The 285,995-nt window shown below is 45.3% G+C and overlaps 7 protein-coding genes, 1 long non-coding RNA gene and 1 pseudogene across 16 annotated transcripts; 5 read left to right on the top strand and 4 right to left on the bottom strand.

Moving 5' to 3' along the window:
* Nucleotides 1-9,702: 9,702 nt before the first annotated feature.
* RDH12 (retinol dehydrogenase 12) lies at nt 9,703-23,317 on the bottom strand. Its single transcript, XM_019009397.3, has 8 exons — nt 23,229-23,317; nt 21,434-21,720; nt 19,548-19,666; nt 18,890-19,045; nt 17,989-18,093; nt 16,953-17,162; nt 14,776-14,965; nt 9,703-10,406 (listed from the first exon to the last, which is right to left on the bottom strand). The coding sequence occupies exons 2-8, from the start codon at nt 21,502-21,504 to the stop codon at nt 10,304-10,306; spliced, it is 954 nt and encodes a 317-aa protein (XP_018864942.3). The 5' UTR covers nt 21,505-21,720; nt 23,229-23,317; the 3' UTR covers nt 9,703-10,303.
* Nucleotides 23,318-48,356: 25,039 nt separating this feature from the next.
* RDH11 (retinol dehydrogenase 11) lies at nt 48,357-65,910 on the top strand. 3 transcript variants are annotated; one of them, XM_055362166.2, is made up of 8 exons: nt 48,371-48,514; nt 50,266-50,332; nt 51,291-51,409; nt 51,750-51,905; nt 53,099-53,203; nt 53,922-54,131; nt 57,480-57,669; nt 64,287-65,910. In XM_055362166.2, exons 3-8 carry the CDS (start codon nt 51,295-51,297, stop codon nt 64,387-64,389), a joined length of 879 nt encoding a protein of 292 aa, XP_055218141.2. In that variant the 5' UTR covers nt 48,371-48,514; nt 50,266-50,332; nt 51,291-51,294; the 3' UTR covers nt 64,390-65,910. The 3 variants fall into 3 exon arrangements, with proteins under 3 accessions (XP_004055382.3, XP_055218141.2, XP_018864941.3); XM_004055334.5 differs by lacking the exon at nt 50,266-50,332 and having other exon boundaries at nt 48,357-48,514; XM_019009396.4 differs by lacking the exon at nt 48,371-48,514 and having other exon boundaries at nt 50,318-50,405.
* Nucleotides 65,911-66,578: 668 nt separating this feature from the next.
* Nucleotides 66,579-95,962, top strand: VTI1B (vesicle transport through interaction with t-SNAREs 1B). 2 transcript variants are annotated; one of them, XM_019009394.4, is made up of 6 exons: nt 66,579-68,326; nt 80,350-80,408; nt 82,967-83,158; nt 86,299-86,472; nt 89,345-89,406; nt 91,365-95,962. In XM_019009394.4, the coding sequence occupies exons 1-6, from the start codon at nt 68,212-68,214 to the stop codon at nt 91,459-91,461; spliced, it is 699 nt and encodes a 232-aa protein (XP_018864939.1). In that variant the 5' UTR covers nt 66,579-68,211; the 3' UTR covers nt 91,462-95,962. The 2 variants fall into 2 exon arrangements, with proteins under 2 accessions (XP_018864939.1, XP_055218146.1); XM_055362171.2 differs by lacking the exon at nt 80,350-80,408 and having other exon boundaries at nt 67,824-68,326.
* Nucleotides 91,653-125,636, bottom strand: ARG2 (arginase 2). Its single transcript, XM_004055332.5, has 8 exons — nt 125,315-125,636; nt 124,435-124,507; nt 100,519-100,696; nt 97,065-97,224; nt 96,128-96,222; nt 95,841-95,945; nt 94,699-94,835; nt 91,653-92,128 (listed from the first exon to the last, which is right to left on the bottom strand). Exons 1-8 carry the CDS (start codon nt 125,423-125,425, stop codon nt 91,923-91,925), a joined length of 1,065 nt encoding a protein of 354 aa, XP_004055380.2. The 5' UTR covers nt 125,426-125,636; the 3' UTR covers nt 91,653-91,922.
* Nucleotides 100,635-107,575, top strand: LOC129526790 (uncharacterized). Its single transcript, XR_008671536.2, has 2 exons — nt 100,635-104,280; nt 107,033-107,575. It is a non-coding gene; the product is annotated as an uncharacterized lncRNA (long non-coding RNA).
* Nucleotides 125,637-129,298: 3,662 nt separating the features above from the next.
* On the bottom strand, nt 129,299-134,421 carry LOC109023143 (putative high mobility group protein B1-like 1; annotated as a pseudogene).
* A 10,554-nt stretch (nt 134,422-144,975) lies between these two features.
* Nucleotides 144,976-156,690, top strand: PIGH (phosphatidylinositol glycan anchor biosynthesis class H). Of its 2 annotated transcripts, none has more exons than XM_004055325.5 (4): nt 144,976-145,358; nt 151,739-151,948; nt 152,977-153,060; nt 155,823-156,690. In XM_004055325.5, the coding sequence occupies exons 1-4, from the start codon at nt 145,179-145,181 to the stop codon at nt 155,913-155,915; spliced, it is 567 nt and encodes a 188-aa protein (XP_004055373.2). In that variant the 5' UTR covers nt 144,976-145,178; the 3' UTR covers nt 155,916-156,690. The 2 variants fall into 2 exon arrangements, with proteins under 2 accessions (XP_004055373.2, XP_018864937.2); XM_019009392.4 differs by having other exon boundaries at nt 145,075-145,358; nt 152,980-153,060.
* PLEKHH1 (pleckstrin homology, MyTH4 and FERM domain containing H1) lies at nt 156,520-212,896 on the bottom strand. Of its 4 annotated transcripts, none has more exons than XM_055362163.2 (29): nt 212,589-212,893; nt 204,000-204,159; nt 190,095-190,160; nt 188,569-188,718; nt 186,296-186,379; nt 183,974-184,055; nt 183,115-183,872; nt 176,811-176,889; nt 176,014-176,105; nt 174,124-174,274; nt 173,749-173,891; nt 172,637-172,747; nt 172,136-172,222; nt 171,620-171,781; nt 170,555-170,635; nt 170,022-170,204; nt 169,524-169,632; nt 168,617-168,729; nt 167,830-168,006; nt 167,398-167,495; nt 166,714-166,891; nt 166,131-166,286; nt 164,973-165,073; nt 163,799-163,940; nt 162,124-162,266; nt 161,883-162,012; nt 160,353-160,439; nt 159,910-160,056; nt 156,520-158,933 (listed from the first exon to the last, which is right to left on the bottom strand). In XM_055362163.2, the coding sequence occupies exons 2-29, from the start codon at nt 204,123-204,125 to the stop codon at nt 158,772-158,774; spliced, it is 4,098 nt and encodes a 1,365-aa protein (XP_055218138.2). In that variant the 5' UTR covers nt 204,126-204,159; nt 212,589-212,893; the 3' UTR covers nt 156,520-158,771. The 4 variants fall into 4 exon arrangements, with proteins under 4 accessions (XP_055218138.2, XP_004055372.5, XP_055218139.2 ...); XM_004055324.5 differs by having other exon boundaries at nt 190,095-190,157; XM_055362164.2 differs by lacking the exons at nt 161,883-162,012; nt 162,124-162,266 and having other exon boundaries at nt 212,589-212,894.
* A 17,609-nt stretch (nt 212,897-230,505) lies between these two features.
* On the top strand, nt 230,506-275,671 carry TMEM229B (transmembrane protein 229B). Of its 2 annotated transcripts, XM_063697919.1 has the most exons (3): nt 230,506-230,874; nt 258,737-258,909; nt 271,999-275,671. In XM_063697919.1, the coding sequence occupies exon 3, from the start codon at nt 272,017-272,019 to the stop codon at nt 272,518-272,520; it is 504 nt and encodes a 167-aa protein (XP_063553989.1). In that variant the 5' UTR covers nt 230,506-230,874; nt 258,737-258,909; nt 271,999-272,016; the 3' UTR covers nt 272,521-275,671. The 2 variants fall into 2 exon arrangements, with proteins under 2 accessions (XP_063553989.1, XP_055218135.1); XM_055362160.2 differs by lacking the exons at nt 230,506-230,874; nt 258,737-258,909 and adding an exon at nt 266,755-267,458.
* Nucleotides 275,672-285,995: the final 10,324 nt, after the last annotated feature.

Raw genomic sequence — 285,995 nt, 5'->3', positions numbered from 1 at the left:
CATCTCAAACATTCATCCTAGAGTTGCACCTTCTACCAACTCCATATGAACAAATAATAATTCTAGAAGAATCAGAGGACTTCTCTATAATATTGAGGTATGGAGAATCTAAGCAGATACAGAGCCTAGGATCCTTGAAAGACTTGAAAGATTTTTTATTGTGCTAAAATATACATGACATAAAATTTACCATTTTAACCACTTTTAAGTGTACACTTCAGTGGCATTAAGTACATTTGCATTGTTGTGCAACCATCACCAACATCCATCTCCAGAACTTTTTCATCCTCCAACTGAAACTCTGCACCCATTGAACACTAATTCTCCATTTACCCCTCCTCACAGCCCCTGGTAACCTCTACTATACTTTTTGTCTGTGAATTTGACTACTCTAGGTTCCTCAGGCAAGTGGAATCATACAGTATTTGTCCTTTTGTGTCTGGTTTATTTCACTTAGCATAATGGAAACCCCAGTTGATGTTGGTGACCAGTGATTCATGGAAGCTCCAATCTGTGAGACTGAGTGATTTTCTCCAGCCATACTCTTGGTATATAGAAATCAGAGAGATGGACCGCTCCGTGGGTGCTTGTTCTTCACTAGACAGGGATGATAATGGGGCAAGTGGATCAGCAAGGAAGAAAGTTGGAGGAGTAGGAGGTTGTGGCTAGAGTGGGATGTTAAAAGTTATCTGGAGAGCAGAAAGTTCATGTGATGGAGGTGTAGTCTTTGTCATGGGAATTGAGGACTGAAGAAGAGTGGAAGGCAGTGATTAGGAGTCAGTGATTAGGAGAAGGTCAGGGAACTGAGTCTGAGTGAATATGTGTCACGTTTTCAAATAGTAGTGCTTTGGGCAACCCATGTGTATCACAGTTATCACACCATTCACTTGGTCTTCCTTCAGTACCATGTTGTTATTTGAGGTGAGTTATTTACTGTTTAATCACACTTTCTCAGATAATTTATAAGGCAAAATTCTCATATGTTCAATAAACACTTGATCTTTTATGCCAGATTGACATTAAACGTCTATGGTAGATGCTAGTTAGGGTCTGGCATCTACCATATTTCTATCTGGCACGTCAAAGGTCCCTCTTCTCTGAGAATTCCTAGGGTTAGGCCCCCAGTGGACATGTGAGGACTGCATGAATATGAACTACATGAATAGTATTGCCCTTAGACCCAGGTAAGAAGGGCTCCTTCCCTTGGCCAGCCACTTTAAAAGCCTTATGTTTCACCAGAATGCACAAGAAAATAATAAGTGTATTTACAAATACATGAGGCTCTGGAACTCAGTGCTGACATAACACAATCTGATACCCTAAACATTTACTCTCATGATTAACACTGTTTAGGTGCCAGGAAAACTCTACTTAACTGCATCCAAAGGCTTTGAAGGTGTGCAGATTATGCTTCTGCTTCTGAGCATAGGGAGGATTGGAATAAAAGAAGCAGTTGGGGAAGAGAAAAGACAAATTCATTAACTTGTCAAATTCTTCCCCATCATGAGTATAATAAATACTTGCATTAAAACAGGTATCATTTTCAGTAGCCGAAGGGTCTATATTCTTGTCCTTCTTCATATTCCAATGTGTGTTTGCAACATTTTTCTATGGAGTCTTTAAAAATTTGCAATATTAAACAATTCATATTACTTTTTTTTTTTTTGAGACAGAGTCTTACTCTGTCACCCAAGCTGGAGTGCAGTGGTGTGATCTCGGCTCACTGCAACTTCTGCCCCGCTAGGTTCAAATGATTCTCCTGCCTCAGTCTCCTGAGTAGCTGGGATTACAGGCACCTGCCACTGCGCCTGGCTAATTTTTTTATTTTTAGTAGAGATAGGGGTTTCACCATCTTGGCCAGGCTGGTCTCGAACTCCTGATCTCGTGATCCACCTGCCTTGGCCTCCCAAAGTGCTGGGATTACAGGCATGAGCCACAGCGCCTGGCACTTTTAAATTGGTAGGTGTATAGGTGTAAAGGAAACATGCATGAAGTATGATATCCATTGTTTATATTAGCAACTAAATGGACAATGAACTTCAGAATTGTGAATTGTTTTATTTTACAAAAATCATAGAATTAACTAAATTTTCAAAAAATAAAAATATTCCACATTATTTAAATAATTTGGATTTAAAATGTTGATACTCAAAATTATAATTTGTCTTTTAATTATAATAGATAATTTAAATATTTTAAAAGAAAAATAATCTAAAACATTTTTAAAATAATTTTTATTTTTGCATTTCTTTGATTTCCATTTTTATGAGAATATATTAAATTGTGTATACTTTCCATACAATTATATTGGTTTAATCCTTTAAGTAACTGCTGTCATTGGAACATAAATTATTAGATGACTATAACAACATAGTGATTTTATTAAGATGAAAACAGGAAAAACAAATTTTGTGGGCTTTTATTACTGCACATTCCTGGCCCAGAAATGGAATAGCTGGATATAGTTGGATGCACTCTTTTGCATCATCTGGCAGCTGGATACAGGGGATCCAATAGAGAACACTGAGGTCCTGGGAAATAATGGAACCATTGATTTTTTTCTTGGCCATGGGGAGCAGAACCACCCTCCCACCCCCATTCCTGCAGTGGAATGTGACATGAGCGAGAAATAAACTTTTATTATATTGTACCACTAAAGTTAACATTGTTTGTTACAATAATTAATCTCCTCCTATCAGAGCAAGTTGTACCTCATCTCTTGAGATTTTCTTAGCTGATCATTTTGGCTAATATAGATTATACATCCATATGTAGAAAAAATAGATTGTACATATAGATTAAAACTTGGGTGAACACCTGTAAGGGTGTGCCAGGACTATTAGGATTCTCTGTGCTAGGATATTAGGTCAGTTTTCTCCATGGATATCTGTCATATTCAGAAATCAATGGAAGATGACAGAACTTGGGGGTGGAGAAAAATGTAATGAAAAAGTTGTTGCCCTCCCTCTCCCTCCCCTCCCCCTCCCCCTCCCTCTCCCTCTCTTTCCACCGTCTCCCTCTGATGCCCACCCGAAGCTGGACTGTACTGCTGCCATCTCGGCTCACTGCAACCTCCCTGCCTGATTCTTCTGCCTCAGCCTGCCGAGTGCCTGCGATTGCAGGCGCGCGCCACCACACCTGACTGGTTTTCGTATTTTTTTGGTGGAGATGGGGTTTCGATGTGTTGGCCGGGCTGGTCTCCAGCTCCTAACCGCGAGTGATCCGCCAGCCTCGGCCTCCCAAGGTGCCGGGATTGCAGACGGAGTCTCGTTCACTCAGTGCTCAATGGTGCCCAGGCTGGAGTGCAGTGGCATGATCTCCGCTCGCTACAACCTCCACCTCCCAGCCGCCTGCCTTGGCCTCCCAAAGTGCCGAGATTGCAGCCTCTGCCCGGCCGCCACCCCGTCTGGGAAGTGAGGAGCGTCTCTGCCTGGCCACCCATCGTCTGGGATGTGAGGAGCCCCTCTGCCTGGCTGCCCAGTCTGGAAAGTGAGGAGCGTCTCTGCCCGGCCGCCATCCCATCTAGGAAGTGAGGAGCGCCTCTTCCGGGCCGCCATCCCATCTAGGAAGTGAGGAGCGTCTCTGCCCGGCCGCCCATCGTCTGAGATGTGGGGAGCGCCTCTGCCCCGCCGCCCCGCCTGGGATGTGAGGGGCGCCTCTGCCCGGCCGCGACCCCGTCTGGGAGGTGAGGAGCGTCTCTGCCCAGCCGCCCCGTCTGAGAAGTGAGGAGACCCTCTGCCTGGCAGCCGCCCCGTCTGATAAGTGAGGAGCCCCTCCGCCCGGCAGCCACCCCGTCTGGGAAGTGAGGAGCGTCTCCGCCCGGCAGCCACCCCGTCCGGGAGGGAGGTGGGGGTCAGCCCCTGCCAGGCCAGCCGCCCCGTCCGGGAGGGAGGTGGGGGGGTCAGCCCCCCGCCCGGCCAGCCGCCCCGTCCGGGAGGTGAGGGGCGCCTCTGCCCGGCCGCCCCTGCTGGGAAGTGAGGAGCCCCTCTGCCCGGCCACCACCCCGTCTGGGAGGTGTGCCCAGCGGCTCATTGAGAACGGGCCATGATGACAGTGGCGGTTTTGTGGAATAGAAAGGGGGGAAAGGTGGGGAAAAGATTGAGAAATCGGATGGTTGCCGTGTCTGTGTAGAAAGAAGTAGACATGGGAGACTTCATTTTGTTCTGTACTAAGAAAAATTCTTCTGCCTTGGGATCCTGTTGATCTGTGACCTTACCCCCAACCCTGTGCTCTCTGAAACATGTGCTGCGTCCACTCAGGGTTAAATGGATTAAGGGCGGTGCAAGATGTGCTTTGTTAAACAGATGCTTGAAGGCAGCATGCTCGTTAAGAGTCATCACCACTCCCTAATCTCAAGTACCCAGGGACACAAAAACTGCGGAAGGCCGCAGGGTCCTCTGCCTAGGAAAACCAGAGAACTTTGTTCACTTGTTTATCTGCTGACCTTCCCTCCACTATTGTCCTATGACCCTGCCAAATCCCCCTCTGCGAGAAACACCCAAGAATGATCAATTAAAAAAAAAAAAAAAGTTGTCAAATATTCACTTGGCAGATGAGGAAATTGAGTGTGATAAAAGTAGGTCAGGAAGATATCTGCCTTGGACTAACAGTAATGGTAAGAAAAAAAGTAAAAAAAAAAAATTAAAAAGTAGGTTAAAAATGGTAGAGTGTCAGCAACTTTATAGGGTTCAACATAATACGATAGCATCAGTAGGACACAGACTTAATAAGGTCAATTTATTATGTTGTGTAACAAGAAGTCCCAAGGGAGCACAGCTCCAGTCTTGGTTAATTCAGTGACTCACCATCACGTCATCAGCAACCCAGATTCTCTCTATCTTTCCTTTCACCACCCTCGGCATGTGCGCTAGTTTTTGGGCCAGCCAGCTTCACTCATGGTCTCAAGATGATTGTGGCAGATTCAGGTGTCATGTTTAGCCATGACAGCATCCAACACAAGAAAGAAAATTTCTTCCTGTGCCTCATGTTTTAACCAATGAGGAGGCCTTTCCTAGAAGCTACCAAAGAGGCTCCTTCCACATCCCACCGGCCATGATTGAGCCACATGACTTTTCCATCACCGTCACTTGCAAAAAAATGTGATCCACACGGTTGCCTTGGGCCAGTGGTTCACAGCCCTGGCAGCCCATCAGAATCACCTGGGTTGCTTTCAAAAACATTTTCCCAAGGCGAGAACAATTGAATATGGATCTCTGTGGGGAGGCCTGGGCTTTGGCATCTTAAATATTTAAAAATACACAGCCAGAGTTGAGAACAACTGCGATCAGTTAATCATTCACAGAAAGCAGAGGTAGACACTGGAACAAAGTCAGAGTAGGGAATGACTACTGGGTGACAGCTAACAGTGTCTGCTGAAGTTATTAATGTTTAATTTTCAAGTAAGATATAAGAATATTCTGCTTTTAAAAAATTGAAAAATCATTTCCCATTAATCCTTCCCCAGGGTAACCTCTCTTACACATTCATTATATTGTTTTATATCTTTTTCTGTGCTTTTACATACCTATATATGTACTCATAGAAAATATATATTACATGTGTGTAATTTCAAAATATAAGTCTTACTACACAGAACACATCATTCTGAAATTCAGTGTGATTTATCCAAGTATATACATGTACAATTATTTTTTAAATATAATGATTTTTGGAATAACTACTCCAAAATAATTATTTCTTCATATAATCATACAGAGATTAGTATATAATTATTTATAAGTATATAAGTATATTTCTATAAGTATATATTTTATAAGTATATATTTATAAGTATATTAGTATATATAAGTATATTAGTATATAATTATTATATAATCTTGTCAGATTGTATAATCATACCAGAGATTAGTTTTTCGCCAGCTGATGGACTTTTAGGCTATTTCCATTTTTTTGCTAATATGAACAATGCCTCCTCTTTACATACATAGGCTAATGTTACTGCAGATATTAAGAAGCTGAATTGCTGGTAGAAATGGCTTCGCCGTTTCTTCCACTCATAGCAGCAGTGTATAAAAATATCTATTTTTCTATATTTTTGCCAATATTTGCTAAGCTTTCAAATTTTTGACAATGTGATGGTTTAAAATGGTATAATGGCATCTTGTTTTAATTTGCAGTTCTCTGATCACTGGTCAGATTAAATATCTTGACTTAGGTACATTGGCCATTTGCGTTTCTTCTGAAAACTTCCTATTTATAACTTTTGCAAAGTTCTCTGTTGGGTTCTGTGTCTTGTTCTTATTGAGAAGTAGAAGTTCTTTATATGATAATAAGTTGAGAGTGGTGACTCACACCTGTAAGCCCAGCACTTCGGGAGGCCAAGGTGGGAGGATCACTTGAGTCCAGGAGTTTGAGATCAGCCTGGGCAATAAAGCGAGACCCCAAGTCCAAAGAAAAATGAATAAAAATATGGGTACTACTCTTTTGTGTGATACATATTATCTATATAAATATAAGATAGGTCATATATACATATACATCTGCAGCAGATGCTGTGTTGCACCACCCAGATTCCCTCCTATGGTTTGGTTCTGTGTCCCCACCCAAATCTCATCTCAAATTGTAATCCCCATGTGTTGAGGGAGGGACCTGGTGGGAGTTGACTGAATCATGAGGGTGGTTTCCCCCATTGTCTTCTCGTGATAGTGAGAGAGTTCTCATGAGACCCGATGGTTTCAAAAGTGGCAGTTTCCCCTGCACTCTCTCTCTCTCCTGCCACCTTATGAAGATGTGCCTTGCTTCCCTTTCACCTTCCACCATGATTGTAAGTTTCCTGAGGCCTCCCCGGCCATGTGGAAGTATGAGTCAATTAAACCTCTTTTCTTTATAAATTACCCGGTCTTGGGTAGGATCTTTATAGCAGTGTGAGAATGGACTAATATACTCCCTTTAGAAATGAAGCATACAGCTAGGCATAGTGGCTCATGCTTGTAATCCCAGCACTTTGATAGGCCAAGACAGGAAGATTGCTTGAGCCCAGGAATTCAAGGCCAGCATGGGCAACAGAGAGAGACCCTGTCTCTACTGAAAAAAAAAAAAAAAGAAAAGAAAAAGAAATGAAGCACTTATTCTCCCAGATGCTGGAAATGTACACAGCTGCCAACTCTCAGCTGAGTTTTTATCTAGAACTTGCCCTCACCCAGGTCATGCCCCCTCCCTGGAAGCTGCCCACACCCAATTACTGGTCACTGCGGGTGTTTAAAGACCAACCTCCTTTCCTCAATTCAAGACAGCTCAGCTCCAGAGCTCTCTGTGGAACAGGATCACCTAATCCTTTAGTGTGACTGCATCACAGATCAACTTCACCCTCTGCCCTGTCCCGCTTCTCTCACTCCCCTATAGATACCAATCCTAACAGTCCTCCTGATAAATTTGCTGTGTGCAAATGTCTGTATCTCGAAGTCCGTTTTCTAGAATACATAACCTAAAACAATTTCAAATATGTTCACCATTATCACTTGACTTTGAACTTTATTTGAGGTATGCTTTTTGGATGTATTCCTCTTTTCCCATATGCTTTTTGCTTTTCATGTCTTAAGAATGCTATCCCTCTTCCAAGGGCATAAAGACATTCTTCTATATTTTTTTCTAATATTTTCACAACTTTTTTTGCCTTTTAATCCACATAGTACTCATTTGTATGCATGGTGTGAGGCAAAGAATCTAACTTTATGTTTCATTTGGATAGTTATTTGTCCAGCACCACTTATGACATTGTCTATGTTTTTCTGACTGATTTGAAATGCCTCTTCTACAATATGAAAATATGATAGCGATATCAAAATAGCATATATGAGAATATAATAGCCGTAGAAGAGACGTTTCAATACCCAATACCCAACTACAGTTGAATGCTTCACAGTGAGCATTTGACCCAAGCCAAACCTGGAATTTTTTAAATTCTAAAAATAGGAAATGGCTGCAGGAACTCTTCAATGGTAGAGGGAGAGGAGTCTGGTGTTGCTTGGCGCTTGAGTTCTAGTTATTTCTAAGATACATCTCTGCCCACTCCCACTTTCCAGTTTCAACCCTTCCTTGAGTTTATGAGCAAAATATTGCATGGTTTGGGACTTAAGCTTGCTCAAACTGAGTGTCCATCTTATAACTAAAAGAGACCAAATACACAAGGTATATCCTCCTGAGCTTGGGACGCATGGCAACATTGTATACGAAGTTGAGTTGGACAAGGGCCAAGTGCCAACCAAGGTAATCTGTGGCAGCTAGTCACCACCTAGGAAATTGGTGCTCTGAAACTGTTTGTTTCTTGAGTTTCATATGTCTCTTTGATTTCCTTTTCCTTTAGTTTCCCATTGAAGTGTTATTTTTAGGAAATTAGGACAGTCTCAGCTGAGCCAAAAGAAAAAGATTTTCCACCCCAGGCTAGATTAGCTAAGGGTGTCAGAGGCTAAGAGAAGTCAGGAATAGTGAAGGCAGTGGAACTGGGGCAGTTAGAGAAGCACCTAGGAGGGAAGTCTGGAACAACTGAAATCCCTGAGCCCTTCTCATCCAGGATCTTGTTTCCTGTATGTTAAGGGGCACTCTGCCAAGGCAGGAAGCCATATCCATATCCAAGCACAAGTCAATAGCGGAAAAACAGCCCCGAAGGTTGCAGGGGAATTCAGGGAGCCAAGATGGGAAGGTCGAACGGTGTCTCAGCCACCAATCCCCCAGCATTGTTTGTGCAGAGTCAAGGCCTTTCACTTGCTCAGATGTTAACTTGGGGCAAGTCTTTTCTGGAAACATGACAAGAGGCCAAGACTGGCACATGTTCCTTGCCCAGGCTGAGCAGACTAGATGGTCCTTTTGGTGTCAGGCGAGACACTACAGAGAGGTGAGATGTAGCCTGAGCACGAGGCGATTCTGAAGGAGTAGTGCTGAGGGAGGCTGTGTCTCATGGGAGCACCTGAACACCACGAGAAATGATGGAGTCTGGAATCTGAACAAGGGGAACAACTGTGGCTTAATATTCTGAAAATGCCAACAACATGTCGAATCAATACCCATGCCTATCATTGTTTTCTTTTGCATTCTTTGCTGCTCAGCTTCCCGATATTTGGTGTCATTTGCTGTTGGTTGTAAGTGCATCTAATAATTTGGGATATGATGGAAACTTTCAGATTTAAAATATTTTCTCTAGCCAGATATTTAACAAAATGTCTTTAAATGAGAGGCAGTACAGCATTGCGGTTAGGAGTATCCACTCCCAGCCCTGTACCACTGTGAGCTGGCCAAGCTGTGATCCTTGCTGAGGGCGGCAGGAAATGACGCATTCTGCAAGTGGAGCCTCCTTCAGGAAGGAAGGAGATGGGGATAACGCAGAGAATAGCACCCCTTTCCTAAAACTCAAGGGGAAGAGTGTCTCCGTCAGCACTCAAGTTTCCTAAGGCAGTTAGGCCATGGGGGAGTAAAATCCTTTCCTTTTGGGTGCCAGATTCTCACTGAAACTGCTTTTTCTCTGTCTGCCTAACTCAGATGGATTCCTCCCAGCAGCTGCACACTCTGAGGATCTTACATTCCAGCTGCTGTCTTTGCCCTGAGTTCTAGGCCTAGGCCTGCTCCCTTGCTATTCCCCAGTTCCCGTGGCTGGGTAGGGTGAAATGCTACTCACTAAACTAGCAGGCTGGTTTCCTGATTTGTTCCATTTCTCTCCCTTGCTGCCCTGAGAAAATAAATAAGACAATGAGATGAATGCAGTCTTTATTTTCTCTAAAAATTGAAAGGCAAATGGAACTCTTTACAAAAAGAAACCATCTGCATGATTGAAATGGGAAGGTCCAGGTGAGAGGAAGGAATCTAAATAGGCCAGGGTTAGCCAGGATCTTTGTGTGTTGGTCTAGACTCCAGGGTGGTGGCAAATATTTTTAAAAAGAAAGAGATCAACCAAGAGTTGGAGTGTATAGCCCCTAGAAATAGGCAGTGATGGTGCTCTTCTTGCCTCAGCTGAGCCTCTGGTGCTGATGAGGGAACTGACCCAATTTCTTGGGCTCTTCTGCCACCCCCATGCCCAGCCTGGGATCTGCCCAGTCCTGCTGCCCCCAGAGGGTTGCTGACTTTCCAGGTCTTAGAGAAGAACACTCTGTACGTGTCCACAACTCATGCCATAAGCCAGTCTCACAAGAGTGTGAGGTGTGCAAACATTCCCAGAAGGGTCAAGAGGATCAGAGCAGGCAGGATTCGCAGCACCAGCTGGCCAAGAGGACAATCCTTTAGGGTTGGCCTTCTCCTTGGTGCCTGTGTATTATGGCATGGATTGGGCCTGATAAAGCTGCAGCTCTTCCACCAGCTACTCCCACCGGATTCCTAGAAGCTCACAGCTGACATTCCATAGGCGCTCAGCTGTTTTGTTATTTCGGGCCCTTGGAGACACCCAGGTCCTCTTGCAGTCACTGGAGGGCAGAGAAAGACAGTAAATTCCAGGAATGAGAATTAGCAGTCTGGAAATCTTTATGGTCCCTTTCTCAGAATGTTTCTAAATGAATGAAATACAATATATGCCAGACTCAAAGAAACTAATTATACAAAATGCACTCCAAAAATATTTTAAAAACAAATTTGTGATATAGTAATACACAGGCTTATTTATTAATATATTCTATAACAAGATCTAGTACCAGGTCTAATAATCAAAGGATTTCAAAGTAGTGGCGAGCAGAAGTGACATTCTAGGATATCTGCAACAACTGCAATGTGATATAAAAATATTTATAATTCTATTGGTGACAAAGTCACAGGTATCACTACTACTACTACAGTTCAGTGCCTACATTTGTAGTTGAAGAAAATGCCAAATCTCAGTTGGAGGTTAAATTAAAGATGAAGTTATTTTCCCATCCAAGTTCACAGGCCTCTTGAATTCTGTGGACAGACGCACTTGCATACCATGAACCCCAGACCAAGCCCTCCAGATTTGCTTTGGAATGAGCAGGGGCCCTGAGGACTAGAGGGATAGGGGGTGGGAGCAGAACGCAGTTCTCATCATGTTTTTGTTTTTTTTTTAATTTTATTATTATTATACTTTAAGTTTTAGGGTACATGTGCACAACGTGCAGGTTTGTTACATATGTATACATGTGCCATGTTGGTGTGCTGCACCCATGAACTCGTCATTTAGCATTAGGTATATCTCCTAATGCTATCCCTCCCCCCTCCCCCCATGTTTTTTGTTTTTAATATTCCTTTTTTCTAATTATAAAAGTCCTGTGAAACATTCGGAACATGGAGTGCTGATAAAAGAAGAAAAGACTATCATGGCTGGGCACAGTGGCTCACACCTATAATCCCAGCACTTTGGGAGGCTGAGGTGGGTGGATCATCTGAGGTCAGGAGTTCAAGAGCAGCCTGGCCAACAAGGCGAAACCCTGCCTCTACTAAAAATACAAAAAACAATTAGCCAGGTGTGGTGGTGGGCACCCGTAATCCCAGCTACTTGGGAGGCTGACACAGGAGAATGGCTTGAACCCAGGAGGCAGAGGTTGCAGTGAGTGGAGATCACGCCACTGCACTCCAGCCTGGGCGACAAGACCGAAACTCCGTCTCAAAAAAAAGCAAAGTCTATCATTTAGTTGCTTTCTGTATAGTCTTTTTTTTTTTTTTGCTTTGTTTGGATATAAATAGAGATATAGTCTCTCTCTCTCTTTCTCTCTTACATAAAACCGGGATCATACTGTATCTAGTTTGAGGAGGATTTTTTTTTTTTTGAGATAGGGTCTCACTTCATCACCCAGGCTGGAGTGCAGTGGCACTATCATGCAGCCTTGACCTCCCAGGCTGAAGCCATCCTCCCACCTTAGCCTCCCGAGTAGCTGGGACTACAGGCATGCACCACAATGCTGGGCTAATTTTTTGATTTTCAGTAGAGATGGGGGTCTCACTTTGTTGCCCAGGCTGGTATGGAATTCCCGAACTCAAGCAATCCTCCTGCCTTGGCCTCCCAAAGTACTGGGACTACAGGCATGAGCCGCCACACCCAGCCTTAATTTTTTTTTTTTTTTTTTTTTTTTGAGACAGAGTCTCATTCTGTCGCCCAGGCTGGAGTGCAGTGGAGTGATCTCGGCTTACTGCAGCCTCCGCCTCCCAGGTTCAAGTGATTCTCCTGCCTCAGCCTCCTGAGTGGCTGGGATTACAGGCACCCACCAACATGATCAGCTAATTTTTTGTATTTTTAGTAGAGATGGGGTTTCACCACGTTGGCCAGGCTGGTCTCAACTCCTGACCTCAAGTGATCCACCCACCTCAGCCTCCCAAAGTGCTGGGATTACATGCATGAGCCACTGCACCTGGCAAAATTTTTAAATAATAAAAAAACACCTAGAATAAAAAGATAAAAATCATCCTTCACACTCTGCTTGGCTCTCCCTAAAACTCCCTGGAAGTAACCACTACTGCCCAGTGGCTGGGTATCCCTCCAGACTGTTCTGTATGTATAAAAAATCATATAGTTTTGTATTCCAGTTTTTTCCTTACAACATTATATCACTAACATTTTTCTATTAATTACATATTATATTAAAATGATATTTAATGACTGTATATTTTATTACATATTTAAGGCAGCAATGTTAAACACTCAGACTCTAGAGTAGCAACTGTCCAATAGAAATATGATGGGAAGACCAGGCGCAGTGGCTCACGCCTGCAATCCCAGCACTTTGGGAGGCTGAGGTGGGCGGATCACTTGAGGTCAGGAGTTCAAGACCAGCCTGGTCAACATGGCAAAACTCCGTCTCTACTAGAAATACAAAAACTAGCTGGGCATGGTGGCATGCACCTGTAATCCCAGTTACTTGGGAGGCTGAGGCAGGAGGATCCCTTGAACCCAGGAGGTGGAGGTTGCAGTGAGCCAAGATCATGCCATTGCACTCCAGCCTGGGCAACAGAGTGAGACTATGTCTCCAGAAAAAAAGAAAGAAAGAAAGAAAGAAAGAAATATGATGAGAAACACAATTGTGAGCCACATATGTCATTTTGAATTTTCTAGCAGCTACATGTAAAATGTAAAAAGAAATTGGTGAAATTTATTTAGTAACATTTAATTACACATTCATTTATTGAGTTAATAAATATGTATTTTATTTAACCCACAAATAGCAAAATCATTTTAGCATGCAATCAATATAAAAAATGAGATATCTTTTATCTCATTTAAAAATATAAAATGAGATAACTTACACTTCTTTTTTTATACTATAGGTTGAGCATCCCTTATCAGAAATGCTTGGGGCTGGGCGCGGTGGCTCACACCTGTAATCCCAGCACTTTAGGAGGCCAAGGCAGGTGGATCATCTGACGTCAGGAGTTCAAGACCAGCCTGGCCAACATGGTGAAAGCCCATCTCAACTAAAAATACAAAAATTAGTCAGGTATGGTGGCGGGCACCTGTAATCCCAACTACTCAGGAGGCTGAGCCAGGAGAATCGCTTGAACCCAGGAGGCTGAAGTTGCAGTGAGCCAAGATCATGCCATTGCCCTCCAGCCTGAGTGACAAGAGTGAAAATCCATCTTTAAAAAAATGCTTGGGATCAGAAGTATTTAGGATTTTACATTTATTTGAATTATGAAATATTTGCATTGTACTTACCAGCTGAGCATCTCAAACCCCAAAAAATCTAAAACCCAAAATACTCTGAAATCCAAAACATTTTTAGCAGCAACATGCAACTCAAAGGAAATGCTTACTGAAATATTCCGGACTCCGAATTTTCAGATTTGTGATGCTCAACCTGTATGTCTTCAAAAATCTGGTATGCACTGTACACTTACAGTGCATCTCAATCTGGACTAGCCATATTTCAAGTGCTCAATAGCAACATGTGGCTAGTGGCTACCATACTGAATGGCACAGCTCTAGAGCCAGATTGCCAGGGCGTAAATCCCAGATCTACCACTTATAAGCTATATGACTTTGAGCAAGTTTCTTAATTATCTTGCGCCTCAGTTTCATGTGAAAACTTGGGGTAATATTACCTGCCTCGCAGGGTTGTGATGATTATATGAATTAATACACATTACACACTCAGAACTGAGTACCAAACACATTATAAAAACTCAAGCAACATTAGCTATTATCACTTATCCATTCCCCTCTCATCAGACACTAAGACTATTTCCAGTGCTTCACAGAATAAATACTGCACTGATGAAAAGCCTTGAACAAAGCGGGACGACAGCAGACAGGGCTGGATTCTGTCATGGAATGGGAAAGAGATTTCACCCTGGGCTTCCCTTTACTCCCAGACTCTAGTTGCTCATTGAGTTCATGATAAGATTCAGCACTAAAATTTCTACTTCTGTATTTCAACAGATAGTGCCAATCTTGGCAGCATTGAGGGACAGAGTTCACACCGAAGAGAGAGGACGTTCCCCTAGCACTTTGTGCTAATTGGTATTAAAAAATTCATGAATCAAGTGAGCCAAAAGCTTAAAGAAGGAGAAAAAGGATCCAGAGGGCCTGCTAACATTTTCTCCATGGCATAACCAACAGCAACAGTCTTCTTTAAAAGCTTTCAGAAAGCTGCAAAGTTTACATGGAAAAGCGGCACACGAGTATAAAATAAAGCCAGAACAGCAACTCTTCCCAACACATAAGTTTGTACTGTAAGTTTCCTTAACAAAGCAACGGCATTCTGTTTGCAGGCCCAACCCAAACCTGGATTGCATCATCAGGCACAAACTCAGCTTCTCAGGATGCACAGCCCAGCGAGTCCGGCACCTCCCATGCACACAGGTGGTGGAGAGAACCGCACTGCCTTCACACACCTGAAGTACTTGCCACTCAGGGGCTCCAGGCCCTCAGCCAGGGCGCAGTGCAGGCTGGTCTGCGCCCCCTCCCGTGCCGTCTTGACAAAGGGGGAGAAGAGCCGCCAGAGCAGGCAGAGCAGGGAGGAGTGCCGGACCAGCTCAGAGCGGACGACGCCTGGGTGCACTGCGTAGGTGGTGACCCCGGTGCCTGGGACAAAGAGGGCACAGTTAGATCAGGGACACACTGAGCCCAGGAAAACAGCTTATCTCCTGCAGCAAAATACACAAGTGAGAAAGAGGGACTCAGGAAACATAACCCCAGGATTCAGCAGGTACCACTCCTGGCCAGGCGGAATTTGAGCAGGAATGAATTGATCTTTCAGAAAGATCTATAGCCTTCTCAGCCTTCTGTGTTCCAAAAGGAGTGCCTGGTTCAAGGTCCTTCTATTTCAATGTCGTTTTTATACTGTGGCTTTAGTACTACTAATAAACATGACAACATGTAGTGAGTAGTATCAATTATTGACAGTGGCATCTTTATCATTTCTACAGGAGGAGTTTAGGGGTAGCGATCTGATTGGAAGGTGGTGGGTAGGACTTTATTTTGAGCTGCATTTGCCTGGCAAGCACATTTTATGAGGTATAGATTGAGGGATGGTGATGCAGATTGTGGGGGATTAACACCCCCCCCCAAGATATCCCTGGTGCTGTCACTATTTTTCAGTACCAATTATGTGCCAGGGCTATACAACATGCTTTAAATGTGTTATTTCATTTAATTCTTAAAGAGGCTTGTGAAATAGAATATTATGATACCCATTTACAACAAAGAAAACTAAGTCACAGAAAGTTTAAGTAAATTGCCTAAGGTTATACCTGGCAGGGTGTAGGACCAAGGTCTGAACTCTGATGTAAGGTTAAAAACATGGAATGGACTGTCTGCATTTGAATCCTGGCTCAGCTAGGAACCTTCCTTGGGCAAATTTCTTAATGTGTCAGTGCCTGTCTTTTCATATTTAGAGTGGGGGAAAATAATAGCACCCACCTCACAGGAATGTTGCAAGTATTAAATGAGTTAAGATGTGTAGTACATGGCACACATAAACCTCTCAATTATTACTGTAATTGTTATTGTTTATTTTTATGATTACCGTCTTCTTCTACTGTAGGCATTCTGGAAGTGAAGATCATTGTTCCCAAACTCTGGCTTATTCACTGTAACAAATGGACCCCTAGATCCGCAGATGTCAGAACCAGCAGCTCATCCAATGCTCCAGGAGAGCACAGAATCATTAAGGAATAAGAACCAGCCTGACCTGATTTTACAGCTGAGAAGATGAAGTCAGGGGAGGTTAAAGGGGCACATCCACGTCCACATCCACATGGGGCTAGCATGTGGTAGAGCAAGAACTTGGACTCAGGGGTCTGAAATCCAGCCCTAACTCCCTGAGTCCAGGCAGTGGCAGCTCTGTAGCTCAGATCACCATGTGGACCTCAGCAAATGGCACCCAGAAGGAAGCACCCCAGGTTTAAAGCTGAGCACCCACATTCCGGTTCTGATGCCCTCACCTGCCATATACTCTTTAGCTGGCCATTTCCTTGGACCTCAGCTCTGCTCTATAAACTAGGAGTAATAATACCTGTTACCAAAGGCCTCTTCTGCCAGATCACCTGAGGTCAGGAGTTTGAGACTAACCTGGACAACATGGTGAAAGCTCGTCTCTTCTAAAAATACAAAATTAGCCAGGCGTGATATTGCGTGCTTGTAATTCCAACTACTCAAGAGGCTGATGCAGGAGAATCACTTGAACCCAGGAGGCAGAGGTCGCAGTGAGCCAAGATCACACTACTGCACTCCAGCCTGGGCGACGAGTGAAACTCAAGTCTCAAAAAAAAAAAACAAAAAAAACAAAAAGCCTCTGCCTGTTGCAAAAAGCTGCTGTGAAAATCAAATGAGATAAGAGATAAGATGTGACATAAATACAAGGTAACTTTTTGAGGTTCTTAACCCCTATTTGATTTTAAGCTCCCTGGGGGCAAGCACTCTGTTTTTATTCCATTCATAACTTCATTCTCCTTAGTCCACAGAGATATTACTGACACGTGCATGTTTGACAGCCTGACTTCCCAAGTTGCTGTGGACCTCTAATCTGGTCTGAGGACCATTTTTGCTATTCCTCTTTCTCCAGACTTACCTTGGAGCCTCTTGGCCAGCTCACGAGTAAAAAGCACATTGGCCAGCTTGCTGTGGCAATAGGCAAAACCCCTGCTGTAGCGCTTCTCGCTCTGGAGGTCGTGGAAGGGAATCTTGCCAATGTGGTGAGCCACCGAGGACACATTAACCACCCGTGCAGGGGCAGACACCTTTAGCCGCTCCAGGAGCAGGTAGGTGAGGAGGAAGTGGCCTGTGAGGAGAGCCAGCAGGGAAGATCGAAAGTGGAATGGCAGCCCAGGCTCAGCATGTGGGAGCCAAGAGGACTTCAGTGTTAGCTCACTATCTTCTGGGTGTGAACCAATTTTGATGCCATGAGTAACTCTAATGGTCAGTTTGGTCTGTGTTTGTGGATTCCTCAAAGCAAGAGCCAGAGCTAGACTACAAGTAAGGCGATCATACTTAATTATATTACTTTGTACCTCTGCCCTTGACCCACCTGCTGGCTTCCAACTCCCACTCTGGCCATGATCACATAACTAGGGACCCAGGTACACTTGTGTATAGACAGAAGGATAGAACAGTCAGGGAAGATAACATTTGCTTAGGATCAGAAAACATGTTCCATGCTCTCCTCCCTAAAGTCTTCACCTTGAACGCTGAACCCCACCCTGCCTCATACCTCAAGTTCTCAAGGATTGCCTACCTCCATGGACCAACCCATGGCTTGGTTGGCCATCATGTAGATGTGACCCCTCCAGCCAAGCCCAGATGCCTGCATACCCCCAGGCCTGGCCCTGCCTGGCAAGCCTTGTACTGCCACTGCCCCATCCAAGAATGACATTCTTCTCCCTGGTATTTCCTGAAATTTGGGGCTTCTTAATGGTATGGGTAGGAAGATCTCACTTTTTTAGACTGATCAGGAGAGGTACAGTGAACAACAAGCCAATGGGTCCAGTCTGTTGGAATTCCTAGGCTCTATGAAGGCCCCTGGACATTCTCCACATTTACACAGTGTCATCTTCCTAAAGAAAAGATAGTGGGTGTACCTCATTTTTTAGTCACCCAAAGATACTTACCCAGGTGGTTGACTCCCAGGTGGGTTTCAAAGCCATCAGCTGTCTTGGAATATGGACACATCATTACTCCCGCATTGTTGATCAGAATATGGAGCTGCTTTTCCTCTATAGGGCACAACCAAAGAGATCCTATGGTTAGCAAGGAGTCCCCTAGCTGCCTGTAACAGACCTGCATAATTGCCCTTTCCCTTTGTTCATTAGTTGTCTTTGTTGGGGTAAGATTTTGATAGGAGTCACTTGCTCTGCCCCTTCCTTTTAAAACAAGGTATTGCCTCAGCACTCAATAACTATCCTTCATTTGGACCTATCTCAGTGACATCCAATAAGCATTGTCACTGGGTTTCTAATGAGTAATTTTAGTTACTCATATCTTCCTGGACATTGTTCATTCATTTATTCAGCAAATGTGTACTAACTACCGACTCTGGGCCAGGTGCACTCTGCTGGGCACTAGGAATCCAGTGGTAACACAAGCCAGACATGGTCCCAGGATGTCCCTCATGGATTTCATAGTCCGTGGTAGAAGCTGGTCATTTTCCAAGATCCAGAAGAACTTGCCAGCAGCACAACTTCATCTCATGCCTATGGCCACACAAGGTTGATTCTCAGGATGAAAGAAGAGAGTGGCATTGTGGCCACACCTTGATGCCAAGATGCAAGCCCAGACAGGGAGCTGACACCTCCGACATTCCCATTGCTGAGGTGAAAAGATGATAAGGATCCTGCCCAGTCTATATACCCACCATCCTCTTGCCAATTCCCTGTCCTGCTGGTTCATGTGGCAGAACCTGTCTAGCGGGGTGGATGATGGTTCTGATGTAAGGGCCATAGACGGTCCAGGGTGGAGCAGCCACTCCCACACCCAATTTCCTGCTTTTCTACCTACCCATCAGGACCTCACCTGCCAGAAAGCCCTCAGCAAAGGCTCGGATAGATTTGGTGTCGGATAGGTCCAATTTCCGCACCAGCACCTGGGAGTTCTTTGTATCCACTCGGATTTCACTGGCAGCAGACTCCCCCTTCAGTATATCTCTGCAGGCAATATAGACTCGGGCTCCTGGGTCCAAGACAAAAAAAGAGCAGTATGTTCATATCCTAGGCTATAAAGGAGGTATAGTAAGTGAGCTTGGGACTGGTGGACAGAGCATTCATTCTCCCAGCCATCCCTCAACGGTAGAGTGAACATATTGCCACTTCGGGCTTTTCACAGTAGTACTGTTCAGTCTTCTTGCTGTCAGTTTAATCCCAGGCTGGGAACCTGGTTCCCAGGTTTTACATTCTGATATTTAATGTCACTTAGTATCTCCTTTTAGAATAACTGACTTGGCTATACACAGACATTGTTTTCCTTATTTAATAGAGAGGGAATAGGAAAGAAGCAGTTTATTGAAGGCCACAGTGTAAGTTGGTGTCACAGTTGGACTTGAATCCCAGGTTCCTTGAATTTCTAGTCAGAGCCCCCAAGCCTAGGAGGAAACACAAAGCAATATGGACAGAGGCCCCAGTGGGAAGAAGGGTGGGAGGTATGGCCCTTTGGAGACTAAAGGGGAAACACTTACCTCGGCTAGCGAGCTCTCTGGCCGTCTCCTTGCCAATGCCCGTGTTGGCGCCAGTGATCACCACTACCTTCCCAGGAAGCTGCACATTTGTTCTACACACTCCACCAGCAAAGAACTTCCTATCGGCAAGGGAAACAAGAGCATCACGTACCATCCTTCACGAGCTCACACTAAGATACGTTAAAAAAAAAAAAAAAAAAAAACTCTATCCAGCCTCAATGAAGGGTATCTTTAAGTTGCAGTCAGGAGACTCATAAAAGCTAACCTTCATAGGACAACATTTTTCCATGGGGCAAGGTAGTCGCCTGTTTATCGGTGCAGGTGGGAAGATCACTTGCCCAGAAGCCACAAATAATCATATTAGCAAACAGAGTAAATGCTGGAGTCAGGGCCAATGGAGACTTTCCTTGTTAGATAATAAATACATCTAGCTCTTATCTCTAGAGGTTCCAGAGGAAAGCTTTCCCCTCTAACCTACATTCAAAACATATGCATGATAAACATTAACGGAGTCAATATTCAGTAACCATCATCATGAGTAACTGATGAACAGCACTCTGTGGGGGATGGCACACACAGGTACTGCTCTTAGCACTCTGGGGGACGGCATACACAGGTACTGATCTTAGGCTGCCTCTCCAGTTTTAGGGAGTGGGTCATTTCCGAGGCTTTCAGCCATTGTGTTAGAGATTTCATTCTGGCCAATGGCAAACAGAGAGAAAACCTCCTTTGTTCAGACCTCTGTGCAGAGAGCACTCTTTTACATGAAGTTGACTTCACAGGTCCTAAAACAGAATACGGAGGGGCAGAACTAACATTTCCTGCACATCATCTGACTGCCAATTACTAGTCTAGGCACTTTCCATATGTAATTTATTTTAATCCTCTCAACTTCTCCAGTATTATTTCCACATTACAGTAGAGAAAACTGAGGCTCAGGGAGGTTCATGTCACATAGTGGTGGCAGAAGTGGGACTTGAACCCAGATCTCTATGGAGAACCTAGAATAACACTGTCCTTGGTAGGTCCATTTAACCTCCTTTATCATAAGAAATTTTTTAGGCTGAGCCCGGTGGCTCATGCCTGTAATCCCAACATCTTGGGAGGCCAACGTGGGATGGTCGCTTAAGCCCAGGAGTTTGAGACCAGCCTGGGCAACATAGTGAGACCCCCATCTCCACAAAAAATTTAAAAAGTAGCTGGGTGTAGTGGCACCTGCCTATATTCCCAGCTACTTGGGAGGCTGAGGCAGGAGAGTTGCTTGAGCCCAAGAGTTCAAGGCTGCAGTGACCAATGACTACACCAATGCACTCCACCCTGGGGTGACAGAGCAAAAATTAAAAAAGAGAAATTTAAAAATTCTCCACTCAGAACACACATTTATTTGACACCTCTAGAAATCCCACAGCAAAAAAGCCATCCCAAAACATTAATTGAGGGTAGTCTCAAAGGCAGAAGAGTTTGTTTCTTTCCCAAACTACCTGGTACTTAACAGCATGACAAGCCAGCAGGGCCACCTTGAATAGGGACAGAGTCTCCGAGTTCTTCAGAGACACCCAAAGGAATAAAATGAAAAAGCAAGGACTCCCACCTAAGGTGTTTGTTGAGCTACTTGACAGAGTCATCCATGCAGCCTTCCGCTAGCAGTAGAACTCTCCCCAAGAGCTCAGGTGGGGCCAGAACTCAGCCCCACCTCTGCCCGGCTGCAGATGCTTCCTTCTGGTTTTCCACCATGGTATCCACAACACCCCCTTCCTTCCTGCTTTTCCTGCCCTGACTTTCTCCTCCGTCAGCCTCCTTCCCTTTCTCTTCTTTCAGCAGCTGAGAACCGGCTTCCAGTGCAGGTCTTTGTAAACGATTGTTTGAGTTGCTGAATTAAGACAAACCTGATGGATGGAGCTACCACATACAGGAACGAGAAGAAGGAGGTGAGCAGTCCCAAGGTGACCAGCATCATTCCAACTTCTGTAGCTGCTGTTGCTTTTGCTGCTGCTCCAGCTTCAACCCCAGCTCTGGCTCAGGTTCCTGGTCTGGCTCCAGCTCTTGGCTGCTTCTGCTGCTTCTCTGCTCCTCTCCGTCCTGGGTGCCGAGCAGCAGCTTGACTCCGAGCAGAGCCCAGAATCCTATTTAAATCCGAGAGCTGTCAGAGCACAGCCTGCTGGGAGATGTAGTCCTGGTGGGGAGGGGATGGAGTCAAGGTTTGAAGCTTACTTAGGTTTACTGGCAAAGAGAATGTGGGGAAACTAAAGCAAGTACCCCCTAAACCCCCCATCCTCTATTGTTTCTCTTCTCTAGGAAATGTGTTCTCCCAACCACTGCCACCTCTACTGCAAGATGGAATATATAGAGTATTTCTAACTTTAGCCACAAACCCCATGATGCTTAAAATATGAGTGGATTAAAATAGGATGGGAAGGAAACTCCCAGAAGAATGGAGAGAGACGTCAGAAGAGCAGTTAACCTTAGGGAGGAGGGGGCAGTGACTGGGAGGGAGATGACTGGAACTCCTGGAGGGCTGAGAGTGCTCTGCTCTTTCATCTGGGTGCTAGTACACGGGTGTGCTCACTTTATGAAAATCTGCTGAGTCATATGCTTTCGACTTGTGCACTTTTCTGCATTTTATATTTTACTTCAATGAAGTTAACACACGCACATGCATATTACAAGGAAAGGTATGGTGTTTAAGTGCATGGACTCTAGCGCTGAATCTATTTAAAAGCTCCACGACCCTGGACAAGTTACTAAACCTCTCTGTTAACTCAGTTTTCTCACTTGTACAATGGGCATGATTATATATATAATATATGGTTTTATATATATGTGTTATACATATATATATATATATCCCCACTTGTTCTAAGTGTTCAATTATTACATTGGTGGAAAACGAAACTGGCATATGCTAAACAGTATATAAGAGTCAGCTGTTATGGTTAGCTGTTCTGATTCCTATCTCCCTTGCTATCTCACTTGCTTTACTCAAGGCCATGGTGTAGAAAAGGGAGAGATGATGAACGTGGGTGATGTTTCAGTTGAATGCTATTGAAGATGAGGAGAAATACAAGAAAATGCTGGTAAAGAGCCCAAGGTAGGGGGATCGCTTGAGGCCAGAAGTTCAAGACTCAGCTTAGGCAACTTAGTGAGACCCTGTCTCTACAAAATTTTATCTGGGCGTGGTGGTACGTGCCTGTAATCCTAGCTACTCGGGATGCTGAGTAGGGAGGATCACTTGAGCTCAGAGGTCAAGGTTGAAGTGAGCTAGGATCGTGCCTCTGGATGTGTGTGAGATGGGAGAAGGGTAAGTGGGATTCATTGCCCTTCCTCGCTCTGTGTTCCTCTCTTGGACAGAAGAATAGACAAGGAGCTGGGACAGGACCCCAGGAATAATTTCCCAGTTCTGTCCCTTCCTGTGAAGCCAGAGGAGCCTCCAGGAACACCCATGCATGAAAGACTTCTGTGGCAGGCAGGTGTTCATGTCCTCATTCGTCAATTCATCCTCAACACACACTTACTGAGTGTTTCTCTGCACCAGGAATTGTGCAAAATACTAGGAAGACACAGTTTCTGCCCCTGGGGAAACCCATGGACCTGACCAACAGAACAAGGAGTGATCAGATCATTCCCAGCAGACACTTCTTGACTCAAATCTAAGATCCTTGCATTTATGAAGATGGTACTCACCTTATCTTGAGCTTGTCCAGGAAGCAGAGAGTCCTTAAGAACAGCATACAGTCCTCTGGAGAGAAGATATTAGAAGGACCATAAGGCATCTAGAATTATGAAAATACACAAACACTTTGCTAAAATAAAATGTTAAATATTATAATCCAAAGACCACCATCATATCATTGATAAGTTGTACCAAAATGCTAAACCATACTACTAAGTACAGGTAGGTGAATAGGCAGACAAATCAATAGAACAGAATGGAAAGGCAAGAAATAGACCCAAATACACATGGGGATTTAGATATGATGAAAATGCCATTTCAAATCAGTGGAAGGGACAGATGAATTAATTAACAAAGTATTGTGGCACCTAGGTATCCAGCTGGGAAAAAGCAAACTTGATCCTTCCAAAATTCGAATAGCTCAAAGACGTAAGTATGAGAAATGAAACCACTGAAGTATTAAGAAGAACCACTGGACACATTTTTAGAGTGGTAAGACCTTTCTAGTAAGACAGGAAACTGAAAACTAAAACTTAAAAAATGAGCATGACAAAAACCATCATACACAAGGCAAGATAAATGAGAAACTGGGGGGAAATATTCATAACAGGCTTTGAAGACAAGAGACTAATTGATTTAGTAGATAAAGAACTCTTACAAATCAGTAAGAAAAGGAATAACAACCCAATTGAAATAGCAGTTTACAAAAAAGGAAATACAAGTGGCTCTTCACTCTCACTCATATGAGAGATGCAAATTAAAATTATACTGGGAGCCACTTTTCACTTATCAGATTGCCAAAGGTCAAAAAGATTGTAGTATGATCCACTGGCAAGCATGTGAAGAAATAATGTTGATGCATTGCTCGTCGGAGAGTCCATTGTTAAAGCCTCCATAGAGAGAAGCGTTGTAATGTCTAGTAAAGCTGTGCATGCACTCATTCATCTAAACATTTGACTTCCATGTATTTATAAGGTTACCATTATAGCATTGTATATTATAGCAGAAGTTTGGAAACCTCCTAAATGTCCATCAATAATAAAGCCACATAATAGATAGTATACAGCTGTAAAAAAAGAATAAATAATTAAGAAACAGAATAAATAAATAGCTTAAGTAAATAAACATTAGATTTTGGCTGGGCACTGTGGCTTACATCTGTAATTCCTGCACTTTGGGAAACCGAGGCAGGAGGATCACGTGAGACCAGAAGTTCAAGACCAACCTGGGCAACATAGTGAGACCCCATCTCTACAAAAAGGAAAACTAAAAATTAGCTGGCCTGGTGGCACACACCTGTGGTCCCAGCTACTTGGGAGGCTGAGGCAGGAGGATCACTTGAGCCCAGGAGGTTGAGGCTGCATTGAGCCATGATCATGCCACTACACTCCAGCCTGGCAACAGAGCAAGACCCTGTCTCTAAAAAAAAGAAAAGAAAAAATAAATAAACTTTTCAGCAAAAAGACCCTGATAACCTACAGGACATATTTCACAGGCTTCCAAATGAACTGCTTGGAAAAGGTCTTAAGACTGATGGCTTACATCCTGTCTCTGAGTAAAGAATCTTATCGTGAGGCACTCAAATTCTATTGCGAGTTCCTCAAACTATGTATTTATTAATTGTCAGGTTACTGATTAATACTGACATTGAAAGGGACATTGTTTTCTTTCTAAATCATAAAGCTCTGCTGATTTGTTTTTACTGATTGTCTTGTGCATAAAACATTTTAGCCTGTACGCTGTCATCCATAGGCAATGATTGTAACCTCTGTATTGTACCCTCCAATGGAAAAGGATAACTCCGATATGAGGAGTCCCCCTTCCTTCTCCTAAACAGTCTTATAAAAGCATTCCAACTTGTAACAGATGTTGGAACATGCCCAACTTTGTTGGTGTATCTTACTGGATAAATTCTCACATTTGGCTTCCAATAAACTTTTATCAATTTATCTCTGCCCCAATGGCCTTAATTTCTGTTGAAAACCGTATCATTTTGCAACAACTTACATGTTTATCTTTGTTAAATTAATCATTGCAGTATCACAAATAAAGCTATTTCTCAAACTGGTATTGAGACATTCTTAAACATGCTTTGGCACATAAGCAAAGCCATAATCATCACCCACTTCATCATTGTAATCAACATCAAAAAAGCCAGGGACCAACAGGATACCTGCTCTTTAGGGATTTTCAATCTGGGACAGATATAGGCATAAGTCACAGAGAGAAAGAGATGAAAACACCAGAGGAAACAGTGTAGGAATAGGCCTGAAGTTCAGTGATGACAGAGCACTCATCACTTGCAACACCTTTGAGAAGGATCCTCTTCTAGCCTCACCGTGAGTGAATCAATCACAGGTCAGGTTCCCGGATCAGCCATCCTCCCAGGGCTAACACTGAGGCAGGGATGTGTGGAGATGACATGCTATGAAGCAGAGCTGGGAAGCTGCTTGCTGATTTGACCTTTGGTCATAAATCATCTAGCAGCTCATACTGTACTGGTCTCCTGGTTATCCCTGTCCTGGATACCCTACTAAGAATGGAGCCTCTTACAAAATAGAGTGAGAGGGCAAACTGTAAACCTCTCTTTCTCTTCCTCCCTTCCTCCTTCTCCTCTTCCCTATTCTTCAAATCACATATTTTGGAAGCCAGATGAGACAGGTGGAAGATGACAGATTCCATCTTTCTACTGCAAGCCCTGCCCAACTTCCCTAAGGAGCCTGTACAGCACCACAGTTATTTCCGTTTCCAGCCATGAGGAACTTGCTGCCTCTTCCCATGCCCCGACCCCAAACAGCAAACCAAAATGGAAGCACATTTTTTTGTATTTGTTTTAACCAATAATAATGACTTGTTGCTCCTTTTTCTTGATTTTAAAAGCTAAAATAAACACACTGTCTTTCTCAAAGAAAAAGAATTTTTGCTGCTAGTATGTAACTTCCGTTGATTTTTCAAGGGATCAGCAACCCTTACTCTTAACTCACAGCAGGCACTATTGACATTAAAAAAAATAGAGACAGGGTCTCACTGTGTTGCCCATGCTGGTCATGAATTCCTAGGCTCATGTGATCCTTCCACCTTGGTCTCTCAAAGTGCTGGGATTATAGGCGTGAGCCACCACGCCCAGCCTATTGACATTTTGAGCCTTATAATTCTTTCCTGTGAGTGGCTGTTCCGAGTAAAGGAGGATGTTTAGCAGCATCCCTGGCCTCTACCCACTAAGATGCCTGGAGCACTACTATCCCCTTGTGATAGTAGTCTCCAGGCATTGCCAACTGTTCACTATGGGGCAAAATCACCCCCGTTTGGGAACCACTGCCCTCCAGAATGTAGGCCTAAAGGATAACCCTGGTGTATGTAGTATTGAAAAGGATTAGAGGACAGTAATGTTTTACTTAGTATCCCATGCCTTTCACTCAGCTGTAGCCAAGCTAACCTGCTTACTGTCCACAGCAAGTTATTAATATCCTCTCAGGGCCTAGGATGCTGGCCATCTACTAATCCTTTTGTCCTTAGAAACTTTACCTTCTCCCAGCTTAATTCTGTTTACCTCTAATCACTCCATTAGTCTACAATGGCTGGGATCTGTGTACACACATACTTCAAAAACACACCTCCACTGAGTGGCTTTCTGAGGTGATGGAAATGTTCTATCTCTCAACAGGACTTTGGGTTACATGAGTCTATGCCTTTGTCAAAACAGCAAATATATACTTAAGACTTGTGCCTTTCACTGTATATAAATTTTATATCCAAAGGAAAAAAAACTAAATAAATATTGAACTCTAGTTAATGAATGATATATATACATGCTGAAGTTTTTAAAGGGGAAGGGTACCGACGTCTGTAATTTATTTTGAAGTACGTTAATAAAATAAAATAGATTGATAGAAGGAAGTAAAACAGGCATTTCACTATATTTGTTTTATATATGTGATAAAACTGGTATAGTAAAATGTTAATGTAGAATCTAGGTTATGGATATATGGATGTTTATTTTTAAATTCTTTTTTTTTTTTTTTTTTGACAGAGACTCACTCTGTCACTCAGGCTGGAGTGCAGTGGCGTGATATCGGCCCACTGCAAACTCCACCTCCCGGGCCCAAGCAATTCTCCTGCCTCAGGCTCCTGAATAGCTGGACCCACAGGTGCCTGCCACCACATCTGGCTAATTTTTGTATTTTCAGTAGAGATGGGGTTTCACCATGTTAACCAGGCTGGTCTCAAATTCCTGGCCTCAAGTCGTATGCTGGCCTTGGCTTCCCAAAGTGCTGAGATTACAAGTGTGAGCCACCACACTCAGCCTGTAAAATTCTTTTTTTTTTTTTTTTTTTTTTTTGAGACGGAGTCTCGCTCTGTCGCCCAGGCTGGAGTGCAGTGGCGCGATCTCGGCTCACTGCAAGCTCCGCCTCCCGGGTTCACGCCATTCTCCTGCCTCAGCCTCCCGCGTAGCTGGGACTACAGGCGCCCACCACCACGCCCGGCTAATTTTTTGTATTTTTTTAGTAGAGACGGGGTTTCACTGTGTTAGCCAGGATGGTCTCGATCTCCTGACCTCGTGATCCGCCCGCCTCGGCCTCCCAAAGTGCTGGGATTACAGGCGTGAGCCACCGCGCCCGGCCAAAATTCTTTAAACTATTATAAATGTTTGAAAATGTTCAGATTAAAATGCAATGGAAGTACACATGCAGACATACACAAAAACACATGTGTGTACACACACTTTCTGTCATGGAAAATCAAGAAGCATAACATTTCAAAATGAAAATTTTTTATAAATTGCCATATTCACTTTTTAAAAAACTTTCTAACATAAATGGAATTTTTTTTCAGCTGAAGAAATCTTTTATTGTGTTTAAGGTCCAACTTAAATATATCTCCTCTCTGCAGCTTTCACCTATCCTAATCAATCATTCACTTCTCTTGCTCCCATACACTATATTTGCCTTTTCTGTACAGCAGTCACAGCGGTTTAACTTATAACTTAGTTAGGCAATTTCTTTTTTCTTTTCTTTTTTTTTTTTTTTGAGACGGAGTCTCACTCTGTCGCCCAGGCTGGAGTGCAGTGGCGTGATCTCGGCCCACTGCAAGCTCCGCCTCCCAGGTTCACGCCATTCTCCTGCCTCAGTCTCCAGAGTAGCTGGGACTACAGGCACCGGCTACCACCCCCGGCTAATTTTTTTTGTATTTTTAGTAGAGACGAGGTTTCACCATGTTAGCCAGGATGGTCTCTATCTCTTGACCTTGTGATCCGCCCGCCTCGGCCTCCCAAAGTGCTGGGATTACAGGCGTAAGCCACTGCCCCCGGCCTCTAGGCAACTTCTTATCTCACCAGCTCAGGGACAGAAATAAGCTCTACATTTGTGTTCCCCCAGCACATGGAACCAAGGTTTGCATGAAGCAGACATGCAATAAATAGTGGTGAATATGGTTGAGTTTACAGTAATCTCTCCCTGGTTATGAGATTCTAAGATATCCTAATTTAATTATTTGCAACTTCGTGAGTATTGCAAAATTTGGATTCCAATAGAAGTAAATGGTGAGTCACTCCTTCAGAAGATATTTACAAAAAGAACGAACTTGGCATTGGGGACTGAAATAGAGTAAAGTAGAAATGAAGCTAAGGGATTTTTGCAATTAAATGTTGGGAAATTTTTTTAAATAAAAGAGGGCCAATAAGCCCAGGCCTTACGCCTGCACTGTGGTGAGGTGCTCAGGATGGCAGGGGGCAAAGCTGTGCAAAGCTTCTGCCAACTCAAGGGCTTACAGTAATCGGTGAAGTCATAGGCATCCAACATCAGGACAAGGACAGATAAAGAAATGCCTCTTAGACAAAATGTTTTGCTATTTTCTGTTTGGAGTAAACCAAATAATATAGAGAATCATTTAAAGAATACTCAGCATGACTTACTGCCCAGCTTATGAAATAAAACATCATCAGAAGTAGATCTGGATATTGTAGGGCCTGAAGTCTATTCAATTTAGGGGGCTCCCCCCCCCTTTTTTTTTTTACGGCTATTAAGCTATGAATTCGTAGGGAATAGGTTCCAAGCAACTTAGGCTTCTTTCCATTGGTTCTCACAAAGTGAGCTTCACCAAGTGGAGAAGGCTGGCACTTCAGGTACTTTTCTCTTTTGCTTCCTTCTTTTTCTGATCCTTTTCCTTTACATGCTTCAGGAAGTTATCTTGGCCCTTAGACTGCTTAATATGCTCAATAAACACATTAATTCTCTCAGCAAGAATCTTGCCTTTAACTTGTTTGTGTCCAAGAACACTGTTGATAGGCTCTTCCAGTTTTGCCGTGGTAACATGTGTGGGGCATTCAGTGAATGCCTTGAGTTGGCAGAAGCTTTGCACAGGTTTGCCTCTGCAATCTTGAGCACCTCACCACAGTGCAGGTGTAAGGCCTGGGCTTATTGGCCCTTTTTTATTTTTAAAAATTGCCTAACATTTAATTTAAAAAATCCCTTAGTTTCTTTTCAACTTATATCCCATTTCAGTCCCCAATGCCATGGTAACATGTGTGGGGCATTTTTGAACAGTTCCCATTCCCTTGATGTCTGCAACATAACCTTTCTTGTAGATTTGCATGGTTGTGGCCAAAGGAACAACTCCATGTTTTCTAAAAGGCCTAGAGAACATATATTGGTGTCCCTCCTCTTTCCCTTAGTGTTCCTCATTTTGGAGAATTACTGGAAGACGGCAGTTCCTTCTGAAAGGCTAGGGAACTCTTTTTAATAAAAAGAATATAAAACTATGAGTAAATATTAGGTACAAAAATAAAACAAAGCTGGGCACAGAGGCTCACACCTGTAATCCCAGCATTTTGGGAGGCCGAGGCAGGAGGATTTATTGAGGCAAGGAGTTTGAGACCAAGAGCAACATAATCAGATCTCAGCTCTACTAAAAAAATGAAAAAAAAATTAGCTGGCCATGGAGTGCACTCCTACAGTCCCTGCTACTCAAGAGGCTGAGGCAGGAGGAGAACTTGAGCCCTGAAGGTGGAGGCTGCAGGGATCTGTGATCACACCACTGCACTCCAGCCTGGGAGACGGAGCAAGACCCTGTCTCAAAAGTAAAGCAAGAAGTTAATTACAAGAAAAAAGTAAATAGGAAATTACAATTTTTTAAAATCTAATAGTTGCTACTGTGAAAGGAGACATTTTGGGCCCCCAAAATCACTAAGCTAAAGGGAAAATTCAAGCTGGGAACTGTTTAGGGCAAACCTGCCTCCCATTCTATTCAAAGTCATCCCTCTCCTCACTAAGATAAATGCATATCTGGTTGCCTCTTTGAAAAGGCTAAACAGAAACTCAAAAGAATGCAGCTGTTTTTCTCTCACCTACCTGTGACTTGGAAGCCCCCTCCCTGCTTCGAGTTGTCCCTCCTTTCCAGACCAAACCGATGTTCATTTTACATATGTTGATTGATGTCTCACGTATCCCTAGAATGTATAAAACCAGACTGTGCTCTGACCATCCTGGACACATGTCGTCAGGACCTCCTGAGGCTGTGTCTTGGGTATGCGCCCTCACCCTTGGCAAAATAAACTTTACAAATTAACTGAGACCTGTCTCAAATTTTCTGGGTTTACATTTTGTTAACCACAAAAGCATTCTCAATGGAGATGCCCCTGACCTTTGACAAATCTCCTATCAGTGCCTGGTACCAGCATGAGCTAACTTTATGGCTCAAACCAACAGGACAATTTGCTGAGGTCTGGGAATATCCCCTCCAGAGAATCCCTGATGTCCCGAAATTTGGTCAAGATCTAAAGCTTATTTTGCTGTACATCTCCTCTTTTTTTTTTTTTGGAGTTTTACTTGCTTTCAACAAGAAAGGCAAGTTTTTCTGCTTCCATGATGATGGAAAGCAGGTAACTCCTTTATGGAGTTTGAGCTCACTTCCAATAGGGAAAATGAGGTTTTTTTTTGTTTTGTTTTTTGTTTGTTTGTTTGTTTGTTTGCTTTTCCTGCTTCTAGGATGGTAGAGAGTTGTTTTCAGCCTGAGACCCATCCCTAAGTATGTAGCTGAATTGAGGTTTTGTCTTGGCTAAAGTTAACAAAAAGCTGGTTTTAATTTCTGCTTACCATTAGAGTGCTCAGTGATCATATAAGTTGTGCCATTGTTTATTTCTGTTTTTGTTGTTGTTTCAGTCTTTTTCCTGTTGGGTTTCATCAATTCTATCCAACTTGATCAAATCCAAAGGAAAGTTCCAAATTATGGGGAATAAGTCCTCTGAAGTGGTTAAATTCCCACACACAAAAAAGGGTGGTGTGGGAGAAAAATGGCCAGCAAAAGAAAAAAAAGAGAGAAGGGAACATTTTTTTATTTTGATTACTAAAGGGGCTTTATTTTCATAACAAGACCACCTTTTTGCTAGCCACCAACTGAAAGCAATGGCTGTCACCTCACCCTGCAGTTCAATAGCTAAAGTTCTGCCTTCTTTTTTTCCCTATCACAACAGCTTAGGTTTGGTTCCTAAATCAAACCCTTTCTGGTTTGATACTTGGTACTTCTGAAATAGCAGCAATTTGTCCTAGATGAAATATAGTAATGAGATTTTAAAAGATTTTTTAGAAGGAACTCAATGGTTAAAAGTCAGCTTAATTAAAAGCTAACATCCAAGGTGTGCTTGTATTTAAAAGGCCTTCATGTTTTTGTTTTGTTTTTTCTCACCCAAGACCTTGTTTTTTTTTTTTTTTTTTTTGCAAGTTTTTTCTTCTCAGTTGACTGAATTCTGTTTTCTTCATTAATAGCTATTGCAACAGAGGCCACTCTGGGATTTTTAAGGAAGAATGTAGCTTAGACACTTAGAAATGTCTTTATTAAAAAACAAAAAACAACAACAACAAAATTTTTAAGTGCACTATAAAAGCATCACATGGTTTAACCTCAAAATAATCCTCCCTTTTTGGAGACCCAGGATTCAGTGTGGGCTCCTCCCAGAGCTCAGAGATCCAGTTAAAAGACAGGTAGTCCCAGGCCGGGTTCAGTGGTTCATGCCTGTAATCCCAACACTTTGGGAGGCCAAGGTGTGTGGATCACGTGAGGTCAGGAGTTCAAGACCAGCCTGGCCAACATGGTGAAACCCTGTCTCTACTAAAAATACAAAAATTAGCTGGGTGTGGTGGCACATGTCTGTAATCCCAACTACTCAGGAGGCTGAGGCAGGAGAATCACTTGAACCTGGGAGGAGGAGGTTGCAGTGAGCCTAGATCGCACCATTGCACTTCAGCCTGGGCAACAAGAGCAAAACTCCGTCTCAAAAAAAAAGATAGGTAGTCCCTATCTAAATAAAATTTGTCTCCTTATACAATCCTATGATAGATTTCTGTAATTTTGTGTTTGATTTGACATCCATCTTCAATCTCCCTCTAGCACCATCAGACTTTTTCTCTTTGTACCTTATGGTGTAAATTTTGCTATTTGATTTTTCACCTGAGTTGTTTCCTTTAATATGAAAATTTAAGGCTATTTAGCTGAGAACTGCCTAGTGTTGTGAAACAGGTTATCAAGAATCTGGAAGTCTAAGATAGGAAAGAAAAAAGGTCTTTATGAATCTATAAGATGTACTTCTATTGGCATGACTAATATGTCAATGCATTTATGTGTTGTGTACACAATGTTTCACTACTGAAAATATATAAAAGAGCTCTAAGTAATTGGCTTAAAGAAAAAGAAAAGCACTTAAATCATCAAATACTTTATCAGAAAAAGGAAGACTAGTCAAATGCTTTTTCAAGTTCATGTAACTTAAGTAAAATATTTAATAAATAAGCTAGCTTTAAAATGATTGGTAAAGTAATATTAGAAATGTCTTAAGAATTGCCAGCATACATTTTTGTTTGCATTTATTAATCAAGCAATTTCATACTTATCCCTGCCAAACACTATAAGTTGTCAAAATTTGGCATAGGGATTAGAAAACTATAAACTCAGACCAAAACAGAATGATCTCTGCTTGTGTAATCTTTAATAAATAAGACATTGATATTGGTTTAATAAAAATAGCTAAATCTTATATTTAGTAAGATTACCATAACTTTAATTTTGTGGCTTTAGGTGGTCTAGTCCACAGGAAGTAAGGTTTGTTATCGTCTTTGTTTCAAAGCTAAACTATAAACTAAGTTCCTCCCAAAATTTGTTTGGCCTATGCCCAGGAATGAACAAGGACAGCTTGAAGGTTAAAAGCAAGATGGGGCCAGTTAAGTTAAATCTTTTTCACTGTCTCAGTTATAATTTTGCAATGGTGGTTCCATAATTTTAAATGATGACTATCACAGTTTTCATAAATAATCTAGGTAAACAATGAAAATAAAATAATTAGGTAAATGTAATAGAATAAATACTTGTAGACACATTCATCATAATTTAGAATCTAAAGTTATATTAAATTAGATAATAGATATTTTATTATTTGGGTATTTTCTAATAAAAATATAATCGTAGGAAAACATTCTTTCTAAAAAAAAAAGTGTGTCCTTTAAAAAAAAGTGAAAAATTTTTGTCTAATTCAAAGCTTATTTAAAGATCATGTATAAAACAAGGTAAAAGGAACCAGGAAATAAAAGAGATGTAAAGAAAGTTATAAAAATAAAGATTTTTTTTGTAAGAAAGCTTAAAGAGAAATAATTTCATATGAAAAAGAATATTGTGTGGTAAATTTAGTCCTAGAGTAAAATGACATGACTGGTTATTTAAGAAGGAGGGATGTTCAAGACAAACTGGAAAGTCCAAGCATGTCACAAATGGTCTATGTAAGTCACAATAAGAGGATTTATAAAACAAACAAAACCAAAAACTTTTATATGATCAAGTTGTCATATTATTATTAAGTTTTGGTTTGCTTAGGAAAAAAAGATTAAAACTTTTTTTTAAAATTAAGGTTATTACATCTGTGTATCTCTCTTGTGAACCCAGAAAATCTCAGACAGGTCTCAGTTAATTTAGAAAGTTTATTTTGCCAAGTTTGAGGACGAGCCCATGACACAGCCTCAGGAAGTCCTGATGACATGTACCCAAAGTGGTCAGGGCACAGCTTGGTTTTATACATTTAGGGAGACATGAGACATCAATCAATATATGTAAGAAGTACATTGGTTCAGTCTGGAAAGGTGGAACAACTTAAAACAAAGGCAGGAAGACTCTAAGTGGGGAGGGAGCTTCCAGGTCACAAATAGATGGTAAACAAACGGTTACATTCTTTTGAGTTTCTGATTAGCCTTTCCAAAGGAGGCAAATCAGATATGTATCTATCTCAGTGAGCAGAGGAGTGACTAAATAGAATGGAAGGCAGGTTTGCCCTAAGCAGTTTCCAGCTTGAGATTTCCTTAGTGATTTTGGGGGCCCAAGATATTTCCTTTCACACTCTTTATGCTGTTTTAAAGTACTTGTGACATTGAGTTACAGGGCTTTGATGCCTTGGTCTAAAAAGGACATCAAAGTCCTGCTAATTTTTTAAACACTGACAGCCATTAAAGCCCCATCTTCGGGCCTGGTAGAAGATGCTAATCAAAATAAACTGTATTCCTGAAACACAGGGCCAGAAATTAAAGCTATTAAACTCCTCAAGGCCCAGGGACTATCACAGAAGAGATGGGCATGTGAGATTGTGAGGGCCAATTTTAAGAGATAAAACAAGTTCTGTTTCTCTACATGTTAATCATTAATGTCAAAGGCACACTGATGCAAGACCAGCATATGGGCCCCTGTGTCAGATTAACAAGGTTTTCTTGAAGCATTAACCAACTCCTAAAGGTTATAAAAGTTATGAAAGGCTTATGAAAGTTATATCTTATGGTCAAGATTAAAATGTTATAGATTGTTTATAAAATTTTGAAAAATGAATTTAATTGGCTTCATGCTGTTTTTATTAGGGCTTATTGTTTGGCAAATAAAGTCTCCTCTCTCAAAGAATGAAGGTTTTCACCTTTTTTGGGGAAATCCTTGAGTTATCACTTTGGTTAAATGAATAACTTATTTCACAATGACCTATTAATTCTATTTTGTGATATCAAGTGTTTTAAACCTTTGATATTTGACAAACTTTCCAAAATCAAACGATAAATTATGTCTTTTTCTGACCTAATTAATCCTTTAAGATATTGTTGGGCCTGGCACAGTGGCTCACACCTGTAATCCCAGCACTTTGGGAAGCCAAGGCCAGCGGATCATGAGGTCAAAAGATCGAGACCATCCTGGCCAACGTGGTGAAACCCCATCTTTACTAAAAATACAAAAATTAGCTGGGTGTGGTGGCGCATGCCTGTAGTCCCAGCTACTCATGAGGCTGAGGCAGGAGAATCACTTGAACCTGAGGGGCAGAGGTTGCCGTGAGCCAAGATTGCACCACTGCACTCCAGCTTGGCAACAGAATGAGACTCCCTCTCAAAAAAAAAAAAAAAAAGATATTATTAATAGGTTCCCTAGAGTCCAAAAATGACATATTTGGCTTATTTGGTATAAAAATTATACAGGAAGCATAGTCAAATATGAAATGGTGTTTGGTTTTCTTTGGGCTGTATTTGTATAAATATGTTACTGGTATGTGTTCCAAAATCATGGGAAACCCCTGTAATTTTGATATGACTTAGTGTACATTATCAGTAATAATTATAATTGTTATGTTAAATTATCATATGCCACAGAGATAACAAATTTCCTTGTCAATTGTTTCTTTATGGCTGCCCTAAAACCTTTCATCATCCACAGACAATTGTTGTCTTGTTTTGGTCCTCGTTAGAAGGTGGTTTTATAATCAGCTATAGAACTCTAACAGGTGTTCTTAAATGCAGGTTTCTGATAACTTTGGAGATTGTAACCTTAGAATAGAGGAAAAAACTTTCAGGACTCTCATGGAGAGCTGAAGTATTCATGAATATCAAGCAGAACAGGAGTTAACTGCATAAACTAAACTGATAGAAGACTAAAGTAATATTTTTAACTTTTTGCTTAAAACGTTGCTGATCCTTTTTTTTGTTTTTTCAGAGTCAAGAAAACTTTTCTTTTAAGCTATTTACAGCTTTTAGCAATTGACTAAAGTATACTCCCATGAACAAAACTTGGGGCATATTTGTGTCTCTCTGCCTAATTTCTCCAGAATTTGGAAATTATTTGTGAGTATTTGTAACTTATAACAATACAGCTATTTACGTAAGTGCAGTAAGAATCTGTTTCCATTTGTAACAGGACACAATTGGAGAAACTGGTTATTTTATCAAGACTTTGACTGGAATGGTGTGCTTTCCCTTGGAATCAAACTTGACTTCTGGAGCCAAGATAGCCCCTTGGAAAAATTGGCCTCTTACCTTTATCTACACAGCCCCTGTACAGGGTTCCTGATCTGTGGTAGGTAAAGAATGTCACTTTCTGACAGGCCCAGGAGCCCCAAGTTTACCTTGGAACCTCAAGAGGAGAGGTTAACTCAATTCATAGGTATTTGATAGCACAAATCCACGGCTGGGCTCAGCTTTAAAGAAGTCTTATCTGAGATTCTTTCTACAGAACACAGTTTCATCAAAGCCAATTTAAAAGCCTATGTAAAAAATAATAATTCTTACCAGCCTGGCCAACATGGTGAAATCCCATCTCTACTAAAAATATAAAAATTAGCTGGGTGTGAAAGCACATACCTGTAATCCCAGCTACTTGGGAAGCTGAGGCAGGAGAATCACTTGAACCCAGGAGGTGGAGGTTGCAGTGAGCCGAGATCACGCCACTGCACTCCAGCCTGGGCAGCAGAGTGAGACTCCATCTCAAAAAATATACATATATTCTTGCTGCTCTGTATACAAATCATTAGGCCAAGTATAATAAAGCTAACAAGTCCTACCATAATTTGTCTTTAGTAAAAATGGGAAACTGGAGACAGAAAAGATTGTTTCAAAAAGTGTAGTACACCTATTGTTAGATTTTAGTCTTGCCTAATATTTTGCAATTTTTATTGTTTTCTACAGTTTGGACTGAATTCTAATTTTTGTTGGCTACAAGTCTTCAAAATAATGTTTTCAATTGTTTTCCTTCTTTTTCCCCCATTTTTCCTAATTTGGAGTCACTAAAAAACTAAGTTGTGCTTTTGTAAAGCTCTGCAAACTGAAGCTAGACAACTTAAACTTCAGAAGAAAATAACAGCAACCTATTTACATATATAAACCGCTTTCATACCTGCCTACTGATGTATGGACTACAGAGTAATGTGGCCTATATCAATTTTCCAGGATTTTTCTTTTGTTTATTGTTGTTTGTATCCCTTCCTCCCCCTAATTTCTCTGCATAGGACATGAGACTTCACAACCTTCTAAAAATGAGCTTTGCTAATAACTTAGCACCTACCTGTCTAGGAACAAACCATCCTAACCAAGAGAGATTAGAAAAAAGCTGGGACCAGAGACTCATTTTCTTCTAAAATGCTTTCTCCAGAAAATTTTTTTTAAAGGGTGGAGAAAATGTGAAAGGAAAAGATCTCGGACCTCCAAAATCACAAAGCTAAAGGGAAAATTCAAGCTGGGAACTGTTTAGGGCAAACCTGCTTCCCATTCTATTCAAAGTCATCCCTCTGCTCACTAAGTTAAATGCATATCTGATTGCCTCCTTTGAAAAGGCTAAACAGAAACTCAAAAGAATGCAGCTGTTTGTGTCTCATCTTCCTGTGACCTGGAAGCCCATTCCATGCTTCCAGCTGTCCCTCCTTTCCAGACCAAACCGATGTTCATTTTCCATATGTTGATTGATGTCTCATGTCTCCCTAGAACGGATAAAACCAAATTGTGCTCTGACCACCTTGGACATATGTTGTCAGGCCCTCCGAAGGCTGTGTCATGGGGACACGTCCTCAACCTTGGCAAAATAAACTTTCTAAATTAACTGAGACCTGTCACAAATTTTCTGGGTTCACACTACAAATATCACAAAATCCAGAAAATGACATGATATTTTTATTTTATTTTTAAAGTTAGAGACGTGCATTGCTATGTTGCCCAGGCTGGAGTGTAGTGGCTGTTCATAGGCACTATCTTGCGACTGATCAGCACCTGTATTTTGACTTGCTCTGTTTCTGACCTGGGCCAGTTCTCTCCTTCTTAGGTAACCTGGTGGTCCCCTGCTCCCAGGAGGTCACTATATTGATGCTGAACTTAATGTGGACACCTGATTGGCACAACACACTACAAGCCCAGAACGTCTAGGCTAAAGGGATCTTTCCACCTCATCCTCCCAAGTAACTGGAACTATAGGCACATGCCACTGCACCTGATATCTTTATTAATTAACTGCTTGACATAGTTAATGATATTTTTTTCTTATATTTTTGGCTGTATACTTTTTGAGCGCCTCCTCCTATAAAAATTATTTTGTAAATATCATTTTCCGTAGGGCAAATAGAAAGATAATTCAGCCTTTCCTCTGTCATGGTTGATCAAATGTGTCTTTTAAAACATCTTATTTTGAAATATTACAAAAAATTGCAAAAATAATACAAAAAATTCCTGCATACTTTTCACTCAGCTTCCCCAAATGTCAACATTTTAAATAACCTTAGAACAATGATCAAAACCAGGAAATTAACACTGGTACACCACCACTAACTAAACTAATGGCTTTATTCTAATTTCACCAGTTTTCTCACTAATGTCCTATTTCTGGTCCAGGATTGAATTCAGGACCCCACATTGCATTTAGTTGTGATAACCTACAGGTCACGTTTGACAGTCTTCCAAATTAGCCTACCTGGGGCAAGTCTTATGATTCATGGCTTACATAGCATTTCTGAGTAAAGAATCTTATGATGAGTCTCTCAAATCTTATTGAAAATTTCTCAAACTGTTGACGTACACATTAATATGTAACCTACTGACACTGAAAAGGACACTGATTTGTTTCTGAATCATGAAGTGTTACTGATTGTCTTAAACATGGACATTTTAACTTGTATGTTGTCATCTGTAGCCAAGGACTGTAACCTCTGTATTGTGCCATTCAATGAAAAAGGACAACTCCAGTACGAAGAGTCCCCATCCCTTCTTCTAAACTTTCTTATAAAATCATTCCAACTTCTAACGACAGACTTTGGAATACACCCAGCTTTATTGGCGTGTCTTCCCAGATTGATCCTCACGTTTGGCTTCCAATAAACCTTTATCAATTTATTTCTGCCTCAACAGCCTTAATTTCCATCAACAAAATGGCATAGCTGACAGGATTTCAGAGTGACCTCCCTGGACTACCTAGACTTGCTTCCAACCTTTGTGCATGTGCCAGCGCAAAATCCACTGTGTTCCTGGACTTAGATGCCCCTGCTGAGTGCTACAGATGAGTTCCTCCTGAAATCAATGAAATTCCTGTCTTGGTTGATGTTCTGGTTTATTAAAGCTGGTTTCCTCCTTGGCTACGTGGTACAATGACTGTCTCAGAACGAGAGCTGCTGCTATGAATTCAAGATAAGGGCTTTTGCTAAATACTAGGGCAGGGTAAAATAGAAGCTTTGTAAATTGTTTCCCTGGTGATTTGGGGTGAGACCTTTCCTTAGCTTTTTCCTTTTCCAGTCGCATGAGGGCACTCTTACTCTACTCCATAACTTGTCCTCACACAAAGCTAAGATGGGAAGTGCACTCTAAGACACCTGCTGAGTTTTAGGTATAATACTTACCATCCTTCCACTTGCAAGTGCCTAGATAAGTAGTAGATCCCCTAACCCAGGGTGGTTATAAGCAGCAGTGGCCAAAATGGAGCTGTTCCGAAAATGCCTAAGATAATTTATTTGCACACACAGTTGAAAAAAAGCTAGTTTTAGATACAGACAAATTGAATGGAAGATTTACTTCCAATAACACCTACAAGCTTCTAAAAAAATTATTTTAAAAATGCCTCAATTCAAGAGGTAAAAAAGATATGTGAAACGATTTGAAAATTTTAATGATTTAGGAGGCTTTCTCCTTTTTGCCTCTAGCTGCTCCTCCTCCTTCTACCCCCGTGATCAGAACTCAGCTCTTCCTGTTTGTTCTCCTGGCTCCCATACACCTCTTAGGCACAGATTTTTTAGAATTTCAAAATACACACATTTCCTTCCCTCAAAAGGGAGAAATATATTTAAATTTAAAACAAGGGGAACAAACAAAACAACTGCAGAATGAAAATAGAACTACTGAGATCATAAAAATATGAATCCAACAGTTTTTTCTAAACTGAGAGATCAATATTTTAAAAATGAGATTCTCAAACATGAAGACACGCCAGGCCAAGCACAGTGGCTCACGCCTGTAATCCCAGCACTTTGGGATGCTGAGGTGGGAAGAACACTTGAGTCTAGGAGTTTGAGACCAGCCTGGGCAACATGGCAAAACCCCATCTCTACCCAAAAAATGCAAAAATTAGCCAGGCACGGTGGTACGCACCTGTAGACCCAGCTATTAGGGAGGCTGAAGTTGGGGGATCACTTGAGACCAGGAGAGAGAGGTTGCAATGAGCTGTGATCATGCCACTGCACTCCAGCCTGGGAGTGCAGAGTGAAACTCTGTCTCGGAAAAATAAAAAAAGACATACTGGGTTTTCTGAGACTCCAGCTAGATACATATTATGGCCCATTGTTGTGCACATCTTAAAATAATAGACAGATTAGAACTCTAGTGGTCCACCCAGAACTATAGAGTTAACATGTAGGATCGTCTAAGTTCTCTGTCTACCTCTATATATTTTTTCTGCCTACTTCGAAACTACTGACTTTTCTACTTGTGTTGAGATAAAGCTCACTGTTTATAGTATTACTAACTTAAGAAGACTCAGAAATTTGTTTTTCTTATACGATTCAGCCAGTTCAAGCTAAAATGTTAACATTAAAAACCTAACTCTAAACTCATTTGAAACTGAATAAAAGGATAAAAGATTTTTAAAATAAAATTGCCATCGAACTACCTTACCCAAAAATTTTGGCTCACAGCCTTCATTAGATTACCTATTGGGACAAATAAAATTTAGCCATGTGAACTAACAGGTCCCAATTTTTTCCAAAAATAATTTAGATCCAACTATCTTTTATAAACTGGTGAGTTTGTATTACTATCTCATGACTAAAATTCTAAAATGAAAACTATAAGGGCCAGGTGAGGTGACTCATGCCAGCAGTCCCAGCACTTTGGGAGGCCAAGGTAGGAGGATCATTTGCGCCCAGGAGCTCAAGACCAGCCCTGGCAACATAGTGAGACTCTGAGTCTACAAAAAAAAAACTTTTTTAAGTTAGCTGGGCATGGCGGCATGCACCTGTAGTCCCAGGTACTCAGGAGGCTGAGGTGGGAGAATCACTTGAGCCTGGAAGGTCCAGGCTGCAGTGAGCCATGGTCACACCACTGCTCTCTACCCTGGGCAACAGAGTGAGGCCCTGTTTCAAAAAACAAATAAAAAAATAAAGGTATAAGATCTCTATTTGTGCATATATATGTGTGTTTAGATGTGTTTACATATATACATGTAATATGTTATATGTTGTATCTACATGATACCCAATTGACTTATAGATAAATGAGCACTCATAAATTAGTAAGCCCAAAGGTTTTCCAAGTTCACATGACTTAAGTAATTCTTTAATAAATAAACTGGCTTTAAAATTATTAGTAAAATAAATATTAAAATGTCTTCAAAATTGTCAACATACATATTTGCCTAGATTTATGGTCAGATTTATACTTGTCTTATTAAATATTTTACAGGGTCAGGATTTGGCACAAAGGTAAAAAACTATGAACCCAGCCAAAACCAAAATAATCTTTGTGTGATTTTTTTTATAAGTAAGACTAATTTAATACTGTTGGTTTAAGAAATACAGCTAAACCTTCTGAGTTATCAACAAAATACCCATGTATTTAACTTTAAATTTCTTGCTTAGGTAAATATCTGACATTCACAGGCTATAAAAATGGTTAATAGAAAAAAACTTAAAAAACTGAGCACAGGCCAGTCATGGTGGCTCATGTGTGTAATCCTAGCACGTTGGGACCCTAAGGTGGGAGAATCACTTGAGCTCAGGAGTTTGAGACCAGCCTGGGCAACATAATGAGATCTCATCTCCATTTAAAAAATATATATATATTAAATTTTTAAAAAAGCTGGGCACAGTGGTTCATGCCTGTTATCCTAATGCTTTAGGAGGCCAAGGCAGGTGGATCATTTGAGACCAGGAGTCCAAGACAAGCCTAAGCAACATAGTGAGACACTGTCTCTACAACACAGTGAGATACTGTCTCTACAAAAATTTTGAAAATTAGTCTGGCATGGTGGCACTTACCTGTAGTCCTAGCCACTCAGGAAGCTGAGAAGGGAGGATTGCTTGTGCCCAGAAGTTGAGGTTATGATGAGCTGATCATGCCACTGCATGATAATAATTTATTACATGGTAAATTATTTTCCTAAAGCAAAATGACAGGTTAATTATAAAAGAGAAAGTGTAGGGCAAAACAAAAGTTCAAACACATCATAAATAGTCTACAGAAATCATAATAGGCCTGGCGTGTGACTCACGCCTGTAATCCCAGTACTTTGGGAGGCCGAAGTGGGCGGATCACAAGGTCAGGAGTTCGAGACCAGCACAGCCAAAATGGTGAAACCTCATCTCTACTAAAAATACAAAAAGTAGCCAGGCATGGTGGCGCATGCCTGTAGTCCCAGCTACTCGGGAGGCTGAGGCGGGAGAATCACTTGAACCTGGAATGCGGAGTTTGCAGTGAGCCAACAGACTCCGTCTCAAAAAAAAAAAAAAAAAAAAAAAAGAAATTATAATAAAGTTCTTTAAAATTTTTTAAAATTTATATGTGATTAAGTTGGCTATAATCAAAAAGAAGTTATAAGTGTTTCTAAAGATTGAGATTTTGGTCCTCTATGTTAAAATAACATTGTCTGAAAGTATAAATTTGCTCTTAGTGAATTACAAGAGGTTTTGATTTTAAATTCTACAATCTATTTCTTTTCTAAAACTTCTCAAATTTATATCTCAAAAAATTCTACTTGTGCTATACCTCGCTGCGCATGATTCCCAAGTCATGAATCATTGTTGTTCGTTCTTTATACCCTTAAAAAGATACATGTTTTTCTTGGTTGAAATGATAATCCTCTCCTTCAACCTTTTTGTCAACTTCTGTAATCTTTGACTTTTTTTTTTTTTTGAGATGAAATTTTGCTCTTGTCACCCAGGCTGGAGTGCAGTGGCACGATCTCCGCTTACTGCAACCTCCGCCTCCCAAGTTCAAGCGATTCTCCTGCCTCAGCCTCCGAGTAGCTGGGATTAGAGGCATTCGCCGCCGTGCCCAGCTAATTTTTGTATTTTTGGTAGAGACAGAGTTTCATCATTCTAGCCAGCCTGGTCTTAAACTCCTGACCTCAGCTGATCCACCCGCCTCGGCCTCCCAAAGTGCTGGGATTGCAGGCGTGAGTCACCATGCCCAGCCAACTTCTGTAATTTATTTTTTTTTTTTTGAGATGGAGTCTTGCTGTGTCGCCCAGGCTGGAGTGCAGTGCCGCGATCTAGGCTCACTGCAAGCTCCGCCTCCCAGGTTCACGCCATTCTCCTGCCTCAGCCTCCCGAGTAGCTGGGAGTACAGGCGCCCGCCACCACGCCCGGCTAATTTTTTGTATTTTTAGTAGAGACGGGGTTTCATCGTGTTAGCCAGGATGGTCTTGATCTCCTGACCTCGTGATCTGCCCACCTCGGCCTCCCAAAGTGCTGGGATTACAGGCGTGAGCGACTGTGCCTGGCCTTCTGTAATCTTTTTCTCTGGTTCTAACTCTGGTGTGGCCTGATGCTAAAATGTTTATCTTAAAGGTCTGGAACAAAACCATTTTCCTCCAATATAACTTGATTCTGTAATCTTGGCTTTTCTCGATATAGCTAAATTATTTCCTATAACCAGGGCACTTTTGATGCTGTTACTAAGATATATTTATTGTCCTGCTTAAGATACAAGTTTCCTTGTTTACTTTCCTCAAAAATATAGTGTACACTCATAACCCTGGACACACTCTTCCTGTATTTTAATTAAATCCAAGTATCCTTTTTTTTTTTTTTCTCGCTCTGTCTCCAGGCTGCAGTACAGTGGCATCATCTCAGCTCACTGCAACCTCCGCCTCCCAGGTTCAAGCGATTCTCCTGCCTCCATCTCCCAAGGAGCTGGGACTACAGGTGCGCACCACCACGCCCAGCTAATTTTTGTATTTTTAGTAGAGACGGGGTTTCACCATGTTGGCCAGGATGGTCTCGATGTCTTGACCTCATGATCCGCCCACCTCGGCCTCCCAAAGTGCTGGGATTACAGGCGTGAACCACCGTGCCCAGCCTAAATCCAAGTATTCTTTTCACTGAGTTTGTCTTCCAGGTTATCTAAATAGAGTTCCAATAAAGAAAAACAATCATATTACAAAAGGTTTTTCTTTACTTTTTAGTAACTATCCTAAAATTTTTCTTAATGTTTTATCTAGGTAATTCCTGTGACTTACTGTGTTTTGATCACTTTAAAAAAAAAAGCTTTAAAAAGGTGAAGATTTTTTACATCCACATAACTTACTTTCTTTCTCTCTCTGTCTTTTTTTTTTTTTTTTTTTTTTTTTTGAGATAGGGTCTTGCTCTGTCTTCCAGGCTGGAGTGCAGTGGCACAATCACAGCTCACTGCAGCCTCAACCTGGAAGGCTCAAGAAATCCTCCCACCTCAGCCTCCGGAGTAGCTGGGACCAAAGGCACACACCAGTACACTGCCTATTTTTTTTATTTTTATTTTTTGTTTATTTATTCATTTGTTTTTTAAAGTTTTGGTTGAGACAGGGACTCATTAGGTTGCCCAGGCTGGTCTCGAACTTCTGGGCTCGAGTGATCCTCCCGCCTTGGCCTTCCAGTGTTGGGATTACAGGGATGAGCCACCACATCCAGCCTTTTATCTTTTTTTTTTTTTTTCTGAGATAGAGTCTCGCTCTTGTCGCCCAGGCTGTAGTGCAATGGCGCGATCTTGGCTCATTGAAACCTCCGCCTCCCGGGTTCAAGCGATTCTCCTGCCTCAGCCTCCCAAGTAGCTGGGATTACAGGTGCCTGCCACCACGCCCAGCTAATTTTTTTGTATTTTTAGTAGAGATGGGGTTTCATCATGTTGGGCAGGCTGGTCTCAAACTCCTGACCTTAGGTGATCCATCCACTTCGGCCTCCCAAAGTGCTGGGATTACAGGCATGAGCCAACGTGCCTGGCCCTTTTATCTTCTTTAGAGTTCTCTTTTCTTCTTACTAGCACACAGGTTGGCAAACCACGACCCACGGGCCAAATGCAGCCCACTGTTTGTTTTTGTAAATAAAGTTTCATTGGAACACAGTAACATTTGAACAGTAAACACAATAACATTTGAACACACTTGTTCAAATATTATCTATGGCTGCTTTCACATTTACAACAGCAGAGTCGAGTATCTGCAACAGAGACCAAATCCTCCTCAGAGCGTATTTATTTTTCTTTTCAGGAGAAGTATAACAGCACCTATACTATCCAGTCCCTCATTATTCCAATCCCATTATAGTTAATAATTTTTTTATGTTAAACTTTCCCTGTTCAAATTGTTGTGTAGTTTCTCACTTCTGATTGAACCCTGTCTGATACATCTCCAACCTCTCTGGCCGTTTCTCAGTCAATTTTTGGGCTCCCCTCCCTCTACCCATTTCATAATGTTAGGGTTTCTCAAGGCTTCCCTCTGCTTTTAGATAGGTTTTTGCTCTGCCACCCAGGGTGGAGTGCAGTGGCACAATTCTAGCTCACTGCAGCCTCCAACTCCTGACTCAAACAATCCTCCCACCTCAGCCTCCCAAAGAGCTGGGACTACAGATGTGTACCACCATGCCTAGCTAATATTTTAGTAGAGATAATCAATTGTTTTTAATCTAGATTCCATTAATGGCTCCAATGTGTCTATAAACCACCTGAAATTATATGCAAATTTTATATGGATATGCAAATACACACAAGTATGGGGAGAAATTTCCAGCTTCATCTTTTGGCAATATAGCTCAATAGTTAAGGGCACAATAGACCCTGCATACAACTTGGGGGACAAAAGTGACTGCATCTGGGATGCTAATCTGCAATGTTGACTTCTGATTAGCCCCAGTCCTGTGAATATCTCCTGATTCCTACTTTATTTACTGTCCCTAGTGTAAGAACATGTCAACCTTGATGTTATTACACAAATTATTATCTATTACACATGTAGCATTCTTGCCTGTTCTGGAGGGCTACCTTTAATTGTCTTGCACAGAGCAGTTTGACTCTTTCCCTACAGTATATAAACTCTGAGTGTGGAGCTTACATGTACAGAAATCTGCCACCCAAGCCCACATTTCTGTCTGTAAATTCCCACAGTAAAACACCCTTACCAAGAAACTGGATTTGTCTGCCTCAACCTTTGGTGTCTTGGCTCCTCTGGCATTTGGGGGCCACTTTGCATATAGGGCCCTCTCATGGAACACTACCTGCTTCAGTCTGAATCCCAGCTCTGCCTCTTTGACCTAGGCTAGCTTACACGGTGCCTCAGTTTTCTTGTCTGTAAAATAGGGAAAATTATAGTACCTACCTCTTAGAGTTGTTGTGGGAATTAAGAGTTAATATATATATATAAAGCATTGGGACAGGGCCTGGCCATAATTAAGCAGTATTTAAGCACTGCCTATTATTGCCATTTCTGGCACTCTCCCTTCTCCCTAGATGGTTTTCTGTTGCTCTAGTGCACCCTGCTCTCTCTGACTGTGAACCCTCAGGTGGGGTCTTTCCTCTGCTCAGTACACTCTTGTCTGTGTTGCTTGCCTACTAACTTCCCTTTGGCCTCCGCTCAAATGTTATTTCCTCAAATAAGCCTCTCCTGATCTAGAACTCCTCTCCCCTGTAAAAGCTCCCAGAGCTTTCTCTAATCCCCCTCATAACCTTCACCATGATTTATTTACAGTGATTACTTATTTAAGGTCTTCTCTGACAGTCCATGAACTCCGGGTGGGCAGAGATTATGTGTTCCTGGCTTCCTGCTGGACATCAGCACAGTGCCTAGTACACTATAAGAATGCCATAAATGTTTGTCAAATGCGTGAATGACTGAACAAGGAACAAAACAAATGAAAGGCTTTTATAAAGTTATAAAACCCAATACAAATATTAGGTAACATAATAATGAGAATGTGACAAAATGTGATGATTGCTAGATAATCTAATGTTAAATTGGTAGGAATTAGTATTGTGTGAAGGAAACCCTCTCCTCTCCAATTTGCTGTAAAACATATTAGTTCATTGGAACCCGTGTCTTTTAACCAAATGGAAATTATGCAAAAGGACCAGAAAATATTACTGGGTACAATTAAGGAATCACAGACAGATATTGATTGGTTAAAACACCCTCCACTTTCACCCTCAGGAAATAGGCCTCAGATGAAAGAAACTATTGAACAGGGAACCTATTTATTCACAGAGAACATATTCATGGTCTTAATTCAAGACAGGATTAAATACTTTCACGAGTTGGCAAAACCAACTGTGCCAATCTGAGATATTCATTGCTACCCTGGGAGTTAATGTATGTGACCCAAGCCATCAGGAAGACGATATTCTATTATCAATGAACACTCAAACACTAGAAAAATCATGATAGTTGCCACCATAATTCAAGATAGACACAATAAAGTGATTCTGCTGGGAATGCCTTCAAGGACTTATTGCTTCCTCTCCACTGGAAAAAGGAATCCTCGAGGAGGAAGGTTTTACATTCCCCCACCTTCCCAACTGTGAGACTCCGGACCGCTCCTCTCCTGTCTAATCCGCCTTTCATTTCCCAGACGCCCACATCTGATCTCCAGGAGAAACAGTGCGGTAACTGCCTAACCAGGATTGGGGAAAACTGAACCAGCGACTGGACTTGGGTCTGGGGAGATAGAGGACTGCAGAGATTTCACAAACACCGCGGGTGGCCACAACTGAGAGCTGGGTGAGTGATCCCACAGGCCCTAAGCCCTAGATGGTTGGGGATTAGCGATGTATAATTCAACTTCTGCCAGCGTTGGCGGCAGCGCTCCCACGTAGCCAGCCTGAGGCTGCCAAGCTCTGGACTACATTTCCCAGAAGGTCTGCTCCCCGGGCTGTCGCAATTTGAATTGGGGCGTGTCTAGAAAGAGAAGCCATAGTCGGCGAGCACCGCTGGGGCATCCCGCTTTGGTGCCGCTGCAGCCGGCAGAGATGGTTGAGCTCATGTTCCCGCTGTTGCTCCTCCTTCTGCCCTTCCTTCTGTATATGGCTGCGCCCCAAATCAGGTCTGTGCAAATGTATTGCCTTCTCTTGAGAATTCTTGTTGCGGGGCAGGAGGGAAACATAGAATCCCCACCAAAGCTTTCTTGGAAAAGTCCCCTGGGGGGGCTCCAAGATGGCGGAGCCCAGAGTTCGGTGGGTTGGAGGCGAGGTCCAGCTGTCCTGGGTGCCAGGAGGAGACCCGAGACCCCAGGCGGTGAGAAAGGGCGGCAGTCCGGGGCACCCTGCTTTTCCCTGGCCTGTTTTTCTTTTGTCTAAGCACCCCCTGATTCTGGCTCTAGGGAATCCCGAGGGTAAGGCTACCTCAAACGCTTGAGTTTCGGACCCTTCAATGGGATATGGCCCGACGCTGTTTTCCCCTTAATTCCCACGCTTAAACCAGCCTTCGAGGTACAAAGGAGCGATTCCACATTTCGCCCTCTGAAACTGATAGCAGTCGTAACATCTGCGGCCCCATCCTTGCTCTTTCGTTGCTGTTACAATCGCTTGTTCTGTGGGCGGATGTTGTAAAGGAGAAAAGTGAAAAGTAAGAGTGTTTGGTTATTAGCTCTATCCTGCCTTGCGAGCAGGAGCACGGGGGATCTGAGTTAGGAGCTAGGGTACTGGGGCGGTGGGGGCTGGGAGAATGGTGGGAAGGTATTGACCAGGTGATAGATCAATCAGCCCAAGGCTGGCCAAGTGCCCCAGTGAATCAGCAGCGGGCTGTAAAACCGGCAGCCTGCTTATTGGTTCTAAGTAAATCACCAGTGGTGACGGACCAGTGACTGAATAGACACACTCCTTCCCCAGGTGGGCGGTCTTAGTCCCAATAGAACTTGAAGCCAGGCCAGATCACAGTCATTTCTTACCACAGTCACCTACTTTCCTTCTTTTATTTTTATTTTCTCTTCCTTCTCTGGTGCCCCTCTTCCAGTTATATTTTTTCTGCCTTCTGAACACTCAGTTCTCCCACCTCTAGGCACACATGGTTTCTCACACTCAGATGAAAACACAGCTTTTTATCTTTTTTTCACTACAAGATCCTCTTATCCACATAGAATCTCAATGAAAAGTTGAACCAGAACTGAAAATAGTGCTCATACCCCAGAGGGATTTTTCTGGGGAAAAAAAAAAAAAAATATATATATATATATATATATATGTATATATACATGTATATATATATATATGTATATATACATGTATATATATATATATGTATATATACATGTATATATATATATATGTATATATACATGTATATATATATATATGTATATATACATGTATATATATATATGTATATATACATGTATATATACGTATATATACATGTATATATATGTATATATACATGTATATATATGTATATATACATGTATATATAGATGCCTGTGTGTGTGTATATATATATATATATGTATATATATTCCAGGAGCTGTATTCCCAACTCAGCAGGGTTATGGGAATCGGGCCAGAGCTGGACTTTTATAGTTGTCTCTTTCATTCCTGCTGGTTAAGGAGAAGAAAGAACTAAGTACAGGTCCTACTAAGTTGTCACTCCTGGAGCTACAGTAAGGGGATGTGGGAAACAGCCTGGAGGCTTGTTCTCTGAGGAGGGAGGTGATGGTTTGTGGGGACCATGAGTTAATCTGCCTCCCTGTCAGCATTTTCACACTATGCAGGTAGCTTCAATGGCTAAGAGTATGTACCTTGCAATTCCAAGTTCAATGAAAAAGGCTGAAATGCTCTTAAGAATGCATCTCCTGGTCAACAGATTGTTTTAACCAGAGTCCCAACATTGCCAAGAAGAGAAGAGGCCAGTCTGAGAACCACCAATCTGTGTTCGTGCATTCATTCATTTGGAAAAGGCAATATAGTATAGTACTTAGAAACAAGGACTCTAGGCTGGGCTTGGTGAGTCACACTTGTAATCCCAGCACTTTGGGAGGCTGAGGTGGGTGGATCACCTGAGGTCAGGAGTTCAAGACCATCCTGGCCAGCGTGGTGAAACCCTGTCTCTACTAAATACAAAAATTAGCTGGGCGTGGTGGCGCATGGGTGAGGGGGTGAGGGATGAGAATCGCTTGAACCTGGGAGATGGAGGTTGCAGTGGAGGTGGAGGTTGCAGTGAGCCAAGATCACACCATTGCACTCCAGCCTGGGCAACAAGAGCAAAACTCTGTCTCAAAAAAAAAAAAAGAAAAAAGAGAAAGAAAGAAACAAGGACTCTAATTACACAAAGCAAGACTTGAATCCCAGCTCCCCTTTGTACATACATAATCTTCTCTTTGTTTTAAGTGTGTATGTGCATGCGTGTGGGTGTGTTTTTTTTTTCTTGTTTATTTTGTCCCAGAGTCACAAGCTTTCATAATTTTAACTTTTTGTATTGGATTAGCCATTTCTCAAGGCCATAAAATGCCAGTTGTGGACAGATTGACCTACAGAAACTAGTTATTTCTTCATCTGGGCTGAATCTTGTGATTTCCTAAGTCACAAGTGCCTTAGGGAGCTCAAACCAAAGCCAGGTGCCTGGCTAAGCAGGTATTCATCCAGTTCTTGTGCTGCAGAGAATAGCTGTAAGCTTTGCCCTTGTAATAGAATCACCTTTGTCTTTGAGCAAAAGCAGAAAACTTTTGTCATCTTTCCTCCAACTTTCCTTAAATGGACACTGTTTCCTTAAAAGGACAACAGTGGAAAGAACTAAAGCAAACCTCAGCCAGAAGACACAGGGAGTTGCAGGAACCTACTGGCTGAGACAGTAGAATGAAGAATTGATGAGCTCTCCTTCTCTGTCTGCAGGAAAATGCTGTCCAGTGGGGTGTGTACATCAACTGTTCAGCTTCCTGGGAAAGTAGTTGTGGTCACTGGAGCTAATACAGGTATCGGGAAGGAGACAGCCAAAGAGCTGGCTCAGAGAGGCAAGTTCACCTCCTTTCAATTCCCTCCTGTTACTGCTGTTTTACCCCTCACAGTAATGATGATTCATTCTCATTGTTTCTTCCCAGTTTTGGAATTCAAGAACACCTAAGGATTCCACTGATTTGCTGATCTGAAACTAGTACTATGCTCTACATATAATGGACCCTTAATGAATATTATTAATTTATTTTTCTTTACCTATTTGCTAATCAGATGCCTCTGTTGTGAAGAAAGGGTAAAAATGTGTGTTTTTAAAAAAAATGTTGGAAATAACATTAGATTTATAATGCCAGCTCAAAAACAGAGCTGACCATTTCTCTTTCATGTGTTGGCTGACAGGAGCTCGAGTATATTTAGCTTGCCGGGATGTGGAAAAGGGGGAATTGGTGGCCAAAGAGATCCAGACCACGACAGGGAACCAGCAGGTGTTGGTGCGGAAACTGGACCTGTCTGATACTAAGTCTATTCGAGCTTTTGCTAAGGGCTTCTTAGCCGGTAAGTGTAGAACTAGAGAGACTATGTTGTGGGTCTTGAGGTCAACATGGCAGATTCAACTAAAAGGAAAAGGTCCCTCTTCCTCATAGAAGTGGTGGATAAAATATAGCCGAAAACTTCTGTAGCTGAACTCATAGTCACTGGGACACAATTTATGTCAAAGGGATATCTTCCAGAGGCAGAAACAAAAAATGAATTCAAAACGTCATAGCAGTGAGCAAGAGCTGAAGCCAGAAATCTCATGGGAGTCTCAGCACTCAGTACAGGCTTTTTAGGGTCTGGGGTCTAAATACTTACACAGGGATAGGAGATGAGGCCACAGGCCTTTGAGAGCTGGAGCTGTATTTGAGGTTCTACACAAAGTTGAGATTCACAAAGGGCCATCTGGTCCATAGTATAGAAGCTAATAAAAATCCTGGCCACCAGCTCAGAGACATGACAAAAAAGTTTACCATCTCTTTAGACATAGATGGATACTTATCTGCAAAAAATTAGAACCCGAGCTGGCATCATCTGTGGGGTCTGAATTCATACCATCAAATGATATGTGGATATTTATGGGTTTGATTTTTGTATGTGTGTGTAATACTCTATGGAAAATAAACATAAAAACCTGTAGTGTCTCATCAAAAGCAAATCCAAGAGCACTCTATAGGCATATCCCCTTATAGCCCAGGGATCTAGGCCTCCAAGGAAAAAGCTTTCACTGGTGTGAACTCATAGTCATAAATTACAAACCACATGAGGAAATGAACCATGAGAGAGAATTGGAAGATGCAATAAAGAGGTGAAGCCAGTATTTATTTCTTTGGGGACCTGAATCCCAGGGCAGAGGTACATAGAGAACATTCTTTTTTCTCTTGCTTTGGAATCTTTCCATTCAGCTTGGGAAGTCTTTTTATTGAGAGAGGTGGATGCAACAATTCCCAAAAGCAGTGAGTAAGTAGCTTCTGAACTACCAAGATCTGGAAGGTCATTTGGTAGTATAAAATGGAATTTTGCCCCATAGTAAAAGTAGGTGGGATTCAACTAAAGTCTTAAAATGAAAAACAATAGAAAATAAATATGAAGGAAAAATGGAGGGAAGATTGAAGTCCTGCATCCTCATTTTCAAAGCCTGAGCGTGAGGCAGCTTTCTAAGATGTAATAGCCTTGGCTAGCCACTTCCACACTCCATCGTCTTGTCCCTGCAGAGGAAAAGCACCTCCACGTTTTGATCAACAATGCAGGAGTGATGATGTGTCCGTACTCGAAGACAGCAGATGGCTTTGAGATGCACATAGGAGTCAACCACTTGGGTAAGAAATCTGGCCTTATCACAAAGCTAGAGAGACCCAAAATTCTCTTTGGGAAACTTAGGGGTCAGATTGAGGCTTCTTGTTGTGTGATTGAACCTCAGGACCATAATAGACCATGTGTACATAATAGTTTGGTCCTACCTGATAGCTGAGGAATACCTGAGGGCTGCTCCAGGTTCTGCCCGCTTTTTAATCTGTCATTTAGATTTGGTTTGCCTTGGCGCATTTTTTAACAGACTAATTGGTTTAGGGGACTGTGTTGCTTTCTTAGTAGTGATCCTTGTGGCCAGCATCAGGTATAGGTCATCTGCTCTTTTTTTGTAGAGACAGGGTCTTGCTATGTTGCCCAGGCTGTTCTTAAACTCCTGGCCTCAGGCACCTTCCTGCCTCGGCCTCCTTAAGTGCTGAGATTGCAGGCGTGAGCCACCGCACCCAGCCAACCAGCTCTTAAGAATGAGATTAACCAAAGTAGGAATGAGCTGGGACTTCATATTCACATAGTCTAGACCTATCTCGCTCATATAAGGATGCCTCATGTCTTTGGCTGTTGTTATTTCCCTAAACCTTCATTAAACTTGTTTTCTAGTTGATAATGAAAAGTTGGAGGGAAAGACCTTATTTCTGAATTATCTGCCTCCCATAGCTGAGGCCTGCTCACCACGACTCCTGTCATTCCTACATGGCCCTGAACTTCATTAATTCTAGTATTTCTCAACAGGTCACTTCCTCCTGACCCATCTGCTGCTAGAGAAACTAAAGGAATCAGCCCCATCAAGGATAGTAAATGTGTCTTCCCTTGCACATCACCTGGGAAGGATCCACTTCCATAACCTGCAGGGCGAGAAATTCTACAATGCAGGCCTGGCCTACTGTCACAGCAAGCTAGCCAACATCCTCTTCACCCAGGAACTGGCCCGGAGACTAAAAGGTGGGCCTAGAGGAAATGAATGTGGAGACATGAGTCAGAGAGAGGCAGGTAAAAGCCACAGGAATGGAAACTGTTTCCAGAGCCCATCACCTGGAGAGGACCTGCTTCCATGGCTATAATTGGGTACAGTTTTAGTAAGTAGTCTACAACTGAATATTGGAGGTGGCTGGCTGGGACAGTGAGACTCTGACTTTGAGTCTGAAGGCCTGGCTTTACTACTTACTAGCTGTGTGATCTATAGCAAGTTACTTAACTTTTTTTTTTTTGAGACGGGCTCTTGCTCTGTCACCCATGCTGGAGTGCAATGGTGCAATCTCGGCTCACTGCCGACCTCCACCTCCCAGGTTCAAGTGATTCTCCTGCCTCAGCCTCCTGAGTAGCTGGGACTACAGGTGTGTGCCACCAGGCCTGGCTAATTTTTGTATTTTTAGTAGAGACAGGATTTCACCATGTTGGTCAGGGTGGTCTTGAACTCGTGACCTCAGGTGATCCACCCACCTTGGCCTCCCAAAGTGCTGGGATTTTAGGTGTGAGCCACCGCACCTGGCCATTACTTAACTTTTAGGACTTCCTTCTTCATATGTAAATGGGACTACTTCACAGTTTATTGTCATAATTAATTCAGGCTTCATAAGCAAGTCAAGATTTTTTACTCACAGTGAGACTGAGTATGAGGGAAGGACCTGAACTGGCACTAGATAAAGGCAGTAGACTAAAACAGGTACTGGGAATATGGAGGGGCAGGGTCTCCCTTGCAAAGCGTCAAATAAGAGGGAAATATATGCTTGAGAAGGGGAATTTCCAGTCACAAATACACAGAGGTCCTTAGCACATCTACTCTGGATTTCTAATAAAGAGAAGGGAAATCGAGGGTGAACTATGCTAGGAATTGAGGCAGGCAGAACGCAGGCTCAAGGAATCAGGCACAGGTGCCCTATAGTTGGAATAGGATCATCCTACCAAATGAACATCTGTGAGATGGGAAGGAAACTGGTGGTTAGCTCAGTCCTTATGCCCAGTCTGTGCCCAGGGCATGACATCTTTTATCAGTTTAGGATAGATAAGGGTAACTGGATGGTGAAAACTATCCAAAGAGTTTATCAGGGAGCTAGGGTGGCATGGAGGTGGAAAGATGGGTCCAGTGGTGAGAATTCACTAATACATGAATGAGGTGACTCTGATAGTTGTGAGGATTCAGTGGAAAATCATTATGGTGCAGTAAAAGAACCCTGGTTTGACAGAAGATTCATTCATTCAGCCATTCAGCAGACATGTATTCAGTGCCCATGTTGTTCCGTGCACTGGGTTAGGGGACGGGGTGAATTGGTGAACAAGATAGGTATAGTCTCTTCCTTGGTTTGGTTTACATCTAACGGGGGAGAAAGACAATTAGCAAGTCTTTATACAAACTATTAAATGTAAAATCAGTCTAGTAATGCATGAATAATTCTCATTGTAAAAAGCTCAAATAAGGTCAGGCACAGTGGCTCACACCTTTAATCCCAGGCACTTTAGGAGGACAAAACCGGAGGACACTTGAGGCCAGTTCAAGATCAGCCTGGGCAAAATAGTGAGACCTCATCTCCTCTACCAAAAAAAAAAAAAAAAAAGAGTTCAAAGCATATGGAAGTATGTAGAATTAAGGTGAAAAACCACCTTCATTTATTCCCCTCTTCCCCCTGCTCTTCTCCCTTCATGTGACCATTATCAACAGCTTGTGTGCCCCTTTCCAATAATTTTCCTATGCATTTACATATGTATGTATCATGCACAAGGAACTGAAACTCCAACACAGTATCTTGGAGATCTTTCCATTTAGTACATATGGATTTACCCCTTAATTGTATTGGCTGTGTTGTATTTCGTAGTATAGATGTGCCTTAGTGTATTTATGTATTTCCTTAACAACATCTGGATTGTTTCCTTTTTGTTGTGGCTGTTTAATTATAATTGTGATAAATGTTATAAAGGAGAAGTACCAGGACTTATAATGGATTTTAGTGGGAGTCTTGGGGGGACCTTATTCAGTCTGAGGGTTCAGGGAAGACTTTCCTGAAGAAGTGAGTTGCATGCTGAGCCCCGAAGGATGATTAGAAATTAAATGGATTAGAGGTACTGATAGAATGTGGAGGCTGAGGCGGGGCGTGGTGGCTCACACCTGTAATCCCAGCACTTTGGGAGGCCGAGGCTGGTGGATCACCTGAGGTCAGGAGTTCGAGAACATCCTGGCCGACTTGGTGAAAGCCCTGTCTCTACTAAAAATACAGAAATTAGCCAGGTGTGGTGGCGGGTGCCTGTAATCCTAGCTACTGGAGAGGCTGAGGCAGGAGAATGATTTGAATGAGTGGAGCCAGGATTTGAAACTGGGCAGTCTGCCTACAAAATCCATGCCCATAACCACCACATTGTGTTGACTCCCAGTGTGTCTGCAGTTCAGAGGAGCAGTTTAGACTGCGGACAAAATGTGAGCACCATAGAATTATGGAGAGGGAGTCTGGTGAGCCACGAGAACTCCAACATTTAATGTTTGTGTAGAAGATGATGAACTGGTCCAGAAAACTGAGACAGAGCAGCCAGAAAGGTTAGGAAAACCAGAATTGGCATAGGCTTATGGAAGCCAGTGAAAAAGAAGACTTTAAGAAGGGGATGGGCGCCTGTAATCCCAGCACTTTGGGAGGCCGAGGTGGGCAGATCACTTGAGGTCAGGAGTTCAAGACCAGTCTGGCCAACATGATGAAATCCCGTCTTCACTAAAAATACAAAAATTAGCCTGGTGTGGTGGCGCATGCCTGTAGTCCCAGCTACTTGGGAGGCTGAGGCAGGAGAATCGCTTGAACCTGGAAGGCAGAGGTTGCAGTGAGCCAAGATCATGCCACTGCACTCCAGCCTGGGCAACAGAGCAAGACTGTCTCAAAAAAATGAAGGGGATGGGGTGGGTGTGGTGGCTCATGCCTGTAATCCTAATACTTTGGGAGGCCAAGGTGGGAAGATTGTTTGATGCCAGGAGTTCAAGACCAGCCTGGTCAACATAGGGAGACCCCATCTCTAAAAAAGAAGGGGGTGGTCAACGATGTTAAGTGCTGCTGAGAGGATGAGTCTTGGCTCTGCTGATTCCTGACGGGAGTTTCCAGTCAGAAATACACAGAGGTCCTTAGCACTGTCTACTCTAGAGCCTTCTTAAATCTGTGAGATGGAAGTATAAATTACTGTGAGCAGTACTTCTGATGTCACCATGGGCAAAAGAGTCCATATGTGAAGGTCACATGCTTATTTACATCCTTTTCTGTTTTGGGCCATTCTGCAAAATCAAGTCCTGTCTTACCCTCTCTTCATGCCACCCCCAACCAGGCTCTGGCGTTACGACGTATTCTGTACACCCTGGCACAGTCCAATCTGAACTGGTTCGGCACTCATCTTTCATGAGATGGATGTGGTGGCTTTTCTCCTTTTTCATCAAGACTCCTCAGCAGGGAGCCCAGACCAGCCTGCACTGTGCCTTAACAGAAGGTCTTGAGATTCTAAGTGGGAATCATTTCAGGTATGAATGTTATCTCTTTTTGCAGATGAGATTTATTGCTCAAAGGAGATAATTTGAGTTTGTCTGGGTATACCCTTTTTTAAAAGTACGTTGTCTAATATAGCTTTTGTCTTTTAACTCTAGAGTTTTTACCTTTTAATAGGGGAATTTGACTCTCTTTTGTAATAACTGCTACATTTGATTTTATGCCATCTTTTATACTGATAATTATGCATTCTGTTTGTTTTCTTCCTGTCTTTGTTATGTCAGTCCAGTTTTCTTTATTCTTTTTTGGATTCCTAATTCTATCATTTTACATTAAAAAGAATTTAAAAAGAATTTGAGGCCGGGCGCAGTGGCTTACGCCTGTAATCTCAGCACTTTGGGAGGCCAAGGTGGGCAGATGACCTAAGGTCAGGCGAAAACTCCGCCTCAAAAAAAAAAAAAAAGAATTTGAATCTGTATTTCTCTATTGCCTTCAGGATTGAAATACTACTACCTATGGACTCCCCTCTGAAATAAGCGAAGACATTTAAAATGATTTAAATGTAGAGAATTTTGAATATAACACAGGGGTAGATAAAATAGTGCACTGAGCCTGCATATAATGGAGCCTCAGCTACCATTAACCCATGGCCAGTTCTGCCCTATCCCCATTCTCTACCCCTTTCCATATTTTTCTTCTCCCATATTATTTTGAAGCAAATCCCAGGCATCACATAAGATCAAAATTTTAACATGTTTTTACCTCTACTTCAGGTTATTGTTGAAATGACCTGAAATTTTAAGGAAGTAGCTGAAAATAGCATTAAGATTGGAAAGAAAGGCAGACAGATTATGAGAGGCCTATAATGCCAGCCTTGTGGAGGAGCCCCAGAGTTGTTTCAGTAGACAGACAAAATCTGGTCTGTGCTTTAGAAACTTTGTTTCATGAATGAATAATTAACCTAGTGAGAGAGAGAGTTTCAGAAAGTTGTAATGAAAGGAATGGTAATGTGAAAGAGGCCCTGAAGCAGCAGAATTTTTATCACTGGATGATTAATTAAATGAGGGGATGAGGGAGGCTTTGCTAACCTGAATTTCAAGCCTGAATGAGGTTGATGATGACATTAACTAAGACAGCAGACATGGAAAAGTAATGTGTGGAACTTAGGGTTCTTGGATTCCAAAGCAATTGAAAGGGACTTTGTCTAGCTTAAGCAAGAAGGAAATTTATTAAAATATTAGTAGGGAGAGGAGGGACCCCTAGGTTGAAAGGGAAGACTGAAGAGCCAGGCTAAGAAGTGTCAGAGTGGCAGTCAGCTAGCCAGGGCATTGCTGCTAGAGTGAGCGAATGCCAGCTATCTTTAGTGTTTAGGTTTTATTGCTTACCATCCACTGTCTAGGGAGGAAGCATTGGATCTCCTTCCTCCCATCCCTTCATTTTTACTCTTTTGATTAGAGGCAAACGGGGACTTTATTAATGCTCTCTTCAAACTATATTGAGGGGAAAAGGTAATTCTGCAGAAGGAAATCAGGTTGCTATTGCCGAAAGAAAGTAGAATGTTCAGCCAAAGAGTAACAGTTGTCCACCGTGTAATAAACCTGGCTCTGTACATGTTGCGTGTGTGTTATCTATAAGGCATGCAAGTAGAAATGTATAGCAGATAGTTGGAAATGTGGTTCTGAAGTATAAGAAGATAGATTTATATAGTATACTGGATTGATTTTCCAAGAGTGACTGGATTCTTCTTCCCTAGAGATTTTAAGAAAAAAAAATAATAATAACCCTTTATCTTGGTTTTGACTGAGTGGTTTAAAGAAAGTCAGCTCTAAATCCATAACTTACTATTGGATTGACTTTTGAAGAGCCTTTCCTGTGCTATGGATTCTTAATTCATTTTGAAGATCCAACAGCAGCCGTGTAGACCACCATCAAGAAATGAACATAAAAGTCTGTTTTGACTGAAGCCTTAAGATTTTTGCACTGGCTCTTCTTTCTGCCTGCAACCACTAGTCTGCTTTATGTCTGTAAGAATTTGCCTTTACTGGACATTTCATATAAATAGAATCATATGGTATGTGGCCTTTTGTGACTGACTTCTTTTACTCAGCTTAATGTTATCAAGGGTCATCCATGCTAAAGCATGTGTCAGTACTTCATTTCTTTTTATTGCTGGATAACATTTCATTGTATAGATTTGCCACATCTTATTTATTCATTCATCAGGTGATGGGCATTTGGGTTTGCACTTTTTAGCTATTTGAATAATACTGCTGTGACCATTTGTGTAGAAATTTTTGTGTGGACATTTCTCTTGGGTACATGGAAGTGGAATTTCTGGGTTATATGGTAACTGTGTTTAACTGCTGAGGAACTGCCAAACTTTTCCAAAGTGACTGCCCCATTTTACATTCCCACCAGCAGTCTATGAGTGTTCTAATTTCTTCACATCCTCAGCAACACTTGTTATTGTCTCTCCTTTTGAGTTTAGCCATCCTAGTGAGTATGAAGGAATATCTTGTTTTTATTTTCATTTCATTTTCCTACTAATGATGTTGAACATTTTTTCATGCGCTTTTTGGTTCATTTGTTTCTTTGTTGGGGAAATGTCTATTCAAGTCCTTTGCCCATTTTTAAGTTGGATAATTGTCTTTTTATTGTTAAGTTGCAAGAGTTCTTAATAGTCTAGATAGGAGTTCCTTGTCAGATATATAATTTGCAAATATTCTCTCATTCTGTGGGTTGTCTTTAAACTTTCTTAATGGTATCTTTTGAAATATAAAAGTTTTAAATTTTGATGAAGTCCAGTTTATCTATTTTTTGTCACTTGTGCAGTCATATCTAAGAAATCATTGCCTTACCCAAGGTCACAAAGATTTACTACTGTCTTTAGTAAAGACAGTTTTCTGTTACTAAACAGAATACCACAGACTGGGTAATTTCTAAAGAAATTTACTTAGCTCATGGTTCGGGAGGCTGAGAAGTCTAAGAACATGGTACCTGGCATTTGGTTGGGGCCTTCTTGCTGTGTCATAATATGGCAGAGGGCATCACATGGTGAGAGGGCAAGCAAGAACAAACCCACTCCCATGATAGTGACATTAATCCATGTATGAGGGCAAAGCCTTTATTAATTAATCTGTTCATGAAGGCAGAGGGATTAAGTTTCCAACATGTGATTTTTTAAAGGATACATTCAAACTATAGCAACCCCTATGTTTTCTTCTAATAGTTTTATAGTTGTAGCATTACATAGGTCTGTGATCTATTTTGAACTATTTTTATTTTATTTTATAATTATTATTTTTTTGAGACGGAATCTTGCTCTGTGACCCAGGCTGCTCACTGCAACCTCCGCCTCCTGGGTTCAAGCAATTCTCCTGTCTCAGCCTCCCGAGTAGCTGGGACTACAGCTGCACACCACCATGCCTGGCTAATTTTTGTATTTTTAGCAGAGATGGGGTTTTGCCATATAGGTCAGGCTGGTCTCCAACTCCTGACTTCAAGTGATCCACCCTCCTCGGCCTCCCAAAGTGCTGGGATTATAGGCGTGAGCCACCACACCCGGCCTTGAACTAATTTTTGTATATGATATGAGGTAGGGGTCAACCTTCATTCTTTTGCATGTGGATATCCAGTGCCTTAGCACCATTTGTTGAAAAGACAGTTTTCTACCCATTGAATTGTCTTGGTATCTGTATTAGTCTGTTAAGGCTGCCATAGCAGAATCCCACAGACTGGGTGGCTTAAACAATATAAATTTATTTTCTCACACTTCTGGAGACTGAAAGTCCAAGATCAAGGTGCTGGCCTGGTTGGTATCTGGTGAGGCCTGCCTTCCTGACTTCCAAATGGATGCCTTCTCTCTGAGCCCTCGCGTGGCCTTTCCTCTATGTACACACACTCCTGGTGTGTCTTCCTCTTTTTATAAGGACACTAGTCCTGTTGGATTAGGGCCCCGCCCTGATGACCTCATTTAACCTTAGTTACCTCCTTAAAGGCCCTCTCTCTAAATACAGTCACACTGGGGGTTAGGGATTCAACATATTAATTTTGGGGGAACACAATTGGAGTATAACAGTAAGCTTGTCAAAAATCAATTGACCATAAATATAAGGGTTTATGTTTCACTTTTCTGTTCCGTTCATTTGTATGTCTGTCCTTATGCCAGTATCACACTATCTTGATTACTATAGCATTGTAGTAAGTTTTGAAATTAGTTTATCTTTTACCTATACTAATTCTTAGCAAAATCCCCCTGGAAATGTCAATACTGTGACCATGCTGATGCCATAGGCACACTTAAATAGCTCTTACTTGGCTGGGCACGGCGGCTCACGCCTGTAATCCCTGCACTTTGGGAGGCTGAGGTGGGCAAACTGCTTGAGCCCAGGAGTTCAAGACCAGCCTAGGCAACATAATGAGACCCCATCTCTATAAAAAATGCAAAAATTAGCCAGGCGTGGTGGCGTGTCCCTGTGGTCCTGGCTACTTGGGAGGCTGAGGTAGGAGGATCACCTGAGCCTGGGGAGGTTGTAGTGAGCTGCGATCGCACCACTGCACTCCAGCCTGGGCAACAGTGAGACCCTGTCTAAAAAAAACAACCAGAAAACTCTTGCTGTAGTATTTGATTAGTTTTTATAGCCTACAAGGAACCTTCATGTCAACTGTGTTCTTTGCTCTTAACTGTAACCTTATGAAGAGTATAAGGCACAGTGCAGTGGAGGATGCAGAGGCTTACAAAGGCTGAGTCATTTCCAGAGAGATACAGAGCCTTGTGGTTCTCACTGATGATCTTTTTACTAAGAAATGGCAAGTTGTACTGGTCATACTGGTGAGTCTTCTTAAACAGAAGTACTGATAAGACTTGTTTTGTAAATGTGACGATATTTTGAAATGGTATTTCTCAAACTTTAGTGTGTTCAAGAGTCATCTGGAGAACTAGTTGAAAATAGATTCCTGGACCACAACCCTAGAGATTCTCATTCAGTATGTCTGGAGTAGGGCTGGAGAATTTCTAACAAGCTCCCAGTTGATGCTCCTGCTGCTGGTTTGTGGTGCACACTTTGAATCCCACTGTCTTACTTGACATAGTGTTAAGAGTTTGCATATATAGTTAATTCAGACTTGTCAACTCTTTCACCTTCAGAATTTGCTTAGATACTGAGGAAGCAATTTTCTTGAAATAGTATACTTTTAAAAATTGTTTCCTCACATGACTTTAAAGATTGTAATACATTCAATCATTTTTTTTTAAAACTTTGACTGAATGCTTACCAGATGTATACCAGATCCAGAGAATACAAAAATGAGTAAGAATTGTCCTTAAGAAAATTTTCTGCATCGGAATTATAAAATTATAAAACTTGGAATTACAGGCTGGGTGCAGTGGCTCATGCCTGCAATCCCAGCACTTTGGGAGGCCGAGGCAGGTGGATCACTTGAGGTCAGGAGTTCGAGACAAGCCTGGCCAACATGGCAAAACCCTGTCTCTACTAAAAATACCAAAATTAGCCATTCATGGTGGCAGGCGCCTATAATCCCAGCTACTCTGGAGGCTGAGGCAGGAGAATTGCTCAAATCTGGGAGGTGGAGGTTGCAGTGAGCTGAGATCACATCACTGCACTCCAGCCTGGGCAACAGAGTGAGACTCCGCCTCCAAAAAAAAAAAAAACTTGGAATTAATTACAGCAATGAAGAGAGGGTATATGAAACACTTTGCTATGATTTGAATGTGTCCCTCAAGTTTCATATGTTGGAAACTTAAGCCTCAATACAACAGTATAGAGAGGCAGGGACTTTAAGAGGTAAATTAGGTCACAAGGGCAGCCCTCATGAATGGTTTAATGCCATTATCTCTGGAATGGGTTCATTATCTTGGGAGTGGTTCCTTATTAAAGGATGACTTGGGTCCCCTTCCCTCTCTTGCCCATGTCATGCCTTCCATCTTGTTATGACACAGCAAGAAGGCCTTCATCAGATGCCAGCCCCTTGATCTTGGACTTCTCAGCTTCCATAATTATAAGCCAGTTTCTGTATGCTCATTATAGTTACCCAGTTTGTCGTATTCTGTTACAGTACCACAAAACGGACCAAGACACCTCGTACCTTGGTTTTACCATTTCTTTTCTGTGTCGCCTTTTCCTTTTGTTGTTTTCGAAGCTGGCTTTACTTCTCATATGAGTTTACTAACAGTATAACTTCAGGGAGTCCAGAAATAAGCATTTCTTTTTTTTTTTTACTACTCCAGGCATCTCTGACCAATGTGAATAGCAGGATCTCAGCTATATGACATTGTCCAAGGCCCTGTAGAATGGGCCTTATGGACTTACTTGAAGAAGATGGATATACATGGGTGTCAGGCAGGCACTAATATTAAATTATATAAATAGGGGAATATAAAGACCAAATGTATGCATTATATATCAAACAAAGCATTCTGATGAGAGGTGGTCTAGCGAGGAGATCTAAAATGGGAATTACATTTTCTCTGGCTAAGGACTGGAGAATGAAGAGATAAGGACAAACACTGGCCCTGTGAAGTACATGGAGAACATGTGATCCCTAGTTGTTTTTATGTCATATTCCTTATCCCTGGCAGATGGCAGACTTCATTCTTAACACTGTGCTTCATACCTTTCTCTTTACCTTCCAGTGACTGTCATGTGGCATGGGTCTCTGCCCAAGCTCGTAATGAGACAATAGCAAGGCGGCTGTGGGACGTCAGTTGTGACCTGCTGGGCCTCCCAATAGACTAACAGGCAGTACCAGTTGGACCCAAGAGAAGACTGCAGCAGACTACACAGTACTTCTTGTCAAAATGATTCTCCTTCAAGGTTTTCAAAACCTTTAGCACAAAGAGAGCAAAACCTTCCAGCCTTGCCTGCTTGGTGTTCAGTTAAAACTCAGTGTACTGCCAGATTCGTCTAAATGTCTGTCATGTCCAGATTTACTTTGCTTCTGTTACTGCCAGAGTTACTAGAGATATCATAATAGGATAAGAAGACCCTCATATGACCTGCACAGCTCATTTTCCTTCTGAAAGAAACTACTACCTAGGAGAATCTAAGCTATAGCAGGGATGATTTATGCAAATTTGAACTAGCTTCTTTGTTCACAATTCAGTTCCTCCCAACCAACCAGTCTTCACTTCAAGAGGGCCACACTGCAACCTCAGCTTAACATGAATAACAATGACTTGGCTCAGGAACAGGGCTTGACCAGGCGTGGTGGATCACCGGAGGTCAGTAGTTCAAGACCAGCCTGGCCAACATGGTGAAACCCCACCTCTACTAAAAATTGTGTATATCTGTGTGTGTCTTCCTGTTAATGTGTGCCAAGGGAGTATTTTCACAAAGTTCAAAACAGCCACAATAATCAGAGATGGAGCAAACCAGTGCCATCCAGTCTTTATGCAAATGAAATGCTGCAAAGGGAAGCAGATTCTGTATATGTTGGTAACTACCCACCAAGAGCACATGGGTAGCAGGGAAGAAGTAAAAAAAAGAAGGAGAATACTGGAAGATAATGCACAAAATGAAGGGACTAGTTAAGGATTAACTAGCCCCTTAAGGATTAACTAGTTAAGGATTAATAGCAAAAGACATTAAATATGCTAACATAGCTATGGAGGAATTGAGGGCAAGCACCCAAGACTGATGAGGTCTTAACAAAAACCAGTGTGGCAAAAAAAAAAAAAAAAAAAAAAAAAAATCCTAAAAACAAACAAAAAAAAACCAATTCTTCATTCAGAAAAATTATCTTAGGGACTGATATTGGTAATTATGGTCAATTTAATAATCTTTTGGGGCATTTCCTTACATTGTCTTGACAAGATTAAAATGTCTGTGCCAAAATTTTGTATTTTATTTGGAGACTTCTTATCAAAAGTAATGCTGCCAAAGGAAGTCTAAGGAATTAGTAGTGTTCCCATCACTTGTTTGGAGTGTGCTATTCTAAAAGATTTTGATTTCCTGGAATGACAATTATATTTTAACTTTGGTGGGGAAAAGTTATAGGACCACAGTCTTCACTTCTGATATTTGTAAATTAGTCTTTTATTGCACTTGTTTTGACCATTAAGCTATATATGTTTAGAAATGGTCATTTTATGGAAAAATTAGAAAAATTCTGATAATAGTGCAGAATAAATGAATTAATGTTTTACTTAATTTATATTGAACTGTCAATGACAAATAAAAATTCTTTTTATTTTTTGTTTTCATTTACCAGAATAAAAACTAAGAATTAAAAGTTTGATTACAGTCAAAAGAAGAAAACACTGTTCATTATTACAGTTATGCAATGATTTCTCATTCTAAAGAATAATTTGTTCCAGAGTCTAGCTACAGTGTAATCTCAATCCACATGCTATTAATTTAGGTTGTGTGACAACCTAATTGTTCATTCACCATTTCCTACTTAACCTTTTTTGACACTCTTCACACTTTTTCCACGTTTCTTGATCATCCCGGGCCATTTTTTTTTTCCTTTCTTTTTAATTAGAGACAGCGTCTTGCTTTGTTGCCCAGGCTGGCCTCAAACTCTGGGCTCAAGCGATCCTCCCACCTCGGCCTCCCAAAGTGCTGGGGTACAGGTGTGAGCCACAGCGCCCGGCCCCAGGCTATTGATCTTTTTTTTGCACCTGCCCCTTATTTCTGTACTGTGACAAGCCCCAGCATTGTGCTGTGGGACTTACACAGTATACTGACTATCCTCAGACTTGGTCATGTCTATGCTCAGTGCATATTAAGAGCTTAACCAAAGTGTGTTGAATCAACAGCCAATGAATTTGATCTAATAAAAATGAGGGCCCAGGAGATACAAATTAGCAAAGCATTTTCTCCTGAGCAGTCATACATCTTTTAATATTTGTAGGCAGTTTAAAATTGAACTCCCAAGCAAACATTTGAGAACAGACACCTTGAGCAAACCGTGAAATCGGTGAAAATAAGAATTTATTTTAATTTTTTTGAGATAGGGTCTTCTCTGTCACCCAGGCTGGAGTGTGGTGGCACGATCTCAGCTCACTGCAACCACTGCCTCCCGGGTTCAGGCGATTCTCCTGCCTCAGCCTCCCGAGTAGCTGGGATTACAGGCGCCCACCACCACGCTTGGCTAGTTTTTGTGTTTTTAGCAGAGACGGGGGTTTCACCATGTTGGCCAGGCTGGTCTCGAACTCTTGACCTGAAGTGATCCGCCCGCCTCGGCCTCCCAAAGTGCTGGGATGACGCGTGAGCCACCATGCCCGACGTGAAGACAGGAATTTATACCCATGGAGTGCAAGAAAGGACCTTGTAATTTTTAACACGTGACACTTAGTGGCAGATGAGACCTAATGAAGCCAGGCCCACCTTCCACACCAGATTATAAATTCCCCTGGAGCAGAGATTAAATGTTTTATTCACCAACATGCCCAGATCCCTCGCAATGCCTACGCTTGACAAACACCTGTTGTCTACAAGTGCACGAGGCAGCCTAGGAGGAGAATTAGTCTCCACGAGGAGAATTAGTCGGGCCTAGCAGCTAGAGTATTTCGAGGTCATCCTAACTGGGTTCCACTTTTGAATTTTTGGTTTTTGGGTTTTTTGTTTTTTTTGGAGACAAGATCTCGCTCCACTTGGGAGCAAGGTCTCCCAAAGCTGGAGTGCAGTGGTGGGACCTCAGCCTCCGGGGGTAGCTGGGGCCAAAAGTGCGCGCCACCATGCCCGGTTCTTATTTTGGGTTTCTGGTAGAGCTCTCGCTATTGTGCCCAGGCTGGTCTCGAACTACTGGGTTCAAGCAATCCTCCCACCTCGGCCTCCCAAAGTACTGGGATTACAGGAGCGAGCCACTCGCCCGGCCGGGTTCCACTTCTGAAAGCTTGGGGAGCCGCTGGGCCTTCCAAGAAAAGTGCTCCACCTCCCGACGGCAGGCAGAGCCCCTGGCCCGGCTATCTTTCCAGGGCCGAAAGCTAACACTCAAGACGCGAAACGAGGAATTCGGGTCAGGGTGGCAAAGCAAAGCGCGATGAAAGTGAGGACGACGTCTAGACGCAAACATACATCAAATCCGGCCGAAGCCCGCTGTCGCCGCGCGGGCTGAACCTGGCACCCGGAGCAACGCGCGACCCCGGGACGAGACGCTCTCGTCCGAGCCAAACTACATCCCCCGGCGTGCACTGCAGCGCCCGCCCCTCGCCGGCCGGCGGGGCCCGGGAGGAAGGCGGCCGAGCTGCCAGTCCCGCAGGTCCCCTAGGGCCCTTTCGCTGCGGCCTTTCCCCAACCCGGACCCGGCACTTCTCGGGTTCTGCGACTGCCGCTCGCCCCGGCGCGGCACCGCTCCCTCAGGAGTCGCCTAGGCTGCGCAGTCTCCCAACTTCTCGTCAGGCTTTCGCGCCGGCGCTCCGGCAATCACTGGCTGGAGAAGGTGGGCGTTCCGGCTCGGGAGGACCCTGCCGCGGCCCCGGAAGAGCCTCGTCCTGGGCGGCGGTGGTGCGGCGGTCGCCGTTATGGCCACTGGGCTGGGCGGCTGACCGCCGGGCTAGGAAAGGGCCCAGGGCCCCAAATCTCGGTGGCCGCTGCTCCAGCGCGGCCTGCGCCATGGCCTCCTCCGCCGCCTCCTCGGAGCATTTCGAGAAGCTGCACGAGATCTTCCGCGGCCTCCATGAAGACCTACAAGGGGTGCCCGAGCGGCTGCTGGGGACGGCGGGGACCGGTGAGGCGGGGGTGGGCCACGCCGTGGGGAGCGCAGCCCTGCGCGCTTTGGAAGGAAGATTCCCCAACCTTCCTCCCAGACCCGGGCCCGCGTCTCCTCCCTCCGCGTCCTCAGACACGCCCCCTAGGGCTGGCTTGTCCCAGCCCCAGGTCTCCCTGCTGCCACTGAGAGTAAATTGGACCTCGGGATTCAGTTCCTTGGGATCCTTCTATGGCCTTCCACATTTTCTCATCTTTTTTCACTGTGGCAAATAGAGCAGAGGGGCTTTTGCATCTGCGGTCCTGTAATGTAGAGTGGGTTTCTTTCATAGCTGTTTTTGTTTGTTTTATGCATTTAAAAGCACTAGTCTCAAGACAGGTCTAGTTTTCACCAGACTGACAGAGGATCCGTAGCACAGAAAAAGGGTTAAAAACCCAAAGGAGTCATAATTTGGGGGTGTTGGTAAATACCAGTTATTGGAGGGTAGAGAGCTGGCCTTTAAAACCTGATTGTGGCATTTAGATGTGGTCTTGTTTTGAACGTTTTTACAGCTGAGACTGTTTACTATCCCTTAATTTCATGATTCAGGTTGCTACAAGTTCTGTCTGGAGGAGCTAGAGTTTTCCGGCCCTAAATCCATAGGAAAAGCTGCTATAGTTCTTGGCCTCCGGAAATATAGAATTTGATGGCAAGGACAAAACTTTGTTTTATTGCTTTTATTTAAGAGTCAGAGCTTGGGTGTTTGCTCGACGAATTACTCAAGGTCATAGGAATTGAATGACTGGTGAGAATGAAATTCATGTATTTAATATGTATTTATTGTGAGGCTGCTGTGCTAGGTGCTGTGTGCTAGGTGCTGGTGAATTGTGAGGCACCGTTCTAGGTGCTGGTGAATATTACAAATTACAGTGAAAAAGATATGAACATCCCCATTCTAGTGGGTAGGTGATAAACAATATATAACTATTAAGAGGCAGTGTTAAAGAATACAGGAAAGTAAATCAGAGTAAAAGAATAGGGGATGGGACTTCAGTTTTATTTTATTATTATTTATTTTTTTTTTGAGACAGGGTCTCACTCTGTCACCCAGGCTGGAGTGCAGTGGCACGATCTCGGCTCACTGCAACCTCCACTTCCCAGATTCAAGCAATTTTCCTGCCTCAGCCTCTGGAGTAATTGGGATTACAGTTGCGCCACCACCCCTAGCTAATTTTTTTTGTATTTTTAGTAGAGACAGGGTTTTGCCATGTTGGCCGGGCTGATCTCTAACACCTGACCTCAAGTGATCCGCCTTCTTTGGGACTTCAGTTTTAAATAGGGCGGTTGTGAAAGTCCTCTCTGAGGAGATGGCGTTTGAACAGAGACTTGAATGAAGTGAGGGAGTAAACCAGAAATCAGGGAGAAGTGAGTGTCAGAAGGAGGGAATAGCACTGCAAATGCCTTTAAGCAGAAATGAGCTTGGTGTGTTCAGCGAAGAGCAGGAAGTTCCATGTGTTTGGGATGGAGTGAGCAAAGGAGAGTGGTGAGCAGGGCCAGATCATGTAGGGCCTTGTGGACCATGGTGAAAGACTTGTGCCTTTTTCTAAATATAGATGGGATGCAGTTAAAAGATATTGTGCAGAAGCATTGTGGGATCTGATTTATGTGATTGAAAAGTAGACTGCAGGCAGGGTACGGTGGCTCACACCTGTAATTCCAGCACTTGGGGAAGCCGAGGCGGGCAGATCACTTGAGGTCAGGAGTTTGAGACCAGCCTGGCCAATATGGTGAAACCCCATCTCTACTAAAAATACAAAAATTAGCCGGGCATGGTGTCAGTTGCCTGTAGTCCCAGCTACTCAGGAGGCTGAGGCAGGAGAATTGCTTGAACCCAGGAGGCGGAGGTTGCAGTGAGCCGAGATCATGCCACTGAACTCCAGCCTGGGCAACAGATCAAGACTCTGTATCAAAAAAAAAAAAAAAAAAAGAGAAGAAAAGAAAAAAAAGTAGACTGCAGGCCAGGCATGGTGGCTCACACCTGTAATCCCAGCACTTGGGGAAGCTGAGGCAGGAGTATTGCTGTGTTGAACGATTTTGAGACCAGCCTGGGCAACTGGTGAAACCTCATCTCTACAAAAAATAAAAAAATTAGCCAGGCATGGTGGTGCATGCCTGTGGTCCCAGCTCCTGGGGAGGCTGAGGTGGGAGGATCACTTGGGCCCTGGAGCTGGAGGTTGCAGTGAGCCAAGATCGCACCACTGCACTCTAGCCTGGACCACAGAGCAAGACTCTCAAAAAAAAAAAAAAAAAAAAAAAATGTAGACTGCATTTTCAACCTGGCACTGAATTTTTGCAATGCCTATTTCTATAAGTCTAAATAATGCAAAAGAACATTGCTTTGAAAAATAGAAAATTGAATTCATTATTACTATGGTTTGAATGTCCCCTCTAAAACTTATGTTGACATTTATTTGCTATTTTAATCGCATTAAGAGGTGGGACCCATAAGAAATGATTAGACCATGAGGGCTCCATCCTCAGAGATTAGATTGTTATCCTGAGAGTGGCTTGGTTGTTGAGAGAGTGGGTTAGTTCAGCCCTCTCTTGCTTGCCTGCTCTCTTGATCTGTTGCCCTTCCATCTTCTGCCGTGGGGTGACCCATGGGTAGCAAGAAGGCCCTTGAAAGAATCAGCCCTCTCAGCCTTGGGCTTCCCAGCCTCCAGAACTCTGAGAAATACATTTATTTTCTTTATAAATTACCCAGACTCAGCTATTCTGTTATAGCAACATAAAGCTAAGATAGTTACATTCACCTTTGTTGTCTACCCAGCCTTTTTCTCCATCCTGCAAAGAGAACAATCAGAAATATGTGAATTTCTTTTCTTTTTTTTTTTTTGAGATAGAGTCTTGCTCTGTCACCCAGGCTGGAGTGCAGTGGTACAATCTCAGCTCACTGCAACCTTCACCTCCTGGGTTCAAGTGATTCTCATGCCTCAGCCTTCCGAGTAGCTGGGATTACAGGCGCGTGCTACCACACCCAGCTAATTTTTGTATTTTTAGTAGACACGGGGTTTCACCATGTTGGCCAGGCTGGTCTCAAACTCCTGACCTCAAGTGATCTGCCTGCCACGGCCTCCCAAAGTGCTAGGATTACAGGTGTGAGCCACTGCGCCCAACCACAAAATACTCTTAAGTTGCTGGTAACAGACATAGTTGTTTAATGGATAAGTAAAGAAAATATATACATATCCCTAGAATTATAATAAGTCCAACAACTTTACCTCTTATTCACTGCCTCATTCACATTGCTCAATAAATGTTTGTTGAATAAATTGAATTTATCTAAGCAAACACATGGTGCCTCATCTCTGAATCCTCTTTTTCTAGTTCAGAGACTACATCATAAAGTTTTCAGAGCTTTAATGCCCATCATGAATTATTAGGCACAGCATAATGTACATAATACAGTCCTTGCATGTAGCTTATGCTCTGTAATTGAATTCAGTCATTTTTCAATAAACACTGAGAATTATTATGTATCAGCCACTGTCTGGGCTCTGAGGACTTCCAGAGTTCTTACCTTAAAAAGAAACAAACGGCCGGGCACGGTGGCTCATGCTGGTAATCCCATCACTTTGGGAGGCCTAGGCGGGCGGATCACAAGGTCACAGATGGAGACCATCCTGGTCAACATGGTGAAACCCCATCTCTACTCAAAATACAAAAATTAGCTGGGTGTGGTGGCATGTGCCTGTAGTCCCAGCTACTCAGGAGGCTGAGGCAGGAGAATCGATTAAACCCAGGAGGCAGAGATTGCAGGCGACAGAGCGAGACTCTATCTCAGAAAAAAAAAAAGGTAACAAACCTTACAACCAAGTGTGTGATTAATCCTAAAATAAAGTTCTCTGAGACCATAAAAAGGGCTGGACTTGAGCATGGGGAAGAGAGGGAAGCTTCAAAAAACTTCAAACTGAATATAAGGGATTGAATGGGAGTTTGCTAGATGGGAAATGCGAAGAGGCAACACGGGAGTAAAACATGGAATACTCCCAACTCTGGAGCTTAGAATGTATGTGGGAAAGTAGTAGTAGAGGGGCAGGTGAAACCGCCAGATTGTGAGGGGATCTCAGTGTCACATTGAGACATTTGGACTTGATATGGAAAGTCAGTAAAGGACTTAAAGCAGTTGATTGATGTGGATTTTCTTTTAGAAGGAGGGCATTAATGGCTAGACAGGACAAGAGAGAGCACAAGAATCTGGGTACAGGGGACTGTGTTAAAAGCCTTTTGGGCAGTCACCTTGCTAACGGGAATTTGTTTGACACAGGTTCTCACTCCTGTCTCCCATCATCCAGGCTGGAGTGCGGTGGCACCATCACTGCTCACTGCAGCCTTGGCTTCCTGGGCTCAGGTGATCCTCCCACCTCAGCCTCCCGAGTAGCTGGGACCACAGGTGCATGGCACCAGGCCTGGCTAATTTTTTGTATTTTTAGTAAGGGTCTCCCGTGTTGTCCAGGCTGTTCTCGAATTCCTGGGCCTAAGTGATCCACCCACCTCAGCCTCCCGAGTAGCTGGGACCACAGGTGCATGGCACCAGGCCTGGCTAATTTTTTGTATTTTTAGTAAGGGTCTCCCGTGTTGTCCAGGCTGTTCTCGAATTCCTGGGCTTAAGTGATCCACCCACCTCAGCCTCTTAAAGTGCTGGGGTTACAGGGGTGAGCTACAGTTCCCGGCCCAAGAGTTGGTTTTGAGGCAGAAATTAACCAGCCTCAATGGATATGAGGAGTGAGGGAGAAAGATTCCAGGGTGTCTGCATTTTTTCACTTGGTCAACTGGGTGAATGATGAACTTAAATAAGAAACATAAGAGGAGAAGCAGAGTTTGGGTTGTGGATGAGAATATCAAAGGTACCTGTAGAACAGAGATCATGACATAATATATGTCCATTCTAGCCTTACAAAATGTTTCTTCTTCTGCCATTAAAAATAACATATGGGGGCCAGGTGTGGTGGCTCATGCCTGTAATCCCAATATTCTGGTGTGGTGGCTCATGCCTGTAATCCCAACATTTTGGGAGGCTGAGGCAGGAGGATTGCATGAGGCCAAGAGTTGGAGACCAGCCTTGGCAACATGGTGAGACCTATCTCTACAAAAAAAAAAAAAAAAAAAAGCTGAGTAGTGTGGTGCTGCTCACCTGTAATCCCAGCTGCTCAGGAGGCTGAGGCAGGAGGATCACTTGAGTCTAGCAGTTTGAAGTTTTAGTGAGCTGTCATCACATCATTGCACTCCAGCCTGGGTGACAGAGCAAGACTCCGTCTCAAAAAAAAAAAAAAAATTATGAAGAAGTATGTGAATTGAGAGGCCATATAGTATAATAACAGCAAGAATTCAAGAGCCAGATTGCTTGAGTTTAAATTCACCTTCTAGTAGCAGTGTGACCTTGGACAGGTTACTTTAACCCAATTAGTTTTTCCTGCAAAATGGGGATAAATCATAGTATCTACTTCATAGGGTTTTTGTGAGGAGTAAATGAGTTAATATATGTAAAGTCCTTAGAATACTGCCTGATAATAGAGCTACTAGCCATTTTATTTAAATGAAAATTAAGAATACCAGCCCTGTATACAACTATTCTTACCTTTTTTTTTCCAGAGTACTTATTTTCTGACATATTAGACACTTTCCACATTTATGATATTTACAGTATATTGTTTGTCTTCCTTTCACTAGGACAGTGGTTTCATTGTGGTCCATGAACCAGCTGCATCAGCATCATTTGGGAACTTGTTAGAAATGCAAATTCTCAGGCCCCACCCCAGACCCATTGAATCAGAAAGTTTTAACAAGCAGTGTGTTTTCACAGCCCTCCAGGGGGTTTCTGATGAAGGCTAAGTGTGAAAGCCACTGAGCTAGAATATAAGCTCAATGTTGTCTTTTTTTCACTGTGTTTCCTAAGTACCAGAGCAGTGCCTAGCACAGACTAGGTGCTTCATAGATACCTATTGGATGATGGAATATGTGAATAGTGTGAATTGTTGGAAAGAAAATATTGATATATGATTGTGATTTATTTCTATTCTGTTGTCCACATTTTCATTACTTTAAAAATGGGTATATTCCACCTATTAAAACAACAAAAACTGTATTTCTCCAAAGTACAGTCTCCATTCACTTTCTGCCTTTGAATGATACTAGAGACAATGTGTCCTGTTTTAGGAAGTTTTTGTGTAACTGTCCATTACCACTTACAATAATTATTAATCCATTTAATATTTCATTAAATACCTATGGCCATAATTTCTACTCTTGCTTTTACAACCTCTGAAGAGGTCTCTTCAATTACCTCAGAGTACTATAATGTGCTGTAATTTCTTAATCTAATCAATATGTTAAATGCCTGTGGTCATGATTTCTAGTTTTGGTTTTGTCATACCTGAAGACATCTCTCCATATGTCTTAATGTGTATCGTAAAAATATTGAAAGTTTTCCATTTTAAATCATTTAGATCAGTATGTATAACACAAGACCCTATTATTTTCAGAGCCAGAAAAAATAGTCACTATGGAGTACTATAATCAGCTGGCCGATAAACACCAATTACTTACAGACTGTAGAATTTTAAGTATTCTAACTCCTCATTTTTTTTTTTTTTTTGAGATGGCGTGTCGCTCTTTCACCCAGGCTGGAGTGCAGTGGTGCGATCTCGGCTCACTGCAACTTCCGCCTCCCGGGTTCACGCCATTCTTCTGCCTCAGCCTCCCGAGTAGCTGGGACTACAGGCGCCCACCACCACGCCGGGCTAAGTTTTTGTATTTTTAGTAGAGACGGGGTTTCACCGTGTCAGCCGGGATGGTCTCCATCTCCTGACCTCGTGATCCGCCCGCCTCGGCCTCCCAAAGTGCAGGGATTACAGGCGTGAGCCACCGCGCCTGGCCTCTAACTCCTCATATTTTCTACTGAATTTGGTTTTTGCTCTTAGGTTCTTCCTAAGTATTTACTTTCAGAAACAATGGTGGTTCCTATTTATTGAGCCCTTATTATATTTGGCAGTTGCTAAGTGAATGTTATGTGTATTATTTCTTTTAATCCTTTCAAACAACCCTTACGAGGTCAGTAGTCTTATAGTCCCTATTTGCAGATGAGGAAACAGATTGGTTGAGAGGGATCTCTGTTGCTTTTAACTCTTGTATGGTGTGGGATCTAGTCAACTGTCACGGTATACAAATAAAGGGTGTAAGTCCTCCATTTTGCCACAGTGAGGCACCAAAAGCAAAGTAACCACATATTTATGAGCTGGTGAAACTGAAGTTATTTCCACAACTTTAAAGGGCCAAGATTAGGCATTGTTGGGCTGGAAATTCAAATCCCCATAAGGAAGAGAGGCTGCCCACCTTGGTCAAACATTAAGGTAGGCTTTCTGTAGTGCTGTTTTTCGGAGCTGTCTGTTTCCATTTTACTCCATGTCAGCATCCACCCAGTTTCCCAAAGGAGACAGAGTTGGTCCCAGAGAGTCCCTCACATGTGACTGATTTGGGCAGGCTTGTGGGGTGGGGGATAGTGGTATTTGAGGTGGTTCATTCTTGTTCATGGTGCCCATTCTCCCCAGGATGCCACCTTGCTGTTTGTAGTTGATTGTAGCATCAATTCTAACTCCCTAAAAAGAGGAAGAGGTTTTTTGTTTTTTCAACAGATTTTACCAGTTGTTAAAGGCTATACTCTGGGAGCACAAAAATGCCCCTCAGTTGTATACAGTATACAGTTGTTTACTGTAATGTACAGAAGAGCCTTGGACTGGGAGTCAGCACACTTGCATTCCAGAACTAGTGCTGCCATACATTTGCTGTTCCAATGACTGTGGGGCAGGCACTCAGTTTCTCCAGGGTCTAGTGTCCTCAGTGGTAAAGGCAGGAAGTTAGACTAGATGATCGCTGAGGTCCATCCTGGCTCTAGCATTCATTGGTTTCATAATTCTGAGCCTAAAGAATTTTTAAAAAGCTGCTATAGATCCCTCTCAGTTGGGTAGAGATCAGTCTCTTGAATTATCTGCCTCCCTGGCTTTATCATCACAAGAAATGATTTCAAAGGTTTCTGTTTTGTTTTGTTTTAAATCTTAGAAGTCCAGAAAGGATCTCATAAATATAATGAAGTTCTGTAAAAGTATGTTGTTATAGAGCACTTTTAAGAGGAAATGTGTTTTATGAAATCAGGTAGGAAATGGAATATTCTAGCACACAGAAGTTAGTGAAAGGAGAGAGGTTCTGTGGTCGTCTTCTCCCCCTTTCATTTATGTAGTTACATTCCTGGAATCATTCTAGAATTTGCCTCTTGAGAATGCAGATTTTCATACCCATTAACAAAGGAAGAATAAAGGAGGAGAATTTATGACTAAACACAGTTGTAGAAAAGTCTAGGAAAGGAAGGAGCTAGGAAGGGAATGTACATATGTGTGCAGTACTGCTTCTTACTGTCTGGCTTGGATCAGGAGTGAGCATGCCTGAGTTTGGAGATGTGCTGACTCAGAGCAGTGATGATGCTCAGCACTTTTGGGACAGCTTATTACAAAATAATACAATACTGCTCCATGGAAGTAGCCGTTTTTGACTGTCGGTATTATTTCAGTACTGGTAGCTAAGAACACATCCCCCTCAGGAACAGTAATAGCTGCCTTGGTGCTCATTTCAGTTACATCATAGATGGTCAAGAGTCATACCGTTTGCCATGGTGAACCTTCCTCTACTTTTTTTTAAACAACAAACAGCCATGGGTTTTGTGAGTGGTATGGAGAAAATTGTCTGAAGTATCTTGTGTATATTAAGGGGGTGTCACACAACAATGAATGAGACATAGTAAAGGGTGTGCTGTCATTTGCCCTTTCAGGCAGTAGCCACATCTAAGGAGGTTTATAGTTCTAGGATCTATGGCACAGTAAAAATGACAAAATAAATTTCCATGTTTCAGAGGAACTTGGTCTCAAGTTGAGATTATAGAACATACGCATCCAAAATGATTTATGGTCACTTAAAAAGTAGGATACATGGACAGGTGTGGTAGCTCACACCTGTAGTCCCAACACTTTGGTAGGCTGAGGTCGAGGATTGCCTGAGCCCAGGAGTCAAGACCAGCTTAGGCAACGTAGTGAGGCCCCATCTCTACCAAAAAAAAAATTAGCTGTGTGTGGTAACCTGCACCTGTAGTCTCAATTACTTGGGAGGATGAGGCAGGAGAATTGCTTGAGCAGGTGGGAGGATTGCTTCAGCCTGGGAGGTCGAGGCTGCAGTGAGCCGTAATCATGCCACTTCACTCCAGCCTGAGTGAGACTGTCTCAAAAAAAAAAAAAAAAAAAAGATACAACTGACATTAGATGCTGTTGTGATTAACAAAATGTAAATCCATATAAAGCATTACAGTGACATTACATCTTATGTAGGATTGGGTTCAAAAGTCAGGTCTTGGCCGGGTGCACTAGCTCACACCTGTATCAAAGCACTTTGGGAGGCCGAGATGGGTGGACCACACAAGGCCAGCCTGGCCAACATGGTTAAACCCCCTCTCTACCAAAAAGTAGAAAAATTAGCTGGTTGTGGTGGCGCACTCCTGTAATCCCACCACTCAGGAGGCTGAGGCATGAAAATCACTTGAACCCAGGAGTTGGAGTTTGCAGTGAGCTGAGATGACGCCACGGCACTCCAGCCTGGGCAACAGAGTGAGACACAGTCTCAAAAAAAAGCCAGGTCTTAAGATGAAAATCAGAGTAGACAAATCATCTAAGAAAATCTCAGGACAGCAACTGAATACCCACACGCCATTTCTCCATAAGCCCGGCTCATCTGTTCTCTTTTGCAGCAGAAAGGCTGAGGTGGATGGATCACTTGAGGTCAGGAGTTTGAGACCAGACTGGCCAACATGGCAAAACCCTGTCTTTACTAAAAATGTAAAAAAATTAGCCGGGCATGGTGGTGGGTGCCTGTAACCCCAGCTGCTCGGGAGGCTGAGGCAAGAGAATCGCTTGAACGTGGGAGGTGGAGGTTGCAGTGGACTGAGACCGAGCCACTGCACTCCAGCCTGGGCGACAGAGCAAGACTCTGTCTCAAGAAAAAAAAAAAAATTGCTCTTTAGTTGGTGGAAGTGCTGCTGGCTTGTGTTTAGGAGTCACATTGAAAAATACATAGCTTTAAAAGGCCATATCCCCATACGTGCAACAGCATAGGTGAACCTTGACTTTGTGCTAAGTGAAATAAGCTAAACACAAAGGACAAATATTGTATGATTCCACTTAATGGTGTACCTGGAGTAGTGAAATTCATAGAATGGGGAGGTATTTAATGGGTACGGAATTTCAGTTTGAGATGATAAACAAGTTCTGGAGAACAGTTAGTGGTGATGGCTCCACAACGGTGTGAATGTACCTAGCCACTAAGCTATACCCTTACAAATGGTCAAAATGGTAAATTTTATATTACATGTATTTTGCCAGCCTAGGTGACGACAAGTGAGACTCCGTCTTGAAACAAACAAACAAACATTGTAAATGATGGTAACTTTGTGGTGATAAGTAGGTTATGTGTAGATTTCCGGGGAGAACATTCATTTGGATGTATAAATTTTTTTAAAAAATCAAGCTCCTCTTAAACGGAGCTAATTTTTGCTTGTTAGATATGAGGGAATGACCTACTTCCTCATTTTGTAGTCAGTGAAGGAGGATGTGAGGTCCCAAAGAAATGAAGGAAATTATCTAAGTTTACATGCTGAGGCAGGCCCGAACCTGGCACCAGAACCTCACCCCGCTGACTAACCAGAAAAGGTGCTTGTATGCCTTTCCCCCATACAAATGTTTACCAGGTGACAGCATTCTGGTACCACCTTCGTAATTTTTGCCATCCGCAAGTATCATTATTACTGTCACTTACATTTTATTTATTTATTTATTTATTTTGAAATGGAGTCTCCCTCTGTCACCCAGGCTGGAGTGCAGTGGCACAATCTCGGCTCACTGCAAGCTCTGCCTCCTGGGTTCACACCATTCTCCTGCCTCAGCCTCCCGAGTAGCTGGGAATACCGGCGCCCACGACCACGCCAGGCTAATTTTTTGTATTTTTTAGTAGAGACGGGGTTTCACCGTGTTAGGCAGGATGGTCTCCATCTCCTGACCTCATGATCCGCCCGCCTCGGCCTCCCAAATTGCTGGGATTACAGGCGTGAGCCACCGCGCCCAGCCTTGTCACTTACATTTTCTTTATGTCAACTTATTTCATGTAAAATACATTTATTTAAAACAATGTTATTTAAAAATGAAACTTGCTATCATATTTTAGATGGAAAACCTGTAGTATAAACGATCAGAAAATACAATTAATACTGTTTTAGTTAGATGTTTCTTTTGAAGCTGAAGCCTGTTCTATTTTTGTTCAAAGGGGAGATTAGTAATTTTTAGGTATTAAAGATACACTCAACCAAAGGGACAGAATGGGAAAGGCTGAAAGGGGAATGAATAACGTTCTCATCGTTCAAGTCATTGCCGGTGCCACACCCAGAGAAAAACAAGCACCACACCAGACAGCCTCTCAGCAAGCCGAGTAGGTGGAATTTTTATTTTGCAGAAAAGTAGTGTACGAGTTAACATAGAAGTGGTTCACTGTGGGAGTGGTGAGGGGTTTCAGAGAGTCACTATTGGTAAACATTCTTTTTTTTTTTTTTTTTGAGACAGAGTCTTGCTCTATCGCCCAGGCTGGAGTGCAATGGCGCGATCTCGGCTCATTGCCACCTCCATCTCCTGGGTTCAAGCATTTCTCTACCTCTGCCTCCCAAGTAGCTGAGATTACAGGTGCCTGCCACCACGCCCGGCTAATTTTTGTATGGTTAGTAGAGATGGGGTTTCACCAGGTTGGCCAGGCTGGTCTTGAACTCCTGACCTTGTGATCCACCTGCCTTGGCCTCCCAAAGTGCTGGGATTACAGGCATGAGCCACCAGGCCCTGCCATAGGAAGCTTATTCGAAGCAGAGGGAGTGGCCTTTACAAATGTGTGGAAATAGTAATAAGCATTTGAAACTTATCTATCTTTTCTAGAAGAAAAGAAGAAATTGATCAGGGATTTTGATGAAAAGCAACAGGAAGCAAATGAAACGGTGAGAACAAGGAACAAATTTTGTTTCTTCTACCTGGTGTTGGTCTTTTCCAGAAGTAATGCTATGAACTGATCACAGATTAACTGTTCCTGTCCATTGATCTTGATTTTGACTATTTCTTACTAAATGAAGCCAGTTGATGGGGATGGTTGTTGAGGGGGTTTGGCAAACAAATGGGTGAAGCCTGAAGATGCTCCTGAAATATGACTCTTTGGTAATATATTGCTGATGTGAGTAGTAAGGGCATTCTCATACTTTTACCCAAGCAGTCTTTTAAAATCTGTTGTTCTTTGTTGTTGTTGTTGTTGTTGTTTGTTTTGAGATGGCATCTCACTCTGTTGCCCAGGCTGGAGTGCAGTGGCACAGTCTCGGCTCACTGCAAGCTCCACCTCCCGGGTTCATGCCATTCTCCTGCCTCAGCCTCCCAAGTAGCTGGGAATACAGGTGGGCGCCACCACACCTGGCTGTTTTTTTGTATTTTCAGTAGAGATGGGGTTTCACCATGTTAGCCAGGATGGTCTCGATCTCCTGACCTCATGATCTGCCTGCCTCGGCCTCCCAAAGTACAGGGATTACAAAGCATGAGCCACCGTGCCTGGCCTAAAATCTGTTTTTAAGAGCTCGCCATTAAGATAGGTTACTGGTCAGTGCGGTGGCTCACGCTTGCAATCCCAACACTTTGAGATGCCAAGGTGGGAGGATCACTTGAGGCCAGAAGTTCAAGACCAGCCTGGGCGACATAGGGAGACCCCTATCTCCACCAAACAAAAAAAAATTACTGAGGTTTGCTGGTGCATGCCTCTGGACCCAGCTACTCAAGAGGCTGAGGTGGGAGGATCACTTCAGCCTGGGAGGTCAAGCATGTGGTTAGCCACAGTTGCACCACTGCACTGCAGTCTGGGTGACAGAGTGAGACCTGCCTCAAAAAAAAAAAAAAAAAAAAGGTAACTGTTCTTTGTTAAACCTACTGTCACAGAAAATGTAGTTTAGAGGTAATTCTAACCATGTCCCTTTCTGTCTTAAGAGACAACATAGAAGCTGGAGTTGGTACCTCAGGCAAGACATGCATGAGTCTCAGTTGGTACCCAAAGTTTGTCAGAAGTTGGTTCCGTTTACTGAACAGTTTAACAACTGCTTCTCTTCACCTGTGGCTTTTCTTTAAAAAAAAAAAAAAAAATTTTTTTTTTTTTTTTTTTTTGCTCCAGCCCTATAGAAGCAAGAGTCCTTTGACTCCATCTCATCATACTCTAGCTTCAGCAAACCCATTAAGATTGGGGCCAAAATTCTGGTCGCTGCTAGTACTCCGCAGAAATAGTTGGCCCTGTATTTGCTACCCCAGAGCAGATGGAGAAAAAATTCTCTTTTGGCCAGCAAACTTCCTTCTTGCTTGTTGAAGATCAGTGTTTCAATTTCCCACTTATCCCAATGAAGTTCTGAGAAGGAAGCACATCTGCATCCTTTTCTCTGTTTTGCATCTGTTTTAAGAAAGACCAGGCCACTAGACCGTGGGAACTATCTTCTTCCTAATGGGAGTACTGGGAGCTTTTCTTAATACCTGTGTACAGCTGAGCATATCCATGATACCTGTTTGTAGCCATTCTCCTGTTTCAGTTAATACCTTGGTAGCATTTTTAAAATCTTCTAGCTGCTACTGATTTGTTTGATGCTCAGATACTTGTTTTCTCCAAACTCAGCAAAAGTAATAATCCTATGCTGCCCATTCCAGGCAGATGATAATAATTTAGGGCCTCTTGTGGATGTGTCGAGGTGTTACATTTTACTTACCCCAGAAAAATGGAAGTCTGATTCCCCTAAAGCAGACTGCTCTGGGTAGGCCCCTGTTCTCTCTGACATGGAGACAAACTTAATTGATTTTCAGAAAGAGGAGCAGGAGAAGGGAAGAACCCTGATGCCAGACACCTATCATTTTTAGTACAGTAGACTTCAAAGCACTTCTTGATGGCAATGTTCAATCATACCAGGCTAAAAACTTGGTATATTGAAGAGAGCTGAGAGAATTTGAAGATTTTGAATCCTGACTCCTTTTCTGTTTAATTTTTTATATATATATAGAGATGAGGTCTTGCTATGTTGCCCAGGCTGTGCTCAAATGATCCTCCTGCCTCGGCTTCCCAAAGTGCCGAGATTACAGGTTTGAGCCACTGTGCCTGGCCCGGACTCCTTCTTTTTGTGTGATCTTGAGAGGTTTCTTTAAGTCTTATGTATGAAATGGAGCATTTCCTACCTTATTGATTTGTTGTGAGGATTAAATGGAGAATGTATGTAAAAGTGTTTAGTAAGCTATAAAGTACTTCTGTTTTTCCATTCATTCATTCAGTTCATATATTTTGAATGCCTGCTCTGTGCTTGCTGGGCACTATGCAAGGCATTCAGAATGAGGGGAACATGCCAGACATGGTCCCTGCCTTATGGAGCATATGGTTATTTACTTGGTGTAGTCCAAATAAATAAGTAGTTTGATTAGTCCAAACTAGGCATATTTCCAAATGAGTGAGGGAAGAACCAGGCTATCTGCTCACTACTTTCTGCCTTCCCAGCTGGCAGAGATGGAGGAGGAGCTACGTTATGCACCCCTGTCTTTCCGAAACCCCATGATGTCTAAGCTTCGAAAGTACCGGAAGGACCTTGCTAAACTCCATCGGGAGGTGAGAAGCACACCTTTGACAGCCACACCTGGAGGCCGAGGAGACATGAAATATGGCATATATGCTGTAGAGAATGAGCATATGGTAAGTTTTAGCTGTTTTTTTTTTTTTTTTTCCTTTAAGGGCCTGTGGTACAAAAATTAACTATATTGTTGGGGTATTTCATGTTATCAGTGTATACTAGACTCTTGTTTCATTTTTTTCACCCTTATCCTCTTTTCTGCATCCAGTTCCTGTTACCCCTTGGTATCTGCTCTATTTAATGCAGGCCTTTCGAACTATATGCATATTTAGATTTCTTTTTATCCTTAATATAATACAGTCTTATAATAAAAAAAAAAACAGTGCTTTGTATGTAGTAGAATGTAAATTTTACCTATTCTTATTATCTGGATTCTGACTCATCGATCTAATTTCTTTTCTCCTTGATCTTTTTTATTCTCTCATATAAATTTTAGAATCACTTTCTCAGGTATGCCTGGAAAATTCAGTTAGGTTTCTAATTTATCAGAATATTGTTACAAAATCAATCCAAGCTTTCCTTTACCTTAATGTCAAGATGGCCCAGCAACTGAGATACAGTAGCCAATGCAGGGCGCTTCTCGAGAAGGAGCATTTTTTCATTTTATTCTGTGGTAATAGAAAGTGAGCAAGACTCCCTGTCTAGCTTTCAGGATTCTGATTTATAAAATTGGACTAATTGAACATCTGTATTCTGAAACCATCTAGAGCAGCTAGATCGTTAAAGGAATAAAACGTCTGAAAGATTAAATGTGCTGCATTTGGTCTGTCTTCCACAAACACAACACAAAGTAGAAATTCTCTGGCAAGTAGCATGGCAGAGAAATGGAAAGGGGCCCACCAGTGCAGACTGAAAGGCTCATACTACAATTTTAAACAAATCCTGTTTCACGATGCATCCTGATTATAGTTTAAGAGATATTCAGGATGATATTGGCTTGACATTGCTGATGCCAAAACTAGATCCCTTGAGAATGAAGTACTTAAAATTTTCAAATGGATGTGCGAGGGATTATCACAGATTAGAAGCTGACAGAAGATCACTTGTAAAGGGAGACTGGAAAAAGGCAGGCAGGTGGAGCTGGTTAAAGTGGGAGTGTAAAAGTGACTTTAGTCATGTTGCCAAAGTTGGGGAGGAAGTCCAAACAATTTTGCTTTAAAATTATGAGTTTCAGAAATTATTATTATTATTTTTTGAGACGGAGTCTCGCTCTGTCACCCAGGCTGGAGTGCAGTGGCGCAATCTCCGCTCACTGCAAGCTCCACCTCCTGGGTTCACTCCATTCTCCTGCCTCAGCCTCCCAAGTAGCTGGGACTACAGGCACCCACCACCACGCCCGGCTAATTTTTTTTTGTACTTTTAGTAGAGACGGGGTTTCACCGTGTTAGCCAGGATGGTCTCGATCTCCTGACCTCGTGATCCACCCGTCTCGGCCTCCCAAAGTGCTGGGATTACAGGCATGAGCCACCACGCCTGGCGAGTTTCAGAAATTATTAAAACATAATTTAGGTATCCATACCTTCAGAAAAATTATTGTTCCAAATCTGTCTGAAGTTCATTTATGTGATCTGATCTTTTCTTGGTCATTTTTTAGCCTACTCAGTTGAAAATCTGCATCTTTTATTTTGAAAACCTTTTTCCTTCTTCCTTTGTGCTAACCTAACTGGTTTTATTTGAACCTCATTCAGTGGTTTCTTCGTCTACTTGTCTGTATGCCATTTATTAAGTGAAAATGCTACAGAGCGCCGGGCACAGTGGCTTACGCCTGTAATCCCAGCACTTTGGGAGGCTGAGGCTGGTGATCACCTGAGGTCAGGAGTTCGAGACCAGCCTGGCCAACATGGTGAAACCCTGTCTCTACTAAAAATACAAAAATTAGCTGGGCGTGGTGGCAGGTGCCTGTAATCCCAGTTACTTGGGAGGCTGAGGCAGCAGAATTGCTTGTGCCCGGGAGGCAGAGGCTGCAGGGAGCTGAGATCTTGCCACTGCACTCCAGCCCGGGCGACAGAGCGAGACTCTGTCTCAAAAAAAAAAAAGAGAAAAAAAGAAAATGCTTGTTGCTACTTCTGTTCTGGGAGCCAATCTTTTGGCTCCTTGATGGTCCTACTGCCAGTGGTCACTTGCTCTGTACTAGGCCTCTGTGAGCTGGGTCCCTTTTGATTGTGTGTGTGTGTGTGTGTGTGTGTGTGTGTGTTTGCACGCGCGTGCTTTGAACAGCTAAGAACTTGGAGCTGCCTCCTTTTCTGTCAGTGGTTGTTAATTCTGGCCTGACAAGGCTACTTTTTTCTTCCTGCTGTCTGTATTTAGGATTACAGGTGGAGTAAAACTTGGGTGGGGATTTAGAAAATTAGGGCAGTTGAGAAATTAGGGCAGGTGGGGAAGCTTGCTCAAGCCCCAGATACTAATTTCCCTGAGACCAAATCACCCCCAATGTGGCAGGCTCAAGGTTTTTTGTTTGACCTTAGGTGAAGTTCTTTTTGGGGCTCACCAAGAGGGTAACCACATATGTTGTTTCCAGAATGTGGTAGTGTCTCAGACTTCTACATGATTTTTTTAGATGCTGAAAAAGAAGAATGTAGTCATCTAGGCAATACCACCCTGAACCTGCCTGATCTCAGAAGCCAAGTGAGTCAGGCCAGGTTAGTACTTGGATGGGAGACCACCTGGAAATACCAGGTGCTGGAGGCTTAAAACGAAGAACAGAATAGCTTATTCATGGTCCGTCAATCCTCAGTACCAGTCTAGTGGGAATCTTCAGTGAATTAACCTTTTTCTAGGGCTGCAGAGTTTAGTTGGTTTGCTCATAGCACTATCGAAGTTACAGGCTATATGCATTATCAGGTAGCTCCCACATCTGGGCTGCCACCTTTCAGAAGTTGATAGTCCAGGAGGCACATGGACCAGTTCAGATTCATCACAAAGACAGGGAAAGTGCTCCAGTATTTTTAATCCATCTTTCCTTGCCTCTCGTAAGTGTAAAAGGCAGTGGAGTGGGGGTATTGTGATCCTATTGATTGGATTTCAGGTCCTGCTTTAGTCTGTGACCTTGAAAAGAATCATTAGCTTCTTTGGTTCTGTCTTAAAAGGAATGAAAATTATTGTTCACCATATCCCTTCTAATATGGGGAAGGTGATGAGGAATATGCTGGCAATGAATTTATAATGGAAAAAGTCTAACATTTCTCTTCCATACTTCTTTCAGAATCGGCTACAGTCTCAAAGGGCAGTGCTTCTGCAAGGCACTGAAAGCCTGAACCGGGCCACCCAAAGTATTGAACGTTCTCATCGGATTGCCACAGAGACTGACCAGATTGGCTCAGAAATCATAGAAGAGCTGGGGGAACAACGAGACCAGTTAGAACGTACCAAGAGTAGAGTAAGTCTGGGCAGACAGGGAAAGGGGCAAGTATGGGGCAATTAGGGGGCCACTGCACCTGGAAACCATGCTAAGGCCAAAAGCTACAGCAGTTCTGTATTCAGGGAATAGTCTTTTTTAAGTTCTTATGCTTTTCTCAATTTTTATTTATTAATTTTTTTTTTTTTTTTGAGATAGAGTCTCACTGTGTCACCCAGGCTGGAGTGCAGTGGCGTGATCTCCACTTGCTGCAACCGCCGCATCCTGGGTTCAAGCGATTCTCTTGCCTCAGCCTCCTGAGTAGCTGGGATTACAGGCATGCGCCACCATGCCTAGCTAATGTTTGTATTTTTAGTAGAGATGGGGTTTCGCCATGTTGGCCAGGCTGGTCTCGAACTCCTAACCTCAGGTGATCCACCTGCTCCGGCCTCCCAAAGTGCTAGGATTATAGGCGTGAGCCACTGTGCCCGGCCGCTTTGCTCAATTTTTAGTTTGCTTGGCTGAGAGATGTCCCTTAGAAGCAATTTTACCCCTAAGATTTAGACATCACTGGAAATTTTTGCTTCAGTGAAGGGAAAAAAAGATGGAAGGACCTGATTTCTACACTTACAAGATTACAGGAATTAATAAGGATAAAGTGGCTGCATTCTCTCTTTGGCAAGAGAAATAATATGTCAAAAGGCACTTAAGGATTCAAAGCTTCCAATCTGAGATTTTAATTTCTCACGCATCTAATAGGGTATTCTGCTATTCTTATGAAAACATCATCTGCTTATACCCTGTCATTTAGAGCCAAGGCTGTTTTCCAGATTTCATAAAATAGTACCACAGTTTATAGATTTATAAATTATGCTTCAATCCTGGACTATAACCCTTTACTGTTAGTAAAAAAAAAAAAAAAGTAATAGGGAAAAAAATGTCTAAGGATTATCCAGTAAGGTAAGCTGGATCATTGTGGAAAGAAAACAAATATTTAAACCAAATGATGACTATATCAGGGATCTCTAGTCTACTGTCACTCTGAGAGCCTCAGAAAAATAACTCATTTATTTTTTCCTTTCCATAAATGAGTTAACCTACATAGGAATTTTTTAGTTTTTTAGAGACAGGGTCTTGCTCTGTCACCCAGGCTGGAGTGCAGCAGTGCAATTATAACTTACTGTAGCTTCAAACTCCTGGGCTCAAGTGATCCTCATGTGTAGCTGGGATACAGGCATGTGCTACTGTGCCTGGCTAATTGTTTTAATTTTTTGTAAAAACGGGGTCTCATTATGTTGCCAAAGTTGCTCTCGAACTCCTGGGCTCAAGCAATCATTCCATCTTGGCCTCCCAAAGCGCTAGGATTACAGGCATGAGCCACTGTGCCCAGCTGGAATTTTTTTTTTTTTTTTTTTTTTTTGAGATGGAGTCTTGCTCTGTCGCCCAGGCTGGAGTGCAGTGGCGCAATCTCGGCTCACTGCAAGCTCCGCCTCCCAGGTTCATGCCATTCTCCTGCCTCAGCCTCCCGAGTAGCTGGGACTACAGGCGTCTGCCACCACACCCGGCTAATTTTTCGTATTTTTAGTAGAGATGGGGTTTCACCATTTTAGCAAGGATGGTCTCGATCTCCTAACCTCATGATCCGCCCACCTCAGCCTCCCAAAGTGCTGGAATTACAGGCGTGAGCCACTGCGCCCGGGTGGAATTTTTTAATTAGTACAATTTACCAATGGAATGCTGTATTCTTAATAGCAGAAGGCAAATCAATTTGAAAAACATACTGTGGCCAAGATTTGGACAGGAAAATACTAGCTCAGTGTGAAGATTTGAGTAGATTTTCTTGATAGCTACAGTTCTCCATTAAGTCAGAGTAATGCCCTGCCCTCTTCAGTGAAAATTCACAGTAAAGTACTACATTCAAGGCAAGCTATGGAGAATGTAACTTGCTTACAGATTGTGTGGGTTTTGGTTTTTGAACATACCAGGTAGATTGGTTGAATTTAAAAGCCAAGGAGGCCGGGCTTACACCTGTAATTTTAGCACTTTGGGAGGCTGAGGTGGGAGGATGGCTTGAGCCTAGGAGTTTGAAACCAGCCTGGGCAACATAGCGAGACCTCATCTCTACTAAAAATCAAAAAAAGGAGCAGGGTGTGGTGGCGTGCACCTGTGATCCCAGCTACTTGGGGACATGTGGGGTTATTGCTTGAGCCTGGGAGGTCGAGGCTGCAGTGAGCTGCGATTGCAGCACTGCACTCCAACCTGAGTGACGGAGTGAGACCCTGTTTCAAATAAATAAAAGCCAAGGAACGAGCTGAGAGGTCAGCTTACCAAGGCCACTGGGGAATGGGAACAGATGGCAAGTAGCCATCTGCTGGAGGTGAAATATCCTCCAGCTGTCCAGATTAGTAGCAAGCAGTTGAAAGTTCCATGGAGGTTAATTCTTTTCACAGTTCGATGTAACTGTCTCTTAAGAGGGTAAAGAAAAAAGATAACCAGATCCCAAAAGCAGTAACAGACCAGCCTACAAAAACAAATGCCAACTCAAGAGGCTGTCCTGGAATTTGGCTGATGAAATTCAAATCTTAAGTTGCTCTAGTCACTGGCTAGCCAGTCTGCTGGCTACACTTGAAGCCTTCCCTTTTGGAGTAGCCACGGTAGAAGATTGGCTCAGTCTCAGGAATCCATCCCCAGCAGCAACCTAGGAAGATGATTCTTCAGCCTACTTGATGAGTACTAAAATATCTTGTCCTTTCCAGGTTCTTCTACTTACACTCAAAGGCCATCATTTAAATTGGCTTGATTTCTTGGAATTTTTCAACATATATCCCTTAATGCCTACTGTTAATCTAGGGATATTCAATTGTTCAGAGTATACTTTTTAAAGAGGGAAATAATCACTATTTTCTCTTCTCAGCTGGTAAATACAAGTGAAAACTTGAGCAAAAGTCGGAAGATTCTCCGTTCAATGTCCAGAAAGTAAGTTTTATTAAAGTCATGAAATTTCTCTTAACTCAGTGGCTTTCAACCAAAAAGCTTAAAATAGTGACTTACAAAGGTCCTCATAAAGCACCTCAGCAGTTGACGCATAGTCCCTGTATACTCAGTACCACCCAGCAGACCAGAATAAAAACGCTAAGGAATATGGTCTTGGATAATTAAATAACTCAGGATAAAATCATTTGTTAAAAGTATATACTGCTTTGACTTGGAGCAGTGAACAATTTCTCCACTGAAAGGACATTTTATCACAGCTGATGTTCTTTAGAGAAGGCAACACATGGGAATAACAGCTTCCTATTCCTTGAAATATATTTATATAATCTCAGCCGCGTGCGGTGGCTCATGCCTGTAATCCCAGCACCTTGGAAGGCTGAAGCGGGCAGATCACAAGGTCAGGAGTTCAAGACCAGTCTGGCTAAAATGGTGAAACCTGTCTCTACTAAAAATACAAAAAAATTAGCCAGGCGTAGTGGCGGGCACTGTAATCCCAGCTACTCAGGAGGCTGAGACAGAGAATTGCTTGAACCTGGGGGGTGGAGGTTGCAGTGAGCAGATGGCACCACTGCACTCTAGCCTGGGGGACAAAGCGAGACTCCGTCTCAAAAAAAAAAGAAATATATTTGTAAAATCTTGATTAGAAAGTAGTTTTCACTTGCATAGTACTTGCTTTTGGCTCTGTTTGCCCTTCATGGGAGTCAGCTCCTTTTCTGGAAGTTCTATCTTGTAGGGAAGAAGTAGACTTTTAAAAATAAAACCCCTGTGGAGTTGTCAGGGTTCATGGGCAGTAACTGAGTCAAGATGCTGCAGAATCTGCTGGCACTGTCAGGTTGCCCAGAGGACCATGAGCATTGCTTCATGCAGGCATTTTGAAAATAAAGGTCCAGAAAACACAAGCTGTTTCAGGAGAAGAATGGAATTCCAGTGCATCTAAAGGGTGGTAGAGCTGATGACCTCCTGTATAGAGCCACCATGGTTCTCAGTTAGTGAAATAGCATATGCCATGCATCAGCTGGCTGTGGTTTCATTTCCCAAGAAACGGGATTGACTTCAGTCATCACAGCAGTGACTTGATTCAGTTTCATTCAGCTCTGTATGGACTCCTAGTCCATAGAGAATAAATAACTAAGTCCTTCTTTGAAGATCAATATTTGAATTGTACTAACTGCCACCAATAAAGTAGTCTTTACCAAAAATAAAAAACAAAATCCTTGAGTGCTAATAGCAACAAATCCAGGTCAGAAATATTGCCACTGAGGTTGAAGTTGGGGGTAAGAGGATATTGTACGTGACCTTGGGCACAGGTGGCCTAGCATGAAACAGAACTACAACCCACTCATGGAACCAGCAGGAGGGGTGGGATTTTCCTACAGTGATAAATTCCTTGTGGAAATGGGAGAAACCTAGAGTGAACATGAGAACCAGAGGTTGGATTCTTTGTGTAAACAAGATAGTAAAATTTTTAAGCTCCTATACTACCTTTATAACATATCCATTTGGGTTGATAGGAGAGCAAAGGGAAAAATAGGGCAGAGGGAAGAAGTTTACAAGGGATTGAAAGGTATTACCCAGGCTTCTAGTTACTTATCCTAGGGCAGGACCCATCCTGAGCTGGATGTATATTTGATTACTTTTTCCAGCTAACCCTTCTTTCTAGAAAAGCTATTTTTAAAGGAAGTAACTACTATTTGAACAACATTTCAGAATCCATTTTTATGCTTTGGTTTTTATTGTCTCAGTTTAACATTTCTGTGAGGTAGACAGTGTTATCCCTAAGTGACAGCTAAAGAACCTTATGAGTACTTCCTGCTAAGTGACTGTGTGATCAAACATACAGCCTCAGAGTATCCAGCCGTGGTCCCAGGTCTAACCCCAAAATGTTTAGAAGGAAGGTTATCCAAACTTCTGACTACTGCCCACTTTGCTTCTCTTTGTAGAGTGACAACCAACAAGCTGCTGCTTTCCATTATCATCTTACTGGAGCTCGCCATCCTGGGAGGCCTGGTTTACTACAAATTCTTTCGCAGCCATTGAACTTCTATAGGGAAGGGTTTGTGGACCAGAACTTTGACCTTGTGAATGCATGATGTTAGGGATGTGGATAGAATAAGCATATTGCTGCTGTGGGCTGACAGTTCAGGGATGCACTGTATAGCCAGACTGTGGGAGGAGGGAGGAAAGATGGAAAACCACTTAAATGTGAAGGAACAGCAACAAGACCAGTATGATATACCAAGGTAATAAATGCTGTTTATGACTTCTTTAAATTTACATAGTACTGTAGCATATTAATACCCTGTGAACTGCAAAAAACCAAATACATTTACAGTAGTATTGGTCACCAAAACAGAGGGGAAACTTTACAATTGTGAGAATGTGTAAATGTTCTCATTAAGGCAGTATTGACCCAGACAACCATTTAGTATCCATCTATCCCCTCAATGCCTCATAATTCTGGAATGCCTGTTGTGAAACATGTCAGTGCACAGTGTCTCCTAAATTCTCACACGTGCTTGATTTTCTGATTCATCTGGTGAACTGGGAGTAGGAAGTTGGTCATAGACAATATGCCCTCCTTCTCTTGTCTGACCAAAGCTTGAAGCAATCACATCCACTGCCAGGTTAGCTGTAGTCTTCGCCTCTTCCTCTGAGGTGGCCAATTGAGGATTGACTTCAACAAGATCCAGTGCTGATAGCAACCCTGGAAGAACAAAGTGTGACAAAACCTCAGATTCCCTTGCTGCTACTCTCAGTGAGGGTCATCCCACTGCGACAGGGAGAACAAGCCAAAGTAAAAACAAGAGTCCATTTTATAGTAGAAAATACCTATTTTTAGGAAGCCCCTTGCACCTCATCCTCTTGGCCATGAATTTAAGTTAAAACACTGTTATGCTACAGCAGATTAAAAGAAACCTTTTAAGATAATGAAATTTATGCTACAGTAGATTAAAAGAAACCTTTTAAGATAATGAAATAAACCATCCCTGATCAACTAATGTAACAGGCATAATTGTCAGGCGTTCTGGAAAAGGAAAAGCCTTGGCGTTTGTTGGGTGGGGGAGGTTTTCATCCTGCTTGTTGGCAAAATGTATGCCATCTCCAGTATGACTAGGAACCTTCCAGATGCCTGCCTGGAAATGAATCAAGTATGAAGGCAGAGGAAATCTCCCACTTTCACTAGCCAAACTGCATTCCCACTTTTGAACTGTAATGCGTTATCTGTATCTGTTAGAGCACCACACCATATGCCTTGAAATGTAGTTATTACTGCAAACTTCATTCTCACCCCTGCAGGCCTGAGCTCTGGAGGCAGGTTCCACATCTAACACATCTTTTTGTCTCCCAGCAGACTGACCCAGTATCTTGTACTTGATCAAGAGAAAATTCAGCCATATGTTAATTATTTTATCTGGACTTCAGTTACCTTCTGTTAAGGTTTGAGAACTTGTGTCAAAGTTCTCGGTAGTGTTCCTTTGGCCTGGAGCAAGTGGAAGGGAAGCTTAAACCAGAAGAACCTATCCAGGCCTGCTACCATGCTCACCCCTCTAAATGCCTCACTTCTCTGTAGAATTTAACTTTTTAGTTGGTTATTCTGGATGAAGGGTGATCTGAACAAGCTAGTATTCAGGAATACAAGTATCTAAGAATATTTAGGGTGGCCATAAAGTCTGGAAACACAGGCAAATGTACCTAATGGTTTATTGATATTACACTATAGTACATGATGTGCTCAATGCCATCATGTCCGTTCAGCATCTTCCCTTATTAGCAATGCATAGTTGAGTGTACAGTGCCAAACTGCAACCAACAGGTGTATTACTGTAGCATTTCCATCATTTCCTGCACATGGACCTGTGTTCCTGATTTGTCTCTGATTTCCACTGACTAATTACTGCACCTTTAGCATATCCCAGAAGTGGTAATCAAAGTTTGCACTATTAGAAATATATACATGACTTATGTTTCCAGACTATTGCCACCCTATAAATTAATTTAAGCAAACTGCTTTATGTATCTAGTTGACAGCATTATAACAGTGCAGTGGCACAATCATGGCTCACTGCAGCCTTAACCTCCCAAGTAGTTGGGACACCTGGCTAATTATTTTTTGTAGAAACGGGGTCACACTATGTTGCCCACGCTGGTCTTGAACCCCTGGGGTTAAGTAATCCTCTTGCCTTGGCCTCCCAGAGTACTGGGATTATAGGTATGAACCACTGTGCCTAGCCCTATGAGTGTCTTTTGGAGTAAAATATTGTAGCATAGGAACAAAGAGACAAGCCATGCCATATATAAGTGCTAGAGGTTATTAACCCCTGCTCTAAGTGGTGTTTTTAGGAAGCAAAGCAGAGAATTGAACTCCCAAGTTCTCTGGCCAATAACCTAAGGACCACTGGCAACATCTAAGATTGCAGATCTGAGAATTAGACCAGTACTGCCTGCCTTTTTGTACTGCCTAAGGTTCTGGCAGGCTGTGGCGCTAAGGAGACCATTTCTCAATGTGGGTTTCTATCCCAGCTAGTCAAGGGTTCTCTATAGCCCTGAACCTTTCAATCTGGGGTCTCTATCTGTACCCTAGTTCCATCAGATGGTTACTGAAGCAGTATGATTTGGTAGTTCTTTAAATTTTGGAATGAAAGGTCATTTGAAGTAGCTTTAAAACCAGAAGCTTTCTGACAGAAATGGAAACTGTTTGCAAACAAGTATGAGTTTTGGAAAAGTAGCCAGTCTTGATAACGTAGAATTCATCTTAGTACTCTTTCCATCAGCCATTCTCATCTAACTGTATCCCCCTTATTAGAAATCCTTTCAGGCTCTAGTACAAGACCTACCCTACATAAAGGACCCAAGATACTGTCCAGTTTGCAGATTTCTTCAAGAGATCAGCTTTAACTCCAAATTCACAACTCCCAATGAACCAGTCTCTTAGAGTGCAAATTACAGCCTTGGTCTTGCCTTCTTATCTTAATCTGCCTTTAGATAACTCAAAGAACTGCATCAGTTTGACAATTTATTCTTGTATTTAATTGTTTAAATATACAATTTTTTACTCATTATTACCTTAGTGTAATTTGGTAAGAGCCATGTCCAAGCATGACTCCAAAGGACTATATCCTTTTTATTAGCATGGCCATATAATTTTTAGCTACAAAAGTTTAAGCAAAAACAAACTGCAATGATGTGGAATAGCAGAAAAGATCCTTTGCAGGCAAGAGACTCTAGCATATTTACCTATGTAGTTAACAGGCTGCAGACCTGGTTGCTACATACCTGTGTTGTGTATTTCCTCAGCAATATACATGCCTTCTCGATAGGTTAGTCCCCCGACAACAGGAGTTCCTGTGGCTGGAGCCAGTGTAGGGTCAAATGCATCAATATCGAAACTCAAATGGATTGGTCTTTGTCTCCTAAAAAGGAAGAGGATAAAATAATACTTAACTGGTTGTCCTTGGACATTCATCCTTCTTATGGTTGCAACTCCTTGATTTTGTTGCTATTAGTCCTAGTACTTTGTTAATAAAGCTGTTAATACATTTCCAGGCTTCCTATTCTTGGAAGTTACTGAGATTGGCAATATTAACTTCCTACATACCACTTCATGATACTGCCATTTGTTCTGCATGCCTCAGACAGACTAACTCCAATGTATATTTCTGCCTTACACTGGGTATTAGAACCTCTTATACTAATAACTGTCAATAGAGAGATTTCTTCACTTCTAGATGAGATTGGGCTCTCATCTAGAAACAATTTAGACAATTTAAATTAGTCTAATTTAAATTGGCTTGATGTAAGTTATGGTTGCTCTTATTCTCTGAACGTAACAGCAGCTGAAGTGAACTCTAATTTTAGGTCTGCAGTTTTAACATCTTCCATTTCTAACTTCATTATAGCCCCAGTGTCCAAAGGCTGAAGCTAACAACTAAGTTTCTTAACAGCTTATGAAATGACATACTACCAGATAACAATTCTGGCATTAATCACCCAGAAGTAAAGACTTGGTATTGGGAAAATGCTCTTAAAATTACCATTTGATTAGTATTCATCTGCCATCTTTCTGCACTGCCAAGATTTGCTTAATATAAAACTCAGATGAAACAATCGTGAGGCTGGGAAGAATGGGACAGTTGAAACAATAAATGCTTGTCATCTCAGAAGATAAGCATTAAAGATGGAGATAAAGAAAAATTCATGAGACAGAAGATCTAGGCAATGATTTAGAGGAAACCTCCTCCCAAAAACCCCAGAGGAAGAATATGACCTGTGTTTCAAATTTTGCCTTTCTGAACTATTTAAAATTATGTGTATGTTTTTGCTTTGTATTTTAAAAGTAAAGCTGCTGTCCTCAAGAAACAGGCTAAAAGTGTGTTGCCCATTGGGGGTTTGCCCTGACATCAGTTATAGTTACTTACTTGCCAATCAGCAGATCAAATGTTCGTTCCATGACCTTCTGGATACCAAGTCGATCAATATCTCTCATGGAAAAATACTGGATATCATAGTTCTTTAAAATAAAACTGTGATGAGATATAAAGGGAGGAGTCCTTAGTTTAAAGAGCATTTTTAACAAATATGTATTTGGGGGAGAGGGTGGGTTTGTTGTAGTGACCTGCAACAGACCAAGTTAAGCATCAGCCTTTCAAATAGAACATAATTGGCTAGGACAGGCCCTAAACTTCAGCCAGATGCATCAACTTACTGTTCAGGAGGGTCCACGTCTCTCAGACCAATATACACAATACTTGCAGAAGAGATACAAGGTTTGATCCAGGAAAATCCTGGGAGTTGTGGTACCTATGAAAGGGAGAAATGGACAGGATTAATCAAGAATTCTTGTTCTCACCAAGATCATTATCATGTGCGTCCATGGGTATGCAATCTGCTTTCTTCTGCCACCCACAGGGTAAGTTTAGAGCAACACAGGACACACTTGATCTGAGAAGGAGAAGTGACACAAGGTGGAAATGTTTCAGAAGGGCAGCTGAGGAACACAGTATTGCTTTCTCAAGACGAATAAAATCTCTAAGGTTGTCTTGGTTTCTCATTAACTTACCTAGTAGCAGGAATACTGCTGATTAGCCCTTTTCTATCCCATTGCACATTACTGACTTGTTTACAGATTGGTTCTTGAAGCATAACCTGGTTGCCATCTCAAGTTGCCAACAGCCGACACAGGACTTCTGCCCAATGAATAATCTTTGTAGTGTCCTGGTTTGACTTGGTCCCTCACTGAGGGGAGGGATATACAGATTCTAGTCTGTGCCTAACATGGACTCCCATATATTCTGAACTGCTCAGGAAAATATTACCCAGAGGTCATGGTTTTATTTGTCTTCTAGATCAGTGTGTCTGAGAGTATGGCCTGGGAGCCTCTAACCAAGAAGTCCTCAGGCTGTGGGTATGTCAGTCACTATTGTTACTACCCCCTCCTTGCTTTCTTACAAAGAACAGGAACTATGTCCTAGTCTTTATACCCCTAGCATCTGGCAGACTGCCTGGTCCATAATAGTGATGAACAAATGAAGGAGTGGTAATCCCCACTCAACCTACCCTTCACCAAAATCTTAACTGAACTAGACCAACTCCAGCAAAACCCTGCAAGCCATTCACCTTTCTTTTCGTTTTGGCCCACTGACCTTATCCTGTAGTTCTCTGAGGAGAAATGAAACTGGCTGTCCATGGAGATTTCCTGATGAAGTGGTAAGGGGTGTGTTGATGTCAGCATGGGCATCAACCCAGACAACACAAAGGTCTGGGCAGTGTCGGGCATGGCCACTAATGGTACCGATTGCCAGGCTGCAAAGAACAAGTATAATCTTGAAGGCCCTCTGCTTGGCAAACATGACCGATAACAAATGTCCTCAGCCAAAACAACTTATACTCTCTCCACAGTGCAAAGCCAGGGCCTAGATGGAGGCTGGGTTTGGGTGAGGCAAGACCTGTAGTTGTAGTTCCCAAAAATTAATCTTGAGTGATTTAGACAGGAAAAAATATAAAGCCCTAGAGATTGGAAGCTGGTGACTTGCTACCCTGCAGTGTGACAGATGTCACTGCTGTCCCCAAATCCGTGTAATTTTATCCATTAGCCCTGCTCAGAAAAGAACCTCAAATATTTGTTCAATGAATGAAATCAAGTTAAGCCAGACAAGATGGTGTACACCTGTAATCCTGGCTACTCAGAGGGCTGAGATGAGAGGATCACATGAGCCCAGGGGTTCAAGACCAGCCTGGGCAAAATAGTGACACCCTGTCTCCAAAAATGAAAAAAAAAAAAAGAAATCTAGGTAAATGGTACGGTCTATAGGTAACGACTCACCAAAACCCGAAAGAAAAGCTCTTGGAGACATTAACAGGGTAAACCAATTAAAGACCTAATTTAGACCACTGAGTAAAAAGATTTATTGCATGTTACCTTATATATATTAGCATGGCATTCAATTTTTTTTTTTTTTTTTTTTTTTTTTGAGACGGAGTCTCGCTCTGTTTCCCAGGCTGGAGTGCAGTGGCGCAATCTCAGCTCACTACAACGTCCGCCTCCTGGGTTCAAGCTATTTTCCTGCCTCAGCCTCCCGAGTAATTGGGATTACAGGCACATGCCACTATGCCTGGCTAATTTTTTGTATTTTTAGTAGAGACGGGGTTTCAACATGTTGGCCAGGCTGGTCTTGAACTTGACCTCAAGTGATCCACCTGGCTCAGCCTCCCAAAGTGCTAGGATTACAGGCGTGAGCCACCATGCCCAGCCTCAAATATAAAATCTTAAAAGTGTCTTTCTGTTTTTGCCTTTCCTTGTCCTTGGGCTCTGCTTACATTAGCCAACTGTTCTGTCTCAATTCTAAGAATACACCTGATGAAATAAATGTTGGAAAGCTTCCCAGTAACCAAGGAATTTGACATAGATGGGAAATGCAGCTTAAGCATCTTAGGACTGCAACCATCCTTGTTGGTCAATATAGCATGAGACAGCTATTCTAGGCACCATGTCCCACACTGGTTGGGTCTTTTGAGGAATAGCATGGTCTAGTGAAAAGGCAGTGGATTAAGTCAGAATACTAGAGTTTTAGTCCTGGAAGAGCTGTGTGACTGAAGACAAAGCATCTAATTTCTTTAGATTTCAGTTTCCTTTTCTGTGAGATAGGGATAATAATAATACTTGGCCTGTGTAAATCAGAGTTGCTTTGATGATTAAAGTAGTAACATATGTTATACTACATAAAAGGAGCAGTGACCTAAAAATGCCTCTTCTTGAAAATGTTCAACAGCTATTCAAGTTATGCACTTATCTCTTCCTCTCTAGAATTTCAGATTGCCTAAGCTTTAACATTGAGCTGGTAAGCAGTAACATGGCTGCAATATAGATAGCCACAGGAAAAGAAAACAAGATCTGTGGTAATCACATTGATCAGTGGTCCCCAAACAGTGAGACTTGACCAGAACTCAGACCAGCAGACAGACTAAATAAATTTCCAGAGACCACACTGAGAAAGGAGGCAGGAGACTTGCCCTCTGGTTGATTTAATTGAATGGCCTAGTCATCTCAGTAGGGAACCTGGGTGTGACCATTTTCTTCAACCTGAGTCTTTTTTTTTTTTTTTTTTTCTACTCCCAAGGAGGAATCTACCTGCTTCTCCAGATGTAACAAAGATTTCATTTCTGTTCAGTGATCTGAAAAGCTCTCTCAGCACCTCAGGGAAAATAATCACCAGAAGAGTCACACTGGATTTGAATCCCAGCTCTATTTCCTGGTTCTAGTCCTTGGATAAGTTATATTTTCTTCCTTATTTATTTATTTTTAAGAGACCTGATCTCACTGTGTTGCCCAGATTGGCCTCAAACTCCTGGGCTCAAGCAGTCCTCCCACCTCGGCCTCCTGAGTAGCTGGGCCTGCAGGCATGCACCACTGTGCCCACCTTGGATAAGTTCTTATATATCTGTCCCTACATGCTTCCAGCAGTAAATGATAAAACCATATCTACCACCTAGCATTGTTAGCAGAATTAACTGAGAATATGTATGGAGTGCTCAATACTCCTAGTACTTCAGTGCCTTCTTCCTACTGAAGACCTTCATTGCTTATTTCAAATCACATTCCCTTGTGAAATCTATTTTAGTCCAGACTGATCTCTTCCTCCTTTGAAATTCTGTAGAATTCAATATTTTTGTTTATTCCATGTATATTTATTTCATCTAGGCCTTAATATATCACAAATTTCCTGCAATCTCTAGCACTGCTGAGAAAATATCAGAACAGTGCTCAATAAAGTACATGCTGATTCAGGAGGAGACAGGATCAAAGGACTGATTGCATGAGTCACTAGGGTCCATATTGTGGAGGCAGAAAATGTATCCACAGCTGGGCACAGTGGCTCATGCCTGTAATCCCAGCACTTTGGGAGGCCTTGGCAGAAGGATCGCTTGAGCTCAGGAGTTCGAGACCAGTCTGGGCAACATGGCCAAACCCCGTCTCTACAAGAAATACAAAAATGAGCCAGCCATGGTGGCGTGCACCTGTAGTCCCAGCTACTTGGGAGGCTGAGGTAGGAAGATGGCTTGAGCCTAGGAGGCGGAGGTTGCCGTGAGCTGAGATCATGCCACTGTACTGCAGCCTGGGCAACAGAGCCAGACCCTATCTCAAAAAAAAAAAAAAAAAAAATGTAGTAACATGCCAAAGGGGATTTCTAACAGGTCAATTAGCAGAAATGCTAACAAAAACTTGCAAATTCAGCCTATCGATGGATCTTTCTAATTCTCCAAAGTGATAAGATAAGTCATAAGATAAGTCTCAAGAAAGCTTTCCAGGAGACAAGCATGTTAACACAGTGCCTAGGAACCTTGCCTAGTATACCTCTGAACTTGCTGTGTCTGAATGTACATGTTCTTACTGTACAATGTGTTATACAAAGAAAACCACAGTGCCCCTTGAGCAGCTCAGGATCTTAGACATTTAAATGCTTGCTGTTCATTTTAATATCTACCCTAAAAATTCTGTAGGGTATTTTTCTCCAGATGAAGAAACAGATAAAGAAGCTAAGTGATGAGCCCCAAGCACCATGTAATCCATCCCCTCACCACGCCTGGCTCCCAGCTTACCTGTGGTCTCCTCCCAGTGTGACACAGCTGTAGCCATCCGACACAGCTCTGCTAACCACCTCAGCCAGTTCCTGGTTGGCAAGACCCACTGAGCGTGGATTCACTATCAGGTTGTTGTAGAGATCATCTTTGGGGACTGGAGTAAAACTCAAATCTCCAAAGTCTTTTAGGTGGCAGCCTGGAAGCAAATGAGGGATGACAAGATGAATTTTCTGTGCTATCTCCAACTCTTAACTAGCCTGGGCCACAATGATAATACGTGACAAAGTACACATCATAATCATTTTGTCACAGTAAAATTTAAAATGTCAAATGATTGTGGGAAGATTATCTCGATCCTATTATGAACAGTTTTGCAGATGTTGGAAACTGAAACTAAGAGATATCGATTGACTTAACCCAACAATAAAAAAATGGTTAACAATTAGACCTCAGATATCCCGGAGTGATAGAGTAGAAATAAAATATCAAAAAGAACCAACAATTTTAAAGAAAATTAAGAACCAACAATTTTAAAGGAAATTAAGTACTATTAATTTAGCAAAAAATACACAAAGAGAGTCTCATTTTTTTAAACTTTCTTTTTGTAGAAATGGGGTCTTGCTATGTTGCCCCAGCTGGTCTCAAACTTCTGACCTCAACTGATCCTCCCACCTCATCCTCCCAAAGTGCTGGGATTATGGGCATGAGCCACCTGCCTGGCCAAGAAATTCACATATTATAAACTTTTATAAATAGCCAATCTGAAACATCCTAAAAGAAATATCTAATATTTATTGATTATTTACAAGATCCCAGGCATTGTTCTAGCTGCTTAACATAAATTCTTATTTAAGACTCAGAACAGTTCTGTGAGGCAACTAAAATGTGCCTATTCAGTGGATGAGGAAACTGAAGCAAAGAGAAGTAACTGCCCAAGTTACACAGCTGTTAAGTGCCAGAATCAGGATCCAAGTCTAGGCCATCTGGCTCCAAAGTTTGTACAGGTTGAGTATCCATTATCCAAAGGCTTGGGACCAGAAGTGTTTTAGATTTTTTATTTTTATTTTTTCAGATTTTGGAATATTTGCATTATATATATATTGAGATATCTTAGGGATGGAACTCAAGTCTAAACACAAAACTTGTGTTTCATACACACTTTATACACATAGCCTGAAGGTAATTTTATATAATATTTTAAATCATCTTGTGCATGAAACAAAGTTTGTGTGCATTAAACCATCAGAAAACAAAGGTGTCACTATCACAGCCACCCATGTGGACAATATGATTGTTGGGCATCACCATCTTCCTGACTCTGAATTTGTATGCTACTGATAGGCAGTTATTTTCTTACTTTTTCACACATAAGTACTTAACAGCAGAAAATATGACATACCATTATTACAGTGTGTTCAGGGTAACTTGTAATGTCATATTGGTGCTCAAAAAGTTTCAGATTTTGGAACATTTCCGATTTTGGATTTCTGGATTAGGGACGCTCAACCTCTATCCTTTACTATGCAGTTTGTCTCCTAAGGAATTCCTCATGAGTCCAACACTTTAAGAACTAGTGCTATATTCACAGCTTTGAATATTTTCCCACCTAAGTTGGATGCTACATTTAGGATGAGGACTAAATAATCTGACTCTATCAAAAAGGGATCTGAACTATCAGAGAAAAGAACATTGACATAGATTATATTCTTAGGGTCCTGGTATTGGTGGGAAAGGGGCAGTAACAAGATAAGACATGGCATCTTAATATTTGCAGAGATCTGTGTTAAAGGTTCGGATTAAGAGCAGCATGGACTCATCATGAATTTAAATTATAATTTTGAGCTCTACCTCTTGAACCCAAACTCAATCCAAAGCCAAAATTCTGAAGAAATATAAAAATTTGAGGAGCAGTGACCATAACAAAAACCCATGAGGCCAACCAAGGAATTGCCACCGCAAGAGATATTGGAAACAAGACAGAAAACTTTATCCTATTCTTTTTTTCCTCCCCAGCACTTGTGTCACCCAGACCTATTCTTAAAGGTGAGATACACCTACAGCAAGAATTCTGTATTTATCTTTTGGTCATTACACTTTAAGAAATAGTCATATAAAAGGCCCCAACCTGGAGAAGATCCAGACAACCAGATAAAAAGGTAGCAGAGCAGGGGTAGGAGGAGAAAAATATGACAACAGGCCAAAGACATTGTGAACCAAGATAAAAATGTGAACCAAATAAAACATCTATAAAAATCTTTTATTTTTTTAAAAAAAGACAAAAAGGTATGAGTAAAGTCATTATGGACTTCACCAAATCTCAAAATATGGAGAGGATACTTTAGACTTAAGAGAATGAAAGCTTTAATTAACCTTCAAGTCAATATCAAGTCTTTCCTCTGTCTGTTGACAACACAATCCTGGACTGCACAGACTTTTTTTTTTTTTTTGAGACAGGGTCTTGTGCTATCATGCAGGCTGGAGTGCAGTGGCACAATCTCGGCTCACTGCAACCTCCACTTCCTGGATTCAAGCAATTCTCCTGCCTCAGCCTCCCAAGTAACTGGGATTGCAGGTGTGCGCCACCACGTCTGGTGAATTTGTTTTTGTATTTTTAGTAGAGACAGGGTTTCGCCATGTTGGCTAGGCTGGTCTCGAACTCCTGACCTCAAGTGATCCACCTGCCTCGGCCTCCCAAAGTGCTGGGATTACAGGCGTGAGCCACTGCACCCAGCGTGCTGTACATATCTTGAATGGACAATTCCTGGATGTTTCTACTTTCACCTCCATGTTTATCTCAGCACTCTCCTTAAATCACATCAACCATTAGGTTCTTACTAGATGTAAGACACCAGGTTATGCCTGGTGTTTTATAATATTAGGTGTACAATTATAAAAGATTTATAATCTTTATAAATTTATATTTTGGTAATTGCACTTTAAGGAATAGTCATATAAAAGGCCCCAAACTGGAGTTAAATAATATTAACTAACGTTTCAGAACTATTTGCCAAGCACTTTCATTCAATCCTCATAGGACCAAGAAGAAATACAGGGGAATTAAAGTGCTCAATCCAGTGGATAAGTCACAGAACTTTGGGACTACCCAAGTCCAATCATGCAAACCAGGATGTAGACTCAGATAAACGTGACAGAAAACAGTACTCACTTGTATTAGAAAAAAGCTGCACAAAGCCTAAAAAGGAACCTAAAGAGAATTTGGCAATCTTACAGTAACGTTCCCAGGAAGAGAGATTGAATTTCATAGAAGGATTTCAGTCGCTAATTCAGGCCACCACTCTGCTCTCATTACAGGTGCTAGAAGGGTACTAACTTCTGTCGGGGGTTCATCAGATTAATTCCCAACCTGGGTAGTGGATTCTGTCCACATTGTCCAACTCCATTTACTCCGATGCCATCTCACCAAACAGCCTTCTGGCTATTCAGTTGGTTTCCCACATGCCTTAATATGGGCAAAAGCTTCTAGACAGTGGACACTGGAAGGACTACTGCTTAACATAATTATGCATGGGCATTTTGGTTGATCCAGCATGGTTAGCATGAGTCTGTGGGTCTGAAAGCCTGATGAGCTATGCACTCAGCAACCTTGTGTTTCTGCATCCACAAAGCTAAGGGCCAGCCTCCTCTAAAGGGATTTATACCTTGAGAGGCCCTGCCTGAGTGGCCTACCTTCCTGCTCCCAACTCTGTTTTTTCTTTTTTCCCCCTAGAATATTCAGGAAGAACGAACTCAACTCTATAATTTGCACAGTTTCAGTGCCAGGTAAGGACTTGGGACAATGAGTCCTAAAGGAGTCAGGGGAAGTTCACTGAGGATCAGGGGCGTCAAAGAAGAACTCCTATGACAAATAGTTTGTACTTGCACTGTTTTGTTTTGAAATTCTCTGTAAAACTGGATAACGTGTATATCAGAGGTCCCAAACCTACTGCCCGGGTTTTACTACTGTATCCTTTCAGACTTTAATCATTTTTTTTTTCTTTTTTTTTTGGATTATTTGTAGAGACAGGGTCTCACTGTGTTTTCCAGGCTGGTCTCCAACTCCTGGGCTCAAGTAATGCTCCCATCATGGCCTTCTAAAGTGCTAGGATTACAGGTGTGAGCCACCATGCCTGGCCTAGTTATAGGCATAATACATAATATTATTTTAAGTAAGGTTATTAGAGTAAATTAACTGTCATAGCAAAATATGTTTGAGCCCAAAATATGGCTCAAACAAGTTTATTTCTTGTTTGTTTAGCATCCAGGGTAGGTATTCCAGGTCAGCAGGAGGCTTTCCTTTATGCAGTAATTCAGAGACCTGGCTTGTGGCTCCCATGCCTAGGACTTTGCCATCTGTGTGGCTAAGTCTAGGTCTCCCCAGGTTCAAGGCAGCAGGAAAGGAAGAAAGCATTGAGAAAGCACACCTCCTCTTTTCAAGACTCTGGCCTGAAAGTGGCACATTACTCCTGCTCACTTTTGGCACCGGCCAGCAAATGCAGGTCTAGCTTATGTCCAGAACAGAATGCAAATGGATTTTGGTGGACAGCTAGCAATCTATGCTACCGTGAGTACTTTTTTATTCTACTGCCATAACCTTTAAGAACAAAATATGGAAGTTGCTCTAGGATTACAAATTTATGTTAAACTATTCTAGTTAATTACAGAACTGAATCAACAAATACATGATGCCAGCCTGATGTCACCTCTTAAGAGCTTTCTCCTCTAATGCCCACTGTGCCAATATATTGGGTACTACCAATACCCAAAGGACTGGTAGAACAGAACCCTAGTTCTAGGATTATCTGAACCCTGGTTCTAGTATGTTGTAGAAAACATGAATTGTAACCCATCTGCTACAGTTTTTTTTTAAGAGGAGTGAGGAGGCTGATGGGAAGTTAACTTTTTGTAACAGCAGGATGAACTGAGTAATATTAAAGCTATTCTTTTTTTTTTTTTTTTTTTTTTTTTTGAGACAGAGTCTTGCTCTGTCGCTCAGGCTGGAGTGCAATGGCATGATCTCGGCTCACTGCAACCTCTACCTCCCTGGTTCAAGGGGTTCTGCTGCCTCAGCCTCCCCAAGTAGCTGGGATTACAGGCATGCACCACCATGCCCAGCTAATTTTTGTAGTTTTAGAAGAGACGAGGTTTCACCATGTTGGTCAGGCTGGTCTCGAACTCCTGACCTCAAGTGATCCTCCCACTTCAGCCTCCCAAAGTGCTAGGATTACAGGTGTGAGCCACCATGCCCAGCCTTAAAGCTATTTCTTTATCAGAGTGCTGTGGCAAGTTCTTCTGGTTCATAGGTCATAAGAAATGGTCTCACTGATTTTTCAAGAAGCTTAGGGTAATGATGAAAAATGCAAACATTGTAATGTGTAAGGAATATGTGTCTGGCTGTTATGCCTGTGGGAACTTTCCCTTTCTCTAACTGTGCATCAGGTCAATTCATCTGTAAGTCCAGGTCAGGTGAGACCTAGTGTTTCATTGCTGCTCTTTCTTCTAAGAGGACATTGTAGGACAAGAGGAGCCTGAAATTTCAAGGAAGTTCTCATGTCAAATAGATTTGGAACAATGTGAAAGGGTCTCATTTTTCACTTGCTGTTTATACACTGGCACAGCCTTGTTGCTTCTCTCCTGAGTGCTGGTAATAAAATACACCGAGTACTACTCTGATCTTTCAGGCCCAGATGTTACCTTTGGCCTTGATAAACCTCTCCAGGCTCTATCAGAGTGGAACAAGAACACAAGTGCATCAACAGAATGATGCAACCAGGCGGTAAGGAAGAAATCAAAACAGCCTTACCTGACCTTAGCAATATCTGTGAACAGCACTTCTATTTCAGGGCTAGTGAGTAAATCCCTGAAAGAAGCCAGAGACAGGAAATGGATAATAATTGTCTGCCTCTACACACCACACTGTGCTACACGCTCTACAGATACGTGCTCATTCTCACATCCTCTGCTGGTATCACTATCCACACATTGCAGAGGAAGAATTTCAGCAAGGCTGAATAGCTCCAACTGTTTAACAGCAACTGAATTACCCTTTGGTTAGAGCTCATATATGATTACATGATGAGTAAGGTTTTGTTTTTTTGTTTTTTTGGGTTTTTGTTTTTTTTTTGACAGCATAAGACTATCCCATTCTCCCTACTGCTGTGACCCCTGTTGCTACCAGGGCTCATAGCAAGTCAAGAGAGATGGGTTTCAAAGTGGGCTGACACACAGGAGGGTCTGCTGAGCCACAGGCAACCCATTGGCAGAATAACAGACATGGAGAAAAGCTAGGGGCCTCTTAGTGTGCAGTTTTTCCAAATTGTTTCTAAATATGAATAGGATAGAAATGTTTGTGACTTGTCAGGAATAACAAGTCAGTGAACTCAGGAGAAAAACAAAGACTGCATCCTCACTTGGTGCTGAGAGGGTACTAATGGCTTTTAAAGTTACAGACTCAAATTTTTACATGGCAGATTTAGCCCCATGCAAAAGGAATTCTTGGAAATTAATTTAAAATTAAAAAAAATTTTTTTTTTAGATGAAGTTTTGCTCTTTCACCCACGCTGGAGTGAAGTGGCGTGATCTTGGCTCACTGCAACCTCCACCCACCGGATCAAGCAATTCTCCTGCCTCAGCTTCCCGAGTAGCTGGTGTTACAGGTGCCTGCCACCACGCCCGGCTAATTTTTGCATTTTCAGTAGAGACAGGTTTCACCATGTTGGCCAGACTGGTCTGGAACTCCTGACCTCAGGTGATCCACCCACCTCGGCCTCCCAAAGTGCTAGGAATACAGGTGTGAGCCGCCGTGCCCGGCCGAATTCCTGGAATTTTAAAGGGATGTGACTGCTAATTCTTAGAACAAGCTTGTACTTGAAATACTAGCTTATTAAAAATAAAGTTGCAATGTTACTAGAAGTCTAAACTGGAGGGTGGGGAATGGGGGATGCCAGGGTTAATTCAGGCCATTTGAAGTAAGTAGAATTTCTCTTATCCATAAAATGTAATTTGGGTAATAACCTTTGAAGAGACTGTTATTTAGGTAAACTCATTGGTTATTACCAAAAAAATGCAGAGATCTGAATTTTATTTGGTGCATTTAACTCCCAAAGACTGTACAAGCTTAAGAACCTTGTCTCTTTTTTTTGAGATGGTCTTACTCTGTCACTCAGGCTGGAGTGCAGTGGCACAAACATGGCTCACTGCAGCCTCAACCTCTCAGGCTCAAGCAATTCTCACATATCAGCCTGCAGAGTAGCTGGGACTACAGGCATGCGCCACCATACCTGGCTAATTTATATTTTTTTGTAGAGACAAGGTTTCGCCATTTTACTGAGGCTGGTCTCAAACCCCTGGCCTCAGGCAATCCACCCTCTTCAGCCTCCCAAAGTGCTGGATTACAGGTGTGAGCCACCGTGCGCCCAGCCAAAGAACCATGTGTCTTGAGATATCTGTCCCAGTTCATTTCTTCAGAGTTCCAGAGGAGACAGCTCCAACCAGCCCTTGTAACATCTCCTTCCTCCCCACTCTGCTCTCATGTTGCCTCCGCGACAGGTAGGTTTTCTCAGAGGCAGTGAGAACCATGACTGAGAAAGACAGGGGCAGAGATAGTGGCACTGGGGACTCAAGGAAAGTGACTGTGGGGATCCAGGCCAGTCACTTCGGAACATATCCGTCTAACATACACTAGCGTTAACCTCAAGAGCAAATGATACAAACATGGTGTTAATAGATGCCTCTGCATGAATGTGATCCTTGAGTTTAAAAAAAAAAAAAAAAAAAATATATATATATATATGAATGCAAAATACACTTGAAAATTTAGTTCAAGATAGTAACTGAGATGATTTACAACACCAGTTATATGTTTCCTGCTAATTGGTTGTCCAGCTACATCTGTCCTTCTTGCCTAAGGAGAACAGATGCTGTCATCTTCTAAAGATAGGCTTTGGAATGTACACCCCTCTGAACCAAACTCATGTCAACCCTCTGAGCACCTGTAGACCATGATGAGCCAGCTCAGGCTTTCTCAGACAGACTGTCAGCTGATGGCACCCTAGAACCTGGTTCCAGCACAGGCAGGGGTGAAGGTAAGAGGAGGATTGCTCCGGCTTCATGAAGTCACATAACCATATCCATTCAGAACGAGACTGTTGAGCTCCTCTGAGAAGACAAGACCTGCCATTGTTAACATGTTGGCAAAACTTCAGTCTTTCCAGTAGCTAACAAGAAGAAATAGCAACAGTCCCCAGGGATAAAATACCGTTCTTTAGAGCATGTGATGTTTAAAAATTGTTTACACCTTGGTGCAGTGGCCTACACCTGTAATCCCAGCACTTTGGGAGGCTGAGGCAGGTGGATCACTTGAGGTCAGGAGTTTGAGACCAGCCTGGCCAACATGGTGAAACCCCATCTGTACTAAAAATACAAAAATTAGCTGGGCATGGTGGCACACGCCTGTAGTCCCAGCCACTTGGGTGGCTGAGGTAGGAGAATCGCTTGAACCCGGGAGGCAGAGGTTGCAGTGAGGCGAGATCGCACCACAGCACTCCAGCCAGGGCGACAAAGTGAGACCCCGTTTCAAAAAAAAAAAAAAATTGTTTACACTCTGCCTTGTTCCAGAAAGGATTTAAAGGAAGACACATCAGGCTGGCGACTACAGCTTTGCAAGTTACCAGTTCTGATGGGTAGCTCCCTGCCCCAGACCCTGGTCTAGCATCCTGGTGAGTCTGCCCAAGAAACCTCAAACCAGACAGACTGCATTCCCTACTATCTGGGCTGAAAGCACAGAATACTCAGACAGCCTCAGTTAGCCAAATGCTACACTGGATGCAAAGAAAAGAATCCCTGCCATCTGCTCCCTAACTTCCTAGGAGAGTTCAGATCTCCAGTCAGGTTCAGTTTCTAAACCTGTCCTACCTCACATAGTGGTTTCAATGAGATAACAAGGAAAGACCTGATGCATGCTAGAGATTACAGATTAGTTCAACTGGATGAGGCATCTTTGTGGTTTTTCTCCCCACCCTATTATTTGCCTTTTCCTTGAAACTGATGGTGTAACCTAAGACTTCCCAAAATCTGTAATATTGTTATGTCATTTTGATAAAACAGTTTCTGGTGAGAAGTAGCAAACAGGCTGGCCACGGTGGTTCGTGCCTGTAATCCCAGCACTTGGGGATCCAAGGCAGGAGGATTGCTTGAGGCCAGAGTTCAAGACCAGCCTGGGCAACATAGCAAGACCCCATCCCTACTAGAAAAAAAAGAAGTGGCAAACAAATGCAGGCCCACTGATTTCTCACTGGAATGGCTCTTAAAGAGTCCTGCTCTCACACATAGTTTGAATTTCCTACATTCCCTGTGAAAGAATATAAAGGCAAGGCCAAGTAAATATTAGAATACCACTTCTCTGAAATCCCTAACCACAATGACACAACCTGCGGTGACTCAACTCTTGGGTCACACAGGAAGGTGTTTTCTACTTCTTTTTCTAGGCTGTGGTTCTCTTCTCTTGGCATAGAGGAGGGAGCCAGGAAGGGTCCATTTTTCTTCCCTTCAAAGCTGAGCATTACCACATGTATTTATTCTCAATACTGGATTACAGGTGTGAGCCACTGTGCACCCAACCAAAGAACCATGTGTCTTGAGATATCTGTCCCAGTTCATTTCTTCAGAGTTTCAGAGGAGACAGCTCCAACCAGCCCTTGTAACATCTCCTTCCTCCAAGGTTTGGTCATTAATAGAGAGGGATAAGTAAATTTATTCAAAGGTTAAATTATTTAAGCCAACCACTGTAATCTCTTAGGTTCTGCCTCTGAATTGTACTATTTTGGATATTAAAATAACAATGCAGCATCTGTCTAAAGTAATTAGAGGTCAGCCTTACTTGAAGAAAGCAGTCATTATCTACTGATGTCCTGGTTTAAAAATGTACTTCAAAAAAGGGAGCAATAACTCATCATCATTACTACCTACTAGCTTTTTTTTTTTTTTGAGGAGACACGGTCTGGTTCTGTTGCCCAAGCTGGAGTGCAGTGGTGTGATCTCAGCTCACTGCAGCCTCCATCTCCCAGGCTCAAGCCATCTTCCTACCTCAGCCTCCCAAGTAGCTGGGACTACAGAAGCGCACCACCACACCCAGCTAAATTTTTTTTTTTTTTTTGGTAGAGATAGGGTTTTGCCATGCTACCCAGGCTGGTCTTGAATTCCTGGGCTTAAGTGATCCAGCCACCTTGGCCTCCCAAAGTGCTGGGGTTACAGGTGTGAGCCATGGCACCCAGCCCCTACTAACATTTAGCTTGCAAGAGTTAAAGTTTGATATATGGCAGTTATCCTTTGAGTCATACGTTTTAAAAATCTGGGAGACCAGGTGGCTTCTAAGTAGCAGATCATTTTCAGAGAAACAAAATACTGGTTTGGGAAGACTCATCAAGGGTTGTGATGTGAATGAAGTTACAGGAGAAAGCTAAGATGCTTTGCTCCCTTTTTTCCTTCAACAAAAGTATACTGTGTGCCTAGCACTCCACTAAATCCTAGGAATGCAGAAATAAGGTATGGTGCAGACTTCAGGGAGGTCACAGGCTGGTGAGATGTCAGGCAGAGAAAGTGGCAGCCCAGCCCAGTGCTAATTGCTATGAACCAGATGTGCAAAGGGTGTGGCGGGAACAGACACCCAGGAAGAGAAGGGTCAGGAGAACTTCTCAGAAGCAGCAATATCTGAGTCTGGAAGACATTAGCCAGGAATAAGAGAGGAGGAAGAAATGCTTACTGAGGAGGAGAGAATACCTTCAGCCCTATAGAACAATGCACAATTCCTCTGAACCCAGAGTGCACCTAGAGGACTGCAAAGAGATGCGGCAGGAGACAGGGCAAGGCCCAGGTCCTAAATGTGGTGGGGAACGACCGTGGTTTCTAAGCCAGGAAGACAAATCAAATCTGCATTTTGGATCTAGTGCTCAGACAGCAGTGTAGAAAATGGTCTGGAGAAGCAGAGTGCCACAGGAAGCTAAAGAAAGAAATGAGAGGGAAGTGTCCAGCAGTAGAGGGGCATGGGAAGGGAGGGAGAAGATGATAAGGTCAGTCTGGGATATGTTGACATTGATGTGTTAGAGACTATCCTGTTGAAAGCACGTGGAGACAAGTTAATGGATAATTCTAGGCAATAGTCAATGGCTGACAGTATCGCTGAAATGTCACCTCTGATGACGTATACATCGCCATAGAATATGTCATAGGACACCACAGGGATCTAGACAGAGAAATTCTGCAGACAAATGACCTAGATTCTTCTATAAATAAACTGCAAAGAAGAAAAAAAAAGAGAGAACCTACAAAGGTCTTAAAGTATAAAGCAATATGGACCTCATTTGAATTCAACTCAAACTTAAAAACAAAAAACAACAAAAGAAACCTAAAAAGTGTAACTTAATCAGGCAATGTGAACAATACTAATTAAAAATTAAGAGGCTTGGCTGGGCGCAGTGGCTCACGCCTGTAATCCCAGCACTTTCGGAGGCCGAGGCGGGCAGATCACAAGGTCAGGAGATCGAGACCATCCTGGCTAACATGGTGAAACCCTGTCTCTACTAAAAATACGAAAAATTAGCCGGGCGTGGTGGCGGGCGCCTGTAGTCCCAGCTACTCAGGAGGCTGAGGCAGGAGAATGGTGTGAACCCGGGAGGCGGAGCTTGCAGTGAGCCGAGATCATGCCACTGCACTCCAGCCTGAGCGATAGAGCGAGACTCTGCCTCAAAAAAAAAAAAAAAAAAAAAAAAAAAATTAAGAGGCTTAATTCTCCCTGTTGAAAATAAAGAAAGAGACCTCCCTTCCTCCCTTTTATTTCATAATTTCTGTGTGCTTTTCAAATTTATGTGAATCTTCATAATGACTAAATAGGCCTCTCACAAGTCTCACAACCCAGGAATGCTTCTTCAAGGACCCAGGAAGCCATCTCCTGGAGATGCAAACATTTAGGGAGATAGTGCCTCAACCTCTCAGTTCCTACAGAAGGGTAAGAGCCTAATTCCCCTGGGTACAAATGGTGGGCACCTTGCTCCAATTTGCAAAACCACCTCCTGTGTTAAGATATGAGAAGTCTGTTTCCCCTCTGGGTGGCCATAATAAAGTTAGGATACACTGTGTGTGAACAAAGGTGCTGTCCAGTCCATGAAACAAGATGTCTGATTTACTCCAAAATGGTCTGGAAGTGGTGTAAAAAACATTGCCACATATTGGTGATGATGCTAGCTTATGGATATATCAAGTCAGTTATGTTACCATCTCTACTTTCATTATGTTTGAATACTTCCATAACAAAAAGTTAAAAAGATAAGATACATGGAAGACATCTGTATACAGGTTTGCAGTTAGGAGGAAAAATAAGTATTAGAGATAAAGTTTTTGCTGGGCATAGTGGCTCATGCCTGTAATCCCAACACTTTCAGAGGCTGAGGTGGGAAAATTGCTTGAGTCTAGGAGTTTGAGATCAACCTGGGGCAGCACAGTGAGACCTCATCTCTAAAACAAAAAGAAAAAAATAAAATTAGCTAGGCATGGTGGCACAAGCCTGTGGTCCAAGCTACTTGGGACACTGAGGTGGAAGAATCACTTGAGCTCATGAGGTAGAGGCTGTAGTGAGCCAAGATTACACCACTGCACTCTGGCCTGGGTGACAGAGCAAGACCCAGTCTCAAAAAATTTAAAAAAAAAGCTTTGGGTGGCATCAGCATACAGGTGACAGTAAAGCCATGGAAGCAGACTGCCAACCAAGACAGGATAAAGCAGGAGAATCAAGGACAGAATCCTGAGAACACCGACATGTAAGAAGTAGCTAGAAAAAGAGGATGTAGGCCAGATGCAGTGGCTCACACCTGCAATCCCAACACTTCGGAAGGCCAAGGCAGGAGGATCACATGAGGCCAGGAGTTAAACACCAGCCTGGGCAACATAGTGAGACCCTGTATCTAAAAATAAATAAGTTAGCTGGTGTGATGGCATGTGCCTGTAGTTCCAGCTACTTGGGAGGCTAAAGTAGGAGGATCGTTTGAGTCTGGGAGGTGGAGGCTGTAGTGAGCTGAGATCGTACCACTGTACTCCAGCCTGGGTGACAGAGTGAGACCCTGTCTCAAAACAAAAAAAACAAACAAACAAAAAAAAGGATTTACTAGAGGAATTTGAAGAGTTGAAGCCAAGAGAGAATAGTGTTGGTTTCAATAAAGAAAGTAAGATTCGTGGTGTAAATAAGGTGAATGTTACACTGTTCATCTGTTCATTGTATTAGAAAGTAGGTCAGATACTGCAGCAATACTAGGTTTATTGCAATGATGGCCTACGAAGCCACATTATAACAAGCTGAAATGTGAAAGGGCAATGAGAAAGCCAGGAAGTTGGCTCTGAAGAAAAACAAAATAACTGGACAACAACTAGAGGGCTACCTAAGGTCAAGGGGGATGGTGGAGGGTAAGGGTTGCACAATTAATTACCGAAAGGACAGGTTAGGAGAGAAGAGCCATGACACGAGGTGAGGGGAGGGATAATGCTGGAGCAGGGACTGTCAGAGGGGAGGGGGTCTAGAGCATAGGGAGAGGGCACTGCCGAGTGTTAGTTACCCAACATTCATTCTTCCCTTTTTCCGGAAAGAAAAGGTTTTTAGCTGGGAGCATAACCTCTTAGAAAAGACTACATTCTACATGCTACATGGGCGGGGCACGGTGGCTCACAACTGTAATCCCAGCACTTTGGGAGGCCGAGGCGGGTGGATCACAAGGTCAGGAGTTCCAGACCAGACCAGCCTGGCCAAGATGGTGAAACTCCATCTCTACTAAAAATACAAAAAATTAGCTGGGCACAGTGGCAGCTGCCTGTAATCCCAGCTACTATGGAGGCTGAGGCAGAGAATTGCTTGAACCTGGGAGGCGGAGGTTGCAGTGAGCCAAGATCGCGCCACTGCACTCCAGCCTGGGCAACAGAGCGAGACTCCATCTAAAATAAATAAATAAATAAACATAAAAACTATATTTACTAACCTCGCTTGTAACTGGATGTGGTCACATGAACTAGTTCTGGACGATACGATAAGTAGAACCGTGTCCCGCAGCAACTTCTTGGGAAGGGAAGAGAACTGCCTTTGCCCCTTTCTTTGTTCATTCTTCCATCCTGCTGCTGAGGCTACAACCATCTGGCACCATTAGGCAGAGGCCTTGCCAGTAGCACCAGATAAGAATCTAGGTCTGAACTTAATGGAACAGAACCACTAAACCAGCTCTGGACTACTTTCCAAATTGTTTACTTGAGAGTCAAATGAACTATTTTTCTTCCCACTGTTAATTTTGAACCCTTACCATGGGCACTGTTATCTATGATACCCATTTCAACAGCAAAAACCGCAATTACTTTTGCACCAACCTAATACAGAACTAGACCCTCATCCTCTGACGTTCTTTGTCAATACAACTGATGTGGGGGATGACAGGGAGAAAGTTGAGAGAGCCCCTACCCGAACTGGAAAAGCATGAGCTTGAGGATCATGAGATGGCTGTGGTGGGAACTGCGGGAAGGAAGACACTGAGAATGAGGGCTCTCCAGAAGCTGGAGGTGAAGATCATGCATTTAGGATGATTTTTTAAAGATTTTTGAAACTATTTATATTTTTGTCTTACAAATGATCACTTTTAAGTGGACTTTCTGTGAGAATGTACAACTCAAAAATTTGCCAAGTATCTTATCGGATCCACACAAATCCTTAGAAAGGTTTTCTGTGTAGTCTTCATTAATGCAAGTCCTTGGGAATGTTTCACTTTTACTGTAGGATCTTGAACACATTTCACAATAATGAAGCTATAAAGTTTTTATGCAGTGCATTCATTATTAACTATAAATAACATTTCTATTAAAAAAGAAATCTGGGTAGTACAGTTTCTTCCTTTGTAGTAAGAGCCGAGAAGACTGAGAAGTTGATTGGACACTACCATCACTACCATCATCCATCTCCAGAACTCATCTTGCAAAACAAACTCTGTGCCCATTAAGCAATAATTAACTCCCCATTTCCTTCTCCCACCAAGTCCTAGTAACTGATATTCCACTTTGTTTTTATAAATTGGACTTCTCTAAAAACTTCATATAAATGGAATCATGCTGTATTTGTCCTTTTTTTTTTTTTTTGAGACGGAGTCTCGCTCTGTCGCCCAGGCTGGAGTGCAGTGGCGCGATCTCGGCTCACTGCAAGCTCCGCCTCCCGGGTTCACGCCATTCTCCTGCCTCAGCCTCCCGCGTAGCTGGGACTACAGGCGCCCGCCACCACGCCCGGCTAATTTTTTGTATTTTTTAGTAGAGACGGGGTTTCACTGTGTTAGCCAGGATGGTCTCGATCTCCTGACCTTGTGATCCGCCCGCCTCGGCCTCCCAAAGTGCTGGGATTACAGGCGTGAGCCACCGCGCCCGGCCTGTATTTGTCCTTTTGTCACTGGCTTATTTCACTTAGCATAATGTCCTCAAAGTTCACCCATATTGCAGCATATGTCAGGTTTCTTTGTTTTGTTTCTTAAGCAGATGAGGCTTTATTCTGTTGTCCATGCTGCCAGACTGGAATGCAGTGGTATGATCATAGCTCACTGCAGCCTCAACCTCCTGGGCTCAAGCAATACTCCTGCCTCAGCCTCCTGAATAGCTAGGACTATGTGCATGCACCACCACACCTGGCTAATTCCCCCCCCCCCCCCCCCCCCCGTGGAGATTGGGACTCGCTAAGTTGCCCAGGCTGGTCTCAAACTCCTGGACTCAAGCAATCCTCCTGCTTCAGCCTCCCAAAGTGCTGGGATTACAGGCATGAGCCACCCCACCCAGCCCTGCTTTTTGAAGACTGAATGACAGTCCATTATATGTATGTACCACATTTTGTTTGTCCATTCATCCATCAGTAAACACTTGGGTTGCTTCCACCTTTTGGCTATTGTTAATACTGCTGTGAACATGGGCACGCAACTACTTCAAGATCCTGCTTTCAGTCCTTTTGGGTACATACCCAGAAGTGGAATTGCGAAATCATATAGTAATTCTATTTTTAATTTTTAGAGGAGTTGCCATACCGTTTTCCATAGCAGCTCCATTTTATGTTCCTACCAACAGTGTAAAAGAGTTTCAATTTCTCCACATCTTCATCAACACTTCTTATTTTCTGTTTTGATAGTAGCCATCCTAATGGCTGAGGTGGTCAAAATTTGCTTTTTACAAATTATGAAAATGGGATAATAGCAAATGCCTAGCACAGTGTCTAGAAGATGGTAAATGTTAAGTATCAAAAAACTTTTGATAAGAGGTATTAAGTTAAATAAGAGGTATTAAGTTAAAATCTTTGCTGTCATAAATGGGAAATATATGGCTACATTGAAATTTGCCAAATCCCAATAGTGTCTATTATAGATTTCCCTCTATGCACGCACATCACTAAGTTTTTACTAAGGCATTAGCAAATTACTGATTATGTATTCACCTCCTAAAAGGAATCTGCAGCCGAGAACAGTGGTGCACATCTGTAATCCCAGCTATCCAGAAGGCTGAGGCAGGAGGCTTGCTTGAGCCCAGAAGTTTGAGGCAGTACTGTACTATGATTATGTCTGTGAATAGCCCCCACACTCCAGCCTGGGCAACATAGTGAGACCTATCTATAAAATAAAAGAATCTGCAATATAAAGGAGGCCCAGAAAATGAAAAGCTTGAACCCAAAGAAATAGGTCACTATTAGTGACATTCCAGGTGAGATTGGAGAGGGCCCTAAAGTGATGCCACTTATCAGCTCATGCCTCAGCTCCTATTCCTCTGCTACAGGTGGCCCATCCCCCAAGGGCACCGTGGCACAGATGAGGTCCAAAGCAGGTTTGGTCTTTGCTAGATCTCTAAAGGAAATATAAAGCCAATTTGCTAGACATTTACTCTTCCAAATACATATCAGAATGACTTTAGAAGTCAAAGAACCCAGAACTTTAATAACCTTAAACAAACAAGCTCATTCCAATAATTTAGCTTCCAGTCACATATGCAGACCCTAGGCAAAGACCTTTTTGTGGGAAGTGGGACAGGTGCTGTACTTTCATTTCTTCCTTGCTGTGGAAATAGACTCTTAAAAAATGTAGAGATGGGGTCTTGCTACATTGTCCAGGCTGATCTTAAACTCCTGGCCTCAAGCAATCTTCCCACCTTGGCCTCCCTAAGTGCTGGGCTGACAGGCATGAGCCAGTATGCCTTGCTAAGTGTTTAATAGAAGAGTGTGAATGGCAGAGGCAGAAGGTTTGGTGGATCATACAGCCTTACAGTCTCTTCAGAAACATCACTGATATTTGCTGTTGAGTCAACCTAGCAACCAATTCTTGTCCCAAAGATATGACACTGTTCAAAAGGCACCTCAGAGATGCCAGTTTCATCTCTTTTCAATGCCCAAAACTAGAGCTTGAAAAGATGGATATCAACAGACATGATTTGTAATGTGTCTTTACTGTATATTTCATAAAATATAAACACATAAAACTTACATAAGTATAACAGATAGTTGTAAACACCCTATAATTACTACCCAAGTCACAAAACAGATCAATATTAGCAATTCAGAAGTTTCAGATATATATATATATATATATATATATATCTCCTTACTGATCACAATTGCCTAGTTTTTTAATTATTGAGATATAATTCACATACCATAAAATTCATCCTTTTAGAATTTATAATTCAGTGCTTTCTAATATATTCAAGAAGTTGTGCAGCCATTGACACTACCTAATTCTACAACAGTTCCATCACCCTTCGGAAAGAAACCCATGCCCTTTAGCAGTCATTCCCAGCTCCTGGGAACCACTAATCTCCTTTCTGTCTTTATGGCTTTGCCTGTTCTAGACAGTTCATATAAATGGAATCATATAACATGTGGCCTTCTGTGTCTGCCTTCTTTGACTTAGCATGTTTTCTAGGTTCATCCATGTTGTAGCATAAATTAGTACTTCATTCCATTTATGACTGAATAATACTCCATTGTATGGATATGTCAAATTTTCCTCCCCTATTCAATTAATGTACATTTGAGTTTCCACATGTTGACCATTATGAATAATGCTATGAATATTTGTATATAAGTTTGTGTGTGGCCAGGTGCAGTGGCTCATGCCTATAATCCTAGCACTTTGGGAGGCCGAGGCGGGTGGATCACTTGAGGCTAGGAGTTCGAGACCAACCTGGCCAACATGGCAAAATTAAAAATACAAAAGTTAGCTGGGCATGGTGGTGCTTGCCTGTGGTCCCAGGTACTCAGAAGGCTGAGGCCGAGATTGCACCACTGCACTCCAGCCTGGGTGAAAGAGCGAGACTGTCTAAAAAAAAAAGTTTGTGTGAATATATGTTTTGAATTCTGTTAGGTATATACATAGGAATGGAATTGCTTGAGGATACAGTAACTATACATTTAACTTTGAGGATCTGCCAAACTGTTTTCCAAAGTGGCTGCACAGTTTTACATTCACACCAGTAGTGTATGACAGGTCCAATCTTTTTACAGCCTCACCAATACTTGGTATTATCTATCTTTTTTATCATAGCCATCCTAGTGGGTGTGAAATGGTATTTCATTGTAGTTTTGTGTTTTTTTTTTTTTTTTTCCTGAGACAGAGTCTCACTCTGTTGCCCAGGCTGGAGTGCAGTGGTACAATCTCTGCTCACTGCAACCTCCACCTCCTAGGTTCAAGTGATTCTCCCACCTTAGCCTCCTGAGTAGCTGGGATTACAGGAGTGTGCCACCACATCCGGCTAATTTTTGTATTTTTTAGTAGAGATGGAGTTTCACCATGTTGATCAGGCTGGTCTGAACTCCTGACCTGAAATGATCTGCCCGCCTCAGCCTCCCAAAGTACTGGGATTACAGGTGTAAGCCGCCACACCCGGCCATTGTAGTTTTAAATTTGCATTTCCGTAATGACTAATGTATTTATTGCCCATTTGTATAACTTCTTTGGAGAAGTGGCTAATTAAATCTATTGCTAATTTTTAAATTGGGTTGTCTTTTTATGGTTGTTATTTTATTTATGTTTGCCGAACACTAGAATCTTATCAGGTATATGATTTGCAAATATTTTGCCCATTCTATGGGCAGTCTTTTTACCTTTTCTCTTTTTTTTTTTGGTTTTTCATTACATTGATGAAGTCTTTCCAGTTTCTTTTTTCTTTTTTTTTTTTTGAGACGGAGTTTTGCTCTTGTTGCACAGGCTGGACTGCAATGGCACGATCTCGGCTCATCACAACCTCCGCCGCCCAGGTTCAAGCAATTCTCCTGCCTCAGCCTCCCGAGTAGCTGGGATTACAGGCGTGCACCACCATGCCCGGCTAATTTTTTTTTTGTATTTTTAGTAGAGATGGGGTTTCTCCATGTTGAGGCTGGTCTCGAACTCCTGACCTCAGGTGATCCGCCCGCCTCAGCCTCCCAAAGTGCTGGGATTACAGGCATGAGCCACCGTGCCCGGCCCCCACTTTCTTAATAGTGCTCTTTGAAACATAGATGTATTTAATTTAGATAAGTCAAGTTTAATTTTTGTCACTTATGATTTTGATGGGATATCTAAGAAACCAATACCTAACCCAAGGTCGCAAAAATCCAGTCCTATGTTCTCTAACAGTTATATGGTTTCAGCATTACATTTAGGACTTTGGTCCATTTTGAGTTAATTTTCATATATGGTGTGAGATAGGGATTTTTATTTTTTTTTTTTTAATGTGGATATCCAGTTATCCCAGCACCATTTACTGAAGACTATTCTTTCCTTACTGACTTATGTTGGTCAAATAAAGACAGCCTTGTGAATGGACAATTTTAGGAAACCATCAGACCAGTCAAATGACAATTTTCTGGGGATGGTCTATGAGGAGTATCACCTCTGTTCTCCCTTTTGCAGTAACTGCCAGCCTCCTGGTTTCAGTGTGATTGCAGGCTATCGGTTGTCCAGGCTACAGCTGATCTGGGAAAAGGCAGCATGGGAACAGGGCAAGTTAAAATGCCACAATTCTTAATGTTCTTACTGAGATTCAATGTTTTTCTTGAATAAATGCTCCCCAGATTGCTGCAAGCCTTTGGTTAATTTCCAGAGTTCTGAAAAAGCTGATTCTGATCATTTTTGCCAATGTTCTTGATATGGTTTGGCTCTGTGTTCCCACCCAAATCTCATGTTGAATTGTAATCCCCAATGTTGGAGGTCTGGCCTGGTGGGAGGTGATTGGATCATGGGGGTTGTTTCTAATGGTTCAGCACCATCTCCCTAGTGCTGTCTCATGATAGAGTTCTCATGAGATCCGGTTAAAAGTGTGTAGCACCTCCCTCTTCTCTGTCTTCCTCCTGCTCCTGCCATATAAGACGTGCTTGCTTCCCCTTCACCTTCCGCCATGATTATAATTCTCCTGGGGCCTCCCCAGAAGCAGAAGCCTGTACATCCTGCAGAACCATGAGTCAATTAAACCTCTTTTCTTTTTAAATTACCCAGTCTCAGGTATGTCTTTACAAAAGTACAAGAACAGACTAATACAGTTCTCATTCCTTTTTTGGAGGTCCTATGCCACCATTTTCAATGGTGTCACTATACTGTATTTTAAAACAACACAGATTTCCCATTAAAGTGCAAATTTCTGGCTTTTCTTGAAAAACTGGAGAAAAGAGTACAAGGCCCACTCCTTCTCACATGGTAACAGGTGGCTAGAGTTCACAAATTACCATGGTTCTCAGAGCTAACCAAAATCGAATGCAGATATACTGCTCCTCAGCCTTGCCAGAGCAATGCCTTTTCATTTCTCTTAGGCCCTCTTAAGCCCAGGAGTTCAGGACCAGCCTGGGCAACATAGTGAGACCCCGGATCTACAAAAGAAAAAAAAATTATCCAGGCATACTGGCATGTGTCTGTAGTCCCAGCTACTCAAGAGGCTAAAGTGGGAGGATCGCTTGAGTCCAGGAGGTTGAGATTGCAGTAGGCTGTGACTATGCCACTGCACTCCAGCCTGAGTGACAGAGTGAGACCCTCTCTCAAAGAAAAATAAAAGGTGGCTGGGAGCAGTGGCTCACTCTTGTAATCCCAGCACTTTGGGAGGCCTAGATGGGCAGATCACCTGAGGTCAGGAGTTCGAGATCAGCCTGGCCAACATGGTGAAACCCCGTCTCTACTAAAAATACAAAAATTAGTCAGGTGCAGTGGCAGGCACCTGTAATCCCAGCTACTTTGGAGGTTGAGGCAGGAGAATTGCTTGAACCCGGGAGGCGGAGGTTGCAGTGAGCCAAGATCGCATCACTGTACTCCAGCTTGGTGACAGAGCAAGACTCCGTCTCAAAAAAAAAAAAAAAAAAAAAGGTTACCTGAGAGTACTGTTGAGTGTCCTTACTAAGCCCAAGGAAATAAAACAAGCCCAGACACTAAGTCAAATACATTCATTCGAGAGAAAACAGGAAATTTAACTCATGCTACGGTAACACCGGCAGCCTGTGACATCAGAGCAAAGGCAAGGAACAAAGGGATTGTGAAAGTTACCTTTCCATGAGTCTCTCCTTTGAAATTTGATCCATGCTGTTTATTTGAAAGTGTTCAAAACACTCAAGTTATTTTGGTACTGTTTAGGAATAGAGCAATTGAAATGTCTCTTGGTACTTTTCTCCAATATATTCCAGGAGATTAGCCAAAACCACATGCTAGAAATCTGCTGAGAGCCACAGTTTTATTTAATAGGCTATGAGATTCTATTTCAGACTGCTGGTGATACTGAGCTACCAATCAGCTACATGGTAAGGATATAATTGTACAATTAAATATATTTGAGAAAAAAAGTCAAAGGGAAGGCCATATAAACTGAAGCCTCACCATCACTTTAGGTTGGAGTTTAAAGAGGAAGCAGTAGAGGGAGTAATATTTACAGGAGAATGGCTTCCCCTGGGTTGGAGTGGAAAAATACCAAGAGCTGTGACAGGAAAGGAAGTCTACAAAGCATGAGTAAGAGAAGCTGCTACAAATGTGCCCTTCCCCCTCATTCAGCAGCCTCAGCTGATTGTTATAGAGGTCTCCTCCAGAAGAGGCTGAAACCGCTTCTTGTCAGGAGTCTCTTAAGGCAGAACCTACAGACGGTAGAGCAATTTAAGCAATGCTTGGCCGAGTTCAGATGGACTGCAGAGATGTCTCCAGGATTTAAAAATAGTGATAACCAGAGATTGTCGTCTTCAGTGTAAAATGATTCTTTTAAAAAGGCAGTGTGTACAAGCTATTTTAAGAGACAGTATGCTCATCTATGGGCGGGAATAAAAACTTCCTCCCATTAGTTAACTTGCCACACATTAAAAGAAGACTAAATCTTAGCAGTTTGTCTTTAATCTTCGGTGGTGAACTTGGAGAGTTATTAAAATGACTAAGAGAGGCCTTAGTAAAGAAGAAACTGCAATTATTTAATAAACAAGGTTTGAGTATTGAATCCAAGTCACCATATCCATATGTAGGTGGAGGTACATGAAGGACACCTCAACTCAAGGCGGTTTCAGTGACTTCATTATTCCTCTCGCTTTTGGAAGGAGAAGACTTCACTTGGAATGGACTTATGACCAGCACAGAAGAGTTCAGAGCAACAGTGGGGAGTTAACTTAGATTCTATGTTATTATCTCCATAATCTCCGTGCTGCCCCACATTTTGCACTTACGTCACCAGAAAAGATATGTGAATGATCCAAACATGAACAGAGCAAATGGCCTTGAACAGAGTCTAGAAACATTTAGATTGCATATAAAGAAGAACCTTCCTGCCATAAAGGTATTTATTTATTTATTTGAGATGGAGTCTCACTCTGTCACCCAGGCTGGAGTGCAGTGGCACAATCACTGCAACCTTTGCCTCCCAGGTTCAAGCAATTCTTCTGTCTCAGGCTCCTGAGTAGCTGGGACTACAGGTGCATGCCACTATGCCTGACTAATTTTTGTATTTTTAGTAGAGAAGGGATTTCGCCATATTGGTCAGGCTGGTCTCGAACTCCTGACCTCAGGTGATCCACCCACCTCGGCCTCCCAAAGTGCTGGGATTACAGGCATGAGCCACCGCACCCTGCTTATAAAGGTATTCAAATTTGGTGCTGTTACTAAGAGAAGGGTTCTCCCTTACTATAGAAATGGCATTTATAGCTGGGCACAGTGGCTCACACCTATAATCTCAGCACTTTGGGAAGCTGAGGTGGGCGGATCACCTGAGGTCAGGAGTTCAAGACCAGCCTGACCAACATGGTGAAACCCCGTGTCTACTAAAAATACAAAATTAGCCAGGTGTGGTGGCACGCACCTGTAATTCCAGCTACTTGGGAGGAGAACTGCTTGAACCCAGAAGGTGGAGGTTGCAGTGAGCCAATATTGCATCACTGCACTCCAGCCTGGGTGATGGAATAAGACTCCATCTCAAAAAAAGAAAAAAAAACACGGAAAATATAGATCTAAGCCTATTAGTTCTATATAAGATCAGTGAGCCTATAAGACCTATATTACTGCTTCCAGTAATAAAGATATTAACCCTAGAGAGGAAATAATTTGAAGACAGAAAACTGGCGAGACTGATGAATCATAAGCATCTCAAGATGGAGTTAGGAAAATGGAATTTTAAGGGGAAAGGTTGACTGTGCAGTTGAAGCTGGAGCTAGTGTTCTTAGCATCACTTGCATTCCCTGGCAGCTGTTCAGACCTTGCCTCACTCTACCTCCTTGCCTTCCAACACACTCTTTATTGCAAGAAGACTTTCCCTGATGAATCCTTGATAGATCTTAAGCCGCAGATGGAATCCAAAGGAGGATGCGGGATGTGGCAGACTGTTCCCAAACACAAAGCTGTGTAGTCCCTGGATGTCAGAGAAAAGACTCTGAAGTGGTCTGTTACTAGTCCTGCACTAATATCTAAAAATCTAACCACTTACCCAAACTGGAGAGCCTTTTCATCAAGCCAGCTTCTCTTATGGCAGCGGGACCATGCTCCACTCCTTTTCTTTTCTGTCAGTCACACAAATTACACAATTAGAGGTAGAGAAGGTGTCTGGAAAAAAAACCCATTTGGTACATTTAGTTCCCAGCAGGTTCCTCTGAAAACCTGTGACAGCATCAGCCCTTCCATCTATGACTGTCCTTCCAACTCCATTGTTGGAATCACATCAGCTGCCCAAGCCAAGACGGGAGAGGCTGAGCCAGGTTAGGATCCGGGAGCTAGGCGTGTGTGGGGCTGGCTTGGGCCAGAGACTGGGCTTCTGGGCTTCGAGATGACTGAGCGCTCCCGACTGCAGGTTTCCTTCATTGAAGAGAACAAAACAGCTCCTCCCGGCCTCCCGCGCTGGAGAGGCCAGCTCCAATTTCCCTCCCAGTTAATGCTCATTCTGAGTGAATGGATCCAGAAGACTTAAATCCTCGGTCGCTCCTTTTAACCTCCTCCATCGATTCTCCACTGGGGATTCTGACCAGTTTCGCCTCCTCCAGCCCCTCCAAGGAATCCTCTTCCTCATTCTCTCCCCTCCATTACCCCAAGCTGCATCCACCGTTTTCTCGGTCTTTCTGGGGAGGCCGCAGAAACACACCCTCATCCCAAACAGGGTGCCCTCCACCCCTCCCTCCCTCCCTCTCCATCCTCTGTCGGAGGAAATCCCACATGCTCCCACGGTGCCCAGTGGCGGGAACCGGCCAGCTCTTCTCCTCGCCATTTCTCCCCATCCTCTCCTCGCCTCCCGGTCCCCCGCACCCTACCGCCGCTTTCTCCAGGTTCTAGGGGGCGGAGGATCCTGCCCGGCGGTGCCAGGTGCCAGTTCTCACCTGCCCTTGTGAGAACGGGGCTCCTATCACAGCCACGGAGTGGACGGATTTCTTCAGGATGGAATGCACTCGCGTCTGGAGGAGACGCGAGAGGCTGCCCCTTAGGGACATGATCCGCAGCACTGAGAATCTCCAAGGCAGAGGCTCAGCGCGGTTGGAAGCCGGGAGTGAGCGCCACCGCCCGCCGCTGCGCTTACCTACCCGCGCCAGCGTCCGCCCGCCCCGTGACGTCACCGCCACATTGGCCCCGCCGCCCGCGCCTCCAACCAGCCCCCGGCACACCTTCTTCGCAGGCCCCGCCCACCGCTCTGCAAGGCTGGGACCTGCCTTCGATGACGTCACCCCACTCTGGCCTGTGCTCTCCAGCCAGGGACATGCCCCTGCCGCTGACGCCAGAAGGCCAATATCCGGGTCTGGCCAGTAAGAGCGCGGTGACCAACAGGTGTGTCCCTTCGCGGGAGGCGGCCGGCCCATGCCAGGTTCCTGAACTTGGCGGAACGCAGGAGCCGACACCAATCTTCACGCCCGGCTGATGCTGACTCTATAGATGGGCTGGCTGGGTCGGGCCTGGTCTGGCCCTGCCTAGTCAAAGCCAGGATCCATCTGCTTCGTTCTATCTCAAAGCTCAAAGCCCAGGAAACACTCTTAGACTGGGCATCAGTGAAATTTGGATTCGGAGATATAATATAGATGAGAGCTCTCTGAGCCGGGCACGTTTATAAAGAGCCATCTACCTTAGGTATTTTGAATGAAAGAGGTTAGGACTTACAAAGCAATTACCTTCTAGATGTTTTTAATTCTTTATCTGAATAACGGGAGCGCTGGTTATTAAAAAAGCAAATATAGCAACGTATTTAGACTATTTCTAAGCTAAAGAGCTGTAAGTACTAAGTAACTAGAGTTTTAATAACGAATAATAATTTAATAATCTCAGCATTCCAAGAACTTTACCCCTCCAATTCTATACCACAGGTTACTTTTTAAAGCGAAGAAAAGATCAAAGACATAAGTAATTTTCCCAGAGCCACAGAGCTTGTAAGTGGCAGAGCTGACTCCACATTCCAAGTTCTTAACCAAGACACCATGGCATGCAAGAATCTAGACATTATTTCTACCAAATTAATTTTTTACAGAAACACCTGAAATTTATTTCACCTCATGTCAATTTACACACTGCTCTCCAAAACAGTTCAGAGGTCTCCATGGCAACACCATAACTCCAAAAGAGTTTTAGTACCCTAAGACATTTTATTTTTAGAGGCTCTGTTGTATATTGTCTCCCCCTGCTGGTTTAACAATGATGTCTTTGAGGCCTTAGCAAAATAACCACTGTAAGGCAGTGGTTCTGAAAGTGTGGTCCCAGACCAGCAGCATCAGCATCACCTGGATACAGCATCAAGAAGAAACCGGCTGCACATGGTGACTCACACCTGTAATTCCAACACTTTGGGAGGCCAAGGCAGGAGGATCTCCTGAGCCCAGGAGTTTGAGACCAGCCTGGGCAGCATAGTGAGATGCTGACTCTACCAGAAATTTAAAAAAAAAAAAAAATAGCTGGATGTGGTGGCATGTGCCTATGGCCCCAGCTACTTGGGAGGCTAAAGTGGGAGAATCTCTTGAGCCCAGGAAGTCGAGGTTTCAGTGAGCCATGATCACACCACTGCATCTCAGCCTGAGTGACAGAGTGAGACCCTATCTCAAAAAAATAAAAAGCAGCAAGAAACTTCTTGCTTCTTGAGCACCTGCTATGGGTCACCAGATACTTGTTAGAAGTGCAAATTCTTGGGCCCCACTTGCAAATTTACAGAATCAGTAACTCTAGGGGTAGGGCACCAGTAACCTATGTTTTAACAAGCCCTCCAGGAATGGGTGGGGGCGTGGTCAGGGATTCACAGTCACAGATACTGTCATACTTGTTCAGTTCATTGAAATTATGTTGATACTTTTGTATTTCTTGCCCATCACTACATTCAATTTTTTTCCCCCTTTACTAAATGTTTTCTGAAGTTGATACTGGCACAGGTTGCCTCAGGGCTTCCTGTGCTACTGCAAAAACCTCTTGCTTCCGCTGGGCGCGGTGGCTCACGCCTGTAAAACCAGCATTTTGGGAGGCCGAGGCAGGTGGATCACCTGAGGTCAGGAGTTTGAGACCAGCCTGACCAACATGGAGAAACTCCTGTCTCTACTAAAAATACAAAAAGCTGGGCATGGTGGCGGGCACCTGTAATCCCAACTACTCAGGAGTCTGAGGCAGGAGAATTGCTTGAACCTGGGAGGCGGAGGTTGCGGTGAGCCAAGATTGTGCCATTACACTCCAGCCTGGGCACCAAGAGCAAAACTCTGTCTCAAAAACAAACAAACAAACAAACAACAAAAAACCTCTTGCTTCTTGAGCATTTACTGTCGATCACCAGACTGACCTTTCCAAAGTGCTACTTTAATCCTGCATGTCATTTTCAGTGGTTTTCCACTACCTATAGTTTAGTCAGAGATAAATTACTAGTTCCACTTTATTATGCACTGGGAGAGTGAACAGGAGATTGTTATACAGGTTGAGCATCCTTAATCCAAAAATCTAAAATCCAAATCCAAAATTTCAGCACCTACATGATAACGCAAGTGGAAAATTCCATACTGGACCTCATGTGACCAGTCCCAGTCAAAATGCAGTCAGTTTGGTCCGAAGGTAGTGAGTTACCTTAATAGATTGGTCACAGTCAGTTACAGATGGAACACCTTGTTCTATTTTTTTCTCCCCTTCTCACTACTGCACTTGACTAGTCTTAAAAAAACAAAAACAAAACCAAAAAAAGGCTGGGTGCAGTGGCTCATGCCTATAAGCCATGATTGCACCATTGCATTGCAGCCTGGGTGACAGAGCAAGACCCTGTCTCTAAAAAAAATAAAAATAGGGCCAGGTACGGTGGCTCACGCCTGTAATCCCAGCACTTTGGGAGGCCGAGGTGGGTGGATTGCCTGAGGTCAGGAGTTCGAGACCAGTCTGGCGAACATGGTGAAACCCCATCTCTACTAAAAGCACAATAAAATTAGCCAGGCGTGGTGGCGTGCACCTGTAATCCCAGCTACTCAGGGGGCTGAGGCAGGGCAATTGCTTGAACCAGGGAGGTGGAGGTTGCAGTGAGCCGAGATTGCACCACTGCACTCTAGCCTGGGTGACAGAGTGAGGACCCCATCTCAAAAAAAATAAATAAATAAAAATAAAAATAGAAATAAAAGAATGCAGTCAAAACTTTGTTTCATGAACAAAATTATTTAAAATATAAAATCACCTTCAGGATATGTGTATGAGGTGTATATGAACATAAGTAAGTTTCATGTTTAAAGTTGCATCCCATTCCCAAGATATCTCATATGTATATGCAAATATTTAAAAAAAAAAACAAAAAATCTGAAACACTCCTGATCCCAAGCATTTAGGATAAGGAATACTCAACCTGTAGTCCTATTATCTTTAACAATTCAAATTATTATTTATTCCATGTCTGAAATAGTTTATAGTTCATTTTTAAAAGGACAACAATAATAATAAAAATTGTATGTACTTAGAAGCATTCAGAATGTCAACAAACAGCTGCAACTTTTTTTTTGCAATTAGAGTATTCAGTTAACAGAACAACAATTATTTCATATAAGCTGCATCAGAGACAACTGAAGATGTAAAGCTACCATCCCATATATAACTAATTTGTGCTGTGCACCAATGAAAACCTGCTTTAAATTTCCATGTCAATTTACAGCCCCCATAGTGTACCAAACAAGGTACAGTATGGAGGCTATTAAAAAAATCACCAGGACAGGGCTATCTAATGACACATTTGGTAGTGTGTTAACTGTACAAAAAAAAAAGACAGTGTACAGTTTAAAAACAAGTCTTACATTTCAATTTTTTTTGTCTTTAAAGGAGTGAGTTGTGTACAGGGGGGTTAAATGCTTTAGTGACAAGAAAAAAAACTGCACTCGAACTTATTCATCATCACCATCTTCTTCATTTTCCTCCTCCTCATTCTCTCCCTCTTCTTCCTCTTCTTTCTTTTTCTTGCTTTTTTCAGCCTCAACAACTCCCTTTTTAGCTGCATCAGACTTTCCTTTAGCTCAATATGTAGCAGTATCCTTTCTGTATTTTTCCTTCAGCTTTGCAGCCTTCTTTTCAAGGCTGCTTGTCATCTGCAGCAGTGTTATTCCACATCCCTCCCAGTTTCTTCGCCGCATCACCAATGGACAGGCCAGAATGTTCTCTTTTGACTTTTGGGCCACATACAGAACAGAACAAGAAAAAGGCTGAAGGAGACCTCTTGGGTGCATTGGGATCCTTAAACGTTTTTTGTCTCCCCTTTAGGAGGGATATATGTTTTCATTTCTCTTTCATAACGGGCCTTGTCCACCCTTGCCATAGCTTCAGATTGTCCTTTCTCTTTAGCAGACATGGTCTTCCCCCTCACTGAGCACTTCTTAGAAAACTCTGAGAAGTTGACTGAAGCATCTGAGTGTTTCTTCTTACGCTCCTCCGGACAAGTTTGCACACAAAATACATATGATGGCATTTTGCCTCTTGGCTTTTTAAGATCTCCTTTGCCTATGTCTAGTTATTTTTCCTCAGCGAGGCACAGAGTTGCCTACGGCCCATCCGGCTCTCACTTGCCCCGGCACTGTCTTTATGGAGCTCAATGTACTGCCTATAATTCATTTTTAAACCCCCAAAGTTCATAAAACAGCAACTCAAAGCAAAACAAAAAACAAACCCCAAAGTTCAAAATGAATACCTGCTTTTATTTTCAGAACCGGCATTTAATTTAAAAATCTGTTTTCAAAAATAAAATTCTAAAGTCATAAAGAATGAGTTAAGTTTAAAAATTTACTTTAAAACTTGTACCCTGTTAGTGCATAGCTCTAGGACCCCTTCTCAGGTTCAAACCAGCTTGCTCTATTTTTCTTCTTCCATTGTAGGAGAATCTAGAGATTTGGCCTCTTTCCTTTAATCGCGTGGCTGCCAACACACACTCTATCCCTTAATAGGTTGCTGGGAGTTGTGGGGTGGGGAACTGTGAGGGAGTGGGAATAAGTAAGACAAAATTGTCAGGTTTGCTGATTTCTGGGGTGTAAATACTTTCTTATTTATGAGCTCCCATTGTGATGTCACTGAACATGGAGTTGTGAAGAGGTGCTCATTTATACAGTATTTCTACCATACAGATACAATCAACACAAAAAAAAACCCTCAAGGACATAAATAATAGGAAGACATAGTAAAATAATTAGGCAGTGATAAGTCTGGAGTCTATATTATCTTTGATTTTAATATAATTTATGTAATTAAATTATTACAGGCTGGAGTACAGTGGCACAATCACAGCTCACAGCAACCTTGACCTCCTGGACTCAAGCAATCCTCCCACCTCAGCCTCCTGACTAGCTGGAACTACAGGTGCGTGCCACCATACCCAGCAAATTTTTTTTGTTTGGAGAGATGGGTTCTCATTATGCTGCCTAGACTGGTCTTAAACTCCTGGGCTCAAGTGATCCTCCTTGCCTCAGCCTCCCAAAACTGAGATTACAGGCATGAGCCACCATACCCAGACTGTAATCTGATTCTTAATGAAGGTTGTGTTCGACAACTGGCTCACAAAATTCCTAAAAATTGCAAGCTGCTAAGAGCAGGCTCTAGCATACCATTGTTTACTGCAAATCCAAGGGAACTCAGAGAAGGGTAAACTACAAATTCTCAAAGGCAGTGTAGTGGCAGAAAAGTGTGATACCTTTCCTCATCCATCGTAAGGAACAGCCACCACTCCTATAGCAAATGACAGATTAACAAGAGAGAAAAGAACCAGGTGCAGTGGCTCATGCCTATAATGCTAGCACTTCAGGAGGCCAAGGCAGGAAGATTGCTTGAGCCCAGGAGTTCAGGACCAGCCTAGACAACATAGCGAGACCCTGTCTCTACAAAAAATAAACAAAATTAGCTGGGTGTGGTGGTGTGTACCCGTAGACCCAGCTACTCAGGAAACAGGAGCCAGGAGGATCCCTTGAGCCCAAGAGGTCGGGGCTGCAGTGAACTGTGATCATGCCACTGCACTCTAGCCTGGGTGACAGAGAGAGATCCTGTCTCAAAAAAGAAAACAAAACCAAAAGAAAATTATAACAAATTTATTTCATCAAAGTTTTACCTGACACTAGAGCCTTCAGAAATGAAGACCCATTATCCCCCAAAGCAGGGCACCACAGTGATTGCAAAGCGGTAGTGATTTGTAGTTGTGGATGCTGAACTTGTGTGAGATGTTGATTCTGAACCTCTGTTTGGCAATCTTTGAATCTTCTTGGTTAATATTGTTTTGGCAAATACAGGCTGTAATGGTTAGATGATGGCAGTGTTTATGGGTAACACATGTGCACACTTGGCATTGATAACCCTGTTTCCCAAATACTCCCCAGATAAACTTCCTGCAGTAAGAGCAGTAGGTGGGCTGCCTCAGGTATGTGAGAATAATCTTGTTTCCATTGATCTGTTTTATTGGTGGGGAGGGGTTGGGTTTGGAGACATGGTCTCGTTCTGTCACTTGAGCTGGAGTGCAGTGGTACGATCATAGCTTACTGAAGCCTTGAACTCCTGGCTCAAGAAATCCTCCACCTCAGCCTTCCAAATAGCTGGAACCACAGGACTGCACCCCCACTCCTGGCTAATTTTTATTTTAGAGACAGGATCTCACCATATTGCTCAGGCTGGTCTTGAACTCCTAGTCGCAGATAATCCTCTCACCTCAGCCTCCTAAGTACCTGGGATAACAGGCTTGACCCACCATGTCTTGCACTATTAGGGTTATTACCACAAATGCTTTCCTCTCTGGCTGCAGATTCACCCAGCCTTGGAAGGTGCTCAAGGTGTTGGCCATGCCGGCAGTGCACAGCCACTCCCAGTGAAAAAAAAAAACAAAAAAATAGCTCAGAGCAATCTTTTGAATCTATGCTCCTGTATTGCAATCCTCAAGCTTGGCCCAAATAAATTCTCTAGTTATATTAATTTTGCCTCAGCTTCTTCCTTTTAGTCCACACTGGAGTTGTTACCAGGGCAGCTCTAGAAATATAGCTGGGAAAGCTCACTATTTTCTTTCTTTTTTTTTTTTTTTTTGAGACAGAGTCTCCCTCAGTCGCCCAGGCGTGCAGTGGTGCGATCTCGGCTCACTGTAACCTCCACCTCCCTGGTTCAAGAGATTCTTGTGCCTCAGCCTCCGGAGTAGCTGGGATTACAGGTGCCAGCCACCACCCCTGGCTAATTTTTTTTGGTATTTTTAGTAGAGATGGGGAGGGTCTCACCACATTGGCCAGGCTGGTTTCGAACTCCTGGCCTCCAGTTATCTGCCCACCTTGGCCTCCCAAAGTGCTGGGATTACAGGCGTGAGCTACCGCACCCAGCCTATTTTCTTAAACCATAAACAGCTGTGAAAGCTCATTATTTTTTCTTAAACAGTGTTTTTCTAGTCTTTTTATCTATAGGTACCTTGCTTAAAAGAACACCAGATGACCTGGGAAGCCACAGGAGCTTCAGAACCCTTCGTCAATTACCAGAGGAAGATAAGGCTGGTGCAAAACTGGTGACAACCAGAACCGGAAGCTCCTTGTTACCTTTAGATCATTAAGATATCATTACAATATCAAAATCCCACCCATAGAAGAAAATGCCCACCATTTTCTGAACATGCATTGTATGAAGATGCATGTTTATGATCTTGGGCTCCCAGCACATATTTACATACCTCCCCTTCCCTCATCTAACTCCATAAAATTCCCCAGCTTCCTATGGCTCTGGGAGAAGGTGTCTTTAGAGCAGGGGTCCCCAACCCCTGGGCCATTCACTGGTACTGGCCTGTGGCCTGTTAGGAACCAAGTTGCACAGCAGGAGGTGAGTAGCAGGTGGGCAAGCAAGCGAGTGAAGCTTCACCTGTATTTACAGCTACTCCCCATTGCTGGCATTACTACCTGAGCTCCGCCTCCTGTCAGATCAGCAGTGGCATTAGATTGTCCTAGGAGTGTGGACCCTATTGTGAACTATGCATGTGAGGGATCTAGGCTGCATGCTCCTTATGAGAATTTAATGCCTGATGATCTGTCACTGTCTCCCATCACCCATGGATGGGACCATTTAGTTGCAGGAAAACAAGCTTAGGGCTCCCACTGATTCTACATTATGGAGAGTTGTATAATTATTTCATTATATATTACAATGTAATAATAATAGCAATAAAGTACACGATAAATGTAATGCACTCAAGTCATCCCAAAACCATCCCCCCCACCCTGGTCTGTGGAAAAATTGTCTTCCATGAAACTGGTTCCTGCTGCCAAAAACGTTGGGGAACATTGCTTTAGAGCAAGAGCTCTCTATTGTTGGCCAGAAATAAAACCTGCTTGCCTTTTGTTTTTCCAATTGGTTGTTTTTAATTTGCAACCAATACAAAGTAGGGAAAGAACTCAGTTTACCAGTGATACAATTACAGGGTACATGTGGCCAGGCGTGGTGGCTCACACCTGTAATCCCAGCCCTTTGGGAGGCTGAGGCAGGTGGATCACCTGAGGTCAGGAGTTCGAGACCAGCCTGCTCAATATGGTGAAACCCCATCTCTACTAAAAATACAAAAAAAAAAAAAAAATTAGCCAGACGTGGTGGCTGTAGTCCCAACTACTCGGGAGGCTGAGGCTGGAGAATCACTTGAACCTGGGAGGTGGAGGTTGCAGTAAGCCGAGATGGCACCACTGCACTCCAGCCTGGGAGACAGAGTGAGACTCCATCTCAAGAAAGAAAAGAAAGAAAGATAGAAAGAAAGAAAGAGGGAGGGAGGGAAAGGAAAGAAAGAAAAAGAAAGAGAGAGAGAAAGAAAGAAAAAGAAAGAAATAATTAATTACAGGGTATACGTTTACATGAGGTGGTCATAGCCCAGGGGCATCTTATGGATGACGGCCGCCATCAGTGGCGTTAGTGTAGAGCTCCTCATTGTACATGGGTTTGGTGGTCCTCCATTGGTGCTGGTCTGGCCCACGTGCACCTCGTTCACACTCACCATCAGGTACGGCTCCAGCAGCTGGTGGCCCTTCATGAGCAAGTGGCACAGGTATCACAGCCTGATGGGTTCTTCTTGCCTGCTGCCCTGAAAAAAAACCATCGAGAACCGCAGAAGTTGTAGCAAAGAAATAATTTAATTAATAATTGCAGGGTCAAGCCAAGTGAGGAGAACAGGGAGAAATTTCTCAAACCCCTCTCTCCAAGAATTTGGAGGCTAGGGTTTTTTAAGGGTGCTTTGGTAGGCAGGGAGCTGGGGAACTGAAACGATTGATTGGCTGGGGATAGAATCACAGGGGCCTCTCAAACTGTCTTAACACAGCTGAGTCAGTTCCCAGGAAGTGTGGGTGGTCTCAGGACCAGGGGGCCTCTCTTGATCTACTGAAATGCTAAATCTGAAAAGGATCTCCAAGACCAGGTCTCTAGGTTTCATAATAGTGAGGTCATCTATAGGAGTAGTTGAGGAAGTTATCAATCTTGAGACCCCCATTACATGACTTTGGGGCAGTAAGCAACTTACAGAAAACAGAGGAAGCAACAGCGGCTCATTCTTTAACTATGTTCAAGCCCCTACCACAATTCCTCAGCAAAGTTCAAGCCCCTACCATAATTGTAACCATGTCATATGAATGTGGCTTTGATCTCCGAACAAGGAGGGACGTCAGTTCTCCTTGCCTCAAAGTTTAGCTATAAACTAAATTCCTCTTATAGTTATCTTGGCCTCTGCACTAGAATATACAAAGCAAAAACAAAAAACAACAAAAACCCCCCACCAATTTAGCTTGCAAGACTAGTAGCAAAATGGAGTCAGTCATGTTATATTTCATTACTTAAAATTCTGCAAAGGTGGTTTCTCAGGGAATGTGGATCCTGGAATAGCCATTTAACAGCCTGGTGCCGGACCATAGACTGGCGCCTCTGCCCCCCGCTGGCAAACCTCGAAGCAGCCACAGGAGTGGAGGCAGCCCTGGGGAGAAGCAGGACACAAACCACCCTTGACTAGCCATTCTGCCTTCTCCGTTGGCCCTTCTCCTCCCCTCATTCCCTTCATCCCTCCCAAGGTTGAAAGGAAGGGACCGGGCTCATCAGGGAAGCCTGTCCCTCTCAATCTCACAGCGCTTCCAGGGGCCTTGTGCAGACTCGCCCTTTCTCCAGGGCCAAGAAACTCCTCTCCTCTGAAAGCTGGAGCTACCAGTCCCCTTAGTGCCAGCCCCTAGCGGATCCCCACACCCTTCCCCTTCTTCTCTTCAAGAATATGTTTTGTTACATTGGCCTTTTGTCCTTGGTTCCTGAAACAGCTCTGGAGCAATAAAGGTGAAAGGCTCTTTTTATTTATAATGAGCCCCTTTCAACCACATCTGAATTTATGTTAAGGAGGTGAGTTTTGTAAAGTCCCTAGGTAACCACAGGATTAGGGGCCAGGAGAAGCAACCATGTGCTCAGGGACTTGAAATTCATACCCCTGCCCCACCCCCAACACACACACATCTTCAGGAAGGGGAAGAGGGGCTGAAGGTTGAGTTGGCCACCAATGGCCAGTGATTTAATCAATCAGGCCTACATAATGAAGCCTCCGTATAAACCCAAAAGGACTGAGTTCAGGGGACTTCCACATACGGGGTACAGGGAAGGTGGTGCACCCCAACTCCATGGGACAAAAGCGCCTGAGCTCAGGACCTTCCCAGACTTCTATGTACCTCTTCATCTGGCTATTCATTTGTATCCTTTAAAATATGTGTTATAATAAACCAGTAAGTGTAAGTATTCCCCTGAGTTCTGTGAGCCTTTATGAGCAAGTGGCACAGATGTCACAGCCTGACAGATTCTTCTTGCCTGCTGCCCTGCAGCGGGAGATGCAGCAAAGACAGAGTTTATACGAAATTAACTGAACCCAAAAGGAGCTTCGTGGGAATGCCAATTAATAGCTGGTTGGTGGGAAGTTCCAGAAGCTTGGACTTGCAATTGATGTCTCAAGTCAGGGGCACTTTTGTGGGACTGAGCTGTTGACAAGTTCTGTAGGATCTGACGTGACTTCCAGGTGGATAGTGTCGAACTGCTTTCTTGGTGTATGGGGAAAACCCCCCATACGCTTGGTCACAGAAGTTTTCTGTGTTGTGAGAAACAACAGGAGAATCAAACTGTTTGTGGTCTGTTTTGTTGTTTTCTATTCAGTTCTCTTGTAAAAAACTGCCCAGAGAGCTGCCTTGCCCCTTGTACCATGTGAGGACACAACAAGAATATGTCATCTGTGAAACAGGCTATCACCAGACACCATATCTGCAGGCAACATGATCCTGGACTTCCCAGCCTCCAGGACTGTGACAAATAAATTTCTGAGGTTTCCTGGGAGGAAGTTTCCTGATTGGGAAAAGACTGAGGCTAGCACCAGAAAGTCCTAATTCAGATTCATTCGGCATCAAAAAACCCAATAGAACCTTCCACACATTCCCATTGAAGCCCTAAGCCTCCCTCCTTTTGTTTAAGGTGGTATATACAGTTGTCCCTCTGTATTAGTGGGGGATTGGTTCCAGGACCTCCCTCAGATACCAAAATCTACAGACGCTTAAGTTCCTGATATAAAATGGCATCATGTTTGCATATAGCCTATGCAATCCTCCTGTATACTTTAAATCATCTCTAGATTACTTCTTATACCTAATACAATGTAAATTATATGTAAATAGCCATTATCCTGTATTGTTTAGGGAATGATGGCAAGAAAAAAGTCTATGCGAGTTCAGTACAGACATTATTTTTTCTCTTTTTCTTTTTTTTTCGAGACAGGGTCCCACCCAGGCTGGAGTGCAGTGGCATGAACATGGCTCACTGCAGCCTTGACATCCTGGGCTCAAGGGATCCTGCTGCCTCAGCCTCCCGTGTAGCTGGGACAGTAGGCACGTGCCACAACACCTGGCTAATTTTTTTGATTTTTTTTTTGTAGAGACAGGGGTTTCACTTTGTTGCCCAGGCTGGTCTCAAACTCCTGGGCTCAAGCAGTCCTCCTGTCTCAGCCTCCCAAAGTGCTGAGATTACAGGCGTGAGCCACCAAACCAGCTCTCTGAATATTTTCCACCCTTGGTTGGTTGAATTCATGGATGCAGAATCCACAAATACAAAGGCCCTACTGGATACCTTTATCTCTGGCTATTCAGAGAGTTACATTGTACTACACAACACCCCAGTAGGTAAATTAACATTTTCTTCTATTAAAGTCTATTGTCAGTTAATTTACAGGCCTCTAACTTTAGAGCCTGGGATGGCAGAGGGAAAGATATCCTCCCAAGAGTGCTCAACTCTGGCAGCTCCCTAAAAATAACTTGGGAGCTTTTTAAAAATACTCACGTCCAGGCCGGGCGTGGTGGCTCAAGCCTGTAATCCCAGCACTTTGGGAGGCCGAGGTGGGCGGATCATGAAGTCAAGAGATCAAGACCATCCCGGCCAAATGGTGAAACCCCATCTCTACTAAAAATACAAACATTAGCTGGCCCCGGTGGCACGTGTCTGTAGTCCTAGCTCCTTGGGAGGCTGAGGTAGGAGAATCTCTTGAACCTGGGAGGCGGAGGTTGCAGTGAGCCGAGATCGCGCCACTGGACTCCAGCCTGGTGACAGCGCAAGACTCCATCTCAAAAAACAAAAACAAAACAAACAAACAAAGCTCATGTTCATGTTCTCCTTCCCACACTACCCATTCTGATTTAATTACCTGGGATGGACCCAGGTGTAGTGGTTTTTAAGAGCTTGCCAGCTGGTTGTACTATGCAGCAGGGTAGAGAATCCAGTATTAAGAGTTATATCTTAATTAAGAGTTATATACTTACTCAAGTTATATACTTACTCAATTAAGAGTTATATACTTCTCAATTCTTAATTAAGAGTTATATACTTCTCAAATTTTAATGTCTAAGAGTATCACCTGAGAATCTCGCTAAAACTCAGATTCTGAGTCTGTAGGTTTGGTGTGAGACCCAAGAATCTGTATTTTGAAGAAGCACCCAGCCACTGCTGCTGGTTTACCTCCCACACTTTGAATATATCAGGCTTTTTAAAAACCAGGGCTCTTGGCCGGGCAGGGTGGCTCACGCCTATAATCCCAGCACTTTGGGAGGCCGAGGTGGGCAGATCACGAGGTCAAGAGATCGAGACTATCCTGGCAAAGATGGTGAAACTCCGTCTCTACTAAAAATACAAAAAATTAGCTGGACATGGTGGCACGTGCCTGTAGTCCCAGCTACTTGGGAGGCTGAGGCAGGAGAATCGCTTGAAACCAGAAGGCGGAGGTCGCAGTGAGCCGAGATCACACCACTGCACTCCAGTCTGGGCAACAAGAGCAAAACTCCGTCTCAAAACAAAAACAAAACAAAAAACAACAACAACAAAAACCAGGGCTTTTTCACCTTTCCCTTGAAATCTTCATAAAAAAATAGTTACATAAAGGTAACTTATTTCCAAGCCTACACAGTTGTGGCTTGATCAAAATCATAAAACTGAGCTGAGGGTGTTATGGTCTAATTGAATCTATTTGTAAAACCTATGCCCATCAAATTAGATCCATCTTTTATCTAAACTTTCTCACAAGCTTGGCTTATTACATTAAAAAACCTTTAGTGCACAAGAACAAAAAGTATCCTGATATTACAAGGGAAGAGAAACATTCCACATAAAAGCCAGGTGTGTTCCTAGACTTAAGTTGAAAATATTAAGCTCTACTGTTCTAGAAATCCACAAGATGGAGATGTGACTCCATGAAAAAAACCACTACTTCCTGCGCTGTATCAGATTCTGCCAATAGATTTCTTTCATGTTTCATTTCTTCTATTTTTTTCCCACTGTCATTCTTCCTTACTTGAAACAATTACTAGCCATTTTCACTGGCTATGAGAACAACACGGTGACAGTAAGTAAACTATGGTAGATTAATGTCGGGGAAAAATAAGTATTTTTTCTTTCCATTGCTACGTTAACGGCTGACAACAAAGCACACATTAACATGAGAAAAAGTATACAAAAAATATACTAATAAGCTAGGTACGGTGGCTCACACCTGTAATCCCAGCACTTTAGGAGGCCGAGGCAGGCAGGTTGCTTGAGACTGGCAGGTTGCTTGAGACCGGCCTGGGCAACATGGTAAAACCTCGTCTCTATTACAAATATAAAAATTAGCCAGACATGGTGGTGCGCACCTGTGGTCCCAACTACTGGGGAGGCTGAGGCAGGAGGATTGCTTGATCCCAGGAGGCAGAGGTTGCAGTGAGCCAACATTGCACCACTGCACTCCAGCCTAGGTAACAAAGCGAGACTATGTATAAAAAAAATTAATATGAGAGAAGCATATAAATTTATTTAATATAAATTTTATATGACATAGGAGCTTTTGTAAAGAGAAAATACTTAGGTGGCAGGATTACGGATGTATTTTGTTTTATAAAATTTCAATTTGATGTTAGGTAAATACCAAACACATCTTACTAAAAAGAGAGTGGCAAGGCTGGGTACAATAGCTCATGCCTGTAAGCCCAGCACTTTGGGAGGCCAAGGTGGGAGAATACCTTGAGCCCAGAAATTTGAAGTTATAGTGAGCTGATATTTGTGCCAATGGACTCTAGCCTGGGTGACAGAGTGAGATGCTGTCTCTAAAAATAAATAAATAAAAAGGGAGAGTTAATAAATTTTGTAATGTACATCATTTATGAGAATATCAGAAAACATCAAATACCTACACATGAGGTCTAATGAAAGATGTGCAAATAATTGTTAAGCATTGCTGAGAGAAATTAGAGAAGACTTCAATAAATGGAGAGATGCCAGGTTCATGGATTGGAACATGTGGCATAGTTAAGATGTCAATTCTCCCTTAAATTGATAGATTCAGTACAATCCAAGCAAAATTTTTGGTGAAAATACAAAAACCCTATAATAGCCAATACAATTTTGAAGAAAAGGTATAAAATTGAAAGACTTAACAGTATGAGAAATCAAGACCTACTGTAGAGCTACAGTAATTGAGACAGGTTGCTATTAGCACAAGGGAAGATAAAACAGAACAACAGAACATAATAGAGAGTGTGGAAATAGACCGAGAAATTTGTGGTCACCTATTTACAACAAAGGCACCATCTCAATTAGGGGGGAAGGGTAGTCTTTTCAACACATGCTGCTGGGAAACAAAATGACCCTTAACCTCTACAAACAAAAATGAGTTCAAAATGGATCATTGGCTTAAATATGAAAGGTAAAATAATTAAGCTTCTAGGAAAAAAAAGATAGGCAAAGTTTTTTTTTGTTGTTGTTGTTTTGTTTGTTTTTTCTTGCTCTGTCACCCAGGCTGGAATGCAGTGGCTTGATCACAGCTTTTTGTAGCCTCCTACAGTAAGCTGGGCTTACTGGGCTCAAGCAACCCTTCTGCCTCAGCCTCCCTAGTACCTAGTAGCTGTGCCACCATGCCCAGCTTTTTGTTTTTTGTTTTTTGTTTGGTAGAGTCAGAGTCTCGCTATGTTGCCCAGCATGTTCTGGAACTCCTGAGCTCAAACGATCTTCCTGGCTCAGCCTCTCAAAGTGCTGGGATTATAGGCATGAGCCACCATGCCCGCAAGACAGGCAGAGCTTCCTAAACAGGACAAAATATTGTACAACACTAGCCATAAAAGACAAGATTGATAAATTGGACTTTATGAAAATTAAAACCTCTGTTCATCAAAAGACACCATTAGAGTATGGAAAAGTAAGTCACAGACTGTTTTACTGCTTGGAGGATATACCTCAATTAAAACATTTCCTTAAATGGACAGATGAGGAGACTTCCATTTCTGAAAGATGGAACAGACATTCTTTGCCTGTCCAACCCAGTAAGAAAGCTAAAACCTTTGCGCATGTAATCCCAGCTACTTGGGAGGCTGAGGCACAAGAATCGCTTGAACCCAGGAGGTGGAAGTTACAGTGAGTAGAGATTGTGCTACTGCACTCTTGCCTAGGTGACAGAGCGAGACTGTCTCAAAAAAAAAAAAAAAACAAAAACAAGGGCAGGGCCGGGAACGGTAGCTCACGCCTGTAATCCCAGCACTTTGAGAGGTTGAGGCGGGCAGATCACCTGAGGTCAGGAGTTTGAGACCAGCCTGACCAACATGGAGAAACCCCGTCTCTACTAAAAATACAAAATTAGCTGGGCATGGTGGCGCATGCCTGTAATCCCAGCTACATGGGAGGCTGAGCTCAGCAGGAGAATCGCTTGAACCTGGAATGCGGAGGTTGTGGTGAGCCAAGATTGTGCCATTGCACTCCAGCCTGGATAACAAGAGCAAAACTCCATCTCAAGCAAACAAACAACCCACAAAGCAGTAATAAGGATTTTAGTGACTGGGTGCAGTGGCTCATGCCTGCAATCCCAGCACTTTAGGAGGCCAAGGCAACAGGAACGCTTCAACCCAGGCATTCAAGGTCACAATGAGTTATGATTATACCACTGCACTGCAGCCTGAGTAACAGAGCAACACCCTCTCTCTAAAAAGAAAAAGGATTTTAGAGATCTTAGACTACCACAGTATTTATTCCTAATAATTGAGTATTTTTAAAAAATTAAGTAAAGTACATTTGGCCTTTTTCTTTCTATGACTCTATAATTGTGAAACTTCTTAGCCTGCTGGGCATGGTGACTCATGCCTGTAATCCCAACTCTTTGGGAGGCTGAGGCCGAAGGATCACCTGAGCCTAGGAGTTTGAAAATAGCCTGGGAAACATAGTGAGATGCCATTTCTACAAAATATGCAAAAATTAGCCTGATGTGGTAGAGTGTGCCTGGAGCCCTAGATACTTGAGGGGCTGAGGTGGGAGGATCTCTTTAGCCCAGGAAGTTGAGACTGCAGTGAGCCATGACCGTACCACTGCTGCACTCCGCTTTGGGTGACAGAGCAAGACCTTGCCTCAAACAAAACAAAACAAAACAAAACAAAACAAAACAAACCAGAAAGAAAGAAAAAGAAAAGAAACTTCTTAGCCTGTACAGGTACCTTTTGTATTGTAGATCCTCTGGAAGTTTGGCGAAATGAATGGACCCTTTATTATAATAATGCTTTAAAATGTATAAATACATAGGACTTCTAAGAAAATCAACTAAATTAAAATATGGTTATCAAAATATTTTAAAAATGTGTTACAGTGATATGTTTCTCTTTATTGACACATTAAATAATAGCTAGTGATGGGTTTAATAATTACTGCAATTTTGAAGTAGCAATGACTAGAAATGACATTTTGAAACAATTATTGTGAAAAGAAAATATCTGTGATTTCTGTCAGTGACAAAAATCACAAGCTCTACTAATACTAGTTTGTTGCCTATATTCATAATCAAAAGAAATGTTAAATTTTAATTAGAAGTTAATGAAACTAAAAATGAAACACTGATTCTATCCGTGGAGCCCAAGTTAAGAACTCCAGGACTACAGGCTTCCCCAAAATATTAACAGTACTTATCTCTGAGTGATGGAAATATGGGTGGTTTACATTTTTTTTCTGTATTTTTCAAATTTTCCACAATAAGCAAATATCACTTTTATAATTATAAAACACATGATATATGCAACAGTAAAAGGGGTGATATGGTTTGGCTCTCTGTGCCTACCCAAATCTCATGTCAAATTGTAATCTCCACTTGTTAGGGGAGAGACCCAGTGGGAGGTGATTGGATCATGGGGACGGATTTCCCCCATGCTGGTCTCGTGATGCTGAGTGAGTTCTCTCACGAGATCTGACGGTTTAAAAATGTGGCACTTCCCCACTCCCCTCCTGCTGCCATGTAAGACATGCCTGGCTTCCCCTTTGCCTTCCACCATTATTATAAGTTTCCTGAGGCCTTGCCAGCCATGTGGAACTGTGAGTCAATAAACCTCTTTTCTTTACAAATTACCCAGTCTCAGGTAGTTCTTTATAGCAGTGTGAAAACGGACTAATAAAAGGAGTGTATTAATTGTCAGATTCAGGGCACAGAAATAAAACTAGAAAAATAAAGAAGTGCTTGAAGAAATCCTTTAGGAAAAAAGAAAAGGGAAACAAAATTCTGAATGAAGATGAAGAAACGGAACCTTTCATCAGAGAGACTTAAAGCTGGTGAGACCTTTATGCCATGGATCTTTTTTTTTTTAAATTAATATAGACACAGTCTTGCTATGTTGCCCAGGCTGGTCTTGAACTCCTAAGTTCAAGTGATTATCCTGCCTCAGCCACCCGAACAGCTGGGATTACAGGCATGCTCCACCATGCCCAGGTCATTTTTTTGTATTTTTAGTAGAGATGGTTTCACCATGTTGGCCAGGCTGATCTTGAACTCCTGACCCAAGTGATCTGCCCTCCTCAGCCTCCCAAAGTGCTGAGATTACAGGCATGTGCCACCGTGCCCAGCCCATCACAAGTGTTTTGACAGTCCACATAGCCACTCCTGGGCCACATCAGAAGTAAAAATGGAACTCATAGGCCACTATTACTCATGAGTTTAGTAATTTTATTATCCATTTCTTCTGCATCTCCCGCTCCTGCTTAATTCCCAGCCAGGTCTTGCCTGTCTACCACGGTCCAAGCAGTCATTTGGGAGAGAGAACTCCCAGGCAGTGAAATCCAAACTCCTTACCAGACCCTACAAGACCCTCTTGGATCTGACCCCTACCTACCTCCCCAACTTCCAACTGTTTTCCCCACACACCAACCTTTCTCGCCTTTTGATTATTTCATTAAGCCAAGCTTGTTCCAACTTCGAGGGGTTTGCCTTTCCTGGTCTTTCGTTCTGGCAAATTCCTCCTCCAGAGCTCCTTCAGTCCTGTCTGGCTCGTCACCCTTGTAACTCAGTGTCCTCTTACTTAGAGACTTCCCCTGACTGCCCTATGTAAAGTCCTCAGTCCATCCCTGCCAGTCAGCATAGTATTGCCAACGATACTCTCTTATTTCCATATTGTCTCCTACTAGAAAGGAAGCTGCTCGAGGGCAGAGACTGTCATCAACATCGTTCACTGCTGCATCCTCAGCACCTCAAACTACCGGGCACAGGAAAAGAGTAAGTGAAATGAATACCCGTGGGCTCTCCTTGCGGCTCACTCTGGCTTAGAGAAATCGGCTTGTCAAGCAAAAGCATGATTAAAACTGTGGGTTTGGGCTGGGTGCGGTGTCTCACGCCTGTAATCCCAGCACTTTGGGAGGCCGAGGCGGGCGAATCACCTGAGGTCAGGAGTTCGAGACCAACCTGGCCAACATGGTGAAACCTGTCTCTACTAAAAATACAAAAATCAGCAGGGCGTGGTGGCGCCCGCCTGTAATCCCAGCTACTCAGGAGGCTTAGGCAGGAGAATCGCTTGAACCCGGGGGAAGGAGGTTGCAGTGAGCCGAGGTCGCGCCATTCCGTCTCAAAACAAAAACAAACTGTGGGTTTGTTTTGAGACAGGGTCTTGCTCTCTCGCACAGGCTAGAGAGCAGTGGCATGATCTCCGCTCACTGCAACCTCGACCTCCCAGGCTCAAGCGATCCTCCCGCCTTGGCCTCCCAGTGCTGGACTACAGGCGTGGTCTAAAAACGATTTTAATCTTTGCACTGAACTATTGCCCCGACGAGGTTTGTTCGAAGACAGTCAAGGCCGGCCCGGAAGAACGCACAACCATCAGCCCCCAGCAGAGCTCTCGGCGCGCAACTGAGGCTGCGCAGGCTTAGGGCGGGGCGTGGTGACGCGGCTGCCGGAAGCGGGTCTGGAGCGGGCCAGACGGCCAGGGCCGGCGAGCGCGGTGCAGCGCCGCGCGGTGCGGGCGGCCGAGTGGGGCCGTCATGGAGGATGAGCGGAGCTTTTCGGATATCTGCGGCGGCCGCCTGGCGCTGCAGCGCCGCTACTACTCCCCGTCCTGCCGGGAATTCTGCCTCAGCTGCCCTCGGCTCTCGCTGCGTTCGCTCACCGCTGTCACCTGCACGGTGTGGCTGGCGGCCTACGGACTCTTCACCCTCTGCGAGGTAATGGCAAGTCGGCCCCTCCCCGCGCTCGAAGGAGGGGGTTCGGCTTTGGGAGGGTCTTTGGGGTCTTTGGTCGAGCCCGGACCTCTGGTCGGCCCCTCCTACAGTGATAGGACAGGAGGGCGGGAACTCACGGGTTCTGGGGACGATATTCCGCTGCTGGACAGCTCTTTAAATGACGTTTAGTGAAATGTGTGCTCCTGGACAGTACATTCCCCTTCCGTTGCTGTGCTCTGCTCGGTGGGTTCACTCAGCATACATCTAGTTCTTGCGCTACGGCCTAAAACTTTAACTTCCACGTGTTCTATGTAGTATAGGCGCGCAGTAATTTAATTCCAAGAGTTCAAGGAACTACTAAGTGGGTCTTCCTCGTCCATCCCTTCTGCTCCTCAAAGTAGTACTGCTAACAATACTTTACGTAGACTTCCACAAACTGTCTTTGCCTCCACAAGTGTGTGTGTTTATCTGTGTGTATAGATAGAGTGTTATAGTTCTTTCTAATCTCTGTTTTTCAAGGCAGTTTTTTAACCCTCCCTCCTCTCAAACCCTTCCCCAATTTCAAGTGCTTTCTAAAGGTTTATGAAATTTTGGACGTGTGTGATAGCTGTGCTCAATTTCCAGATTCATTCCTGTTTTCTCTGAGCCTCAATTTTCTACATCTGTAAAATAGAATTCATGCCTGCCATACCAGCTTCATGATATTGTGAGGGTTAAATGCAGTAACTTTGTGACAGCTCTCAAATAAAAAGAATTATCCTAATTTTCAGGATAAGTTGCAGTTTCATATGTAGTGTCTGAATTGAATGTATTATCCCAGAAGTGATCTAATCAGAGCTAAGTACAGCAGGGCTATTTATTTTTGTAACTTGGATATTGTTTCCATTACTGCATCCATTCGCTTTTTTGCTGTCAAAGCGTGTTTCAGAGCATGGTAATTTAGCATACAAATATGCAGAATTAAGACTGCCCTAATTGCAGGAAACTATCTAACTGTATCTAAACCGTATGTTTGTTCAGGCAAAGCACTGTACCTCACGCCTGTAATCCCAGCACTTTGGGAAGCTGAGGCGGGCGGATCACTTGAGGTCTGGAGTTGGAGACCAGCCTGGCCAACATGGTGAAACCACGTCTCTACGAAAAATTCAAACATTAGGTGGGTGTGGTGGTGCACGCTTGTAGTCTCAGCTACTCGGAAGGCTGAGGCAGGAGAATCGCTTGAACCTGGGAGGTGGAGGTAGCAGTGAGCCGAGATCACGCCACTGCACTGCAGCCTGGGCAACAGAGGGAGACTCTGTCTCAAAAAAAAAAAAAAAAAAAAAAAAGTTTGTTCATAAGTCAGTTAAAATGATTAAGTTGACTTGATAGCCCCCCTAAAATTTAATTTATTGTATAGTTGAATTTTAGTACTAGCCTGAGTTCTTTTTTTTTTTTTTTTGAGACGGAGTCTCGCTCTGTCGCCCAGGCTGGAGTGCAGTGGCGCGATCTCGGCTCACTGCAAGCTCCGCCTCCTGGGTTCACGCCATTCTCCTGCCTCAGCCTCCCGAGTAGCTGGGACTACAGGCGCCCGCCACCACGCCCGGCTAATTTTTAGTATTTTTAGTAGAGACGGGGTTTCACCGTGTTAGCCAGGATGGTCTCGATCTCCTGACCTCGTGATCCACCCGCCTCGGCCTCCCAAAGTGCTGGGATTACAGGCGTGAGCCACCGCGCCCGGCCTAGCCTGAGTTCTTATAGTCTGTGTATGTGGTCATGTGAGGAGGAGGAAATAGATATTTATTAAATGCCCACTGACTGCCAGATGCTTTACTGAATTCCTTACTTTAGCCCTAGAACGAAGGAAACCAAGGCTCACAAAGAGCAATGACTTATCCAAAGTCTCAAAGCAGTAAATGGCAGATCTGGGCTTCAAACCAAGGGCTTTCTGACTCTGAGACCCTTTCTTTTCCTTTATACCATTGTATAGCTGATCTTAGGCAAAATTTAAAAACAAAAGCCTGCTTTTATGCCAGGTCCCTTCTGTACTTATCTCTCTCATGCCGGTGTACTCTGCTTACCCCCATCAAGTACCCGAGGAATCAGTGACCGCATCTTCTTTAAACTCTACTGCAACACTTTCTAAGGGCTCTGTGTGCCAAAATTTCTTACCTTTCCTATTCAGAACTGTTTATGAGAGTAATGAATATCTGGAATGAGAAGAAATCTGATTGAAGGAATTCATTCAAACATACAGCTTAACCCCAACCCAAATTAATATTGAATTGTTTGAATTCTACACAGAAAAATGAAGTTGAAAAAAATGCAGATAGTAGGGCACGGATTGCTTTTATTGGAAAGCTGACATGGATCAAATCCTTAAGGATTTATTGTTCTTCATCCCTTCATTCCTTCTTGTTTTTGAGTTCACAGTTCTATTAAAGTTCCAGGTTATTCCCTTGTTTATTCCAACCTGGAATGTTCTTCCCCCTTCCCTTTCAACTAATTATATTGGTCACTAACCACCACTTCCCCTACACCAATTAAATCCTGTTTCCTTGGATGTGATGGGATATTCTTGTGTGCTTTAATGTCTTTTTCTTTTTTTTTTTTAAACTTTTCTTTTGGCACTTATAGTCAGTATCAGAGTATCCTCCAGAATATTTTCTATGTATTAACCTTGCCTTTAATAAATCTATAAGGGTCAGGGCTGAATTGTATTCCTCTCCATTCTTCTTAATGCTTATTCAATGCAATTAATTAACTCAAAATTAGATCTTTCTGGACCATCAGAGACCCAGTACTGAATCCTCCATTCATCAATCAACAAATAATTATCTAGCACAGAGATAAGCAAACTTTTTTTTTTTTTGAGACAGGTTTCTTTGTTTTTTTTTGAGACAGGTTCTCACTCTGTTGCCCAGGCTGGAGTGTAGTGGTGTGAATACCCCTCACCGCAGCTTCAGCCTCCTGGACTCAAGCGATCCTCTTATCTCAGCCTCCTGAGTAGCTGGGACTACAGGCATGTGCCACCACACCTGGCTAATTTTTGTATTTTTTGTAGAGACAGGGTCTCACTAGGTTGCCCAGGCTGATCTTGAACTCCTGGCCTCAAGCGATCCCCCCATGTTGGCCTCCCAAAGTGTTGGGATTATAGGCATGAGCCACCATGCCTGGCCCAAACATTTTCATTAAAAGACTAGACAGTAAATATAGCAGGTTCTGTGGGGTCTGTCTCATAATATTCTTTTCTTTCTTTCTACAACCCTGTAAAAACTTAAAAATCATTCTTTGCTTGAGATGGGCCAGACAAAACCAGACCACAGGCCCAAATAGTTTACAGATCCCTGATCTAACACTATGGGTTAACTATGAAAAAGTAGAAAGAGACCATCAAAGAAAACCAGAGCTAGTGAGTAGTTGAAGTGGTACAAAAACCAGATGTTATTCAGGAACTATTACAGTAGGGGAAAAGAGACTTCAGTATAGAATTCCAAATTTCCTCAGTTCCGAATATAGCATGGACAAGTGGAGATTTATAGCCAAGGAGCAAGGTGGGAGTCAGTGGATGGAAAATTACCCAAAGGAAACATCAGGGGCAAGGGGGGATTCTGGCTAAATTGACTTGACAGGATTCTTGCTGAAGGCATGCCAGGCTGATCAAATACCAAGGGTGGGAGTTCTTTCTAAACTGATTCAGCAAGATTCTTGCTACAACTGGGTGGGTAGTGCAGGCCCAACAAAGATGTCAAGGTCAGGGCCTAGACAGCTTAGAGGAACCTGACTAGAAGTAGATAAAGGAGGGCGTCTTGTCAGTGCAAAGAATAATAAGACACTTCCTGCCCTCAAGGAATACAGTCCAAAATTACAAAATTTCTTTGATTCTAGGTCATCAATAATTTTTTTCCTGTGCCAGTCTTCTAAATCATAGCTTTGCCGGGTGCGGTGGCTCACACCTGTAATCCCAGCACTTTGGGAGGCTGAGGCGGGTGGATTGCCTGAGGTCAGGAGTTCGAGACCAGCCAGGCCAACATAGTGAAACCCCATCTCTACTAAAAAAAAAAAAAAAAAAATTAGCTGGGCGTGGTGGCGGGTGCCTGTAATCCCAGCTACTAGGGAGGCTGAGGCAGGAGAATCACCTGAACCTGGGAGGTGGAGGTTGCAGTGAACCGAGATCACACCATTGCACTCCAGCCAGGGAAACGAGTGAAATTCTGTCTCGAATCAATGAATGAATGCAAGCTTCTGGGAAAAAAGATAAAACAATGCCACATGAAAGAAACACACACCAATAGGAAAACACATTTTAACTTCAGAAATGTTAAAGATTATACATTTGTCTTAGAATCAAGGGAATAAATAATAGACACCATTTTTTGAGCCCTTAACACATCACTTAGTCAACTGTAAGTAACACAGAACAACTAAAATAGCCTTAAGAGATAAGGACCTTTTCTATTAACAAGAAGTCATAAGGTAGGAGGGCTCCAGAGTTCACATGGAGACTCATTTGATTCCGGCTTTTGTCATCTTACTGCTGACACCCTTAGTGTGCCCTACTTGTCCTCCACCTGGTCCTCCAAGTGCAGAAACTGCACTTCCACCCTTAGCGTCCTCTAGTTGTCCTCTACTAGCTCTCCACTGGGTCTGGCAGAGGCCATAGTAGTTCCAGGTATCTAAACCTCATGATGAAGGGAACGTCTCTTCTGCAGATTTTTAAAGATAAACTCAAGTTTTCCAGAAGCCCCTCCAGCAGATCTCCCCTCACATTTCATTGGCCAGAGTTGTGTCACATGCCAATTTTTAAAGCAGTCATTGGCAGAAGGAGTGGGAACCAATCATGATTCACTCACTGTTCAATTGGGGCTGGTGGGTGGCTGTTTATTAGGCAAGCCGTAGTATCTGCTACACTGTGCTAAGCACTTTATAATTGTTCAGTCTATGATTTTGCACTATATACAGATGGTTCCCAACTTACGATGGTTTGACTTAGGATTTTTTTGACTTTAGGATGATGCGGAAACAATACAAAGTCAGTAGGAACAGTACTTCAAGTAGGAACGGTACTTCAAGTACCCATACAAACATTGTTTTTCACTTTAAGTATAGCATTGAATAAATTATATGAGATTTACCACACGTTACTATAAAATCAGGTTTTGTGTTACATGATTTGCCCAACTGTAGGCTAATGTAAGTGTTCTTTTTTTTTTTTTTTTTTTTTTTTGAGATGGAGTCTCACTCTGTCACCCAGGCTGGAGTGCAGTGGCGCGATCTTGGCTCACTGCAAGCTCCGCCTCCCGGGTTCACGCCATTCTCCTGCCTCAGCCTCCCGAGTAGCTGGAACTACAGGTGCCTGCCACTACACCCGGCTAACTTTTTGTATTTTTAGTAGAGACGGGGTTTCACCGTGGTCTCGATCTCCTGACCTCGTGATCCGCCCGCCTCGGCCTCCCAAAGTGCTGGGATTACAGGCGTGAGCCACCGCTCCCGGCCTAATGTAAATGTTCTGAGCGCAAAGGTAGGCTAGGCTAAGCTCTGATGCTTGATAGGTATATTAAATGCATTTTTTAATTTTAATTTTTTATTTGAGTGCTAGAACTAAATATTAAATGCATTTTCATCTTATAATGGGTTTATCAGGACATAACTCCCTCCTGTATTCTGTTGAGGGAGTGTGAAAGGAAAAGATTTGGGGTCCTTTTTTTTTTGAGATGTCTCACTCTGTCATCAGGCTGGAGTGCAGTGGTGCGATCTCGGCTCACTGCAACCTCTGCCTCCGCCTCCCAGGTTCAAGCGATTCTCCTGCCTCAGCCTCCAGAGTAGCTGGGACTAGAGGCACGTGCCAACACACCCAGCTACTTTTTGTATTTTTAGTAGTGATGGGGTTTTACCATGTTGGCCAGGATGGTCTCGATCTCTTGACCTTGTGATCCACCTGCCTTGGCCTCCCAAAGTGCTAGGAGTACAGGCGTGAGCCACCTCACTCGGCTGGGTCCTTTCTATTTTTAGAGACAGTGTCTTATTCTGGTACCCAAGCTAGAGTGCAGTTCTATGATCATAGCTCACTGCAGCCTCGAACTCTTGGGCTCAAACGATCCACCTGCCTCAGCCTCCCTAGTAGCTGGAATTACAGGTGCAAGCTACTGCGTTCAGCTGATTTAGGCCCTAAAGTTGGAATTTTGGAAGAAAAATTTCTGAGATTGCTGTGATGGACATTTTGCTGATGGAGGTTTCACCTAGACCTATCCATTTGTTGTCTGGATCTGTTTCACTGTATACTTTCATAGCACCTTAGAACCCAAATAAAAGCAATTTCCTTTTCCTCCATGCATGTTCCCCTCATTGCCTGGAGTTGACTGGTACCACTTGGTAATCTTACTGCCTGTGTCTGGCTCTCTCTTCAGAACAGCATGATCCTCTCTGCTGCCATCTTCATCACCCTCTTAGGACTGCTTGGTTATCTCCATTTTGTGAAGATTGATCAGGAGACTCTGTTAATCATTGATTCCCTTGGCATTCAGATGACTTCATCTTATGCTTCAGGCAAAGAAAGCACTACCTTCATAGAAATGGGCAAGGTCAAGGATATTGTCATCAATGAGGCCATTTACATGGTAAGTGTTTAAAAGGTAAGTATTACAGGCCTCTCTGGAGGAGGTAGCCAGCCCATGGGATGTTCCCAGATTTAAACTAAAACCCTAAAAGTGAGACTTATATTTAAAAGGTAAATCTCTTTATTTTTAAAGAGATGCAGCAGGTTTTCATGGATAGGGAATTAGCATTTCAACTTTATCTTCAAGACCAACTTCAAAATTATCACTGGCATTTTTTCCTTCTCTTTCTATCTTTTTTCTTTTTTTTTTTGAGACAGGGTCTCACTCTGTTGCCCAGGCTGGAGTGCAGTGGCTCGATCACAGCTCACTGCAGCCTCAACTTCCCAGGCTCAAGCCATTCTCCCACCTCAGCCTCCTGAGTAGCTGGGACTACAGGCATGCACCACCATGCTTGGCTCGTTTTTTCTATTTTTTGCAGAGATGCAGTCTCACTATGTTGCCTAGGCTGGTCTTGAATTCCTGGGCTCAAGCCATCCTCCTGCTGTGGCCTCCCCAAGTGTTCAGTTTACAGGTTTGAGCCACTACGCCTGGCCCTGTCTTTTTTCATTTAAAGAATGAGAATATACTTTTCTTCCACTTCAAAAGCTATCTAGTGTTCTACTACTTAACCATTTGTGAAAAAGTGTTGAGCCTTCCCTTAGAAAAATAGAATGTGGCCAGGTGTGGTGGCTCACGCCTGTAATCCCAGCACTTTGGGAGGCCAAGGCGGGCAGATCACCTAAGGTCGGGAGTTCCAGACCAGCCTGACCAACATGGTGAAACCCCATCTCTACTAAAAATACAAAAAATTAGCCAGGCATGGTGGCGAGCGCCTGTAATCCCAGCTACTTGGGAGGCTGAGGCAGGAGAATCACTTGAACCTGGGAGGCGGAGGTTGCAGTGAGCCGAGATTGTGCCACTGCACTCCAGCTTGGGCAACAGAGAGAGACTCTGTCTCAAAAAAAAAAATAAATAAATAAAGGAAAAAGAAAAAAAGAATGCAAAATGAGTTTCACTTAGACTTTGCTATTTGATTTATTTTCTTACAGCAGAAGGTGATTTACTACCTCTGCATCTTATTGAAAGATCCAGTGGAACCACATGGGATATCCCAAGTAGTACCCGTCTTCCAGGTGAGCATAGAACACTTTTACCATTCTCCAGTTACTCCTCAACCTTTTCATTAGGAATGTAAATTCCTTTTGTCAGAGTATTGGAAGATACCTGACAGCTGTTTTGAGTGATAATTAGGATTTCAGTTATTTAAGAAGTTCCTCTCTGAGGCAAATATAGTCCTTAAAAATATTCATGCACATTTTATTTTAGAGACAGAGTCTCACTTTGTCACCTAGGCTGGAGTGCAGTGACAGTCACCACTCATTGCAGCCTCCACCTCCCAGGCTCAAGAAATCCTCCTGCCTCAGCCTGCTGAGAACTTGGGACTACAGGTGTGCACCACCTCGCCTGGCTAATTTTTTTTTTTATTTTTAGTAGAGATGAGGTCTTGCCATGTTGCCTAGGCTGATCTTGAACTCCTGAGTTCAAGCAATTCTCCTGCCTCAGCCTCCCAAAGTGTTGGGATTACAAGCATGAGCCAGCATACCTGGCCTCATGCACATTTTAAAGAACACAATCAAATATATAGCAACTTCTGCCTATAAATCACCATTCATCTACTTTGACTCTGTCAGTCTACTACTGTACACTTTTTTTAGATAGAGGTAATTGATCTCACATTGTACACTATTGTGTGTCTTGCTTTGTAAATAATTTAATATGTATGTATCCTACAAAGGCCATTATATTTATTATTTTAAATAATTGTATAATATATTGAAATATCAGTTTATTTAGCCACTCTTGCCAGCTTTTAAAATCATGCCTGGGTTTTTTTGTTTTGCTCTTACAAAAAAAAAAAAAAAACACTTATCAGCTGGTGCAGTGGCTCATGCCTGTAATCCCAACACTTTGGGGGAGGCTGAGGCAGGCAGATCACTTGAGCTCAGGAGTTCGAGACCAGCCTGGGCAACATGGTAAAACCCCCATCTCTACAAAAAATACCAAAATTAGCTGAGCATGGTGGTGCACATCTGTGCTCCCAGCTACTCGGGAAGCTGAGGTGGGAGGATTGCTTGAGCCCAGGAGGTCAAGGCTGCAGTGAGCTTTGATCATGGCACTGTATTCAGCCTGGGTGACAAGAGACCCCATCTCAAAAAACAAAAATTATACAAACATAATAAATTACAAAATAATAAATTTAGAGGTAGGTATTTATGCATGTATTTATGTATACAGTTAACCCTGCCTCACTGACCTTTTTCACAAAGGATTTAAGATAAGCCAAAAATTATTTTGCATTGTAATTCAAAATTATTTTATTAAAGCTTATGAATAGTTTTATAGATTTCTAGTGTTTAAGATCGGGCTCCAGAGATTGGAAACTTTATCATACTTTGGGGATTTTGTACTTCTTTTTCTACCATCCTGGCTAATAGTGGATTTAGCTTTTTTAGCTTAATATGTAGGTAAAGGCATTAAATTTGTATCTCTTTAAATGATAGGCTTTTCATATTTCCTTGCATTACCTATCAGTATTTCCTCTTAAACTACCTATCTTCTCTATTAGTCAAGTAGAATCTGAATATTATGTATTTGTATCTATTTTTATATATTTTTAACAATTCTTTATATATTTTAGGTAGTGCACTTTTTTTTTTTTTTTTTTTTTGAGACGGAGTCTCGCTCTGTCGCCCAGGCTGGAGTGCAGTGGCGCGATCTCGGCTCACTGCAAGCTCCGCCTCCCGGGTTCACGCCATTCTCCTGCCTCAGCCTCCCGCGTAGCTGGGACTACAGGCGCCCGCCACCACGCCCGGCTAATTTTTTGTATTTTTTAGTAGAGACGGGGTTTCACTGTGTTAGCCAGGATGGTCTCGATCTCCTGACCTCGTGATCCGCCCGCCTCGGCCTCCCAAAGTGCTGGGATTACAGGCGTGAGCCACCGCGCCCGGCCGGTAGTGCACTTTTATTAAATATACTTTCACATATATTTTTTCCATTCTGTGGCTTTTCTTTTAATTTTGGTTATTACATTTCATTGTATAAAACATTTTTCAATATTTACATATTAAACTGCACTTCTTGTGTTTGAGGGCTGTTTTACAACTTGTGACGTTTCTCAAGGGTCCATTTTGTTTTTCCTCTTGCTTATTCTTAGAGATGGAGTTCATGAAATTTAGACAGATTAAAAAGCTATCATTTGATCTCCCACCTCACACAGTTCACAAGCTGGGCTGTAAGCCTAGCTGGGACTCTTTCCAGCAAGGTGTGCTGAGGCCTAAACTTCTTAACTCCATGAGCTCACTGCTGTGTCATTTATACCCCTTGATGTGGGTGAGAGATTGAAGTTGCATGTGGGCCCGGCACCATGGCTCAAGCCTGTAATCCCAGCACTTTGGGAAGCCGAGGTGGGCGGATCACTTAAGGCCAGGAGTTCAAGAGCAGCCTGGCCAATATGGTGAAACCCTGTCTCTACTAAAAATACAAAAATTAGTTGGGCATGGTGGTTCGTGCCTGTGGTCCCAGCTACTTGGGAGGCTGAGGCACAAGAATCATTTGAACCCGGGATGCAGAGGTTTCAGTGAGCCGAGATTGTGTCACTGGGCGTGGTGGCAAGCACCTGTAATCCCAGCTACTCGGGAGGCTGAAGCAGGAGAATCACTTGAACCCGGGAGGCGGACGTTGCAGTGAGCCGAGATTGCGCCACTGCACTCCAGCCTGGGCAACAGAGCAAAACTCTGTCTCAAAAAAAAAAAAAAAAAATTTGCAAGTGGTGCAGCACCACTGCACTCCCTTATATTCTCACCTTGACTCCGCATTTCTCCCCTTTGGAATTCAGAGTGCCAAGCCCCGGCTGGACTGCTTGATTGAAGTATACAGGAGCTGCCAGGAGATCCTGGCACACCAGAAAGCCACATCAACAAGCCCATGAGCCCCAGCGTTCAGAAGGCCAGCATTGTCTTCCATGGGAGATGACTCTTAAGCCATAGGGGCTGGTTTTCCGTACTCCAAACCATCAGGTGGACACAGTCCTAGGAACCATTATGGATGCAGTGCATCTTAGAGCCATAGAGCAGGTGACTGGAAATCTAACTCAGTATATTTCCGTGTATTATAATGTTTTCCTTGTAAGGTTTTGCCTACTTTACCAAAGGAGGGGAGACCTTAAGAATTTTGACACAGTATGTCAAAAGTAATGTCAGCAAAGAACACTTTCGGAAATTGCTAAGCATGTTCAGGTTTACTTTGTTGATGTTTGTGAAGCAAAACAATGGGAAACTGACATCAGATGTCTTGAGAAAGCTATATTTTCCAATAGTACCCCTTGTGTAAAGTTACGAAAAAAACAAGCCCTTCAGGTACTGTTTAGCAGGAAGAAATGTCCTACAAAAGACGAGTCTGTCAACCTAGTGCCTGTGTTCTGTACAGGGCTTATTTATTTACTGTTAATAAACAGATCTTCCAAAACACACAGTTACCTGGTTCACAGATAGCTGCTTTTTATTGACAAACAAGATCATAGTATTTCAGTCATGGTGTCAAGCACATTAATACTTTTCTGTTACTCAGCATTTTTTTTTTTTTATATCAGTTCAAAAGCTACTTTTGCCAAGAAGGATGAGACAAAAGGCCAGACAGAAATTGGACTTTGGTTTTCAGACATGGGACTCTCATGTTAACAAAGAATAAATAAGCAAATTATTGAACCCTTTGTTTCTAAGGCAGTTTCTTCTGTATAAGATTAATAAACTAAAGGGTTCCTGAAGGGTTGGGGAGGAGAGAGGGTGGGGGAAATAGATTGACCCCAAATTCAGTGTGAACACAGCTCCATTCTTGTTTACTCTTCCTTCGGACTCCTACTTTTCTTTTAAACTCTCTGGGTAGATAATGTTATCCTTATTGGCCTTAGAGATACCCAAGATATTATAAAACCAGAGCTGTTTTGTCTGTCACCAGCCCTGCAGGAATTATTCAGGAACCTGTGGTACATGTGACTTGTTCGAGGTAGAAATGTCTCAGCTAGATCCCCAAGTTCTGGGGTGAAAGGTGTGAACAGAAATGGCTGTAAAACTACTTGCCTTGCAAAGTCAAGTACATTTAAAAGAGGCAGAAACTTGGATGTGCTTCTTTTTTCATCATGCTTGTCAGTTTACGGGGTGAGAGAGGAGAAGCTTACAGCAGCTGAGGTGTTCAGATAAACTAGTTCTGGCCTCGCAGTTTTTGCTGTGCAAAAGATACACACATTGTCGGGGTTAAAGGCTTGGTTTTGGGTGCTACTGCTAAATATACAGTTTTCAGCACTTTACTGACACATAGTAAGGCTGCCTTAGAGCTAGGAAATAAAACTCAGTTTCCTAGATGTTGGAAAATCAGAGTATGAACTCTTTCGTTTTGTTTTTGTTAGGGGAGGGTGTGTCTACACCCTGTCTAGAGGAGACTGTCTAGTCTCCTCTGCACTCAATCAGAAGGTCTGAATTGAGGGGGATTATGGTATTATCAGTAAGGCAAAAGATGAAAGAAACTTTTTTTTACCTGCTACTCTTAGGCTAGGGCAAATGTCACATATGTACCCTCACCCTCAAACTAATTCCCAGCAGAAGTTTGCCAGAAGTCTCAAGGAGCATATCCAGGCCCACATGCCTGAAATAGTCTTCTGTGTTTCTGACTCATTTTTGGTGGTCTTACAGCAGCAAAAAGCAGAGTGCATTTGCTTGGTGTTTTACAAGAACAAGGAAACAAATGATGGCCCACTACAGTGAACACAGCCTTCACCGAGCGCTGTCCAGTCATTAAAATGAGACAGGGAGGGGTCAGATTGGACCTACCTCCTGCCCTTGCTTGCACATTGCGTGGTACTGGGTTTGGCCTAAAGTCCAGTGTGAGGAAAACAGGTTGAATCTTAGCAGGGATAGCATGTTATCCTGCAAAGACTGCCCCAGAAGGGGCTGTACCAATGCCTACATACCAATAATGGGGAAGAATGAGTCTATTCTTTTTTCTCCAACTCTGTCAGCACCTTTCCCATTTGGGAAAGGCAGCCCAGTTTAGTGAGTTCTAGGCTTCTGACAGAGTGTAGGAGAATTGGAAATTTTAGTCCTATCCTGTTCAGCGACATTCACAAAACTTCAAGTATAAATAAGACCATATACAATATTAAAAAATTAGCTTCTGGGCTGGGCGATGGCTCATGCCTGTAATCCCAGCACTTCAGGAGACCAAAGTGGGCAGATCACCTGAGGTCAGGAGTTCGAGACCAGCCTGGCCAACATGGTGAACCCCCGTCTCTACTAAAAATACAAAAATTAGCCGGGCATGGTGGCGCACACCTGTAATCCCAGCTACTCCGAAGGCTGAGGCAGGAGAATTGCTTGAACCCTGTGGACTGCAGCCTGGGTGACATAGTGACACTGTGTCCCCCGCCCCCCCAGAAAGAAAATTAGCTTCCTTGAGAGTACCAGTGCAGAAAGCCTTAACTTATAGCACTGATGTCCTCAGTAACAGTGGATCATCCCTGTCTATGTCTAGAATCAGGTAGCATCTGGAGTCATTATTCTTATGAAAAAAGGAATAAATGGTTTTAACACTGGGTCTGGATTTTAAAAAGTTGAGCCCTGAAACATTATAAGGCACCTAGAGAGTAAAGGCTTCACAGAGACTAAAATACACATTTCACAGAACAAGAGTAGCCGGAGGCTGTTAGACCCGTCACAGTAGTATCATACCCTAGGATATATATGTCTAAATCCAGAGGCACTAGTGGTGGTGGGGAATCGGGTAGGAGAAATATTCACAGCAACGTTGGCCCCTTGGTAGCACAGGGAACAGAAGAAAAGAACTGTCGTCCATCCAGTTCCCACAGCTGGCAGGCTCCGGGTGGGTTGGTGGGGGGGTTCACAGTTGTAGTGCAATGGTTCATATAGCTGGCCATGATGAAGGTAGCTTCTGCAATCTAAGAGGAGGTCAGAGATGTGAAGGAATTGAACTAGCCTTGGCTTGAATCCTGGCTTTCTTACTTATTAGCTCTTATGCTGAGTTCCTGGGCCTCAGTTTATTTAATCTCTTACAATACCCACCTGGGAGAAAATATCCAAAGGGAATCATAACTGTGCGGTTCAGAGGCCCAGTGGTGTGGGCTCCTGTTGGTCTGGAGATCCTCTGAGATGCACAGTGCCCTTCTGAGAAAAGGAGGCCCAGTGTTCTGCTCTGGTTAGCTCTACAACCAGGGAAGGGGCCTTCTTAAGAAAGGGATCTGGAGATCCTCCCCTTTAGCAGGGGTGGTATTAAAGGAGGAGTAGGTTTGGCAAACTCTAACTTTAGGATTAAAAAGGAGAACAACAGGGTTTCCAGTTAATCACACGGGAGTCAGGAACAATAAATCAGAACTTAGCCTTTGTAATTATTATTTTTGCTGGTCAACACTTCCTGTATTGAGTAGGAACAAAGTCATTAAAGCAAAAGAGGTCTTTTTGCGGTCTTCCCCACAACAAGGAAGAGGGAGCACTGTGGGACTGACCCACTTTGTAGCTAATGTTGGGTCAGCAGAACCCAGGGGTAACATGCGAGCATCTTAAAGAGGAATCTGCCCTGCCTGGAGGCCTGCTGCAAGGAAGAGAAGAGCACGTAAGCACCCAACTGAGGACTGCATGATGCTGGGGCTTGAGAGAATAAAAAAGAAAAAGTGAAGAGCATAACAGTAGCTAGGCCAGAGTTAGTTCCCTCCGAATATGTCCCTTTACCTACTAGCTGAACACTGATACGGAGATGCAACACCACCTGAACCTTTGGAATACTAATTACAGACAAGACCAACAATTTTATCTGGGTAGGGCCCTTGCAGAGCACTAGCATAACCCCAGTTTCCTTTCTAAGCTCCAAGCCCACCACATCTTGCCAGAGTAGAACGTTTTAACAGCTGTCAGACCTACCTTGGGAGCAGCCATCCGGAAGATCAACTTCTCAATGTGGCTTTTTCCAGAGCTCTTGTCTGGGATAGATCTAATCACAAGCATGAAGTCATCCCTGCAGCCACCAAAGGTTGTCACTGAAGAGTAGGGGTAAGTGATGTGCACTTGCTGTGGAAAGGAACCAGTCAGTTGTGGGGAAACTTTCCACCTGTCCCCTGAGCTAGGAACCAGCATCCCCTGTCTCTTCTAGGCACAGGAAAGGAGAACTCCCAAGTGGTCATAATTTGGAGATCTCCATCTTGAATGTCTACAAGCAGTGTCTAGACTAGAGGACTGGTGCTTGGGCAGGTGTGGGGGTAGGGCAGCCATGGTCACTTGGTTCAGGTTTTTGAGTCCACAGAAGAGAAGAAAAGACCATGTTGAGGAAGAGGAGGGGTCAGGGAGCAGCCTGCATCCTTTCATACCATAGTGTTGTGGTCCAGGATGCTGACGCCATCCTCATTCACAGCAATCCACACCAGAGCGTTCTCCTTGGAAGACAGCTGGGCAGGCTGGGGAAACAGAAACAACCCATCAGATATATCCATAGTTAGAGATTTTGAACTATAAGAACTTTCTGAGAAAGAAGGCACATCCAGGGATCTGCTAAGCAGTGATTTCCAGCCACCTCATCTTGGAAAACAAAGATGATATTTGTACAGTGTATGCAGGAAATAGACAAGGCTGCTTGTGACAGGAGACCCTTGGCCTTGGGGCTCTGGCCGCCTACTAACCATCTCAAAGGCAGAGGCGATCATTCTTTTGGTGTCCCTAGAACCCATGCTGCCACAGCACACTGGATGGAAAGCTCTGTGCTACAGAATAGAGGCCAGCCCTAGCTGCTCTGTTAGGGGAATGGGGAACAGCTGGTTTTCTCCTAGTCTTGGAAACACGGCATTCCACCTATAGTCTCCAAGCCGAAGTGCTTCTGACTTCAACCAATCTCCTAGGTGCTGCAAAAGAAACAGGAAAGCAAGAATGCAGTCCTGTGGCTTTAGGCCCTATCAGTAAGAAAGTGACTATTTAGTGGGCATTCCTGTAATGACTGATTTTCACTGCCAGGACTACAGTATGGTAATCCAGAAAATCTCTCTCTTAACCCAAAGGGAGGCAGATAGACATTGGACATGCCACCTTTTTCAGAAGCTTTTCCTGAGCTCCCAGACCAAGTGGGTCCCCGTTATATGCCTTTATAACACCTCTGTACATCTTCATAGCATTTGTGATGGCTTATAAATATATATTAAATACATAGAGAAAAAAATGAATACGATTATTTGATGAATATACATCTCCTGCACTAGATGGGAAGCTCCAGGAAGGCAAGGACTGTGTCTGATTTTCTCACCTCTTATAACCTCAAACAACCAGCACTGGACATAGTAGGAGCTCAACTATTTGTTGAATGAATGAATGGCCATTTTCTGATCTGTGGCTTCAGTAAACAGGATCACTGCCCAGCTTTGAGCTGTAATTATCTATAATGTTTATGCACAACAGACACCCAGTGAAGAAAAGTTCCTTCTGAAATTACTGTTGGCCACCTGGCCTTCATACAGAGGTGGAATTAACTGTTGGCTAAGTAATTTGATTCCTCTGTATGCCATGTCAAACCAGTGGAGATGTATTTGTTTAGGTTATACATTGTTCTTTCAAACTTTAAAAAAAATGAAAGCACTCTTGAGAGGGCTGTTGTTTCAAGTCTGAATCTTTGTGTGTGTGAATTAGTTGATCACATCTTTTCTTTTGGGGCAGTCAACAAAGGACAAATGAAGATAAGCAATCACAATTCTGCTCTGGACTGTGGAAAGCTGGACTAGGCCAGAAACAGTGGAGGGATAGTGACCTCTGGTGGTTACTGGTATGGAGGCAGGGGCTGCAAATTGGTATGGCTCAAACATGAGCAGTTGGGGACACACCTAAGGGTGTGGGCAGCTCCTTCCACTGGCACTTACCTGAGCAGCAAAAAGTTTAGCACCAAAGAAAGGCCATTTCCTGGCCACTGTCAGGTAGATGCGGATGCACTCAGGAGGGGAGCATCCTTGCAATGTTGCCCATTTTGTGGTCAACATATCTGCCAGGTGCCTGGTGTGGGCAGATGGAGAGAAATAGTGCCAATGAAGTGCCGACGTGTCTTCATTCCAGGCCTGAGACCTCCCCACAGTGACTTGCTGCAAGACCTTGTAGCCTACCTACCTCAGCTGTTCAGGGGGGGCCCCATGTCTATAGCGCCTGGGGTAGAACCTGTCTAGGACCTGCTGGAGAAGATGCTGAGCCTTGGCAGGGGATGTGCCTCCAGGGCCTGGCAGGGCAGGCTTCTCCAAGTCCCCATATTCTACCTGTGGTAGAAGCATATGAAGAGACCAGTCAAAATCTGACAGTGGATGGGCCAGGTGGGGGCTGTTGAGAGGTGAAATAAACCATTTCTTTATTACCCTATTGGTGGGGTGCGAGTGGATGTGAAAAATACTTTAGAAAAACGCTTCATCTCAAGTTTTATAGACACTAGAGAAACAAACTTAGGGCCCTCGAATACTAGAGATCACCGACCAACTTTGATTTTGCAGCTGAGATGAAGTGCCTTTTCCAAAGACACAGTTAATTGGTAGCCGACAAGGGAAAACAATGTGGAAATTCTGGCTTCCAGTCCAAAAATATGGGCTATAGAATTGAAGATGCTACAGATCCCAGAGTACAGCAGAATGTTCCAAATGCGGCCTTTGGAGTTGGACACCTGGCGCAAATCCCAGCTTTGTGTCCCTGATCAAGTTACTTAAACTCTCTGAGCTTCAATTTCCGCATCTATTAGGTGGGAATAAAAACTACAATGGAGGATGCATACATGCTTAGTACAGGGCCTCCTGGAGAGTATTCCTATTGATGTTTATAAAGATCAACTATTACTGTTTCCTCTTCCTTTCCAGCATGTAAATCCAGATTCTTATTCTTTTTTAAAAATTTTTAATTTTTAATTTTTGTGGGTATATAGGTGTCAGACTCTCTTATGGGAGTCATGAAGGTATCCCAGATACCTTTGGCAAGATGGCCTTCTAAATATAATGGGAAGGAGAGTCCAAGTCTGAATGTGTGTTCCTCTTCCTAATTCTACTTAGAAGGTCTGATGGTTTATAAAGTTTACCACATACATTACATGATACAATTATCCAGGTATCATACTTAGTACGACCCTGTGGAGGCTGGCAGAGGTTTTTGTTTGTTTGTTTTGTTTTGTTTTGTTTTGAGACAGAGTTTTGCTGTTGTCGCCTAGGCTGTAGTGCAATGGCATGATCTTGGCTCACTGCAACCTCTGCCTCCCAGGTACAAGTGATTCTTCTGCCTCAGCCTGCCGAGTAGCTGGGATTACAGGTGCCCACCACCACACCCAGCTAATTTTTATTTTTATTTTATTTTATTTTATTTTATTTTTTTCAGTAGAGACAGGGTTTCACTGGTCAGGCTGGTCACGAACTCCTGACCTCAGGTGATCTGCCCGCCTCGGCCTCGCAAAGTGCTGAGATTACAGGCATGAGCCACTGCTCCCGGCCAAGTATTTTTTATTTTGGTATACTGAGAAGGAAACTAAAGCATAGAGAAGTGAAGTGACTTGGCTAAGACCTCATAGTTGGAAGGTATATAGGACTCAAACCCAGGTCTCTGGATTCCAAGTCCAGCCATCTGCACGCATCCTATATCTGCGGTGAGTGAGGAGCTCTGATCTGTAGAAGTCAGCTGCTTTCCATCCCAGAGATGGCAAAGCTGCCCTCTCCTGAGCACCACAGGATCTGCAGAATCTCTCCTGTGTTTCAGGCTGCATGGTGCATTCATTCTAAGCTGGCAACCCGACCCTCCTGCTTCCTGAACAGAACCTTACCTGGGCCATCAGGGCAGCCATCTCAAGAGCCAATTCCTTGTTGACAGGAAACCTCCCTGCCACTATCTCTCTACTAGTTTGAGAGGCAAGGAGCAGCCGTTCTCGGTCCGTCTCCCCTTTGACTTGACTGCGAAAGTACAGCCTGCAAAGAAGAGAATAAGAAGCCAGGACTCAGCAGGGATTCCAAACAGGGATGGGGCTTTCTCTGGGTCTGTTACCTTTATTTCCAAAAAGATAAAGTACTCTTTTCCCACTATTTATGAGCCTATTTTGTATTGCCTCCAGAAACATATAACCGAGTATGACACAGAGCAGATGCAGGGTCATGCTGATCTCATACCAACAGGAGGGCATGGTTCATTCTGAAGATACCATTAAGCTTACTGGATTTAGTAAGGGAAATCTGGTACCTGGAGTTATAGATTAGGGGACTGGATGAGGTAAGAGTCCAAGAGACTACTGGAAACTATTTGCCTGGAGACATACTGAGATGGAGGGATGGGATTTTCTTACTCAAATTGATAGAAAGTCAGGATGTCTACTTCTGTATTTCCTGGAATTGGTATAGGAGGTACTTAGTCTTTAGCTTTAACTAGCTGGTGCTTATACAAAATTTTACTCTCATAAAGTAACACACTTAGCCATTCCATGAGGTTGGTCTATTTTCTATTCTTTTCTTTTTTTTGAGGCAGGGTCTCACTCTGTTGCCCAGGCTGGATGGAGTGCAGTGGCGTGATCTCAGCTCACTGCAGCCTCAACCTCCCAGGTTTAAGTGATCCTCCCACCTCAGCCCCCCTGAGTAGCTGGGACTACAGGTACATGCCACCATGCCCAGCTAATTTTTGCATTTTTTGTAGAGGTGGGGTTTTGCCATGTTGCCCAGGGTGGGTGGTCTGGTCTGTTTTCTTGGCAGATGTTTGTGTGTGTGTATGTGTGTGCATATACACACACGCACACGCAGTACAGGGAAGGCTGACAGAAGGCCTGAGCTGCCCAGGGTTTCACAGAGTATCAGCAGCAGAGCCCGCCTGCACCCCAGCTAGTGACTGCCAGGCAGTGTTATATCTGTGGGTCCCTCCCCCCATCTGGATAGGCTGTCTAGTCGAGGAGGCGATGAGCTGGCACCCAGTGGCAGCCCTTGTGTTTGGCCCCACCCTCGTGCAGTGCTTAGGACCTGTTCTTGTACATCAGCTTCACGACGCGTGTCCCACCCTCAGACTTTCCGGGGTGCAGCTCCTTCATGGCTTGTTCCCACTTGGAGATGGCATCACAGATCTTGAAAAGGCAAAAGAAGAAAGTCAGAAAATTTCCTGATAAGGAGAGAAGGGATCAAGGTCCAGCCAGGGCTGGACTCAGAGCAGAAGAGCAAAGAAAACTAAGGAAAGGTCCTCCCACCAGGAGGCTGACCTGCGGAGCTTCATGCTTCCTGGACCCAAGGTGGCAGCAGCTCCCTCACAAACAGAGGGAACCCTGGACAGGGTGAGCAATAAAGCAAGAAATCTGCCCTGCTGGTGTCACCAGCTGAGGGGCCTCCCCAGAGGCTAGGCAGCCCCATGGCCTTCGATCACCAGCTCCATTTCCATTCCACTGACTGCTATTCTCCTCTTCAACAAATATGCCCAGAGGGCTACCATGTAACAAAGCCTCACAGATGCCCAGACATTGGCAAAGAAGGTATGTGGCATAGTTTTTCCAGGCAATGTTAAAAGACCATAGAAGCCTTTGTCCTGTTAAAGACAAGCAAACACTGGAGCCAAATATGCATCAAAGTGCTAGAGCACATTCTCACAAACACTTATCCCCCAGGACAGTAATCCCAGACCACAATACAAGATTGATCTTAAATCCCATTCAATGGCCTTTACTTATAGGGGCACCATAAGGACCTGCCTCTTTAAAAGTGTGGTTCAACCTATAAGCATGGCATAGGCCCTGAAAGAAAGGGTAAAAGTGAGGTGCTGGGTACCACCTGACATCCAGGGGGTCCAAGCACACAGCTGTGAGCCTCTGAGTGGGCACGTGTAGGCAGTGGCTTCGTGGGGCCTCACTGTCCCTACACCAAGCCAAGAAGAGGCTTTTCTTCTGGACGCTGCACAGCCACTCGAGGGAAGTAGGTGTGTAGCGATCTTGTCTCCAGAGACAAGGGCACACAACAGCTTTTTTCTCCCTGCCCAGGTACATTTTAGGATGGCACAGAAATGCTGACTAGGGCAGCACCTTGGGCTCAGCACCAAATGAGCTACCAAACAGGCACCCATCAGATGGGCTCTTTCCCCACCACCAATATTCCTGAGAAGGGAGGGGCTCAGCTGGCTTAGTGGGAGGCTGTCACCTTGACACTTCCCTGCAGGCAGTGCTCCAGGTCCCTGCCCGAGGGATCGTCCGTGAAGAGGGCAAAGCCAGAGTGGGATGGCTTTCTCATGCCTATCTCCTGGTTCAGCCGCTGGAGGAACTCATCAACCGTGGAAGAGCCGTCAAAACCAACCACCTGAGGCGGGAGAAGGGTTCCATCCCTGAGTGAACTTCCTGAGAGGAGCTCACTAGGGCTGGTGGAGGTGTCTGGGTACAGCAGGTGGAAAGGAGCAAGGGCAAATACAAGAGGCCAAAGCAAGTTGGTTTCTGTGTTCACAGGCAAAGGGCCAGTACATGAGGGATGTGAGCTTATCCACTGTAAATGAATAAGCTTATCCACTGGGCATACCTGGGTCCCTCCTTTACCAACAATCTTTTGGAGGCCCTTTCTTATGCCACTTTCTTGGTCAGCATCTCAGCTTCCCTGTTCATGCAGTGAGTTCATAATATCTACTTCTAGGGCAACACTGAACAATCTGCCAAGCCTGAGCCTAAGGCCCAGGGGTATTCTCTGGATGGTGATGTGAGAAGACTCGGGGCAAAGAGCACGCCCAGCTCCTCACCTGGTAAGTCCCGTTGGTAAAGTGCACGGGGATGCTGAAGGGCAAGGAGTGGTGGAAGGGGTTACGCAGCAGGATGGACACCACTTCCATGCGCGACGGCCTGGCTTCCCGTTCCCCGGTCCGCAGTGTCCGCTCCACTGCCCGCTGGCAGTAGGTGGCATACTGGCCAGTTTCACTTCTAAAAAGACAGAAGGAAGAGGGGAGTATTATGGGCTCTGCTCATCTCTGCCACTTTGGCACCCCGGATCCCTATCTAGACTCAGCCAGGACCAAAACTGTAGCTGGGGCAGGTTGTGAGAAAAGCCCTGAAGACTCTGGTCTGGGACATTAATTTGTCATTCAGGACCTTTATATAGCAGGTTGCTGGCATGGATATTTTCTTCCAGAACCCAGAGGACATAACAACAGAATAGCACTTGGGGACAGTTTGGGAGCAGTGTGGCTTCATGTGAGAGTTGCCACAGTACATCCGTGGATACATGGATTGGCGTGCAGAAAAGCTTAAGCATGCCCAGATCCCCACGTGCCCATTTGTGCACACAGCAATGGGTGAAGTCTCCACGACCACTGAGCGGTTTCAGAGGACAGGAGTGATCTGGTCTGCCCTAGACTCCTCTCATCCCTCTTATTCATGCGGCAGTTGGCAGTGCTCAAGTGGCAGAGGAAACGGCCAGGTTCACTCACCTGGGATCTGCATGGCGTTGGAGCTGCTGCTTGACATACCAGAGGAAGTGATGCTGAGGCAGGAAAAGTGGAGCACACAGAGCGAGGAGCTGCCAGCACTGCCAGGGACACAGACAGCGTGGGGTGAGTGCTCGGCCTACAGCACCACCTGTCCTCATAGCCCTGAGCTACAGAGCCTTCAGCACTCTTTCCCCAAACCAGAGCCCCCAACTTGCTCTGGGTGCTGGGATGGCCAACTTGGTCAGGCTGTGTCCAGAATGCAATCACCCATCTGTGCACAGACAGCTCAGCCGTACTGATGCAGCTTGGAGCACAGAGGCTGCCCGCTGGTTGGGCTCACCGTATACCTGCCCAGTCACCTCCTCCCACCTTTCCCACCTGGCAGCCCTTGCCAATGGCTTCTGTCAGCTGCTCCACCCCTGGCATGCCTACCTGCATGAGGGAGTACTTCTGAGGTGGGCGGCAGCTGGTCTGCTTCATGAGTTGGCAGTAGATCTCACTCTGCAGCTCGGGGTGAACCAGGCAGACCTGCAGTGCGGTCTGGGCCAGGGACACATGGTAGTCCACCGAGGCAGCTTCCACCGGCACGTTGATGAAGAGCTGGCAGGACTGGGAGGGAACAGCAGTGAGCACAGGCAGACCAGCATCCCCTGGGTTCAGAGAACTCAACGGCTTGGCCATTTTCCAAGGGCTCCAGGGAGGTTAAAGTTTACTGACAGCCCTTTCTAAGAGGGAGCACTGCTACTGTTGGAGGGCACCTCTGCTTACTAAAAGGGGCTATGGGCTACTTTGGGATAGAAGCTTTCCTTTTTAAAATGTTCTCATTACATTACATAAACAAGACAAATTCATTAAAAAAAAACAAAAACAAAAACAGAAAACTCAGACATTCACAAAGGACATGCTAAAATAGGTCCGAATCTCTCAGTCCAGAAGCAACATAAACCTTGCCTTTTCTGCTTAACTACAGGAGGAGGGGAGCTCCTCCAGGGAGAGTTTTCACTGGCATTTCCCAAGGACTTGTGCATGACGTTCCAGAGCTGCTTCCCTCCCAGTGACAGGATTACATTCCTGCCATCCAGGAAGTGATAGGGACCCTGGGAAGTTTCCTTCCCTTCCTCTCCAGATCCCTCTGTGGGTTGTCCCCAACTGCCCAGGTCTTCTCCACCCAAGTATTGTAAGTATCCCAGCGGTGGGCCTGGCCGCCACCCCAATTTACCTTGAAGAGCTTGAGGGCCTCCGTCTGCAAGGCCTCAGAGGGCAGAGTGGTGAGGGAGGCGTATAGGCCGTCTTTGCTGTAGCACAGCATGGGGTGCCTCCAGAGCGGTGAATCTGCCCAAAGCACAGAACCAGAGAGCAAGGGCAGTTACTACTGAGAGGGGACTCATCTCCCACTCACCGCCATCTTTAATTTATGGGGAAGATAGTGGTTTATCTGCGACACTTGGGTTGTGCTGGGTTTATCATCCATAGAGTGTGGGGTGTACAGGTGGGCACTGCAATGAGCACCCTCATATAAGCATGGCCTTTCTCGTGGAATGGCAGTAGGGGTGAGTGTGCAAGGCTGTGGGTGTCTGAGTGCAGGTGGATGTGTGCAGGGGAGGCCTCTTTCTTACTGTGTCAAGTCTGGATGGAGGGGCATATGAATTGGTCAGTAACAAACAAGCCTCAGAGCAGTAGTAAAGGGGTGTGTGTGGTATATGCCATTAATTAGTTCCTCAGGGCCCTGATAATCAGTAGCAAAAGAAAGACTCCAAACGGGTTAGTCCGATCCCAATTTAGGCTTCACTTGTTGATTTACAAACTCTAACTATAGATTAACCAGCTACCTTCTTTCCTCAGCCCTCTGCCCAGCCAGCAACGGGGCAGCTTGATCCAAGTAAAACATTTACCCAGGTCCCTGGAAAGCCTGCTTCCCAGATAAACTCCCCCAGATGCAGAGTGGTCATCTTAGTATCTCAGCTGGAGACAGAGGGGCCCTGGGGCTTGGATGGGAACTTCCCCTCTGTGGCTTAGATGTTTTAAAAACAGCTTCACGGTACAACACTGCTTTCTTTGGGATCTTGACCAATAGTCACCAAGCCACTACCCTCCAACCCAAGCAGTGGTGGCCACCCTTGCCTTACCTGGATCTCCTTCACCATCCATCAGTTTTCCAATGAGCTGCTCATAGGCAGTGCCCACCTTGGCACTGCTGCCACCTGCAGCCACTGTGAGGTGGTAGAGCCACGTATCCTGGAAGAGGGCGGAAAGCCATCGGATGGGGACGGGGTGGGAAGAGTGGAGGCAAGAGCTCCAAGGAGGACTCCTTGAAGGGGCCAAGCCCATGTGGGGTTCAGCTAGTTTGGTTGGCATGAGTCAGGGCTACCTGGAAAGACTGAGGATCAGGTGAACATGAACCCAAGTTTCCAAATTTGCGATTCTATTACATGACCTCAGTGAAGCAATGTTGGTCACTGGGAATAAATTCAGTATAAAGGAATATTCCCATTCAGAGAATATTAGTTGCCAAAGTGTCCAAAAGGAAATAAATTTGAATTTTGGGAAGCTCAGGAGAAAGAGAGAAGGGAAGATCAGAATCACAGGTCCAAGCTTGGCCCTGGAGGCCCAGCCCTCTTCCTTACCTTTTCATGCTTGGTGCCAATGAGGAGGTAGGTGGGGCTGTGCTCTGTGGGGTGGATCACCAGGGTGCAGTGGGAGGAAAGCAACTGTCTGGTTCCTCCAGCCTCATAGTCCTCGTCTGAGTCACAGGATCGATCTACTTCCTCTATGCGCGCATCCCGCACAGGCAGGCAGCCCAGGGGTCGCTGTGGACAGCAATCTTCCATGAATGGGAGAGCCAGTGGGGGACAAGGGAGTCTCCTCTCTCTGAATACATAGGCTCCGTGAAGCTGGGAATCGTGGATATGGACCGATGACAGGATGGGGAGGTGGAGACTATAGCATCCCAGCCAGGCTGGCAGCAGAATGAGGCTTGCTTGGAGAAGCACCAGAGACCTAGACAGGCAGAATCTCACACTCTGGAGGGATCCAGCCAACTGATTTTGTATTTATTGTGGGGTTACGTGGGGTAGGGACTTTCATCAGGACATGGAGTGGCAGTCATGTGCTTCGGGGGAAGCAGGAGAGTGAGTATTGTGAGGAGGCTGAGAAGTACCTTGTCCTCATGGCTCCGATAGTAGTAGAAGGTTTTCCCAACAAGAGCGCACCAGACCACCTTGGAGTGGCCATGCTTTACCTGTAAGACAGAAATGAACTGGCATTATGAGAACTAGGTAACTCTAGAAGTAAATCCAGGACTGGCAAATAGAAGCCACAGGCAGACAAATTTGACCTATGGTAGAGATGGAGATGCCATTTGGGCTCCCTACTAATGGAACCACCCCTTTCACAGGGTGCCATGACACCCTGTGGCACCCCAGCCATCATGGGCTATTCAGTGACCTATGACCTGCCATGAAACGATTAGCCAGGCCAATCAGATGTCCCCTCCAGGCATATGAAAATGGGAAGAACTTGCTAGGTGGCAGAAGCCACAGTTGTCAGGGTGCCGGGAGAGAGGGAGGGAAAACAGCAGGCTGAAGCCCTTGGGCAACCATGCGTCATGAAGGAACGGAAGCTGCACACGGGCGAAGGAGAATGACATAAACAGATTGAACGAGAAGCAGAGGCACACAGCGAGCCTGCCAGCCCTGAGCTTGCTGAGTGCAAGTCGCTTTGGTTCCTGCTGGTGTTCTGGTCTAGCTAATGTACTTCCTTGTTAACTTCCATTTTCTTGGGTTTAACAACTGCTTCTCTGCTCTTTTCAACCAGAAGAGCCCTAACAAAAATGTCTTTAGGGCAGGCCTGGGATACTTTAAGTCTTTGAGGAGCCATACCTACCTCGCCCAGGTCTCTTCCTCCCACTATTAACACTGAGGCAGGTATAAGGTGGGGGTGGGTGACAGCCCCTAATGACCTCAAAATGGATACAAGATAGTCCCTTCCCTTCTCTTTCTTGAGAATAGTTGTTCCAACAACCCTGATTTGCTTCCGGGGAATCACTCGCCATCACCTTGTGTGGCCAGACCACGTTTGAGGGCTGGCCAGCGAGTCACTGTGAGGAGGCTCCCAGAGAAAGGAGCCCCGTATAAGGGGGAACCCTCCACCCTCGGCACCCCAATCCTGGCTCCCCTGATTCGCAGGAGGCACATGTTCCTGCCCTATCAGCCCCACCCTGTACCTTGGTCAGCCAGCCCTTCACGGTGGGCTTGGTGCCACCCCGAAGCAGAGCTGGAGGCCCGGTGGCCTGCACCTTCAGCAGGCTCTGGAGTACTCGGATCCACTCCTCCAGCAGGCTGGGTGAATCGGCCGTCAGGTAGTAGGTTTTCTTCTCAGAGATGAGCTGTGGAGGGCAAGATGTGGGGGTGGGGCAGCACGCTGGGAGAATGGAGTAACCAGGACCTGGCTCCGAGGTGGCACCTGTCCCTGAACCCAAGGGGCTGGCCTTCTGCCTGCCCTAGTGCTCCCTCCTTTCTTTTCCTCCTCATCTTTTCCTCCCTGTCTCTCCTTCCTTCACTCCATCTCTCATATTCTGTCTCATCTTCCTTTCTTGTACTTACAAGTTAGGATCATGTCCAAATGTTGATCTGAAGTCTTCCATTCATGCTCATTTGGCCCCATCTTTGTCTCACTCACGGCCATATCCAAACCCAGCACCTCTTCTGTCTAAAATACTAGCAGCCAGGAGCGTGCTCACCTGAAACGTCTGTGAACCCTCCCCTCGAACAATTTGGCAGCGAGAGTTCAGATCCACTTGGCCTTGAGGTTTCCGGATGACATCACTCTGTAAAGAAAGTATTGGGGAGGAGAGCCACTGAATGTGGAGCCTTTCCGGAGCACCTCATTTACCCTCAGATCTTCCTCCACGTCATAAGCAAAGGGAAACATGATTCCCAGCATTCTGGCTGTGTTATGATGGGTGACTTATTCTAGATTCTGATTATAGCTAAATGGAACCTTAATCAGGAACATGGGTCCTTCTGAGAACCTCCCTATTTCATTCTGAAACTCACGGCCAGGCTTAGGTCCCCAAGTGTGGCTCAAAGCCTCAGGGGCCCAGTGAGGTTGCCTCTCCCCACCTGCCAGACCTTTGCCCTCTGGCCTTGGGCCACATTCCCCCTCCTCCATCCCATCTGACATAGTCCAGGGTGTGACGTGGAGACCTTTTGACTGCAGTGCTGGGCGGGGAGACTCTCACCGGGGACTTGTAGTACAAAATCTGTCCCTGTCTCAGGACAAACCAGCGCCTCTTCCACGTCTTCACCTGGCTCCCCATTTTCAGCAGGTAGCCCGACTTCTCCAGTGACTCCTGAGGGGTGGAAGGGTGTAGATGAAGAAAGGGGAAATCACTCAGGGCTCCTAGACATCACACAGGTCCAAGTGGTCCAGCTGCCTCACTACTCGGTCATCAATTAAATACAAAATTATTGAGTACCTACTCAGTGTATTTTCAGAGTACCATGCCCTGCTATGGTTCAGAGAGGACTAAATAAAACATGGGTGGTCCTGCCAAGGAAGGGCTCCCATGCTAGCTGGGGAAGACCTCACTATGAGAAGGTAGCAGAGCAGGGGCTGCTAGAGGGAGAGCCTGGCCAGGGAGAGCGTCAGGAGAGAGCCGGCCCTGAGCTGGCCTTGTTACGATAGTTCAGCCTCTCCCTCAAAGACTGAGAGGAGGAAGAAGACCATTCCAGGCAGCACAGAGCAGGGAGAGGGCAAGGCAGGTCTGGGCAACCTGGACACATCAGCCAGGCAGGACTGGAGGGTCATGGAGCCAGGGAGATGATGGGGCAGCAGAGAGGTGTGGGGCGAGGGATGCGGAATTACATCGGGATTGGATGCTAGCCCTGGCATGTAGTGGCACAGCTTGGAGCCTCAGGCTTCTCATCCATAAGATGGGCTAATGACCCCAAAAGGATTGTGAGGACAAATGAGACAATGCCTGGAAACTGAGCAGTGCCTGGTGCCCTCTAAGAGTTCAATAAATGTTAGCTTGCGTTAGTATTCCAGGTGATAGAACAAAGTCATATATGGAAAACTCTTCATGGGGCCTGGTGGGCCACAGCAGGCTCTCAGTAACTGGCCATTGCTGGTATTCCAGGAGCTCTCTGGGCTCCCTCCTTCCTTCCTTGTGGGGTCTGTGTGTCTGACTCCATTACTGTACACCCCCCCAGCCCACGCCCCCTGCCCCCATCCCCCAGCTCTAGGGACCCCTCACTTCAGGCAGCTACTGCCTATGTCTTGTGCTGAGGGCCCCAGCAGCCTCTGCTGACATTCTGCTTCCACCCTGCCCCTGCCCGTTTCCCGGCTCACCCCGCCCAGGCCCAGCCCGTCGGTGGAGTAGGATGAGGTGCGCTGCAGTTTGTGCTCAGGCTCTGAGTAGTCACTGTCCAGTGAGCAGGCGTCCGGGGGGATGGCATAGTCACCCTCGGAGCTCAGTGAGGACATGGAGACGCCTTGCCGAGGGAGGAGGAGTCAAGGCCCGGGTCCCACACCTCCCCGACTCACGCAGCCCAGGAGCTGCTGAGCCTTGACCACCCACCCGGGACCCGGTCTCTGGGGCTGGGGGTGGAGCTGCTGGGGGGTCACGAGCTCAGATCAAGTGGGGACCCCCATGTTCAAGCGCCCATGGGAAGAGGTGAGGGGCTCCTTGCTGCTGCACCCTGCCCCTGCTCCCCTTCTCTGTACCTCTCTTGATGGCCCGGGGGCTGCCTAGTCCGCTGGTCTTCCTGGACTCAGAGGAGGGGACGGAGATTCGGAAACTCGCCTGAGAGCTGCAGTCATCGTCAGACCCAGAGGACTCGTCCATAAAGGGCATGTTGCTGATCTGTGTGGCTCTCTGCAAGACAGGCCCCTCCCTCACTGCAGCTCAGGTGGCAAAACAGTCCTCTCCCAACCCTGCAGCTTGCACTCCTGGTCCAAGTGCCCATGGTGTGGCCAACCCCCAGCCGGGACTCTGAACAGACAACCGTCCAGTGTAAGGTCCCTCCTGGCCTCACTCCTGTGTCATGACCTCCATGCTTCTCAGGCCTCCCTTCCCACACACCATCTTCTGTGGTCCCCAAAGCAGCTGCCCATCACGACTGAACGCCTGCCCACTGTGACCCTCGCTCCTTGCCACTAGGGGGCCAGAAAGCTACACCACAGACTAAGTGTGCCATGCGAGCTTTAAAAATGTGTGGGGACGTCGCAACAATCAATGATTGCATCTCCATTGGCAAACATTTAAAGTGACTGACTATCTCAGTGTTGGTGAGAGTATGGGGAGAAGATGGGGGAAAAAACTCTAGTGTGTAAGGCATTTTTAGAAGGTAATTTGGCAGTACCTGTCAAAAATTAAAACATGTATATAATTTGCCCAGAAATCCTACCTCTAGAACTCTGTCCTACAGACACATGTAGATATAAGTTCACAAAGATATATGTGCACAGTGATGTTCATGGCAACATTCATTTTAGAGAAAAACAGGGACACAGCCTAAATTATTATTGGAGGAAAGCTTTAGGTATTAATAGTTATGGTGCTTCGATACCAAGGGTACTGGACACCTATAGAAGGAGGAGGTAGGGGCCAGGCATGGTGGCTCATGCCTGTAATCCCAGCACTTTGGGAGGCTGAGGCAGGCGGATCACAAGGTCAAGAGATCAAGACCATCCTGGCCAACATGGTGAAACCCCGTCTCTACTAAAAATACAAAAATTAGCTGGGCATGGTGGTGCGCGCCTGTAGTTCCAGCTATTCAGGAGGCTGAGGCAGGAGAATCGCTTGAACCCAGGAGGTGGAAGTTGCAGTGAGCCAAGGTTGCACCACTGCACTCCAGCCTGGCGACAGAGCCAGACTCCGTCTCAGAAAAATAAAAAGGAGGAGGTAGGGAAGGATGACCTGACACGTGGTTATTCACGTGGTTAGGGGAACAAGCAAGGCATAGAATGACATGTATATGAGCACCTTTTGTGTGCACACAGGAGACAGTGAGAGTGTGCTGCATATTTATAAATGCATCAGAAGGCCTTACTGAATAAACACTAAACCATTCATGATAGCTTCCTCTGGGCTTAGGAATTCGGGAAAAGTGATGTGAGAGGAAATTTCACTTTTGGTTTTTTATTCTTCTATAAAAAATTTTATCAAGTATTACTATTATTCAAAAACCAATAACAGAGACAAAAATGTGTATGAAAATATTGCAATTCTATCTGATTTTTGTTTTTAAAATGTAGTGACATTACGGGAATATAAGTTGGAATATACCTCAGTAATTCTAGAAGGAGCCCCACTGCCCTCTGGGACCTGAGGAGTGGGGCAGACATGAGAAAAGGTGGGGAGAGCTGTAAAGCAGGCATAGGCGTAACCTTCTTACCTTGTCCACGTTCATACTGATTCACATTTTTGTAAATGTGGAATTTTTATAATAACCTAATAAACAATAAAACAAAATGACACGTGCTGGGCTGAGCTCCCTGGGCAGGGTCACCATGTGCAGAAACCTGGCCCTAGAGCCCCGCCCCAGTCATTGGATGATGAGGCCAGGGGCCTTTCCTGATGAGACACCCCCTCTTTGTGCAGCAGTTTCTTACCCCCTTCAGTGCTGTGTAGACAGGCACAGTGACATTCTTGTAGACCAGGCCAGAGAAAGACCCAGGGGAAACAAGGGCAGGAGGGCTTGAAGCTGAGCAGGGAAGAGAGGAATGAGATTACTCAAGGGCATAACCCAGGAAGGGGTGTGGGGGAAGCAGAGAACTGGGCAGATGGCATTCCCTCCAGGAGCAGGCCAGTAACAGATCTCAAGAGGGGGGCCAGGGCCCTGTTCATCTTCTCCCCTTGACTCCCTTTGGGGACCATGATCTCCATGAGGTAAAGGATCCCTCACAAAAGAATCCAAAAGCCTTACCTTTAACCACTTTCTCCTCCATGAGGCTTGCACAGTGTTCCACTGTTGCAGATGTGAGTTACAAATCATACGGCTATGGGACCACCCCACAGCCCTCGTTGTGGAGATTTGGTGGCTGGCTGGAGAGGAGCCAGTGAATGGGGTTCATGTAAATCAGGACACTTGTGGCTCCTCCCACCCACGGCCCTGGCACTGCAGAAGGGAAGCCTGTGCAGGTGGGAGGCTGGGCTGGAGGCCCCCCTCTCAGATCCCTTCCAGCTCTGTGACTGGCTACTTTCCTGTGATGGGCTGAACCTGTACGACTTCCCTTTCCCTCCTAGGTGGGACTTGCTGTGATTTCACCTGAACTTCACCTGCTGGGGAGGGGAACAGTGTAGGCCAGCCAACCCTGGCCCTGGGTGTTGCTTGGAGTCTTCTCCTCCCCGCTTGCCCACCCTGCCCACCTTGGGTGTTTGGTGCCTCCAAGCCTCACTTGGAACTCACCGCAGCATGCAGTATTACTTCTGGGAGACACATCTGAGAGCCGCATGCCCGATGTGGCCACAGCATAGATCCGGCTCTCCTGAAACAAGAGGTCTCAGGAAGCTCAGGGCCCAGCATGATGCCCATCCCACCCCCTCCAGGCATGTGCAGGAAAAAGCATGGCTTTGGGGGTCGGCAGACCTGTGGGGGGCAGTGACTGGCTAACAAATCTTGGGCAAGTTACTTCATTTCTGAGACTCATTTTCCTCTGCTCTAAATGGAGGTAATAATACTTACCTTTCAGGCTGCTGTGAGAATCAACGAAATATTTAACATAAGCATTTAACAGCTGGAATATAATCAGTGCCCAACAGTTCCCTCTCTTGCCTCCACCCTTCACCTTTGGGGCAAAGGAGGTTCAAGAGAAGATGGGTCAGTAAACTGTTGCTCTGAATCCTACCCGTTTTAGAGACCCTTGGGTCTCAAGATCTAACCCCCAGAATTTGGGGATATTGATAATGAGGAAGCCACTGGGGCCACACGACAAGGGCTCTTTTGTAAGCCAGTTGTTTGGAACTTAGGGCACATTTTTAAAAAATTCTCTATTGTTTCTTTTTTTTAAAAAAAAATTTGTTTGTTTTTTAGGTTCCAGGGTATGTATGCAAGATGTGCAGGTTTTTATATAGGTAAACGTGTGTCATGGTGGTCTACTGCACCTAACAACCCATCACCTAGGTATTAATCCCAGCATGCTTTAGCTCTTTTCCCTAATACTCCCCCACCGCCACCATCCACTGACAGGCCCCACTAAGTATGTTCCCCTCCCTGTGTCCATGTGTTCTCATTGTCCAGCTCCCACTTGTAAGTGAGAACATGCAATGTTTGGTTTTCTGTTCCTACGTTAGTTTGCTGAAGATAATGGCTTCCAGCTCCATTTATGTCCCTGCAAAGGATATGACCTCATTCCTGTTTATGGCTGCACAGTATTCCATGGTGTATATGTACCACATTTTCTTTATCCAGTCTACCATTGATGGGCATTGGGTTGATTCCATGTCTTTGCTATTGTGAGTAGTGCTGTGATGAACATATGTGGGAACTTAGGGCACGTTTTTTCCCCTGCAGGAATAATGTCATATCATGGCTAGGCTTCAGGGCTAATCTACAAAGCCTATTTAGCCCAATAGGACTCCAGCACCCCCATGCAGAAGACACTGGGAGAATGCCCGTCCTGAGGGGGCCCCTGGGTCTGAAGGAGGCCACAGGCCAAAGGAGCTTTTCCTAATGGCCCTGACTGCTCATAAACAACCCACAGGGTTCCCTGCACCTTCTAGATCTGTTTGCTCCACTGAGCCTAAAGGAAAACAAAGCTGACGTGAGTCACCAAGGCTGACGAGGGAAGGTTGACCAGCCTTTGGAGGAATGCCCTGTTGGCTCAGGGAGGTAGCTAGATGTGCTGTCACCTGGTGGGGTCAGATGGGCTAGGAGATGGCATTGGAAGGGAGGTGGGTGCCTATCGGGGTGTCATCCCAGAGGGGAGCAGCAGCCCTGGGACAACTGAGAGGAGAGAGGGCAGAGCTGATGAGTGCTGCCATGAGACGCTGAGATCACTGGAGGGGCGGCAGGAGACAGAGGGGCGGTGAGGAAGGAGGCCAAGGAGGGCCCTGCGGCAGGGCAGGGAGTTTCTGTGCTCGTGTAGGGCAGATACATCGGGCCCAAGTAAAATTCGGCATAAAAAGGATTATTTCTGCCCAGAGTGGTCATGGAATTTAACCAAGGACAAGCCTCTAACTTTGCAGAGGAAATGAAACTGAAGTTTGAAGGATTTAGGTAAAACGAAACCTATGACTGTTTGACAAAAGGTTATCTAATGCCTAACTCACAAGGTTGTTTTAAGGGTTAACTGAAAAAAGGGCTTTCCAAACTCTAAGATACATAAGTATTTCTCACACCGTCAGATTGAGAAATGTTCTCTGACGTTTCATTCCCCCACCGCCCTCCCCAGATGGTTACTGCCCCATTGGTCCTGCCTGGGAGAGAGAGAGGCTGGGCTTCTGGCCACTGTGATTTCTTAAGCTCTCCCCGGAACACGAGTGATCATGCCTCAGGGGCCTGGGAAGGAGCTAGCATTGTGTCTTGTTTTCCTCAGGAGCAAGTTACAAAGGGGATTGCAAACAGGATGAGATCTCCTTACATTCTTTTGGCTGATTCTTGGGTCCTTGGGGCCTAGCTGGGGGCAGGGAGGTTCTGTGGGAAGACCTGACACTGCCCCTTAATACCTTAATCCCCTTAATACCTTCATCACCAGAGTTCAGCTGAGGTTCCTGGGGAGAACGTCATCTGATATATTTTCTATACAGAATAAGAGGAGACAATAACTCCTCGTCTCCCCATTCCTCCTCTCCTCCTCCACCCTCTCTCTCACACACATACACTTAACCTGTTCAGATAGAGAAGACCCACTCTTTTTTTTTTTTTTTTTCAAGACAGGGTCTGGCTCTGTCACTCAGGCTGGAGTACAGTGGCAAGATCTTGACTCATGGCAACCTTCACCTCCCTGGGCTCAAACTTAACTTCCACTTAAGCCTCCTGAGTAGCTGGGACTACCGGCATGTGCCACCATGCTCAGCTAATTTTTGTATCTTTTTTGGTAGACATGGGGTTTCGCCGTGTTGCCCAGGTTGGTCTTGAACTTCTGAGTTCAAGCAGTCTACCTGCTTCTGCCTCCCAAAGTGCTGGGATTACAGGTGTGAGCCACTGTACCCGGCTCAAGACCTACTCTTAAGCTATCACAGTGAATGGCTGTATTTTGGCAAAATGGCAAAGTGAGCAACGCTTCTCTCTGGTAGCAGCTGCACATTCCTTGCCTGACTACTTCCTGCTCCCAACCTCTGCATTTGGACTCCAGAGCAAGAAGAGAGCCAGCAGCCCAGGGGACCAGTGCTTTTCCATCCCCTAGTCTTCCTGATGTGCCCCACTCTTGGCTCAACTGGGTCTCCAGTCTTACAGGTGTCCTTGAAACAACCAGAAGCTGATCAACAGTCACTGCCAAGGATATAGCCCAAAAGTCTAGGGCTGTGTGCCTCCCGAACCAGCATTTCTTTGTTTTGTTTTGGAGATCATCTCCTTTGTCGCCCAGGCTGGAGTGCAGTGGCGCAATCTCAGCTCACTGCAACCTTCGCCTCGTGGGTTCAAGCGATTCTACTGCCTCAGGCTCCCGAGCAGCCAGGACTATAGGCGTGCACCACCATGCCCAAATAATTTTTGTATTTTTAGTAGAGATGGGGTTTCGCCATGTTGGCCAGGTTGGTCTCGAACTCCTGACCTCAAGTGATCTGCCTGCCTCAGCCTCCCAAAGTGCTGGGATTACAGGCATAAGCTACTGAGCCCGGATTCGAACCAGCATTTCAAAAGGAGGCCTTGGGAGTTACTGCTGGAAATACAGGTCTCCCGAGCAGTGGTGTGGGGTGAGTCCACCCTGATGTCACCCCCTCTCCCAAGTGACCTCATTCCTCCTGCTGCCAGGAGCCAACGCTTAGCTGTCCCCCATGGTACTGCTACACACCCCAGCAGCATCTGTGGAGGGGATGTCTGCCCATGAATCAAAGACTGACCTTAGCTCTGGCAATGTCCCTTAAGAGGAAGTACAGCTGGAATGTGAGAGCTGGGCTTCAAAGCAGCTGGAACTACATTTAAAGCCTGGCTCTCAGACCAGGTAAGGTGGCTCTCATGGCTGACAAAGGAGGATCATTTGAGGCCAGGAGTTTGAGACCAGCCTGGGCAACATAGGGATACTCCATCCCTACAAAAAATTTAAAAAATTAGCCAGGTGTGGTGGTGTGCACCTGTAGTCCCAGCTACTCAGAAGGCTGGGGTGGAAAGATCCCTTGAGTCCAGGAGTACAAGGCTGCAGTGGACTGTGATTGTGCCACTGCACTCCAGCCTGAGTGACAGAGCAAGACACCGTCTCTCAAGTAAATAAATAAATAAAGCCTGGCTCCCTCACTAACTACTACATGACCTTGGGCAAGTACCTAAGTCTGTGGGGAACAGTGGTTTCCTGACCTGTAAAAGGGAGAAACCACACCTTACTCCTTGCAAGGAAAGGAGCCCTTCCCACAGGCTCCGTGCGAAGCCCTTAATACCCACATGCCATTTTCACTAGTGACCTGTGAAATGTCATTTTTATAGCCTGTCTCATTTTTATTTTAACTTTTTATCATGGAAAATGTCAGGTACAGGGCCAGACACAGTGGCTCACACCCGTAATCCCAGCACTTTGGGAGGTCAAGGTGGGAGGACCACCTGAGCCTGGGAGTTCGAGACCAGCCAGGGCAACAGCATAGTGTTAGCCCATCTCCACAAAAAATTAAAAAATAGCTGGGCATGGTGGTGCATGCCTGTAGTGCCAGCTACTCGGGAGGCTGAGGTGGGAGAATTGCTTGAGCCCGGGAAGTTGAGGCTGCAGTGAGCCGTGATTGCACCATTGCACTCCAGCCTGGGCAAGACTGAGCAAGACTCTGTCTCAAAAAAAAAAAAGGAAAAGAAAAAAAAAATGTCAGCCTGGCCAACATAGTGAAACCCTGTCTCTACTAAAAATACAAAAATTAGCCAGGCGTGGTGGTGCATGCCTGTAGTCCCAGCTACTTAGAAGGCTGAAGTAGGAGGATTGCTTGAGCCCAGGAGGCAGAGGTTGCAGTGAGCCAATATTGCACCACTGCACTCCAGCCTGGGCGACAGAGTAAAACCCTGTCTCAGTTAAAAAAAGAATGATCTCACGTGCCTATCGCCCAGCTTGGCAAAGATTAATGATGTGTGGCCAGTCATGCTTCATCTGTGTCCCCACCCTTGGCCACCAACCAGATCATTGCTTCTGAAGTATTTCTACCAGACAGACGTCAAGACATTTTATCCAATGTTACAAGTAAGGAAGCTGGCCTGGCGCAGTTGCCTATAATCCCAGCACTTTGAGAGGCCTAGGCAGGTGAATCACTTGAGGTCAGGACTTTGAGACTAGCCTGGCCAACATGGTGAAACCCCGACTCTACTAAAAATATAAAAATTACACTTTGGGAGGCTGAGGCGGGCGGATCACGAGGTCAGGAGATCGAGACCATCCTGGCTAACATGGTGAAACCCCGTCTCTACTAAAAATACAAAAAATTGGCTGGGCGTGGTGGCGGGCACCTGTGGTCCCAGCTACTTGGGAGGCTGAGGCAGGAAAATGGCGTGAAACTGGGAGGCAGAGCTTCCAGTGAGCTGAGATCGTGCCACTGCACTCCAGCCTGGGCAACAGAGCAAGACTCTGTCTCAGAAAAAAAAAAACAGTTAGCCAGGCATGGTGGCACACACCTGTAATTCCAGCTACTTGGGAGACTGAGGTGGGAGTACCACTTGAACCTGGGAGGTGGAGGTTGCAGTGAGCCGAGACCGTGCTACTGCACTTCAGCCTGGGTGACAGAGCAAGACTCTGTCTCGAAAAAAAAAAAAAAGGCCAGGCTCAGTGGCTCATACTTATAATCCCAGCACTTTGGGAGGCCCAAGAGGGTGGATCACCTGAGGTCAGGAGTTTGAGGCCAGCCTGACCAACATGGTGAAACCCTGCCTCTACTAAAAATACAAAATTAGCTGGGCGTGGTGGTGCATGCCTGTAATCCCAGCTACTTGGGAGGCTGAGGCAGGAGAATTGATTGAACCCAGGAGGCAGAGGTTACAGTGAGCCAAGACTGTGCTATTGCACTCCAGCCTGGGCAGTAAGAGTGAAACTCTGCCCCCCCCCCCCAAAAAAAAAAAGAAAAGAAAAAGAAAAACAAAGAAAGAAAAATAGCCAACACTTACCTACCACCTACTGTGAACCACTACTGTAAGTACTTTCATAACAACCCTATAAAGTAGGTACTATTATCCCCATTTTATAGACAGGGAAGCTGAGGCACAGAGGTTCAGTAACATGTCCAAGGTCACGTAGTTAACAGTTCAACCCTAGTGGTTTGCTTCTGGGGCCTATGCTCTTGACCATCATACCAGACCACCTGAAAGACTCACAAAGATTAAATGAGAAAAGGTATGCAGGGCACCCAGCTCAATGTATGGTGCACGGTGAGCACTCAGGAAATGACAGCCAACCGCCATTCACATCATTCTGAATTCTAGCGCTGACCCTCATTGGTTGTGTGGTCTGCACAGGCTCCATGGTACCCGCCTGCCAGGGCCACCATGAGGATGCCAGCAGCCTCCTCTCCTGCTCAGTGCATGGCTGTGCTCAGCCAGCAGTGTTCTTGCCATTAGCTCTGCTCCTCTGCCCAGCCCGGAGGTTGCCTCTTACCCAGGATGAAAACTGGTGCAGCGGGGGTGTAGGTGGCTTGTTACCCAGCTCCGCTTCCTCCAGCTCAGCTCCAAGGACCTTCGGGCTCTCTCTTTCCTCATTCTTCCCTGCTGGGGGTGGCTCCTCCATCTCCATCTTCTCTGGTTCCTCCCGGGACCTAGCTCGGGACTCCAGCTCAGGAAGGCCAGAGGGGTGGAGGGCTGAGAAGGCCTCAGTCTCAATGTTCACCACACGGCCAAAGTGCCCATGGCCCACCTGGGGCTGGCTGTGGTGCCTTTTGGCCAACTGGATGCTGTCCCGCGGGGTGCCAGGAGCCCGCACCTTTGGTAGGGTCAGACTGCTGCCAGGACCACCTTCCCTGGCAGAGGTCTTTGTCCCAGGGAGCATCCCTCTCTGAGCAGTAACCAGACCCTCACCCCAGGAAGCTGAACTACATCTGAAGGTAAGAAGCTTCATGCATGGCTGGTGGGGAGGGCTCTCTCTTCCCAGATGAGGTTGAAGGGGCTTGGCCTCTACTGTTTCCCCAGAATGGACCGTGCTGGAACTAGAATCCTCCAAGGGGCTTGCTGCTTCAGAAACAGAGTCCTTGTTCTGCAGGGCACCTGGGGAAGGTGCAAGCACAGCTGCCTTCAGACCCTGGGCCTGGGAGCCACTGTCCTGGCCCATAGGCTGGATTCCCGGCTCTGAAGGGACAGAATCCTGCTCTGCAGCTCCGTGGGGGGGCACCAGCAGCTTCCACGAAGGAGCTATCTGAATAGCTGTGATTCGGGTAAAAACAGTCACATTGAGAGCTCCCGTAGCTCAGCCCCATACCCACCAAACACACCTACTGCACACCTGCACACCCTGGCCTGCCTACCTTCTAGCGCATCTTGAAGGGATCCCACCTGCTCCACCAGGCGCTGATTATGGCTTTTCAGATGCTGATTCTCCATCTCAAGCTGAGCAAAAAGAAAAATGAAGATTTAGGACACCCAGCCTACAGGTTTAGACGTATTTTTTCAATTCTTTTTTTCTTTTTTTGGAGACAGGGTCTTGCTCTGTTGGCCAGACTGAAGTGCAGTGGAGCAATCTTGGCTCACTGCAGCCTTGACCTCCCAGGCCCAACTGATCCTCCCACCTCAGCCTCCTGAGTAGCTGGGACCATAGACACACACCACCAGGCCCAGTTAATTTCGTTTATTTTTTTGTAGAGACAAGCTCTCGCTATGTTGCCCAGGTTGGTCCCAAATTCCTGGACTCAAACGATCTGCCCACCTCAGCCTCCCAAAGTGCTGGGATTATAGGCATGTGCCACTGAGCGTGGCTGCTGCATATTCTTTTCTTTTCTGAGACAAGGTCTGGCTCTATCACCCAGGCTGGAGTGCAGTGGTGCAATCTTGGCTCACTGCAACCTCTGCCACCAGGGCTCAAACCATCCTCCCACCTTAGCCTCCCACCTCAGCCTCCCGAGTAGCTGGGACTACAGGTGCACGCCACTATGCCCGGCTAATTTTTGTATTTTTTGTAGAGACAGGGTTTTGCCATGTTGGCCAGGTTGGTCTCAAACTCCTAGTGTCGAGCAATCCACCCGCCTAGGTCTCCCAAAGTGCTGCTGGGACTACAGGTGTGAGCCACTGCCCCCAGCCTGCATTTTCTTTTAAATTAAGTCCAACACACTTTTATTGAGTATCTTTTAGCAAGGGTTGGGACTGTGAGAATACGCAGGTAAGCCAGGCATCAGTTCTGTCTCCAAGAACTTGCAGTCTAGCAGGTGACCTGAGATGTACATCCAAAGAAGGGGATAGGAGGCCAAATGAGCCGATACCCTCCTGCACGTGTGAACCACTTGTGTGAGGACAGAGGAAAAGATGTATGTTTGTCAGCCGGGTGTGGTGGCTCACACCTGTAATCCTAGCACTTTGGGAGGCTGAGGCGGGCAGATCACCTGAGGTCAGGAATTCAAGACTAGCCTGGCCAACATAACGAAACCCCGTCTCTACCAAAAGTACAAAAATTAGCCAGGTGTGGTGGCGCGTGCCTGTAATCCCAGCTACTCAGGAGGCTGAGGCAGGAGAATTGCTTGAACCCAGGAGGCAGAGGTTGCAGTGAGCCGATATTGTGCCATTGCACTCCAGCCTGGGAAACAAGAGCGAAACTCTATGAGATATATGTTCATCCTTTTCCAAACTGCAATTCCCACTCCTTTTATTTAGAAGGAGGTTGTTTTCTGTCTGTTGGTGATAGCACTGTAGCTTCAAGTCCTGAGTTTCCTAAATAAAGGTACAGCACGTGATAAACTACAAAAATGGATAGAGAGGGAAGGTGGAATAGAGGTTACCAGGGGATGGGGGAAGAGAGAATGGGAAGTTAGTGTTTAGCGGGTACAGAGTTTCTGTTTGGAAAAATTTTAGACATAGATAGCAGTGATGGCTGCACAACACTGTGAATGTACTTAATGCCACTAAATTGCTGAATTGTACACTTAAATGGTACATTTTATGTATATTTTACCACACACACACAAATAGTTAAAAAGAATGAAGAGGATGGAAGAGAAAGTAGCAGGGCACGGTGGTTCACTCCTTTAATCCCAGCATTTTGGGAGGCCGAGGTGGGTGAATCACCTGAGGTCAGGAGTTCGAGACCAGCCTGGCCAACATGGTGAAACCTGTCTCTACTAAAAATACAAAAATTAGCTGGGCATGGTGGTGCGTGCCTGTAACCCCAGCTACTCAGGGAGGCTGAGGCACGAGAATCGCTTGAACCCGGGAGGCGGAGGTTGCGGTAAGCCGAGATTGCGCCACTACACTCCAGCCTGGGCGAGAGAGCGAGACTCTGTCTCAAATAAATAAATAAATAAATAAATAATAATAAAAGAGAAAGTGGAGAGAGTGGACACTGACCTGTGTGGGCTTCCTAGAAAGAAACTGAGGGGGCTTTTCAGAAGTGAGACACATTCCTTCTCGCAAACTTAAATCCAGCACCAAGCTAGTCAGGAGCTCCAGGGAGACCCAACCAAGACAAAAGGAAAGGGGAAGTGAACTACGGTGTCTCAGCATGGAGGCTGAATGCAAAACAAGTGCTGGACAGAATGAAGGTCAGCCGAGGCACCCCAGACAGTAGGGGGCAGGAAACTCCGGGGGTCAGGGCAGGCCCAGCCATGCCTCTGGCAGGCCTCCAAGATGAGTTTCCAACCCACCTCTGCCAACTTGAGTGTCACCCATTCCTTGATCTTTGCAGCTTTTTCTTGAACAGTTTTTGCTTCCTCTGCCCTCATCTGCTTCTGCAAGAAAGAGAGGGCCTTCCGTTAATCCCAACAATCACCAGGAGAGTGACTGACTGGAGGTGGGAAACCCCAAGAAAGGTCAAGTGTGCGTGCCACTGACCTCGCAAAGCCAGTGAGCAGAAATCGTTTGTTGCAATATTATTTGATAAGGTAACACAAAATTTAAAAACTGAAAACTGGAAATAGTCTAAGTGTTCACCACGAAGGGGTTGGCTGAATAAACGTGGCATATCCCTGACATGGAAGGAGAACGCTGTGCCTCCATATGCAAGCAAAGTTAATAGTGAGGAGTGGAAATCAAGGACTGGGGAGGGAGAGAGAGGTGACTTGTTATTTTATACTCCTCTGGCCGTTTTTTTATTTTTAACTATAAGCATATGTTACCTTTATAGTTAAAAAACAAAAAAATAAGGCAAAATTGCAGATAACTGAGGTATTTCCATCAAAGTAGTCAAAAGAGGAGATGATTGAAAAGGTTGGCATCTAAAGAGGAGCAGCCTGGCTGGGCATGGTGGCTCATGCCTATAATCCCAGCATCAGACAACGTCAGACTCTCAGTATTTCAGAGCTGGAAGGACCTTAAAGGTCATCTAGTTTAAGGTGTGGCAAACAATGGCCTTCAGGCCACATCCAGTCCTCCACCTGCTTGCCCCCACCCAGACCTGTTTTTGTAAATAAAGTTGCATTGTAATACAGCCATGCTCATTCATTTACGTATTATCTGTGGCTGCTTCCATGTTACAACAGCAGCTTTGACCAGTTGCAACAGAGACCTGTGGCCCACAAAACATAAAATAGTTACTACCTGGACTTTACAGAAAAAGTTGGCCAACCCTGACCTGGTTTGATATTGTCTTTGTGCTTCTGTGGCAACTAAGGCTATGGCAAGAAGTGACTTGCCTCTGTCCATTCATGGCACAGCTGGGACTAAAACCAGGTCTCTTGACTCACAAAACAGTGCCTTTTCTTTTATGAGATTGACCTACTGATTCCAATTGTAAAATGACCTTTTTTCTGACCTAAGGAGCTTTAGCAGGAGTCATTTTGTCCACCAACCCCCAGGATGCTGCCACTTCTAACTATGAGCTACTCAGAAGAGAAGGTATGTCTAAAATCAATGGAAGAATTGATCAGAGATTCCATGTGTCAAAATTCTATTCTTCCATCAATTTTCAGGAACACATGGTACCCCACAGCATACAAAGGCACCTCCATTAAGGGCCTATTGGGTTAATGCTGATGGGTAAACATGAATCTGCCCATGATGGTTGGAAGGCACCACCAGGATCGGCTTCTCCTACATGGAGAAGGCATGTGTAGGAAATTAAAAGTCATCTGTCCAGACTGTGGGGTGTTTAGTTGGAAATGATGGCATTCTGGCACGAGGGGAAAGCTGGGTAGGTAAGGCCAGTGGCAGAGGAAAGGGACAGAACTGGGATGGAGTTGGTGAGATTGTGAAGGGGAGAAGGCAGGACACAGGAACTGGCAGGTAGATGTTCCAGAAGTCCTCTCAGGAGCAAAGGTGCCGAGTGGAGCTGAAATGCCAGGCAGTGGCCTCTCCTGGGCTCCCATGTGCTCAGAAGGGAAGACCCTGGTTTTCTGAGGAGGCAACAACTTTGGTCTCTGCCTCTTCAGCTTCACTAAGAAACTTTGGGCAACCAGCTGGCCACGACTGACCATCCAGCTCTGTGCAGCTCTGATCATACTACAGCCAAGTATCAAGTATCTCATCTTGGCAGGGCACGACAAGGCCAGAATGGAGAAAGAAAAGTTCTCCTTACCAAGTACTGACCACGTGCCTGACACTAGGCACAGGTCACATAGGTTGCCTCTCCCAGCAGCTCTGTGAGGTGTTTCCACCCTTCTTTTATAAATGTGTAAAATAAGAATCAGTGACTTAAACACTTGGCCCACTGTCAGAGGCAGCAGGTGCCAGAGGTGGGCTTCACACCCAGATCAGTCTGCCTCCAAGCTCCTTTTTCTACTCTATCCCCTGCCTGGCTTCTAATGAGCAGATGTGGGAGGAACAGTCCTTCCTATAATTAAATTTTCACAGAAAAGAATAGGCTCAGGAGGGAGCGAGTTCCCCAGCACTAGAGGGCTTGAGCGGAACAGCTCAGGAAGCTGGGGGCCAGCCGTACAGATGTCGAAGAGGGCATGGTGCTCCCTTGCGCATGAGCCCTTACCTGCTTCTCCAGCTGAGCCTCTAGCTGGCTGATGAGCTCATCTTTGCCCTTTATGGCTTTCAGCAATTCTTGGTATTTCCGGTGCAGGCTCCCCTCAGAGTCCACATTCTTCAGATTGGACAGTTTTACCTTCTCTTCCATGACACCCACCTGAAAAGTACAATGATCTCATAGTGTCTCCCATCACTCACACGGGGTGTGCAGTGGCCAGTAACGTGGGATGGGACACCGTCTGATGCCCCAGGCTGTGACTCCCAGGCACAGCCCTTACCCAGGGCAGTCTGAGCCAATTAATTCAATTAAGTTCCAATCTGAGCAAAAGAAGGACTGACAAAGAAGAAACTCATTTTGGCCACTCTAGGTCATAGTAATGGAGAGATAGGTAAGAGGAGGGCAGAGGAGACGATAAGTGGAAAAAGCAGCTGGGTCTTGTGCCATTGACCTCTGTGGATCCCAGGAGGAATGAGTTGGGCAGGACAAACAGCCTAGGAGAGCAACTGTCCCAACCCCACCGTGGTAGAGATATTTACTGTTCACTGGACAGCCATGTGCTGACCCATATTTCTCAACCCTTCTGCAGCTAGATGGAGCCATGTCATTGATCCAACCAATGGGGTCCAAGTGGAAATGGTGCATCATTTCTAGACTCAAGTATGTATGTATGTATATATTTATTTAAAATTTTTTTAAAACAGATAAGATCTTGCTATATTGCCCAGGCTAGATTCAAACTCCTGATGTCAAGAGATCCTCTCGCCTCAGCCTCCCAAGTAGCTGGGACCATAGGTGCATACCGTCACACCCCGCTGGGCTTAAGTATTTAAAAGCTGGTGCAGGGTGGGTGTGGTGGCTCATACCTGTAATCCCAGCACTCTGGGAGGTTGAGGCAGGAGGACTGCTTAAACCCCAGGAGTTCAAGACCAGCCTGGGCAAATAGTGAGATCCTGTCTCTATTTAAAAAATAAAATAAATAAATAAGGCTAGGCGCAGTGGCTCACGCCTGTAATCCCAGCACTTTGGGAGGCTGAGGTAGGTGGATAGCTTGAGCCCAGCAGTTTGAGACCAGCTTGGGCAACATAGCAAGACCCTATCTCTAATAAAAAATACATCCAGCTTTCTTTCCTTGCCATGGCAACCAAGAAGGCTGCGCATTCCAAGTGGTCCAGCTATAAGATAGGCAAGCCTCCTTTAACCTGGATTCCTGAGTGACTGTGGAAGCGGAATCACTGGCTAACCCTCAATGGACAGGTTCCATGAGTGAGAATTAAATGTGATAAACCACTGAGACTTCAGACTTAATTTGTTACCACAGCATAGTCTAGCCTATTTGGACTACTATACCCACTTGCTACACTGATCTTTACCCAGAGACTCTACTCCCACAGAAAGCTCCACGCACACTCATTTGTTCAGGTATAACACAGTACTGCTGGTGATGTGTGTGTCCACCTGTGTCCGTGGGAAGGGCCTGGAAGGGCCGACGGTCATTCCCCTGCATATTCCCGCCGATCCCCTCCCCTGGTTACCTGGGTCTCGGCGTTCTCTGCTCTCTGCTCTGCCTCCAGCAGCCTCTGCTCCAGCTCCTGCATCTGCTTGGCCAGAGAGAAAGGGGAGATGTAAGATGTAGGTGCCATGTCCCTACTGTGAACACGGCATCAAGGCCACTTTAGAGAACTGTGCACACACTGCACACAGGCCAGACTTCAAGTGCCCATCTCAAGTGGCTCAAGAGTGTCAGGGTAAGGATTTTCAAGGCAACTCTCAGCTCCCTAATCCTGAGTTCATGGGGCAGGTGAAGAGCCCGTGGCTGCTGTCCTCTCTACTGAGGGAGTGGAGGCCCAGCTCTTTTGTCCTGATGGAGGGTGTCCGGGGAGGGCAGCAGCTCCACTGTCATTCTTCCTGAGCATCCCACCCTGTCCTGGCTTCAGTCTCCCCTTCCTGAGGCCCCTTTCCTCTCAGCATTGGGTCGAAGGTGGGGCCATGCTGCTGCTCCCATAGGGCCCACCCTGTGTCATCGATAGAAAACACTTCTCCCCACTCAGAATATCTCACTGGTTGGGGATGAATACCTCCTCACCCACAGTCGAGGGCACCTCTGCCTGTAAGGGCTTCAGGGCTATCACCTTATTTGATTTCTCGAATCTTAAAGAACTAGAAAGAGAAAGAGAGGCTCAAGATACATTTTTCAAAATTCTATCTTGCGAGCTGGGCACAGTGGCTCATGCCTGTAATCCCAGCACTTTGGAAGCCTAAGGCGGGAAGATCACTTGAGCCCTGGAGTTCAAGACCAGCCTGGGCAACATATCAAGACCTCATCTCTACTAAAATTTTTCTTTTTTAATTAGCTGGGCGTGGCGGTATGCGCCTGTAGTCCCAGCTACTCAGGAGGCTGAGGCAGGCGGATCACTTGAGCCTGGGAGGTTGAAGCTGTAGTGAGCTGAGATGGCACCACTGCACTCCAGCCTGGGTGACACAGCAAGGTCCTGTCTCAAAAAAAATTTTAAAAAAGTAAAAATTCTGTCTTGCTGCCAGTAGAGGCATGTCACTCAAGGCTGAGGAGCATGGAAATTCTGGAAATTACACCAAGTGGCCCAAGCAAAGGGACTGAAGTTCTTGTACGTGGAGGCTCTTCAGGGACCAGACCTAACTAAAGCTGAAGACTAAAGAGCTGCTCACGAGCCCACAGCCTACATGGCATCTCTTTGCAGCTTCTCAAGCTCATGGCTTGGCAAGTGAAGTGTGCGTTAGATGTCAGCTCCCATTCTTCCCCTGCCAGGGCACCACCGTGTGCTGCCCAGTTGGACATCATCACATGGAGGACCCACAGAAGCAGAGCAAATTCATGCATCCCGCTCTCGTGTCTAACACCATGTGCCAAGCCTAGCTGGGGCTGCTGCTTCCTTCCCCAGCCTGCCTTGTCCCAGAGTAACACATATGCATCATACATGTCCCAGAGGCGTTGCATCCCAGCCATGCCTTCCACGAGGCTGGACAGGCCCAGTGCCCCTCACTTCCCAAGTTCCAGCCCAACCTCCTCTCTAAGGATTTGGCCTCTTCTCTGGCTACTCAACCTTCTCCCTTCAGCCTGGACCCTAGCTGATATTTACCAGTGAACTGATCAATCCTTCTCTCTTTCCCAATCTCTCAGCTGAAATTCTGCTTTCCTTAATTAAAAGGTAGATGAGCAGGACCCCCCAGCCTGCTGCTAGACAGTGAGAGGAAAGTTACATGGAAGCAGCAGTTCATGTTTGGGAACCTGGGGGACCTCTTTGCTCAGGGTGGCCTTCCCTCATCCATTTTTTTCTCCTTTCTGGGACTGGGGAGACACAGATGCTTTCGGGGCACATTCCCTTGGACAGAGAGTTAGAGTTATGCTCATCCGAAGATCCCAAGTAAAACTCAAGACTTACAACCCATATGGGACAAAAATGCCCTGGTGCTCCCATGGATAGGGCCCTCTCTGACAGGCATTCACGTGTTCAAGCCAAGGATACCCACATCCCTTCTTTCCTTCCTCTCTTGCGGTAACACTACTGAAACCTCTCGATGGAAGCTGAGTGGGTGGATTGGTTCTGGTCAGTTTCAGGCATTGGTTTGAGCCAGATGGACTGTCCTAAGTCAAACAGTCCTCAGGCCTGTCCCAGAGGAGTTCCTTGACCTTCACACAGTTGCCATGCAGCCACGGGGCAGATAACAGCACAGCATAAATCAATATTATGTTTATAGGGGTGGCTGCCCAGTGCAAAAGGAATTCTCCTTGGTGGTGGGGGGTTGGTTGATACATAGTGGTGGCCCCCAGTGTTGGTACTGCATAACCCTTCCCTCTTTGACACCAGACCTAACTGGGCCAGCCAGATTCTCTCTCCCCAGGAATCTGGAATCAAGAGATCAGAGGCTGGAGCCAGGGAGGTGCCCTGGAGAAGGTGCACAAACCTCACCAAGTCATGATTGCTGGATAGTTCCTTCAGTTCTGTGAGCTGCCCCAGGATCCTTCTAATAAATCCTCTTTGCTTAAGCCAGACAGAGTTGGGTTTTGGGGTTTTTTTTTACCCACACAGAAATAATCTAATGAATGCAATGATGAGCATTTTCTTTTTCAAGAATAAAATGAAATACTGAACGGGAAGGCCCTGGTCCCTCAATAAGTTTCCTAGGTTGCACTTCAGCAGGACTACTGAGACCTAACTAATCTGCTCTGTAGCTCAGAAGAAGGCATAGGCTTTCCATTGGAAATGATAATTCATATTTGTGACATTCTGAAACGATTGGCTGATATTTTCTGACTTCATCTGATGGAAAAACTTGTCTTGCTCTTTTGCAAATGGAGACCAAGGTGGAGTAAAGGATAAACTTGGGTCTTACCTCTCATGGAGGCATTTCCATTTGGGTCAAGAGTGATAAGTCAATGACATTGGTCAGAACCAGAAATCGCTCTGTTATTGACAACACAGCGAGCATTTTTTCCCCTCCGGATTTTATTATCTATCCCATGCACATGCTATTACTGAAGTAGATTGAATGGCAAGGCACCTTTCAGAGCCTGGGGTCTCCCCTGGGGTATCCTCCCAGCCCTGGGTCACCCTCTGTCACTGCCAGGTGGTCCTCATTACTGCCGACCCTCCCAGTCCTTCTTTTTGTTTTGTTTTGTTTTTTTTTTTTTTGAGACAGTCTTGCTCTGTCGCTCAGGCTGGAGTGCAGTGGCGCGATCTCGGCTCACTGCAAGCTCCGCCTCCCGGGTTCCCGCCATTCTCCTGCCTCAGCCTCCCGAGTAGCTGGGACTACAAGCACCCGCCACCACGCCCAGCTAATTTTTTATATTTTTAGAAGAGACGGGGTTTCACCGTGTTAGCCAAGATGGTCTCGATCTCCTGACCTCGTGATCCGCCCGCCTCGGCCTCCCAAAGGGCTGGAATTACAGACGTGAGCCACCGCACCCAGCCAGTCCTTCTTATCCACCCTGCAAGGACACTTGACACTCAAAGCATTTCATATTCACTTTTATGTTGCAGTATTCTTTTTTCTCTAAAACTAATGTCTGAACACTTTAGCCCCAGCATCAACACTTTTCACGAGGGCAGATCTTTCTTCTTCACCTTTGCTTAAAGGCCACACCTGGAGCTCTGCAAAGCTGGTGCTATAGAACCCTTATTTGGCTGTTCCAGGGTCCTCTAGGACCATGTCCTCAGCTGTCCTTTCAGTGTGTGGGTCTGGGGTAACACGCCAGCCAAGGACGTGTCGGGTTTAGGTGGCTGACAGGGATCTACTTTCACCAGCTGCACATAAGACTCATAAGCTGCCCTAGAACTGGCTGCAGCAACCTGATGAAGTGCACTTGGCACCAATCTGGTATTTAACCCCCAAGTGTACAGCTCCTTGTCACACGCTGTGAGATGCTGTGAAATACCAGCCCACGGTGGCAGGAGCACCTGGGACTCTCCTGTACTCCCAGCACAGTCCTGCTGTGCCAAGCAGTGGCCTGAGCCAAGAGCCACACCATCCCGGGTCTCAATGATCCCTTTGAGAAAAGGGTTCAACATTCTTTTTTTTTTTTAGACAGAATCTCACTGTGTCGCCCAGGCTGGAGTGGCCAATCCCAGCTTACTGTAACCTCCGCCTCCCAGGTTCAAGCGATTCTCGTGCCTCAGCCTCCCAAGTAGCTGTGATTACAGACGTGCACCACCACGCCTGGCTAATTTTGGTATTTTTAGTAGAAATGGGGTTTCTCCATGCTGGTCAGGCTGGTCTCAAACTCCTGGCCTCATGTGATTCGCCTGCCTCGGCCTCCCTAAGTCCTGGGATTACAGGCGTGAAAGGTTCAACATTATTACTGCTGCCTTGTACCCATGGGAGAGAATGGCACAGCTAAGAGGTAAGGCAGTGGAACCTCACTGACTCCACCACAGTGTGGCTTTAGACAAATTCCTTAACCTCTCTGTGCCTCAGTTTCCTCATCAGTAAAATATATATATATATAATAATAATGATATCTCCTAGGATCATTGTGAAGATTCCACAAGCTGCTCCATGTAAAGTACATGTGCATGGCTTGGCATTCAGAAATTTATAGGTAAAAGCTGCTTGTTGGTTTTTTTCCTATACAAAGATGGCACTTAGGAGCAGGGAGACCAGTTTGGCCGGGACAGTGTGATGCTCACCTGTTGTCTCAGCATGACTAGTAATACAGCCTCCTTTCACTTTCTCTCCAGAGTGTCCTGCTTTAGGTGATAGATTATGTGATCGGACTACTTAGGATTCACCTACAGAAAGAATGGGTTTAAGCCAGAGGTTGCCCACTATTAATTTAAAGAGTGTCCTATAAGACTCACACTGTGTTGTGGGCATTTAGCTTATATGTATATAGCTAAACAGGACCACTTGGTCTGTGTAGGGCTGTGTGTATATACATGTAGGACATTTAGGCTACACATGTAGCTAAACAGGGCCACTGTCATAAGGACTGTACATGCATTAACTCATTTACATTTCATAACAACCCCAGAAGGCAGGTACTGTTAGTATCACTGTTGTGTGGATCAGGAAACTAAAACAGAGAGGTAAGGTAACTTGCCTAAGGTCACACAGTTACTAAGATTCAAAGCCCGAATTCAAACTCAAGTAGACTGGCTCCAGAGTACATTCTGTCAGCCACTATACTACATTGCCTCTCACATCCAAATCTCACATGTCACATAAAAATCCAGATTCCATATACATCTTGTTTCCATCTTCTCTTAAAAAAATCAAAAGATCTGGCCACATTAGCATTATATTTTCTATTTTCTATAGCAGTAAGTGGCTTTAGCCCTTCCCCTCACGTTTTCCTAGAACCTCTCACTCTCTTCATTGTCTCATCTATCTAAATTAACTGCAAACATTTGAGTTTGCAACCCCCAGTTTTAGCCATTAAATTGTTCTAACTCTTGTTATCAAAGACAATTGTTTTGGCTGGGCGCGGTGGTGCACGCCTGTAATCCAAACACTTTGGGAGGCCGAGGCGGATGGATCACTTGAGCTCAGGACTTGGAGACCAGCCTGGACAACATGTTGAAACCTTGTCTCTACTAAAAATACAAAAATCAGCCAGGCATGGTGGTGTGCAACTGTGGTCCCACCTACTTGGGAGGCTAAGGTGGGAGGATTGCTTGAGCCTCGGGGGCAGAGGTAGCAGTGAGCTGAGATGGTGCCACTGCACTCCAGCTTGGGCAACAGAGTGAGACTTTGTCTGAAAAAATAAAAAATATAAAGACAATGGTTTTCAATTTTTTTTTTTTTAGCAACACATCTTTTGTTCAATTAAAATCATATGCTTATTTCCAAATACATAAAATACACAAATACGGAGCTGGGAAGAGAAAGGGCTCCAAGTCTTGTCTGTGGGCTCCACTGTACCCCACAACCCCAGAACCTCTCTGGGCCACATGGGGCTCCAGGGATCCACTAGAAAGACAGCTGAATGGGGCCCGGGGTAAGGCCATGGCAGAGGTTAGTTGCAGGAGAGACTTTCAAGGGCGTAAGAATCACACGTGGGCTTTGTCATCATGCAGATTCGTGGGCTCTGCCCACAGAGCTTTTCTTTAGCAAGTCAGAGACATAGCTCCAGAAAGTGCTTGTAAAGAAAGCGCTTGTGGATGAAGGTGGTGGTCCACAGACCACACTGTAAGAAACAGTAGCCTGGCCACAGAATGCAAAACAAAGCTGACTCCTTCAGGGATGCAGCCTGGAGCCGTAGCCCCATCAGCACCCCTTCTCAAATGGTTCACGAGCACTACAGAACTCATCCATACATGGTTCCTGAGAAATACTATGGTGAGCAGGAGGGCAGCCTTATAATAAAAATAGAGGGTTAGAAAAGCAATTTAAGGCCGGGAGCAGTGGCTCACACCTGTAATCCCAGCACTTTGGGAGGCCGAGGCAGGCGGATCACTTGAGGTCTGGAGTTCAAGACCAGCCTGGCCAACATGGTGAAACCCCGTCGCTACTAAAAATACAAAAATTAGCTGGGCGTGGTGGCATGTGCCTGTAATCCCAGCTACTCGGGAGGCTGAGGCAGGAGAATCTCTTGAACCTGGGAGGCGGAGGTTGCAGTGAGCTGAGATCACACCATTGCACTCCAGCCTAGGTGACAAAGTGAGACTCTGTCTCAAAAAAAAAAAAAAAATTAAAAATCTCTTTTACACACACACACACACACACACACACACCCCACAGAATAAAAGCCCTAGAAGGCATCTTCTCCCAAAACAAATCAGATCTGTGAGCACAAAGACCTGCTAAGACCCATTCCATGATGATTTTATGCAAACTTCAACATACTTCCAACTCATCCTTGTATTCTCCTTTTATGGTACCTGGCCTTGTCACAAAGTATGAGATATTTTAGGATATGTTTTTCTGGGCTACCCATATGTTGTGAAACTGGCACTTAAGCTGAACTGCTGCCTCTGTATAATCCATATGAGGTGGAAGGAGCAACATCCATTGTTCTCTTGCTTAAGGGGAGTGAACAGAACCATTTATCCACTCAGAAAAATTTCTGAACTACAAATTTTTGGTAGGTAGATCGAAAACTGAGTTATACTCCAAAACCTTGGCTGGTGAAACTGGCAAGCCACTGTGACAGAGCGGAAGTACACATGGTTGCACTGGAACTGGACTTGGTAAACGGTGCTTCAGTTAGAAGTTTTTAAGCTACAAAAAGAATAATGTTTTGTCACATTATTTCTTCTCTCTTTTTTTTTGAGACGGAGTTTTGCTCTTGTCGCCCAAGCTGGAGTGCAATGGCACAATCTTGGCTCACCGCAACCTCTGCCTCCCGGTTTCAAGTGATTCTCCTGCTTCAGCCTCCAGAGTAGCTGGGATTACAGGCATGCACCACCATGCCTGGCTAATTTTGTATTTTTAGTAGAGACAGGGTTTCTCCATGTTGGTCAGGCTGGTTTCAAACTCCTGACCTCAGGTGATCTGCCCGCCTTGGCCTACCAAAGTGCTGGGATTACAGGCGTAAGCCACCACTCCTGGCCTATTTCTTCTTTTATTAATACCCTCAAAGCCCTTTTGGCATAAAGAAGCAGATAGGGAGTAAAGAAAAACCTTGTATTAGTTCTAATATTGATGCCATGTAGTCATAATGATAATTCCTACAAAGCTCTTTTGTGGATAGATACTATGCTCCCACTTTTCTGATAGGATAACTGAGAAACAGGTTTAGCAAGAATGAAAAAGTCCAAGGAAGAATCACATTTTAATATCCATTTATGTGGCCTCTCAGAACAGTATCAATTTTTAAATTGGTCTGAATAGCCTTTGTGGCTTCTCTAGCAGGCCAAGAAAGACAGCTAGGGAAAATGATGTGAGCAAAGCAGGGCGAGATGTGAATCTCAAGTCATCAGCCACTCCCTCAGCCTCCTCTACTGGAAGAAAAGGGAACCCATGGCTAACCTGGCTCCAGAATGGGGTGGCCCAGGCAGGCTGGGTGACCATGGCAATAGCACACCAGACCCAGAGGTGTAACAGCAAAGGCACAGTCTCGACTCTCCTCTCCCTTCATCCGGCTCTCTCTCCCTTAGGTGAGGGATTATCTAAGAGCCTTGATGTTTCTGCTTTTTTAAAAAAATTCTTTTTAGCACAGATTATTCCCTGACTAGAATGACAATTTTGTACAAGGGAGTCAGGTGCAAGTAGACTGTGTCAAGGTAGGAAGAAGGGCATTCTTCCAAGCCTCCGCAGCCCACAGGCAGGTCTGATCCTAAGCAGAGATGGTCCCCCAGGGAAGCACCCAGGCTTTGCTCACCCTGCAGGATAGCCAGCAGTGAGCAGCCTGCAGTCATCAGCCCATGTAATGTCCCAGGGCCAGCTGGGTAGAGAGGTAGGGGAGCAGATGGGTGGGAGGGCTGGCCAGAGACTCAACTGACATGGCTCCTCCCAGTGCATGTAGCAACTGGCCATGATTCTTGGCCCCAGCAGGAGCTCTCCTAAGAAACCCAAGGCATCTCTTCCTGCGATCTATAACTTGTCTTGGCTCTGCTAGGGAAAGCATCTCATGAATTGCTGGACCTGTCTTACTGGTTTAGGGATGATTGCAGAGGACAGACACAATCCTGACATTGACCAACATGGTGTTTGTGGCCTTAAGATTTCCTGCCAAGAGGTCCAGTGTCGGACTCAGGTCCCAGCCCTTTTCTTAAGTCTCCCACCCCATGGTCCCTAGTCCAGATCTGTGTCTCTCCCCTCTTTCCTCCCACATGCCCAGTTGTTCCTCCCGTGTCTATGCCTTTCCCCTTTCTTGACTCATCACACTATGCACCCCTAACATTTCCATGTGAAGACATTCTGGTTACATGAGGATCAGAGACAGACTTGAAGACAAGAAGGTGTCAATATTATGAAAGTTCAGTTTACCCAGACTCCAGGGGCTGTAGAGAAAGAAGGTATGGTGTTTATAAGGTGGTTAAGGCTTTCCAGTCACTCTGTTGGCCCCTGAGGAATAGGGTAGACAGGCACACTCTGAAACATTTATTATGAAATACTTTAGGCAAACAGAAACATGTAGAGAAAAAATATATATATATCCTTTGAGAGAGGATTTTGCTGTGTCACCCAGGCTGGAGTGTAGTGTGATCACAGCTCACTGCAGCCTCAAAGTCCTTGGCTCAAGCGATCCTCCTACCTTGGCCTCTAAGTCACTGGGACTACAGGCACGCATCACCATGCCTGATGAGAATAATTTTTTAAAAACATGTATCTGCTGCCTGGGCGCGGTGGCTCACGCCCGCAATCCCAGCACTTTGGGAGGCTGAGGCGGGCGGATCACCTAAGGTTGGGAGTTCAAGACCAGCCTGACCAAAATGGAGAAACCCCATCTCTACCAAAAATACAAAATTAGCTGGGCGTGGTGGCGCGCGCCTGTAATCCCAGCTACTCGGGAGGCTAAGGCAGGAGAATCGCTTGAACCCAGGATGGGGAGGTTGCAATGGGCCATTGCACTCCAGCCGGGGCAACAAGAGAGAAACTTTGTCTCAAAAACAAAAACAAAAACAAAACAAAAAACACATGTATCTGCCTGTCACTTGTCACTTTGTCTTAAAAAATCCCAAAAAACCATATATCCACCATTCGGCTTCGTCAACCCTTAATTTTTGTCACATCTGCTTCTGATGTTTGTCTTTAAGAAATGGACCATGACAGATACAGTTGAAGCCCTGCATAATTCTCTCCAATTTTACCCCCTTCCCCCAGCGTTGACCCTACGCTTGGTTGTTTTTATATTTTTACCTCATTTGTATATAGTAAAAATACCTGGGTTACATTTTCTTATGGCAATAAGTGGCTTCAGCATGTCCCCTCATGTTCTCCCAGAATCCACCTGGCTCTTTTCACTTATCTAGCTTACCTGTAAGCATTTGACTTTGCAACCCCCAGGTTAGCCATTAAATGGTTCTAACTGTTGTAATCTAAGACAGTGTTTTCAACTTTTTTTTTTTTTTTAGCAGCAGAGCTTTTGTTCAATTGAAATCAGATGCTTATTCCCAAATATATAAAATCCATGAGCATGGATCTGGGATGAGAAACAACAATTAGTACTGTCTTTGAAGGTTTTTAGAAGTACATAAACTGTATGATGCTGTATATATCCTTCAGATGTTTTTTATTCAATGCTGATTTTTGAGATTTACTGATCTTACAAATGTAGTTCTATTTGATTCATTTTTAATTGCAATGTAGTATTCCACTGTACAAATACACTGAATATGTTTATCCATCTCTCTGTTGATGGACATTTAGAATGTTTCCAAATTTTCATACATCAATGCTGCCATATATGTCACCCTGTGACCGATATATTTGGATTTATCTCTGCCACTTCATTTGTCCTTTCTGTTTACTCCTTTTTTTGATATATTATTTTCTTGTCCCTATCTGTATTTAATAGACTTTCCTTTTTTCATTTCCTTTCTCTACTGATTTGAGGTATGCATGCTCTGTTTCTATTTGTTATTCCTCCTATTAGTCTAGACTTAAAGACTGCTGGTTTTTCCCTATTATCTATCCTCTCTTTCTTTCTCATATAAATAGAACCCCCAACTTTTAGCTGAGCGCATAGTTATTCAGAATAAAGACTACATTTCTGTTTGTAGAAATATACAAACCTTCTTTGTAGCTGGGTATAACCATGTGAATAAGATCTGGCCAGTGGCATATCAGCAGAAGAAAGGTATGAAACCTCCGAGTCACTAACTTAAAGGGAAGGGGGCTGGAATGTGACTATCAGATGACCCATCTTCAAATATCCAGAGACCATCACCCTAGAGCTTGATTGCTTATGTCTGGAAGGTTACATGAGAAAGAAAGAAACATCAGCCTGGTTTAAGCCATTGTTATTCGAGGTTCTTTCTTACAGCAGCCAAACAATGATCTAACCAAACTGTGATTTTTAAAAACTTACCCTGGTTAGACTCATTCTGTTTCCTGAATCTGAGGCTTCACATCTTTCATCAAGTTTGGAAATTTTCAGCCACTATCTTTCATGGAATCTTATTTGATAGATACAGGACCTTGTCATTCTAACACCCAGGTCTCAACTGCTGTATTTGTATTTCTGTAGGCAGCATTCTGGATGATTTCCTTAGGTCTGTTTTCCTGTCCATTAAGTCTATCTTCCATGGTGCCTAATCTGATGTTTAATCTATCCATTAATACATTTTAATTTCAATAAAAACACTTTCACTTATTAAAGTTCTATTTAGTTTTCAAGTTTACCTGATCTTTTTAGGTAGTGTCTTGTTCTTGTCTTATGCTTTCATTTTCTTTGTTACGTCTTCAAAACGTTTGAACTCATTTATTTCATAGTCTCTTGCCAACAGTTCCATTATTAGAAGTTGTTGGGGATCTAGTCTAATTGTTTTTTGTGTCTGTGGATACTCACTCATTGTAGATTATTTCCTCAAGTATTTAGTCATTTTTGATTATATATTCCTCTTCATTAAGGCTTTTTTTCTATGTGGATCCTGTGTGATCTGAATTGAGGTCTTGTGTCTCCAGAGAGGTTTTGTTTCTGTCCCTACCAGGCTCCCCAGGGGTATCACTGGCCCAGAACTTGGGTTTCCTAAACCACACAGGTAGTATAAATCCTAACATTAAACCAGTGTTATCGTCAGGTTCTCAGGGGAGACTCTACTCTTGTTTTTCTACCCAGAGCCTTAACTAAGTCTGAGAAGCTATTGTCATCTCCTGTGCCAGTGAATGATTTTCCTTTCCTTGTCTACCTCGTTATTTAGGGTAAGCCCTTTAATATTCCTGACCATTTTTATTTTTAAATTTTGTTCATACTGACACTAATCAAAAGAAATAATAGTCCTGACTTGATGCAGAAGTCTGTTTCAGCTCCAACCTCCAGCCGGCCAGTCCTCATTTCTATCCCCACAGATATTAAAACTCTAACTTCAAACCTTACATTACTCTAGGGAGGCCAGTCACACACCACCTGCCCCTCAATCAGCTGTCAGAGTTGAGTACCACTGTGGCTATCCCCTCTTCATTTTGTTACCTGAGGACTTTTCTTACTTTTTTCTGTGCTCAGCTCTGCATTTACATGAATATTTTAAATATTTAACCCAGTATTTCCAGGTGATTCATAGTGGGGGTTTTTTTTGTTATTTTGTTGTCCATATTACTAGAAACAGAAGTCTCTTCCCTCCGAGGTATATCTCAGACTGCCTGGCTGAGTCAATCCCTACTTATCCTTGCCTTCCTTTTCGTCCCTCCTCCAATACCATAGCTTAAGTCAGGGTTCTCAAACTTCATAGTGTACAGAATGATTTTCTGGATGCTTGTTAAACATGCAGATTATTAGCAACCCCCCAGGAGACTTCAATTGAGAGGACTGGGGTAGAACCCAGGAATATGCATACTTAACAAGCACTCTACGTGGTTCTGGCCAAACGGTTCTGACCACACTTTGAGAATCACTGTCTACGGTCTGCTGCCCTTTCCTGATGTATATTCATTCCTTTCTATCGGCAGTACCTGGCAGTACCCTGCACATCTCTGTTTTGCAAAGTCTGAGTTAGGAGACAACAATGTCAACAGACCCAAGGTTCAAGAGTTCTAGTCCAGACTAGTCCAGGACCACTCCCCTTAGCCATGGTGATGCCACTGATTTGTCCTGCTGGACTCCAGCTATCAATAAAACAGGTCATCCATTTGGGCTTTACTAATTGAGACTTTGACATTCTTTGGAGAGGTGTGAGCTGAATTTTCCCTTTGTACTTATGAAAGAAGGGTTTGCTAAGCAGATGGATACTATAAACAAAACTATACATATAATGATTGATTCACTTAATTTTAAGTGCAGGTCTTCACTCTCTAGATGGGTTATGCTCCAGAATGCCTCTGAAAGTTAGCGGTTTAGAATGTATCTTCCAGCTGAGCGCAGTGGCTCATGTCTGTAATCCCAGCACTTTGAGAGGCCGAGGTGATCCCCTGAGGTGAGGATCACCTGAGGTTGGGAGTTCAAGACCAGCCTGACCAACATGGAGAAACCACGTCTCTACTAATAACACAAAATTAGCCCGGCGTGGTGGCGCATGCCTGTAGTCCCAGCTACTCCGGAGGCTGAGGCAGGAGAATCGCTTGAGCCCAGGAGGCGGAGATTGTGGCGAGCTGCGATGGCGCCATTGCACTCCAGCCTGGGCAACAAGAGCGAAACTCCATCTCAATAAATGAATAAATAAAATAAAATAAAATAAAATAGAATGTTATCTTCCCACAGAAACATTAGGAAAGGTGGTCAGTTTCCCAGACCAGCCCACCCAAACCTGTAAATAAAATAATTATTCCCATTTAAGACCTATTCTATGTCAGGACCTTTACATATGTGATCTGATATAATTCTCAAAATAACTCTTAGAAGTAGACATTTGTGTTTTTTTGCCTTAGAGGTGAAGGGACTTGCCCAGGGTCATCTAGCCAGTAAGTGGCAGAGCCAAGTTAGGTCTGGCTCCAAAGCCTGTGTCCTTGTTACCAGGAAAGCAGAACACCTCCTGTAGCTCATTTATTTAACAAAGGGTGAGAGGAAGGGTAGAGATTTCTGTTTTCTCCCGAAACACCGTCCTTCCCCACACTGAGAAAGAAATGTTAAGGGAATAATAGAACCTCTCCGCTGCAGCCACAGGTGACTCCGGAAGTGATGGGGGACCGAGAAGATTGGCAGCATGTCTTTGGTGTGCCTTAATGAGCGAGCAAAGACGCAAGCAAGATAACAGCTTAGTAAACTGCTCGGACTTTGGTCTTAAACTACCTTGGGTTTCATTTTGCATATGGGGAAAAGCATCTTACTGAAAGTTGACTTTCCGCAACTCTCCCACTCTCACACGGCCCTCCCTGCCATAAACCTCTGCGTGTGGAGAGGCAGCTCCCTGCTCTGAGGGACTCACCTTGTCAGCCAGCAGCTCCCTTATCTTGCTGGCCTGTAGGCGGAACCGGAAAAGCTGAGTTTCCAGGGTCAGGCAGCGTTTCTGCCAGTCTACGCTGGCCGGCGCCTCCACCTTGAGTTCTGCCATGATGGAATCGACTTCTGGATTATTCTGGGGAGCCCTAAGAACCAGCATGCAGAAAGAGGAAAAGATAAATAAGCGTGTGAGGAAAAGTTCTGTGGGGAAAGAACGGGAGGGGACCAAAGGACAGAGAAAACAGGGCTGGGGAAGAGAAAACAGGGCTGGGGAAGAGAATTGGTCACTGATCCCCTGGGCCCCTCCCTGCCTTCCTCAGCTCAGTGTGTCCCGCTCCATTGTAAGTTAGCTGAGAGCCTCAGGAAACCGCAAAACCTGAGAAACCTTAAGGAGAACCTAGTCTCATTTGGACAGAAGTGAAAAGTAGGGCTCATTTGTTTTTCAATTATCCATTATTCACACAACAAACTTATCCATTAAACAGCTACTTATATGCCTGACCCTGTGCTCTGCACTGGAGATGCAAACAGAACTAAGAGAAATTCCTTGTCTTTGTGTTTTTCAAGGAACTCTTAGGAAAATCTAATTACAATGTAGTCATAGTTGCCAAGTGACGTGCAGATAAATGGGAATGGGAGCTGGGAAAAGTGGGAGGGATGTGTTTAGGGAAGGCTTAAAGTGGGTAACAGATGCATCCAAGGTCACATAGCTAATTAGAGGCAGAACCCCGGTTCCCAGTTTATTTCTTATTCTATTTCATCTATATAAAATGTTAGATGAGAAAAAAATGGAAACAAAATATAATGCTTTGAATGTCCTTGACAATCTTCTATTTAGATGGGATTGTGTCCATTGTTATCATCGAATCATCCATCCCACTTTGGAATAGATTCTCACCATTTCCTTCAGGTTCTAAGATGCAAACCAGAAAACTGCTAGATATTTTGCTGCAACCTCTGGAGAAAGCCACAAGTCTTTGGGAAAAAAATTTGTACAAATTCAGAACAAATCAAGTAGACACCTATAGTATGTCCAGCCAGGGGAATTCACTCAGATGCCTCCTGGACATATTTAGAGAAAAAACACTGGATGCAGGATGAGAAAAGGAAGAAGGATGCATGAGTGTGCATGAGAGAGAGGGATACAGGCAGAGCAAGCAGGAGAGAATGCCTGGGAGACACATCCATCATCAGGATTTTTCAAATCCCCCTTATAGGGCATTATGATGAATGATGCTTCCCAAAAAGTATAAATTTGGTCTGTCCCAAACCATGACACATGGTCACCCTAGTAGTCAACAATTTTAAGGAATAATTGTTAATTTTTTAGGGTGATAATTTTTTTTTTTTTTTTTGAGGGAGAGTCTCACTCTGTCAGCCACACTGGAATACAATGGTGCAATTTTGGCTCACTACAACCTCTGCCTCCTGGCTTCAAGTGATTCTCATGCCTCAGCCTCCTGAGAAGCTGGATTACAGGCGTGCACCATCAAGCCTGGCTAATTTTTTGTATTTTTAGTAGAGATGGGGATTCACTATGTTGGCCAGGCTGGTCTTGAACTCCTGGCCTCAAGTGATCCACCTGCCTCAATCTCTTAAAGTGCTGGGATTACAGGTGTGAGCCACTGTACCCAGCCGATAATATTTTTAAATGTCATCTGTTAGAAATTTTTATGATATACAGGTGAAATAATATAATATCTGGGATTTGTTTTAAAATACTTCAAGGTAAGAGGTAAGTAGGGGAGGAGATATACGAAATAGGATTAGTAAAATGTTGATAATTTTTGAAGCTGGCTGATGGGTATATGGGAGTTCTTTATATGATCTCTCTACTTGAATATATGCCTGGAATTTTCCATAATAAAAATTTGTTGCTTTTCAAAATCCCCTTTTCCTTCCGCAGGAGCCACATGGCCTCAGAAAACCCAGCCACCTCCTGTACTGTTGCCAGATACTACCACAGTGCAAAGTTAGCCTCTCTTTGATGGGCTAATCACCAATCGTGCTTCTCCCCTCGCATGTGACTTTTATTCGTATTTTTCTCCCATCATACACTACAAGTAGCTATTGCTTATTGAGTCTTTATTGTATGCCAGGCATGTGTTGCCTCTTTAAACCTTACAACAACCTGTGAAACAATAGGTAAGCACTGTTGTCCACACACACATGAGGACACTGAGGAACAGAGAAGCTAAGTAATTTACAGATAATTGTACAGCTAGTTAATGGTGGAGCTGGGATTCTGGTCCCAAATCCCTTGTTCATTGCCACTCTGTGCTCTTTACCCATCCAAAAAAAATAAAAAGAATTTCAATTTCACAAAGAGTGTGGTAGAATTGAAAATGGCAGAAATCGTTTCTAGGATCTTTCAGAAGCCTTAGCACAAGGATGAACCTATATCCCAGATTTCCCAAGACATCTTGGGCTCAAATATTCTGACACCATAATCTCCCCAAGCACTGACCTTTACCATGTATCCTGACTTTTCATCTAAAAAATAAGACCTGCAGAGAAAGGCCCAACAATTAAACCACTGATGGACCGAGTAAGCTCGGTTCTTGGTTCCTCAGAACACATGACTTCAGCGCTGCTCTCCCAGCCCTGTCATCTAAACAATCCCTGCATTGTGACCTCCCAGCAATCCCCATCTCAAAAGACTAGGACCAACTGGAACGGGCAGGAAGACAAAAGACAAAAACAAAACATGACCTTCTCTGAGCTAAGATCACAGCTGAAAAGACAAAACAGAACCTTGTAAGGCTCTCAGAGAAGGCCGGGAGGCTTCATGTTTGATTTTTCCTTGTCCTTTACTGGGATTTTGCTTTTCCTTGTATAAATAGGAAAAGTGGCAGATCTGAGACTAGGACCTGGGAGTCTCGCAACTCAGTTCAGGGCTAAGAAATAACAGTAAAAGCATAAAAGCAAGGGGCAAGGGAAATGTAATCCCTCTATAGTTGAAAGAGTTTGATTAATATTGATTCCCTCTTACTGACTGTCAAAGCTGCTGCTCAGATTCTGTTGGGAGAGTGAAAACCCAAATTATCAAAATCTCCAAGTACTTTGGAAATATGTCACTGGTGTCTGCCTAGCCCTGATATCTGAGATTATACCTAGTTTAGGGAATGCTTTCCCCAATCAAGCATCTCCGTAACATCATGGTTTTGAACTGATCAAGTGGTCTGTTTAATCTTCTCCCTGCCTTGGGGATGGAGAGGATTAACCACCCTCTCCCTGGCAAGTTGCTGAGGAGATTGGGACTCGTGCTTGGCTTGCCTCAGCATGTGAGGAGAGCAGAGAGGTTTTGAAATAGATCAGGAGCAGGGTGCCTGCTGCCAAACCCAAGGCCCAGAGGCTCTTCCAACAGAAGCAGGTGGTCAGAGCAACAGCTATAAAATAAGGGAGGTTAAAGGAAGATACCAGTAAGCTGAGCCTCACCTGCTAAGTCACCTTGCACTTATACCTCCCATAAAAATGCACAAGGATGAGCAGAAATGAATACCTTACATTTGCAGTAGAGTTTGTAACTTGTCAAAGCATTGCAACGCGTGTGTTATTTCTCTCTTTATCCCCGAGATGGAGGACAAACACAATTAGTCACAATGAACAGATGAGAAAACTCATCACATCTGTGACTTGCTTAGAGCCTTGCATAGAGCTAAGGAGTAGCAGAACTGGGCCAAGAATCCTGATCTCCCAATACCTACAATTGTCGTCTTCCCATAATGATGCTTCAGTAGTGGTAGCAGATATCTCATACTAACAGGCTAGTCTAACACAAATACATTAATGGCAAAAATAAATGGGGAAATGAGAGAGGGGAAGTGAGCTGGAAACAAAACTCAGCTCAATTTTTTTTTCTATTTTTATTCTGGAATGCTCTATCACACATTAGAAATAGGGAGAATAGTACAATAAGTCCCTCTGTCCCCAATACCCCGCTAAAATTACGATCAGCTCTTGGCCAGTCTTATGAAACTCATAGTTTTCTTGATTCTGCTGGCACCCAGCCTGCTAAACTGCTTGGCAGGTGAATCAAAAAACTGCCATAGTCTTGATACCTGCTTTGGCATCCCCTGAATCCTCCAACACCCGGGACTGAAATGCCACAGCAGTCAGTGGGGATATGCCCCAGAGGCAGGGGCTGGGAGTAGGATGGGTGGGAAGGTGGCACAGGAAGTCATTAGGTGACTCCAGACTCAGAGTCTGTATCAGAGAAAACACAAATTTGACCTGGGATCTCTCTGGGAAGTTTGAGGATTTTGACCAGAAACTGACAAAATGCTAAGATTACTTTTTTTTTCTTTTTCTTTTGAGACAGGGTCTCACTCTGTTGCCCAGGCTGGAGTGAGTGGCACAATCATGGTTCACTGAAGCCACAACTTTCCCAAGATCAGGTGACCCTCCCACCTCAGCCTCACAAGCAGCTGGGACTACAGGCGTGCACCACTGTGCTTGGCTAATTTTTGTATTTTTTGTAAAGACAAGGTTTCACCATGGTGCCCAGGCTGGTCTCGAACTCCTGGGCTCAAGTGATCCACCTGCCTCATTATTCTAAAGTGTGTTGAGCCACTGCGCCCAGCCTAAGATTAAGTTTTTATTTTATTATTATTATTATTATTATTTTTGAGATGGAGTCTCGCTCTGTCACCCAGGCTGGAGTACAATGGTGCAATCTCGGCTCTCTGCAACCTCCGCCTCCCGGGTTCAAACAATTCTCCTGCCTCAGCCTCCTGAGTAGCTGGGATTACAGGTGGATGCCACCACACTGGCTAATTTTTGTATTTTTTGTAAAGACAGGGTTTCACCATGGTGCCCAGGCTGGTCTCGAACTCCTGGGCTCAAGTGATCCACCTGCCTCATTCTTCTAAAGTGTGTTGAGCCACTGCACCCAGCCTAAGATTAAGTTTTTATTTTATTATTATTATTATTATTATTATTGAGATGGAGTCTCGCTCTGTCACCCAGGCTGGAGTACAATGGTGCAATCTCGGCTCACTGCAACCTCCGCCTCTCAGGTTCAAACAATTTTCCTGCCTCAGCCTCCTGAGTAGCGGGGATTACAGGCGGATGCCACCACACTGGCTAATTTTTGTATTTCTAGTAGAGACAGGGTTTCACCATGTTGGCCAGTCTGGTCAAACTCCTGACCTCAGGTGATCCACCTGCCTTGGCCTCCCAAAGTGCTGGGATTACAGGCGTGAGCCACCACTCCCGACCCCAAGATTAAGTTTAATTCAAACAACTTTTAAGTGATTCCTGTGTGCAAGATTGGGGATATAAAGATGAATAAAGATATTGTGGCTTTTGAGGCTCAAGTCTACAGCCTGAATATCCTGGTAGCTCCCTGCAAAGGTAGCTAATCAACACAGGACCCTAAAAGAAAGAGGTCAGAGGTCACCACAGGCCTCAAAATAGCTCATTGCCTCTCTATCTTGTGGAGGATGCAGGAGGCATTGGAAGGCAACGGGGCTTCTGTTATATGCACAGTTTCCACTGGGCTCTCTCATGTTACCTCAGTATGGTTCATTCCCTGAGTGTGAGTATCTGTATGACTTCCACTTGCTAGTGAGGGGCTACCACCATCTTCTAAAAGTGCTCTGCCAGAGTCGGCTGACTACCTGTCAATTGTGGGAGAGAAACAGCTTTGTGTCCCGTTTCTGGGGATGAGGCTGGGAGAAGGGTGTGAGTGTACCCAGGGACAACTTCCTCTGATCTCAGCACTGTCATCTGATCAAGCTAACAACATCCATTTGGCCACTGCTGGGTGCCTACATGACATACCACACAATGTCCGGGGAGACAGAGAAGGTGAGCATGTCCTAGGCCGCAGGAACCTCAATACCAAAAGAAGGGGTCAGGACAACCAGGTACAACATTCCTTGAGAACAAAAACAGCAAAGAGAAACAGCTTAGTACCTAAGATCCCATGCTCTGGCACTGACAGGCCTGGGTTTGAATATGAGCTCAGGCACTAAATAATCCTGTGGCCTTAAGCCATTTGTTTAACTTCTTTGAGACTCAGTTCCATTCTGAAATTGAGGGCAGTAATATTTGAAAATCAGGACAATAATATTTGGTTGAACCATATGAAACCGTCATTTAACCATTTTCCAACCTTCAAAATGGCCATTTCATATATCACATCATGCAGGGCTTTTTGAGAATTAAAGGAAATATTACAAAAGCCTGGTGCACACTAAGTACTCAATAAATGACTGTTATTGTTGTAATCAGCAAACAAAAGGCAAACCAATAGCATCTAGAACATAAAAGGAGATGTGGCCCAAAGATGTGCTCACGAGGCTGGGCACGGTGGCTCACGCCTGTAATCCCAGCACTTTGGGAGGTGAAGGCAGGCGGCTCACCTGAGGTCAGGAGTTCAACCAGACTGGCCAACATGGTGAAACCCTGTCTCTACTAAAAATACAAAAATTAGCCAGGTGTGGTGGCGCATGCCTGTAATCCCAGCCACTTAGGAGGCTAAGGCAGGTGAACTGCTTGAACCCTGGAGGCAGAGGTTGTAGTGAGCTGAGATTGCACAACTGCACTCCAGCCTGGGCAACAGAGGGAGACTCTGGCTCAAAAAAAAAAAAAAAAAAAAAGATGTGCTCACTACCAGATCTAAGTCTGGAGATCTGGAGAGGAGGTCATATGATTTTTTAAGTTATTTTAGAACATTGAACAAAAGGGTATATAGTGCAAAGTAAGGCTTCTTCCCATGCCTGTACTTCAGCCATAGTTCTCCCCAGCGGCAACCACTGTTACAGGTTTCTGTGTGTTCTCTCAGAGATATTCAGAGCATCTATAGGCATTCATATGTATGTGGCATTCACACACCCACCCAAAAATCGTGGCCCACCATACACACTGTACTCAACAATATAACTTAGAGATATTCCTACATCAAAATATATATCTGCCACATTTTCTCTGCACGCTTTGTAACAGCTTTAATGTATCCTATCGTGTGGCTTTTACATGATCTTATTGAAGGGTTCCTTACTGATGGACATCTAGATTGTTTCCAACCTTTTGCTAAACAATGCTGCAATGAATATTCAATGATGTACACCATTTCATATACATCAGAGTATATCTGAAGGATAAAGTCCCAGAAAATGGAATTTAGGGGTAAATGATGTACACTTTAAATTGCCAGACATTTCTTTGGATTTTTTTTTCTATCAGGAATGGGAGAAACATGCTCTCCCCTACAGCTGGTGACTTCTGAAGAGGGCAGAAGAGGCTCCACATTTTTTCAGCTTAGTTGTTAGTTTCAATGAGTTTGGGGCCACAGGCTGCACCCCACAATTGCCCAACTCTGAGCAGGCCCCCTCAACAGTCTAAGGGAAGGTGGTAGAAGTGGACTGAACCATACGTTAGGAATTTAGGAGGCTTGGGTTTCAGTTATGGCTCTTCCACTTTTTAGCTATGTGACCATGGGCATATCACAACAATTTTTTTTTTTAACAGACAGGATCATCAGCCTCCCAAGTAGCTGGGACTACAGGCCCACACCACCACACCCAGCTAATTTTTAAATTTTTATTTATTTGTAGACACAGGGTCTCCCTATGTTGCCCAGGCTGGTCTTGAACTCCTGGCATCAAGCTCTCCTCCTGCCTTGGCTTCCCAAAGTGCTGGGATTACAGGCATGAGCCACTGCAACTGGCCTAAATCACAACTTTTCAGAGTCCCAGTTTCCTCCTTTGGAAAAATGGGGCCAATAATATGCAGAAACACTAATACCGATGTTCTATAAAGCGTTCAGTGATGGTACTAGCCCTATACACAGTGTCTGTCACATAGAAGACAGTCCAAAAAGTTTGATGAAGGAACTGATAATTCTCCCACTGAATTTTTCAAATGGTCTTTCAAGTGTTTTACCTGAACCAAGGCTCTGTCTTGGAAGAGTTTTATGAGGTGGATTCATAGTAAAAGCTATGGAGGAGATATCCTGGCAAGCAGAAATCCCACAAGGAGAGGAGTTTCCTTCCAGATGAGGCTCTTCACCGCCTCTGCCACCCCCACTAAGGCCTCTGGTTCCTGGCGACCGAGTCCTCGCTAAGACTCCTAGGACACAATGCTCTGTGTCATTCGGCGCCCAACCTGTTTTCTTTTCTGCTTGAATGACCTGCTCCTAGGAGTCGAGCCTGAGCCATAGGGTCCCTAAGAGAACACTCAGAAATCACAGAAGAAATAACCTAAGGTGAGATGGGGAGGGGTGCGGGAAGGGGTGAAAGGGAGCGAGCACCGATAGCAAGGTGGCAGCCTGCACGTCCGCTCCGAGGGCCCTTCCCAGGAGCGGCTGGATCTGACCGATCCCCAAGTCCAGGTACTCCCGGGGGAGGCTCCTCCTGGCCTCGCGGCGCGAGTCCCCTGGGGCGCCCGGCTTCCCAAGCCGGACCCGCGCTCCAGCGCTCCCCGCCGCTGGGAGCTCGCTTCCAGGTAGGGAGGCACCTGCTCGGGATCGGCCTCCGGGCCCGAGGGGCCGTCCCCTGCGCGCAACCTGACGCCCTCCCCCGCGGCGCAGCCCCAGCCCACCACAGCGGCGGGAGCGCGGGTCGCTCACCTCCAGCGAGCTCGCGGCCGTCCCTGCCGCGCACTGGGCACACGGGCTCCCTCGGGCCGCCGCCGCCGCCGACCTTCCGTCGCTCTCGCCGGAGTCCCGGGCTGCCGCCGGTTCTCCGCTCCCCGGCAGCTGGGGTCGTGGGCTGCGGGGCGGGGCGAGGCTGGAGCGGGAGGGGTGCCCGCGGGCTCGCTGCACAAAGCCCGGCCGAGCCTTGCTGCGCCCCATTCAACGCTCCGCCGGGCGCCCTCCTCCCCTCGGCTCCCCGCCCGCTCCTTAAAGGCAGAGCGCTGGGCTCAGCTCTCCAGGCAGCTCGCGGAGAGGCACAGGAAATGACCTCAGCAGGCTCCAGCCTCCCACTTCTCCTCACCGCTGGGCTCGTCCCTGGGGCGGCAGGGAGGGCGGCGGGGTGTCCCGGGCGCCGGCCCGGAGCTCTCTGAGGAGGCCGCACCAGCTGCCGCAAGGGGCGGCCAGAGCGCCCCGGGGATCTGCTTGGCCCCAAATAGCGGGGGACCCTCGCGGGCTGCGGGACAAGACCAGACAGTCTCCGCCAAAGGTTCCAGCATTCTCCTGGCCACCTGTGGGAACTGTAACGTCTGGATATTTGGAACAGAAGTCCATATTTCAGTCTGGCAGACCAAATGTTCTGAGTTGCAATTTGCAGGAGAAAGAAAAAGAAAAAATAAGTTACGACAGCCCAGAGAGTAACTTACTTGCTTATTTTCTGGTCTCGCTATGTTGCCCAGGCTGGACTCGAACTCCGGAGCTCAAGTGATCTTCCCGCCTGGGCCTCCAGGCCGGCTTATGTATATGTTATTTTAAAGGAGGGCCCAGGAGGACCCTGGCTGCCAGGCAGTTTGCAGGGCAGTCATCAGCGTGCCCCTGTGCTCCTCGTTCTCAGACGTTTGCAGATCTCAGATCGCCCAAAGCAATCTCATACCCAGAGGGGTTGGAAAACTCAACATTTGGCTAGGTGCGCCTGGAGTAAAGAAGATGCAAATAGAGACGATTGCAGGGAGGGATCCACACTTCAAAACAGAGCCTTCTTCCTCAACCCTGCAGGCTCTCTGTCAGTGAAGGACTGAACAGAAGCAAAATACCATCAGCGCCTGTTTCTCCAAATGGTCCTTGGAAGACTCATCCCAGGCACCATGAAGAACACCCCCACCCTGGGTTTGAATCTGAATCTCTAACTAAAGTTCCCCAGGCAATTCTCACGTAGAAGTTTTGAGAGCCCAGACACTAAGAAAAGCTGGTAGTGCAGGAGGCCAAACGTGAGAGTTTAACTGGGCCAATGGGACTTCAATGGCTGAACTTGCAAACGGCTTTATAGCTCATGGGGATTGGGATAGATTAGCCCCATTTTGTGGGACAATGCTCAGGCTATCCACTTCAACATTCCAGAAGTTGCATAAGGAAGCCCAAAAACATGTTCTCTGGATTTTGCTAAGAAGACAGTAATTCATTCATTCACTTTTTTTTTTTTTTTTTTTTTTTTTGGACATAGGTTCTTCTTGTTCTGTTCTCCAGGCTGGATTGCAGTGGCACAATCATAGCTCACTGTAACTTGAACTCCTGGGCTCAAGCAATCCTCCCATCTCAGCCTCATGAACAGCTGGGACTATAGGCACATGCCACTATACCCAGCAAAAAAAAAAAAAAAAATTTTTTTTAGTAGAGGTGGGGTCTCATTTATGAGACCAGCTCAGGCTGGTCTCGAACTCCTGGACTCAAGAAATCCTCCTGCCTCGGCCTCCCAAAGTGCTGGGATTACAGGAATGAGCCACCGCACCTCGGCCCAGAACTCATTTAATATAACTTTGTTATATAGTGAAAAGAGACGCACCATGGAGAGTGGAATGGGAGGAGCATGCTCTCCCCTATAGCTGGTTACTTCTGAAGAGGGCAGAAGAGACTTCACATTTTTTTCAGCTCAGTTGTTAGTTTCAATGAGTTTGGGGCCATAGAGTGCATCTCACCATTGCCCAACTCTGAGCAGGACCCCTTGGCAGTCTGTGGGAGGGTGGTAGAGGTGGACTGAACCCTACATTAAGAATTTAGGAGGCTTGAGTTTCAGTTATGTCTCTTCCACTTTTTAGCTATGTGACTTGGGCAAGTTACAACTTTTGTTGTTGTTGTTGTTTTCTTTTAAGAGATAAGATCTTGCTCTGTTGCCTAAGCTAGAATGCAGTGGCAATCATAGCTCATTGCAGCCCAGAACTCCTAGGCTCAAGCAGTCCTTCTGCCTCAGCCTCCCAGGTAGCTGGGACTATAATACCCACCATCACCCCTAGAGCCCCTTTCTTTGGATATTGGCTTATTATTACAAGTGACCTGACAAAGGAGAATGGAGGATGGAACAGAGAGATGGGAAGAAAAGCCATCATGTGCCTGAGTTGAAGGATATGCTAGGGCATTCTTGTGAAAGAAGATGAGGCCGGGATGGGGACTTGTCAACTGGTCTGAGCCAGTTTAGTCCTTCGATGATTGTATTAGCTGCCATGGGAAGTGAGAGGTGAGAGGAGGCCATTCGTCTTCTTTTCTGTAATCTCCTGCAGGTGGGATATTAAAAACAGTTAAGGCCAAATTCTGCCAAATATACATGTATTGGCAAGCTGGCACAAAACAGTCACACAGCCTGCTTCAAGAAAGTCGGGCAGTTGGCCTGCTCTGGCTCTCACACTCCATTCATGCAAGGGCAAATAATCTTCCTGGCCAACTCCATGTTTTGAAAACTGCTTATTTCACCAATAAAAGATTATTTCTAGCATCCCTCAAGCACATTAAGCCCTTGGGTGTATATTTTGATGTTGTTTGAAGTGCTTATGTAACCATTTTCTGGAGTGTGGATTCCTGATTAGGGCACTTCAGATGCTAACTAACCACTCTAGGAGTTACAGGAGAGTCACTTTATATACACACACCACATGGTTTAGGCTGGAATGTTTAAAAAATAAATTCCTACAGAGTCAATATTACAGCATCTTAGTCTGGGCCTTGTTCCTTGGACAGCACTATGGGAGGGAAAGGGGAACTTGGAACTGGCCAGAGCTCTGTTCAAGCTTTATCACTTAAGTGGTGGTGGGACCTTGGGGCAGTTGCTTAAGGTTTCTGAATTAATTCCATGTTTGTAAAATAATGATGATAAAAATTCTGGCCTCTTAGGGTTGTTGAAATGATTAAATGAGATAGTATGTTGTCTGGCATGCAGCAAGTGATCTATAAATGGAAGCTTTTGTTATTTATTCTTTGAACAAATATTGGCTGGAGTTTACGAGAGATCTTGTCTCTGTTTACAAGATTGCAATGGATAAGCAGATGGCTTGAGAGACAGGAATAACTCTAGGAGAGCTGGTGAAATGGTTGACAATTCATCTTCCCTTGTACGAGCCTTCTAGAAACCCTGCTTCCCATCCCTACCTGCTTTCTCTGAGCTCCAAAGAGACCCTCTCCTATATCACCAAAAAAGCCTCAAATCAAGGGATCCCCTCCTCCTGCCTTCAGGACCTGGTTCTCAGTTACTGTTGGAAGGGGAAGAGAGGGGAGAAGAAGGAGAAGGGAGTCTCAGACTCCCAGGAAACTTGGGGCCAGTCCTAGTCCAGGCTTCTGCTCTCTGCCTTGGGTCACAAAGAAGTCAGGAGGTTACTTCTACTGCTGAATATTTGGGAACAATTTGGCTCTTCGGTGATTGTCAGGATTAGCCACCATGGGACACGAGAGGTGAGGTAACCATGGGTTAGAGCGGAGTGTCAAGAATCACCATCTAAGTGGGGCTAGGAAGACAGTGATTGGACATGCAGAGAAGGGCCAGTTAGGAAGGAAAGGAAATCCTTTCCTTTCCTTTCCAGTGGCTAAATCCTCAGTGTGTGTGTGAGCGTGTATGTGTGTGCATGTGAGATGGGTATGGAAAGATGGGAGGAAGTGTCCTAACTTTAAGTATGGACTCTTCTTTCATTTATTCATTCAGTTACTCGCTAACAAATATCTATTGAATACTTGCTATTTTCCAGCCACTGTGCTAGGAAGGAAAGTGTGGCAAGTGTGACCTATCAACTCTGGGCACAGGCTTTAGAACTAGACATGCCTGTCCTTGAATCCTGGCTCTTCCGCCCAGGGGACACAGGGTGGAAGTAATGCAGTTACCACATACATTCACCGCAAATAATCTGTTCAGTATAGCTGTGGGTATGGGAGCCAGAGAGAGCCAGGCAGTGGATGGGGAGGGGAGGGAAGGCGTTCCTCATTTGTAAATCAGGAATCAGAATTCCTTCCTTAGAGAGTTATTATAAAGATGGAGATAAAGGGCCTGCCTCAGTGCCTGGCATATTATTGGAATCTAGTAAATATTATGAAATGAGGAGGGAACTTGAAGGTGTAGAGGTGTAAAGGACTAGCAAGGTGCCCAAAGACTAGGGAGCTGGAAAGTACCCAGGAGGAGCAGCATGGAAGGAGGGCCTGGTGGAGAAGGATTCCAATGAGGAGGTGGGCAGTGATTCCAAATCTAACCTCATGTCATAAAATGCTGATTTGGAAACATAGATTCCAGGCCACCTCTAGCTATTCAGATCAGTGGGCCCAGGAGTCTGCATTGTCACGCACCTGTCTGGGGTCTGTATTGACTGGTATGCTCTTGAGTGATTTTCTCAGAGAGCAACTGCCAGGGCAGAACTGATGTAATTACAACACATATCAATGCAAAATGCTCTGTCCGCTGCAGCTGAGGGTTATACGGGCAAGAGAGAGCCAGGTGAATGGGGGCTTAATGGGTTAGGGACAGGAGAGGGAGGGAGAAAGAGCACCTGAGTTGGGAGCTGGTGGAGCTCAGGGAATGAGGATCAGGTAAATCCAGCCATCTGACTGCAATTCTAGATCATTTTAGAGTTTGCAACATCCTAGTTTTAAAGCAGCTGTCTTATTTCTCCAACAGCTTTCATCAAAGATGAGAACAATGGCTGCTCACATCAACTGGGGGAGGGAGGAACTGGGCAGGGACGAGCTTTAAGTAGGTGGCAGGTTCTCCAACAGCCCAGGGAGCCTGTGTGGGGAGAGACTAGGGCTCTAAGAAGCCAAGGAAACCCAGGCCTGTCAGAGAGCTGCCAGTGACCCTTTACTTTTCTGGGACACATGTGTGGCCGCTGTAGACAATGAGTTTTCAAGCTGACAGTGGGGTTCAACTTCCAGAGTTCAAATTCCAGCTTTGGCACCTAGCTCAGTTCTTGGCACTCAGTAAGTACTCAGTAGATGCTGGTTGTTATTATTATCTCCTCAGCAGAAGACAGACCCAAGCCAAGAGAAAGGAAAGTCTCCCAGCCCTACCTCACCCTCACACTCCAATCTATCTGAGTCCCCACCAGCCCATCTCAGAGCTGAACTATGAGAGGTCCTGTGTTCATACATTCATCATGTGCTTGCCGAGTGTCCACAGTGGGCCACTGTAGGAGAGGGAGAGCGTGGAGGAGTAGGTGGCTCAGTACAGGGCAACTGGACTTTGGAGGGCCTCTTCATGCTCCTTGACCTCCCCTCCTCAAAGCCACTACTTTCGCTGACAGGAAGAGGCCAGAGGTCTGGGGTGGGGTCCTACACGCAGAGATGTGAGTGAGTTCTTGCTCAGCCACTACTTTGCTCCGCAATCTGAGGACATCTCAGCAACTCTTTGTGCCTCACCTAACTGTAAAATAGAAGCAGGACCTTCGTGGCTGCCATCCTCAGCCTGGAGATAAGGAATTAATGGACACTTCACCAGGGTCATGCTGGGGAATGAGGGGCTGCTGTGGTATAAAACACATTGTTGGTTTATCTGAGAATTGCTGAATGGGAATAGAAGCAACTTCACCAAAACACACTGGGGACACAGCCAGCCATTGCAGGGCACTGCAAACAAATGAAATCTTTCTTTCTAATCTCCTAATTAAAAATCGAAACATTTAAAGCCATATTTATTGAGGGCTGACTTTGTTCCTGACCCACTAAACATTTTAAGAGGAATCATCTTTTTTTTTGAGATGGAGTTTCGCTCTTGTTGCCCAGGCTGGAGTGCAATGGTGCGATATCGGCTCACTGCAACCTCCGGCTCCCGAGCTGAAACAGAGGAATCATCTTAATTCTCACAATTCTCTGGAGCTGAAGCTATTTTTATCTCCATTTTATAGATGCATAGACTGAGGGTCACGAAGACCAAGTGACATGGCTAAGCTCAGATAGCAAGCAAGTGGCCAAGCCAGGACACAAACCCTGCCCTGCCTGACTCTAAAGACCACACCTTTAGCCACTCAGGGCTTGCCTCTGCTCAGGGACGTGTGGGTTCCCCTGCGGGGCACCTTCCAGGCTGAAAGGTTGCAATGAGTGAGCGACAAGTACCCTGGGATTCACAGAAAAGGAAATAAGTGAAACACATGGATAGAATGAGCGGACCTAGCCATTGCAGCTCCCTCTGCCCTGCCTCTAGTGGCTTGGCCTGAACCAATAGGTCTATTATCTCCCTTGATGGTCAGGACTTCTCCTTGTTGTGTTCAGGGTTTTCGATGGTGTGTCAGGGCTCATACCCTACTGGAAGCTCTCTTTGCCCTCTCCTCTTTGTAAAAGGGGGTGAGTTCTGATGACAAACCTGCCCTCAGTATGGAAGCCCAGCACATTGGAGACTATCTCTCAGCACCATCTAGTGGCCAGGATGGCTTGTTTGTTTTCTTCAAGGACCCTGAGCCCCAGCATTCTGGCTCCCAGTCAGGTGTAGGGCCAGATCCATTCCCTTCTGATCTGACACTGCATGCTTTGGTCACCTCCAAATGTGGTGATTAATGGGGATTTAAGCTGTGCTTAAAGTGGAGACTTTAAACTATGCATATTTTTATCCTGTTCAATTTTGCATCGTTTCAGGGAAAGGGGCTAGAACACTGAGATGTATAAAAGACTAGGAAAAGATGGAAAGAATATTCTCCTCTTTCTTAGTTCCATGCACCTGGCACCAAGCAATGCGTACCTTTTCCTACTGTGTAAAGCACAAGACCAAAAGCAGCATGCAAAGACCGTCAGCTTGGCACTCATTCCAAGCAGGCATCTTACCTACCCATGTTACACGGGCAGGGGACAGGAAGAGATGCCTCTGCACAAAGTCCAAGCTGCAAGTCAAGGATCCTTTTTGCTCTGCTACAGATAAAGTGATGGGATACAGAGCTGGCTCTAGACCGACTCCCAATTGTATTAGGAGCTTTGCTTATGTAGAAGTGAGCTCTGGGGTTTTCAGAGTGGTGGTATGGAGAGTGCATGTTTCCAAAAAGGAATTCTGCATTTATAGGTTCTGGATTTCCTAGTCCAGGTCCGGAAGAGGAACTACTAAAGTGGACCCACACAAAGGAATCAGGTAGAGCTGACAGACAGGTCTCATATATAAGGTTGGTGATGGAGCAGAGCAGGCAGATTCCTAGGATGGAAAGCCAGTAGGCATTGCTCTGGGGCTGACACGGGGCTGCTGTTTCTTCCAAACACTGCACATTGCCTCACTGGCCAATGGGGAAACTCTCAGATGGCTTCTGGAATGGTTTGATCTTGAAAGTAGAAATTTCCTGGGCACAGGGCATCATGCTTGTGTGAATCCAGGATCTCTGGAACAAAAGACATTCCTGAGAAGATCATGGTTCTTTTGGGAGGCAAAATTGTTAATGTTGAAATAAATCCACTGGAATACTCAAAGTAACTTTCTGTAAATATATTTTCCCGTCAAGCATAATAAACTGCATATGCAGTAATGTACATCAGATTGGAAGCCATTTATAGAGGAAAGAATCACTAAAATGTTACTAGGACTTTCCCCACTCCAAATCTCCTTTCGCTGACATGGCATGTTGTGATTCTTGCGTCCTTTCTTGAGCTACAATTGTGACTATTTCTCACAATTTATGTTAGGAGAAGAATGAGGGGTGCCCCTAATATTTATAGCAGCAATAACAGCAAAATAAAAGAGGGGAAAAGGATCCAATTGAAATGTCCGTCAATTAGGACTAGTAAGTAAAGTATTAAAATTATGATTCATCTAGAAAATGAAATACTATGCAGCCATCAAAATGTATGATGACGAATTATATTTATTGACAAGGAAAGATATTCATTACTTAATGTCAAGTGAAGCAATGTCTAGAAAAGCATGTAGAATATGATTTGTTTTATGTAAAACTGTATACATATAACTATATGTATATTTATGTATATAAATATGGGTAGAATTCTTTTTCCCAGAGATTAACAGTGACTATCTTTGAGTGGAGAAATTTGATATAATGTTGTTAGTTTCTGCTTTGTTCTTTTCTATATTATGTAAGCATTTTACAAGGAGTATGAATCATTTTTCTAATAAAGCTATTAAAATGTTTTAAAAGTATTGATCCTCATGAGTAAGTAGAAAGCTGAGATTCAGAGAAGTTGACATCTAACTCAATAAAGCCACAACCTGCCAGTCCAAGAGCCAGAATGTGCACCCATAACCACCCATTCCTCAAGTTTAATGCCAACGTTTTGAGTTCTGCCTCCTTTCTCTTCATTAAGATACTGGGGAGAGATAGGGCAATGGGGACCTGGGGGAGTTGGGGATCACTGTTCAGATCAGAGGGGCCTCACATCTTTTGATATTATCTGGATCCCTATTATCTCTTCAAAGCAATTACACTATGACCACAACAGCATTACTGGATTCCTATTATACAGTATGTTCTTGTGGTTTGGCGGTTGTCCAAGACTTGAAGGAGCAGACACAAGTCTGGGGACAGAGTTAAGTTGGGTCCCTACTTCTAATTCAAGCCCATCTCGCAACCTTCAAGAGAAATGATGTATTCAGCCATTTTCTCCATTTGAGGAAAGAAGGAAAATGAAGCTAGCTCGGTGTGGTCCATTGGCCGGACTGCAGGAGGTTCTGGGTGGGAGTGGCATAACTTCAAGGAGGAAGTCCTAAGCCTGTGTTCCTTTGTCTACCCCTTCTCACTCCTCCTCAGCCACCCATGTTTTTCCACACTCCTAATTGTAGCACCAGAGACCCTCATGACCTGACCTTTGGCATTCTTAGAGTTCTGGGCACCAGCCAGCTCAATTCAGCCTGGTGAAAAATTAGCAGTTACGACAGGGATTGGGGTCCAGTGGGCCCAGTGTCTTTCTAGAACATGAATTTGGATGTAAACAGTAAAAACAGAGCCAGGTTTGGTGGCACGCATCTGTAATCCCAGCTACTCACTAGGCTGAGGCGGGAAGATTGAGCCCAGGAACTTGGGGAACATATGAGATTTCACTTATTAAAAAAATAAATATCAAAAGCCCAAGGTTGTGAGAGAGTATTAATCTTCCATTAAACAACTACAGGGCATTTACAAGGTCAAAATGGGTCTCTGAGTGGCCAGTTCCTTTCTTAGCCTATCCACTCAGAACACAGACATGCAGTTCCAGAACAAAGGATTCATCCCCTCTGTGTTCTTGCTTTGTGTCACTGGAAACCCTCTTTGTGTCACTGGAAATCCTCTTTGTGTCACTATTCTTCCCTCCCTGTCTTCATATCCCTCTACTGTATTCCCTAGAGAGGTCACAGCTCTATACCTGACATTACTGCCCATGGATATGAAGAAAAAAAAAATTCCTCCAAAGATATTGTTTCCCCTTCCCACGTCTGTTCTTTGCTGAGGGACCTAAGAGAAAGCAGACCTTGACCTAAGCTGTGGGCAAGAAAGAAAGGCAGAGTCTTTTAACAAAAAGAAGTGTGTATTTACAAATGCTGGTCAATCTTGAGCCAAAGCCAGAGTTTAACCTGCAAATAAGACATGGTAGAGATACAGCATGGCCACAGAAACAGCCCCATTGTAGAACACAAATAATCGCACATCTTCCTCTGCGTGGAGGTGTAGAATCTAAAGCCATTACTTGGAGCACAGGGTAATGCTTTGTTATAGACCATCTTGTATTGCTCTCATCTTCCAAATGCCTAGGTTTCATTCTTTGCTACCTGTATAACCCTACCTGTATAATCCTTAGCACAGTGCATGGCACATTAATGGTTGTTGAATTGAATAACAAGTTGAATGACTTTTTTTCCCTAGCACTGTACTGTTTTGAGGACTGGACTCCTCTTTTTTCTTTTCTTTTCTTTTTTTTTTTGAGATGGAGTCTTACTCTGTAACCCAGGTGGAGTGCAGTGGTGCCATCTTGGCTCACTGCAACCTCCGCCTCCTGGATTCAAGCAATTCTCCCTGCCTTAGCCTCCCGAGTAGCTGGGATTACAGGCTTCTGCCACCACACCCAGCTAATTTTTGTATTTTTAGTAGAGACAGGGTTTCACCACGTTGGCCAGGCTGGTCTTGAACTCCTGACCTCGTGATCCACCTGCCTGGGCCTCCCAAAGTGCTGGGATTACAGGCATGAGCCACCGCGCCCAGCCTGGGCTCCTCATGAAGTCAGGAGCCCAGTTCTCAAAACAGCACAGTACTAGGCAAGAGAAGACAATCAATACACATTTGTTAATTAATTGGCATCTGAGACTAATTGAACTAATTCCCCGGACAAGATAGAGTCTCTGGGATCATCAACGCTTTGGGCTTCTGCAGCCTTTCCTGAAGGTGGCAGGGTTCTAGCAGGTCCAGGACAAGGAGGGTAAAAAGAATAGAGATGGGGTTTGCCCCACCCTCTGCAAGGCAGTGGGCACACTGCCTCACCACCCGCCCCAGGCTTGGCTGTCTCTCAGCCGGCTCCTATGGGAGAAACCTTTTGACTCAGATCTACAAAAAGAAAGATTTTCCCACTCTACCCTATCCCAGGACCTAGCTGTGACTTGGATGAGAATGCTGTGATACAAATTCTTAACCTATTAATATTGCCAAGTCCGAAGATATTCTCCTGCAATCACTGTATCTGGCTGAAATTTCTCTTTGAACTGATATAGTGAAGTTGGGACAGGCACACAGTGTCCCCCCAGGCAGAGTGGCTTAGATAGCAGCATAAGAGCTTTTAGTTGCAAAGCCTTCTCATAACCAGGCTTGCCTCAACAATACTCCTTTGTCCCCCCTCAGACGACTAAGCTTCTTGTATCCTGGCAAAGGGAGGCACAGAGGAGAGGTGACCAGCTTGGAGTTTGGATTTTAATCTCCAGGGCAGAAATTCTTTTAAATTTGCCCAGCATCTGGGCTGACTGCTGAGTCGGAAATGAGAGCAGTAGAGTGGGAGAGGAGCGGGTATGGGGATATGTGTGGAATGGGGCTCTCCCGCACAATCCCCAACTTTCTTTTCTTTTTTTCTTTTTTTGTTTTGTTTTGAGACGGAGTCTCACTCTGTCACCCAGGCTGGAGTGCAGTGGCACGATCTCAGCTCACTGCAACCTCCGCCTCCCGGGTTCAAGTGATTCTCCTGCCTCAGCCTCCGAGTAGCTGGGATAACAGGCACGCTCCACCATGCCAGGCTAATTTTTGTATTTTTAGTAGAGACGAGTTTCACTATGTTAGTCAGGCTGATCTCGAACTCTTGACCTCGTGATCCACCCACCTCAGCCTCCCAAAATGCTGGGATTACAGACATAAGCCACCGCGCCCGGCCTAATCCCCAACTTTCATAGTCAACTCTGTCCTCTAAAAGACTTACGATCACAGTTAAACCCATACTTAAAAGTATGAGGTGATGTGGTTTCAATGTGTGTTCTTATTCTCACTTTGATTTCTTTTAACTTTGGTCTTTTCCTCTCTTGATTTACTGCTCTTCTTATCAACCTGTGCTAATTTTCAGGGCTGTCTTAGTGCACACCCATTAATGTCTTAATGCTTTATGGATGAATTCACATGATCACAGAATTATGAGTTCTTCATTTTCAGGCTCAAGGTGTTCATGAATACTGCATAGTCCTTATCCACTGGATTTTCTTTTTGATGATGAAAAAACAAGAGAGGACAGGACCTTTAAATATCCCCAAAGTAGCAAGACACTTTATTTTAAGACTTCTATGAAAGTACCTACCTACCCCTTTCCCACATGGACATATGGATACCAAAATCTTCTGATAAACCCACAGGACTTGATCATTTCCCCTGGGCCTAATGCCTCTTCTCCCTCCACTGGTACCCCTTTCCATCCCTCTGTGACATTTTATAAATATTCAAGGGCATCCTTAGTAAACTTTTGCATTTGCCTCCCCTATCACAATGCACTCATTCCTGAGCATAGCTCACAGCTGTACAGAAATCTGACTTTGTAATGTAATTTATGAAGTTACCTAAATGTAAATTATGGACTTTGGGTGATAATGATGTGTTACCCAGCTCTATACCAACCCTAGCATAAGAAGTGATATTATTCAACAATCTACATCTTCCTGTCCTGGTACTTTTCAGAGCCTCTTGCTGCTTTCTTGAGGCTTACCTGTTTCTCCATTCACTTTCTCTCATAGCCAAGAACTTTACAGAGAACAACGATGAGATACCACACTATACACCAATTATAATGGCCCAAATGTGGAAATACTGACAAGATGAGGATGTGAAGCAACAGGAACTCCCATTCATTGCTTGTGGGAATGCAAAATTGCTACATCTGCTTTGGAAGACAGTTTGGAAATTTCTTGTAAAGCTAAACATACTCTCACCACACAATCCAGGAATTGTGCTCCTTGGTATTTGCCCAAAGGAGTTGGAAATTTATGTCCACACAAAAACCTGCATGGAGTTTATAGCAGCTTTATTCTTAATTGCCATAACTTGCAAGCAACCAAGATTTCCTTCAGTAGGTGATGGGTAAATAAACTGTGGTACGCCCAAAGGAGTTGGAAATTTATATCCACATAAAAACCTGCATGGAGTTTATAGCAGCTTTATTCTTAATTGCCATAATTTGCAAGCAACCAAGATTTCCTTCAGTAGGTGATGGGTAAATAATCTGTGGTACATCCAGACAATGGAATATTATTCAATGCTGAAAAGAAATAAGCTATCAAGCCATAAAACGGCATGGAGGCAACTTAAATGTATATTACTAAATGAAAGAAGTTAGTTTGAAAAGGCTTTAAATGGTGTGATTTCACCTATATGACATTCTGGAAAAGGCAAAACTGTAGAGCAGGTGAAAAGAACAGTGGTTGCCAGGGGTTAAGACGTGTCAATATACATTCATCCAAACTCATAAAAAGAACACCAAGAGTGAACCCTAATGTAAACTATGGACTTTGGGTGATAATGATATGTCAAAGCAGCTTCATCAATTATAACAAATATACGACTCTGGTGGGGGATTCTGATAATGGGAAGTCTATGCATGTGTGGAGGCAGGGGCTATGGGAAATCTCTGTACTTTCTTCTCAATTTTGCTGTGAACCTAAAACCACTCTAAAAAATAAAGTCTAGGTCAGGCATCGTGGCTCACACCTACGATCCCAGCACTTTGCGGGGCCGAGGTGGGAGGACCACTTGAGGCTAGGAGTTCAAAATGAGCCTGAGCAACACAGGGAGATCCAGTCTCTACAAAAAATGAAAGAATTAGCCAGGCATGGTGGCGTACGCCTGTAGTCCCAGCTACTTGGGAGGCTGAAGCAGGAGAATCGCTTGAGCCTAGGAGTTCAAGCCTGCAGTAAGCCATGATCATGCCACTGCACTCCAGGCTGGGCAACAGAACGAGAACCTGTCTCAAAAAAAAAGTAAAAACAAACAAACAAAAAAAAAAACACTTACAGGGCCACTGAGTCAGGTACAAATTCCCTATGCTGCTTGCTTCCCCTTGTCCTGGACTTTCGCTGTTTGGGGGGTACTTGGCAGCCTTTCCCTACTTGTAGTAACAGTCCCTTATTTCTTTCACTGTCTCTAATCACGATGTGCAGTGCCTAGTAGGGCTTACACCAGAGTATCCGGGTGGACCCTTCCCTGTCCAAGAGGGAAGGTGAATGCAGGACTCAACTTAGGCAAATTTGACTCTTTATGCTTGAGCAGAAGTGATGAAAAGATTGGCGTCTAGTTGCTCTGGCAGGACAGCTCCGAGGAGACCCTCAATTACTTCCCATTACCTGGATTCCCAAAGCTGGCCTTGTGCTGTGCTAGTCCTTTCGAGCTTGTTTTGCCAGCATTCCCTTTAAATATGCGAGCCATCTGATCATATTCTTTTCCAATGAAATTTCTTTTTTAGACTTAAGATAGCTAAAGTTGGTTTCTATTGCTTGCAGTCAAAGAATCCTACGTGATCTGAGTTTACACTCCTTAGCCTCTTTATGCCCCTTTCCTTCCTATTTCGAGAAGGGGCAGTTGCAAAGAGACTCCCCCATTTTCAAATGCTGGCATATTACTTTGACCTCTTCTCACCAAGACCATATCCATATGTCCCATCCCCCAGTTCTTTCCTACCCAGCTTGTTTTCCTGTAAAGCTGATCCAAATAATTCCAGATTCAAGATTGGCTTCGACTTCAATGCTTCTTCTGCTTCTACCTCACTTCTTGCTTTCTTATCATAGCATCTGCAACAGACTTCATGTGATCTTCTCTTGATCTCCCATTTCCATGCTCCGTCTCCCTCCTAGACCCTTTCTGATCGGGCTGCAGGTCAGTTCCTCCACTGGAATCACCCTCTTGAGCCACATCTCTCCTAACTTGTGGTCAGAGGGCGGCCCCTGGGAACCAATTCTCTCTAACAAGCATAAAGAAATCTTTCTGATTCCCTTTGAAAGTCATCAAGAAAATTACTTATGGGGGACAAGAGCAAACCCTTTATGGCTGGTTTGCTTTGGGGGAAGGGCAGAACAGTTCTTGCCTTTCAGAATATATGTCTAAGGACCTAACATGTTCAAGGAACTTTAGAGATACAAAGATACTTGAAAGATTCTTCTTTTCCTTGCCAGGTGGTGGAAGAGAGATGTGAAGAGAACTACCATTTACTGCCTACCGTGGCAGGGCCTTTACATGACAGTGTGGAGCTACTGCCACTTATTACCTATGTATTATACTATGTGTCTGGCACTATGCTAAGCACCTTATATGCATTCTCCTACTTACTCTTACAACTGCCCTGGGCTTGGGTATTATTGCCATTTCCATTTTGCAGATGAGAAAAATAGGCTGAGAAAAATTAAATGAACTTCCTTAAGACATCCAACTAGGATGGAGAGTCTGAACTCAAAACCAAGTTTGCTTGAGCAAAGCCTGTCTGTTCCTGGCCCATACCACCACACTGCTCCTCTTGCTTTGACAAGACACGAGGGCAAAGCAGGGGCTGGTATCCTTTGGTGTGTGTTAGTGCAGCAGGGGTGGTTTGTCCCAGGCCCCTTCACCTTCACCCTGTACTTGAATCACTAGAACCATGATTACTGTGCCTCCTGCACCCAGGGTCACCCTCCCAACCCCTTCCCACTATTCTGTATGTAAGTTTCAGCATTCTTTGGGTGAAAAGCCAGGGGGGCCCCTTACTGTTACAGATGCTATTTTAAAGTCCATTTCTACAGCAGACTGCTCTACCCTGTGCACCCCTGATCTTATGTCAAATGTTCTTGGTGCAAATAGAAAGGAGCTTGCAAGGGGTACCAGAAGACCTGAGTTTGAACTGCATTTTGCCTTTACTAGCAATCTAACCTTGACCAAACCATACAACCTCTCTGAGCCTTAATTTCCTCATTTATAAAGTGGGGATAAAAATAGCTGTCCTACCCAGAGAGAGAAAATATGTCAATTGTAAGGCACTACTATCTAAATTTTTTTAGGAAGAAATGATCCCTAATGTAAGGAATGAGGAAAACCCAGGTCATGGAGTTAAGTTCACCGGAGAGCTGGAGAAAGTAGAGGCTGGATGATGCCATGCCTTGCACCTTAGATCTTAACCCTTCTTTCTGATTCTCTAACTGATATCTTGGCTTCTACAATACAGCTTCTCTGCTAAAGGACGAAAATATTAATATTATATATTAAAACATTTTTCTTTGACCTCAATGTTTATTTTTTGCCTCTGAGTTTAAAAGAAATTCATACATTTTTGCGGGTCTCTAAAAATATTGTGAGCACTGAGCCCGGCGCCTACCGTGCCTCATGCATAAGGTGCCAGGAATTCAGATCTTCCGAAGCCTTTCCAGCCCATTGTGCTTTCCTCTGCGCAATGCTGCCTCCCAGAGCCTGGGGGAGAGCCAGCTGCCAGCCGCCGGCCACAGCTAGAGAAGGAGATTAGGCGTACTATGCCTCCGTGGCAAGGGGGCACAGGGGATGGCCCTTTTCATCAGGTAGGCCTTGCTGCTAGACTAGCTGCTTCTTGCCAACGTGTCCCTGAGACACTGTCTCCTGCGTCTCTGACAGTGTACTAGGGACAGCCCACATGCCTGCCTGTAGCCCTGACTCTCTCCCTTCTCCCTGCCTTATCTCCAGCAAAAAAACAAGTTTTCCTGTTATCCAAAGCCTACTGTGTGCTGAGAATATTATATGCATGATGTCCTTGGGTCATTATACTATATTTATGATGAGGCAAATCTCCAAATTACAGAAAAGGAAACAAACTCAGGGGGAAGTCTAGAGTTCCTGCCACTGGTAGCATGTGGCTGTCTACCTCCTGTACTAGTTTGAGGAACCCAACATGACTCCCTCTGCCCCCATCAGAACCCACTGCTTTCCTTCTGAGAAAAATGGCTTGACCAGCCCAAGAACATCATATACATGCGGATGGGCTTAGAAATTCCTTGTCCATATTTCCTACTCCCAGCTTTGAGAGGCACCTTTGTTGATCTTTGAATATTCTGGCCAGGGACAGGAGGTTGATGGAAGACCTACGGCCCCATCAGACAATTAGGGGAAGACACAGGATCAGATTAGGGTTAGGTATTAGGTTCAGACAGGAGGAAAGCAGCCCAGCTTCTTGCCCAGAATGGGGCAAGAGCAGCTGGATGAACCATAGGTTCCTTTTCTTAGAAGATTCTGTGCTGCCTTGGACTTCTGAGAGCTGTTTGTCACTGGGGTATGTTACAAAAAGGGGTAAGGGCTTCAGCCTCTCTTGTTGTCCCTCTCCTCATTTCCCCCCTCCCGCTAGGTTGAAAAGCAGCCATTAGACCCCTCAGATCAGCCCTCGGCATGCATAGGGTTTGCGAGAGAATTAGAAAGGGTACCCTCTCCGGATGGGTTAGTGACAAAAGGACACCCCCAGAGGGTGTTATAAATTTTCAGAATGCCCTTTCCTCTTGGCTGAGGCACCCGGTGCCAGGACCTAGGCTTGGCGTGCGAATGGGGGCTGGATGTCATTCCCACTCCCTGCTCAGCCTTTCTGCAGGACCCAGGACCAGTCCAAGGGGCCTGTCTCAAGTCAGGGCCCTCAGCTGCCGATTTCCTACGTTCGGTATTGTGGAATTTCTAGAGTTTCCAGATGATATTCATTATTTTCCACCTCCCCATAAAAGAATCTAGATTGACTTCTGAAATAACATATTCTCTGTAACCTTTATGGTATAAAGCAAATCGTGAGCCTTAGAAGTTCAAGCCTTGCCTTAGGCAAATTCCTTAACTTCCATAGGCCTCAGTTTCTCCATCTTGGAAATGGGGATAAACAAATGACCCTACATGGCTGTTTCCATGAACTGACCGCAGGGTCCACAGTGCTGGCACATAGTGGGTCTGCCACACCACGTGGTCTGTGGCCCTCAGGTAGCCCGGGCCTGCAATGGTACCCACAGTGGATGTTGCACGCCTGGTCCCCACAACTACAAGCTCCGGGCCTGACAGACACTCAAATGCAGGCGGGTTGGCTAGGACAGGGAGGGCCGAAGAGCCCTGCACCGCAGCCACCTGCGCCGCGGCCCGGGCAGGGGGCGTGCTCCTAGGCGCCCGTGGCGGGGCCGACCCCGGGCTGCGGGAGGCAGAGGGGTCGGAGGGGACAGCGGGCCGGGCCGGCGAGCGGGCGAGCAAGGAGTTAAGCCGGGCGGCAGAGCGAGCGCCTGTCAGACGCGAGCATGTGCAGTTTGCAGCGCATCCGTACTATGGGTGAGTGCCGCCGCCGCCGCCGCCGCCGCCGCCGCCGGGGGCTCCTTTCCTCCCGGGCAGCGGCGGCTGCAGCCCCCCGGACCCCGCGCCGCCGCGGCGGACGCCGACACACAATGCGGGACTAGGTGCGGCGCGGGAGTGCCAGGCGGCGTGGGGGAGGCACGGCCCGCAACTCGGCGCGGGGGGAGCCAGAGCGCCGGGCTTGGGGGCGGGGAGCAGGCGGTGCAGGAGAGCGCCCCGAGTCCCGGCGCGGGAGGAGGAGCGGGAGCCAGCCCTGGAGACGGCGCTCCTGGCCGCACCTGCGCCTGGCAGGCGGCCGGCTCTGCCCAGCCCCTACCCACGGCCCCGGCCCCGCACCGGTAGGTGCCCCCTATGCCCGCAGAGAGGCCTTTCCGCCGCCCAGAGAGGTGGCCGCGAGGGGCCGGCAGCTCCGACCGCGGAGGGCGCGGGCGATGGGGACAGTGATGGGGAAGACTGGGCGACCGGACTTGGGGCTCTAGCAGATCCCGCTTCCTCTTTGCTTTCGGTTTCGAGGCTGCTGCCCCGGTTCAAGATCCAGCCGCAGATTAGATAGATGGTGCGCCCGGGGCTTGGATTCCCTGCGGGGGATGGGCGCACAGGGGGGCGTGTTGGGGAAGGGGGTGCGCGTTGGCAACTTTCCCTGCCTGAAACAAAGGGGTGTCAGGGGGAAGCGAGGGGCAGCGGTAGGTTGACACCTCCTCTTCTTCCGGGCGGAGAGCACCCAGGAGGCCACCTCGGGAGGGTGGAGGGGGGTGACAGTCTGGGTGGAAGCTGGGGAGCCAGGGCTTGGGAGTGGAAACCACGGACCCTCCTGAATTAGAGGCTGAGGACTTTCCAGAAGGGAAGGGAACGCTGCCAAAATGACCCCGCCGCCTTCTCCCGAGGGTGCATGGAAAAACTGGGTGATGGTGGACCCCACACCTAGGCGCCCTCCACTCCCCAGGTCCGTGTCCTGGGGCCCAGCCCAGCCCCCTGGCTGCCAGCTCTTCACCTGCCCTCCCTGATCTCTGGTCCTCCGTGAGAGATGCCTGGCTGGGATGGGGAGTGTTACAGCCCGGTTCCTGGCAAGGGCAGGGAGACATTGGCCTCTTTCCCAGGTATCTTCCTTTCCCTCTTTCTATGCTCAGTCAGAAACGGACCCCTTTCCCTTCCTTCCCGGTGACTGTCTCCTTTCTTTCCCCAGGGTTTCCCTGGGGGTGTTTGGCTGCCTTAGGTACAGAGCTTGGAGATAGGAGGGCAGAGTGTTCGGGCACTGCTCAAGGCTCTCCCTGGAGGGAAAGATCAGGACCCCAGGCAGCTGTCTGCTGGTGTAACGTTGGGGGCTCTGCTCACCAATTCTCGTGTGTTCTCAGCACCCTAGTAATAAGTGAGCTATTGCTGTGGCTATCAGCCTTGGGTAATTGAGAGGCCTGGGTTTCTCTCTGCTGTACCAGGAAGAGGGATCAAGGGAGGGCCAAGCAACCTGCCTTGGGGGTGGTACAGTGTCTTTCTCTCTAGAAAACAAATGGGCCAGGTTCCAGGTCCCCAGTGCTTGGCCTTATGTCTCCAGGAACAAGGTGCCTTCAGTTCTGAGCTGGCTTACATGTGACCACCAGCTCCTATCCTGCGGCAGGATAGCCCTTTGGGAGCTCAGATTTTTTTCCCTGGTTGGAAGACAGATACATCTGCTTCCCTGTGAGACAGAAGGCACTGGAGGGCCCTAGACTAGTGGAGGACTCTCCCGCCTGCCCGTGTGAATGACCTAATGATACAAGGATACAAGTAGGTTGGGCCAGGGTGGGCCTGTCAGGACACTTTGCTCTAGAGACACCTTGCTCAGGGGTGTGCTGAGATGACACTTAGCCCCCATCAGGGGCTTTGTGTTTGGAGACAGATATAGGCAACTGGGGACATAGCGTGGCAGGCGTTGGGTGGGGACAACAGGCTTTTTTAGTGTTGATTTTGGCCACTTATAGGTACAGGAGCAACGGAGGTTCCAGGACCAATAAGGAGTAGCAGGAGAAAACTGAGTCCCCCGAGCTATAGACTTGTGGCCCTGCAATTTGTGGCTAAAGTCAGATGCAGGTGCTGGACCAGAGAAGCACAGCTAGGCCCACTTCTATGGACCTTCCCACTCTAACAGGCAGGCAGGATTGATTTCACTCAATTCCCCACTGGAGGGGCTTTATTGGTTTGTCCCAAGCTATTTATTTGGAGCTGAGGATAATGATATGGAGGCCTGACCTCCGAGCCTCCAGTGGTTAGAGGATGGGCTTTTCTGTGGCATGTTCCTCAAATGTACTGACCTTAAGATGGGAAATTGATACTCTCCTAACTTCCTGTTTTGAAGTGATGAGGCATGAATTTTTACATTTATAAAGTGATTTAAGACCCTCACGTCCTTGAATGAAAGATATTAAATGTTAGTGAGCCTTATACTGTGTTTATTTCGGTTGTATCAGATTTACATATTGTTTCTAAAGGGAAAGGTGTCATTTTACAGGAAGGGACCAAATTACAGCTTTTGTGATAGGCAAAGCTCAGCGTTGGTTTTAAAAATGTAGTTTTTATCAGAAAAGCTCTCGCTGCAGCACTTAGGCAGCAAGTTTTTTTTTCTGCTTACCTCCCAGGATGGCTTGGAGCTCCTTCCTGGTGGGCTTTTTCCTGGTGTACAGTTTCCAGCTAGAATGTTAGTGACTGTCACCTTCCAGTTTCGGAGGAGGGTCTCCGATGATGTTGGGGACTCTGATGTCATAAGGAAAGACCTGGGTAAGGGCAGTAGAGTGAGGCAGCTTGGTCTTATCGGCAACTATATCAGATCTGGCTGTCCTTGAGGGGAGGGAAGGGATAGCTAACCCTCCCAGAGCCTGGCTGTTTTCAAGTTTGTATGCTTTTACTTTTCTCCTCCCCCATCTCCCTACCTCCCATATACAGACAAGGTGGTTTGGGTGTATTTTTTAATTGCAGGAACATTCCTTTTAAGGCAAGGATAATTTCTGACCTGGCAAAGTCTTAGCTCCCTTTGTGGCAACACCTGGCTAAGGAGGGAATATCAGACAGGATTCTCATGTTCTGAGCTGAGGAATTTCAGCCTCTATTGGCCAGATCTTCTTCTTACTCTACATCACTTCTCAGAAATCAGGCTTTGTATTTGAAAAGTAAAGTGTAAGCTGATTTCTAGGGAAGGGGTAGGAGGGGGGCACTTTTGGTTTGGTTCCCCTTAGGGAAACTGAGTCCCACTGAGAGTTGTCACACTGGCTGCGGTGTGTGAGAATGCATGTGTTGGGGAAGTTTTCCTTTCCTGGGATTTAAGAGCGTTTAAAATCAAGTACCCGAGTAGATCCATAGGTTATACTTTTCTGCTATAAGATAAAGATGCACTCAGAATTTACGTACCAGAATTTACATCAGTACCAGGGTGTTTGGTTCAAGATGTATATTTGCCTCAGACTTTGAGCTGTGGGATGCCCCATGCTGCTGTAATTCAAGGAAAAGGCAGTGGTTTTCACCCCGACACACACATCCATAGATAGAACTGAGGCTAAGTCAACCATCACATTTCCAAGATGGAAAAGAGGGTTTGCTCCTTTCTCTGTTTTCCCATTCATCAGGCTGCATTTATACACAGTGTGGACTTCGGCTCTCCTCCCCTGTGAGGCTATACTTCATGCTCATTTTAACATCAGTTCCCCTATGTATAAATGTAGTGGAGTGGAGGTCACAGAGTGATGCTGGCCCCCTGCTCCTTCAAAGGATGGTTCTGAAAGGCGACTTTCCACCCTCCTCTGATTTTGGTGCTTCCACTTACCTTTGGATCACAATCCAGTCTGGCAATTTGAGGAACAACCAAAGTCATTGACAATTCGCATTTTTGAACATCCAGCTTTTCACCATCCTTTACTCTGCTGGCTTCCCAGTAGGGAGTTTAATATTTTTTTCAGGATTCTCGGCTCCCAGTGTGGCTGGTGTTATAGAAGAGACAGCATCTTTGAAATGAGGGCAAACCATCTACACGGACAGGTCTCGGGTCCTCAGATTGCTCCTTCCGGCTGCTCCATCTTCTAGAAGCATGACAGTTTTTTTTGTTTTTTGTTTTTTTAAATAAGACTTCAGCTGTCAATTAATGTAGGGAGAGCTAATAAATTTGAAAAGATGAGGGGAGAGATCACTTTCTGCCATTCCTTTGCTTTCCAAAAGCCCCTCATTCAGAACATACTGGATTATCCACTTCTGACTGCTTTTGCAGTTAGACTTGAATGACGAATGCCATCTAGCTGGCCCATTCATTCATTGTTTCCTTTCAGTTATTAAGAGGCACCCCTGTCACATGAGCTTCTGGAATGATCCGTTTCCATTGGAAAGGTCACTCACCCTGAGTTTTAGTAAGGCCTTGACATCAGCCCTGAGGAGCTAGGGATGCCAGCCAAGGAGATTGAAGGGCCACAAAGAGAGGATTCTTTTCTAGACTTCTGAGGGGTGATTCATGCTTCAAGATAAAATGTGCTTCCTGGGGCTCCATGGTTTCATTGCTTGCACAGTCAGTGGAGGGACAGGCCCTGGTGCAGCGAGAAGCCCACCTTGCTGACAATAACTGCCATTCTTCAGAGCACCGACAGGGACTTGTTTTTAGCCCACTGACAACCCCCATCTCCTTTTTCATTGCTGTCCTTGGCCAAACCCCATTTTAGTCCCCAAGTCCTTAGTACCTCTCTCCCCCTTGTTCCCAATCAAAAAGGCCTTTTCAAAGCCAGGAATAAGGCAGCCAGAGCATTGGTCTTACTTTCATCTACTTTCTTAAAACACACATGGACAAGAAATTTCATTACCACTGGGCAACACAAGCAGCGGTTCCAGATTTTTGTCTTGTTTTCTTTTTTTTTCTTTTTAGTTTGGCATAAGCAATGAGATGACCTTCTTATACTGACCTATAGATGCTGTAAAGCTTTCATATAGCCTGCACAGTTTCTAACACATGGTGAGTGCTTATTAAATCACCAGCTGTGGTACTTGGATGTGATCAGATACCCAGATTTCTAGGTCATTGGGCAATGATTCGTCTGTGTGTGAGCTGATGGTTGGCAAAGACTTCAGGAATCAGGAAATCTGGGATCCCTCCCTGACTCACTCACTTGTGTGACCTTGGACAGCCCATTTCAGCCCTCTGAGACTTAATTCCACAAATAGAGCTTCAGCTGGCTTCAGTGATCATGGCAATAATAATGACAATCACCATTTATTAGGCTAAGCATTTACATATGTTATTTTCTCATATCAGTGAGATAGCTGCTATTAATTATCCCCATCTCACAGCTGGAAACACTGAGGCTCTGCAAGATAAAGTGATCACCCATATCATACAGCTAGTAAGTGTCTAAACTGGGATTTGAATTGAGATCTGATTCTTTTTTTTTTTAATAAAAAAATTTTTTTAGAGATGGGTTCTCTGTCGCTCAGGCTTTAGTGCAGTGGCACAATCATAGCTCACTACAGCCTTGAACTCCTGGGTTCAAGTGATCCTCCTGCCTCAGCCTCCCTAGGACTACAGGCATGTGCCACCATACCTAGCTACTTTTAAAATTGTTTATATGGAGACAGAGTCTTTATAACTCGCTATGTTGCACAGGCTGGTCTCAAACTCCTGGCCTCAAGCAATCCTCCTGCCTCAGCCTCCCAAAGTGCTGGGATTACAGGGATGAGCCACATCTCCCAGCCAGTCTGAATCTATTGTGTTTTATAAGCTTGGATCAGATAATAGACCAAATGTTGGGGAGAGGGTAAAAGTGGAGGCAGTATAGGTTAACACATAAAAAGGAGAATTGACCAGGTGCGGTGGCTCATGCCTGTAATCCCAGCACTTTAGGAGGCCGAGGTGGGTGGATCACCTGAGGTCAGGAGTTCAAGACCAGCCTGAGCAACATGGTGAAACCCCATCTCTACTAAAAACACAAAAATTAGCTGTGCATGGCGGCTCGTGCCTGTAGTCCCAGCTACTTGGGAGGCTGAGGCAGGAGAATAGCTTGAACCTGGGAGGTGGAGGTTGCAGTGAGCAGAGATCACGCCATTGCACTCCAGCTTGGACAACAAGAGTGAAACTCCGTCTCAAAAAAAAAAAAGAGAGAGTTGATGTGGATTAAACACAACTAGTTAAAAGGAGACAGAAGTACAGATTCTTGTTTGAAAAACATCATCTCAATGAATGTTCAGTAAGGAGAGGTCTGTACCCTGCAGTAGGGAAGTAGACCAGATGGCCTGGGAGTTACTGTAAAGGGAACACGCTTTCTGCTTGGCATAGGAATATATCTCATAAACCCCATTTCATTTTGAAACCAAAATTTTCCTCTTGCTTAACGGTCTGTTTGGGCAACATTTTTATTTCTGTTGTCCTACTGCCACTAGTCATAGAAGCTTATCTTTGCAGATTCTTGACCCCAATCCTCATCTTCCAACCTAGTTTCTGGGCCTTTCCCTGCCCATCATTATAATTCAGCTGTGGAGACCTGATTATGACTCTGGGGTCCCAGCTACACTGAGCAAAGTACAGCAAATATGAGATTATTCTGTTCTTCTGAGAAAGTATTTATAGCCACTGATTTCTCCATTCAAAGGTGACCAGCTAGTAGATTGGGATCCATTCTTGTTTGTTCCAAGCAAGTTAGTTGTCTTCTTTTTTTTGAGACAAGATTTTGCTCTGTCACCCAGGCTGGAGTGCAGTGGCACAATCCTAGCTCAATGAAGCCTCTATCCCTCTATCTCCTGGGCTCAAGGGATCCTCTAGCCTCAGCCTTCCAAGTAGCTGGGACTACAGGTGCACAACCACACCTGGCCTCTTCCACCATTTTGAAGTATTCATGGAAGAGGAATGAGGGTTAAGGTGGTGGTCCAAGGAAGGTGAGCTGACCCCTCTTGGAGAGCTAGCATGAGGCTGTATGATGGAACAGTGTGCAAGGGGTCAGGAGACTTGGGTTCTCCTCACAGCTCAGTGACTCTGGGCGTGTGATGTAAGGTTTTTGGCTTTTAGTTTTCTTATCATTTGGACGAGATGTTCTCTAACATCTCTTCAGGTAATAATGCTAGATGATCCAGCCTTTCCTGAGAAAGGCTGAGGTTCTAGCCTTTTTCAGGAAATAACTCAGCTGGTCTGGAACTGTCAGAGGTCAGAGCTGGGAGGGAAGAGATGGTGTTGAAGGAGAAAGAAGCCAAACTGGAAGCTAAGGGACAAAGTCAGAGCTGGAGGAAGTCCCTTCTCAAGAAGGGGGACTAGGTCCAGTCATTGCTCTTTTTTTTTTTTTTTTTTTTTTGAGATGGAGTTTAGCTCTTGCTGCCCAGGCTGGAGTGCAATGTGACTTCGGCTCACAGCAAACTCCACCTCCCGGGTTCAAGTGATTCTCCTGCCTCAGCCTCCCGAGTAGCTGGGATTAGAGGCATGCGCCACCACGCCCGGCTAATTTTGTATTTTTAGTAGAGACAGGGTTTCTCCATGTTGGTCAGGCTGGTCTGGAACTCCCAACCTCAGGTGAACCACTGGCCTCAGCCTCCCAAAGTGCTGGGATTACAGGCATGAGCCAACATGCCTAGCCCAGTCATTGCTCTTTTAACCGCTTCAGTGGTGCAGCTGAGAGGTGGTGTCTGTACACCCTTATACTCACCATTCCTATGTCATGGGGAGCAACCTTTATGTCTTGTCTTAAAACTTAAACTGAGCCAGGCAGGGTGGCTCACACCTGTAATCCTAGCACTTTGGGAGACGGAAACAGGAGAATCACTTGCCAGTTCAAGACTAGCCTAGGCAACATAGTGAGACCTTGTCTTTACACAAAATTAGTTGGACATGGTGGCGCATGTCTGTACTCCCAGTTCCTTGGGAGGCTGAGGTGGGAGGATCACTTAAGCCTGGGAGGTCGAGGCTGCAATGAGCTGTGACCACACCACTGCACTCCAGCTTGGACAAAAGACCGAGACCCTGGGGACTCCAGGGTCTGCTTCAGTCCAGGATTCTTCCCCCTATCCCTGCTCCTCTGCCACTTGGGTCTCCAGAACTTGAGGTCTCTGGTTGATGTTTTTTTGTTTTTGTTTTTGTTTATTTTAGAGACAGGATGTTGTTTTGTCACCCAGGCTGGAGTGCAGTGGCATAATCATAGCTCACTGTAGCCTTGAGCTCCTGGGTTCAAGCAATCCTCCCACTTTAGCCTCCCAAGTAGCTAGGACTATAGTTGCACCACCTATATTAGCACCTGGCTAATTTAGCTGGTGCTTTCTGGGCAACTCAGTGTTAGCGAGAATATAACCCCCTCTGTTGCCCTAACTACCTGAAAGGGCAAGGCTAAACCATATACTCAGCCCAGGAACTCAGGGGCCACGTCTTCTTTGTTCATGGAATTGGGCTATGGCTAGGCTATCTTCAGTTCCCTTTGAACAAGGCTTTTTCTTTTTCTTTCTTTCCTTTTTTGTTTTTAGAAGGAGTCTGGCCCTGTCGCCAGGCTGGAATGCAGTGGCACGATCTTGGCTCACTGCAACCTTCGCCTCCCGTGTTCAAGCCATTCTCCTGCCTCAACCTCCTAAGTAGCTGGGACTAGAGGTGCATGCCACCACCCCCAGCTAAGTTTTGTATTTTTAGTAGAGATGGGGTTTCACCATGTTGGCCAGGATGGTCTCGATCTCTTGACTTCATGATCTGCTTGCCTTGGCCTCCCAAAGTGTTGGGATTACAGGCATGAGCCACCACGCCTGGCCCAAACAAAGCCATTTTCTAAGGACCCTTGGATTCTTTCATTCCTTCTATTTTCATTTCATCATATTCAAGGTTGAGGAGCAAATGAGTTCCCATTGAACCCACCAAACCAATATTTTCCATCCCTACCTGTCTTACATTTTCCTCACCTCTTATTCCCCTATCCCCATTATTTTTATGGGGGGTACCATGCTACTGGGGGGATGAGAGATGATTTCATTTGGTACAAGGACAAACATTTCATTTTAATAGCTATGTTTCTAATGAGTGTAAAGAAACATGACTCATTGGAATGTACTCATCAAGCAACTTAATTTTGCCTCCCACTGTCTCTTTATGTTTATCCAGTGGGATTAGTTCTTTCCCTGGTCTAGGGTGAAAACTTAGGCCCTGTAACTTTTCTGGTTATTCATAGGAGACGGTTCTGTGATCACTTTAAGTCTTACAAGCATAGTCTCAACTAGGTACAAAATACACCCGCTTTATGAAGCAGAGTCCCATGGAAAAAACTAAAAAATAAAATAAAATAAAAATACATCCACTCCTTTGTCACTGGACTCGGAGGGGCAGGAAAGTGCTCACTGGGTACACTCTGCTGGCTTCCAGCTTCCTGGTCCATATTTTTATCAGATTCTCAGAGAACTCTCCTTACCCTCCCAATTGCTGGGATGTCTCACTTCTATTGTCTTGAAAAGAACAAATTATCAGCCAGGTGAGGTGGCTCACACCTGTAATCCCAACACTTTGGGAGGCTGAGATGGATGGATACCCAAGGTCAGGTGTTTGAGACCAGCCTGGCCAACATGGTGGAAACCCTGTCACTACTAAAAATACAAAAATTAGATAGGCATGGTGGCGGGCGCCTGTAATCCCAGGGAGGCTGATGCAGGAGAATTGCTTGAACCCTGGAGGCAGAGGTTACAGTGAGCTGAGATTGCACCACTGCATACCAGCCTGGGCAACAGAGCAAGAATCTGTTTCAAAAAAAAAAAAGAGAGCAAATTATCCTCTATTCTAGATCATTGCTCCTTCCTCAGCCTCTGAAATCCGGTGGTTCACCTCTAGCCTCTTTCAACTAAGGTCCTTCAGTCTGCCCAAGAGATCATCGCAGAGAAGACCTGCTCTGACCTCATGCCAGCCCACATTAGTGCATGTGGCCCACATTAGTTCAAGGAAACAATCACACATCCCTGGGCGCAGTGAACCTGGGAAGGCAGGCTGACCCCAGCTCAGCAGTCTCCCTTGGCTCCTCCAACAGCAGATGGCCAACTTGTGTCCCACCCTTTGGATGTCTCAAGAGGTGATCAGATGCCAGTCCACCATGTCCTCCCAGTTGCAGGGGACAGACATCAAGTTTCCTGAGTGGTCCTGGTGAATTCCCCTCTCACCAGCTTGACAGGAGGGCCAGTTTTCTATGGGGATAAGGTGAGCTATCACAGCACACTAACAGCAACCCCAAAATTCCTCCACAAAGATTTTTCCCCAGTCTCTGCCCATTCTGACCCTCTATACCCTCAGCTTGAGAGAGGGGCCCTTGCGCACCTGTTTTGAAAATGCGCATCCTTCTTTGGTGTCACACTTACGAGCATTATACCTGTTGCATCTTGGTGCACCTTGGTGTTCATCTGGAAATTGATGCAGCTACTCATTTGAGTCAATTTGCTGATTAATTCCTATAGCTGCTTTGACTGGATGTTTTAAAACTTTAAAAAATATCCAAATGCACATGGGAAATCATAAAAGCAACACAGCAATGCACAATAAAGGAATCTAAAGTGTTCTATTGTGTTTTTGTTTTTGTTTTTGTTTTGTTTTGTTTGAGATGGAGTGTCGCTCTTGTTGCCCTGATTGGAGTGCAATGGTGAGATCTCAGCTCACCTGCAACCTCTGCCTCTCGAGTTCAAGAGATTCTCCTGCCTCAGACTCCCGAGTAGCTGGGATTATGGGCACCCGCCACCATGCCCAGATAATTTTTGTATTTTTAGTAGACACAGGGTTTCACCAAGTTGGCCAGGCTGGTCTTGAACTCCTGACCTCGTGATCCACCCACCTCGGCCTCCCAAAGTGCTGGGATTACAGGTGTGAGCCACCACACATGGCCTATTGTTTTTTATTTTTTTTTTGATTTAACATCTTGTTATATGTGTATCATCAAAACCATCATTGTCACAATAAGCCCGTGATTTTGCGGATATTATTGCTTAGAACAAGGCTACAGTACATATATAACTGAAAAAAAAACTGACTTAAATAAAAAGGTTAGTGACAACAACTGACATTTATTGATAGCTTATAATGCCAGGTTGCTGTTTGTAGTACAGTAAACATGCTTTCTCACTTAATCCTCATGAGGAAGGTACTTATATTTTCTCTATTTTACAAACAAACTGAGCCTGGGCACGGTGGCTCACGCCTGCAACCCCAGCACTTTGGGAGGCTGAGGTAAGTGCATCACTTGAGGTCAGAAGTCCGAGACCAACCTGGCCAACACAGTGAAACCTCATCTCTACTAAAAATACAAAAATTATCTGGGCATGGTGGTGGGCGCCTGTAATCCCAGCTACTCAGGAGGTTGAGGCAGGGGAATCGCTTGAACCCAGGAGGCAGAGGCTGCAGTGAGCCGAGATCGCACGACTGCACTCCAGCCTGGGTGACAGAGCGAGATCCTGTCTCAAAAATAATAAAAATAAAAATTAAAAAATAGGCTGGGCACAGTGGCTCACGCCTGTAATCCCAGCACTTTGGGAAGCTGAGGCAGGCGGATCACGAGGTCAGGAGTTCAAGACCAGCCTGGCCAACATGGTGAAACCCTGTCTCTACTACAAATACAAAAATTAGCCAGGCATGGTGGTGAGCACCTGTAATCCCAGCTACTCGGGAGGCTGAGGCAGGAGAATTGCTTGAACCCAGGAGGTGGAGGTTGCAGTGAGCTGAGATCGCAAGACTGTACTCCAGCCTGGGTGACAGAGCTAGACTCTGTCTCAAAAATAAATAAATAAAAAATAAAAATAATAAAAAAAAAAGTAAGCTGAGGCAGAGAGGTGAAGCAGCATGTCCAAGTCACATAATTGGTGTCAAAGCTGGGATTTGAATGGAAAGAATCTGACTCCAGAGTGTGGACTTTTAAACTACTACCCTCTGTCATTTCCCGCAGGGCAGTGGGCAGCCATGCCGAGTCATGAAGGTGGCATGCAGGGATGGGAAATGCTGCCTTAGGAGGTAATTGACGTCCTTCGCCCTGTCATTCGAGCTCTCCATAGCCTTTACACGCTTTTCCAAACGTATCTCCCCAGCGCCCCCAGGAACTCCTTCTATGCCCTTTCCTAGAGCCTAATCCACTTGCACAACTAATCTGGCATACACACACCCACCCCTGCTTCAGTTGTTCCACTGCCTGAAGGGCACTCACCTGCCTTGCTGCCTACCCAAATTGTAGTCCTTTTAGAAGCCAGAGACCATCTCTGCTGCAAAAGTTTGTTTAACCAAAACCACTTCTGTTAGGATCTTTTAACTCCTCTTGTCATTTTATCACCAGGTCACAATTATTATGTGCTTTTATGCAAAGGACAGTGAACAACAGTTGGCAAACACAGATCCTGATCTCTCCATGCAGCGCCACTATCTGCTTGTTAGCATGCGGTTATCTGCTTGTCTGCTAACTTACGCAAGGCTCTCAACTTCCCTGAACATTGGTTTCATCTTTAAAGTGTGGGTCCAGATGATATCCCTTCAGTTTTTAATATTCCATGGTTGTTTTGCTTACCATATTATCTCCACTAATTTTTAAGCTCCCAAAGGCTGGAACTTTGTTTTGTATATCTTAATACATTTCAGGACCCTGTACAAGGTTTTACACACAGAAAGTATTTAATAAGGTTGGTTGGTTGGCTGCTAGGAAATAAGCCCTGTGATCACTCTGCTTTGGCCTTGACTGACCTTTAGAAATCACCTTCTGGGGCCGGGCGCGGTGGCTCACGCCTATAATCCCAGCACTTTGGGAGGCCATGGTGGGCGGATCACCTGAGGTCGGGTTTGAGACCAGCCTGACCAACATGGAGGAATGCCGTCTCTACTAAAAGTACAAAATTAGCCAGGCGTGGTGGCACATGGCTGTAATCCCAGCTACTCGGGAGGCTAAGGCAGGAGAATTGCTTGAATCTCGGAGGCGGAGGTTGCAGTGAGCTGAGATCATGCCATTGCACTCTAGCCTGGACAGCAAAGCAAAACTCAGTCTCAAAAAAAAAAAAAAAAAAAAAAAAGAAATCACCTTCTGAGTGATCACCAGCAAGGACTTTGCAGTTCTTTTTTCAGCACAAGTTTATAACAAAAGTTTGGGTCCTATCTGTTGCATTTTTTTCTTTTTTTTTCTTTCTTTTCTTTTTTTTGAGATGGAGTCTCACTCTGTTGCCCAGGCTGGAGTGCAATGGCACGATCTCGGCTCACTGCAACCTCCACCTCCCAGGTTCAAGTGATTCTCCTGCCTCAGCCTCCCGAGTAGCTGGGACTACAGGCGCACGCCACCATACCCAGCTAATTTTTGTATTTTTAGTAGACAGGGTTTCTCCATGTTGGTCAGGTTGGTCTCAAACTCCCGACCTCAGGTGATCCACCCACCTTGGCCTCCCAAAGTGTTGGTATTACAAGTGTGAGCCACAGTGCCCAGTCTGTTGCCTTTTTTCTTTAGGAGACCTAACGTCATGCTATTAAGGCCCACAGTCCTTTATCTGCAATTTTGAAATCTGAAGCACTATAAAACCAAAAGATTTTCTTTCACTCAAGTGACAGAAGAATCTGACTTGGTCTAACAGAGGCTCACACTGCACAGTATGAATATTCATAGATGTCACCATAGAAACGTGAATGTGCTTGATTAGTGGGTGCTGCCCCAGACCCTGCTGTGAGGATTACGTAATTTATGATATGTGCTCTACATTACCTTTTAAAAAATCTTTAAAATTCTGAATTCCAAGGGTCTTAGATAGGGGACTTTGGTGCTATACGACCTTCCTCAACAGAGATGCCTTTGGCACTGGAGCAGGACAGGTCTTTGGGCTCTTCAAACATAACAGAACCTCACCTGGGACCCTGCCTCATTGGCCTGTCCCTAATCTCAGCCCTGGCTCCAATATAACTATAGCCTGTGGCCATGGCTTACCAACTTGATTTTTTAAAATATCATTTATCTTGGCTGGGTGCAGCAGTTCATGCCTGTAATCCCAGCACCTTGGGAGGCTGATGTGGGAGGATCACTTGAGCCCAGGAGGTCGAGGCTGCAGTGACCTATGATCATGCCACTGCACTCCAGCCTGGCCAACAGAGCAAGATCCTGTCTCAAAAATAAATAAATAAAAATAATAAGATATCGTTTATCTTGATTACTAAATATTTTGGCACTCCCTTAAATTTTGTGTCTGAGCTGAGTGCCTGTTGTCTCACCCTAGTTCTAGCCTGTGAGACAATCCCTCCATTTCTCCTAACTCCACTGCCATGACTCTGGGACGAACTGGTGTGTCCTCAGGGCAGGGAGTACCTGCTGGAGGTTTGCATTTCGTTCAAGCTAGTTGGGACCTGTTGCCCCTAGGCCAAGTTAGCTCAGGCAGAGCAGCTGGCTCCTAGAGGCATTTTGTTTATTATTATTATTATTATTAACCCCCAAGTATACCTGGAGGCATTTTCTATACCTGGATGTTTCTTTGGATCCCAAATGAACCTTGTTCCTCTACTTCCATCTGGAAGATGATGCAGCTACTCATTTGAGTCAATTTGCTGATTAATTCTTATAGCTGCTTTGACTGGATGTTTTAAAACTTTAAAAAATATCCAGGCCAGGCGCGGTGGCTCACGCCTGTAATCCTAGCACTTTGGGAGGCCGAGGCGGGCAGATCACAAGTTCAGGAGATCGAGACCATCCTGGCTAACACGGTGAAACCCCGTCTCTAGTAAAAATACAAAAAATTAGCCGGGCGTGGTGGCGGGCGCCTGTAGTCCCAGCTACTCGGGAAGCTGAGGCAGGAGAATGGCATGAACCCGGGAGGTGGAGGTTGCAGTGAGCCGAGATCGCGTCACTGCACTCCAGCCTGGGGGACAGAGTGAGACTCCATCTCAAAAAAAAAAAAAAAAAAAAAATCCAAACGCACATGGGAAATCATAAAAGCAACGCAGAAACGCACAATAAAGGAATCTAAAGTGTTCTATTGTGTTTTTGTTTTTGTTTTGTTTTGTTTGAGACAGAGTGTTGCTCTTGTTGCCCTGATTGGAGTGCAATGGTGAGAGCTCAGCTCACCCGCAACCTCTGCCTCTCGGGTTCAAGAGATTCTCCTGCCTCAGCCTCCTGAGTAGCTGGGATCACAGGCGCCTGCCACCACACCCAGCTAATTTTTGTATTTTTAGTAGAGACAGGGTTTCACCATGTTGGCCAGGCTGGTCTTGAACTCCTGACCTCGTGATCCACCCACCTCAGCCTCCCAAAGTGCTGGGATTACAGGTATGAGCCACCGCACATGGCCTATTGTTTTTTATTTATTTATTTATTTTAAGAGACAGGGTCTCAGTCTGTTGCCCAGGCTGGAGTGCAGTGGTGTGATCACAGCTCAAGGTATCCTCCCACGTGAGTAGCTGGGACTACGGGCAGAGACTCTGTACCCTTATTCACTTTTTTGATGCAAAAACTGTAGAGGAGCTATGACTGGCAGTTGCAAGTGTCAATGGTAGAGCCAGGCCTAAAAAGTCCTGTTTCTGGACCTTCCACTGGCCAGGAGACCACTCCCCTCCTTAATCCCCAGCCCCCAGGTGTCCTCAGATGGTGGAGGATGAATAAGCTATCCTGTCAATTGAAGGGCATATCTTTTTTTTTTAACCCTTTGTCCCTGTTTAGCAGTGATGGTCATGCCTGTGGGAATTGAGGCTGCCTTTCCCCCACCATTAAATAACCAGCCCTTCTCAGAGTCTGAGCCATAAGTATTTCTGGCACTGCCTTTTTAACCTATTGGAGGTCTTCTGGGATCATCACTTCTCTACCCCATTCCTGTCCATGCTTCCTCACGATATAGCATTTTCCATAAATATACTAAAGCATCCTCTTACATACTGTTTACTCATCTTCTTGTCCATTAAGGAAGATATTCCACAGACCAAGCCTGGCACCTATTTATTTGACTTTATCTAAACACATCTTTGCCTCCAGACATTGAAACATTTATCATTTCCCTGGCCTGTACAGATAACCTGTGGTCTTCTACCTATTGTCACTATGCTGGAAAATGCTGAGATATAGTGTAACTTGAATTAATCAGGGAAATGAAATTTCCCAAAGGTGCCAAACTGAATAGTTTTCTTAAGCTCCAGAGGTTGACTACATTGTCTGTGTACCCAGTTGATATCAATAAAAGACCATTAGTGGGGCACAGTGGCCCATACTTATAATCCCAGTGCCTTGGGAGGCCAAGGCAGGAGGATCACTTGAGGCCAGGAGTTTGAGACCAGCTTGAGCAACATAACAGGACCCCATATCTATAAAAAAATTAAGAAATTACCTGGGTGTTGTGCCATGTGCCTGTAGTCCTAGCTACTTAGGAGGCTAAGGCAGGAAGATTGCTTGAACCCAGGAGTTTGAGTTTATGGTGACCTATGATCACACCACTGAACTCCAGCCTGGGCAACAGAGCAAGACCTTGTTTCTAAAATTAAATAACTAACTAATAAATAAATAAATAAATAAATAAATAATAAAACCATTGCCTTGGCTGGGCTCAGTGGCTCCTGCCTGTAATCCCAGCATTTTGGGAGGCCAAGGTGGGTGGATCAGCTGAGGTCAGGAGTTCAAGACCAGCCTGACCAACATGGTGAAACCCTGTCTCTGCTAAAAATACAAAAAAAGTTAATCAGGCATGGTGGTGTGCACCTATAATCTCAGCTACTTGAGAGACTGAGACAGGAGAATTGCTTGAACCCAGGAGATGGAGGCTGCGGTGAGCCGAGATCACGCCACTGGACTCCAGCCTGGGTGACAGAGGGAGACTCTGTCTTAAAAAGAAAAACCAACAACAACAAAACACATTGCCTTTATTCTGGGAGACTGATCACTTGAAGCCACCCTAACTCTGCTCATTCCTTCGTCTTTCTTGGCATTGCAGTTTCCCTTGCTTTTAGGGCACATTGTCTGAAATGGTAGCCCTGTCTTTTATTTAGTAAATATTTGCAAATATAAGTTTTTAAGAGTCAGTATAATGCCTCAACCATACTCTAAAGGAGAAAGAAATAAAGGGAAAGTTAGTTATAATACTGTAGGGGTCAAAGCAAAGTCTCCCCTTTGCCTTCTGAAGGTTTGCTGAAAAATCAACTCACAAAACTCAGATTAATTGGAGAAAAAGCATATAAACTCTACTAATGTGTGCACAGGGAGAATCACAGAGTGATTGCCCACCCCCCATCGTGGCTCAGAAGCTTATAGAACGTCTTGGCAAACCAGGTATGGGAGAGGGGCAAAGAGGAATTCTGTTGATGGGTAATAAAAGATTATGAGGGAGGAATGAATGGATCGGGAACAGAGATTAACCTGTAAAGGGTCTGTTCAGGTGTGGTTTTCAGGTGTGGTTACATTCTTGGTCTTACAGAGGAGAAGAAAAAACAATTGTTCTCTTTGATGGTTCTGGATCTTAGGCAGATAAAAGAACTTCAGAGAACTTCATCCTCCTTTGGGAGTGTTGACGGGTAGTGGGGAGATGGTCAGAGAGACCTTGAGGTATTGGTTTCTGAGCCCCAGCAATACATCATTATGTATTCTAATATGTGGTTGCTTGGGCACAACCATACAGAAGGCAGAAGGATGCAGTCAGTTGCTTGAACCTTTGCATAGACTCGCTGAGAATGTAACATCCACAAACACCCACAAGATACAGGTGTCCTGTGTGGGTGACTCAAATACCAGGAGAGGTGCTGCTGGGGTTGACGTGACTTTCCAAAATGCTGAACCATTCCTGGTGAAGCTCCAAAGAACACAAAGTACAGTATCCCCTCCATTTTGCATGCTAATGGTGTTCCTAGACAACTCAGCATGTGTTAAAATCGTGCAAAAACCCCGTGTTTATTTTAGAAAGGGAGTTAGGATCTTGATATAGATAATTGTAAATGGACATTTTACCTCTGTGATGTCCAGTAGAACGTTCCAAAGTCATGTGGGAGAGTTCTTTTGTTGGCCACGTGGGAATTGCATTCCAGGTGTCCACTTGTAAGTATCTGTGGCATTCCCCACCTACCATGGTGCTGACGGAGCTGCCCATCAGTTCTTCCTCATCCCGGCACTGGAAGGAGGGCCCAGGACTGGGATACCTGCGTTCTCGGCCTGCGCTACAGTGTCTTGGTATTTGTATGACCTTAGGCAGGTTACACTTAACTCCACGTGCCTGGGTCTCCTCTCTGTAAAGGGGATGACCATGACACATGCATCTGGCCTAACCTCGGGATGGATGCTCACTGTGCTGCCCTCCCGTGACCCCAGACAACCCAGGGCATTCGTGTGTGCCCGCAGCGTATACCCCACCCACGAGCTCTCCCTCGCTGTGATTTCTCCTTACCATTTAAACATCCTTAGGTCTCTCTTATCTTGAAAGAGAGAGAGAGAAAGAAAGAAAGAAACGGTGGCTCACGCCTGTAATCCCAGCACTTTGGGAGGCTGAGGCAGGCGGATCACCTGAGGTCAGGAGACCAGCCTGGCCAACATGGTGAAACCCCATCTCTACTAAAAATACAAAAATTAGCCAGGTATGGTGTCGGGCACCTGTAATCCTAGCTACTCAGGAGGCTGAGGCAGGAGAATCACTTGAACCCGGGTGGCAGAGGTTGCAGTGAGCTGAGATTGCGCCACTGTACCCCAGCCTGGGCAACAAGAATGAAACTCTGGCAAGCAAGCAAGCAAGAAAGAAAGAAAGAGAGAAATGAGGGAGGGAGGAAGGGAGTGAGGGAGGAAGGAAGGAAAGAGAGAGAGAGAGAGAGAAAAAGAAAGAAAAGGGGAAGGGAAGAGAATAGGAAGAAAGGAGGGAGGGAGAGGGAGGACACCTCTCTCACGTCTACTTCTCTTCCAGCAGCTTTTCTCTCTCCTTTTCTTCACAAACTAATTTCTCAAGAGTCATCGCACACCCTATTGAACCTGGGTAGCAGAGGCTGCAGTGAGCAGAGATCGTGCCTCTGTACTCCAGCCTGAGGACAGAGCCAGACCCTGTCTCAAAAAAACAAAAACAAACAAAAACAAACAAACAAACAAAAAACGCCGGGAGCAGTGGCTCACACCTGTAATCCCAGCACTTTGGGAGGCCGAGATGGGTGGATCACTTGAGCCCAGGAATTTGAGACCAGCCTGGGCAACATGACAAAACCCTGTTTCTACCAAAAATACAAAAATTAGCCAGTCTCATAACCTGGTCTCAAAATAAATAAATAAATAGATACAAAATTTTTAAAAATAATAATAAGAGATAGGGTCACACTCTGTCATCGAGGCTGGAGTACAGTGGCACCATCTCAGCTCACTGCAGCTTTGCCCTCCTGGGCTCAAGCAATCCTCCCACCTCAGTGTCCTGAATAGCTGGGACTACAGTGGGTAAAGACTCTTTCAGCTGTTTGGCTGTGCGTTATCTAACATGGCCACACACAGCTGTGACAGTGAACCTGAGGAGGAGGCTGTGCCTGTGTCTGAGGGCTTTGCTTTGGAATTAGGTGGTTGTGATGGTGCTGAGGTGTTGAAATGGGGCACCTACCCTAGAAAGCCTGCCTGAGAGATCAGAAGGTAGGAACATGGCCTGAAGGCCTAAGTCAGGCAGTGTGGCTTGGAATAGCATGTAACTTTAGGGGAAATAAAATATAAAATCCAGAAGGCTGGCCGGGCATGGTGGCTCACGCCTGTAATCCCAGCACTTTGGGAGGCCGGGGTGAGTGGATCACATGAGGTCAGGAGTTCAAGACCAGCCTGGCCAACACAGTGAAACCCCATCTCTATTAAAAATACAAAAATCAGCTGGGCATGGTGGCGGGGCACCTGTAATCCCAGCTACTCAGGAGGCTGAGGCAGGAGAATCGCTTGAACCTGGGAGGCGGAGGTTGCACTGAATTGAGATTGTGCCATTGCACTCCAGCCTGGGCAACAAGAGTGAAACTCCATCTAAAAAAAAAAAAAAAAAATCCAGAAGGCTGTGGTTTAACAAATGTAACCTGACTCATTATTATGGGCTGTGGACAAAACAGGTGTCAAAATATCTCCAGGAAATATTAACTACATATACGGATACACTCCAAAGTTTAACCCCGTCTTCTGGCATTAGGATGGATGCCTTCTGCAAGGTTGTTGATCCTGGGAAGAGGAGGTGGGAGTAAATCAATGGAGAAGCAAGAAAAAGGAGGGCCAAATTGGAAGAGGAAATGTTTCCAGGAGGGATTTGGCAGGCGGAAACCCCAGAGCTGGAATTTTTGTGCCCAGTGGAGACCTCTGATGACCAGTGTGGTTCTCCCTGGATTTGCCTCCATGTCTGTTCCTGGGCCCCACCCCCTGTCCTAATAAGAGGGTCCCTGATGTTTTTGCCTCCAAACTTTTTATTTAGAAATAATTTCAAATGTACAGAAAAGTTGCCAGAACAGTGCAAAACACTCATATACTCTTTACCCAGATTCACCTGTGATTAACATTTTGCCCCATTTGCTTTATTTAATTTTAAATTTTTATGTAGAGACAAAGTCTCACTATGTTGCCCAGACTGGTCTCAAACTCCTAATTTCAAGCAATCTTCCCACCTCAGCCTCTCAAAGCGCTGGGATTACAGGCCTGAATCACTGTGTCTGGCCACTTCTGTTTTTAAAATTTGGTGCCTCTTCTGTAGCCTTGGTTCTTGTCAAATGTTGGGCGAGCCTTCGTTCTGTGTTCCTCTGTTGGATCTTGGGGTCTTCGGTCACCTCTCTGTGAATGCTGATTCTGTGCACCACAGCCAGCCATCACCGGCTGTGGACAGGAGGGTGGGATGTACCTGCTGAGCACTGACAAGAGCTGGTCTAGGCATCCCCTACCTCTCAACCTGTGTCCAGAGTATAAGCATGGTGTGTGGGGGCGGGGCCGATTGGCCTGGCTGCTCCAGATTCAATAACCACCAATTCAGGGCCCTTCCTGTGCCTGGATTTGCTGGCTGAAACCTTGTAGCCCCCACAGCTGCTTCTCTGATAGAGCACAGAACCCACAGGCACACTGCCTGGCTTCAAATCCTAGCCCGGCCCTTACTAGCACTGTGACCTTGAGAAAGCTGCATAACCTCTTTGGGTCTCATTTCTAAATTCTCTTCTCGGCCTTTCTCAGGCTGGTTTGAGGCTGTCCTAATGAGTGTAATGGGTCCTCTTATCCTTTGTCAAAAGGAATGTTAATTATTTTCAGCAGTCTAATTACATGGTTAATGAGAGACTGACTGAGATAACATTCCCTTTAATTACTCTTGCCTAAGTGCTGTTTGGCGCCATATTTTAAGCATTAGCAAGACTGGGTGCTTTCTCAGTAGATGGAGCTGTCCAGTAAGGGGCTGAGTGAAGGGCAGGGGTTGTTGGGCTTAAGGCTTATGGTGGAGGTGCCTGGTGTGGCTGGGGTCAGTGTCCAGCTGAGTGCATGTTGGCCTTTCCTGTGGACTGTTACTTAAGGAAAGGAACAGTACCGATTGGTTCAGATGGAGAGCAGACAGCAACTGTCACAGATTCCCCAGAACAACTCTCATACTTCAATTAAAAAAAAAATTATTTTTAAATAAATAAATAAGTTTATTACATGTGTGAGCCACTGCCCCTGGCCTTACCCTGTCAATTTCAGACTGACATCCTTATAGCTCCAAGTCCAAAACAAAAAAGAAAAGGATGCCTCTTTTGTGGTCTCTGTGGCCATTCCAACAAGAATCTCAGGATTGGCTCTGATTGGAGCATGTATCCATCCCTGAACCAATCACAGAACCAGGGGAATGTGGTGCTGTGATTGGCCAGGCTGGGGCCTGATGCTCACCCCAACAGGCAGGGTATTGACAGCATCCAAAGCACACTGACCCTCAGTGTTGGAAATAAAGCTTGGTGTCGCAAAGTGAAACCAGCACTCAGGCAAAAAAAGTTTTCTCAGCAAGGCAATTTACTTCTGCAGAAGGGTGCTGCCTGTGTCAGTTACGATCACGAGAGCACACCGAACAAAGGAGAGCAGGGGTTTTTATCCCTAACACAGACCCTGTTCCTGTGTCCTCCCTGTGTTGGCTGGGGTTGGACCGCACAATCTAAACTAATTCCGATTGGCTACTGTTGACATCATCAAAGGAGGCAAGGGTGGGCACTTGACGGGAAAGACAAGTACACAGGTGATGGCATATGCTTGGGCGTGTTTGGGTGCAACAGAGATAGGGAGGGCTGATAGATGGATGGGTAATATTACTTTCAGAATAGAACAAAGAACAAGGAACTGAAACCTTTGAAGATAAACTGTGCCTAACACCAGCTACTCTGGCCTTGCTGTTTCTCAAACTTGTCTAACTTTCTCCTACTTCAGGGTCTCTTCACTAACTGTCCTCTCTGCCTGGAATGATTTTCCCAAAGTTCTTTGCACGGCTTCTTCTCACCTTTCTAACCTATGCCCAAATGCTACCTCCTTAACATTTAAGACTCACCTTCCAGCATCCGGTTTCTTTATTTCCCCCACCTGGCCTTCCCCATCTTCATGGCATAATATTAAAAATTATAGTATGTTTGGAGCTGCTTAGTTATTGCTGATCTCCCACCTCCTGTGAGCTCCAAGGGGGCAGGAACATTGTCTTGTTCACACATGGTACAGTACCTGGCCTTCACTGGGTCTCAGTAAATATTTGTTGACTGCTGGAATATAACACCTTGAATAAACAAACCAGCTACCACAGGACTTCTTGGACTAAGTTCCCTCGTTGTTTAGAAATCTCTAGGTGGCTTGGCTGTACAGGCTGTGAAAAGCGGAGTCCTGTTGTCACACCATAAGAGCGGTCCAGGCTTGTCTTCTGAAAGCCCTGCTGGGCTTCTTTCTGCCTCCCTGGTGAGGCAACAAAGCGGCAGGGTCCCCATCGCTTCTGAAGGTGCAGTGTGGCAGGGTAACCTCCAGGACACCCTAAGGACATGGGCAGTAGTGGGGAGAACCCAGATAAAATCCTGGTCACTTTGCCAGTGAGGCTGTGAGGCCACTGCCTCTTTTTTCTGACTGACAGGAGAAGGCTTGCTGGTCTCATGTGCAGAGTATTCTAGGGCCTCTCAGCCGCTGCCTGATGGGATCTGCATAGGGGATTATTGATGAAGGCAAGGTGAGGCAGCTCTTTACAGTAACACATGCCTCACTCTGGGATGGCGGCCAGGCAGCTAATTAGAGAGCCCAGCAGCTGTCCAGCCTTTCAGGCAGCAAGCAGCAGCTACTGATTGCCGGGGGTGGGAATGGGAGGAAATAGACATGGGACCAGAGACCACCCTCCAAGGTGATGGAGTTGGGTGGTCAGAGTTTGCTCAGTGGGGGACTTTGAGAGGGGCATGTGAGATAGAGTGGGCTAGATGGGGAGGAGGAAGGGGGAGAGGAGAGGGAAAGGACAGGTGGCCTCCAAGTGAGACAGAAGACAGTGGGGTGAGATGTCAGGCAGGTGGGGCAATGCAGCTTCCAAGCTCAGAGCAAGGGGCACAGAGGGGAAGGACAGGGCCCTGTGGGGTTGGGGCCTGGCTCCCATCTCCATGCACCTTCCCCATGCCAGGCAGGCCCCCACGGCCTGGGCCTCTCCTTGCTTCCTGGGGGAGCTGGACAGACACAGGCTTTCCCCTCAGGGAATCCTGGAATACTGATTGCTTTTGTAGTTGAGCTTGGCCCCTCCTTGGTGTAGGAAGTTACCAGATCCATTTGTGCTCAGGGCTTTTCTTACTCTAGGATAAGTAAAAGTGGTTGTTCTGAGTCACGTGGGAAGAACTGGGGGCTTTGAGTAACCAGAGGGCTCCCCAGTGGGCCTTTAGGCATCTTCTCTACTTTGTGGGCACCTGGGTCAGAGTGTGGTGTAATAAGAAATGTATTCGGTCTTTGTCCCGGGTCCCTGTCATAGAGCTCCTAAAACCCTTGAAATTTCCTGAGTGAAAGGAATGTCTTTTGTTATTCATAATAAGCACCTTTGATAACACCTGAGTTTATTTTAATGAAGTTACTGGGGAAGTGGTGGGGTGGTGGAGGGGCTACACAGCCTCAGGATGGAGCCAGTCTCCAGAAAGACCAAATGCTTAGAGGATTAGAACATTTGGCCTCACCCTCCAACCTCCAAGAAAGGTGTGGGAGGGTGGAGATCAAGCTACATAAAAACTCTTGAATAAGATTTGATAGGTTTCTGGGTGGCTGAACATGTGGCGGTGCTGGTGGGTGACCCCCCAATACGTCACCCTATCCATCTCTGCATCTGGTTGTTCATCTGCACCCTTTGTGATAAATCAGTAAATGTAAGTGTTTCCCCGTGTTCTGTGAGCCATCATAGCAAATTAATAGAACCCAAGGAGGGGGTCATGGGAACCCTGGTTTGTAACCAATTGTTCAGAAGTATAGGTGATGATCTACTTGTGACTGGCATCTGAAGTGGGGGCAGTCTTGTGGGACTGAGCCCTCAAAATGTGGGATCTGCTGCTATCTCAGGATAGATAGCATCAGAGTTTAAATGAACTGTAGGAGACCCAGTTGGTGTCTGCTGGAGAAATATGACCAGATATGGGGGACATATCTGCCCCCCTCCATGCCCACCCCATATCTGGTCACAGAAGTGTTCTGCTTTGAGTGTGAGAGCAGAAGGAAAAAACTTTTTTTCCTTTACAGGGAGATTTGGGGAGTGTTAAGGAAAAGGAGAGTGGGGGTAAAAAAACAGAGGTAGTATTTGCCTGCATGCTTTCTGGCTCCAGTGTTAGGTTCCAGGCCAAGGAGATGATGAGGGGCCGGGGAGAGAGATCTGATTTTTAGGTTCTGGTCAGAGAAGCAGAGACTCAATCCTGTAAGCCCAGCTTACCTTAAATAGTTATAGGAAAGGAGAGAAAATGGTGCGAAGGGAATTTCCTGCCAGTAGCCTCTTTGGGAAGTGAATCCTATGTGCATGAAAACTGATGTGGCTTTTGAGAGTGCCAGCACATTGTAGAAATAACAGAACAGGAGTTGTTATGCTCTGACCTGAACCTGCACTTGGCCCCTTGCCCACGTAGGAGCCTGCAGTATCTCCCCTGATGCCTGGAACAGTCTGTTCCTGCCCCAGTCTTCCTTGCGTGATGTTGGACATGCCTTCTGTATTGTGCAAACCCCAGGCCGCCCACTCTGCCTGTCTTCATTCTCTGGTGGTGCAATGGCTCCTGGAGATGGGAGAAAGGAGAGTGAGCACACTCCTTGCTTCCTTCACCTGCAGAGACAGCCTTGCCTGTAGTAAACCAACATGTATGGCTCATCTGTGATGGTGGCCTATAAATTAGAGAAAAACACAAGACATTGCTATGTTTGATTAGTAACATTGGATGTTTCAGTCGCCCAAGAATTTAAATGCAGCTGGGCCCTTCTCCACCTTGCCTGTCCATCCATCCAGCAGAAATTTTATGATCTCAAGAAATTCATAGCGTGGTGGGGGAAACAGACACGTAGAAAGAATTTTTTTTTTTTTTTTTTTGAGACGGAGTCTCGCTCTGTTGCCCAGGCTGGAGTGCAGTGGCACGATTTCGGATCACTGCAAGCTCCGCCTCCCAGGTTCATGCCATTCTCCAGCCTCAGCCTCCCAAGTAGCTGGGACTACAGGTGCCCACCATCACACCTGGCTAATTTTTTGTGCTTTTAGTAGAGATGGGGTTTCACCGTGTTAGCCAGGATGGTCTCGATCTCCTGACCTTGTGATCCGCCCGCCTCGGCCTCCCAGTGTGCTGGGATTACAGGCGTGAGCCACCGCGCCCAGCTACACAGAAAGAATTTTAAGATGGGATGACATGTTTCAGTTGAAGGATGGTCAGATCCCCCTGGGAACATCAGTGATGGAATGACCTGGAGGTTGTGGGACGGCATCGCAAAGGAGTGAGGAGGGAGCAGGGTCTGGAAGAAGGAGTCAGAATGGTGGCTGCAGAGGAGGGCAGGAGAGATGACAGTGCTTGAAACAGGCCGGTGGTCTCTGCTTCTTCACACTCCCAGCAGCGTCTCAGGCATATTGATCAGAAGCTGCATGGACAAACTCAGCTATAAGTTTGCAAAATAAGCAGCTTACTTGGAACGGACTAAGTAGTTTACACTGACTTGAAGACCCTTGCATGCAGACATGTGCCTTAAGGATGAGATTTGGGTGGGAAGCAGTTCGAAGGCACATTGTATGGGGACAGGGTGATTCTGGAGGCTGAGGACTGGGATTTGAATCAAATGTTTGGATTTGGCCAAATCTCTTAATGTCCTGAACCCTCTGTGTTTTCATTTCTAAAATAGAGGTGACCATTTCTGCCCTTCCTGCCCCTCAGGAGCCTGAGAAAATCGTGAGAGATGATCTAAGTTCCATCCATATGTTAGTTGCTATAAGGGCTCATCATTCATTCATATGTTCCAAGAACCTCTGGTTCAGGTCCTGCAGTCCTCAAAGGAGCCTCATGTCCCCTGTCCCCTGGGATCTACTCTTGGGGGATAGGGAGTGTCAATGAGGCCTAGGGACAGCTTATGCACTTGGAGGAAGAGGTGCACCTTCATCTCATCCTCCCTGCAACTAAGTTTTTCCTGGGGAAAAAGCCTGCAGACCAGGAAGTGGGAGGTGTCTGGTGGGACACTGCCCTCAAAAGGAGCCTTTCTGAGTGCTGGGGCTTCATCTGCCAGGGCTGCACCTCAGCAGGCAGTGGGCTCCCAGAGCTGGCTGCAGTAACCCGCAGGCTGTGCCGGCAGGATGTGGTCTTTGGTTTCTGTTTCTGTTTTAGTTCTGACTTGTGCCGTGGATGTGGCTGAGGGCCTAGGGTGGGGAGAAGTCTCCACAGGTGGGATTGAACTCCCTAGGCACATGGTCCTTGTGGTGCTGGTGGAGAGAGAGTCCCAGAGGGTTCGGACATGCTCCGTTAAAACCTTTTCCTCAAGGTGATAGGTACGTGTCAAGGTGACCCCTGTCCGCCATCCGGCAGGCTGGGAGAAGCGGGTAAGATGGACAGATCGGGGGGGGGGTTGGAGGGTCCCGTTTGTGAAGGAGCTGGGGAGGGGGAGGCAAGGCTGAGCACAGCAGCCCACTGTGATGCTCTCAGTGCAGAGGCCCCGGGGGGAGACCCAGGGGGGCACCCCCCAAAACCACACCATACAGTGAGTTTCAGTTCCCCCACTCCTGCCCTTTCACTTCTCCTCGGCTGCCTGGCTGCCTCACAGGTTGTCAGCTTGAGCAAGGGCCCAAGTGGCCTCTACTCAGAGACCCTGGTGGTCAGAGGGGAGTGGGGAAGGTGGACATGGGCATCAGCACAGACCAGCACCTCTGGTCCATCCTGCCTGGTCATCCACAGGGGAGTGCCAGCTCCCACCCCCAGCCACATACTGTTCTCAGCTTCTGAGTGGCTGGGCTGTCCCAGAGGGCCATGCTGGGCCTGAGTGCTGTCCTTGGGCATATGCAGATGGTGCTGTATCCAGGGGGTTTTCAGGGAAGCTTTAGCACTTTCATATTAAAACAAAAAATTTTGGCATCTCCATTAAATAGTCAAGTCTAGGGATAGTAGTAAAAACATGGCTGTACATGGCTGGCCAGGCACAGTGGCTCACGCCTATAATCCTAGCACTTTGGGAGGCTGAGGTGGGAGGGTTGGCCAAGAGCTTGAGACCAGCCTGGTCAACATAGCAAGACCTGTCTCTACTTGATTTTTTTTTTTTTAAAGTACATGGCAAAGGGCATTATAAAGTAAGATTTGTATTAGCTTGTAGCTGGTTACTGATGTTCATAGGAAGGGCCTCAACCATAATAATGGTGAAATAATAAAATGAGATGAATAAATATTAGAGAGGTAGAATAGTACATAGAAAGGTTTAGCACACATTTTGTTTTTCTGCACAAGTGGTTGTTCTCTGCTTTCAAAGTGCTGAAACGAATGTCCTACATTGTCTGCCTTCCGTGAGGTTCTGACCGCCCTTGAGAACAGATGTACCCACTACAGGGTGAAGGTGAGAATGTAATTTGAAGCTGAATGAGAATGGAGCTGGATTCTAAAATTATATCCTCTCTCAGATTCACAAGTGTTCACACATTTAGGCAAGAAGCCCTAAGTCCTAACCCTGGACATGTGAATTGTCCAGGACCATCCCAGACTTTTGTGGCTGGATTAATCAGACCTGAGCAAACTGGATGCAAAGAGGAGGGGGTAGGTTCCAGGAAGGGGCCCTGGTGGCCAGGGTGGGATGAGTGTCTGGTGCTGAGCCCAGAGCCCAGGCCCTTGCAATGTTTTTCTTGGATCTGCTGGGGGCAGTTTAAGCTAATAAAAGCCTCCTCTTTTATTCCCAGGGACACATGGAAGCTGCCAGCCCCCCAGCCAAGGATCAGCTGAGTCCTAGGGCTGATGCTTGCCTACGTTGCTGAGAATGGCACTGAGGCCCAGCCAACAAAGGTTAACCCAGGACACTCCTGGACAGTGATCCTGATGTCTGTTGTGAGCTGCACACTCAAGGGTGTGATAAGTGAGTATGTTACAAGCACCCAGGGGATCACCAGCCCAGCGATCCTGCCTGCTCGGCACCTCATCAGCATGGGCACAAGTCTGGAGGTTCTAGTTCTGAGTCTGTTCCCCATCCAAGGTCCTGTCACAGGGCAATGGGAGGGGAATGTCAAGCAATATTGGGCCATCACATGCGGGAGCCGTCTTATGGCCACATGGCCTCTAAAATCCAGGCCAGACCCAGTGTATTAGTTTGTTTCGTGCTGCTGATAAAGACATACGTAAGAGTGGAAAATGTATACAGAAAAAGAGGGTTAATTCCACGTGTCTGGGGAAGCCTCACGATCATGGTGGAAGGCAAGGGGAAGCAAGTCACATATTACAAGGTTGGTAGCAAGCAGAAAGAGAGCTTGTGCAGGGAAACTCTCCCTTATAAAACCATCAGATCAGCCGGGCACTGTGGCTCATGCCTGTAATCCCAGCACTTTGGGAGGCCGAGGTGGGCGGATCACAAGATCAACAGATTGAGACCATCCTGGCCAACATGGTGAAACCTCATCTGTACTAAAAATACAAAAATTAGCTGGGCATTGTGGCATGCACCTGTGGTTCCAGCTATTCAGGAGGCTGAGGCAGGAGAATCGCTTGAACCTGGGAGGCAGAGGTTGCAGTGAGCCAAGATCGTGCCATTGCACCCCAGCCTGGCAACAGAGCAAGACTCTGTCTCAAAACAAAACAAAACAAAAACCCATCAGATCTCATGAGATGTATTCACTATCACAAGAACAGCATGAGAAAGACCTGGCCCCATGATTCAATTACCTCCCACCCAGTTCCTCCCACAACATGGTGGAAATTCAAGATGAGATTTGGGTGAGGACACAGCCAAACCATATCATTCAGATTGTCTGGCGTGAGTGAAGCGAGCACCCACACCTGGGAAACAGCATCTACTTTGGCCGTCAGGCTTCAGATCTGTGCAGTGAGGACCATGCATCACCTGGGACTGGACTCTGCCCAGAAGCCATGAACAATGCATGTGCTGCTGGTCTAGGAGGCCTGGAGTAGGGCATCCAGGGCCCTGGGAGGTGGGGGGATTTGTGAGCCTTAGCTGCCATAAGAGTGACCACCAGGGGATCTGGAGGAGCAGGTCCTCTTGCTTTTGTCACATGTCAGCAGCAGCATCTCCTCCTCAGCAAGACAAGCTTGAGGTAGGGTGAGAGGCTCCTAACTGCACAGCCCTGCCTGTCCTCACAGGCCTTTCTTTCCAGCCTCAGCCCCTGGCTTTTCCTTGATTATGCCTTAAAAAATGACAATTGGCTGCTTTCCCAACCCCCAGAGGCCTGTCTGGCCTGAAGGCTGTTATGTCTGTGCAGGGCCCGTAGCCTGGTGGGATCAGAGACCTGCAGGAAGGAAGCTCCCCAGAAGGCATGGCAGGCAGAGCTGGGCTTTTGCAATCTTGAACAGACAAGCTTTTTTTGGAGTTCCTAGGCTGGTCCATGGGAGCCCAGAGCTTCAGATTCCATGCAGGAATTTGCAGGGAGTAGAAAAGTGGTAATCAGGTCTTTTTCCACTTTAGGTAGATCTTGACTCTCCTAGTTGAGAGTTTATAATTCAGGGTCAGAATCTGTTTTCCACTCAGCCTGGGCTTGCAAAGTCAGTTTGACTGGAGTGTTTTTCAGGAAGTGTGTTCATGAGTTGATTTGTAACCAGGGTGGTGTGAGCAAGCCTAGACTGTAGGAGGGGTGTTGGGGGTAAAGAGATGGCCATGGATGCCTCTGTGGGAACGTCGTGCCTCAGATGGGAGACACATCTCCCCAGAGCAATTTATGCCATCAGCCTTAAGGCTGTTGTACCGTTTGGTTCAGTGATTCCCCTTCTGGAATTATCCATTAAGATATATTATTAGGAAATAGTACCAGAGAAGAAAAGGGCTGAATTCTTCCATTACAGGCATTAAAGGTAATTCTCGTTATATCATCTGTAGTAGTAGAAATGGGAAACAACTGTTCCCTTTGGACATCTAGGTTAAGTAAATTACAGTTTTCCGCTTGCTGGAATATTACACAGCCATTATAATAATGAGCACAGGGGCTATATAACAACTTGGAAAAATAGTTATGACAAGTAAAAATGGCAGGTTGCAGAATAAGTATATTATGGTGACTTGTAAAATACACACATAGGAAAATATTGCAAAGGAGAAATGGTAATCACTGTTAGTTCAGAATTATGAGTGCTTTTTCTTTTTTTTTCTTTATTAGAAATGAGGTCTCACTATGTTGCCCAGGCTGGTCTCAAACTCCTGGGCTCAAGCGGTCCTCCCGCCTCAGCCTCCCAAAATGCTGGGATTACAGGTGTGAGCCCCCACACCCGGCCTATGAATGCTTCTTCTATGATGCATGGATTGGCTTTTGAAAAAATAAAATTGAATCTGGATGACTATACAACATACCATTAATAGTGACTTTCTCTAAGATGTGTGATTACAGGGAACTTTTGCTTTCTATGTCATTCTGTAATGTTTAAATTTCAGCTGTGAGCACATGTTGCTTTTATAATTAGAAAAAAATTAAATGCTAGAATTAAATGTTTTAGAAGGCTATATTTCTCAAGAAAGGAGGGAAGAGAGACCGAGGCAGCAAGCTGTTTATACCTGCCCTCATCAGTGTTTAAGGGCCTGGGCCTGTTTGGGCCCACTCATCCATCCATTCATTCCACAAGTATTACTAGGTATTATTGCCAGGCACCACTCTAGGCACTGATTAAACAGCAGTGAACAAGACAGTGCCCCTGCCCTCATGAAGTTTTCATTCTAGTTGAGGAGAGACAGACCATAAATAAGTAGCAACATATCAGAAAGTGAAAGTGCTATGTAGAAAATAAAATGGAATGATGTGAGTGACAGAGAGGCTATTTTGGACTGGGGATCAAAAGTCCCTGAGATATGACAGCTGAGCTGAGATCTGAATGGTAACAGCAAGGCAGCCACATACAGGTCTGGGATGCCAGCCTGCCAGCCCCCCCGTGCAGGGCATCCTTCGCTTCCTGAGCCCCAGGGACCTCTGTGCCAGAACTGACTCCATCCCCCAAGCCAACTCACCCTGCCCTGCCTCCTGCTGTGGTTTGCTTGGGATCTGAGGCCCCCTGAAATCCTCTGTGTTTGGACTGCTGCTCCTGACATGCTGGCTGTTGCTCTTCTGGGCAGCTGGCCCCTGCTCTTGGCTGGTGTCTCCATGGCAGGGCTGGGCCATCTGAGACTCCCAGGAGCACTGGGGTGGGCTGGCAGTCAGGGGGCCTCTGGGTTGTGTGTGTCCTAGTGAGGGGCCTTTGAATGGCACATGCCTTGGGGCCTGAGGGTTGGTTGCTGTCATGGTCCTGTGACTGTCAGCTTTGACCCTGGAGGGCCTCTGTGTGGATCCCGAGGAACAGGCTGGGAGCCTTTAGGAACTCTGACACCCAGTTGGGAAGTTTGTTAATGAACCACCTAGAAGTTCACAACCTTCTCCTTGCTTCCTGTTGTCTCTCCACATACCATCCCAGCCTTCCAGAAGCAGGAACTCAGAAAATGGTAGTGCCCTCAGAGGAGCCTGCAGTCAGCCTCGGGGGCAGTGCAGCGTGCTGATTAGGAGCAAAGACCCTGGAGCCAGATTTGTGGGGTTTGAATCCCAGCCTTGCCTTTTATAGTTATTAGAATGTAGGCTCGGCCAGGTGTGGTGGCTCATACCTATAATCCCAGCACTTTGGGAGGCCGAGGCAGGCAGATCACTTGAGGTCAGGAGTTCAAGACCAGCCTGGCCAACATGGTGAAACCTCGTCTCTACTAAAAATACAAAAATTAGCTGGGTGTGGTGGCAGGAACCTATAATCCCAGCCTCTCGGGAGGCTGAGGCATGAGAATTGCTTGAACCCGGGCGACAGAGGTTGCAGTGAGCCAAGTTCATGCCACTGCACTCCAGCCTGGGTGACAAAGTGAGACTCCATCTAAAAAAACAAAAAACAAACAAAAAAAGAATGTAGCCTCTTTCTGCCTCACTTTCCCCATCTGTAAAATGGGCTTGAGAATTTTTTGAGTTAATACATGGAAATACTGAGAAGAGCACCTGGTTATTATTATTATTGTGACTTGGGAGGTGGTGGGAGGACTTCTTCAAGGCCTGCAGTATCACTAATCCCAGGGGCTTTCCTTGGGGGGCACCCACAGCAAGAGGGTGGAAGTCTGCAGCATGTGCACCAGCCAGTGGCTACAGGAGTTTCCCTCCACTTGCTTCCCTTCTGGCCCTGAGCAAGCCCTATTTTCCTCCCTGCTAACTTGATGACAACAGGGGAAGGGGAGGTTTCTGCCCTTTCCTCATTGAAGCCACTTACCTTCAGCACAGAGCCACCCAAGGGCTCCTGAAGCTGTCCCCCACTGCGTTGCCTCAGGGGTCTCCTAGAAGGGCTGTGGGTCTCCCCAGAACATGGAACTGTAGTGATGGGGGTGCCTGGGGATGGGGAGTGAAGCTTGGGAAGTGAGTGGAGTGAAAGCGGAAGGCCTTCCCAGCCCGGTTGCATGGGAGGGGAATCCCAATTTTCTGGCCAGATGCTTCTCTGGACAAAAATTCCCAGAGTCACTGTGTTGTGGCACCTTAGCCCCCTGAAACAAGATGGGAGTTTTTGACAAAACCAAGGGCAGTTATTCCATCTGGTTTTGCCTTCAGCCTGTCTTAGACTTTTATGGCAGCCTCTTTACCCCTCTCAACTGCTGGCCATGTCCCCTGCCACCCTGTGGAACAGCAGGCTCGGAGAGCAGCCGGTGAGATGCTCTTAGTGAGCAGGGCTCTGAAAGCCAGTTCCCCTTCCCCTTCCCCATCACCTGTTCCCTTGAAGGGGTAGTTCCCAGACCTCACAAGTCACCTTGAGTCCTGGCCCTTCGATGGGACTCTGTTTGCCCAGGCCCTTTCATCAGGTATTAGGACTCTAGGATTTGAATGTTGTTCAATGAAACCCTGCTTGTGAAGCTGTCCTTTGCTCTCCAAACTCTGTCCTCCTGCATTCAACCTTGCTCACACTCTCCTCCTCTTCAATCCACCCTGAATTTCTGTTCCTGGGCTGTCCTATCTTCATGTCACAGGTCTCAGGACAGTTTTGTTTGTCACCAGGAGAAAGAAGCCAAGGTCCCCTGAGCTGCCGGTTCTCCCTGCAGCAGGCTTTCCCGGGGCTCTGATCCCAGGGCTGAGCAAGGAGTTAGTGGAAGGAGCCCAAGGGTATAGGGAGTCAGGTGGGTGGAGGCCGGGGCAGGGAATAGGGGCCTGTCAGGCCCTGTATGGGGTGGGTGAGCCTGTCCTAGCTCAAAGTTAAGCACAGCTCCTGTGCTGATTAGAAATGGGTTTGGAGAGTGGGGTTCTGAAAACGCATCCAAGTCAATGCCCAGCCTCTAATATTATCATCTTCCCCACCACACTGGGAGCTGCCACCTCAGCCAATGACACTGTCTCCTATTCCTTTCTCTTCAACCCCATCTTCTGCCCTGACTCAGGTCTTTCATTTCCCCTGTTGGTCTTGCATGGACCAGCTATGTTCTCCTAGTCCTGCCCTCAGACACTGTCTGACATTGCCGTGGTGTGCTTCCCCTCCATCTACTACCCATGGCTTCCTGCTGCCCAGAAACAGAATCTGGGCTTGGGGCACACCATGTTCTCTCTCCCCCATCTCACTTCTTTGTTTTTCTGTCTTTCTTTTTTAAGAGACAGGGTCTTGCTCATTGTCCATGCTGGAGTGCAGTGGCACAATCATAGCTCACTGTAGCCTCAAACTCTTGAACTCAAGGGATCCTCCTGCCTTAGCATCTGGGACTACAGGCACACCACATCAAACCAGCCTACTTTTTTTTCTTTTTGTAGAGATGGTGATCTCGCTCTGTTGCCCAGGCTGGTCTCGAACTCCTGGCCTCAAGCTATTCTCCCACCTCAGCCTCCAAAAGTGCTGGGACTACAGGCATGAACTCCATCCTCTCTTCTGTTCAGCAACTTCCTGTCTCTCACCTTAGGTTTCTCTCTCCCTTTGACAGCTACCCCTTTCTTCTTGCTTCTGCTCCAAGGGTTTTGGGGTCTGACTCTCCCAAGTTACCTGCTGGGGTTGGGGAAGAGACTGGACCCTCCCATCTGTTACCAGCTGGGAAACCGGTCTGGGCCATCCCAGAGAGATCAGAGGCAAGAAGAGCAGGGTTTAAAGTCAGCTTCAAGGCTGGGGTCTGGCCTGAGTGATGAGATCCACACAGTCATGTCAGGCTGCTGCAGGAGAGCCCCTGTGAGGTTCCTGTTCCCTCAGCCCGGGCCCTGGGGGTTGGAAGAGCCAGGGGGATACGTGCAGGTCATTGGGCCTGAGTCGGGGTAGGAGGTCCAGAGGTCTCCACATCCCTGTGCTGTGCCATCTGTCTCAGGCCCTCAGTCCACCTCGGTGTGTTCCCCCTGGAGCCTGGATCTGTTCTTGCCTGCTGGGGGGTAGGAGGTTAAATGAGGGGGTGAGAGGCTGTGCCCCTTTCATTCCACCATCTTTTCAAGTCTGCCCCTCAGGCTGGCTCTGACACCCTTCCTCTTCCATTCATCCCTCGGTAGCCACAGGGAAGCTGGAGGCTCACCTTCAGTCTCCCGGGATGTCTGTGGGAGTTTTGTTCTCCTGAGGGCCATATGTGGGGTTATTATTGCCACCCGATTTCTTGGCTCGCTAGCTTGGTGCTCAGGGTTGTGATGAAGACCTAACCTGCTTGACAGGAAGGGCTGCCTGGAGGCTGCTGAGAGCAGGGGCACAGTGACCCTGCATTGGGTAAGAAGTGGCGTAAAAGCAGGAGGGGCTGTCCAGAGGTCTGGCTCTGTGCCAGAAATGACAGCTGCCCTTTCTGGAGCCTTAGCTGTATTTTAAGTAGTGTATATGTACTAGTTCATTCGTCCTCACAACAGCCTTCTGTGGTCATTACTTCCATTATCCTCACTTTACCTACAAGGACCCTGAGGCACAGGGTGGTTGGGCAGCGTCCATTAGATCTCACAGGTGGAAAGCATCAGCCAGGATTCCAACCCAGGCAGTTAGGATCATCTGGGGTCCCTGAACTTAACCAGCTGGCCATATTGAGACCTGTGAGGCATGGTTTGTTGTTGGATGACTCAGGAGGGAAGAGCCTGCAATAATTTTACATGACTTCAGGTTTCTTTGGGTTCATTTGCTTAGCAAATTCATTGAACACCTTCTATACATGAGGTATGAATACGGTGAATACATATTCATTCCACAAGCATTTTTTTTTCTTTTTTGAGACGGAGTCTCACTCTGTCACCTAGGCTAGAGTGCAGTGGCACTATCTCGGCTCACGGCAACCTCCGCCTCCCAGGTTCAAGCGATTCTCCTGCCTCAGCCTCCCGAGTAGCTGGGATTACAGGCGCATGCCACCATGCCCTGCTAATTTTTGTATTTTTAGTAGGGATGTGGTTTCACCATGTTGGCCAGGCTGGTCTCGAACTCCTGACCTCAGGTGATCTACCCGCCTCGGCCTCCCAAAGTGCTGGGATTACAGGCATGAGCCACTGCACCCAGCTTCCACAAGCATTTTTTTTTTTTTTTTTTTTTGAGACAGAGTCTTGCTCTGTAGCCCAGGCTGGAGTGCAGTGGCACAATCTCTCTCACTGCTACCTCCACCTCCTTGGTCCCGGTTCAAGCAATTCTTCTGCCTCAGCCTCCCGAGTAGCTGGGATTACAGGCACACGCCACCACGCCCAGTTAATTTTTGTACTTTTAGTAGAGACAGGGTTTCACCATGTTGGCCAGGCTGGTCTTGAACTCCTGACCTCATGATCCACCCACCTCAGCCTCCCAAAGTGCTGGGTTTACAGGGTGAGCCACCACGTCCAGCCTCCATAAGCATTTTTAAGATGAAATTTTAGTTTTATAAAAGTTATACATGCTTGTTAGGAAAAAAAGTATGCAGAAAAATATAAAGAAAAAAATCACATATGATATCACCATCCAGAGATGATTGTTGTTTAATTTTTTTGTATATGTGCACATATGCATGCCTTTGCAGAATCGGAGTTAGGTTGAATATTCAGTTTTGAATCCTGCTTTTTTCTCTTACCACTATCTTAAACAAGCATTCCTCAGGAGGCTGCTGGTGCTGGCGTTCAGATGAATCCAGTGAAGCAGAGTGCTCACTATTACCACAGAGAAGGGAGGGTGCAGAAGTGGGAAGACAACTCTGGAGTCAGGGTGCTTAGGAAAGTCCTCACAGAGGAGGAGCTGGGTCTTAAAGGAGGGTTCACCGGCCCTGGGTGGGGCCCAGGTAGCAAAAACAGCAAGGTAGAGATCTGGAGGACAGGATTGGAGGCAGGGACAGGTTGTGAAGGGCTTTGCCAGCCGTCCCCAGGGGTTTGAGCTTTATTTACTCTGTAGATGTTGAAGATCCACTCATGGGCTTCAAGTGGCGAGAAACATCGGATTTGCATTTTAGAAAGGTTGCTTTTTTTCTACACACTCTTTCATCCTGTGATGAGTGAATTAGAAGGAAGAAGGCAAAGCTGGGAGACCTTTGGAGTCATCCAGGTGAGACATGATAAGGGCGTGAACCAGAGCAGTGGCAGCAATGAGAAGAGTAATGAAGAGGAGGCGAAGGATCCCAAAGATATTTAAGAGGTGGTAAGGGTGGGAGTTAGTAGCTGACTTGGTGGCTTTCCCTTGGCCAGTGGGATGATGGTGGGCATGGCTTAGCCAGGGTCTTGAACCACACTTGTACAGCTAGCCTTGCTCAGCTTTGTGCCTCTGCCCTTGCCATGAGAAGAATATGCCCAGGCAAGTCCACTGGGCCCCGGAGGAGGATGAGAGACAGGTGGAGTGGAGCTACGCTGCCCCAGCCATCTGCCAACCACAGACATGTGAGCTGTAATAGTAGACGGTAGTTGTTTTAGGCCAGGGTTTTTGGGATGATTTGTTATATGGCGATTGCTAACTAAGAAATGTCTTTATTCTTCTCTTGAATGCTTACTATGTGCTGGGCTTTGTGCCAGGCACTGGGAATACTGTGCTGAACCAGGCAGGCAAGGCCCTCACTCTCAGGAACTCATGTTAGGGTGGGGATGTGGCAGAGGAAGCCAGACAGACTTTGAGACCTCTGGTTCTAACTGGGTGCATGGTGGTGCCATTAATTGGGGTGGGGGTCTTAGGAGAGAAACAGGTTTTGGGGAAAAGATAATGGGTTTGATTTTATTTATTTATTTTTTAGAGACAGAGTCTCACTGCATTGTCTAGGCTAGTCTTGAACTCAAGAGTTCTGGGCTCGAGCGATCCTTCTGCCTCTGCCTCCCAAAGTGCTAGGATTACAGGCATGAGCCACAACACCTGCCCATGGGTTTGATTTAGGAAAGTAGTTTGGGATGCCTGTGGGACATTAGGGGGAGCTGTCTAGGGAAGAGCAGGAGCTATAGGTGCAGCACACAGGAAAGAGGTCTGGCTGGGTACCGAAATTCTCAATATAATATAACAGAAAATAACCTGTAGCAAAGGGAGTGAGACAGAGTAAGTGCTGTAGAAATTCAGAAGAGGAAGAGAGGACTTGGGACCTGGGGGAATGAAAGAGATTTTGTTCTGAAGGTAACCTGCAAGCTGGTTTATACTCACAGAAGTGAGAGGAGAAAGGCACGCCTACCAGAATGAATAGTACCTGCAAAGGCATGGAGATGAAAGACAGGAAGAGCTGGATTGTGAGGAAAAGGCTGAAGATGTCAATCGGGGCAAGGTCATGAAGAATCTTGAATAGCAGGCCAAGGATGCTGTTGTGTTTCATTAGGAAATAGGGAGCTATCAAACATTTTTTTTTTTTTGAGACGGAGTTTCGCTCTTGTTGTCCAGGCTAGAGTGCAATGGTGCGATCCCGACTCACTGCAACCTCCACCTCCCAGGTTCAAGCGGTTCTCCTGTCTCAGCCTCCCAAGTAGCTGGGATTATAGGCGCATGCCACCACATTTCAGCTGAAGCAGGCCTGGTCACATTAATACCTACCCATCCATTGTTTTTTTGTATTTTTAGTACAGACAGGGTTTCATCATCTTGGTCAGGCTGGTCTTGAACTCCTGACAGGGTTTCATCATCTTGGTCAGGCTGGTCTTGAACTCCTGACCTCAGGTGATCTGCCCATCTCTGCCTCCCAAAGTGCTGGGATTACAGGTGTGAGCCACTGTGCCCAGCCACTATCGAGCATTTTTGAGCAGGGGAGTGACATTTGGTACGTATGTCTAAGAGACGGGCAGTCGTGTGCAGGGGATGAGTTTTGCAGTAGAAAGCAAGAGATATTGGTTCTAATCTCAGCTCTTCCATTTACTGGCCCTGGGATATGGGGCAAATGATGTCCCCTCTCTGAGCTCTGCCTCACTCCAAAAACATGGGAGTAAAATTTTCTGACCTTCACATGAATCCTTTTAATTTTATTTATAAATATATTTTTTGGAGATGAAGTCTTGTTCTGTTGCCCAGGCTGGAATGCAGTGGCAAGATCTTGATTCACTGCAACCTCCGCCTCTTGGGTTCAAGCAATTTTTCTGCCTCAGCCTCCCAAGTAGCTGAGACTACAGGCGCATGCCACCACACCCAGCTAATTTTTGTATTTTTAGTAGAGACAGGGTTTCACCATGTTGGCCAGGTTGTTCTTAAACTCCTGACCTCAGGTGATCCACCCGCCTCGGCCTCCCATAGTTCTGGGATTACAGGTGTGAGCCACTGCACCCAGCCTGAATCTTAATTATGTAAGAACCATGACAAAATGCGAACGAAGTGCTTGGAAGACCACAGAGCAATGCACAAGGCTGGGTAGGTATTAATGTGACCATGCCTGCTTTAGCTGAAATGTGAGGCTGGAATTCCCAGACAGGTGTGCATACTACAGATGCCATTTCCTTAACCTCTGTCTTTTCTCCCACCTTGGAGAGGGGATCGACAGAGATGTGAAGCCATTGGCAGCTGGCAGAGCTGGGGTTTATGTTCTCAAGCCCTACCTTCCCATTCTTGATGCAGTCCCACACCTCCCTCCACATGAACAGGACATGTCATTTAGAGAGGGCCTGCCCAGGACAGGCCTGCGTCAAGGCCACAAAGCACCGGCCTGTGCAACAGTCACTGTCCTCAAGGAGTTCACATGCTAGTCGGATCATGAGAGCACGTACCTCAAAAAGCCATTGGGGTGGCACCTGATAATGGGCCAGGTGAGTGGTACAGACAATCGCTGGTGGAGGGTGAGGAGAAAGTAGAGAGAAGCAGCATGGGAGCCGGGCCTTGAAGACTGGTGGGTTTAAAAGAGGGGAGGGGAAAGGAGCCAGAAGGACTGGGGAGGACTCTTTCCTGTGTCAGTCCATTGGTTTCCCCTCAACACTGAAACCAAACACCAAAACCCCATTTAATGGAGCAAAGACAAATGTGACCACAATGAGAGAACCATCTCACACCCATTAGGATGGCCATTATCAAAACAAAACAGAAAATAACAAGTGTTTGGGGTGGATGTGGAGAAATTGGAACCCTTGTACATTGCTGATGGGGAATGTAAAATGGTGTGGCCACTGTGGAAAACAGCACAGTGGTTCCTCAGAAAGTTAAACACAGAATTACCATATGATCCAGTATTTCCACTTCTGCATATGTACTTGAAAGAGTTGAGAGCAGGGACTCAGACAGACCTTTGCACACCCGTGTTCATAGCAGCCTTATTTTCAGTAGCCAAAAGGTAGAAGCAACCCAGGTGTCCATCAATGGATGAATGGATAAACAAAATATGGTGATATATACAATGGAATATGATTCCACCTTTAAAAGGAAGGAAATTCTGGCTGGGCACAGTGGCTCATGCCTGTAATCCTAGCACTTTGGGAGGCCAAGGCGGGCAGATCACCTGAGCTCAGGGGCTTGCGACCAGCTTGGGCAACATGGTGAAACCCCGTCTCTACTAAAATTCAAAAATGAGCCGGGCATGATGGCGTGCGCCTGTAGTCCCAGCTACTCAGGAGTCTGAGGCAGGAGAATCACTTGAACCCGGGAGGCGGAGGTTGCAGTGAGCCAAGATCGCGCCACTGCACTCCAGCCTGGACGACAGAGCGAGACTTCGTGGCAAAAAAAAAAAAAAAAAAAGAAGGAAATTCTGACATGTGCTGCAACATGGAAGAACCTTAAAGACGTTAGGCTAAGTGAAAGCTAAGCCAGTTATGCTAAGCCAGTCACAAAAGGACAGTGTTTGTATGATTCCACTTATATGAGGCACCCAGAGTAGTCAAATTCATAGAGACAGAAAATAGAATAGTGGTTGCCAGGGGCTGAGGGTATGGGGGGAATGGGAGTTTGTATTTAATGGATACAAAGTTTCTGTTTGGGACAATGAAAACGTCCTGGAGATGGTTGGTGGTGACAGTTGCACAACAATGTGAATGTACTTAAGACCACTGAATTGTACACTTAAACATGGTTAAAAAATGGCATGCACACACACAAGGACAAATGTGATGAGTCACTTACATCTCAGAAATATGAGTGACATGGAACTGTTTGAGAAGAAGTGGAGGAAGAAATGGGGTCCCCAGTGGATAGGCCTGCTGAGAAATCAGCAAGTAGTCTAGAAATGGGGCTGATTGGTGCACCAGGCCAGCCGACTCTTCAACTGACCACAGATAATCCAAAAAAGCTCTAGGGAGTACAGACACCTCCCTCTAAGTAGCATTTGGGTGGAGTTGCAGAGAAGTCAGTGGGGTGGGTGGGTTATTCTGTTCTTTGCTCTGTTTTTTTTGTTTTGTTTTTTTGGAGACAGAGTCTCACTCTGTCGCCCAGGCTGGAGTGCAGTGGCGCAATCTTGGCTCACTCCAACCTCTGCCTTGAGGGTTCAAGCGATTCTCCTGCCTCAGCTTCCCAAGTAGCTGGGATTACAGGAGCGGGCCACCACGCCAGGCTAATTTTTGTATTTTTAGTAGAGACGGGGTTTCACCATGATGGCCAGGCTGGTTTGGAACTCCTGACCTCAAGTGATCCGCCGCCTCGGCCTCCCAAAGCGCAGGGATTATAGGCGTGAGCCACCGCGCCCGGCCCTCACCTGTCTCTCTTGTGCCCCCTGCAGCCAGCCCCAGTCGGCGCCATGGCCTCTGCCGAGCCCCTGACGGCGCTGTCCCGCTGGTACCTGTATGCCATCCACGGCTACTTCTGCGAGGTGATGTTCACAGCGGCCTGGGAGTTCGTGGTGAACTTGAACTGGAAGTTCCCTGGGGTCACGAGCGTGTGGGCCCTCTTCATCTACGGCACCTCCATCCTCATCGTGGAGCGCATGTACCTGCGGCTGCGCGGCCGCTGCCCGCTGCTCCTGCGCTGCCTCATCTACACTCTCTGGACCTACCTGTGGGAGTTCACCACCGGCTTCATCCTGCGCCAGTTCAACGCCTGCCCCTGGGACTACTCCCAGTTCGACTTTGACTTCATGGGCCTCATCACCCTGGAGTACGCCGTGCCCTGGTTCTGCGGGGCCCTCATCATGGAGCAGTTCATCATCCGCAACACCCTCCGCCTCCGCTTCGACAAGGACGCTGAGCCCGGGGAGCCCAGCGGCGCCCTAGCCCTGGCCAACGGCCACGTCAAGACTGACTGAGTAGGAGGCGGGTGGGGGGCCTGGGGATCTCTCATGGAACTCATGGACAAAGAGACTAAGCTGGTGAGGTTGCCCCATCCATGCAGCAAAAGCCCTGCTCCGGCCAAGCCTCAGCCCTGTAGGGCACACAGAGCCCCCTAACCTCCGCGGGGGCCGGTGTTGGGGGGCCGTGGTCAGGTGTTGGGGGATGGGGTGTGGAGGCAGCAGAGGGACATTGGGAAGGGTCCATGGATCGCGGCCCAGCTCAGGGGTTGGTGCCAGGAGGCCTGTGGCTGAGCAGCGATGGACTATGTAGTTGACTTTGGAAGCAGCAGGCCCTGTCCTGGCCAAGAGACAATGAGAATGGGGCCGCAGGTGGGAGGCAAGGCCTGACCTCCCTCCCTCTGATCTGGATTTAGTTGAGCTTTGGCTGGTTCCATTAGGCAATATTCAGGTGCTTGCTTGCAACCAATACCTCCCCAGGGGCCTGCTGAGCTGCAGCCGAGGAGAGACTGGGCAGCCAGGAGGCTGCGTGGCAGCAACGCTGGTCTGCAAGGGCTGGGAGACCCTCCCTTGGCTCCTCTCCCCTCCCCCAGGGCCCTGCGCTGCTCCCTTGGCCTTCTGGGGCCCCCGTGGTGCTGGATTCCCACCAACCTTGGGCTTTTGGAGGTTTCAATCCCCGTGTGTTCGGTGGCGTTTCCCCCTTTTCTGTCTTGTTTTCAAAGCCTTTACCACTAGCGGCTCTTTATCCACGTCGGTCACCACACCCGCCCCACCCCAGCTCCCTAGCCAGCACAGGAGCTGCCGGAGATGGAGCCCTGAGACACCCCCAACCCTCACCCCCTTGCAGCCCTTCCCTCCACTGTTCCGGCTGGCCCGATGCCTGGGGAGTTCCTGAGTTAACACCTCCCTACCCCCGGTCTAGTGGGCTGTGGCAGTGCTCCCTTCTCAGTGGCTCAGCTGAGAACAAATGATGCCCTCCAATGCACAGGCAGGCTGGGTTAGGCCCTGTGGATCCACAGTGGGGACCTAGAGGCAAGTCAGTTTGGTGGGGAAAAGGCAGAGTTCTAGGTCATCTATTCCCTGCCTGGTTTATGTTCAAGCCAAAACTGAGCAGTCTAGCTTTCTGTGGGATGGAGAAGCCAGGTATCCAGCATTGGAGACTGATGGAGAATGAGAGGAAGAGAGGAGGACCTTGCAGCTGTGGAAGGCTCCTTGGAGCCTCCTTTGTGGGAGGGTATCAGTTCTGGTTCTGCCAGAGCCTCAGCCCTGGTAGCAGAACCTCAGGGCTGCCCCTCTCCCCAAACTCCTCCCAGCAAGGCTGACCCTTTGAGCTTACTCCTTAAACAGTATTAACCCTGCCACACTCATGGGCATTGGCACCTTAGTTCCCCTGCCCCACTTTGTCCTGTGACAGGTCCATTGCTGGCAGTGGACAGGTGAAATACTCACTCCAGCCTACTTCCGGCTCTGACTGTCACTCCTCAAGGGGAAGGGTCCGTTAGAAAGTGGCCCATCCCATGGTACATGGTCTCTTCTTGACCACACTAGGACTCTTAGGTAGAAATTAGCCTTCCCCTTTTTATGGATCATTACAAAGTGACGGTATCACCTGTGGAGAGAATGTCCTCTTCCCTGCTGGCTGCCCTGCCCATACTGTGCAGGGTGTGGTGGGGTGCAGGGTGTGGTGGGGTGGGCCACAGTTGTGTCCTAGGTCTGGAGAAAAGCTTGCAGACTCTGCGTTTGGCAGGATTGTCTGCAGTTAGCCCTGTCCAGAGCAGAACGAAGGGTATTTCCTAGCCTATTTCCTGGGCAGGCTCCTCAAATCCAGGGATGAGCTACTTTCTGCAGTGGCCAGCCCTCCTTTTGATTTTATTGTGGCCCCAATTCCAGGGCTTTGGGGGTTACAGAGAATCAGGCTTCTGGTGGGAGTAGATTATTTTCCATCTATAGGTGGAGAAAATTCCAGGAGGAGAATATTGTCTGGCTTCCCTGTTCTCTCTGGGCAATTGTTTCCTTGGTTCTCTCTCCAACTCCATGTTGTCTTAGTCTCCCAGCGCCCCTTCAGGCCTTCCATGTGGGCCCCTAGACCACACTACCCACCTTCACACTTGCATTCCACAACTCAGTCCAGTGGCCAGCTTGTTGATGCCTCCATAATTCTCAGCCAGAGCAAATCCTTGGTTGGCCCACCAGGTCTTGCTGCTCCAGAAGTTGCCTTGTGGGCATTCCCTGGCACCATTTCCTCTCTGGGTCCTATAAGTTCCCAAGTGCAGGAGGTCCTGGGGGTATGCCTGTGTGCCTGGCAACATCCAGCATTGTGTTTCTGCTCCATCTAGGTGTCCCATTTCTCCAGTTGCCCCTCATAAGGCATCAAACCTCCGGCAAAGGAAGGCAACAACCCATGGCCTGACCACAGGATCTACAGGTTCAGATCTCACCAGGGATAGCCCAGACTTCAACTCTTGCTTTTCTGGGTATCAGAGCCCCAATCCCTTAGTGGCCAGGGACTCAAAGTTTGGAATAATCCCAGCCCTGCCAAGCATTAAGGGTGCCGGTGGGGAGTGTTTGCTGGCTGTTCATGAACCTCTGGTGTCCTGGGCCTCTCTCCACTAGACATGGCAGCATCTCTGAGTTACAGATTGCAATGTGTTGCCCTGCATGGTTGAACTGCTTCTGACATCTGCTAGGCATCCCATGTGCCCTGTCCCCTCTTCAATGCCAGTGAGTCACAATGGCCTATGCTTATTCACAGCAATAATACCTAGGGAGTCCCCATGAAGCCCTTTTGTCCTGGTCCCTCACTCTGCATGGGTCTCCTGGGGAGGCAGCTGCTGAGTGGGTCAGTTCATGAGAACCTGCATTTATGAAGCCCTGGGCTGTGTAGGCATCACCCTGGGATGCAGACAGGTTAGAGGCCCAGCCCTTAGGGGAGCCATGGCAGGGAGAGTGCCTTCCACCCTGAGGCCACCCAGACCTGGAGGAGCTGCAGGCCCCAGCTCTGCTAAAGGGCCTTTGAGGTGGGTGGGACTGTCTCCCAGTTGGGCAGCTCTTGAGAAGGACACACGACCAGTTTGTGCGCCCATTGCCTGCTCTGTGTCTCCGTTGGTCCCTCTGTCTCTTCCTTTTCACATTTGTGCACATAAAATATACTGGTGTTTGTGTTCCAGGACTGGCTCTGGCCCATCTGTTTTTCCTCTTTTGGAGCCACTTTCTCAGAGGCTCCTGGAGGCCAGGCCCTTTGCACACTGGCATCATGCCCTTCTGAACCAAGAGGGCTGCTGGGCGGGGCTGCCCCGTGGAGGGGGCAAGTGACACTCCCTGCCAATCCTTCTTGCTGTCTCTGCTCTGACACTCTAGTAACCTGAATTCATACCCTGACCCGAATTCTCAGGTGGCATAATGTGATCCAGGCCTTACTTTGGTGCCACGCTCCCAGGCAGAGGTGGATCCCAGGCAGTATCCAGGTTGACTGCAGGTTGGCTGCAGTTGCCCATGAGACGAGCTCCTCCTGGAAACACCAGTCATGACCTGGGACATCTCATGAGGCAGGAGGGACCAAGCAGGGTGGCTGAGGGTACCCCCAAAGACATGGAAGGCCAGAGACCTTTACTTTGAAAGTGATGTTACACTGAAAGTCATGCTTTGAAAAAACAGCTCTGCACTCCTCTCTGGCAGCCCTGTTTTGTTGGAGAAGTGCATTTGGAGGGATTACTCAATCTCTCCCCCTTTATGTACCTCTGCTCCATTGAGCTTCCCTGTCCTACCACCACCATCACCACCACCACCACCACCAGGCCGCTGCCCACTTTCCTCCTTCCAGGAAGAGGATGGAGGGTTCAGAAGTTGCTCAGTCAGGCTGGGCATGGTGGCTCACACCTGTAAACCCAGCACTTTGAGAGGCTGAAGCAGGAGGATTACTTGAGCCCAGGAGTTTGAGACCAGCCTGGGCAACGTACAGAGACCACCATCTCTACAAAAAAAAAAAAAAAAAAAAAGGCCAGGCGTGGTGGCACACACCTATAATTCCAGATACTCAGGAGCCTGAATCAGGAGGATCACATGAGCCCAGGAGTTGGAGGTTGCAGTGAGCTATGATTGCACCACTGTACTCTGGGTGACAGTGAGACCCTGTCTTGAAGTTGCTCAGTAATTTCAGCTAAAAGCAAATGGCATGGGCCCCCTGTCACAGCTGGGTTATAGAACACCCACTGCTTTTCTGGGTGGAGTAGACAGTGTGCTTTCTAAATCATCGGGAGGGCCCTCTGCCTCCCTCACTTGAAGGTTTTCATTTCTTTGGCTGAAAGCTTTTTCCCTTATGAAAATGAGCTAGCATAAATCCCCAGCAGTCATTTACATGTTAGCATAAACAAATATACAAGGTAGTTCTCTCAGAACAAGATTTTATAGAAAGAGGCAAGCAAAATGAAACCGGGTCTCCTTTATGGAGCTTCAGAGAAGAGGCAAGAGGCAGGTCCCCGAGCGAAAAGACTGAGGGGGCCCAAGACCCTTTTTTTTAAAAAAAAATTATTATTATTTTTGAGACAGAATCTCACTCTATTACCCAGACTGGAGTGCAGTTGTGCAATCCCAGCTCACTGCAACCTCCGCCTCCCAGGTTTAAGTGATTCTCCTGCCTCAGCCTCCCAAGTAGCTGGGATTACAGGTGCATGCCACCAGGCCCGGCTAATTTTTCTATTTTTTAGTAGAGACGGGGTTTTGCCATGTTGGCCAGGCAGGTCTTGAATCCCTGACCTCAGGTGATCCACCCGCCTCAGCCTCCCAAAGTGCCAGCTACTTCCCTACTCTAGTCAGTGGGTGCTTGCCTTTCTTGACACTTTCCTTCCTCACCTCCTCCACCCCTCCCTCACCCAATCCAAAGGGCACTAACAACACTAGGTGGAGAGAAATGCCCCAGGAGAGCTAACACTAAGGACTTCATCCACATCTTCTGAAGTCTGCCTGGACTTTGTGAAAGCCTAATGTTTACTGACAGTGAGTACATGACTGTAGTCTTGCCTGGTCTTCCTGGGTGCCTGTCTCAGAAGGCTGCAATGTTTAGACTGCCCCGGTACAACCAAGGGAGGCAAACAGAGGAAAAAGGAGTGACTGATTCCTCATACAGCAGGTTAGAGGAGCCAGGTCTTACAAATTGAAACACTGGCCAGGTGCGGTGGCTCAAGCCTATGATCCCAGCACTTTGGGAGCCCGAGGCGGGTGGATCACCTGAGGTCAGGAGTTAAGAGACCAGCGTGGCCAACATGGTGAAACCCCATCTCTACTAAAAATCCAAAAATTAGCTGGGTGTGGTAGCATATGCCTGTAATCCCAGCTACTCGGGAGGCTGAGGCAGGACAATCGCTTGAACCCAGGAGGCAGAGGTTGCAGTGAGCCGAGATTGCACCATTGCACTCTAGCCTGGGTGACAGAGCAAGACTCTACCTTAAAAAAAAAAAAAATTGAAATAGCAGCTGTGGTTCCCAGGCTAGCCTCAAGACTGCCAGTACTGTGACTACAGCCAGGCACTGAACTTCGGGCCCTACATGCATGCTCTCATTTCTTCCCATTTCAGATGGCCACCATTATTTCTCTGTTTTATGGGAGAGGTCTGTTGGCAGAGTCGGCCACCCAGATTTACCACATTTCTCTGCAGAACACTCTTTTGTTCAATATAAGCAGAGACCTTCCACGGGGGGCAGGATTTGTGGTGAGTCCAATGCCCCTTTGTACTTGATGAGTTTCTGGATGCCTTTTGAGTCCAGCTCATGTGGGTGCTATTTGCAGTTAAATTAAAATGTTTGGGAATGGGAGGGAAGGGAGAAAGAGGGAGTTATAAGAAAGGAGGTGTAGAATGCTGTCTTAGCCAAGACTTAAGACAATTGGCACAAAGATCCCGCCTAGTGGAGGAGAGCTGTGAAATTGTGGCCTCTACCAATGCTGAGTTTAGCCTTGATACCCTCTCCCCTCCCTCCCTCCTTCCCACCCACAGCCTTCTTTTTGCCCTGGGCCTTTTCTCTTTCATCCTATTTCCTTGTCTTGGCATGAAACCTGGGCCCCTGGCTGTCAGTGCCTTCAGAGTGTTTGAAACTACCAGCTGAAACCTTTCTCCTAACAAGATAAGAACCTTCTGCTGGTGCCTTCTGAAAACCCAGATAGGACTGAGAACTGACCTGTTTAACTCATCAACTCCTTATTAGATACCTGCAGTGAGCCAAGGACCAGGCTAGTTCCTGTGATGCTGAAGATGTTGAAGGGAAGCCCATAACATTACAACGTTGACCAATCCTCCAAAAAAGAAGCTCTAACAGAGGACCCTGGCTGTCTACAGGGTTGGGTAAGGATTCTTCCAGGAAGAGACACTTTTCACACACTCAAAAGTTGATAGGTTGATTACTGATACTTTCAGAGACAGGCTGGAGTCTTTTTTTTTTTTTTTTGAGATTGGGTCCCCCTCTGTCGCCCAGGCTGGAGTGCAGTGGCACGATCTCGGCTCACTGCAACCTCCACCTCCCGGGTTCAGGTGATTCTCCTGCCTCAGCCTCCTGAGTAGCTGGGATTACAGGCCCATGCCACCATGCTCGGCTAATTATTTTGTATTTTTAATAGAGATGGGGTTTTGCCATGTTGGCCAGGCTAGTCTTGAACTCCTGACCTCAGGTGATCCACCTGCCTTGGCCTCCCAACATGTTGAGATTACAGGGGTGAGCCACTGTGCCTGGCCCAGGCTGGAATCTTATTGTCCAGAAGTGCAGACATTTACTGTGCCCTGCAAGGTGCCTAGCTGGGTACAGTGCCGAACAAAGGAAGCACGTAGTGAGTGCTTTAAGAAACTCTTGACAAGTGGAGTCTTAGTGAACCCACCCTAAAGGCCAGGCTGAGTGTTCCAGAACACCAGTTCCCAGGCTCTTTTGGGAACTTGAAGCTAGGAATCTATTTAGACAACAACCATCCATGCCATTTCTGTGCCCACCACCATAGAGCAGCTCACTGTCCTCCTCCCTCTTTCCAAACCATTAATCCCTGCAGAGCCCTGCCAGCATTTCCCTCTTAGAGTCTTCCGGCCTTGGCCAAAGACCCAGCTCCACTGATCCACCCATTGTTTCATTCTGGTAATACACTTTCTTGGTTTGGGCAAAGGTAGCCTTTTAGTGCCGAACAGTACAGAGAAGGACATCCGCAGATGATATGGTCTGGCTCTTTGCCTCTGTCACAATTACAGCTTCCAAACAGAAAGGAAGTTTTCTGGTTTAGAAGGGTCCTCCAGATGGCGAACTGTCCTGGGGCTGAAGCTTCTTAGTTAGAGTATGGGGTTGTATCAGTGTCCTAGGACTGCTGTAACAAATTACCACACAATGAGTAGCTCTAAACAATGGAACTGTGTTCTGTCACACTTCTGGAAGGCAGAAGTCAAATCAAGGCATCAGCAGGCTGCATCTCCTCTGAGGCTTTAGGGGAGGATCTGGCCTTGCCTCTTCCAGTCTCTGGTGGCTGCCGGCAATCCTTGGCTTCCTAGGCTTGTGGCAGCATCACTCCCATTTCTGCCACTGTGGTCACATGGCCTCCTCCTCTTCTGTCTCTTAAAAAGACACTTACCATTGCATGTAGGGCCCACCCGGGTAATCCAGGATGATCTCATCTTAAGATCCTTAATTACAACTGCAAAGACCCCTTTTCAAAATAAGGTAACATTCACAGCTTCAGGGGACTTGGACGTGGCTACATCTTTTTGGTGGGCCACGATTCAACCCAGTATAGGGGTCAAGAAGCAGATTTCTGCTGAAGCCCTTGCATTTTGTACCCACTTAGGAATTCCATGAGGAGTGAAAGCTGGAAGCACAGTGTGTGGTCATCTGGGAGGGAACGCAAGGATTTAGGCATCCCAAGATATACCTGTACCTGTTGTGAAGTTTCTGTTTAGATGCAGATCTGACCATTTCACTCCCTACTTCAGACTCTTTAATGATTTCCCATTACCCTAAGGATCAAGCTCGACACCTTAGCAAGGCTTACAAACCTTTTGTGGTTTGGCCTCATTTCTCACCTCTGCGCCAGCCCTGTGCCATCCAGGGAGACTGACTTGTAGTTCTCCCTGCAGCTCCCGCTCACTGCCTCTGGGCCTTCAGCCCCTATGTTACCTCTCCATGGAACACTCTTTCTCCTCTTAGCCCAACTGGAGACTGATGAGCTCACTTAAAGCTGGCAACATTGGTTTCTATCTCCATGGAGCTTCCCCTCGCTCTGCCTTCAGTTACAAACCCAGTCCTGGCGCCTGGAAGCCCTCTGTGTGCCGGTCACCAGCAGAGTGGCTACATTCTTCTAGTGTTGTCAACGCAGCTGACTTTGGTCATCCATTCACCTGCTGTGCACCAGGACCTCCCTGCGCTAGGCCTGTGGCACAGCAGGGAGCAAGACAGATTCCTGTGTCCTCGCTGTAGGATGACTTCAGTGGAATTACAGGGTGCCGACAACTCCGATGGCTCACTGTTAGGGAAAGAGGGATTAACCCAGATCTAGAAGGGGAGATCAGGAAATATTTCTGTGTCTGATTTAGCCAGGACAGGGGGTGAAGCTTGAGGTGAGGTGAAGAGCAGGCACTCCAGGTTGAAAGCACAGCATGTGTGAAGGCTGAGAACACACAGAGAACAGAACTTGCGAAAATAACAGATCGTGATACATTAAAACAGGGTGGTGTGCAAATGAATAGGGAGCTTCTCTAGACTGGGTAGCCCCAAAAGGTCTGCCGGAAGAGATGCTATTTAGTCTGAAGCCTGGATCGTGATGACAGTCCCCCTGTGAAGGTGCAGGGAGAGTGTTTTGTGCAGAGGAAACAGCTGGTACAAGAGCCAAAGATGCGAATGAGCTCGAAGAGTTTGAGGTACAGATAAAAGGCTGGTGTGGCTGGTGCGTGGTGGGGGTGAGGGTGAGGAGGAGTACAGGATGCGGGTGAGAGAAGCAGGCAGGGGTCAGAGCCTGTAGGGCTCTGGAGGGTGGGGGCAGGGGGACAGAGGGTGATGGAGTGCTTTTAAGGAAGACCTGTGGGGCCTCACCCAGCCCCTTCCAGGAAACCCCATTCTGAGGAGGGGGGCACAGGCCAGGGGAGGCTGCAGGGAGAGCCTGGGGTCCCAGGTACCCTTAGCCTCCATCCTGTTCTCTCAGAGGTCATGGATTGGGGTCAGCGGGACTGGAAATATGGATCTGTTTTGTTTTGGCAAAATTTTCTCTGTACCTGCTACATAAGCACTCCTACCCTGGGGTAGATTGCACCAGGCCAGGTGGTGCAGGTGCAGGGCTGCTCTCTTTCTCTCTGTCTCACATACACACACACACACACTCACACATACACACACCCTGTGCCACCTCATGCACACTAACCTCTGTGAGCTGGGCCTGTTGAGGCCCTCCTGAAGCTACCTGGGAGCTCAAGTCCCACAGATCCTTGGAGTCTCAAGGTGGTTGGCAGTATTGGACCTTCCCAGAGTAGGGCAAAGGTAGGGAAGATGTAGCAGAGGTATTGACTCAGACAGACTTTTGTTCTAACCCTGTCTCTACCGCTTACTGTCTATATGACTTTGGACAAGAGACTGAGCCTCTCTGGGACTTAGTTTGGTGTATTTAGCTCAGATGTAGTTAGTTGAGTTGAGTTCACTGGGAGCACATTCTAGCCTCCCCCTAGGCTGAGTGCAAAAGTTAACTCTGCTGATGGTCTAGAGCAGCCAGCATTAGATGCTAGCTCGGCACAGCAATCTTTTTTTTTTTTTTTTTTTTTTTTTTTTGAGACAGAGTCTCACTCTGTCTCCCAGGTTAGAGTGCAGTGGCGCAATCTTGGCTCACTGCAACCTCCTCCTCCCAGGTTCAAGCGATTCTCCTGCCTCAGCCTCCCTAGTAGCTGGGACTACAGGCACGTGCCGCCACACCCAGTTAATTTTTTGTATTTTTAGTAGAGACAGGGTTTCATCGTGTTAGTCAGGATGGTCTCGATCTCCTGACCTTGTGATCCACCCGCCTCAGCCTCCCAAATTGCTGGGATTACAGGCGTCAGCCACCGTGCCCGGCTCCAGCAAACATCTTAAAATGGAATATTAGACATCCACGTTATTAAGTCTTGTGGGCATTGCCTTTGGTTTTTAATATATATGAAAAAAAATTTTAATTAAAAATAGAGATGAGGTCTCACTATATTGCCCAGGCTGGTCTTGAACTCCTGAGCTCAAGTGATCCTCCCACCTCGGCCTCCCAAAGTGCTGGGATTACAGGTGTGAGCCACCATGTCCAGTTGGGCATGGACTCTGGGCATTGCCACAGGGATTTTTCACAGCCAACTCAGGATCACCACCCTGTTGGTTGTAGGATGACCAGCTGACTTGGTTTGCTTGGGACTGAGGGGTTTCCTGGGACGTGAAACTTTCACTGGCAAAACCAGGCAAATCAGGATGAATTAGTAATGCCAGCTAGTGGAAGCTTACAGCGTCCTTACTAATTGCAATACAGTTATTTTCTGCTTTGCAGAATGACCCCTTTCCCATTGGCTATGGTATTGGTGGGTCCTCTTCTCCCCAGGCCAAGGATGGACTTCTAACCCAAACCAGAACACTCAACCTCTTTCCCTTGATTTCAATCTCAACACAAAACCTAAACAGACTGTCCAATAACTCCTGCTACCTGGATCCTTGGAGGTGTTTGGCTTTTTGTTGTCCTCTTAGTTTCTTCTTCAGCCTTTCCTTTGACTCCGCGAGGTGCCCCTCACAGCTTTCCAGTAAATTTCTTTGTTGGCGGGGCGTGGTGGCTCACGCCTGCAATCCCAGGGCTTTGGGAGGCTGAGATGGGAGGATTGCTTGAGCTCAGGAGTTTGAGACTAGCTTGGGCAACATAGCAAGACCCTATCTCTGTTTTTTAAAGAAATTAGCCAGGTGTGGTGGCTCATGGCTGTAGGCCTAGCTACTTGGGAGGCTGAGGCAGGAGGATTGGTTGACCCCAGTAGTACAAGGCTGCAGTGAGCTATGATCACTGAGCTCCGGCCTGGGTGATAGAGTAAGAACCTGGCTCTCTAAAAATTAAAAAAAAAAGAAAATTACTTCAGTTAGTTGCAACCAGTCTCTTTCCCCATTCTCTATACAGCAGTGAGAACTTTCTGCATGGGGACAATCCAGATCCCTGCCACATGTCTGACTTCTTTGTAAACATGTGACCATCACCTGTGATCATATCTTTAACCCTCACACTCCCCCATCCTAACCTTCATGAAATTCTGCTCATGCTCTGAGCTAGTATCTCTCATCTAACCCCTACCCCACCTCCAGGAGACCTCGCCTGTTATAGTCTATGCCTGATTTAGCTGTTGTCCTTTTCTGCAGTAGAGTCCCCAGGAGTTCTTCAGGGACAGGCAGTCAAGGACAGCTGGTGCCCAGAGCCTCCCTGGCTTGCCCACTGGGCAGCTCCAGGGACAACCTGACCTGCCCAATCAAAGCCAAAGGTCAGAACAGGAGGCAGAACCTCGCCCGGCCCTCTTCAGACTCCAAGGGAAAGCCTGTTCCTTGGATCCTTTCAGAAATAAAAACAAAATGACATCAGGTGTTATTTAGTGTTATTTTGCTGAGTTTCACTCAATCTGTTCTCCCAGGATCTCAGATTTGCTGACCAGCAGGACCAGATGGCACCTTTTGCAGGACTATCCCATTGTTTCTGCCTTTGCATGTGCCCTGAGCAGCCTAAGAAACAATTTTTCTTCTTCTGACTGTGCATTGTTTCTAGTTTTTTTTTTTTCTTCCTATGACTCTGCTGAGGGCATGTGACACCCAATCCTGGCTTACGTTTCATATCCTTGAGATGACAGCTGACTTTGTTGTCCAGAAGGAGGGAGAGTGAGGGTAAGGGCTGGGGAGGGAAGGGAAAGTCCCAGAAAATGGAAGGGGCTAGATTGCTCCAGGTTCATAACTCTGATTGCAACCACCCTCTTTCTCAGCCTTTCTGGAATGTGGCTGTTTATGCTCCATGTACCCCTGGGAACTTCCTGATTGCCCAAAAAAGATTCAATACCCCAGGCTTTGGAGTCATTAGACTGGAGTTTGAATCCCAGGTTCCTGACTCAAGTGGGCATGTTATGTAACCTGTCTGAGACTCAGTTTCCTTATCTGAAAATGTGGCCAATAATAGTCTAGACCTCCCAGAGTGGTGGAGATTAAAAGAGGCAATGACTGTCGAGTGCTTAGCACCCAATCAATGTCAACTATTAGGAGAGACATTTTCCTTCATTTGTTTCACAAGGAAAATGCAAGGAGATGCCACTCCAGCAAGCCTTTCTGGAATCCTGCTGGCGAGGTCATAATGACCAAAATTATGGGCTTTAGAATGGTCCTCATTTAGCCTGTACTATTTATAATGAATAGGAAGGCAAATTACTTAACCTCTCTACACACAAGTTTTCTCATCTGTAAAATGGAGATGGTAAAACCTACTCTATAGGATTATTGTGAAGGTTGAGTTAAATAAAAAATGTCTAAAATGCTTTATACAGGACCGTGATCCCTTACCCCAAACCCATGGGATTTTGCAAGACTTTTTGGATTCCAGAATGGTAAAACATTTATATGCTGTATAAGCTAGGTGTCAGTCAGCACCCCATAGTCAAACACATCATTATTTCTACACAGAAATCTATGAATATCCTACTACATGGGGTAAAGAGCCTTTTTGTTTGTTTGTTTGTTTTTTGAGACGGAGTCTCACTGTTGCCCAGGCTGGAATGCAGTGGCGCAATCTCGGCTCACCACAACCTCTGCCTCCCGGGTTCAAGCAATTCTCCTGTGTCAGCCTCCCGAGTACCTGGGACTACAGGTGTGCGCCATCATGCCCGGCTAATTTTTGTACTTTTAGTAGAGACGGGGGTTTCACTGTGTTGGCCAGGCTGGTCTCGAACTCCTGACCTCATGATTCGCCTGCCTCGGTCTCCCAAAGTGCTGGGATTACAGGTGTGAGGCACTGCGCCTGGCAGATAAAGACTCTTAATTTCCTTACAGCCTTACCTGGCAAGATAGGCAAGACAAGTGTTATAATTCACACCTCACAGATAACAAACTGAGGATAGGGAGAGTAGGTTGTTCAAGGCCACATGGTCCATAATTAGCCGCACCAGGATCCCTGGGTCATCTGGTGATCTGGCCCAGGGACTCCTCCCATGACACCACACAGTATGAGAGACATGACCCTGTTATAACCATCCTTTTTGCTGAATGAACTTTACAAAAAAAGGGAGGGGGGGTATGGGGAGCTACTACATGGTCACCTTTTCTTCTTGTCTTTCCAAGTATATGTTTATTTCTACATTCTTTTCAAATTCTGCTTCTCCCATTTTGGTACCTGATACACATTTCTCTGTATTAAAATAGACAACATACTTGCTTTTTAAAATAACTGTAGAGTCTTCCAGAATCTTAATATAACCCAGTTAGCTTAGCTATCCCCCTACTGCTGGCTATTTGCATGTTTGCAGTTTTGCACTG

Source organism: Gorilla gorilla, chromosome 15, assembly GCF_029281585.2.
Source record: "Gorilla gorilla gorilla isolate KB3781 chromosome 15, NHGRI_mGorGor1-v2.1_pri, whole genome shotgun sequence".
Taxonomy (NCBI): domain Eukaryota; kingdom Metazoa; phylum Chordata; class Mammalia; order Primates; family Hominidae; genus Gorilla; species Gorilla gorilla.
This window is presented reverse-complemented; position numbering and strand designations above follow the sequence as displayed.

Coding starts and splice junctions, on each gene's coding strand:
- ARG2 (XM_004055332.5), bottom strand. CDS start 125,425: ATGTCCCTAAGGGGCAGCCTCTCGCGTCTCCTCCAGACGCGAGTGCAT. Junction 124,508..125,314: donor CCCCGTTCTCACAAGGGCAG/GTGAGAACTGGC, acceptor TGTGACTGACAG/AAAAGAAAAGGAGTGGAGCA. Junction 95,946..96,127: donor GACGTGGACCCTCCTGAACA/GTAAGTTGATGC, acceptor ATCTCATCACAG/TTTTATTTTAAAGAACTATG.
- VTI1B (XM_019009394.4), top strand. CDS start 68,212: ATGGCCTCCTCCGCCGCCTCCTCGGAGCATTTCGAGAAGCTGCACGAG. Junction 68,327..80,349: donor GCTGGGGACGGCGGGGACCG/GTGAGGCGGGGG, acceptor TATCTTTTCTAG/AAGAAAAGAAGAAATTGATC. Junction 86,473..89,344: donor TAGAACGTACCAAGAGTAGA/GTAAGTCTGGGC, acceptor TTCTCTTCTCAG/CTGGTAAATACAAGTGAAAA.
- PIGH (XM_004055325.5), top strand. CDS start 145,179: ATGGAGGATGAGCGGAGCTTTTCGGATATCTGCGGCGGCCGCCTGGCG. Junction 151,949..152,976: donor TCAATGAGGCCATTTACATG/GTAAGTGTTTAA, acceptor ATTTTCTTACAG/CAGAAGGTGATTTACTACCT. Junction 153,061..155,822: donor AAGTAGTACCCGTCTTCCAG/GTGAGCATAGAA, acceptor TTTGGAATTCAG/AGTGCCAAGCCCCGGCTGGA.
- TMEM229B (XM_055362160.2), top strand. CDS start 267,309: ATGTTGAAGATCCACTCATGGGCTTCAAGTGGCGAGAAACATCGGATT. Junction 267,459..271,998: donor AGACCTTTGGAGTCATCCAG/GTGAGACATGAT, acceptor TGCCCCCTGCAG/CCAGCCCCAGTCGGCGCCAT.
- RDH11 (XM_004055334.5), top strand. CDS start 48,441: ATGGTTGAGCTCATGTTCCCGCTGTTGCTCCTCCTTCTGCCCTTCCTT. Junction 51,906..53,098: donor TGCTAAGGGCTTCTTAGCCG/GTAAGTGTAGAA, acceptor TTGTCCCTGCAG/AGGAAAAGCACCTCCACGTT. Junction 53,204..53,921: donor CATAGGAGTCAACCACTTGG/GTAAGAAATCTG, acceptor ATTTCTCAACAG/GTCACTTCCTCCTGACCCAT.
- PLEKHH1 (XM_055362163.2), bottom strand. CDS start 204,125: ATGGCAGAACTCAAGGTGGAGGCGCCGGCCAGCGTAGACTGGCAGAAA. Junction 176,890..183,114: donor TGCACCAGTTTTCATCCTGG/GTAAGAGGCAAC, acceptor CTCTTGTTTCAG/GAGAGCCGGATCTATGCTGT. Junction 169,633..170,021: donor TTGGCACCAAGCATGAAAAG/GTAAGGAAGAGG, acceptor GCCCTCTTCCAG/GATACGTGGCTCTACCACCT.
- RDH12 (XM_019009397.3), bottom strand. CDS start 21,504: ATGATGCTGGTCACCTTGGGACTGCTCACCTCCTTCTTCTCGTTCCTG. Junction 19,667..21,433: donor GTGGTAGCTCCATCCATCAG/GTTTGTCTTAAT, acceptor CCTTGCCGATAG/GAAGTTCTTTGCTGGTGGAG. Junction 14,966..16,952: donor GCTGGCCAAGAGGCTCCAAG/GTAAGTCTGGAG, acceptor TCTTTGTCCCAG/GCACCGGGGTCACCACCTAC.